The sequence below is a fragment of the Leucopleurus acutus genome (assembly GCF_964270905.1).
Source record: "Leucopleurus acutus genome assembly, chromosome: 19".
Lineage (NCBI taxonomy): Eukaryota > Metazoa > Chordata > Mammalia > Artiodactyla > Delphinidae > Leucopleurus > Leucopleurus acutus.
Genome location: NC_139161.1, coordinates 10,449,848 through 10,693,640, shown reverse-complemented (window position 1 = coordinate 10,693,640; position 243,793 = coordinate 10,449,848). Strand labels below are relative to the sequence as shown.

Here is a 243,793-nt window from a genome sequence, read left to right as displayed (position 1 = left end):
TAAGGTCTGGACATATTCCAAAGTCAGGGCAAGAGCTTCAGAGCAAGTAAGACCCCCCCATTTCCTTGTTCGCTGTCAACATACTGCAAACCTCTGCATTCTAAGTGCGCCTGGTTTAGTGGATAAAATGATTACCGCTAAAAGTTTTCACTAAATTAACCTTCACAACAGGACAGCGTTCAAGCAGTCCTGGAAAGAGGCTGTTAAAGAGATGAAAGATGTGCCCAGTGATGCGAGGCAAGCAAACAATGAGAAAGGACAGAGCTTGAGCTTGGGCAAGTATAAGTTTCACAAAGCTAAAAACGCTCTTTTCACACAACACAGATGAACGCGCGTCAGGTGGTGACGGTGGTTCGGGAGCCGGATTTTTAGAGGCACTTAAAGAAGTTTAGGGTAACATGGCATAACTGGAAATAGTCTACAGGGCAACCGAAAGCCGTCACCTCCAGGGTCATCTTTTCTGCAGGGCGGGATTTATCAGCACCTCCGCCAGACACGCGGAATCCAGGGCCTTAATGAACAGACGCACAGTCCAGCAAGGCGCGGGCCAAGGTCACGCGGCCAGCTCTGGGGGTCCTGGTGCCGGGGGCCGTCGCAGGACCTTTACTCTCCCAACACACTCGACCCCGGGTAGGGGCTTTTCCCTTAGGGGGTTAAAAACCGGCCTGGGGGTGTTAAAGTGAGAGCTGACAAGCAGGCAGTTAAAGATTCCAGACTTTCCAAAAGCAGACAATGTGCAGTGAGGTTTTCCATCGGGCGGCAATGATAACGAGTAGTAATGCGTTTGCCGGCGTCCCCGGCCGGCGACAACGTCGGAACATGCGTACACACGAAGGAATGGATACCGGTGGGGACGCGCGCCCAGGTTCCCACTCGAAGCAGGGCCGCCTGGAGACCCCCGCCCTGAGCAGGGGCGCCCTGGCGCGGTCCGCAGCCCGTCTGCAGGGGCGCGAGGTCTACCATCCCGCGCGGAGGATCCGGTTATTGGAAAGGGCTACATCAGCCGAAGAGCCAGGCCGGGAGTACCACACCCAGTACGAACCGCTGGGCCCTGCCGCCTCCGCACCGTTTGTAGGGGTGGGCGGAGCACGGTTCCGCGAGATCCCGCGGGAGCCCCTCCCGCGCAAGAGCCGCAGCACCGCCCCTTTCCCTGCAGCAGGCGCCCTTTCCCTTTCACGTGACCAGGAGCTCCCCGCCCCTTCCGAGGCTTGGCCCCGACGCACGCTCGTACGCACGCACGCACGCTCGTGCTATGACGTCAGTTCCTGGCAGCGGCGGCGCGGGGCCCTGCTTCCGCTTTCCTCTAAGACGCGAGCTTGACTCTTAGCCTGCTCGGAATCATGGCGGCTACAGCTACAATGGCGACGTCGGGCTCGGCGCGGAAGCGGCTGCTCAAAGAGGAAGACATGACCAAAGTGGAATTCGAGACCAGTGAGGAGGTGGACGTGACCCCCACGTTCGACACCATGGGCCTGCGGGAGGACCTGCTGCGCGGTATCTATGCCTACGGTCGGTGAGCTCGGGCCGCGGGCTAGGGCGCCCGCGGGGAGGCGGGGGGCCCAGCCGGGGGTGGTTCCCGAGACTGGGAGTGCGGCCGCCGCGGGGCTGGGGGTCGGGGCTGAGGCCGAGCCCGGGGGCCCTGACGGGCGACCCCTGCCCCCAGCACGTGTCCCCACCCCCGTCTGTGTCGGCCGGTTCGGGTGCTGTTCTCCCGGCGGGGCGCCATGCTGGGTCACGCGAGGGCTGCAGCGTCCCGCGAGGTCTGCAGGGTCCTCCTTGCACCCCGGAGTCACTCATTCAGCAGATGATTGTCTTGCACCTGCCAGGTGCTAGGAACGTGCGCGGCTCTAGGCACTGGCGGCTTAGCAGTGAACCAGGCAGGCCTTAGGGAGCTTGTTATGTTTGGGAGAAGGATTATATAGTCAGTGGTAATGGCTACGAAGAAAATAAAGCGGGATAACTTTATAAGCGTGATTGGCGAGAGGAGAGAGTTAAAATAGAGCACATAGGTAAGGGGGCTCCCAGGAGGGGCTGGCATTTGAGCTGAGATCTGGGCTAAGGAACCCGTTATGAGAAGATTATGGTAGAACTGGGCAGCTGGTGCCAGGACCCTGCAGCTGGGAGCCTTATGCATTCCAGGAACAGAAAGAATCTCCCTGTCCTGGGAGCCTAGGGGCGAGTTTTTTTTTGGGGGGGGGCGCAGATCTTGAAAAGCATGGTGCGAGGTGATAGAGTTTGAATTTTATTTCTAAGTGCAGTGGGAGGCCATTGGAGGGTTTTAAGCAGGGAAGTGATGGGATCAGATTTACAGTCACAGGTGGTCCTGGGTGTCTGGATATGGGGGGAGGTGAGGCAGGAGAGGAAGCAGGGAGATGTTAGGAGGCGTTTGTTCCAGTCCAGGGGAGTGATGATGGTATTGTGGTGGAGATGGAGTACTAACAGAGTTTGCTGATGGGTTGAATGTGAGCAGGAGATGAAAGTCCTGGATGTTTGAGTAACTGGGCAGGTGATGATGCCCTCTCCTCAGGCGGGGAACACTCGAGGGAGCTCTTCTTGAATGAGGAGAGCTTGAGGGACCTGTAAACCATCCAGTAGGAGATCTCAAGGAGGCAGTTGGGAAGAGTTCGGGTTGGGGATGTAGATGGGCGTGATCAGCATCTATGCTTAATGCCTGGGACTGGGGCCGACATCTTTTTTATCCAACAGTTCATGATGTCATGACAGTCTAGCACAGAGAAGGTACGGAGGGAATGGGAGGTGAAGAACCATTGCAGCTGGCCCTCGTAGTGTGGCCGACAGCCCTGCCTGCCTCTTGGCACCCAGGACGTCCCTGCCCTAAAACACTGTTTTTAGTTTCCCATCTACTTGCTGGGTCATCCTGAGGGTTTAAATCATCTGTTATATTTGCTTTTGTGTTAGATGGGAAATTGTACTACATTTTAAAAGGCTACCAAAATTAATTAAAGTACATTATTTGTACGTAAAGTTTTGTTTGTTTACTTGGACAGTACAGGGGTGGTGTTGTAGTTCATGTAGCTGCATCAAGGCAGGAGGAGTAGATGAAATGGGGTTGTAGGTGATAACAAACAACCTGCAGACTTACTGCTGGTGGGGAGTGGTGACTACAGCACTGATGGGTTTATATTCCTTTTTTTAACTTAAAAAGTAATACAAAAAAAACCCCATTAGTGCAAGTTATTGTAATATAGTCAAACAATACACAAGTAATTGGAGTAAAATATGAGCCTCCCTCACCCCATTCTCCAGGAGTAACCACCAACATTTTTTAACCTAACTGGGGTGTCTCTATTTTGCAACAGTGTTCCTTAGAGATTGTGTCTGTATAAGATGGTATGTTAGTATAAAAATCCACTTCAGCCTACTTCATTCAGCAGCTGTTTCTTGAGAGCTTAGTACGTTGGACATTGGGTTAAGGAGGGGGTGGGGGATTTTAAAAAGGTAACATCCTCGGCACAAGGAGCTCCATTGTATGGTTGCAAGTATGCTGTCCTCGTGGTTAGAGCTCATTTTTTCCGTTTTAATTTACAGGTTTTGAAAAACCATCAGCAATCCAGCAGCGAGCTATTAAGCAGATAATTAAAGGGAGAGATGTCATTGCACAGTAAGTCTGCTCATGCAGAGGGGGAGTCAGGTGCTGGTTAGCACAGCAGTGTGTAGTTCAGTGCTTCTTCATTCAGATGCCGTTACCAGCTCTTGCCTTGACATCAGCTATGGGCTGTTTGTTTTTAGTTTTGCATCCTCCACTCTAGAAAGCTTTCTTTTTTTTTTAAGCCAGATTTACTTAACCTATTATTTGGCATATGGAATTGTATATAATACTCTTTTAATAACATTATTCCCTATTTGCCTAATTTTTAAAGACTCATTGACAAAAAAAAAGTCTGAAGTCGTAGAAAAGAATTATATAAAGAGGAATCTTTTTTTTGCCACCTCTCACAGCCATTCTATAGATTCTGCAGCTCTGTCACCCCCTGCTGCAAAGGCCACATTTACTGTCCTTATCACCTGTGATTTAAAAGTTGTGACATTATGCCTGAGTCCCACCACCTTGCAGTTAAGATATTGGTCAGGGGGTGTGGGGGAATCGACTTGGAAAAAGCTGCCCAGTGCTTCTGCAGCTCATCTCCTCAGAGCACTGCTGGGGCGGGGGTTACATGAATGGGAGCAGTGGCATGTAGCCCATCACTCTAAATCCCATTTATCTGTGTTTTCTTTACTAGATCTCAGTCTGGTACAGGCAAAACAGCCACCTTCAGTATTTCTGTCCTCCAGTGTTTGGATATTCAGGTAATCTTAAACTTCTCTTTAATCCTAGGAAATACTTCCTTTACCTTCTGTAACTACAGTGTTCAAGAGGTACAGTTCTGGGCTTCCCTGGTGGCGCAGTGGTTGAGAGTCCGCCTGCCGATGCAAGGGACACGGGTTTGTGCCCCGGTCTGGGAAGATCCCACATGCCGCGGAGCGGCTGGGCCCGTGAGCCACGGCCGCTGAGCCTGCGCGTCCGGAGCCTGTGCTCCGCAATGGGAGAGGCCACAACAGTGAGAGGCCCGCGTACCGCAAAAAAAACAAAAAAAGAAGTGCAGTTCTTAAATATCTCTAGTTGTACTGATTAAGCACATTTTTTAAAGAGAATCTTAAGTGCACACTAATATCTGAGCTAATATCTGAGCTAATATCCTGAGCTAATATCATAAATTCCTTTTTATTTAAACTGAGAGTCTTTTAAAAATTTTTATTGAAATTTTGTTGATTTACAATGCTGTGTTAGTTTCGGGTGTATAGCAAAGTGATTCAGATCTATATAGTTCCCTGTGCTATACAGTAGGTCCTTTTTGGTTATCTCTTTTTTTACATAGTAGTGTGTATATTTTAATCGCAGACTCCTAATTTATCCCTCCCTCCACCCTTTTCCCTTTGGTAACCATAAGTTTGTTTTCTATGTCTGTAAACTGGGAGATTTTTTTAACTAGTGGAAATTCTTGTCTGTAAACAAGAATCCTAACCAGTATACCCATTATCACTGGATACGCAATTAAGTAACATTCAGGTTCGCTTACCTGAAATCAGATGTGTGGTTAACTTGAGATAATATTCAAAATAGATCTGAGTCGGAATTAGTGCAATCTACCGTGAAGATACTGAGATTCTCTATTTTCCGACAAATTATTTTACCAGGTTCGTGAAACCCAAGCTTTGATCTTGGCTCCAACGAGAGAGTTAGCTGTACAGATCCAGAAGGTAAGACAGTTAAAGATGGCACTGTCGTATTTGCAAGTACAGTTCACCCTAAACAACATGGGTTAGAGCTGCATGGATCCATTTATATGCAGGTTTTAAAAAATGAATATGTACTACAACACTACATGATGCGAAGTTAGTTGGATCCAAGGTTAGGGAGGGCTGATTGTAAAGTCTGTGTGGATATCTGACTAAGCTGGAGTTGAGCAGTCAGTAGGTGGGCCGGCATACCTAACCTCCCTCCCTAATCCCACGCTGTTCAAGCCAACTGATTGACTTAATCTAATCCGGTTTTTCTGTTCTGTCAGGTTTTTTTCCCCTGATTCCTAACATTTTGTGATAAATCACATATGAGTTGTTGGTTTGTGTGAAGTCATTGTTAGTGTAGCTTGTGTGATTCCAATAGTTTTTTACAATCTTAGAATTGTAATTTTCTTCCAAAAAAATTAAAAATAATTGTAAGTATTTTGTTTTTATAGTATAAACATTTTGGAAGTGTATCTATTAAGATGTTAATAGCATCTGTGGGTGGATAGGATTATGAATTTTATATATTTTCTTATTTTTCTGTAAATACATACTGCTTTTGTAATGAGAAAATAGTAAAACTGACTTCATTCTGGCGCAGAAAAGAGTGGAAGGAGGACACTTGGGCTCTCTGTAGTTTTATGATAGAAATAATGGCATAAACAATACCCGGTGGTCATCTTAAACTAGAATAGAAACAATCTTCATTTTGGGGGAACTCAGATGTTTCGGACTTCATAGCAGTCTTGGGGCAGACTTTGAACGTGAATCTGTGTTTTAATTCAGGGCCTGCTTGCTTTGGGTGACTACATGAACGTCCAGTGCCATGCCTGCATTGGGGGCACCAACGTGGGGGAGGACATCAGGAAACTGGATTATGGACAGCATGTTGTCGCTGGCACACCTGGGCGTGTCTTTGGTAATTGCTTTTGTCTATAAAAAGTGCTTAAACAATAGAGGACCATTTTCAATTTGATGCTACATAGTGGATTTTTGCATTTGAGTAACTTGTAAGAAGTGGAGGGAAGGTCCCTGAAATGCTGTGGAAACTGGTTGAAATGGCTGGCTCTTATAGCCTGAGGTCTACTTATTTCAAAATCTGATTTTATAGATATGATTCGTCGCAGAAGTTTGAGGACACGTGCTATCAAGATGTTGGTTTTGGATGAGGCTGATGAAATGTTGAATAAAGGTATGAGTAACAAATTCTTAAATTTTCACCGTGTAAAATGGAAATGTGGAACTAATGAACTCAGTATAAGTAGTATGTTCTTTGTGGAAAACAGTTATGCCCTGGGTGCACGTAGGAACATAAAACTGATTTTTTTATGGTAGTGGTTTGTAAGACTGATGACAACCAGAACAACAGCATTTCAGCCAAACTGATGGGGTACTGCTCGTTGTGTGGTGGGTGAGCACAGATGGCTGCGGCGTGGAGCTGGGATGTGGTGCAGAGATGCCTGGTGGTGGGGAAGGGGTGAACAGATAGCTGAATAAATCTTGTTACATGGCAGTAGGGTATTTTGTGGTTTGGATGTTCCATAATTTATTTCACTAGTTGTATTTTATTGGTTGTCCAGGTTGTTTTTACTCTTTTATCGGTTATTTTTCAAGGTAAATTTCTAGAATTGGGGTGTATTTCTCCCAAAACGTATGAGGACAAATATGTGAGGACCCGTAAGTCATAGCAGTTTTGCTCTTAGCACAGCAACTGGGAAATGCATAACGACAGCTGTCACCTTGGTTGAGTAACAGCTGCGGGCAGTACCTCACAGTGTCTTGAAGCCTCCCCTCCCTGCACACCCCCCTCCAGTCTTACTTCCATACCAGGGGGTCGGGTGGGTCGTCCCCTTAGACATTGGGGTCACCTGGCGTGAAGGGAATATTTTGCTTCTCAGGAGTCACCAGTAACTCATGGGGTTCTTCTCAAGCGTTTTCCTGTTCCCTGGTTCTTGAGCAGTTCTCTCAGGAGCCTAGAGGCTGATGCCACCCCTTGGAGCAGCCCTCCACCTACCTCTGTCTTGGGCCCCTTACCTGGAGGCCCTGCTCTTCAGCTAAGTTAAAGGTACAGTTACTACAAAGTGAGGTCTCCAGAACCAGTGGCATCTATGTCAGCTGGGAACGTGTCGGAAATGTAGCTTCTGGCCCCCTGATCTCTACAGTCAGAACCTCGCAGCCACCTGTCCCCTTCTCACACGTCAGCCTCCTAACCTGTCCTGCAGAGGTGGTGATGTGGTGACCAGAGGGCCAGGTCCTGCTTGCCATTGGGTTTTATTCAGCCTGCACCATATGAAATAATGTAAACTAGCTGCATTATTTAATTGGGAGGTTTTTAAATTAAGGTATAATTGACATGTAACATTTTCAGGTGTACAGCATGGGTCAGTATCTGTGGGAGTTTTTTTTTTTTTTTTTGCGGTACGCGGGCTTCTCACTGTTGTGGCCTCTCCCGTTGCGGAGCACAGGCTCCGGACGTGCAGGCTCAGCGGCTTTTTATTTAAGTGGAGATTTTTTTGGTGAAAATCTAGATCTCGGGCTTCCCTGGTGGCACGGTGGTTGAGAGTCCGCCTGCCAATGCAGGGGACACGGGTTCGTGCCCCGGTCTGGGAAGATCCCACATGGCGCGGAGCGGCTGGGACCTGCGAGCCATGGCCGCTGAGCCTGCGCGTCCGGAGCCTGTGCTCTGCAACGGGAGAGGCCACAACAGTGAGAGGCCCGCGTACCGCAAAAAAAAGAAAAGAAAAAAATCTAGATCTCTGGATTTATTTAAAATGTAGCAGATCTGGCCACAGTGGATGCATACTCTCACAGAGCAGCAGCAGCTGGAACTGAGATGTGAAACTACCTGCAAGGGTCTGAGGTTGTGGGCTCAGGGCTCAGGTTTCTGTTGCTTTTACCTGTTGGCATCCAGGACTCTTGGGTGGGGCTCTGATCCCTAGAGCACACCAGGGAGAGGAGAGGGGATGTGAGAATTTGGTCCAGCTCTGGAAGAAGCTTCCGTGTGAAATCTTGCACCTTTACAGTCACAGTGCTGCATCCAGTTAAATGTGAACAGTTGATGTGCAACTTCTGTTTCAAAGTGTGCAGCCTTAAAAATTCCCCGTGTGTCTCATTCCTCATCCCAGGTTTCAAAGAACAGATCTACGATGTGTACAGGTACTTGCCCCCGGCCACTCAGGTGGTGCTTATCAGTGCCACACTGCCCCATGAGATCCTGGAGATGACCAACAAGTTCATGACTGACCCTATCCGCATTTTGGTGAAACGGTGAGGATGCCCTACTTCTCAGGTGGGACTAAAACATAGCATAGTTGTATTTGGGTTTTAAAACATGAAATTTCTTTTTAATTTTCTCTTTTGAAAAGCCAGCTTTTATATAGTCTCCTTTGATCCAGTAATTCCAAATTTAAAAATTTGCTGATAGTATTTACTTATTGATGGAATTATTTACGATTGGCAGTAAAATGTGTATTCTATTGAACAGCCGAACACTTTGTTTAGAACCATATACAAGGTGTGGTTAAAGGTTCATACTGATCCAGGGCTTGGGCCCATGTGGTGGAAGTGGCGACTCCTAGGAGGATGTGGCTGGCGGGAGGGGCAGGGGTTTAATGCCCAGGCTCCTGGGCCGCTGGGGGTTGGGCCCGTGCCTGGAACAGTCCGTGGCCTGCGCACGTCCTCAAGTTTTGGTTGAAAGGATGAGTTGACAGGATTGTGTTTGTCCTCCAGTGATGAACTGACTCTGGAAGGCATCAAGCAGTTTTTTGTGGCTGTGGAGAGAGAAGAGTGGAAGTTCGACACGCTGTGTGACCTCTATGACACGCTGACCATCACTCAGGCTGTTATCTTCTGTAACACCAAGAGGAAGGTGCGCAGCCATCCTGGCTCTTTAATGTCCTTGTGGCGAAAACCAAAGATCGGTTTTCATAGAACTTAGGTCAGGTATTTTCTGTTGAGGACCAGAATTACGTGCTTTAGGCTCTGGGTACGTGGTCTCCTCGGGCAGCCACTGGGCTCTGCCCTTTAGCTCAAAGTCACCGTGGACGATGAGCGGACAAGCGGGTGTATCCAGGGAACGTGTGCAGGGTGTTGATCTGGTCCCTTGACTGAAGGCCCCGGGTCATTGGTTCAGGTGGGGCCTGGACACACGTTCTTTGAGCTCCCAGGTGATGCTGATGTGCCGGCAGAGCTGAGAACCCTGGCAGCTCTCCTTGGAATAGGAACAAGATTTGGACCACATTCCAAAAAAGATTTGAACTTAAATTTCAAATGAGAACCGTGACATATTGTCTTTTAAGAGAATTTTTGCCCCGATATTTGCTGGGCAGAATTAAGTTTTCTACACAGCCAGTGAGGATTAGCGTGAGTTTTGTTTATTTATATATATTTTTAATTTGGCCGTGCTGGGTCTTCGTTGCTGCGCATGGACTTTCTCTAGTTGTGGCGAGCGGGGGCTACTCTTCGTTGTGGTGTGCAGGCTTCTCATTGTGATGGCTTCTCTTGTTGCAGAGCAAGGGCTCTAAGCACGCGGACTTCAGTAGTTGCAGCACACAGGCTCAGGAGTTGTGGCTCGCAGGCTCTAGAGCGCAGGCTCAGTAGTTGTGGCGCACGGTCTTAGTTGCTCCATGACATGTGGGATCTTCCCAGACCAGGGCTTGAACCCCTGTCCCCCACATTGGCAGGTGGGGTTCTTAACCACTGCGCCACTAGGGAAGTCCCTAGCCTGAGTTTTAAGAGCACTTGTTTATGAATATTCGAATTGGTTCTGCAGGTAATTGACATGAAATCCTGTATACAGTCTCTGGTTTGTGAACTTATGGCAGCATCCGTTGATTCCATCTGTAGGTTGACTGGCTGACGGAGAAGATGAGGGAAGCCAACTTCACCGTGTCATCCATGCACGGGGACATGCCCCAGAAGGAGCGTGAGTCCATCATGAAGGAGTTCCGGTCGGGTGCCAGGTGGGTTGGCTGAGCTCTCTGCTGTGGTCCTGGTGCTGTGGGCCAGCATTTACGGGGTGTTACCCGAGTTTTCCCCCCCACAGCTGAGCTTGGGCAGGTCACCAACTTGCTGGTGAGCAGGGCAGCCACTGCTGGTGTGATAGGTTAGGCTGAGATGAGAACTAGCCTTAACTACGTAGGTTGGTTGCCTTATTTAGAAGCATATTTTTCTGTTTCCAAATAAATGGAGATTTTCTGTTTATCTTTTTGTATTGGTTTTAGCTTAATCCCACTGTGGCCAGAGAACCCACTTTGTGTGATTTCATCCCCTCAGTGTGTATTCAGACTTGCTTTGTGGCCCAGCACGGGGTTGGTCATTTTACAAATGTTCTCTGTGCTTGGACAAGATGGGTGCTGTGTGGTGTTGGATTTCAGTTGCTAGCTGTATTTCTCAAACCTGCATCCTTACCCTTTTTCCCTTAAGCCTTGTTTCATCAGTGTTGAGAGTGCCGGTTTTCCTCTTGGGGGTTCTGTCCGTTCTTGCATTATGGGTCCAGAGACCTGAGTGTACAAGTTCAGAATTACTGCATTTCTGGAGGATTTAGCTTTTGCTGTGGAAGTGTCTGCCCTTCTCTACTAGGGCTTTTGTCCTGAATCCTGCTCTGTCTGACCAGCAGCACCGGCTCTGAACGCTTGGTGTCTCCTTAGTACCACCTTTCTTCCTTCACCTCTGGTTTGTAGACTTAAGCTTTAGATGGATTTCATGCAACCAGCATATAGTTGGGTTTTATTTTTCCTTTTAATCTAATGATAATTGCTGTCTTTTTTTAAAATTTATTTATTTTTGGCTGCATTGGGTCTTCATTGCTGCGGGGCCTTCTCTAGTTGCGGTGAGTGGGGGCTACTCTTTGTTGCGGCGTGCGGGCTTCTCATTGTGGTGTCTTCTCTTGTTGTGGAGTATGGGCTCTAGGCGTGTGTGCTTCAGTAGTTGTGGCTCACGGGCTCTAGAGCGCGGGCTCTAGAGCGCAGGCTCAGTAGTTGTGGTGCACAGGCTTAGTTGCTCTGTGGCATGTGGGATCTTCCTGGACCAGAGCTCGAACTTGTGTCCCCTGCATTGGCAGGCGGATTCTTAACCACTGCGCCACCAGGGAAGCCCATAATTGTCTTTTAACTGGAACATTTAGTCCAGTTTCGTTTAATGTAAATACTGATATATTTGGTTTTAAATTGACCATCTTATATCTTGTCATTTCTCTTGTGTGGTTCTTTTTTCTTTCTTTAGTTTGGATTTTTTGTTGTTGTTATTACTTTTCCCCACTTTTTTTTTTTTCTTCCTTGCGGTACGTGGGCCTCTCACTGTTGTGGCCTCTCCCATTGCGGAGCACAGGCTCCGGACGCGCAGGCTCAGCGGCCATGGCTCACGGGCCCAGCCGCTCCGCGGCATGTGGGATCCTCCCGGACCGGGGCACGAACCCACGTCCCCTGCATCGGCAGGCGGACTCTCAACCACTGCGCCATCAGGGAAGCCCTCCCCACTTTTTATTTTGGAACATGTTTCTTTCTTTATGTTATTTAGTGGTCACCCTGAAGAGCCATCAGCAGCTGCGGTTGCTTGGTACTTTCACCATCTCCTCTGAGAGCACAGAGAACTTGAAACCCTGACTTCAGTGACACCCCCCCAGACTTCTGTCACTGTTGTCATGTGTTTTAATTTACATATATTTCAACCTCAACAAGAAATTTTTGCTTTATATCATTACATAATTCATATAATGAATGCTGCATAGTGACCATACTCGTTACTCTTCTGTTTTTCCTTTATCTCTGAGCTTCCATCAGGGATGCATTTTAATATATACATATATATGTATATATTTTTTTAATATATACATATATATACATATTTGTTTATTTATTTTGGCTGCACCAGGTCTTAGTTGTGGCACATGGGATCTTTAGTTGCGGCATGCATACAGGACCTAGTTCCCCGACCAGGGATCAAACCTGGGCCCCCTGCATTGAGAGTGCAGAGTCTTACCCACTAGACCATCAGGGAAGTCCCAGGGATGCATTTCTTTGTGCTTGAAGAATGTCTTTCTGTATTTAGTTTGGGTCTGCTGGTAACAAAATGTTTAAGTTTCTTTGGAAATGTCTGCTTCATCTTGAAACACCTCCTTCTGATGTGTTGAAGGAGGCAATCCAGGCGGGATCAGTCCCAGACATCCTGTGGACACCAAACTCTGCAGACATTCTAATCCCTTATATGAAGTGGCCTAGTGCAGTCGGCCCTCTATCTGGTGTTTCTTGGTTGTGTCAGTCCTGTGGGGATGTCACCTGCTGCTGCTGATGTAAAACAGTGTCTTCTCTGCAGGCTGCTTCTTAGGTCTGTTTTGTTTATGTGGTTTCACGCTGATGGGTCCATTTGTGATTCAGTCTTACTCCTTCCGTTTGGCACTTCTGTGACTCTTGGCCTTACCCCTCTGTTGGTGCTTTGGCCCCATTCTTTCCTCTTCCTCTAGGGCTCCAGTTATATGTGATTATCTGGCAGGATTATTTTCTCCTATTCTGCTGTCCCTTCAGACTTTGAATGCTTCTAGACCAGCGACGTCCAATAGAAATATAATTCAAGTAAACATATGTCATTTAACCCAGTATATCATATCACTTCAACATGTAATCAACATTAAAAATATTAACGAGGTTTTTTTGCATTTTTTTTGTACTAAGTATTCAAATCCAGTGTGAATTTTACACCGTGAGACAATCTCATTTCAGACCAGCCACTCTGGTGCTTGGTGGGCTGGTGGCCTCAGCATTGGATAGTGTGGGTCTGTGGTGTGTCAGATTCTGTCCTGTGTGAAAGACAGAGAGGTGTGAGTTGCATTTCTAATTTGAAGATACTGTAAACACTGCACCAAAATCAGTGAGGCTGCTGTACTTGAGTTTTTGCTAGACAAAAGTAAAATGTCCTTCCCAATTATTGGTATGGGACTGGCTCAAAACAAATTAAATGTAGTAGTGTAAAAGCTAGCCAAATTGTTTTTTTTTAAATCAGCACACATGACCTAAGTAATGAAATATACCAAACGCGCCTTCTGAACGCGGCTTTCTGGTGCTGTCCCTTGTGCTTCAGCCTGCAGAGGGGCCAGTGTGAGGGGCCCTGATGTGTTCGTAGCCGGTCTGACCCTTTTATGCTAAGGTGATTGTCTCAAATGCCTTTCTTTGTGCAGCCGAGTGCTCATTTCTACAGACGTCTGGGCCCGGGGGCTGGACGTGCCCCAGGTGTCCCTCATCATTAATTACGACCTGCCCAACAACAGAGAGCTGTACATACACAGGTAGGCAGCACAAGTTTTTCTTTGGTTTCAGTCTTGTTGATGGGTTTACTGAAACCTTTTTTGCTATGTTTACTGAAGTGATTTTGCTTTATTGTTGAAGAATTGGGCGATCAGGTCGATATGGCCGAAAGGGCGTGGCCATTAATTTTGTGAAGAATGATGATATCCGAATCCTCAGAGACATTGAGCAGTACTACTCCACTCAGATTGACGAGATGCCCATGAACGGTAAGACAATAAATCCATATTTGTGATTGTTTTAGAGAGAGCTTCCTGGTTCCTGGTTTGGGGCACTTGAGGTTTTTCCCGCTTTTTTTTCCTTTTGTTTTTGAGAAGTCTTTTGTGAGCCTTTAGTTAAATTTACAAATTTTCACTTGTTTGTATTCTTCCTTCTTGTTTATCTTCTCTTTCAGTTGCTGATCTGATTTGAACAGTCTGCTTTCTGGAGCCTGTTCACCTATTTTGTATCAATTTGGAAATATTTAGGGGCGGTTTCTATTTAATGGGGTTTATGTGAATTCTCTTCTCAAGGCCCCCACAGGACAAACTTTGGAGATTCTGCCACCTTTTCTTACCCACATGTAAATAATGCATTGCTTTAAGTCTTTTTCATTAAACATTTAAAACTTTTCCCATAAACTCTAATTTGTATTTCTTTCTAATTTTTGTTTGCCCTCAGCTTTTCTAGTAACCTGCTGTCTGTATGATCTTGGGCAGTCATTTCACTCTTTTTTGATCTTTAAGATGGTGAAATGGAAGTGGTAAGCTGCCTGGCCTCTCCACACTTACCCAGATTGGTACCCAATCCCATTTCTTATGGATGGCAGGTGGGGGAGTTGAGACCATAAATACTTTTCTCTGGGTTGGCCTGGGTCTGTGTGCCCAGATGCAGAGGGGCAGGATGGCACCCTGGGCAGATAACCAGGAGGAAGGATTCACCAGCCAGGCTCCCTCTGGACTAATGAGCCCACCGGTCACAGCTGAGGAGGGGTTGTGCACAGGGCACCATCGGTGATTCAGGGAGGGGCAAGCAGGAAACAAGCCAGAAGGTAAGACACCTGAGAAACTTAACCTAATTGAGATGCTGTCAAGTAAGGTAACAAAGAAATGGCAAACATCCACGGAAATGTGTATCCTTGGGGGTGATTCAGAAGTGTTATGTTTTCATAACCATTAACCCTGAGTGTTGGTGAAGGTGTAGGGGGCGTGGTGGTGGTGTTAGTAGGTACAGACTTTTTGGAAAGCAGCCTGGCTCTTGGGCAGTAGGAGAAATTAGAATACTTCCCTTTGAGGGCGTCCTTCTGCGTAGGCAGTAGTCTGGAGTGCAGACAGCACAGGTGAGCTCACCAGTGTCCTCCAGCACCAGGAAAGGAGTGCGTATCACTGGGGGCTCGGGGAGGGAAGCAATGGGACATTGGCACTGACGCACGTGGGTGGAGGTTCTTGGGCAGGTGCTTGGGGCCACTCGTGTCACAGGTCAGGTGGGTTCAGCTGTAACCCATGGTGGGTAAGTGTTGAAGCAAGGGGCTGGTGTGTCAGGTTAGACAGAAATGTTCACAGCATTATTCATAATAGCTGAAAAGTGGAAATAACCCAAGTGCCCATCGACTGAAAGATGTGGTAAGTACACATGAATATTATTTGGCAATAGGAAAGAATGAAGTGCTGACACGTTGCAATATGGATGAACCTTGAAAATAGGCTAACTGGAAGAAGCCAGTCACAAAAGGCCACAGTGTTTCCGTTTCTGTGAAATGTCCCAAATGGGTAAATCCATAGGACAGAAAGCAGATTAGTGGTTTTCTGGGGGCTGAGAGGTGGAAACAGGGAGTGACTGCTAAAGGGGACAGGGCTTCTTTGGGGGTGATGAAAATGTGGAACTAGACAGAGGTAAGTGTTGCACAATTCTGTGAATGTACTAAAAAGTACTGAATTGTACATTTTAAAGTGGTAAAATAGTGTGGTATGTGAACTATACCTCAGAAATCGGGCAGTCTTATACTTCCTCCTCTAAAATTATACTTAAAGACAGGGCATGAGCAAGGGGGGAAAATATTTGCAAAGCATATACTTGACAAAGGACTTAAACTAGAAAATATCAAGAACTTTAAGTGTAGGTAGAATGGTGGTCCCCCCAAAATGCTCACATCTTAATCCCTGGAACCTGTGAATATGCTACATTAAATGGTAAGGACTTTGCAGGTGTAATTAAAGATTGAGATGAAATTATCCTGGATTATCCAGGTGGACCCTATCTAATCACATGCGCCCTTTAAAGTCAAGAATGCTCTGGGCTACCATGGGTCAGAGAGTGGTATAATGGAAGAGGCAGGATTGATTCTCTGGGGTGAGAAGGACTCAACCCACCATTGCTGGATTTGAAGATGAAGGTGCCACGAGCCAGGATATGGAGCAGCCTCTAGAAGCTGAGGAGGACGTCAGGCTCAACCACAGGGACATGTGGACCTCACACCCATACACTCAGGAGACTGAATTCTGCCGACAACTTGCATGAGCAGGGGAGCACATTCTTCCCTGGAGCCTCCAGAGAAGAAGCTGCCCTGCTGACACCTAATTTAGCCCAGCTGACCGTGTCAAATTTCTGACCTACAGAACTGTGATAGAATAAATGTGTTATTTTGAGCCACAGAGATTGTGGTAATTTGTTATGGTAGCAATTGGAAAAACAGTGTAACTCAATAATAAGGTCAACAAATCCAAGTAAAAAATGGGCAAGATACCTGAACAGACACTTCACCAGAGAAGATTTATGGGTGACAAGTCCATGAAAGATGCTCGCCATCTTCAGTTGCAAATCAGACCTGTGAGATCCACTGTCACTGGAACAGCTGAAAATGAGCATACGGACCACACCAAGCGACAGCAAGGCTGGTAGGAGTGCAGAGTGTGTCACCCACTTTGGAAAACAGTTCGGTCACACACACACACCTTCCATATGACCTGACCATATCACACTTGCGGTGTTTGCTCAAGAGAAGTGAAAACATGTCCGTTCACAGACTGGTCCATGATTACATCGTCTTTATTCACAATAGTCAAAAACTGAAAACAATCCTTACATCCATGTAAATTTAATAAATGTGGCACCTCTAGCCAATGGAAAACTATTTGGCAATTAAAAAGCACACCACATGGATAAATCTCAAAGTAATTAATTAATTAGACCAAAAGAAATACATGCTATATGATTCCATTTATATAAAATACCAGAAAATGTAAACTAGTCTATAGTGACCAAAAGCAGACCAGCTGTTGCCTGGGAACGGAGGTGTTGGGGGTAGCAGCTTAGTACATAGCCCTTGGGCAGGGTCGGGGGGAGGGTGTATCTCCCACCACATGACTGACACCAGGCCTGGCTGGATGTTTTCCAGTCACCTTAGAGATGGGTGATACTAGGGTGTGAGGTAGGGATGTGAGGGTGCTGCTTTGAGCATGCACAGTACAGCACATATGCACACCCTGCCTGGGAACGTCCAGGGGCCCATCAAGGAAGGAGTCCTGCTTCTGTGTCAGGGCCTCTAGACACATCCTCCTTACCCTGAATCTCAGAAGGACCGGCAGAAGCTTGATTGCAAATGCCCCTTTTATTAAAAATAATTGCACTTCAGATTAAGGGATCCCCAAGTCCTGGGAATTCTGCCGAGTGTCTAGGCCCACTTGTCAGACTGGTGGACAGCCTCCACCCCTGTTGTCGGGGGCAGCTGCCCAGAAAGCAGTCTGCAGCGGCCCCCCAGCTCTGCTTTCATCAGGTCAGAGCCAGGACCTTGGGGTGCAGGTACCACCCCATACCAAGCACCACCTCTGCGTCACAGGCAGGCAGTGGTGACTGACATTGCATGCGTCACAGTGACAGGCTACAGAGAAGCAAATCTTCCAGTAAACGGCACCACCCCTCAGGGCACTGACCCGACTGGGATCTGGACAGAAGACTCAGAAGAGCTGCTGGCCCAGAGCCTGGGGGGCAGACTCACAAGCAGATCCGGGTGTTCAGGGATGTCAGTGATATGCGATTCGGGTTAAGTGCTCTGACCCAAGGCCCACATACCGCCGACTGAGGGTGCAGGTGCTGGGCTGCCGGGAGGTCTGTAAAGGAGCAGCACACCACTGGGCCCCAGATTAAGACCAACTGATGAGGAACTGCTCTCCCATCGTCAGCGAGACAGGGATGTCCAGGGTCTGGGGACAAGAAATAGGAAAATTTGCTTGGCAACAGAGGTGGGGCAGACAGCAGTCTGTGGACATAGGTGGACGGTGGACATGGGGTCTGACCTAGCCCTGGGAGCGTCTCGCTCTGTTCCCTCTGAGCACTCTTGGCAGTGGCCGCCTTAATTTGCTTTGGAAATGAGCTGCCCTCTAACCAGGGGCCGACAGTGTGGACACAGGCAGGGAAAAGATGTGAAGTGCGAGGGGACTGAACCTTCCCACTCCTCCCCGCAAGGATCAGTTCCTCTCCGCCCCTTGTAAGGCCTAAGTGTCCTCTCCCTTCTGGACAGGGAATCCCATGATGCCAGCTCAGCGGGCACCTCCCGCCCCCTCGCCCACCCTCAGGGACAGGCCTTCTGGCCTCAAATGTAGGCTCTCTTGCCTCCGTGTCAGGGCCGTAGGTGAAGTTGGATACAGAAACGCCATTGCAGACGACTTGCTGGGGGGCTATGGCCACCCCCAGGACGGTCACCTTCCTCAGCTGCAGGCCAGCCCCCTCACTGCTCACGTGCACCAGCTGGTTCACGATGGTGTTCTGGCCGAAGCAGAGAGACAGGACCAGAGGTGTGAGCAGATGGCCTGGGGCAGGAAGCCCCACCAGGGCAGGGCCTCTGGACAGCAGATGGGGAGGGCAGCTCGGCAGCACACCCCGTGCAAACCCTAGGACACTGGCGCAGTGCAGGGAACTCCAGCCAAGGCAGTTGGCCTACAGGCTCTTCTCCCCTTCAGTCTGCTTGACGCAGGGACAGGTGGCCATCCCAGGACCCCAGGCCAGCTCCCCTCACCAAGTCAGGATAATCACCCCAAGACAGCCCCCAGCCTAGGCGGATCCCAGAACTCACGTTCGTGGCCAGGAAGATGACCTGCGTGTACGCCCCACGGTCCAGCACTCCTAGGCTCTCCCCATCGTCCCAGAACAGCTCCCCTCGGGCCTCCCCGCTTGCAGTCAGGGCCACAGCCAGGGCCATGGGCTTCTTGCGGGACTCTGTGGTTGTGAGGCCAGGGCCCTGGGAGGGGGTGGCCCACGTCACTGTCCCAAACCTGGTGGAGGCCTCCAGACCCAGGCGTGAGGAGCACTAGGCTGGGACAGTGCCGTGCTAGAAGAAACCAGGATCCGCAGGACAGCCCACGGCCGAGCGGCTTGGAGGCCCGTGGACACCTCAGAGGACGTGAGGCCCAGAGAGGTTTGCAGACTGACTGACAGTTTTCTGAGAAAGGCCAATGAAGCAGGCCTCTCCTTCACCAGGCCCGGGAGCAAGTGAGTGCAAGGATGTATCCTGTCCTTCCCCAGCCCAGTTCATCCTCAACCCTCAGAAGGATCATCTCTGCCTGGGGGCAGACCCCCAATTGAACAGAGGCATGTGGGGTCCCAGCAACCCCAGGGCTGGACAAATAGGATCAGGGGCCCGGCCCAAGTACCTGCATGGGGATGATGTGCCCGGCCCGGAGGTGGAGGTTGATGGTGTCCAGTGGGGCGGACAGTGTCACCCACTGCCCCTCGCTGTGGATGGCAGACGTGAGGGGTGCAGGAGGTGGGAGGCTGCCAAAGGCCTCCACTGGCACCTGGAGGGGGATGTCATGTCACAAAGGGTCCTGGGCATTGCCAAGCTCCTGTGCTGTTGTCGGGAGCTGAGAGCAAAGATCTGGCCACATGGTGGGGACAGAGCATGCGAGGCCTGAGCCAGGGCTCGGGTAGGGCAGGTCAGAGGACGCAAGAAGGGGCAGGAGCTTGGGAGCAGAACTGGAGTCCCAGCTCAGCTCGGTGGCAAGTCACCCACTCAGCCTCGGTTTCTCCATCTGGAAAATGGGTCCTGTAAGGCTCACACAGGATGATGCTGATGGAGCACCCAGGTGAGGGCCCTCATGTAGCCAGAACTCCTTTTTCACTCTGGTCCACACGGATGGTGCTGGAGGGAAGACCCGCTCCATCTCCCCCGTCCTCCCAAGTTTCAGGGCCCCAGGACTCACCGTCCGCAGGTCATACCACGTGCTGCGAGGAAAGTAGCCAGTGACCTCAACCTTCCCAGCCTTGAGCACCGGGGTGATGAGCAGAGCCTCCCCCCACAGGAGCTGGCGGTCCACTGTCCAGGTGCGGGGATCCTCGGGGAACCTTCAAACAGGAGGGATGGGCAGGGGGGCCTGGTGACCTCTGAGGTCAGTGGGCTCAAGGGACCCATGGGGAGGCGTGGACAGGAGCCAGAGGACCTGGGTTACATGTGGCAGGGCCGGTTCTGGCCAGCTTAAGTCAAGGCAGGAGCCAAGAATAACCTCTCCCTGCCCAACTACTTGGGCATGACCTGTTCACATTCTCTGTTTGCAAGTTGTGTTCTTGCCCACATGTCTATCTGGCTCTTACCCCTGGTCTGAGTTTCTGTACATTAGGGACAGTGACTGTCATTTTATTGATAATGTTTTCTCCCATTCGATTGCCTTGACAATCTATGTTCAGAGCAGTTTTAATATTTTTCTGCTTATATTCAAAGAAGTGTTACTTTTTTTTCCTAAATGAAACCTCCTTCCCTTTGCTTTTTTGCTTTTGATGCTTAGAAAGCCCTCTCCTGACAGGTCATAGAGAAGCATTCACTTCTTTTTTCCTGCAGCTTTTCTACAGCTTAATTTTTGTCATTTAACTACGTAATCATTTGGAACTTAGGTTTGTACAGATGAGTGGAAAATAAGTTGATTTTTGCAAATAGCTAACTAATTACCTTACTACTGGAGGATCCTTTAATCCTCTGATTCGAGGTGCCATTTTATGGTATGGTAACTTCTTAGACATACTAAGTCCTACTTGGGGGATATCTATTGGATTTCTTTAGTGGTCTTGTCCCCTTAAGCCCCAGATGGATTCAATCATGATAGTCTTATAACTTGTTTTACCATCTGGGAGGCCTGGTCTGTACTCAGTGTTCATCCTGGGTTTTTCCGTTATCCAGTGCTCCCTGCCCTGAGCTGGAATCTAATGGGTGGGAACTGGGGGTTCAGGGGGGCACCTCAGTGGGGAGTGCCCAGATTTTGCTGCAACCTCCTTCCTCTCTCAGTGCCCAGAACACCCCCTGCAGCAGGTTAGCTGCCCTGGGGTCAGTGGGCCGGAGGCCATCACTCCCAACCCAGGCACTCACTCCAAGAAGAGGGGCCGGGCCACGGTCTCGCCTCTGACGTGGGCCCCATGGAACAGCGTGTAGAGATAGGGCAGCAGCATGTAGCGCAGGGCAAAGGCCTTCCTCATGGCTTGCTGTGCCGTCTCGCTGAACCTGTATGGCTCCTGCGGCTGCAGTGGAGGGAGTGGAGGAAGCACCTGGGATCTAGGACCATGGACTCCGAGGTCCCCCCACCCCAGGAGACCCAGCACTTTGGGCCAGCCAGTGCTGGGCTCATTGGCACAGAAAGTGGCATTCCCCAGGGCACGGCCTCCCCTGCCGCCCCCGCCCTACCAGGCTGTTCAGGCCATTGTGGTTCCGCATGAAGGGGTAGAAGGCCCCCAGCTGGGTCCAGCGCACACACAGCTCCTCCGAAGTGTTGCCCAGGAAGCCACAGATGTCGGCCCCCACCAGGGGCACCCCCAGCAGATTGAAGAGCAGGATTTCTGGAGGGCAGAGTCAGATGGGCCTTCAGCTGCTACAGTAGGAGCAGTCTAGGGCCAAGGAGCCTGACAGACATGTCTGTTGAACTGGCTGGAGACAAGGATCCCTCCCAAAGCCCCTCCCACCCAGCCCCCACCTGATGGTCAGTACACCAATGGCCACTGCACCTTGCACTTGTGGTCAGCAGAATGACAAGCCGCATCTGCTCCCTAGCTCGCAGGGTGGGCAGGGCAAACTAGACCCGTTAGGGCTGAATTGTATTTCCCTCCAAAGTAAGTTCTAGTCCTAACCCCTGGTTGCCATATTTGGAAATAGGGTCATTGAAGATGTAATCAGGTTGAGAAGAGGACGTTAGGGTGGACCCTAATTCACCATGACTGGTGACCTTATCAGAAGAGGGAACCAGGTACAGGAAGCACAGAGGGTCCCAAACAAGATGAACCCAAACAGACCTACACCAAGACATAATTAAAATGGCAAAAGTTAAAGAGGATTCTAAAGGCAGCAAGAGAAAAACAAAGTTAATTACAAGGGAACCCCATAAGGCTATCAGCTGCTTTCTCTACAGAAAGGTTGCAGGCCAGAAGGGAGTGGCAAGATACATTCAAAGTCCTGAAAGGGAAAAACCTGCAACCTAGGATACTCTACCCAGCAAGGTTATCATTTAGAATGGAAGGAAAGATAAAGAACTTCTCAGACAAGCAAAAACTAACAGAATACAGCAATGCTAAACCTATCCTAAAAGAAATACTGAAAGGTCTTCTCTAAATAGAAAAGAAGCAAGAATCTATAGGAAAAAGAAAATCACAATTGGAAAGTAAATCACCTAAGCCAGTACAAAGATGTAAAAATAATCAAAAATATTTTTGTGAAAGCAATGATAACTACAATGAACAGCAAAGGGATAAACATGAAAATGTAAGAGGACATCAAAATCATAATATGTGGGGGAGGGGAGTAATAAAATATAGATTTTTTTTTCAGAATGTGTTTGAGCCTGTATGGCTACCAGTCTAAAGCAAGAGATATAGTAACAGGTTAACATACTTGAAAAACAGGTTACCACAAATCAAAAACATAAAATTGATTCACAAAAACCAAAAGAACACAAGGAAAATACAAAAGAAAACCATCAAACCATAAAAGGAGAAACAAAAAAGAAATACAAAATCAAATGGAAAACAAGGTTTAAAATGGCAATAAACACATATCAGTAATCACCTTCAATGTCAATGGACTAAATGCTCCAGTCAAAAGACACAGAGTGGCAGATTGGATAACAAAACAAGAGCCTACAAGGTGCTGCCTACAGGAGACCCACTTTAGGGCAAAGGACACACATAGCTTAAAAGTGAGAGGATGGAAAAAGATATTTCATGCAAATGGGAATGACAAGAAAGCGGGGGTAGCAATACTCGTATCAGACAAAACAGACTTTAAAACAAAGCCCATACAACATTTTCAGAGATCTTGTTTTCTTATCAGTGACCCAGGTGTAACCAACTTTCTCACGTTACAGGTCATTGGGGCTTAGTATTTTAAACTAAGATGGGAATATAAAAATACAGAATTCTGACCCATGCATGAAATTTGCTAGCTACTGTTTTCTACTGTAGCTATTAGCTGCCATTTCTTTAGATGCTGTGCTACTAAAATTTCCTAGATGACAGGGTTCTCATTCCTCTGCTAATAGGAATCTTTAGAAACTTAAGTGGCAGGGGTGTGCATGTGGGCTATTATTCCCTCAGAGTTGAAGATGAGAGGGGGATGGTGCCCTTGACTGTAGTGTGGTTACCTGAAGTAACCACAGGTAACCTTGGGCTGCACCATGCTAAAGGGCAATGGGATCTTTGATTGTCAAAGTGAACATTCAAAATGACTGTTATTAACAACAAAAAATGATTAAATATAATTCTGTATCTTCAAAAAAATAAAGGCCATAAAGAAAGATAAAGAAGCACACTATATAATGATAAAAAAATCAATATAAGAAGAGGATATTACACTCATTAACATATATGCACCCAGTATAGGCGCACCTAAATACATGAAACAAATACTAACAGACATAGAGAAATTGATGGGAATAAAAATAATAACACGAGGCTTTACCATCCCACTGACATCAATGGACAGATCTTCCAGACAGAAAATCAATATGACAACAGAGATCCTAAATGACACAATAATACAGACTTAATATCTTCAGGACATTACATACAAAAAAACCCCAGAATACACAGTCTTTTCAAGTATACATGGACTATTCTCTGGGATAGACTATATAAATACTAGGACATAAAACAAGCCTCAACAAATTTAAGAGGATAGAAATTATCTCAAACATCTTTTCTGACCACAACAGCATGAAACTGGAAATCAACCACAGAGAGAACAAATTACATGGAGACTAAACAACATGCTACTAAAAAAAAAAAAAAAAAAAAAAAAAATCCAAAAATGGGCAGAAGACCTAAATAGACATTTCTCCAAAGAAGATATACAGACTGCCAACAAACACATGAAAGAATGCTCAACATCATTAATCATTACAGAAATGCAAATCAAAACTACAATGAGATATCATCTCACACTGGTCAGAATGGCCATCATCAAAAAATCTAGAAACAATAAATGCTGGAGAGGATGTGGAGAAAAGGGAACACTCTTGCACTGCTGGTGGGAATGTGAACTGGTACAGCCACTATGGAGAACAGTATGGAGGTTCCTTAAAAAACTACAAATAGAACTACCATATGACCCAGCAATCCCACTACTGGGCATATACCCTGAGAAAACCATAATTCAAAAAGAGTCATGTACCAAAATGTTCATTGCAGCTCTATTTACAATAGCCCGGAGATGGAAACAACCTAAGTGTCCATCATCAGATGAATGGATAAAGAAGATATATACAATGGAATATTACTCAGCCATAAAAAGAAACGAAATTGAGCTATTTGTAATGAGGTGGATGGACCTAGAGTCTGTCATACAGAGTGAAGTAAGTCAGAAAGAGAACGACAAATACTGTATGCTAACACATATATATGGAATTTAAGAAAAAAATGTCAAGAAGAACCTAGGGGTAAGACAGGAATAAAGACACAGACCTACTAGAGAATGGACTTGAGGATATGGGGAGAGGGAAGGGTAAGCTGTGACAAAGCGAGAGAGTGGCATGGACGTATATACACTACCAAACGTAAAATAGATAGCTAGTGGGAAGCAGCCGCATAGCACAGGGAGATCAGCTCGGTGCTTTGTGACCACCTAGACGTGTGGGATAGGGAGGGAGGGAGGGAGGGAGATGCAAGAGGGAAGAGAGATGAGAACATATGTATATGTATAACTGATTCACTTTGTTATACAGCAGAAACTAACAACAAAAAAATCCCAATGGGTCAATGATGAAAATCAAAGAGAAAATTTAAAAATACTTTGAAACAAATGATAATGGAAATACAGCCAAACAAAATCTGTGGGATTCGGCAAAAGCAGTCCTTATGGCGAAGTTCATGATGATACAGGCCTTCCTCAAAAAAAAAAAAAAAAACAAGAAAAATCTCAACCTAACCTACCACCTAAAAGAATTAGAAAAAGAAGAACAAACAAAACCTAAAGGTAGCAGAAGGAAGGAAATAATAAAGATCATAGAGGAAACAAATAAAATAGAGATTTTAAAAAAATAGAAAAAAAATCAATAAAACCAAGAGCTGGTTCTTTGAAAGGGTAAACAAAATTGACAACCCTCTGGCCAGGCTCACCAAGAAGAAAAGAGAGGACCCAAGTTAATAAAATAAGAAATGAAAGAGGAGAAATAACAACTGATACCACAGAAATATAAAAAACCATAAGAGAATACTATGAACAATTACATGCCAACAAACTGAACAACCTAGAAGAAATGGACAAGTTTCTAGATACATCCAGCCCACCAAAACTGAATCAAGAAGAAATAGATAATTTGAACAGACCAATCACTAGAAGTGATATAGAATCTGTAATTTAAAAAAACTCCCTGCAAACAAAAGCCCAAGACCACATGGCTTCACTGGTGAATTCTACCAAACATACAAAGAAGAACTAATACTGATCCTTCTCAAACCCTTCCAAAAGACTGAAAAGGACGGAACACTCGCAAAGTCATTCTATGAAGCCACCATCACCAAAACCAGACAGACACTACCAAAAAAAGAAAATTACAGGCCAAAATCTTTGATTAGTATACAAAAATTCTCAACAAAATAAAAGCAAACTGAATCCAACAACACATAAAAAAAGATAATACACCACGATCAAGTTGGATTCATCCCAGGGTCGCAAGGATGGTTCAGCATATGCAAATCAATGTGATACACCACATCAACAAAAGACAAAACCCACATGATCATCTCAATAGATGCAGAAAAAGCATTTGATAAAATTCAACATCCATTCACAATAAAAACTCTTACCAAAATGGGTACAGAGGGAACATATCTCAACATAATAAAAGCCAACATAATACTCAATGGTGAAAAGCTGAAAGCCTTTCCACTAAAATCTGGAACAAGACAAGGATGCCCACTCTCACCATTTCTATTCAACATAGTATTGGCAATCCTAGCCACAGCAATCAGGCAAGAAAAAGAAATAAAATGTATCCAAATTAGAAAAGGTAAAATTGTAATTATATGCAGATGACATTGATACTATATATAGAAGACTCTGAAGACTCCACACAAAAACTACTAGAACTGATAAATAAAGCAAGGTAGCAGAATACAAGGTTAACATACAGAAATCTGTTATTTCTTTACACTAACAATGAAATAGCAGAAAGGGAGAGTAAAAAGACAGTCCCTTTTAAAATTGCATCAAAAAAAAAAATACTTTGGGGAATTCCCTGGTGATCCGGTGCTTAGGACTTGGCGCTTTCACTGCTGTGGGCCTGGGTTCAGTCGCTGGTTGAGGAACTAAGATCCCACAAAGCCACACAGCACAGCCAAAAGGTAAAAAATAAAATACTTCAGAAGAAACCTGACCAAGGAGGTGAAAGACTTATATGCTGAGAACTACAAAACATTGATAAAGGACAATGAAGATGATTCAAAGAAATGGAAAGATATCCCATGCTCTTGGATTGGAAGAATTAATATTGTTAAAACGGCCATACTACCCAAAGCAATCTACAGATTTAATGCAATCCCTATCAAATTACTCATGACCTTTTTTAAAGAACTAGAACAAATAATCCTAAAATTTATATGGAACCACAAAAGATCCAGAATTGCCAAAACAACCCTGAGGAAAAAGAACAAAACTGGAGGCACAACCCTCCCAGACTTCAGACAATACTACAAAGCTACAGTAATCAAAACGGTGTGGTACTGGCACAAAACAGACATATGGATTAATGGAACAGAACAGAGAGCCCAGCAACAAACCCACACACCTATGGTCAAGTAATCTTCAACAAAGGAGGCAAGAGTATACAATGGAGAAAAGACAGTCTGTTCAGTAAGTGTTGTTGGGAAAGCTGGACAGCTGCATGGAAATCAATGAAGTTAGAACACTCCCTCACACCACACACAAAAATAAGCTCAAGGGCTTCCCTGGTGGCGCAGCGGTTGGGAGTCCGCCTGCCGATGCAGGGGACGCGGGTTCGTGCCCCGGTCCGGGAAGATCCCGCATGCCGCGGAGTGGCTGGGCCCGTGAGCCATGGCCGCTGGGCCTGCGCGTCCGGAGCCTGTGCTCTGCAGCAGGAGAGGCCACAACAGTGAGAGGCCCGCGTACCGCAAAAAAAAAAAAAAAAAAAAAGCTCAAAATGGCCTAGAGACTTAAATATAAGACATGAGAGCACAAAACTCCTAGAAGAGAACATAGGCAAAACATTCTCTGACATAAATCATAGCAGTGTTTTCTTAGGTCAGTCTCCCAAGGCTATAGATATAAAAGCAAAAATAAACAAATGGGACCTAATTAAACTTATAAGATTTTGGACAGCAAAGGAAACCATAAGCAAAATGAAAAGACAACCTATGGACTGGGAGAAAATATTTGCAAATGATGTGACTGACAAGGGCTTAATTTCTAAAATATGCAAACAGCTCATACAGCTCAACATCAAAAAAACAAACAACCCAGTCAAAAAATGGGCAGAAGACCTAAAAAGACATTTCTCTAAAGAAGATGTACAGATGGCCAATAGGCACATGAAAAGATGCTCAACGTCACTAATTAGTAGAGAAATGCAAAATCAAAACTACAATAAGGGACTTCCCTGGTGGCACAGTGGATAAAAATCTGCCTGCCAATTCAGGGGACACAGGTTTGATCCCTGGTCTGGGAAGATTCCACATGCCACGGAGCACCTAAGCCTGTGCGCCACAACTACTGAAGCCTGCGTGCCACAACTACTGAAGCCTGCGTGCCTTGAGCCCATGCTCCACAAAAGAGTAGCCACCGCAAGTAGAAGCCCATGCACTGCAATGAAGAGTAGCCCCCGCTTGCCACTAGAGAAAGCACGCAAACAGCAACAAAGACCTAACACAGCCAAAAATAAATACAATTAAATCTTGAAAAACTACAATGAGGTATTACCTCACACCAGTCAGAATAGCTATCATTAAAAAGTCTACAAATAATAAATGTTGGAGAAGTTGCGGAGAAAATGGAACCCTCCTACACTGTTGGTGGGAATGTAAAATGGTGCAGCCATTATGGACAACAGTATGGAGGTTCCTTAAGAAACTAAAAATAGAGTTGCCATGTGACCCACTCCTGGGCATGTATCTGGACAAAACTATAATTCAAAAAGATACATGCACTCCAATGTTCATAGGAGCGCTATTCACAATAGCCAAGACATGGAAACAACCTAAATGTCCATTGACAGATGAATGGATAAAGATGTGGTACATATATACAATGGAATATTACTCAGCCATAAGAAAGAATGAAAATAATGCCATTTGCAGCAACATGGATGGACTTAAAGATTATTATACTAAGTTAGAGACAAATGCCATATGATATCAGGTATATGTGGAATCTAAAATATGATACAAATGAACTTATTTACGAAACAGAAACAGACTCACAGACATGGAAAACAAATTTATGGTTACCAAAGGGGAAAGGGGGTGGGGGAGGGATAAATCAGGAGCTTGGGATTAGCAGATACACACCACTAAATGTAAAATAGATAAACAATAAGGTCCTACTGTATAGCCCAGGGAACTATATTAAAAAAGAAAAGAGGAGGGAAAACACCATGTGAAGACAAGGACACAGGAAAAAGACCGAGAGATGACAAAGGCAGAGGTTAGAGTGACACAGCCTCAAACCAAGGAGGGCCAAGGACTGCTGGCAACCACCAAGAGCTGGAAGAAGCAAGGAGGGATTCTGTCTAGAGTCTCAGAGAGGGCAAGGCCTTGCCAACACCGTGATCAGACTTCCAGTCTGAGAATAAGTTTGTTGTTTTTAAATCACCTGGGGTATGGTACGTCGTTACAGCAGAGGGTCAGTGAGTCCCCTGAGTTGCTGAAGGGTCAGACAGCTTCCAGAGCATCTGGGCCCCGTGCCAATCCCACCACCACTGGGCAGGACTAGAGGCTGCTGGGCTACCCTCTCCTCGTCTCCTCGGGAGCCAGGACCCAGACTGGAAGCCCAGTGGGCAGGATGGGGCGCAGCCTGGGGCTGTGAGCAGTGCTGGTCTGGGTCACAGCAGGTCCTGGGAGCTGCACAGCCTTATTTTAGCTTGGTAACAACAGCTCACACCAGAACTGAAACCCAAGAACTAGACAGGTGGACACAAAGCCCAGGAATCCGGCTCTGGGGTGGATTGGCCTGCATGGGCTCGACCCACCATGCTGGCCCCAGGGTGAAAATCAGAGCCAGTCGGCACCCGTGGGCAGAGCCAGCAGCCACTTGGTGAAGGAGGAATGGACTTCTCACCCGAGAGCTCAGCTCGGCAGGACATCCCTGTGGCCCGAGGCTCTGTAGATGCATCGCACATGGAAGCAAGCCTGCGACTATGAAAGCACTTGCAGGCCGGGGGTTTGGTGGAGGCTCTTTTCAGCTGTGACCTCTGGGGTCACCTCTATCCCCTTCCCCAGGGCTCCTGAGCCATCCCTGGGCCTAAGATCTGTCTGTAGCATCAGAGCTCTTGGAACAAAAATCAAAATTTTCTTTGCAGGGTGGAGCCAGGCACTGAGACAAGAGGGGTGGGGGCACCCTTTGGACTGAGCTCAGATGCTATTTCATGCAGCTCAGAATGTGGTCACCAGAAGGGACATTCTGATGTTAGCATGAATCCGAGATGGGGACATTGGAAGAGGGGCACCACAGGTGAGTCCAATGGCACATGAGTTGGCGACGGGCCCCATGCCACTGCAGCAGCATCTCTCTGAGGACCCAGCTCTGGGCAAACACGCCCGGAGAAGGGCCCACCCTCCCCTCCTTGCACCCCTCCTGACAGATGTGCTCACCTGGCACGGAGTACGAAAGCTGCTCCCAGCTGCTCCACACATCCCCTGTCCAGTGGCCGGCGTACTGGCCGTGGCCGGCAAAGGTGGAGCGAGAGATCACAAAGGGGCGCATGCCCCGAGCCTTTACCAGAGCCCTGGGTGGAGCAGGGGCACAGAGAGCTGCGTTGAGCAGGGTCACCAGGAGCCCCACCACTGCCCACAAGAGTGCCTGGCAGTGCAGCAGGAAGGACAAGCTGGGAGCAAGGAGTTGGCTTGCTGAGGTCACCGCCACCGTCTGCCAGGCAGTCAGCCCTGCCACCTGACTTACCCTCGAAGATGCACGTGTCACGGGGAGGACAAACTCAAGGGGGCCAGAGGCCCTGGTCAGCCCTGGCCTCTCTGTCTCGTCACCATGCCCTTCCTCTGAGGCACCAGGCATGGAGCTGGGGTGGGGGGCGGGGGTGGGATGTAGGGATGGCTAGGGCCTCCTCCTCTCCTTCCTGCACCCTGGCCCCTCACCTGTGGGAGGCGAAGGCTTCGGTCAGGCCGTACAGGTTGTGCAGGTCGTAGTGCGTGGACAGGAACTGGTGGCTGGAGGCGCAGATGGTGGCTGCCCGGAGGGTCCCGCCAACCACCCCTGGAGGAGAGGGGGCTGTTTCCTTGGAGCCTCCTCCCGGCAGGCTGGTGCCCCCCACATCTTGAGAGACCCCTTGGGACACGGGGTGCGTCCCTGGACAGTCTCCACTTCTCCAAGGACAGGACAAGGCGATGCCGCAGGCTGTGGTCTGCACACCCAGACTTCATGTCTGCCTGCTCCTAACCATTTTTTTTTCCCTGTCGGACTGCCAAAGCCTGAAATACCCCCTCTGAAGGGTCTCGCCTCAGCTGCACATGCCCAGTCAGCATCACGTGGCTGGGGTCTCCCCACATGAACCTTACTCCCAGGGCACCCCTTGCCTTTCCCGGGCTGGCCGCTGCCCATCAGCTTCTCAGAAACCAGAGCTTTGAGTCTCCCAGACCAGAGAAGGAAATCCCTGATTTGAGCCATTAAATCCCCAGCCGACTAGTGCTGGGGGGCCGGCAGGTGGAGGCAACTCACCTGGCACGTAGGGCGGGTTCTCCAGGTTGCTGTTGGGGCAGCCATCCACTGAGCCCCTCACAAAATTGGATGGCTCGTTCATGTCCTGCAAGAGAGGCTCTGGGGGTGGGTGCCCTGCCTGGTACAGAGAGTGGGACCGGTCCCTGAGGCCACCGGACACCCAAGGGTGGGGCCACACTCACGATCCACATGCCATCAAAGGGCACCTGGGCGTGGAACTCGGCCACCATGTCCTGCCACCAGTCAAGGGCCTCGGGGTTGGTGAAGTCAGGGAAGGCGGTGAGTCCGGGCCACACCTGGACGAAAGGCCAGAGGGGAGACAGGGCCGCTGGAGCCTGCACGGAGGCCCTGTCTGTCCTGACTGCAGGCAGAGCCGTAGCCTCACTCATCTAACCCAGGGATGGGTGGACGGCAAGGGGAGGAGCACGGGGAGAGGCCCCAGAATCTGCACTGCTGGGAGCCTTGCCAGCCTCCCCTCAGGCTCGACCCCCTTCCTCCTGGTTCTGGGCCTGCCCCACCCACCGGGAAGGCCTGGGAACCATCAGGAAGCCCCTGGGGGCCCAGAGGATGTGGAGGACCCCAAGGCCTCCGCAAGCATCTGTGGAGCTTGTTTCTGAGCTGCCCGCAAACAAGGGCCCCTGACAAAAGGATTCAGGGTGGTCTTCCTTGTCAGGGGCCACTGTCACCCCCAGCTGTCACTGCCGCCCCCCCTGCAGCCCCACTGCCCAGGGGCCCCTGCTTTCTCCCCCTCACCCTCCAGGCCCTGCTGTACCTGCCCAATCAGCGGCTGCCCAGTCTCATTGGTGATGAAGACCCCCCGCCTCAGACCCTCGTCGTAGGGTCGATAGGTCCCGGCAGGGCTGGAGCTGCTGATGGCAGGATCCTGGGGAGAGAAACCAGTCAGAATGAGAGAGAAATGCCCAAAGCCTCGGCACCCATCGCTGGGAAAACGGGAAAATGCTCTCGATAAACGTTAACGAGGCACAGGTGGATGTGCCCCGGATGCGCCAACGCGCTGTGTGTGCGTGGACGTGCACGTGACCCCGCCCCCATTGCCAAAAAGGGCGCACCTGGATGCAGGCGTTACTTTTGCTTTAAGGGCCCAGAGTTTCACAAACGTTCTACAGGGAGCGTTTATTTCATTTTGAATAAAAAAAGAAAAGGTCTGCGTCTGCCCTCCCCGCTCCCTGCTCTGAGTGGACCCGGATGCTGCTGCCTTCAGAGGGGCTGCAGGGATGGAAATGACCATCAGCCCAATTCCAAATGGATTTCCTCTCCTGAGGGGTACCCGTGGGGGCGACCATTTGGTTGTCTTGGCTCCCCCTCCCCTCTTCCGGCCCCCCAGCTGTAGAAGACCCTGAATCACACCCCTCTGGCTGCAGGGACTGGCCCAGGGAAGTGTGTCTGTCTGCTGAGCCACTCAGATCCTGCCCTCCTTCCCACAAGCTGACTGCAGGGAGGCAGGGCCAGGAGTCTCACGGAGCTTCTGGGGTTCCAGCCGCCCTGGCACACAGCTCCACCCGGCCCTTGCTTTAAGCTGTTCAAGTAACCTACAGCAGTAAGGATCCTGAGCCACAGACAGATGTCTCCAGGGACATGACTGGATAGCAGGAGTCAAGTCTATAAACCTGATATTCCCTCGATATCAAAGACCGTCAGAAACATTCTCAGTGACCATGGCCACCATGAGGACGATGCCACTGAAAGTTGGAGCCACCAGACACTGGGCCCCTCTCCTTCCAAAAGAGCCTGCTTCCTGTGGCACAAGAGGGGAGGAGGCACTCACAACAATCATGATGTACCGCCGGCCACTTTGGTGGAGCTCCTGCACCATGGCCGGGAAGTCCCCAAAGCCGTCCTTGTTGAAAGTGAAGTCCCGCCTGGCGTCCATGTAGTCCAGGTCATTCCACTGGACGTCCTGCAGCCACAGCACAGGGTGGTCGGGACCCAGGCTCGTTGCCCCCGCCCCACCCTGGGGGCCCCAGGCCCCTCCCCGGCACTCACCAGAGGGAAGTGTGCCCTGGTCATGTTCTCCACAACCTGGCGGGTGATGGCGGTGGAGGAGTAGCCCCAGCGGCACAGGTGGAAGCCCAGGCCCCAGTACGGTGGCATGAACGGGTAGCCTGGGAGCCAAGGCGACCGTGAGCGGGCAGGAGGGGCTGGGGAGGGAGGGGCCGGGGGCCAGGGCCAGGGAGAGGCCTACCCACGATGTCCAGGTACTGCCGCACCACGCTCTTGGGCTCCGGGCCCAGGAAGATGTACACATCCAGGATCCCGCCTATCGACCTCCAGCTGAGGGCCGGGCTGGGCTGCAGGACCACATCTGGGGGAAGCAGCCCTGGGGCTCAGAGACAAATACTCACCCCCCTTGCCCAGGGCCTTCGGCACTGCACCAATGGGCCAAACCACCGCTGGAGAGGCGGGGTCCTCCCACAGGGAGCTTGGGGCCCTGGGACAGTCACTCTCAGCCCAGCTTGCTGAGATCCTTGGAGCAGGACAGGAAGACGCTGAGCAGCTGGGCCTGGGGCCCCTTTTTTTGGCCTCAGCCCCACCCCGCCCAGGTCAGAGGTCCCAGAGCCCACCTTAGAGGCACTGAAGGACAGAGCTGGCAGAGGCCACAGCCCAATGGTCATTTCTCGGAATAGTGTACGAGACCCGACCCCCTGCCTCCTCCTCTACCTCCAGCCTGTCAGATAGGTGCAGAGAGCCCCAGCCCCCTCTACGAAGGAGGGGGTGTGGCTGCACCAGGGAAACCCTGGCCGGCAGCTCAGAAGCAGAACTGGCTGGGGGATGTGGAGGGCCCCAGTACCCCCTTGCTTACCCATGGCATTGCTGTTCAGCAGGAAGACCCCGTGAGCTAAACCGCCATCCTCCAGGCCCAGGTAGAAAGGGTGAGATCCATATAGGTTCACGTCGGGCTGGGACATGGCAGACACCCTGCTTTACGTCCTGGCCCATGAAGCCCCTCCGGTCGCACACCCCTCCCTGGCCACCCCTTTACCGTAGGGGCGACGTCCCTGTTCCAGAGAGTGACCTTGGTCCAGTTGGTGCTGAGCATCAGGGGCCCGAGGTGTTCGGCGAGGCCCGTGATGTGCTGGGACGGCAGGGAGGTGGACAGCTGCAGAAACTGGTCGGCGAAGAACAGGGGGGCCACTGTGGTGTTCAGCCTGCCAGGAAGAGACCAGGTGGCCTCGCACAAGAAGCCAATGGCCCCACGAGCCCTGACCACAAGCAAGTGCTGGGCAAGGGCTGCCCAAAACCCTTCCAGTCCTGTGAGTCGTCACCCTGAGCACCTCCCAGGAGGGCCAAACTGCTCCCAGACATCGTGGAGCTGCCCAGCCGGGGGCAGTTAGGGTGCCCCGAGGTTCCACGGGATCAAGAGGAAGGCAAAAACCACGTACAGGGTCCCTCTCTGCATGGCAGACGCATCACAGCTAATTTCATGGGACAAGTTCCTGCTGCACCCCACCAGCCCCTGTGTTAAGACTTTGCTCACCTGCCTGCGGGTGTCTGTGCGTGTTCAAGACCAAGATCTGATAAAATGCTTAAAAAACTTCTCTCCAAACTCCGCTTGCAGGTCATCTTCTCAGAGAGGCCCCCCAGCTGCAGAGCCAGCCCACACCCTGCATCTGCACAGCCCGTTTCTACCTCCCTCTGCTATGTCAGTCCTGCTAGCAGGTCCACAACACCCGGCCAAAAAATGAACAGGCCACAAAAGAAAGAAATGCACTTCACAAGGCAAGTGCTCTGAAGATTTGGGCAAGTCCAAGGTCCCTCCTTCTGAGCGTGTAGCAGAGTTCGGTGCAGAGCAGGGCCTTGTCAGCCAGCACATATTCGTGTAGGACTATGTGGGCAAAGTGCATGGGATGCGTCCTGGGAAAGGTGCTTGCACAGCCCAGCGTCAGGGCCAGCGGGCAGCCGCGGCAAAACTGCTGACCCCGTGGCTGGGGGTACGGGGGGGCGCTTCTGGGCCAGAGCGACACCGGACACTTGGACTCACAGCCACAGCGTTTGAGTCTAAAAGATGCTTCGGTGCATCTAATACCTGGGGGGTGGGCTGGGGGGAGGTGAGGGCGAGACCAAGCAACACCCTTATCCTCTCCACAAATACCCCTGAGCTCTGCTGTGGGTCAGAACTGCTCTAGGAGCTGGCGGTTCAGGAGGGAACAGGAAAGGCTCCTGCCTCAGGCAGATGGCAGCCACGGTCCAAGCAAAGGTAAGGTCCCGTGGGGGCACACAAACCCCGGAGGGACATGGAGCAGAGTGGCCGACAGCACGGACGCTTGGGCTGGGCTCCGTCACCTGCCAGCAAGCACCTGGACTCTCTATGTCTGTCTCCCCATCTGTAAAGTGGGGATAATAACAGCACCTGCGTCCCAGTTGTTATGAGGATTGGACGAGTTTATCACTGCAATGCCTGATATACTGATGTGTAGTATGTGATAAATAAACAAGAATAAAGCAGGCTTGGGGTTGCTGCCTGGAGTGGGGTTGCCACTTTAGACTGGACCAGGGTTTCTCAGCTGAGGCACTACTGACATTTGGGCCGATCGCTCCGTGTTCTGGGCCGGCCTGTGCATTGTAGGGTGTTTAGCAGTATCCCTGCACCCTAACGCCCAGTGGTGACAACCAAAAATGTCTCCAGCTGTTGCCAAATGTCCCTTCTGAGGATGGGCCTTTGAGGGCTCGGGGTGGAGGGAACAGTAAGCACCAGGGCCCTGCGGGGCAAGGAACAGCCAGGAGGCCAGAGCAGGAGGGTGGACTACAAAAGGGTCAGGGACGATGCCCTACAGCTCCCTAACCCTCCCAGCAGATAGTGGGCACAGAAACTGGGCACTCACAGCACCCGTCCATCCAGCTTCCGCCGCACGATCACCCCGAAGGGCTCCTCTGAGAACTCCACGCTGTAGAGCGTGGACGGCGCCTGGCTGCGGACACGTGGGGTCTCCAAGGGCACCTCATAGCGCTGGTTGGTGGGATCTTTGATCTAGAGGACGAGAGCAGTGTCATGAGGCCCTTGGTGGCTGGCTGCCCTGCACACCTGTCCACTCCATCCTTCACCTTCCAGAGAAGCAAGGCGTCAGTTCAAGTCTCAGGGTGGCCGCACACAGCGTGGGCGTGTGGACAGATTGGTCCACATACCTAAGCCTGTTTCCTCGTCTATAGAGCCAGGAGAGCACCTCCTGTGGGGTGTGCCAGGTAAGACACAGGAAATCTGGATTTCAGATAAACAATTTTTTTAGTATAAATACATCTCAGATATTGCACGGGACATGCTTACACTAAAAAAAAAGACTAATTCCTGGGTTATCTGAAATTCATATTTGTATTTTTATTTGCTGAATCTGGCAACATTTTTCCACCTGGCATATCTAGTCACAGAGTGAACGAGAAAACATAATTAGAACACCCAGCCCTTGTCTGGTACATAGTCATCACTCAGTAACCCACGGCTGCCATCAGTTACTTTGTTAAAATAACAGGGCCGTACTGAATTACGTGCTTCAGCCTCTCTCACCTTTGTGTCTGCACATTCATTCAGTTGACAACTTTTTACTGAGCACCTGCTATGTGCCAGGCACTGTTCCAGGGGCTGGGAAGCAGCAGGGAATAAACCAGACAAGAGGCCCTGCCCTCAGTGGCTGGGATCCCACTGCCCACTGCCTGGAACAGCCCCCCTTCCTCCCTCTCCACCTTTCCCCTTCCTGACTCCTACTTTATGTCCCAGCTGGGATGTCACTTCCTGGGGGCGACCTAACCTCCCACCACCTTGCCCTGAGCCCTGTCCCCTAGAACATGTTGTAGAACCTCCTAGTGACTGTCTTAGCGGCCCACTGTTCCCTGAGCGTAGGCACTGTGTCTGCTCACACCCAGACTCCAGGTGAGGGCATAATACACGTCTGTGCATAAACAAACACCCCGTAGAGTCTGTCTTTATCCACTGTCCACACACTCTCTGCCCGTGCCCAGCCCCCGCCCGCCCACCGTGAAGTGGAGCCGGCTCTCAGTCTCCACCAGCACGTCCAGCCGCAAGGTCATGATGTCCTTGGGGAAGAAGGTCGGGGTGGCACGGATCAGGGTGGCCGTGTAGCCCGTCTTGGTGGTGGTCAGGTTCTCCAGCCTGTAACTGGGATAGTTGGGAGGGAAGAAGCACCAGGGCTGCCCCATCTGGGTGCCCGGAGGCCACCTTGCAGGCATGTAGCAGCAGCCCCGGGCCTCACACTGCTCCTGGGTGATGGCCTTGTCTGGGGCGCAGTCGAAGCGGCCGTCGGGGGGCAGGTCGCACTGTGTGGGTGCTGCCCTGGGGCTGCCGTGGCGCCGTGGGACAGGCTGGGGCCCTTGGCCTCTGGCTCTGGGCTGGCGAGCTGGGTAAATCTCCTCTTGGGAGAAGCTGTGCAGCTCTTGGGGGACCACGTCGAAGTCATGAAGCAGGATGTGCCCCAGGATGGCCAAGGAGACTAGGGCGCAGACCCCCAGCAAGGGGCAGGAACGGGGTGGCCACCTCATCATGTGTGGGCAGCGGGCCCAGGAGGCCTGCAGACAGAAGAACCAGGCTCAAAGGGACGGCAGCAGGGAGTGGCCGGGGCCTCAGGAGACTCTCAAAGCAGCTTCCAGACATGAACTTGTGGCCAGCCCAGCAGCGCACAGGCTAGAAGTGAGGTCTGGTGAGGAAGCAGGGCAGACCTGGGGGAGGGAGGAAAAAGGAAAAGGAGAGAAAAGTCCCAAACAGGGAGTTGCAGAATCCTGTGCATTGTGAAGTCTTCTAATATGTTACAAATAAACGCATCTAGAATGTCTGTAAAAATAACCTAATAACACACAAAGACCCACGTGATAGATCAAGTGGAACAAACAAGTTCCCACAGTAGATAAGTCCCGCTCCCGTATGAAGACTGGCCGAGGTGAGTCTTGGCCAGTGGGGTGGAAGTGTTCCCTCCTTCCGTCCCTCTTGGGCTGACCAGGACGTGGATACAGCCTGTGAGGGGTCTTGGGCACTGCAGCCCAGGTCAACACTCAGGGACAGCCAAGCACAGAAGAAAAAGCCTGGCCCCCAGGACTGGGCAGGCGGAGCCCCTCCCCGCCCCTGCAGTCAGGCTCGTGTGGGGTCTGGTTCTGGGTCTCTGTCACAGCAGCTGCACTGGAGCCTCACTCTGGTTACTTTGGTACTAAGACTGTTCTTACCTGTGTCTTGATTATCTGTATGTTCTAAATATTTTATAGGGAACATTGCTGGTCCAGCTCCTCCAAGGAGCAGCACACACTGATATGGGACTAAATATGCAAGGATTTTATTAGGGGGGTCCTTTTTATCTGTCTGAGAGAAACTGGGGAGGTTGCCAGAGAGGGTTGAGAGCACCAACACACCCGTGCAGGTCTGACCCCGTGGGAGGGCGGTGTGGATTCAAGAGCCCCAGACTGCCATGTAGGTTAGGGAAGCTTGGGCAAGGCCACAGGGTTGGGGTTCCTTGAGCCAAAGTTGGCCATTAGAGGGGTCCAGGTCTCCCAGAAGCGGCCTGCCCTAGCGTTAAGGGCCGGGAGGCAGCCCCTCGCAGGAAATGCAGTGATGATTTCAGAGCACGGCGGCTGAGCCTGTCAGTGAAGCTCCCTGTGGTGGGAGGTCTGTGAGCTGCATTCTCATGGCCTCCAGAAACATGCAGGTGTTGGGGAAAAGTCACACGCCAGGCAGAAGTGCGCCCAGGTCACTGAGAGAGTCCAAGCCTGTCACAGACACACACCGGTCACCTGGAACATTCTGGCCACCATGGGTCACCAGTACGTTAGATGCAAGAGTGAACTGTTTTCATTCACAACACTTATGACACCAAAAGCGTGGAGCTTTTTCTCAGCAACCAATTTTCCCATTCTCTGGACACCAGCCGGGTGTCCAGCAATTCAATTCAATTCTGACATGAACTCCCAGAGTTAGTGCAGACCCCACAGGTTGTGGGCTCAGTCCCACAAGACTTCCCCCACTTCTGACACTAACCACAAGTCCCAGGTTGTCACCGGCTCTTCTGACCAAGCCACTATCAATTCTGGGGTTCACACAGCACCCCTCACCTCCTCAGGTTCAACAACTGGCTAGAACAACTCACAGAACTCACTTACTGTTACCTGTATATTATAAAGGATACAACTCAGGAACAACCAGAGGGCAAGGTATGGGGAAGGGGTGCTGAGCTTCTATGCCCTCTCTGGGCTGGCCACCCTCTGAGCACCAAAATGTGTTCACAAGCTTGGAAGCTCTCCAAACCCCAACTAGTTTAGGGTTTCATTATGTAGGGCATGAACGATGAAATCACTGAGCGCTGGTGACTAACTTAATCACCAGTCCCCTCTCTTAATCAAGAGCTTCCGGCCCAGAGGAAGCCCAGGAGAAAGTTCCCACCCTCGAATCCTGCCTTGGTCCTTCTGGGGACTAGCCCCCATTCTGAAGCTATCTACAAGCCCCCAGTCATCTCATTAGCATATAAAAGACACTCTTACCACCCCCAAGATTCCAGGGTTTTTAGAAGTTGTGTGCCAGGAACTGGAGACAAAGACTAATATCTCTTTTTTTATACCACATAGTGTCCCAGCTTCACCTGACCCTGCCAGACACATTTGTGATCATAATGACTCAGAAACTGAGGAACTCAGAGTGGAGTCCAGGGGTCCTCACTTGGGAGCTCTTGGGCAATGACCTCAGCCCTTCCCACCCAGACTTCAGAAGCTGCAGAGGTGTCCAGAAGCACGGCCAGGGCAGCACCCCATGCCCTTCCCTGCTTCCAGTTTACAGACAGGGAAGAGAGCCTAGAAAGGGGAAGAGATCCTAAAATGGGGAAGAGCCACTCACAGCGCTTGACAATTTAGAGAGAAAACGGGGAAGAACTGAAGGTCAGTAGATCAAGTGGCACTGCTGACCCAGTGGGTCGGTCACCCCGCCTTCAGGTAAGTGTCTCAGAACTGCTGCTTCCCCAGGCCACGGTGGTGGTGTAGACAAGCTGGGTTCAAAGCCCAGCTCCACCACCGGCAGAGGGAAGTAAAGGGTTCTCAACCTCCTGTGCCTCAGCTTCCTCCCTGTGAACGGGGGCAAGCGCAGCCTTCCTCGCCCAGCTCGGGGGCAGTGAGTGGGAACCGTGGAGTTTCCGGGGTCCCCGATGTTACTGGGGTCACTGTCGTTACTGCTGCCTCCTGCCGCGCGCGGCCCTGGCACGGTGTGCTCAACTTCTCCAGTAGGAAAGCACTGACCAATCCCTCTATCGTTCGACCCCTCCCATTTCGGGCGTCACGACTGCCCGCACCCGCCGAGCCTCCATTCTGTGGGGTTGCCGCGGACCTCCCCTGCCCCGCCGTTCGCTGGGACCACTGCAGCCCGGGTCCAGCAGTCAGGTCGGCTCACCTCCGCGCACGCGCGCCCGGCCCCCTACTCACCTCCGCGCACGCACGCCCGGCCCGTAGCAGCAACTTCAGGATCCAGCGCCCACCAGAGAAGCGGCGGCGGGTCAGGTGACAGCCCCCTGCGCAGGCGCCCTTAGTGAGTGCTCGCCTCGGGGATGCGCCCTCTGGTGGCGGGGCGCTTGGTGGCGTCCTCGCCCTCCTTGGGCCTCGGCGTCCCTGGAACGTGGGAGGGGCTCAGGGGGCGCGCACCTTGCAGGGGAGAGCTCTGGGGGAGAGGCGGGGCCTCGTCTTTTGGGGTCGCAGAGGGCGCTACGCCCCCGCATGAGCGAACCCTCAGCATCCTGGAGCCCGCCAGGCCGCCCGCCGAGGCACGGCTCTGCGAATCTAGCACCCAGACGACAAAATAGCGAAAATTTGAAAGCAACTTAAAGTTCTTCTGAAAAGGAAAACATTGTCATAACCCATAAAATCGACTGTCATGAAAATGTTCAATGACAAGGAACTTTTCGTACACAAAGTCTCATGTTAAGGCGAGCAAGCTTAAAAAAAAAAAAGAGGGGCAAGCTTGTACAGCAAGAAACTAACACAACATCGTAAGGCAATTATACTCCAATAAAAGTTAATGAAAAAGAAAAAAAAAAGGAGAAAGCTTTCCAAAATGACATACAGAAGCCGGACCCTGTGGCCTTGTCAGGTGGAACCAGGCACAGAAAGCCCGGTGCAGCGGTGTCAGAGCAGGATTGAGGGCCTCCTCGCTTCTTTGTGGGTTTTGCATTTCTGAAATGTTTTAGAATAAATACGATTTTCTCTCATATTCAGAAAAATAGTTTTATTTTTCTGCTGAAAGTATAAAATTACTTTGTAGAACACTTTCCCTTTAAACTGCAGAGAAGGCATAGGTAGCAGGGGCTCAGGAATCTGAGTGTGGGGGGAGGAGCCCTGGCCGGAGGAGAGGGCAGGACAAGTGGGCAGACAAGGAGGTCTGTGTTCATGCACCTGTGTGGTCTTATCTCAGGCATTAGGCTTCCAGATGCAGCCAGGGTCCCCCTGGGCTTGCTCGTGTAAGCTGGGAATCTGGATTTAACCCAAGCTGGGAGTGGGGGCAGGAGCAGAGACCTGGGTTTCCAGTTTTACTTGGAGGAGTAAGCCCAATGTGGAAATATGGGTTCGTGTTCACTGGCACTGCCTTTGCAAGCAGAAGACTCACCGAAATGCAACTGGAAACGCTGACATTTGACTTGGTTTAAACTGCTGGGTGGCTAAAAAAAAAACATTCCTACAATGCTGGCCTGTCTGTTTCTCTTAACTGGTGTCTCTGAGGGTAGAAAGATTTGAAGCCCCTGATGATACACAAAACTGATCTCCTCCTTGGGGTGGGCGCTCTAGGGCCCGGATGACTCCAGCCTGTTGCTGATGGACCGGCTGACCTTGAGCAGGGCCTCCTGGAACTGGGGGTACTTGTCCTTCACGTGGTGGAGGATGGTGCTGATGCTGGCCAGGCGGTCGTCCAGCCGCTTGAGCTCTGCCAGCAGTGACTGCTTATTGCGGAGCAGGAAAATGTAGCGCCCGTCCTTCACGGCCTGCAGGTGCTTGAGGCGTGACTGCAGGGCCACGAGCGTGGAAAGGTTCTTGGGTGGGACAAGAGACCCCGTGTCAGGCTACGCACGTTAAAAAGAGGACACCCTCTGGGCTGGCACGAACTCCAACTCAAGGACATGCCAGAGGAGAACTTTGCAGGAATGAACAGCTGAGGGTGCTGAGTCTCCAGCTCCAGGCAAAGAGGCTGACATGCACGGGGTGGAGCCTGGACCCTCCCTCACCCGCCGTCCAACCTGCCAGGGGCCAGGCCCGGCGCCCACCACTCCCATCTCAGCTGGTCAGGCCCCAAACCCTGCAGCCCTGCTTGACCCCTCTCTTCTGCTCACACCACCACATCCAATCCAGCAGGAAATCCCACTGGGGCGACTTTGAAATTATACGCAGAATCTGACGGCTTCGCACTAGCCCCAGGCTACCCGCATTCCGTGCTGTGTTCCAGGCGTCCCCATCCTCCTCAAGTACCATCATGGCCTCAAACAGGTTCCCGTGTCCACCCTTGGCCCTCCCATTCCACACTCAACATGAGAGCCGAGCGATCCCGATAACCCCAAGTTACTCCTCCCCCCCCAACCCCCTCTGAGGGAGAAGCCCCTGGCCATGGTGGTGCAGCCCCAAGCGGTGCAAGCCCAGGGGCCCCAGCAGTCTCCAGCTCCTGCTGTACCTGGGGGTGCTCACTCCCTCGCTCCCTGCAAGTCTTGACTCCAGTGTCGCTTCCCCTGTGTGGCCGTCTCAGACCACCCTACTTACAAGTGCAGCCCCCACCCACCCGATGCTCCTTCTCTGCCCCCTGTTTCTCCGGAGTGTCTATGTCGCCATCAGGTATATGGTACCTTTTTTCTTATTCGTTTTGTTTCTCACCTGCCCTCCCGCCCTCAGAAGGAGGGCAGGGATTGTCACCTTTTCTATTCTAGTCTGTTGCCCTGGCACCCAGGACAGTGCCGGCCCATGGAGACTTCATGGGAAACATGAGGTGGACGACAGCACCTCAGGTGCGATCAGCCTGGGCTTAGCTGGGCCGGAACGGGCCTTGCTGCTGGGTTCCTGTGGCCCTGGCGGCCCTGGGGACTTGTGTACCTGCCGCTTGAGGGCTGCCAGCTGGTACAGGTCAGCTTCGAGCTCGTCGGCCCTGGCCTGCATCCTTGACAGCTGCTCCTGTTTCTCCAGGAGGGAGTCGCTCACGGATTTTTGAGTTTCTTCCAGTTCTAGGATGGTTTGGGTGCACTCCTCGGTGGCCTGGGGGGTTAGACAGGAGCATCCTGGGACCCTGCCCACCGGTTATTCAGCCGACAGAGCAGAGGCAGGCTGGGAGGACCCCAGGACCCTTTATGCACATGATCCAGGAGGATTCCCAAAGAGGGGGTGCAGGAGAGTATTGGGGGTGGGGAGGCCAGCAAGGGATCCCTGGCCAGACCCTCTGTGGGGTGGGGCGGAGAGGAGTCCGTCACCAAGCTGGGCAGAGGAGGCCCCTGGGGAGCCACGAGGGGTCGAGAGGGATGGACGCCAGGAGTGGCCAACGTGGCAGAGAAATGCACAAACCAGGCCCGGAAAAGGCCCCTCTGCGCCTCCAGTAACATCCAAATGAGCAGTTTATCAAGTCTGTCATTTTCAGCTACCTTTCCTCATACAGGACTCCCCCTACAGGGGCTATTCCAACATTCTCCATTCAGTCCTCTGGGTGATGCCATGAGGTGAGGACCCATTTCACAGGTCAGTAAACAGAGGTACAGAGAGGTCAGACAACGTGCCTGAGCCATGAGTGGAAGAGCAGGGCTGGGACCCACGGTGGGGCTCCGAGGCAGCTTTCTGTCTCATGTAACCCTCGCCTCTCAGGGAGGGGCCACTGCTCCTATCTCCACTGGCAGATGAGGAAATTCAGGCGTGGAAGGTTTCTATACGCACTGAGGCCACACAGCTGGTCAGCAGGGGCTGAGGGAAGTCTGAGCCCACAGCCCAGCCTGGTGATCACAAAAGGAGGGGGCACTTGGGCCATACAGCTGGTCCCTTCTCAGGGCAAGGCACACACCACAATGCTCAGTCGATATGGACTGGTGGACGGGGACATGGGCTCGAGTGGGTGCCCTCCACGTTCCCGCTGGTCCATCCCCACCACCCACTTGGGGTCAGTGACACAGGGACTCATGCCCTTCACCAGCACTCCATACTTCCCTGATGCCATTTCTGTTAGGCAGAAAGGGGCAGAAATAGGGCCGCCTCCAGTCCTAAGCTGCACCCTCCCTATATAGATCTTCTGTTAAACCCAAGACAAACTCCCAAAGAAAGCCCCTATCAGAGCAGAACGTTAGGGGCACTCGGGAAGCACCTACTGATCTGACACCCACTGTATCTTGACCCAGAACCAGCACGTGGGGTGTGAGGCTCAGGCTTTTGTCCCCAGCACAGAAGAAAGCAGCTTGTCTGATTCTGCACCCGAGCTCCTCCCATCACCCCCAGCCCCCACTGTCACTTCTCTGTCTCCTAAAACAGCCCTGACACAGCAGCTGTGACCATAGCTCTGGGAATGAGGGGCAGAAGAAGAGGCGGTGAGGCAGGTGGGGCAGGGAGGGACCGGCCGAGAAGCAGGCAGGAAGGACAGAGTGAAATCGCAGCCCAAGCTGGGGAAAGTACATCAGAAATACGGCCCTGGCCAGTGATGCCTGCACGCCTGCCAGCGGGGCTGGTGACACAGGCTGACCGCCTGTGGACAGGTGGCCTGCAGCGTGGTCCCTTCCCAGTCGCTCGGCTCCCCGACCTTGTGAATGTCCCTGATCTTCCGTCTCAGCTCGGTCTGCTTGCGGTGGAAGTCTGTGCGGGTGAGCAGCTTCTTGTCCATCTTGCACTGCCCCTCGGCCCGAGTGGAGATGGTCTCTCTGCGTGCGACAGCCAGCTCCATGTCCTGGATCATCTTCTCCTGCTGCTTCAGCAGTTGGCTGTGCTTGACCTGGGTGCACAGAGCAGAGGGACCTCCCACCACATCCAACTGAACCATCAGGGAACCCGCAGGGGTGATGTCCCCAGGGGAGAAAGGAACCTGGGGGCTTAGTCAACCGGTCAGAGTGATTTAAGGTCCATGTAAAGAACACCAGGCAAACAGGGCAACACTGAGAAACCGTCAGAGATCGGGGCAGGTGGGGCGACATGAGGACTAGATGTGGCCCAGGGTTGAGTCCTGGAGCAGAAGAAGGACATTAGCCAAAAAAAACGGTGAACTCTGGTTAGAATTTGTAGTTTGGTTAACTGTATTGCACCAAGGTTAATTTCCTCATTAGGAAAAATGCACCATGGTTTTGTGAGATGGTGGTGTGTAGGGCCTATAGGGCCTGGGCTGGGGGCTGGGTCGTGGTGGGAGCTGGGCTGCGAGGGGCGCCAGGGAGCTTTCTGCAGGGGTGGACGTGCTCTACGTCTCCATGGGGTGGTGGCTGCATACGTGTGCACTGGACATTTAAAATAAGTTCATGTTACTGCATGTAAATTATTCCTCAATAAAGTTGATTCAGAATAACAAAAGGATAGACAGGCAGGAATCCCCAAGTTAAGTTACGAGTGGTGGTGGGAGGCCTAGCCCACGAGGTTAAAACAGAGCAAGGGTGACAGTAACCAAATGCTCTGCGCTGGCACGAGCCCGTCAAAATAACTGTCACAGCAGAGCAGAGATGCAGGACAAGGATGGCAACCTCAACTCCATCCATGTGATCAACGTGGCCGTTCAAATCAGTGAGAGAAGCACAGATCACCTGATACATGCCGCTGGCATAACTCACTCTCCAGCAGAGAGAAAATACGATGGACCCCTATTCACAACATCCCCAAATAAATTCCAGGTGTATTCAAGATCTAAGTATGTGCAAACAATTGACAAAGCTCAGGAATCTGTTTGTGTAACCTCAAGCTGGGGAACCTTCTTAACAGTACCGGAGACCCAGGAGCCATACAGGAAAAGACTGATACACAGCTAAACACTAAACACATTCTGAGCGGAAAGAGACCATAAAAAAAAATGTGTAAAGGCAAGCAGTAGACCAGAGGTAACGTTTAGAATAGGTATTATAGACAGGGGTTATTAACCCCAATATACAAGGAGGTCCTAAAAATTGCTAAGAAATAAGAAACAGGAAAATCAGGCAAAGATATAAACAGGCAACCTCCCAAGGAGGAAACGCCAAAACACACACACACATATACACACCGGCACACACGTGTGCTCAATCCCCCACGTGTAAATCAGCAACGCAAATCCACTGAGAAACCCCTTTTCATGCAGTGGGTTGTCAAATATTATAGACCAATAAACAAATGAGTGAGTTTAGCAAAATCACAGGAACAAAGTCAATGTAAAAAAGTCCGTTGTAGGGGCTTCCCTGGTGGCACAGTGGTTGAGAGTCCGCCTGCCAATGCAGGGGACACAGGTTCGTGCCCCGGTCCGGGAAGATCCCACATGCCGCAGAGCGGCTGCGCCCATGAGCCATGGCCGCTGAGCCTGCGCGTCCGGAGCCTGTGCTCCGCAACGGGAGAGGCCACAACAGTGAGAGGCCCGCGTACCACACACACACAAAAAAAGTCCATTGTATTTCTGTACCTTAACAATGAGAAACTGGAATTTGAAAATTTTAGAAAGTACCATTTACAACAGCACCAGAAAACACGAAACACTTAGGTATAAATCTAACAAAACATATGCAAAACCCGAATGCCGAAGACAAAAACACTAACAAGGGAAATCAAACAAGACCAAGTAAATGGGGAGACAGACACACCTGCTCACGGACTGGAAAACTCAGCAATGCTAAGGTGTCAATTCTCTCTAAATTGATCTGGAGCCTCAAATCCCAACCATGATCCGTGCAGGAACTTTTGCAGAAATTGACAGGCTGATTGTCAATGTTTTTGGAAAGGAAAAAGATATTGAATAGACAAGACAATTTTGTAAAAAAGAACAATGCTGGAGGAATCACATTGGACAGAGCCACAGAAATCAAGACCGTGTGGATTTGGGCTCTTGGATCAGTGGACACAGCAGGGGGCCCAGAAACAGACCCATGAAAACAAATATGGTCATTGATTTCCACAAGGATATCATTGTAACAATTGTTTTAGTGACAAAACAACAAACTGGAAACATTCTGAATCTTCACATCAACCTAGGAATGTTTCATTAAATTATGTTATATCCATAGTATATTCTGCAACTGTTAAAGAAGGATAATGTCTGGATTATTTTTAAAAAAATAAGTTGCTGAATTATATGTACTATTTTTGTTATGGAAAACAAAACAAAACAAAACCACAACTGGGGGGCAAGGGGGCGGTAGCCCCGTCCGTCCATGTATGTGTGTGTGTGTGCACATGCCTGTGTGGCTGTAAGCTCTGTGGTAGAGGGTTTGACCTGCTGCAACTTCTGCGGTTTGAAAAGTCAGTTAAATGGAGTGGCTTTCTAAAACTTATCAGCAGTAGATGCATTTGATCAGAATTCCTCTGGACTCAATAGCTAGCGGGGTTATTATTAACCACGTAATTATAAAAGTGATGTCACATTTGTTTTTATTACCTGCTCTCATTTGTATCCTTAAGGCCCTGAACCTTTGGCTCAGTGACAGCCTGTGATTTAATTACCAGCATTTTCTCAAGGGAATGAAATCCAGCTAAAGATGACAGTAGAGAGAAAACATGGCTCGGAAGGAAAAGGTAGGTGTGTTCTTTGAACCCTGTTACTGAGTGAGAGTCTTTCTGGTCCAACAGTGGGATACATCTCACAAATGGGTCGTGAGATTGGTGGGGGTGGGGGTCACAGCCAGCGTTTAAAAATACTGGAGTGCATTGCTTGCACAGAGTGAGGGTAAAATAGTTCATGAATACTGTGCAGACAGCTGTGTGTCCTGTAACCATTTCGGTGCAGTAAGAACAAGAATTGGACAGGCCCTGATACAGGAGGTCAGCAAAGGGAACAGCAAGTTTCCTTGTGCTTGGGCTGCAGGCCGCTGTGCTGGAGTGGTTTCCTCCCAGGACCCCGAGCTCCCAAGCTCCCCACACCTCCCTCCTCCCACCCACCTTCATCCTGTGGATCTCGGCCTTCATGGCCCGGATCTCTGCCTGGCCCGTCTCGGAATCCACTGAGGCGCGCATCTCTTTTGCCAGTTGGATTTTTTTGTCCCAAAGCATGATCTGGTGTCTTTAAAGGAAGGAGAGGCAGTGTAAGAGCTGGAGAATGAAGGGGCTTTCTTTCTGATGCTTTGGTGATCGCTGTGTGCTGTGCTTGGGGTGGGCACCGAGCACAAGGAGCAATGTCTGTAATGGGCTACAGGAGACCCTCGCCTTCCCGTCCATGAGGGGCGCCCTCACCTAGCAGGTGGCCTGGTTAATTTGCAGGCACCCAGGCAAGGGTTTAAATAGAAACAAATGTTACCATTCTGGGACCAGAAGGTGAACTCAACCCCAGTGCCCACCACCCTCACTGGGGGGCCGGGGCAGGGGGCTGGGGCAGAGGAGAAAACAGATATGTAACTTTAGGAGAAACTGAGAAAAGCAAATATAAGTGATAGAATTTGATATAAGAAGAAGTCAAAAGCCTAGATAGACCAAGAGCCTGAAAGCTATTAAAATGTTAGCAAAGACACATGCCCCCCCACCCTCTGTGGTCTGAATGTTTGTGTCCCCCCGCCCCCAAATCCACATGTTGGAATCCTTATGCCAAGTCTTGGGATGGTGATGAGGTCATGAGGGTGGAACCCCATGAATGGGATTAGTGCCCTCATAAAAGAGACCCCACAGATCTCCCCCTCTCCTGCCACCCTGTGAGGACACAGCAAGGAGTCTGCAACCCAGAAGAGAGCCCTCACCCGACCATATAGGCACCCTGATCTCGGACTTCCAGCCTCCAGAACCGTGAGCAATAAATTCCTGTTTACTGTTTAGAAGCCCCAGTCTGTGGTGCTCTGTTGAGCAGCCTGGAGGGACTAAGATCCTCTGCAAGCTCCAGGTGGTATTATGTGTAGATTCTGTCAAACCACAGGGAGGGGATGATCCCTTTGCCACTAGCCCCTTGGCAATCACATGGCACCAGTCAGGGTGCATGCCTACAGTACCCGCTCCAGAGCCCTTGCAACTGGAGATGCAGATCTACGTGCACCAATGGGGAAGGACATCACAGAAAAATATAAGGTTACTTCAAAGGGGGACATAGAGAGCAATCTCATTTTTGTTAAGAAAAATGAAGGAAAATACACAGAGAAAATGGTAAAGGAAGAGGGTTGGATTAAGTGTGAGTCTCCTTTCTACTCTGCACACACTGTCACAGTTTAAAATGCTTACCGTTGGGTCTGGATTACTCTTACAATCAGGCACCAGAAAGATCATACAGTTTTTAAAAAGTCTGTCCCAAAGGAAGCCACTCTATTTCCAGCCACCACGATCATGGGTTTGGTGGGAGGGCTGCCCTGAGCTCAGGAGACAAGAACCCCACTCTTCCCCAGGATCCACCTCGGGTTCCAGAGCCGCCCCCACCTCCCGGGCCGGTTTACGTGGATGGTGGCCTCCCACGGCTCCGCGGGGCAGCGACCCTGGGACAGGACGCGCCCGGCACTCACTCCGCCTCCACCAGGCTGTTGAGCACGGCCGCCTTCTCCTCCCTGAGCTCGTTCAGCTTCTCCTGCATTTCGATGGTCTCTCGCTCCGAGGCCTGCATGGGGAGGGGGCGGCTGAGGGTGGGGCTGAGGGCGGGCACACACCTGTTCCCCCGCCTTGCCCCCTGCCTGCCCACCACGGGCGGGAGCTCAAGGTGGAGCCTACCTTGAGCGCACGCACGAACTCGCCCTCCGTGGCCAGGTTGCCCTGCTGCAGCTCCTCGGAGCTGCATCGGTTCTGGTTCATCAGCACGTTGAGCTTCTTCAGGTCATTGTCCAGGTCCTTCATGTGCCGCTCGATCTGCTTCTGCTCTTTCTTCTCCTGGTCGATCTTGTCTGCGGGGAGGGTGGCCGGGGGTCGGGGGTGGCCCCTGGGGGTTGTGATCTGGGTCTGTGCCCAGAGCGCCCCCCAGCCCCGCCGACCTTCGGGCACCCCCGCCCAGCCAGAGGAGGCCGAAGGGGACAGGGTTGGCGCTCAGACACCAAGCCCCTAGGAAAGACCAGCCAAGCTCAGGGGCAGGGCCGGAAAGCAACGACCCTGACCACCAACAGGGGGGTTTGGGTGGCTCAAGGGCAGGACAAGCAGGCGGCAGGACTTCCGGGAAGAAATGGGCATGATGTGTTCAGGCCGAGTGGGCCCTGGACACCAGGCAGCACTTCCTGTGGGGCTGCAGGGCTGGGCTGACCAGGTGGGACCGGGACACAACAGCAGGTGCTGTGGAGGGGGGCTGGGAAGGGGAGCTCACTTTCTATCCGTAGTTTCTTCTGCTCCAGGATGTGGATCTCCTTCTTGGACATGTCCAGGGAGGCCAGGTGTTCCTCGCGCCCCTGCGTGGCCGCCACCATCTCCTGCTGCAGCCGGAGCCAGGTCACCTGGGCCTGCGTCATGCCGGCGTTGTGCTCCTCGATCAGCTTGGTCAGCCTCTTGATCTCCAGCTCCAGGGGCCCCACTTCTTCCCCCTGAAAGTGATGTTCACCAGAAAGAAGAATGAGCCTCTAAATCTGGGTGGGCTGCCGAGGGTGGGGACCCCTGAGATCATGTGTCTGTACGACGAGTAGGGGGTCTTTACTCAGAGGGACCAGGGACCCTGACATTGGGTCCCTTCCCCCGAGGGCCCAGGCCATATGGACTGACCTGCTGTGGGAGATATGGGTCTGGGGGTCTGTGACCCCTTCCCCTCCCTCCATTGGCCGGGCCCCACCATGCCCCAGTCTTGGGGCAGGGGCAGCAGGGCCTCTGTCACCCAAGAGGCTTTGCAAATTGTCTTTTAACAGCGCACTGTCATGGGTTAGGGTCTTTACTCCCTTGGAATCCAAGCAGGTTGCAGCTCTGAGACCGCACTCTGGTGTCGAGGTCTACCTAAGAATGCGCCCCCAGCTGCCCATCCTGTTCTGGGACTTGAAGCTGTTGGTAGGTTCCTCAGGTCAGCGATACCTGGATAACCTGTAGGACTTCAAGCCCCAGACTCATCAGACCGCTTCACTTAGAGCTGCAGTCAGTGGCTGAGATCCCGCCTGCTGCCTATCTTCGCATAGCCCGTGGGCCGCACAAAAAATCAGAAGAGAATTTTGTGCCAGGCGGAAGTTATATGGAATTCAAACTTCAGGGGCCCTAGGTAAGGTTTTACTGCACACGGCCACACCCGTCTGTTTACGTACTGCCTGTGCTTCCTCATAGCCGCTGGGGTGGGGGATTGCGACAGAGACCATCTGGCCTGTAACACCTGAAATACTATCTGGCCCGACAGAGAAGGTCTGCAGACAGCCCGAGTCAGAGCACTTGGCACAGACACGTGTGCTTCACCTGTATGATCAGCGGGACAGGAACGCGTGTGTCTTACGTGAGTTCGTTTCTGAACATAAGAAGTTCCTGGAATGGCCAGGCATGGATATCAACCCGAGCGGCCTCTCCCGGCCCTGGGGTCTTACCCCGAGTTCAGAAATCATCTGCTCCAGCTGCTTGTTCAAAAAGTTGATGAGGCCTTGCTTTCTCTCAATCAGGATTGTGCGCCTGGAGATTTCATTTTCACTGTTTGTGATGAGGTCGTTGACTTTTTTCACTTCCTTGTCCAGCTCAGCCAGTGTCTTCTGATGCATGTCCAGCCTGCAGCTGGTGTTCGTGATGTCCAGGGTGGTCTGAGCAATGTCACCGTCAATTTTGGAATGATGTGTCACCTGAATTAGCAGAAGGAAACATGTCTGAACTTTTTTTCTCTCTCTGGGAGGCTCCAAAGGAGCTGGTTGGCTTCTTGTTTCCTTGATCATCCAGGTATTCATCTGGAGAAATTCCAAAATATAATCAGGAGAGGAGGATGTTGGCTTTCTCTCCACCTCAAGACCTGTCAAAGGACCTACTTGTTGGAACCCTAATGATTTCTCACAGAAAAAGAAAGCTAACATTATTATCTCTTCTTATCAAACAAACAGTAATGTGCATTGAAACGGGGAAATGTGAAAATACAGATGATCACCCATAAATCTGCCACACAGTTAGCCAGCGTCACTATTTAGAATCTATCCTGCCTTCCTGACTTTGTATATAAACCCCTTTGCCCCCCACCAAAAGAAAAACAGGATCACACTCTACATATAGGTTTGTAAGCCACTTTGCAATTTGACAACTTTCATGTCATGTCATTTTTAATGGCTGTGTAATACTCGGTCATATTTGTAAGAGATTAGGAAGCAAGTCACAGCTGTCCCTGGGAATGTCATCTGTTCCACAATGATCATGGAGCACTGCTCTTGACAGCTCATGTGTTTTGGTGAGGAATACCAAGATGCCTGCCTTCTTTGAGCTTGTCAATCTCTTATCAACATTCCAACTCTAAATAATGCTGTGACAAACACCAACTTCTAATTTCTATTTGATGGGACAAATGTCCTTACATTTCACTGGAAAAGCTGGACACAGTCCTTAAGAGAAAAGATTGTACTGTACTGGGGCTCTCGCCAACCTTGGTTCTGGGGGTGGGAGCTTCAGCCCGGGGCAGAAGTGCCCAGGGCTCCGTGGGGCTGCCACTGTCCCGCAGGCTGGGCCAGCCCACCCTGCCTCCTCTGTTGGCTTCCGAAGACAGATTTGCTCCACTCTTTCCTACCATGGAGAGTTGATCATAAGGATACTTGTGAGAATCAGGGAGGGAGGCAGCTCGGGCTCACTTTGGGATCAGGGCCCCTTTTCCCGAGCTGTGGCTCTGCCTTGACCTTGCTAGCCAGCCCCTCGCCGTTGGTTGCCCACAAGTTCCTGCCCACGAAAATCCTCAGCTCTCTACCAGCCTGTGGCTCCCATCAACTCCTGGTCTCCCAGGGTCATCTCTGCCCCTCCCCACACGACCCCAGCTGGCTCTGTCACACATGCACTCTCTGACCAGCCATCGTGCATGACTTTCCAGAACATTCCTAGGTTTAAAGCCAGACCCTGCCAGCATCTCAAGTCACCCAGCTCCTTGTGGTCACACCTTGGTCCCTCTGGCCCCTCTGAGCTCTGGCTATCCACCCGTCCCTTTCTTTGCCAAGACCATCCAAGGTCACTGGGTCTTCACAGGGGCCCTGCCTTCCTCTCTACCCCAGTGCTAGCCACCCTGGAAGGGCTTCAGCTCCTAAGTCCCCTTTCAGCCACCAACCAGGCCAACCAGAGCACCCCGACCTCCCCTCAGTCCCCTCGGGCTGTTTGTCCCCTTTGTTGAGACCACCCTGGCCTCCTCCTGGGACATCAGTACTGCTCCTGAACTGTGTAGGCCCCATGGTTCACCTGTGCCTGCCCTCCCTCTGGACCCAGCTGCGTATGATTCTGTCCCTCCACAATCTCTGCTCCTTGTCCCAGATATGCCCACCCTGTCTGCCACCAGCCCACGAGGTGTAATGAGCAGTTTGGGAAAAGTGCCCCCTTTCCAGAGCTGGACTTGCATCTGCTGGCTATTGTTGCAAAAACTGCTGGCCCAGGACCCTTTACTGCCCTCCTGTGGACATGGGCGGTAGTACACGGGCTGCCCACCAATTGTTGTAACAAATGCTGGCCAAGGACTCTTTACTGCCCTCCTGTGGACGTGGGTGGTAGTACATGGGCTGATCACCAATTGTTGCAACAAATGCTGGCCCAGGACTCTTTACTGCCCTCCTGTGGACGTGGGTGGTGGTACACTTGCTGCCCACCAACTGTTGCAACAAATGCCGGACTAGGACTCCTTATTGCTCTCCTGTGGACATGGGTGGTAGGACATGTGCCACCCCTCAATTGCAACAAACGCTGACCCAGGACTCTTTACTGCCCTCCTGTGGACACGGGTGGTAGTACACCTGCTGCCCACCAATTGTTGCAAGATGCTGGACCAGGACTTTACTGCCCTCCTGTGGACATCGGTGGTAGTACACCTGCTGCCCACTAATTGTTGCAACAGATACTGGACCAGGACTTTACTGCCCTCCTGTGGACATCGGTGGTAGCACATATGCTGCCCACCAATAGTTTCAACGAACACTGGCCCAGGACTCTCTACTGCTCTCCTGTGGACATGGGTGGTAGTACACCTGCCGCCCACCAATTGTTGCAACAAATGCTGGAGTTGGACTCCTTATTGCCCTCCTGTGGACATGGGTGGTAGGACATGTGCCACCCACCAATTGCAACAAATGCTGACCCAGGACTCTTTACTGCCCTCCTGTGGACATGGGCGGTAGTACACAGGCTGCCCACCAATTGTAACAAATGCTGGCCAAGGACTCTTTACTGCCCTCCTGTGGACGTGGGTGGTAGTACACCTGCCGCCCACCAATTGTTGCAACAAATGCTGGACCTGGACTCCTTATTGCCCTCCTGTGGACATGGGTGGTAGGACATGTGCCACCCACCAATTGCAACAAACGCTGACCCAGGACTCTTTACTGCCCTCCTGTGGACACGGGTGGTAGCACACCTGCTGCCCACCAATTGTTGCAACAGATACTGGACCAGGACTTTACTGCCCTCCTGTGGACATCGGTGGTAGTACACATGCCGCCCACCAATAGTTTCAACGAACACTGGCCCAGGACTCTCTACTGCTCTCCTGTGGACATGGGTGGTAGTACACCTGCCGCCCACCAATTGTTGCAACAAATGCTGGACCTGGACTCCTTATTGCCCTCCTGTGGACATGAGTGGTAGTACATGTGCCGCCTACATGGGTGGCTGGGGAAGAGGGACACCTGGGGGCCAGGGGACTGGCCTCTGTGGTGCTGCAGCAGGGCTGGGCAGGTTTACTTCACACCCAACACACTCCATAGCTTCTCCAGTACACACTGCCCCCCTCATTTTTGCTCCCAGCAGGTAGTCTTGCCCCCACTTCCCAGAATAAGAACTGGAAGTACTCCACCAGCGTCAGCTAGGGCATCTCAAGGAGATCCAGGCATGGGCGGTCTTGGTTCCAGCCCTGTCTCTCTGGTTCCTTAGCACACCAGGCCGGGAGCGAGCTGGTCTCCTCCCAGGTGTCTGGGAGGGGTGAGGTGCTTCAGGCTGCTAGCCAGATAGACAGCAGCCCCGAGGCAGGGGGTCACATCACAGGAAGAGCCAAAGAAGAAATTATTTAAGTAACAAATTGCTTTTCTAAGGACACAGGGACCCCCCCCCCACTCAGAGAAAAGCAAGACCCCTGGGGGAGCAAGAGAGAGCTCATGACAGGGGTAGGGGTGGGGTCCCCAGGCCAGGTGGGCCAATCATAGTCACTCAGGACCTCCAGGCACACCCTGGGGAGGCAGAGGCTTGGGCAACTCCACAATCCACTTAAAATGCTCCTACCGATTTGACCAGGGTTTCTGCTGCAGCAATTTATCCTCAGACATGTGGACAAAGATGTGTGAGCGAGCATGTTCAGTGCTGACTTATTTATAAAGTTTAAAACCTAGAAACAACCTGAAGTGTCTAATGAGAAAACTGTTGAACAAAACACATACATTTGTAGGATCAAATGTGATGCATAAGCCAACATGTACTTTTTCTAAGCATATTTAATGGAAAATCTTATGTTGAATGTGGCCAATAATGTAAAATAAAACACTACATACATAGTGAAAAATTCATTGACAACTACACTTGTTTGTGCACTTTTCTCTCTGTGTTATATTTCATTAAAATTAATGTGAATGGATTAGAGTGGATTAAAAACTGGTATATAGTAAGAGTCCTATGTCCTCTAGGGTTGTGTATGCATAGGTGTCTTCACATGTGTGTTCATGTATGTGAACATGTTGCACAAATGTGTGCATGTTTGCGTGTGTGTGAACGAGTGTGCGTGTTTGCTCACATGTGCACATGGGGATGTGTATGTGCACGTGTGTTTCTGTGTGTCTTTGTGTGTATGAGTATGACCGTGTGTGTTTAGAAAAATTTCCAGAAGGAAATACACCACAATTTCAGAAGAGATTATCTCTGGATGGTGGGACTTCAGCTGTCTTATTTTCCTCTTATGCCTTTTTGTACTTCTAGGTTCCCTACAATAAAAATGCATTTCTTTTCAACTAGAAAAAAATGAAAGGTGAATGAACATGCTGAGTGCCCCTTGCTCCCCCCCATTCCGCCACATGTGGTCTGTTCCCCGCGAGAGGCGCCCCAATGCCTGCTCTCCCTGGGGGCACCTGCCTTTCGAGGCCCGGGTGTGTGCAGGTGGCATACCAGGTTGGTCTTTTCCTTCTGGAGCTTCAGGATGAGCTGGTGGAAGTACTTTGTCATCTTGTTGGAGGTCACGTGCTCCTGCAGCTTCTCCACGATGGAGGCATCCATCTTCCTCCCCAGCTCCAGCTCATGCTGGATGGTCTGGTGGAGAGTCTGCAATTGGCCTGTGGTTGCCGTGTATTCCTGGAAAGAAAGAGCCAAAGGGTGGGCGCTGTGAAGGAGGTCGGGGAGGTTTGCCCTGCAGGTGGGAGACATGACCATACCATGTGGGCCTTGCCCAGTGCGTCCTCCGTGTCCAGCAGGGTGAGCCTGTAGGTGTTGAACTCATTCTGCAGGGCCTCCTCCTTGGCCAGGCACTGCGAAGTCAGTTTCTGCATCAGGCTGGTTTCCGTCTCTGCCCGGTTCAGGATACTGGCCAGTTTCTCATTCTTTTCTTCCTCCTTTATGATGGATTTCTTATAGCCTTCGAGCTCGCCATCCACGGACTTGACTTGATGCTGGCATTCGCTGCCAAAAGTGAAAGAGCAAAGCTAGGACGTTGGAACACCAACGATGTATGTATGTATGGTGGTACCCTGCTCAGAGGAAGCTCACAGAGTGGAGAGAAAGAAATTAGGAAACCAACTCTTTCAATAGTAGTTGAATCTTTTTTAAAAAATTTATGACTTTCGCACATTATTTATTTATTTATTTTTAATTTCTTGGCCGCACTGTGCGCACTGTGTGTGGGACCTTAGTTCCCTGACCAGAGATCCAACCCACACCTCCTGCAGTGGAAGCATGGAGTCTTAACCACTGGACTGCCAGGGAAGTCCCAATAGTACTCAAATCTTGACTAATATTTTCTAATGTATTAGAACTATTACCTGGGACTTCCCTGGCAGTCCAGTGGTTGGGGTTCCATCCTTCCACTGCAGGGGTCATGGGTGCGACCCCTAGTTGGGGAACTAGGATCCTGCATGCTGTGCAGCCAAAAATATAATAAATAAATAAAAATAAAAGTTAAAAGAACTATTACCTATCTCAAATCCAAGTCTAAAACTCTTCTAATATTGTGATTATGGGAGGGGGAAAGGGCAAGAAACTGTTGCCTTGTGCTTGTGGGTGGGGAGTGGTTGGCGCCAGCCCATCTCCTTTAGTCATGACCATAACCTTTGGAAAGGATATGCTGTTATCGCAGTTTTGTACTCGTGAACACGAAGCTTAAAGCATTTGAGGCGCACAGTGAATGGTGTGGCTGGGAGGAATACAGGTGGCTGTCTCTTCAAATCCTCTCAGCATACTGGTCATGGAAATACCCATAAGTAATGTCAAGTTAAAAAATGCAGATCCTGGATAATGGAATTTGAATTTGTGTGTGTGAGACATTTTTTCCCTTTCATTCTGTGCTGTCCTGCTGTACTTTAAGCATGCTTTTCTCTACTTGTGGTATCTTATCCTTTGAATAAGTTTTTATTCAAAAATTCAAAAAGTACAAAAGTACTTTCTTCTTGAACTAGAATAATACCTTCCATATTTTTCTCACATCTATTCCTGGGCCTTGGACTCTCTTCCCCCAGCAACCTGTTACTGTCTCTTAAATGTCTTGCCAGATATATTTTATGTATATATAAACATTATGTTTGTGGGTGTTTGCGTATTTCTCTCCACTTAAAAAATCACAAGTGGAAGCTTAGTATATCCTATTCTGCACCTTACTTTTTCTTCTGTTGTATCTTAGAGATATTCAATATCAGTGTATATAGAAATCGCCTTAATTCTTTTCAATGACCAGATAGTATTTTAAATATCTCATTGGTATACATTTAGGCTCTATCCAGTTTTCTGCTTTTTCCCAATTTCACCAGTATAGCAATAAATACCTGTACACATTAAAAAAAAAAAGATACAGAAGAGATATGTTGTGTTCACGCAGCAGAAGATTCAATATTAAGGTGCCAATTCTCCTCAAACTGCTCTATAGTCTCAATGCATTTCCAATCTCAATGCCAGTAGGCATTCTTTCCCCAGAAATTGACAAGCTAATTCTAAAATTCATATGGAAATCCAAAGGACCTAGGATAGCCAAAATAATTTTGTAAAAGAACAAAGACTCCCAATATCTGATTTAAAGACTTTCTATAAAGCTGTACTTATGAAGACAATGTGGTATTGGTGAAAGATAGACAAATAGATCAATGGAACAGGATGGAGTGTGTACACACTCACACACACACACACACATACACACAATTGACTGATTTCTGACAAAGGTGCCACGGTATTTCAGTGGAGAAAGGATGGTCTTTTCACCAAGGGTGCTAAGACAACTGGAGATGGACATGCAAAAAAAGACTGAACCTCAGACCATAATAAAATTAACTTGAGGGCTTCCCTGGTGGCGCAGTGGTTGAGAGTCTGCCTGCCAATGCAGGGGACACGGGTTCGTGCCCCAGTCCGGGAAGATCCCATATACCGCGGAGCGGCTGGGCCCGTGAGCCATGGCCGCTGAGCCTGCATGTCTGGAGCCTGTGCTCCGCAACGGGAGAGGCCACAACAGTGAGAGGCCCGCGTACCGCAAAAAAAAAAAAAAAAAAAAAATTAACTTGAAATAGATCATATACCTAAATGGAAGAGCTAAAATTATCACACTTTAGCAGAAAACATAGAGAAAATCTTTATGACTCTAGGTCAGGCAAAGATTTCTTAGAGAGGACATTAGAAGCATGAACTATGAAAGAAAAAAATTAATAAATTGGAATCCATCAAAATTTAAAACTTTGGCTCTTCAAAAAACATCGTTAAGAGAATGAAATTACAAGCCAGCCTGGGAGAAAAATATTTTCAAAATACACATCTGGTAAAGGACTTGTATCCAGAACATATGAGAACTCATAACTCAATAATCAGATAAACCACTCAGTTTAAAAATAAGCAAAAGAATAAAATACCTAGGAATAAACCTACCTAGGAAGGCAAAAGACCTGTACTCTGAAAACTAAAGGACACTGATGAAAGAAATTGAAGATGACACAAACAGATGGAAAGATATACTATGTTCTTGGATTGGAAGAATCAATATTGTTAAAATGACCATACTACCCAAAGCAATCTACACATTCAATGTGATCCCTATCAAATCACCAATGGCATTTTTCACAGAACTGGAACCAAAAGTTTTAAAATTTGTATGAAAACACAAAATATCCTGAATAGCCAAAACAATCTTAAGAAAGAAGAACAGAGTTGGAGGAATCACACTCCCTGACTTCAGACTACACTACAAAGCTACAGTAATCAAAACAGTATGGTACTGGCACAATAAAACAGACACCTAGATCAATGGAACAGAATAGAGAGCCCAGAAATAAACCCACATACTTATGGTCAATTAATCTATGACAAAGGAGGCAAGAATATACAATGGAGAATAGACATTCTCTTCAATAAGTATTGCTGGGAAAACTGGACAGCTACTTGCAAAAGAATGAATTAGAACATTCTCTAACACCATATACAAAAATAAACTCAAAATGGATTAAAGACTTAAGTGTAAGACTGGATACTATAAAACTCCTAGAGGAAAACATAGGCAGAACACTCTTTGACATAAATTACAGCAATATTTTTTTGGATCTATCTCCTAGAGTAATGGAAACATAAGCAAAAATAAACAAATGGGACCTAGTTAAACTTAAAAGATTTTTCACAGCAAAGGAAACCATAAACAAAACAAAAAGACAACCTACAGACTGGGAGGAAATATTTGCAAATGATGTGACTGACAGGGGATTAATTTCCAATATATACAAACAGCTCAAACAGCTCAACATAAAAAAAAAAAACAACCCAATCAAAAAATGGGCAGAAGATCTAAATAGACATTTCTCCAAAGAAGACATACAGATGGCCAACAGGCACATGAAAAGATGCTCAACATCACTAATAATCAGAGAAATGCAAATCAAAACTACAATGAGGTATCACCTCACACCAGTTAGAACGGCCATCATCAAAAAGTCTACAAATAATAAATGATGGAGAGGGTGTGGAGAAAAATTTACATTCCGCTGTTGGTAGGAATGTAAATTGGTGCAGCCACTATGGAGAACAGTACGGATGTTCCTTTAAAAACTAAAAATAGAGTTACCATATGATCCAGCAATCCCACTCCTGGGCATATATCCAGAAAAGACAAAAACTAATTCGGAAAGACTCCTGCACCCCAGTGTTTATAGCAGCACTATTTACAATAGACAAGACATGGAAACAACCTAAATGTCCATCAACAGATGAATGGATAAAGAAGATGTGGTATGTGTATATATATACGTACATACATACACACACACATATATATGCAATTACTCGGCCATGAAAAGAATGAAATAATGCCATTTGCAACAACATGGATGGACCTAGAGATTATCATACTAAGTGAAGTAAGTCAGTCAGAGAAAGACAAATATATGATATCACTTATATGTGGAATCTAAAAAAATGATACATATGAACTTATTTACAAAACAGAAATAGACTCACAGACATAGAAGACAAACTTACGGTTACCAAAGCGAAAGGGGGTAGAGAGATACATTGGGAATTTGGGATTAACAGATATATAGATAAACAATAGCACAGGGAACTATATCCAATACCTTGTAATAACCTATAATGGAAAAGTATACATATATATATATATATATATATATATGAATCACTTTGCTGTATATCTGAAACATTGTAAACAACTATACTTCAATTTTTAAAAATGAGCAAAAGACACCTTTTATCAGAGAAGATATATGGATGGCAGATACTCACATGAAAAGATGCTCAATATCATCGGTCATTAGGAAGATGCAAATTAAAATCTCGACAGGACACCACGACATATCTACTAATGGCCAAAATTTAAATGACAGCACTATTAAGTGTTGGTGAGGATGAGAATGGCTGGGGATCTCAAATGCTGCCAAAGTGTTTCCCAAAGTGGCCTGTTCCATTTTGCATTCCCATACCAAGACCTGCACACAATTTCACAGCAGCTCTGGTCATGCTACCCTCCAAACTGGAGACAACCAAATGTTGATATATGCACATGAGGGACTACTACTCAGCAACTGATCTTGTAACATCAGGCTGACTCTCAAAGCACTGTGCAAAGTGAAAAAAAAGCTAGACAAGAAAAGCTACGTATTGTGTGATCCTGTTTATATGACATTCTAGAAATGACCAAACTATAGGAACAGAAAGCAGATCAGGGTTTGCTGGGGGCTGGAGGTGGGAAGAGGTACTGACTTCTGGGATGCAGGAAATAGCTGATATCTTGAGTGTATGATGGCTACTTGCGTCTGTCCATTTGTTGAACTGAACTGTGCTCTGAAAAAGGATAACTTTTTACATAACACTAATAATTTACATAATAAATTTGTACATAAATTATCCTCAATAAACCAAATTTTTAAAAGTTACTCACTTTCTTTTTTAGGAAGTAGAAGCCTTATAAATACCTAGAATTTGACAATAACAATAACAATGAGACATCCAACTTTTATGACACAAATCTGAACACTCAGTAAAACATGCATGGGGGAAAAGACACCAGAAAGCTAGTTAATCAACTGTCATTGTCACAAAGGAGAAAGACTGTGTATTTTAAATCTTTATCTCTGTTTCTCTAATTTCCTGTAATGTGATCACTTACCCTTGATAAAAATTATTTTTAAAAAAGACACACTTAGGAATCCGCTGGCGGTCCAGTTGTCCAGGACTCGGCACTTTCACTGCTGTGGCCCAGGTTCAATCCTTGATCAGGGAACTAAGATCCCACAAGCCCCACAGCATGGCCAAAAATTTAAAAAATAATAAAATTAAAAAGACACTCTTTAAAAATGTCCTCCATAGAGAACAAACTGGTGGTTGCCAAGGGGGAGGGGGTTGGGGAAGGGATGGAGTAGGAGGCTGGGGTTAGCAGATATAAGTTTTTATATATAGGATGGATAAACAACAAGGTCCTACTGTAGAGCACAGGGAACTAGAGTCAATATCCTATGATAAACCTTAATGGAAAAGACTATCTAAAAAATGCTTATATATGTAAAACTGAATCACTTTGCTGTACAGCAGAAATTAATACAACATTGTAAATCAACTGTACTTCAATTAACAAGTTGATTAAAAAGAGTCCTTGATTAACAGACACCAGTGGAAAATAAAAAGAACGAAAAGAACTGGTAGAATCTAGAATATGTCTGAAGCTCGGCCCAATCCATCTGAGGATTAAGAGGGAACCTGTTACAGGATCTCAAGGCGATGAAGCTGACAAATTAACACCCAGCAGAGGTGCTGAGCCCTGCCTGTACCACACGTATCCTGTCAGGAAGTATGCCAGAGGCAGATACCAGGGCACAAGGGGACCTGTCTGTGTCCCTATCCCTGAGAGGGTGTAAATTCTAGGCAGGGTAGCCCCACAGTATAGTATGTATTTTCTGGCTTGTTCTGAGACGTTTCACGTGGAAATGACCCATTTGCTTTGAATGTATGACTTTCAGTGTTTGCTGCAGCCTCAACATGATTCTTCACCTGTGGTTGGGACGCACTCCTGATACGACTTTGTCACTAACTATGAAGATTCCGTAGGAGCTGCTGTCTTTCAAGTCTCGGTGTGGCGGGGACCCACAATAATAGAATATGATTGCTTACACACACACACACACACACACACACACACACACACACAAAACAGACACACACAGGAAGTGCTAGACAACGGGGGGGTCCCTGTGGGGGGCACAGGCCATAAGACTCCCAGCTTCAACCTTACTCAAGGTTGACGTTGGGCAGGAGGGAAAAGCTGCCCACAGGCCGAGGCCTCTCCCGCACCAACCACAGGGCAGCATTGAGGGGGCAGACACGGCGGGAGTGGGCAGGCCAGCAGCCCCGGGGACAGGGCAGAGAGGAGCCCGACCCTACAGCCCTGAGCCCACCCGGTTCCTCCACCTGCATGTTTAAAGGGAAAGCAGATGTTTAGCCGGACTTTGCCAGGATAATTCCATGATTCTCCCTTTGGCTTTCTCTCATCGACTCAGGGAAATGAAGGAAATGAGTATTTTTAATCCAGCATTACCCATGTAAAATGACTTGTTGTAAAAACAATCAGTCCCTCCGGTTTTGTTTTTCTGAGGTCGAGTCGAGCTATGATGTGCTCCCTCCAGAACCGGCTTCCACATCTGGGCCCCAAGCACCCTGGAGGTTTGGGGAATTCAGGCAGTGCTGTGTCTGGAAGCCTCTGTCTCCAGCACCCCACCCAGGCTACACGTCCAGCCCTCGCTAGAAGTGAGAGGGGAACGCGAGGGGGGCCTCTTCCTTCCCTTTTCAGGGAGATTAAAGCAGGATTTCGGTTGGAACTCAGCCCTTGGCAGAACAATAGAGAAGGGATGGTTTCTGCACACAGGTGGTGAAACTGCAAATCAAAGGGACACCTTTATCTCCCCAAGATAAATACCCCTTTTTCTTTCTCTCTCACTGTTTCTCCTTAATCCTCCCAGGAAATCTGAGCGTGAAAGCTTTACTGCTCCTGGTGCCACGGAAAGTTTGAAAGGATTTAAGAAACACTGAAATCTGGGTGAACAATAAGGGTGGCTTCAGGACGGAAGCTGGGGCCGAAGGGCTGCGCGGCTGCAGGTGTGCCCCTTTGTCCCAGGAGAGCCGAGGATGGGCGCTCCGTGCTCACCTGTGAGGAGCTGGGCGTGGAGTCCACTCCGCACCCACCTCCGCATTCCCACACTTGTCATGAGCTCTCCCCGCTCGCCCAGACCCCCCTTTGGTCCTGAGCCACCTGGCCCACCGCCATGGCAACTAGAAGGGCCGCCTGTACCTGAGTGCCTCTTGGATGGTCTTGTGAGCCTCGTTGCGGTGCTTCATGCCCAGCAGGCTGGCGGTCCACTGCTGCAGGATGCGCTTTTTCTCCACATTGATGGCATCTATTTCCGTGCAGGCCTGCAGTGGAGAGTTGAGGTTACTTGGATGTTGGTCTTATGTCATTAAGTTCAGAGCACCAAAAGGATGTCAGAGAGCCCCAAGCTTCCTGAATCATCTTCCTTCTCTGTTACCCATGCTTTTCTTTATCTGCATCAGCAGAAGGACACATGTGAAATTAAACATGGCTCTAAAGACCTGTCTAACACCTGCCTGAGCCTTGAGCCCCAGCTGTGACACGGGAACAGTAACAGTACCCACATCCTGCGGCCGTCGGATCAGAGGGGATGGTGCCTGTATGCCCAGCACGTTCTTAGCTCGACCACAATTGCTGTGTCACGTGGTGCTCAGAATGTCCTGATGGGTCATTTCAGTGGAATCATTGCACCGTTAGCAAGCTGGCCTCGTGCTGATTCCCGGAAGGGGCGCTGAATGGGAGCTTGGGTGAGACCCCCATTAGGCCACGAGCATCTTTGTGGAGGTGCTGAGTCCCAGCAGCGTCTGCTCTTGGTGGATGTGCATGGTAGATGCTGGAGGAAGTCAGAGTGGCCTTGAACACTCAAAGGTACAATAAAAGGGTGGAGCTGGACGTGAAAGGAGGCGTCACCCCTGGGGATCCCACTCTCAGGTGTCAGGGCTTTAAAAAATCATCTATTCATTATTATTATTATAGAGCATAAAGTGGTATGAATTAATTATACCATGACTGGTGAGACATTTCCAGATTTGGGTAAGTTATTAACTGAGGAGGTTGCTCTGTGCCGTGGAGTAGGTTGTGCACTGCCCAACAGTGCCCGGCCGAGGCAGTAGGTACCAAAACCACTGGGCTCCTCCCCAGGCTGGGCTGTGTGGGGCTGGTCAGCCAGAGGCAGGTGCCCCCCGAGTCCCCAAGGCTGCCGGACGAAGGCTTGCTGACCAAGGTACAGGCTGAGATGCAAAAATCGAGGCTGAATTCAGTCTTTAAATGTTTTAAACACACTTCTCATTTAAAAAAGTGTTTATTCTACTCAAATTAGAATATGGAAATAAGCAAAAAGAAAATTAAAAGAATCCCACAACTTAGAGTTTACCATTTCTAACACCCTGGTGTTATCTTCCTGTGTGTGTGGTGTGTGTGTGTGTGTGTGTGTGTGTGTGTGTGTGTAAGCAATCATATCCTATTATTGTTTTGTAACTTAGTATTAAAAAGTAGCAGGACTGGGCTTCCCAGGTGGCGCAGTGGTTGAGAGTCCGCCTGCCGATGCAGGGGACACGGGTTCGTGCCCCGGTCGGGGAAGATCCCACATGCCGCGGAGCGGCTGGGCCCGTGAGCCATGGCCGCTGAGCCTGCGCTTCGGGAGCCTGTGCTCCACAACGGAAAAGGCCACAACAGTGAGAGGCCCGCGTACCGCAAAAAAAAAAAAAAAAAAAAAAAAAAAAAAAAAAAGTAGCAGGACTTCCCTGGTGGTCCAGCGGTTACGACTCTGCGCTCCCAGTGCAGGGGGCCAGGGTTCAATCCCTGGTCAGGGAACTAGATCCTACGTGCATGCCGCAACTAAGAGCCCACAAGCCACAACTAAGAGTTTGCATGCCACAACTAAGATCCCATGTGCTGCAACTAAGACCCGATGCAGCCAAATAAATAAATATTAAAAATGAAAATAAAAAGTAGCATATTGTGAATGGGTTTCCATGCCAGCAAATATTTATTTTATTGGTGGGATTGTCCTCCACTGCATGGATATATCATAATTTGTTTAACCAATATCCTCTTCTTGGGACTTTCTTGGTTATCACACACAGCACTGTGTCCCCAGTGACTCTCTATTCATTTTGTTCGTGAAGTATGTAATGTATACAGAAATTTTATTTGCATGCCTATTTTCCCTGGAATGAAGTCCAAAAAGTGACATTTTGGGAGAGCTTGCTGGGGAGCAGGGTGGGTGTCCCTGACATGCAGTACAGTATTGCCCTTGAATAAGGATCTTGATGAAGACAGACTGCACCCCCACCATCAGTGTGGGAGCCCCGATTCCCCTGCCTTGTTCATCTTTGCCAACTTGGTGGCAGAACCCCTGTCCCGCCCTCATCTGTCCTCAATGTCTGTGTCACACCTGCCATGGGCCCCCCTGTTCTGGGTGCAGGGTGAACAAACGTGGGACAGCCCTGCCCCGATGGCACACAGCCAGCAGGGAGGGGCGGGAGGCAAAAAAGACGTAATGAAAGAGAACTACACCATCGTGTGTGTGTACACAATCATCACAGAGCAGAATCGCACACGGCAGATTCTGAATCGATTTTCAAAATCTCTTTATACCACCAAACTTACTGGTGTTATGCTTGGAAAGGCCTCTCCAATCCAGGGCTTTATAAATATTTCTCATTTTCTTTCTTCTGGTGCAGTTTCCCTTGTTTCAATCCTTGAGCCCATGTGGAATTTATTTTAGTGTGTGGTATGAGGAAAAGATTTGATTTTTTTCCCCAAATGATTAACCAAATGTCCCAACACCACTGGGTGCATAATTCACTTGCTCTCCATTAATTTATAATCCATGAAATTTCTATATAAACGTTTCCTTGATTCTGAGCTCTCTCACAGGCTCCCACAGCCTACCTGTCGGTCCCTGACTCCAGTAATTCATTATTTTAGCCTCTAGGGCTTTATAGTATTTAATGCTAGGTGGACCCACCATCCCGGTTTGTCCTGGACTCCCCTGGTTCTAGCCCAGAAAGTCCCACGTCTCGGGAAATGTGTCATTTCTGGGCAAACTGGGACCGTGGGCCAGCCTTCATGAACCTTCCCCCCTGGACAATTCTCTGCTAGTCCTCTGAATTTACTTTTCAGATAAAATTAAGAATCACTTTGCTAACTAAGAAGTTTTTTCCCCCCTGAGGTTCTGATGGGAGCACATTCTAGATTAAGTATATTCATAGGTTGGCAAGCACTGGGTGCTTTCCCATGTGGACCCAGGTGTGTTTGTTCGTTTGTTCAAGCCCATCTGTCTCTCCTTCAATAAAAGTGTGTTGTTTCCTTTGTGTCATCACTGCACGTATGAATGCAGATGGTGACTCACAGATTAAAAAAAAAAGGTCACAGCCTCTTTGCTTTCCAGTGCTGGCCACTGAACTGGGAGCTGCACTGAACCCGGGCCCTCCCTTACTCCACACGGGAAGGGAGATGTGGGCACTGCCCTGGAGCACTGCCTGCCCAGGCTGAGAATGGGTAGGGAGACTTCAGCCCTCTCCGAAAGAGGCCTGAAGGAACTTGCTAAGGATGCCTCAGCAAGCAGGACAGAATGTCCCATCTCCTGAGGGGCCTTTCAGTCTATCCCTGGCTACAGTGGGAATAAGAATACTGGCCACCAGTCAGCTGGTATCTACTGCGTCCCCAACGTGGGTCAGCCAGATGCTCTGAGACGCTTATGAGGACAGACAGATGTGCAGGAGGCTGGCCGGCTAACTGGGGGCTCAGTCAGTCTCCTTGCAGGCATGCAGGAACTGCCTGGGCGCTGTCAGATGGCACCTGTGCCACTGAGCGCTTACCTCGCTCACTGCCTTCCTGAGCGTCCGGGTGTCCTCAGCCTGCGCGCGGTACTGGGCCTCGAACAGGGCAATCTGTTCTTCCAGCTGGTTGGCTCGGGTGGTCAGCTGGTCCACGTGCAGGTCCTGGAAGGGAAGGGACGAGATGCACAGTGAGATGGGTCCCCAGCAACCTCAACCCATGTCAGCAACCCCATGCTGGGCATGGCCCCCAGGGCTGCGGTATTCACGCAGGGGCAGGGCTGATCAGATCAGGAAATCAAAGATGTGGCAAACAGTCACACGGGCATCATCTTTGCAGAACACCTGCTGCTTCTTCTCCAACTCGGCCCGCATGCGCTCGGCTTCCGACTTCTTCACGACTCGCTTCATCAACCGGATGTCGTCACGCACGTCCTGGTCTATGTTCTGCATGTAGAAGAGATGCAGAGCCAGGGTCTCCACCTCAGTTTGCAGAGCTGCCACTGGGGAGAGAGGGGGAGGGTGTCCCAGCATCGCACACCAGACATCGTGGAAGCAGCACCCCTCCCCACACTGTGGGGTGGGTCTGGGAAACAGCCTTTAAACTACAAAGACCCATACCTTTGCCATCAAAGACTTTACAGTCTAGTTGGAGAGATGAAACATACGTAATCTATGCCCGCCAACTGCAATAAGCCCTCCATTCCCACCACATATTAGAGATTCTCCGTGTCTAAGGATGTTCTGAAACAGTGTCAAGGTTAGGAGGCCTTATGTGAATTTTACAGATTTCTTACCACTTAGAGGTTGGCAATCTCAGGTACAGTCCTAAATCCCCTGGGAGGAAACCAGCCTGAAGGGTGGGCTGAGCACTACTGAAGCATGGGTTTCTTGGAACGAAACCCACATGAGATTGATTTATAAGGTAGAACACCAGTTTATTTAGGGAGATAGACTTCAGCCAGTAATTGTTGGCTCACTTGTGTAGAGCATTCCTTATTCCGTGGGTAGATCTAAACAGAAAATCGATTTATAGATCAAAAGGCTGCTGGGTGAATATCATGTTGGAGTTAGGTGTTTTTGAAGGATGAACTTAAACTTGAAAAATAATTTGTTTTTTTTTTTACATCTAAGATGACTGTAAAAACTCTAACACTAGAGAATTCTTCGGCTCCTGTGTGGCTAAGAGTTGTATGGGAGGGGAATGGAGCAAATGCAGGGAAACGAGGGGGGAGGTTTTTTAGAAAGAGTGGTTGCCGGGTGGACTGGGGTGGAGGTGTATTTTGGGAGAGGGTCTTTAAAGAGGTAATTAAGATAAAATGAGGTCACTAGGGTGGGCCCTAACAACTGGTGTCTTTATGAGAAGAGTAGGTTAGGACACAGACGCACAGAGGATGACTTTGTGAGGACACAAGGAGAAGACAGCTGTCTACAAGCCCAGGAGATTGGCCTCAGGAGGAAACACCCTGCCAACACCTTATCTTGGACATCTGGCCTCCAGAATGACAAGAAGACAAACTTCTGTTCTTCAAGCCGCCCAGTCTGTGGCCCTTTTCTATGGCAGAGGGTGCCAACTAACCCACCCCCACCTGAATCAGAAAGCTTGCCCACCCATCCTTCAGGGCACTCACTTCTGCCCCTCTATCCTTTCCTGGCTGAGTGACTGAGAGTCAATATTTCAAATATTCTTTTTAATTTGTATTCTTTCAACATTAGTGAAATCAAGTCTGTTTTCACAGTTTGAAGACCAGCTGTCCTTTTCCTTCTCCGACTTGCCCGCTCATACCATTGGCCCTTCTACGGGTGGGATAGTCGTCTTTTACCTATTAGGCTTCAAAGGGCCCTTCACGTAATAAAAACAGGGTGGCTAGAGTCTCAAATGCCTCCCATGACCTCTGCCCCCAGTGTCTCCTGTGATTGTGTTTTGTGGCAAAAAGGGAAATGATCAGGTGGGCCTGACCTGAGCAGTTGAGCACTCTAGAAGCAGAGTTTTCTTGACCTGGTGTCAGAAGAGGAAGCCAGAGAGATTTGCAGGGTCAACGGGATTTGTTTAGTGTGAACTAGGAGTCTAAGTGTTTATTCTCAGGTGGTCAAATGATCAAAAATATTTAGTGATTGAAAAATACAACCTGTACTTTCAATTTGCAGTAAATAGCTAAATTCCTGAGTAAATTTCCTGGAACTCCCTACTCCACACTATTGATCTGTTTGCCCATTTTTTCTCTAGTGCCATTTTGTTTCTATTGCTGTAGATTGATACTGTGTTTTGATACCTGATAGGACAATTTCCCTTCATTATCCTTCCTTTTCACCATTTTCTTGGATATTCTTGTGCATTTAGTGTTCCGAGTGAACTTGGAACTTGAAAATCATTGGAGAGCTTTTTAGGTATTGCACGCATGCATTGATAAGGGAAAAAAAGCAAGGAACAGAGCATTGGGTATAATATGCAGCTACTTGTGTAAAAAATATAGAAAAAATACCACAACTCTTGTAGCTTTGCTTTTATATGCAAAAACATCTTTAAAAGAATACACAAGAATCAATAATACCATGTGCCTCTGTGGAGGTGGCTGGAGGCTGGGGTTGGGGAGACTCCAGAGTGCCTTAATTTTGTATTATTACTTCTTGAAAATAATAACTGTGTTAAATAAATTCAAGTTCACCCAAAACATCCCATCGTGGATTTTAACTGGACTTGCATTGAACTACTTATTAACTTGGAGAGAAATGACATTTGTTTCCTCTCATTTGGTTACATGATTGTTCCATTTATTTAAATCTGCGTTATGTCCTTTAGTAAAATTTTACTGTTTTTCCTCAGATAGGTTCACTTGCTTCTTGTTAGACTTACTCCTCAGTATTTTATGGTTGTTATAGCTATTATGGATGAGGTTTTAAAAAATTATAATTCATAATTGGATATGACTGGTAGAAAAGAAAATTATAGCTCTGGTATTCAGTTACTTTATAGATTTCTTACTGTCTTTTTTAGCTTTTCATCAGTGATCTTGCATTTGCTAGGTAAACAATCACACCATTGGTGGAGAATGAGTTCCATGACTTCATATCCAGAATCTATACTTCGTCTATTTTTCCTGTTTTCTTTCATGGCTGGAACTTCCAAAACAATGCACCCTCGTCTCATTCCTTAACTATGATTACTACAGGGCTTTCCTCTGAGTAAAGCTGCCTTGTTAGCTGCTGCTAAATACTTACAATGAACTTTCCTTCTATCCTGGTTTAGGACTGACAATGAGTTTTATCCAAACACCCACTTGACATCCACCCAGAAAATCTATTTGTTCTCTCTCCTTTAAGAATATAATGCAATGAATCAGTAGATTTCCTAATTTCAAATTATTCCAGAATTAAGCCCTCTTGCCTAGGAGGTATTTTTCTTTTCATATATTGCTGAACTTAATCTTTTGTTGCTGAGTAAAAATTTAATATTTGCTAATATTTTATTTAGGATTTTTACACCTCATAAGTAGGAACACTTTATAGTTTTCTGTTTTTGTGCGTTGTAAGCTTTTCCAGTAAGGATTATACTGAACATTGTAAAATAAGCCTGGGGTGGGGTGTGTGGGGCGGGGGGAGGCGTGGTGTCCCTGGTGGTGCAGTGGTTAAGAATCTGCCTGCCAATGCAGGGGACACGGGTTCAAGCCCTGGTCTGGGATGATCCCACATGCTGCAGAGCAACTAAGCCCGTGGGTCACAACTGCTGGGCCTGCGCTCTACAGCCCGCGAGCCACAGCTACTGAGCCCACGTGCCACAACTGTTGAAGCCTATGCACCTAGAGCTGGTGCTCCGCAACAAGAGAAGCCACCGCAATGAGAAGCCCGTGCACCGCAACAAAGAATAGCCCCTGCTCACTGCAACTAAAGAAAGCCCATGCACAGCAAAGACCCAATGCAGCCAAAAAAAAAAAAAAGCCTGGGAAGAGCTTCCCAAATTTTCCACCCACTTGTGGGTTAAATAACATAGGAAGTGTCTGGTTTGGTCCTGTCTGTAATCCTATGGCATTTTTTCCCTTTACCTTTGGAATTTAAAAATTTCACCAACTATGTCTAGGCATGTTTATTTTTTCTTCCACCCATCTGGCCCTCCATGAGACTTTACATCTGAAGATTCATCTTTCTTGAACTCATGCAAATGTTTTCCTCTGATGTCACTGGTTAATGCCCCTAATCTCCTGGAATTTCTATCTCATGGATACTGACTTTACCAGACCTACAGTCCATGTCTTTTATCTCCTTCTCAAAACGTCCATCACTTTGAGTTTTTGCTTTGAATTCTGGGCAGAATTCCTCAAACTGGCCTTTTAGACACAAGTTCAATTGTTCAATTTCCAGCAGTGCTGATTTGCCTATTTAGTACTTCTGGCGGGGTGTGGGGGGTGATTCTATATTTTAATTCCGAGTATCCTTTTCCCTAATAGTTGGTTCTCATTTGACTGATGCGATGTCCTCTAAAATCTCACGTCGAACACCAGCTGGCGTATGCTATGTTTTCGGAACCCGGTCTGTGTCTGTGGAGGCGTCTGGTCTCCTGTCTGGGGATTGCCACTGATGACTCACATTTGGATGTGAAGGTTTACTGACTGGTGGGCTCCACCCCCCTCCTAAGTGAGGAGGTCAACTGTGGACATTCTCCAGAGGCCAAGCCCCACGTTTCACCTATGGGACAGTGCAGTGGTGGCACCTGGTAGGCAGGGCTGGGACCGCCACCCGAGTTCTTTAGTCTGAAGAGGGGAGAAAAGGTGCCGTTAGGTGGGTCCTTGCTTGGTTGAACAGCTTCTGCTCCTGCTACCTGGTGACTTCCAGAAAGGACAGAGTGTCCACGAAGATGACTGGATCTTTCCAGAAGCCCATCCACACCTCGAGGATCTGATGAGGGGTGTTGGTGGGCACTCACTTCTCCTGTGTGGAGGGGGTGGGGGACCTGTGTCCTCTTTCAGACTGGTCTAAATTCTGTTATATCCGGAGGATGTGGCTCCATTGTTTTAGTGTGAACATCGTGCTCTTCTCTTTTTGGTAGATTCTGTTAATTTGGTGATACTCAGGGAGGGGTGCTCTTCCCCAACTCTGTCCAGAAAACTCTCCTGCATTTCTCAGGGTCCAAAATGCTTCTTTCCATCCACAGTTGGGATATACGTGTGATTTTTGTTCCTCCCAAATTCTTCTAGGTTATTTTCCCCATTATTATAGTAATACAGAGTTGATAAAGAAAGTTGGAAACATGAAAAAGCACAACAACTGAAATAGCCTGCTGTGACCATGCTGTTCACTGTGGCCCACGACCTCCGCTCCGTGCAGAGCTGTTGCTTTGGTAGGAACAGTGCACGGTGATTAGTCGCACCCTCACTGTCTCTTCTGCTCCAAAGCCACCTATTCCCCGTAATCTGCCACACATCGTGGGGCTGCAGGGCTCTGGACCATGGGCTCCTGTGCTTTGGATTGGCCTCACCTGTACCTCCCCACCTATTTAAACTCTGCCCATCCCCGCTCTTCCCTGCCTTCTGGATACCGCATCTTCAACCCCAGCAGCCCACCAGCCTCTCCAGCATTTTTTAAATTAATTAATTAATTAATTTTTGGCTGCATTGGGTCTTTGTTGCTGTGCACGGGCTTCTCACTGTGGTGGCTTCTCTTGCTGCGGAGCACAGGCTCTAGGCGCACGAGCTTCAGTAGTTGTGGCTCACGGGCTCCAGAGCACATGCTCAGCAGTTGTGGCGCACGGGCTTAGTTGCTCCTTGGCATGTGGGATCTTCCCGGACCAGGGATCGAACCTGTGTCCCCTGCATTGGCAGACGGATTCTTAACCACTGCGCCACCAGGGAAGCCTGCCTTTCCCGCTTTTGACTCCAAATACCCCACCTGCCGGCTTTCAGTGTTTGCTACTTTGCCTAATTAGGTGCATTTTAAGACATTTATGTTTTCCTTCCCCCAAAAGTTTGGGAACCTCTCCAGTACGGGAACACAGCTTGCCTTTCATGAAGTCCTGCGATGGCATGTGGGGACACCCCTCGGGGTCATGATGGCACGTGGGAACACCCCAGCAGGTTGCAATGGCATTCAGGGATACGAAGGCATGTGAGGATGCCCCTTGGGGTGTCTATGGCACGCGGGGCCGCGCCACGGGGACGCCTGCGAGGACACGGGGCCGCCTTACGTTTCTTGCGCTCCTCGCCGGCGGTCTCGCAGGTCCTGGCGTAGCGCAGGCGCACGCTCTGCAGCTCCTCCTCCTTCCTCCGCCTCTCGCACGCTGTGATCGAGTGGCGGTCGTGGCTCTTCTCAAGCTGCATCTGCAGGCGGGCCAGGTGCTGCTGGACCCCGTAAAGGTCCACCCCCAGCTCCTGCCTCTGGATTCGGCTTTGCTTGGTGGCCACGCCCTGCACCAGAGAGAGAAGCTGGGTCATGGAGATGCGGGTGCACAGCCAGGTGGAAAGCGGGACAGGTACGCACCAGCTCTTGAAGTTCCAGCCTCAGTTTCTCTATTTGCCGGTTAAGATAGTTCTTCAGGGCAGCCTGGAATCTTATCATCAGGGGCTAAAACAGTGGAAGAGCACAGCCGGTTACTGTGCTGTCCCCTCCAGGGCTTAGCCTGAATTGCCACAACTCTTGGCAGGGGACAGCAGAAATGACCTCCACGCTGGGTGCTCCCCACTTCTGCCCAGGATTCTTATTCCAGAAACCACAAATTCAAGGCACTTGTGGTCTCACCCTAGGCACTGAAGGACCTGAGTGCAAAATGACAGGGTGGGCTGGGGCAGTGGTCCTGGTTTAATCCCTGGGGCCAGAGGGCAGTGATGAGCAGTGCCTGGGATGCCAGCACCAAATGAACTCTCAGCCCCTTTTCCCAGTGCAGCCCTGATCCTTCCCGTGGTACCGGGAGCACCAAGTCTTTCCAAAGAGGTTCATCCAACCAAGACCTGCCCTCCCCACTTGCCAGAGGGGTGGGACACTCAAGGCAGTGGCTATCAGTGGGGGTGATTTTGCGCCCACCCAATACCCAGTCTGGAGACATTTCTGGCCGTCACAACTAAGGGGGTGCTACTGGCATTCAGTGGGTGGAGGCCCCAGGGACGCTGCTCAGCATCCTACAGTGCCCAGGAAGCCCCCACCACAAAGAGTGATCCGGCCCCAAACGTCTATAGTGTGGAGGCTGGGAAATGCTGACTCTGAGTGAATGAACTTAAAGGGAGAATAAACTTTACAAGGTGGCAGCTCAAACCCTACAGGTAATCCATTCAGGGAGCAGGTGAGACCTGAGTGTGGCATTTGCCGGGTGGAGGGTGGGCCGTGGAGGCTCGGGGCAGGGCAGGGCCTACAGGGCAGGTGTAGGAGTGTCTCTAAGTCCATCTTCGTCTGCATGGGGCAAAAGCAAAACTCCAGAATGTTTCCTTACATGGTTTGGGTCCAAAACCACCAGCTGGGATCTGTCTTCTTCGGCCTCGTCGCTGGCCTCAGACTCCACACTCTCCACCAGGCTTCCTTCCTCGGCCATGCTTAACTGCTGGGTCCTGTCCGGGAATGAGGATGTGGCTCCTTCCCCGGGGTGGGCATCAGGCTCTGGGGGGACGAGTAGTGGGGAACAACAAACATCACTGAGGAGTTAATAGAGAGAGTGCTTCTCTGGAGGAATTATCAGGCAAAGCTGACGCCCAGTTTCGTGCAACATGATGGAAAAAAGAAACAAAAGGCACCCCTTTGGGTTAGGGTTCACAAGTGCTATTCACAGGGTCTTCTGCTCATGAATTTTCTACTAGCTGATTCAACACATTCTGTAGAAAGGATTGCACTTTAAAGGTAGACAAGAAGGAAACACATTTTGTTGATACTTTTTAATACATAAATAGTGAACAGAAAGGTGGCTTCTTAATGATGGACTAGATTTTTTTTTAATGGAAAACAGATATAATTGAAAAGAAATCAGTGAGGCTCTAGTTTCAACTTCTCTCCCTTCCTGAGCTGCAGAGATCCTGTTCTGTTTCTAACTCCTTTAGATGTGTGCTGTCTGCCTGCTGCTTGTGAGCGACGTGAGGCTTGTTAGCTGGACCATCCACACACACCCATCACATGGAAGATAAAAAAACCCAATCTGCTTTCCCACATACTCAACACTGGGATACCGGAGCCAAGTGGAAAGATAAGGGTGTGCCGGGAAAGCCTTGGAAAGTCAGCAAACAGACACATGTTTAGGGGTGAGCTTACACGGTTGGGTTACTTAATGACGCTTAGGGTCTCTAAAATGGAGAACAGTGCCTACCTCACTGGGTTAGGGTAAGGATTAAATGAGATAAAACAGAAAAATGCTCCACATGTGTTATCCATATCTGTTAATGATATTTTTATCTTTTGGCTCACAGCGCAACAGGAAACAAGGTAACAGGTGGTGAATGAGTGGCAGCCCTCCCGTAGAAGGGCGTGTGAAGGGGCTTGTCCCACAATACCTGGCTCCTGCGTGGAGGGGCCCTCGGTAACCAGAGGCGGCTCGTCAAAGTCCAGGGATGTGTTGCTGCTCCCCCGGCTCTGTCCGAGGCGGTGCTGAGCCCCCAGAGGAAAGACCTTCTGCCGGAGCGCTCCCTGGGATTGTTTTTAGAGCAAAAACAACCAAATCTGAATTTATGAGGGTTTAGTCAGGACAAAGGAGTTAATTCATTACAGTGTTCAATTCAACATAGTTGTGGACTTCCCTGGTGGCGCAGTGGTTAAGAATCCACCTGCCATTGCAGGGGACACGGATTCGAACCCTGGTCTGGGAAGATCCCACATGCCGCGGAGCAACTAAGCCCATGCGCCACAACTACTGAAGCCCGCGCGCCTAGAGCCCATGCTCCACAACAAGAGAAGCCACGGCAATGAGAAGTCCACGCACCGCAATGAAAAGTTGCCCCGCTCGCTGCAACTAGTGAAAGCCCACGTGCAGCAACAAAGACCCAACGCAGCCATAAATAAATAAGTAAATAAATAAATTTATTTTAAAAAATAGAATATTGTTTGCATAACATTTGGCTTTTGCAAATGGTCAAAACAGAAAACACCTACCGCCACTCCCATGAGGAATCGGGAGTGGTCTCTTTCCGTCTAGATCTGTAGCAAAGTGTAAACGCGGAGGCATGGGTGTGTGCTGGACGTGGTTCCTTTACTCCCAAATGCTGCTCTCTCCAAGGATGGTAAGAAACACCTCTGAGCATCCTCTTTATAAAGGGATGCTGGAAAGCCTGAGCCCTGGCCAGGGTCTCCCAAGAGGGCTGTTTCTTCTCTTCTTTCAAACTATTTCACTTTAGGGACATTTCCATATGAAAAGGTTTTCCCTCAATAGAAGCACCTGGCTCCATTTTAGCTCTAAAGGGGACTCTTGCGACGATTATTGTTGACGGTAATTACTGCTGCTGATGAATAGGTGAATATTAGTAACAACAGACAATGACCCTGCACAAGACCCTGCAAGGTGGATGCCAGTCATTTCTGTCATCTGTAGGGGAAGCAGCTCACAGAAGCTGAAGCCCTTGCCTAAGTTCGCACAGCCAGCCAAGGGTCATCTCAACGCCCAGCTCCTGTTCTTTCTAACTGTACTTCCTCAGGTGATGCTGCTTCTAGAAATGATTTCTGAGGCATCCAGAACCACAATGACATTAATGGGGGCCCAGAGTCCAAAGCCCACCTCTGGGGTGTCCAGAAAGGGCTTCTCCTAATGAGACATCAATGAGGTGTCAGAACACCCCAATGACACAGCAGCTTCTACTCCACGATTAAGTTACTTCTTAAGACTGAGAGCTGAGAGGAGAGAAATAGGGTTCTCTCTTTGGGCTTGTCTCTGCCCTTCTGGCTGATCAAATTTGGAGACTGTTTCTTCATGAGTTTTCTAGAAACTAGATTCGAGGATGGAAATTGGTTTTACAGCTCAACAAGTGATCTGTACTTCAACACTCCTGGCTATCTTTTATTTATTTACTTTTTGGTCATGACTCACGGCTTGTGGGATCTTAGTTCCCCGACCAGGGATTGAACCTGGGCCCTTGGCAATGAAAGAGCAGAGTCCTAACCACTGGACCGCCTGGGAATTCCCAGTCCTGGCTTTCTTAGAAAGGAGGGCACTGTTTTGTTGTGTTAAATTCTTAAAAGTGGTTTTGATCATGTACTTGTCATTTGTAATTATAAAGCTTAATTGGAAAAAAAAAAAAAGCTTAATTGGGGGTCATCGAATATTGAATTGTGTCATTCTCTAAAGTTATTAACTCTTCTAGGTTTCACAGGGTGGGGAGGGATTGTCACTTCACTGTTCAGAGCCAGAGTGACCGTTTGCCATCACAGCTGCATGCCTCTGGGCAAGGAAGTCCCTTGGCCCCTCAGTTTCCTCACCTGAACTATGGGGATAATAATAGTTCCCACCCCACAGGGTTGTTGTCAGGATTCACTGAAACAACACATGTCAAAGGCATTGAAGTGTCCAGCCCAGAGTCCATGATGGAGAAACGTTACGCGTTCTTTTCCTGCCCTGCCCTGCCCCTCACTTCCCTTCTAGAACAATCAAACCTAAGCCAACAGGTTGGCTTGGTCCAGTGTGGGGTGATGAGCCTGGACAAGGTGAGGAGAGCAGGTTCCAGAGACTGTCCCCGAGGTGGGTCATGATAGCACAGGTGTCAGGCCTGGGCCTGCTGAGGAGGGGTCCCGGTGTGGAGAGTCACAGCCCAAACAACTGGGGCCTGGCCTGGGTGGGGTTGGCCCAACAAGGTGATGAGGGTGTCCACAGTCTGGGTGTCCCAGTGAGGGTGTGTGTCTGAGCCTGAGTGGGGTGAGGAGTGTCCACATGGGGGCAGGGAAGTGCAGTGAGGGTTACATTCGGGGGATTGATCAAATTAATAATATGTTAAGGATAATAGGGACCAGGTCTCCTACTGTTGGAAAAAGGAGTTAAAATATAGAAGGGGAGAAAACTAGCAGGAACCATGTCAAGGGTGTTTGGAATTAGAGACGTTTTGGTGTGAGCTACATGTATGTGTGTATGTGTATGGTGTGTTTGGGGTCGAGGGTTCTGTGAAAAGAAACCAAGCTCCTGGAGAAATGTCTGGTTCTCAGGCTGGGGCAGTCTGTGCCAGAGAACAAGAAAGTGCCTAAAGGATGATGGTGGTTAAAAAAAAAAAAGAAAAACAAGAATGGTACTGATGTGTCAGAAAGACACAAAGGCCAATTTGAATAGGCTCACGGGTCAAATTGGGAACAATCTGAGTCTCAATATAAATAATGATAGTAATGAATTATAACACAGTGAATGAAATGGAAAACAATGAGTCCATACAGATATGAAACTTTACATGAATAAATTGAAAGTTTAATGAGGAATGGATGTTACCATAGTTTCAGAGTATCCCTCCCATGTTTATCTCAGAATGAAGAGTTGTTTTAATATTTGAAAATTAATCAATGTAACCACCAAATTAACAAACTAAAAAAGAAAAAACCGTGATCTTCCCAATAGACACAGAAAACACTTTTGACAATAGCCAACATCCTTTCATGATTAAAAAAAAATCCACAAACTAGGAATAGATGGAACTTCCTCAACCCGACAAAAGGCATCTATGAAAACTCACAGCTAACGTCATATGCAACTGTGAAGATTGAAAATGTTCCCCCTAAAATCTGGAAAAAGGATGTCTGCTCTCACTACTACTATTTGACATTGTACTGGAGGTTCTAGTCAGTGCAATCAGACATGAAAAAGAAATAAAGGGCATCCAGATTGGAAAGGAAGAAGTTAAACTGCCTTTTTTCACAGACAACACAATCCTTTTCATGAAAAGTCCTATGGATTCTACAAAAAAAAAAAAAAGCTACTAGACCCTATAAGGGTGATTAGCAATGTTGCCGAATATAAGATTGATATACAAAAATCAATTGTATTTCTATAAATTAGCAACAAACAATTGGAAACCATTTATAATGGCATCAAAAAATGCAAAATAGGAAATTCCTTGGTGGTCCAGTGGTTAAGACTCCACGCTTCCCCTGCAGGGGGCACGGGTTTGATCCCTGGTGTGGGAACTAAGATCCTGCATGCCACACAGCGTAGCCAACAAAATAAAAAAATAAAATATTCCACAAATTCTTTTAAAAAAATGCAAAATATATAGGGATAAACCTGACAAAAGATGTGCAACAACAGTACACATTGCTGAGAGAAGTAAGAAGTCCTAAAACAATGGTGTAATCTGTTGTTGTTTTTTCTCATTTGAAATAAATATTCACTTTCCTATCTTAAACCAAAAAAGCACCTTCTCACACAGTGTTTCTTAAATGCCTAGGAGTGAGGGGTATCTTTACAGTGGATAAGGCTGACACTTTTTTCATCAAGTGATCCAAGCCAACATCATCAATAATGGACAAGCTGAAATGATGTATCGCCTGACAGGACATCAGGAGAACACAGCATCCTTCTGTGACATTCCTGCCGAAGGATCATAAACCATACCTGGAAACCTGGAAATACCAGGCAAAGCCAAACTGAGGGACATTCTACTAAATAGCTGGCCTGTGACCTTTAAAAGTGTCAAGGTCATCAAGGTCAAGGACAGATTGAGAAGACTAAAGAAACTGGGCAGCTGAAGGCAACAGGCAACTCCGTACTGGAGCTCTGCTATAAAAGACATTACTGGGACATTTGGTGAAGGAGGCCTGAGGATGATTGGGTAATGTAATATAATTTCTTGATTTTGATAGTCATATTGTTGTTTGTGGGAAACATACATGGAAGCATTAGGAGGCAATGGGGTATCGGATCGACAGCTTACTCTCAAATGCTTAAAAAAATTAAAAGTTCTATGGTACTCCAATTTTTCTGTAAGTCTGTGCTTGCTTAAAAATTAAAAAATGAGGGGACATCCCTGGCGGTCCAGTGGTCAAGACTTCGCTTTCCAGTGTAGGGGGTGTGGGTTCGATCCCTGGTCAGGGAGCTGGGATCCCACATGCCTCTTGGCCAAAAAAACCCCAAAACAAATTCAATAAAGACTTTAAAAATGGTACACACAAAAAATCTTTAAAAAAAATTTAAAAATGAAAATTATAAGAATGTAACTATTGTCATTATCTAGAACTGCACTGTCCAGTATGGTAGCCACTTGTAACAATTGGTTATATAAATTTAAATTAATTAGAATCTTCAAAAAATTAAAAATTCAGTTCCTCCATGTCCCTGGCCACATTTCAAGTGCACTATAGCCACAAGTGAGTAATGGGTACCATATTGGACAGAGTAGATAAAGAGCATTTCCATCATCATGCAGAATTTTACTGGACAGTGCTGCTCCAGAGACTGGACACCTAGATGCCCTTACATGGAATGTTCCCAACTTGGGTTTGGGAACAGCAAGGGAGGGATGCCAGAAACTTGGCATTTGATGGTAGATCCTGAGACCTAAGTTTACTAAGCCTGAGACCTAAGTTTACTAAGCCATTTCTAACAGGGATTGCAATGTGAATTATTTATAGTGTACCCTGAGTTCCTCACATAGGAGTACAAACAACTTGAGCAGTAAAACACTTGTGTAAAACAGACCTCAGGCTACTCACCGATTCCTGGTCCGTTTGCTCAGATGAGCCTGATACTTGCTGGGAGGGCTCTGTGGAGATGACCCCCACTCCTCTAGATTTGGATGGGCCAGGGGCCTCTCCATCTTCAAGACCTGTCTTCCTCCTTGCTCTTTCATGCCGGTGTGTGGGGCCAACTTCATCTCTGGTCACCTCCCCAGGACTGATGTCTGAGTAAGCCAGATCTGGAGAAGTGACTTCCCCTTCAGGGGCCGTGGCTTCAATATCAGATTCTAACTCCTCTTCAAATTCGAATTCCTCTTCCGTTTCCACTCCCCCTTGGATTTCGACTTCCTCATCGTCTTCATCTTTCCCCTGCGCTGAGACTTCCCCATCGTTTTTGATTTCCCCTTCAGAATGCTCTGTAGCACCCTCAGTTTCTTCATTTCTCTGGTCACTGCTCTTCTCTATCGGTGATACCTGTAGCCATGTAGCAGGAAAAAAATCAGGATACAAAGTATAAAGGGTCTTGTCAGGTTTTATTCTTAATAAGGTAATTACACCGATGGGAAAACTGCAGCTACACACTCTGAGCATCGCTAGGAGATTATGTTTCATGCTTTAATTTATCTGCTCTCTGTTTTTGGTAATTATTTTGCATCCTTCTTTACAGGAAATGACCTCTGAAAAACTCAGGGCAATCTAACTGTAGGATATCCGAGGCATTCCTGAACAGCCACCAACACTTCAGAATGGGGTGGAAGGAAATTGAGCTTCTCTGCAAATGACTTGAGTCTGTTCTACAGTAAGGTCATAGGATCATCGTACAATTTTCTTGAGAAAGTCTGAACTCTCTTTAATTCTTAGTAAATACAGCCCAGAATAATTCATCCCATAAGGAACTTTACCCTGTTGCCTTCATGATTCTGGTCCTCTTCTCCTTCAGAAGATTTGCCTTCCAGGTGAGACCTGGTGGCAGAGAAACAATTTAGCAGTTTCAAATAACATCTTTCTTTTTCTTGGCATTTATCACCTCCTTGATGTCTGTATATCTACTTATTTACTCGTTAATTATCTGCCTTCCCTCTAGGCTGATGGCCATGACTTTGTCACTAACACCAGCACTAGTGGCACAAAAGAGTCATGCCAAGAATGAATGAAAAATGCAATTATCAAAACATTAAAGGAACAGGTAGATTACTCTAGAAAAGTCACCTTAAATATACCTCTGTCTGTGACAAAACTGGGGAAAATAAATGCAAAATAAGAGAAAATTGTACAAAAAGGACAAATACCCTAGAAACTCTTGGTTAGTTTCCCCGTGAATTTTGTTTGTTTGTTTTTTGTTTTGGCCATGCCTCAGAGCACGTGGGATTTTATAATCGTTCCCCAACCAGGGATCAAACCCGTGCCCCCTGCAGTGGAAGTGCAGAGCCTTAACCACTGGACCGCCAGGAAAGTGCCAATTACCCCATGATGTAGAGAGTACAAGAATGTCACATTTTAAAATTGTTTTTTTTTCTAATTAGAAAAAAACTATATTTTTTTAAAAAGTAAAACTAATACAGAAATATGTGACAGACAATGAAAATCCCCTGTGACTTCCCCTCTCCTTCTCAAGATAACCAGTGGTAAAAAGTAAGAGATTTAAGGGTATCTTCTTTCAAATATTTTTCTATGCATTTAAAGCTACCCACCCACCCAAATTAGAGATCACACTATATATACTGTTTTGCATTTAGTCTTTTCATTTGTTGTAATCTAGACTTCTTTCCATGTCAGTACATGTAGACCTACCTTAAAAAAAAAGAAAAGAAAAAAAGAAACAATACAGCAGTGTCTAATGTAAAAGGTTAAATTCTTTAAAATAGTTTCTATCCTTTTAAACAAAGCATAAGAGAACAGAGGCCTGGTATTTTTACCTTACTACGGTCTATCTGTGTGCTCAAGGCATTCACGGTGGGGCTGCCTGACCATAGGGACCCCGGCCCATCGCCTGCCACCTCCAACCCTGGTGAGGGGGAGGGAGGCGGGGGGCTGGGCTGATGCTCCCTGTCACAGCACCTCGCTGGGGCAGCATCCAGTACAGACACCCCTGCTCTCGGGGCTCTGCAGCAGGGACTACCAAGCACAGTGGTTGTCATGGTTACTGTGGGACAAGGAAGTCCCGGGTTTCAGCGAGTGGAGCGCCCGGAGCGAGGGGAAAAGGGGAGGGTACGGGAGAGGACAAAGGGACGCGAGGTGAGAAGGGAGAAGGGCGCGCCGGAATGTGGGGGTGGCCGGGGAGGGCAGGAAAGGCCCAGAGGGTGGGGATGGCAGGGGCAGAAGAGAGGGGAAAGGGACATGGAAGGGAAGGGGCGCCTAGGGGGATATAGAAAGGGGGAGGCGTGGGGGCCGCTGCGAGACCCAAGGTCCCTAGGCCCGCTTACCCGCCAGCCCGGCCGCCAGGCTCCGCCATCTCCCGTTGCTACGCGACGCCGTCAACATCCGGCTGGCGAGGACCACGCGCTGGGCGTGCGGGGCGGACGGCCTTTGTGCCATCTATGTGCATTAGAAACACAGAACATCTAACTATGTAAATATATTAAAGGATAAATATGCATTTTCTCCATCTTTATCTCTAAGGCCGAGCTCTACCCCTCCTGGCTCAGTTTCTGTAAAGCGACAAACATGTCAACGTGCGTCCAGCTGGGCAACTCCGGCTCCCCGGGGGATCGAGCAGGGCACTCGGGGAGCCGGGGACCTGGGACGGCTAAGTGCCCTGAGGGTGGCAGGCGGAGGTAGGGGCACGAGGGGCTCCGTAGCCGGCTGCACCTTCGGATGCCGAGACCTCTCCTAGTGCCCGCCTGTCCATCTGCAGACCTGGGGGCCTCAGCACCCCTTTCCCGGGGTTCCTAAGAAGAATTCTTGGCGGAAGAGGGATGCCGCGTGGTCTCCTGATGGTTGGTGTTCTTTTCCTACCTCAAAATAGGAAAAACAAACGCAGAGGGTGGAACAGAGAGGGCGAGCACGCATGTGGAGCGTCCTAGGGGTTCTGCCTTCACTCTGGGGGCTCGGGGCTTCCTTCCGGGGCAAAGTCCTGGGGCCGGAGTCCCAGGCGGGCAACGAGGCCCGAAACGGGATGCGGACGGCCGGGCCGGGTCCTGGGGTCGGAGGGCGGAAGGTGACTTAGGCAGTTCCGCGGCCGGGTTGGAGCCCGTTTGGGACCTGGGGGTTGGGGGGTTGGCCTGATTGGGCCGGGGGCCGGGTTGGCCCGGGGGGCGTGCCGGGGGCCGGGCCTCGCCTCGCGTCCCCGCCCCACCGCTCCTCACAGGCGGCGGCGGCAGTGGCGGCGGCGGCGGCTCCGGGAGCCGGCGCGAATCCGGCCCCCGGTGCGGGACCCGGGTGGGTATCTGGGGCAGGCCGGGGGCCGCGGGGGCGGGGTTTAAGGGGCCCGCGGGGGACTGGGCACATCCTCTCCGCCGGACGGGGTGGGGGCGCGTGGGGCGCGTGGGCCTGCAGCCGCGGGGCCCGGGAGGGGCCGGGGTCTGGCAGCAGCCCAGAGAGGTGCAGGGCCGGAGCAGGAGCCGGGCGGGCAGGAGCACGCCGGATCACGCGGAGAGATCCCTGGGCCCCCTCTCCGCGGCGGATGCGGGCCCCTGGGGCCGGGAGTGGGCCTACCTCGGGAAGATTCGGTGTCTGCCTGTCTGGAGCTTTGGGCCGGAGAACTTGCGGTCTTTGTCTGGCTGGTCGTCAGAGCACGCGAATGAGAAGTTGTAGGGGCCCGCCGTTCGCCGACACAGCCCCCTAAAGTGTGCATTCCACCCGCACAGCGCGCGCGCTTACCATTCCCGGCCTTAGGGTGGGTGGTTCGACTGTTTAAGAGCCGCATGTCAGGAAACTCACTTCCTTTAGGCCCGGTCTCTTCCTCCTGTTCTTTTCTTTAAAAAAAAAAAAAAGAAAGAAAGAAAGAAAAAGAAAAGAAAAAGGAAAAAAAAAATAGGCAATTTAAGATTGCTAAATATAACCCAAGAAACGCTGCCAGAAGCGGTGAATCTTGAAATCCTGTTATTCCCACACTCGGAAGTTGGTGTCATATGTTGGCCACAATCTAGTTCAGATTCTATTCAGAAATAGAAAACGACATAATACGTTCACTTTCCTTACCGTAAAGTTTGTTTTACTGCCTCCCCAAGTTCATAGGAGAAGCTGGGTTGGTTGGCCAGCCCCTGTGACTGGTCCCACCGACCTTTCTTTACCACCTGCAGGCACCAATTCTTTAATTTGGAAAGAAGAGGGAAATGGTTCTCAAAAACGGCCATGTGATGGAGCATATTATCAAAGGGCAGGTGCAAAGGCCCAGTTTCGTGAATTCCATTCTAAGTCTGTCAGAGATTGATTAGAGAACTTTTAAAAAATCTGTGTGTTAGTTTTAGAAATTCCTCATTAGAAACATTAATGTTTAATTGATTAGCAAACATTAAACACTTTTAAGAACCAGGAAAACTTTTGCAAAGAAAGGATTATTAAGGTTAGGAATGCATTTTAGTATTAACTGTGAAGCTTGTTCATGGCTATTCATTGTTGGTATTCGGAGGCTCATTCTCTGCTGAGTACGCTTGGCTTGTGGAGTGTTTATGGTGAGCAGTCTCAGAATATGACTAAGGAAAGTTCTTATCGGTGGAATTTTTTAATCCTTCAGACATGATAATTGTTGTGTAAATAGCTTCTGATTATCATGCATGAATTCACTGAACCCACTAAACAAACCCATAAAGTCAGTACTGAGGTTATCCCCATTTTACAGGTGGGAACACTGACACTTAAAGTAAATTCCCCAAGTTCACACATCCAGGAGTGAGAGTAATAGAGGCCTTGGGCCCAGGATGCTCCAGCTCCAGAAAACCATTGTAGCACAGTGCCTCCCCTCTTGTAACTGGACCCTATGATTCACATGCACACACTCTCCCTGCCCCCCTTTTTGCAGACAAATAACATGGTTCACTCTGCCAAGTGATTCATAAACATGCAAGAGAGTGGGGACTAATCCATGTCACCACTAGCTGCTAATATCAGTTCAGTTTAGTCTGTAAAGAGCTCCCTAGGCCTCAGTGTAAAGGCATCTGAGAAGACAGCTACTGGGTTTGCAGAACCCTACCTACAAATGTGCTGGTCTCCCTGCCTCGGGCTTTGGGTAGCTCAGTGCACTGGTTAAAAAATGGCCTCCAAATGTAGACTGCTGGGTTCAAATACCAACCCTGGTACATAGTACTGACTTAATACCTCTGTGCCTTGTTTTCTGCATCTGTGAAATGGGGGTAATACCACCTACCACAAAGTTCTATTGCAACAATTATCTAAAATACCTAGTGCCTGGCACATTTGAAGTGCTTGCTACTATAAATTTTTAATTATTATTAATGACCATCATTTGGATTTTTCACATTTAACTAGATTGGTAAAAACGTTTGGTTTTGTTTCCATGTGTATGTGGGCCATCAGATGGAAAGCTAATCATAAGCAGAAGTGGAATTCTCCATTTAGGTATATTTACTTTTTTTTTTTTTTTTTTTGCGGTACGCAGGCCTCGCACTGTTGTGGCCTCTCCCGTTGCGGAGCACAGGCTCCAGACACGCAGGCTCAGCGGCCATGGCTCACGGGCCTAGCCACTCCGCTGTGGCTCTTCCCGGACCAGGGCACGAACCTGTGTCCCCGGCATCAGCAGGCGGACTCTCAACCACTGTACCACCAGGGAAGCCCTACATTCTTATCTTTGTAACTTTGTGGGGTGCTGAGTCCCTGTGGGCTGCCCAGGGACCAAGATGATCAGGTTGCCTGGCAACACAAATCTGGAATAAAGATTTTAACTTGTCCCTCACATCTGGCTGAGGGTCCCCAATTTTGTTATTTACAGGCCTGAATCCTCTCCTGTAAGATTAGTGAATTAATTTCGTACAGTGGTACAGTTGGGGAGGATGGCTTTAAACATGATGGATTTGTAGCAGTGGAGTGGAGTGGAGTGGAGCAGTGGTTTTATTGGTGTACATTGTATTGTACATTGTTCTATTGTAGCTGTATTAGGTTGATGAATACAATCTAATACAGATACAATAGATGAGGCCAATGCACAGAAAAGAAGGCACATACTTTCTGCTCCAAAAAAAAAAAAAAAAAATTGGAGCAATAATATAGGAAATCTTTTCCCATTCAATTCGGTGCTGTTGGTTTTGATGCTACCGACCACCCACATACCCTTTGGGCACCTGGTCTGGCATCTCTAATAAATGTGCTTTGATGAGCTGTCTGATGATATCTGATCTGAAGCATGTCCTTTACTCCAATCTCCTGAACTGATAAAGACATCCTCAGAGAGGAGAGAAATCAGGTCACTTGCAACTGAGTTCGACGTCTGCCTGCGGTAGCTTCAGTCATACAGCTAGCACAAGGAGAGAACAGAAAACCCAAATTCATTATCCAGTCTGAACGGCACGCCCTTCTCTGCCTGAGCCTTGGGTGGCGAGTCTGAGCAGGTGTTTAGAGTTGATGTACAAGATGAGGAATCATCTGTATGGACACACCTGACCACATAGAGAGATGTGGCTGTGTCTTTTCCATGCTCTTTCTGGATTGGCTCCTAAAGAAACCACCATAACATGGGTGCACCCTGAGCCTGTGTCCGCACCTGCTTGCACACCTTGTTGTGTATGCTGGTTTTCCACTGAATGACCCTGATCCTGATTTCAACAGTCTGATAAATTGGTCTTTACACTTTCCGATGTTGGAATCGGAGCAAAGCGCATACTTAACAGATGGCATTGGACACCCTTTCATTTTTCAATTTCTGTAGCTAAAATGCTTTCCCTGGGCAAGATCGGTTGTGTTGCATTCCAGGGGTGTTGTCAGTACATTTCCCCCCAGTTTGATCTCTGTTTTGTGGTACGTTAGCTACTCCTTTGCCACAGATAGTGAGAAACTCTGTGTGTTAAAGTTAACAGGCACAGTACAGAAGTCAGATGCACCTCATCCTCTGTGGGGTCGGTCATTGCTTTCCTGGCTGGATTTGCACTTATCCTTGCCTTTTGGGTATAGTCCTTCCTTGGTCCTCAATCCTGACTCATCTTTAAGTCTGTTTCTTCTTGCAGGCCCCCTTCCTTGGCTCTTTGAGGGAAATGGTGTTGGGGGGGTTGCTGTCGAGGGGCACAGGCAGCAGATGGTTTCTCTCGGGAGAGGCAGAGGCTTTGGGACTTTCCAGGCAGTGGTGACAATTGAAGTGACAACTGGACAGTTGGAAGAGGAAAGTCACAGCTAAGCAGGCCACCAGACCTCCCCGCACCCTCGTTTCTGAAGCTGTCTTCTCCAGTTACGGCCTCCTGAAGGTCCTTTTTCCTTATGGCAATTAGCCCAAGCCTCTGGCTCTGGAGTTGATGCCCTAAGCGTCATTCCTTCAATTTAACTGCAAGTCAATTGTTTTGGTCCTCATTTCTACACAGAGGCCCCACCCACAGCAGCCCTATCTTTGGGCCACAATCTTTTTCTTGTGAATCCTGAATGCATGTGCAGCAAATGTATTTCTCTTCTGCAATAATCCTATAATTTGAAGTTAAATACAACTGAGAGGAGGGGTGATATCATCTCACAGGTGTCTTATCTGGGTAATGAGACTGAAGGAGACCCACCTTTCCCTAAGAACGGGGTTCCTGATCTGCAGGATTTATATCACCCAGTGAACCTCAAAGCTCGGGGTTCCCAAAAAGACTATGGTGCATGTGCCTGGTTCTGGGGCGGTAGAGAGAGCTGGGGCCTCCTGCCAGGTGTGTTAGCAGAGATGTTTTGTGGGAGGAAAACGATCCTTGTTTGCGTGTGTCTGGCTCGTGTTTAAGATGGCATTGCCTTGTCCCAACTCTGTGTTGATTGGGCTTTGAGGGCAAAGCAGGTGAACCGGTTTCTCCCAGCCACATGGCAGGTGACCAGAGCTCAGGGCATTTTGCTCCTGAGCAGTGTGACAGTGACAAGGCCAGGGGAAGAATCACCTGTGGGCTTTGCCCCATGACACGTCCCCCTAAGGTTGCAGTGGCCCCACTCCCTACCTGCCTCCCCCTAGCTGCTGCAAACAGCTGTCACGGTGGGTGTGGGCTGCGACCCTCAGGCGTGTAGGAACTGCCAGCTTGTGAGCTGCTAGGACCGCACCTGTCCTGCTGACCCAGGGCGGCCCCAAGGCAGGCACACAGTACAGAACAGTGAATGGGAGAAGTCTGGGCAGAGCGTTTCTGCTACTGGCTCCAGGCTGCCCTGTTTCTTTGGTCTCACTAGGAAGGTTCAAGAGACGTTTGCACCTTTGCTCTATTTGTTTTCCCGTTTGGGAATTGATGGAGCCTCCAGCACAGGAACCAAGGCTCTGGCACTGGTCTGTGTGCAGCTTTTCTCTGTCCTGCTGCCCCCTCAGAGACACGGAAGCCAGGTCTCCCCTCTGCAGGGTCTAGGCCTGGGTAGTGGCTCTGAATGGGGGTTTGATAGTCAATGGAGATAGAAAGCCCACCCTACCACAGGTGTAGTGTAGTCGGCAGAATAGTCCCCACAGATGTCTCTTCCTAGTTCTGGGAACCTGTGACTGTATTAGGTCACGTGGCAACGGGGATTAAAGTCGCAGATGGAATTAAGGTTGCCAATCTGGTGACTCTGAGGTGGGGAGATTGTCCTGGATTATCCAGTGGGACCATGTCATCCCAGGGTCCTTGAAAGTGGAAGGGGGGCCCAGAGTCAGTGTCAGAGTGATGCCCTATGAGAAGGACTCCACTTACATTGCCGTCCTTGAAGGAGGAGGAAGGGGCCACGAGCCAAGGGATCTGTGCGGGTTCCAGAAGCTGGAAAAGGCAGGAAGACAGACTGTTCCCTGGAGCCTTAGGAAGGAACACAGCCCTGCTGACACCTGAGTTTAGCCCAGTGAGACCTGGGTTGACTTCTGGCCTCTGGAATTGCCAGATAATACACCGTTGTTTTAAGTCCCTGTTTTTATGGTGACTTGTTTCGGCAGCCATGGGAAACCAATACACTCGAGATAGAAGTGCTTTGTGAAGGAAGCGGGAGGGGAGACTTGTGTCTCTTCTAAAGGGTGTCATTTCTTCATCCGTGTTTTGCTCATTTCTGGCTTTTGGTGACTTTGCCTGTCTGTCTAGGAGGACTCTCTTTCCCTGGATATAAATCACCAAATCTTGGGGACGAATTTTGGGTAATAGATGCCTTAACTTCATCCCTGGAAACATAAGCTAGAGGAGAGCCCCACCCCTCACTGCCTCTGGGCCAAGTGTCTGTGGCCAAGTGGTCCCCAGGGGGAGGGAGGAGGGAACGTGTGTGGTTAACAGCAGGCCTGCTGCTGCCCACTGGCTCCAACCCAGCAGCAGGGCCAGTTCTGAACAGGGCTGTGAAAGAAGAAATCTGCTACCCTTCCCAGCCCCAGCTACTTCTCTTGGGGCTACTGCCGTTTCTGACATCTTCCTCCTGCAACCACCACCAAAGCCCCTCCTCCTGGAAGCAAACCTGAGCTACTTTCATCGCCAGTGTGACTTACTGCTGCGAACGACAGAGCGCCAAGAACAGTCCTCAGAGGCGTTCTGATTCTTAAAGACTTGCAGGTTAATAGGAAGGAATGACTCCCTAGTCAGGGAGTTTCTGCAGAGAGTCTTTTGTTTTATGAGGGTGTGTGCTTTTTCTGGGGGGAGGCCAAGTTGATCTTTCCTTTGAATTACACAATAGCCTATTTTGCAAAAATGTCGGTGGTCCCTGACAGCTCAGAGCAGCACAAAATTCAACTTGTAATCAGGTATCGATCAGAGATGGTTAAAAGCCAGCATTGGCATTTTTATTTTATACCTTTTAAAATCATTGCCCTTTTTTTTTGTACACCCAAGCTAATGCACATTCCAGATCTTGGCCTGACTCCATCTCTGTATTCCTTGTGCCAACTGCCAGGTTGGCATCGTTCTCCTTTCCATCAACAAAAACATGGCATTTGGAACTCTACTGAAAATGGCATTCTGGTAGGCCCTTCATAAAAAGATCTTCTCAGAGATATCTTGGACTCAGGAACTTATAATCTAAAATCAACAATATTGATGGAGACATAACCATTTTAAAGCAATGATATTAAGTGAACGCATTCGAGGAGAATGAGGTTTTTTTAATCATTGTCACTGATCTACCTGGAGCTGTTTCTCTATCCACCTTCATCTCTCAGAATTTGGGGAGAGGATTTATAATATTCGTACAAAGTGCTTTGAGCATCTCGAGCTGCTCTTTTGATTTCAATTAACTCTAAGTCCTTACTAGCGATGTGAAAAGTCAGATAGCTGTTTCTGGCTACAGGCTTCACTGGTTTTGTGTGTTTTAGGATCTCTGCTGATGGCATTTAAAGATTGTGCTATGTACCCTGGTCCCCTACTCTATCTGGGTAATAAGGAGAATAAGTCTGGCCCTTAGAAAGGCCCCAGACCTGTGAAGGGGACCTGGGTGTTCTGCTTGCTCTGGGTTCTGTACCCGGCAGCCTTTCTGGAGCACAGTTTTCTGGTCTCCCAGGGAGGTGGGGATCTTTGTTCCCTGCAGGACACCGGGTCCCTAAGATAATGGGTGTAAACTGCTCTGCACGTCGGATCAAGAACCATTCAAGGTCATGCGTCTTATGGATTCAAGGACATTAGGAAGATCTCCCATCAGGTTGTTTGGTCTTTGCCAGGCCCTGGCATTGCTGCTGGCAGCCTGCTGGCAGTGCGGGGACCAGAGCTCCCTTTGTTGCTGGCCTCGAGCTCCCTGTCCTTTTCCTTGCCTCCATCCACACGATTCCACCTCAGCCTGGCCTCTTTGGGTGCAAGCTTCCTGGTCCCAAGCGTCTTTTTAAAAAATTAATATATTTTATTTTTCAGGACAGTTTTAGGTTTACCAGAAAATGAGCAGGAAGTACGGAGAGTCCATATACCCTCTCCAAGTTCCACTATTATTATTTTTTCATTGTGGTAAAGTACACACAGCAGATTTTGAATATTGACCCCTTTGAAGTGCACAGTTCTACGGCATTAAATGCATTCTCATCCTTGCGCGGCCATCACCCCATCCGTTCCCAGGACTCTTCCCTCCTCTCCACCTGGGCCTGCTCCTCTGGCTGGGAGCTTTCCCTGTGCACCTGCTGCTGCTTTTCCTAGTGGCGTCTTCCAGACAGCCCCTGTCATCCCAGCCCGCGGTGCAGGCGCCAGGCCCTTGATTACCTCTGCCGCCCTCCCTACCAGTCTCCCCTCCGTTTTACGTGCCCCTTGGAGGCATCAGCCCGCCTCTGTGCCTGGACATCACCCACTTCCTTGGCCTGAGCCCCAGCCCTGATATCCTTTAAGGATCGCCTCCAGTTTCCTTCGGAGCCCTGCCCCTCATGTAGTGCTCCCCAGAAACCTTCCAGCTGCGCCTCCTGCAGGCTGTGATGTGGACCCTGCTGTGGAGCAGTCACATGCCCCCCACAGAGCCCACAAGTGCCCTGGAGGAGACAGGGTGCCCCTCCCAGGCTGCCCCTATTTCTCTGGCCCCACCCCCTGCCCTGCCCCCAGCCTGTTAAATCCTGTGGGAGCGCCCAGTTAGGACATAGCCTCAGGGTCAGGAGAGGGGGGCGCATGTGCAGAGGGTGCCCACGGGAGCCTGTAGGTGGGGCGTGAAGGCAGGGTTGGATGGAGGAGGGGCCTGGGGCCCCAAGGCCAAGACCTTTCCCCTCTAAGGCAAAGCGTTGAAGCCCGAGAGCCAGCCAACAGAGGGGCTGGAGAGGGATGCAATTTGGGCTCCGCAGGGGATGCAGCTGGTCAGGGAAGTGAGGGGAGCAGGTGCTGGGGCAGGCCCTCCTCGCCGCTACCCTGCTCCACCGAATCCCCTCCCCAGCCCTCCCCCAGCCTCTGGCCTTCCTCTCCGCCCAAGCTACTGCCCATCGGAAGCCCAGACCTGTGCTCTGCTCCGGACGCAGCTTCAGCAAGGCAGTGGTCAGCACACAGGGAATGATCCCAGCAGTGGGCAGTGAAGGTCCAGGACGGCTAGACCTTAGAAATCTAGGAGGATGACTTAAATGATAGTATAGAGGGGCCCGTTGCTTCCCAAGACGGGGTTTTGGTCAGGTGGATCTAGAGACCCTAGGGGAGCTGGGCGCTGTCTCTGCACATCTGTGGCTTATCTGTGAAGAAGGAGCCCCATGACTGACCATTAACCTTCCCACCATCCCGGGTTCGTTGGAACAGCCCTGAAGGACAGGCAGGTACACAGAGAGCTGCCCTGGGCCAGATCACGATTAGTCAAGTCTCGTTGCCAGACCAGCGAGCACTGAAGCCCAGGGGCCTCCGCTCGGGGTGTCTCTGCAGGCAGTTCTCCAGACCTGCTTCCAGTCCACGTCCCTGGACACAGCCGCACGTTCCTCTACTCCGGGTGACACGTGGGCTAGAGCCATGTTTATTAACCAGGTGACAGATAGGCCCTGGGCTGCCGGTGAGGAGAGGCCTTCTGCAGCCTTGGAACCACCCAGCACCCACCCCTTCATCCTGTTTAACACCCAACTGGTGACAAACCAGGGGATGCAGAGGGGGCTGGCCCTGGGCAGCCACTGACATGTCATTAATTTGTGCTGATAACAGCACAGCCTGAGCGTCAGAGGGGCTGGTCTACCTTCTGTCAGAGCCCAATTCTCCACCTTCCTCTGGGGGTGGAGGGGAGCAGTAGGTGAATGGTTCCCCATCTCAAATGGGGATGGTGTCACCTGAGCGCCCCTCTCCCCCAGACCTGCTGGGTCAGAGTGTAGGGATTTGCCCAATGAGTTTCTTAAAGCCCCCTGGTTTGGAGAAGCACTGAATCAGGTGACCTTAGAGCCTCTGGGCACCAGTGCTGTTTCAGTCGAGCTGTGCTTTTTTAGCGGGCCCTGCTTGATGTGGGACAACTGCACCCCAAGGGCATTGTCTTGGGCTTTGGGCAGGGAGGGCCTCCATTCTCATCTGGGAGGTGGCCTGGCAGCAACTGTGCTCTTTGGGATTCTTTTCCTTCCCTTTCTTCTGACAGGGTGGGGGGTAAACTCAGATTTATGTTCACCAGCTGGAGGACTCGGGTAGAACTGCCAGATTAGGACGCTGCCAATCGGATGCTGGGAGCCGAATAGAAATTCACACTGGGCAAGGAACCCAGCCTCTGCTGACTCGCAGCGCGTCGCCTTCCCCACGGTGGTCAGCTACAGGACGCGGGCTGTGGTGGTGGAGCTGGGGGCTGTGTTGGGGGGGACTGCGGTCCCATGTGGTAAAGAGGACGACAGGTGATCGTCGCTCCCCACCGGGACGGAGGTGAGGGGCCCCTGGCAGGACCCGCTGAGTGTGAGGCATTCTGGACCCACGGGCCTTGCGTTGTAAATAGCAACAAGCCATCTCTTTAAACAGAAGCAAAATAAGGCAGTAAGGGGGATTCAAGGGGAAAGTACTGCAGGGGTTGAGGATGCAGGCAGGGAGGGTGTGTTTGGAGAGCTTGCTCTAGGCTCCTTCCTTTGGCTCAAATGAGGAAGCTGTGGCCGGTGGGCCCCTGGAACGGCTGGGGCCTGAGGAGGGCAGCTCTGCCTGGGCTCAGTCACCATCTCAGCTGCCGATGAGCAGAGCCCGGTTTACAGTACAAGCCGGCCTGTAATGAGAGTGGTTCTCACTGGAGCATGTAGGTAGTGTGACAACCATGTTTGTCCATCACGTGTGCAACGTGGGAGAAGACGAGAGGGTGCAGACCAGAGCACGGACCAGGCCACACAGGTCTCTGGGTCATTGCTAAGGGCCCCCTCCTTTTAAATTTCCCGTAAGATTTTACATGACACGCACCCCAGCTTTATTAAGCTATATTGATGTCCCTATTTTTATCAAGTAACAGTACACAGTAAAAACAGGAAATAGCGATAAAAACAACATGAACACTCATTCAGTGAGCTGGTGAATAGTTAACATGTGCGGCCTTTTCAGGTAAATGTATACTTTGAATTAGGCTTTTTGAAATTTCAAAAGTAGTTCATTGAAAATGGACATCATAAGAAAATTAGATGAAAATATAAGCCAGTGATGACTGGATCTTTGGCTTGAGACGAATGATATAAAGTGTAAAATCGATAAAAAGAAATCACTAAGGAAAAGTTATCATCAATTTGCCTAGAAGTTTAAAACCTCTGTATTTCAAAATGAGTAATACAATTAAGAGGCAAATAACAAATTAGGAAAAACATACATGCAGCAACTATAGCAAAGGATTAAGATCTTTGCTATATAAAGAGTTCTTTCATATCAATAAGAATTCTGACACCCCAGCAGAAAAATTGGCAAAGTACACCAACAGACAATTCACAAATGTTTAATAAACATAGGAGAACCTGCTCAAGTGAACTGATGATCAGAAAACCATTTTCCAATGACCAAATTAGCAAAGATTCAAATCCCTAAAACTCTGATACCTTTTTGGAAATCCACTGGACATTATGTCAGGGGTCCAGTTTTTCCTCCTAAGGAAATAGTCAGGAATCCCAGAAATTGTCCTAAGGAAATAGTGAGGATACAGGTACAGATTTATGTATAAAATGTAAAGTTTATTATTTAAGTAGCCACTATTTGGAAACCAAATATCTAATGATGGTGGCTGGCTCAAGAATGGTGCATCCTTGTTATATATTTATAGCTATCAAGATGGAGGGTTGACATTTTGAATTTTTAAATTAGTTAATAATGTGGTATATTAGTATTCTGTGGCTGCCATAAAAAGTACCACAAACTGGGTGGCTTAAGCAACAGAAATTAATTTTCTCACAGTGTTGGAGGCTGGAAACCTGAGATCTTGGTGTCGAAGGGTTGGTTCCTTCTGAGGCCTCTCTTCTTGGCTTGTAGATGGCTGTCTTCATGTTCACATTGCATTCTCCTTGTACACCAGTGTCTATCTCCAAACTCCCTCTTTTTAAAGGATACCAGTCACTGGATTAGGGCCCACCCTAATGACCTAATTCTGACTTGATTACATCTGTATAGAAGCTACTTTCAAATAAGGTTGAATTATGAGGTGTGGGGGTGAGAACTTTAACATAAGAATTTGGAGAGGACACATTTCAACCTATAGCACATGGGAAAATATATGTATGTTATAACTGAAGGAATGGTATGGTATAATTCCAGTGGGTGGTTTTGTTTTGTTAAGATAGACACAGAAGATAGTAGAAAATACACAGATTATTTTTGGATGGTGTGAGTTAAGGGACATGTATTCTTTATACTTCTCTGAACACGTTTCATAATCTAAAAAAAGAAAAAGCTTTTAAAAAATAGGGCAAGGATTCTCCACTCCTAGTTTGACAGAGAGCAGAGATCAGGAACCAGTTTTAGTTGAGATGAAATAGGCTCACAAAGGAACAAATGCATTGAAAAAATAAATGAGCATTGTCTGAAGAGAGTAAATATTCGTGGCTAATGTTTAATAGACGTGCTAGGTCTACCCAGAGGCACGTTGTCTCCCGCACTGAACAACCTGGGGGTGGAACTGGGGGATAGTCCTTGCTCACCCAGGTTACAGGGGCAGGGGTAGGAGCCAGAATTCCATGCACAGAAGACAAAGGTCTCATGTTCAGGTGTGTCCGCTCACTGGCTGACTTGGGGTGTGCGGCCCCTGTTTTCTCGTTTGCAAAACTGCGCTTCTAGGATGTACCTTCCAGAGCTGCAGTGGGGTTTCACAGCCGATGTGGGGCAAACGCTATATTGTGAACACTTGTATTTTGGAATCTCCTTCAGAGCTTCCAGCACATTCTTTTGATTATCCTCAGTGGTGGCAAACCGTCTTAGCTTAAAGATGGTGCGGTTTTTGGACTCAGCTGAGCCTTGTTTGCAGCACGCTCTGGAGGTTAGGGCGATTAAACTAAGTAATACCATTTGAGGCCCAGAAGGAGGTGGGGCTCCAGACCTGCCCCAGCCTCACCCAGCAGGAGGCCACGGGCCCCAGGAGGCCACTAAGCACCTGGAAGGTGGCTGATGTGAACTGAGGTGTGCTTAAGTGCAAAACGTACACCAGACTCTGGAGATTTAAAGAATGTACAATAGCTCATGAGTAATTTTTCCATGCTGATTACATGTTGAAATGATACTATAGGGGATATAGTGGCTTGACTAAAAATATTCTATTAAAATGAATTTCCCCCATTTCTTTTTTACTTTTTAAGAATGCGGCTACTAGGAAACTTAAAATTGCATATGAGGCTCTCATTGTATGTCTTCTGGGCAGTGCTGGTCTGGAGAAGGGAATTCTTTTTCTTGTATAGCTCATTAACTGATCTTGTAATTCTGGAATGATTCTTGAATTCTAAAAATATTTAGAATGGACAGACAATGGAGTGAAGTCCTCATTAGAATAAAAGAATATAGCTTTGCCAGATGATTAATTGGAAGGAAAACACATATTTTGATGTGTAGGTTCCAGTGTGATTTATTTTAAGCTTCGAACATTGGTTGTCAAGCGTCATAATGTGCCTTGTGTGTTCAGACAGGACTCAGTGGTTAAGACAGCGAGAGACGCCCCCTCGACCTGGGGAGGCCACAAGTCTTCCCCAGAGGTGGGCCCGGAGGGGATTTGGGTAGCGAGGAGCAGCCCTGCCCCGAGTATCCAGAAAGTGGTCTGAGCCGGAGGTCGGCCACGTATCGCCCGTGGACCAAATCTAGCCTTCTTCCTGTTTTATACAGTGCGCAAACTAAGGATGGTTATTAGGTTTTTAAATGGGTGAAAAAACTGGAAGAATTTTCTTGTGTAACGGCAAAATTATATGGAATTGGCGTGAGTATCTATTTAATAAAGTCTCGCGGGACCACAGTCATACCTGCCCACGTACTGTCTGCTTTCACACAACAGGGCAGAATCGAGTAGTCTCCACAGTGACCGCTGGGCCCACAGAGCCAAAAATATTTCCTGTCTGGCCCTTTACAGAACCAGCTTGCCGTCCCCTGGGCCAAGGGATCAACTTGATTCTGCAGCCCACATTGAAAGTGGTGTCTCAGGCATGGGGGATGCCTGAGAAGGGGTGGATTCGGGGCCCTGGATATGGCCGAGAATGGAGGGGCTTCTGTGGCTCAGGGCTGAGGAGGTGAGGACCCCAGCTGGGCCTGAGTCTCCAGGGCTAGTGATTTTCAAGGTCATCCTGACGTTGGGAACCTCAGCAATGAGAGAGAAGAGAGTGATGGATTTTTCTGGGTAAAGACGCAGGAATGGGAAGGGTGACTCTTGGGCCTGCAGGGAACTGTTAGAAGGATGCTGTGTTTGGGAGAGTTAGTAGCCGTGGAGGCAACCGGAAATATGCAAAGAGATGGGAGATCAGAGCAAGGGGGCACAGAGGGACACCCAGAGAGCCATAAGGGCCTGAGGATCCAGCATTGAGCTGCCTGGTCCCAGGACATTGAAGGAAATTAGCACTGAGACAACCCCTACCCTGCTGAGCCGGCTGGACCCCCAGCCCCCGCCCTCTGCCCCAAGAACCCATCCAAGCACTGGACACAGAAAGAACTCCATTTAGGGAACATCCTAAATCAGCCCTGGATTTAAGGGTAAATGTACAAAGTGTAGAGGGTGCAAAGAACAATATAATTTAGCCTGAGAACCGCCTCCAGATGATTATTCAAAAAAGTTTTACTGGGCTTCCCTGGTGGCGCAGTGGCTGAGAGTCCGCCTGCCGATGCAGGGGACACGGGTTCGTGCCCCGGTCCGGGAGGATCCCACATGCCGCGGAGCGGCTGGGCCCGTGAGCCATGGCCGCTGAGCCTGCGTGTCTGGAGCCTGTGCTCCGCAACGGGACAGGCCACAACAGTGAGAGGAAAAAAAGTTTTACTGTGGTAAAACATACATGACATAGGGAATTCCCTGGCAGTCCAGTGGTTAGGACTCCATGCTCTCATTGCCGAGGGCGTGGGTTCAATCCCTGGTTGGGGAACTAAGATCTCGCAAGCCGCGCGGCGTGGCCAAAAAAAATAAAACGAGGGACTTCCCCGGTGGTACAGTGGTTAAGAATCCGTCTTCCAATGCAGGGGACTTGGGTCCAATCCCTGGTTGGGGAACTAAGATCTCACATGCCTCGAGGCAAATCAGCCTGAGCGCCACAACTACTGAGCTCGCATGACTCAACGAGAGAGCCCACGTGCTGCAAGCTACAGAGTCCATGCACTCTGGAGCCCACGCACCACAACTAGAAAGAGAAAACCCACACGCCACAACTAGAGAGAAGCCTGCACACTGCAACAAAAGATCCCGTGTGCTGCAACTTGCCACAACTAGAGAGAAGCCTGCACACTGCAACAAAAGATCCCGTGTGCTGCAACTAAGACCCGACACAGCCAAAAATAAAGAAATGGAGGGAGGGGGAGGAGGGAGGGAGGGAGAGAGAGAGAGAGAAAGAAAGGAAAGAAAGAAAAGAAAGAAAGAAAGAGGAGAAAGAAAGACCACTAAAAAAAACCCACAAAAAAATGACATAAAAATTACCCTCTTAACCGTTTTTATCTGCACAGTTCAGTGGCATTAGGGACATTCGGGTACACTGTTGTGCAACCATCACCATCATCCATTTCCAGAACTTCTTCATCTTCCCAAACAGTAACTCTCCCCATTAAACACTAACTCCCCAGCCCCTGCCCAGCCCCGGGCACCTACCCTTCTATTCTCTGTCTCTATCAGTTTGACTATCCCAGGTACCTCATATAAGTGGAATCATACAATATTTGTCCTTCTGTGACAGGCTAGTTTCACTGAGCATGTCCTCAAGGTCCATCCATGTTGTAGCAGGTGTCAGAATTTCCCTCCTTCTTAAGGCTGAATAATATCCCATCATATGGACAGACTCAATTTGGTCTATCCATTCCCAGTCAATAATTTTATCATACCGGCTTCAAGTCTTCTTTGTTTTTCTGAGAGCTTGAGTTGCAGCCCCTCTGTGACGCTTCCACCCAGCCACCCCGCCCCACAAGGCTGGTCTGCACCCTGCCCAGCATGGCCTGAAATCTCGGACATCCATGATCTCTGACCAGGAAATAGCTTTACGCACATCTCTTCATTGACACAGGCGACATTATACCTGTGGTCATCCTACTCCCAGCTTGGTGGGCGGCCGTCATGAGCCCCATTGACAGTAACGTCTGGTTGGTTCACATAGCTGCCTGGGCTTTTGTTTCATTTTTGCTGGAATTAAAATTGCTTTTTGCCAGTGTGTCGGGTGTTGGGTTTTCATTTCATGTTCTCAGTCCTTCTGTTTCCACTTCTGTGAATCGCCTGCTTTTTCTGTTGGGATATTGCTCCTTTTTTTGCAGGGAGTCTTTAGGAATTCTGTATATATTCTGGATCCGATCCTTTGGTTTCTAGTTTATTTTTTTAAAGAATGAGTTGTCTGTTAACTTGGGTCCTTCACCTATCACTTGTGACCCCTTCCCAGCTGGGGCAGCCAGCGTGTGTTGGGACGTCAGGCTGGGCTTTGGGATGATGAGGACACACGGGGCAAGTGAGGGTGGAGAAGGCTGGGGAAGGTGGGAAGGATGAAGGAGAACCAGGATGTTCCCTGGGAAGCACCACAGATGGCTGAGAATCTCAGGAAGGAAGGGACACAGGGGTGAACTCTGTGTCCTGGAGGTTTGGAAATTGCTGCTGTGGGAACAGATTCCTCTAGACCAGTTCTCTCTCTCTCTCTCTTTTTTTCTTTGGGCCGTGCTGCGCGGCTTGTGGGATCTGAATTCCCCGACTTGGGATTGAACCTGGGCCCGTGGCAGTGAATGCGCCAAGTCCTAACCACTGGACACCAGGGAATTCCCTAGACCAGTTCCTAACAGGGTGATTTTGCCCCCTGGGGACATTTGCAATGCCCGGAGACATTTTTGGTTGTCATAGTGGAAAGGGTTGCTAGTGGAATCTGGTGGGTGGAGGCCAGGGATGCTGCAAAACACCCTACAATGGACAGGACAGCCGCCACCACCAACAATGACTCAGCCCCAAGTGTCCGTAGCGCCACTGTTGAGAACCCAGCTCACCCTCCACATGGCCTTGTGCTAGCAGGACCCCTTCTGTGGTTCCACAGCTTCCGTTTCCAGCCCACTGGTGTGGGGTAGGATGCTGCCCCAGGAATACCCAGTCCAAGTTCATGACCTTGGCCATGCCCTTTCTCTGTCTTCCTCCCCCAGGCAGGTCTGGAAGAGCCCCGCCTGGGCCCAAGTGTGCAGAGGATGGAAACACTCCCCCGGCAATGTCTCTGGGCCGCCTCCTTCGCCGGGCCTCCTCCAAAGCCTCGGACCTCTTGACCCTTACCCCCGGTGGCGGTGGTGGGCCCCCTTCCGTCCTGGATGGGGAGATCATCTACTCCAAGAACAATGTCTGCGTGCACCCGCCGGAAGGGTTGCAGGGGCTCGGGGAGCACCACCCAGGTGAGCTCAGAGTGGGGAGGCCTGGGGTGATAGGCCTGGGCTCACATGCTGGGAGAGGAAGGCTTGGGGTCACAGACCTGGGAGGGGAGGGCTGTGGAGTCACAGGCCTGGGGAGAGCTGGCTGATCTCTGTAAAGTTAGCCAGCTCCTGCGCCACTTCCCCGTTTGCCCTAATTTCCCCATCTGGGAAGCAGGCCAGTGACCTTTGACTCATGAAGGGGAGGCAGGACGGTTTAAGGGGAATTAGCCTGAATTTGCAAGTAGAAGAGGGCATTTGAGCACTACAGGGCTTCTGGGAGCAGGGAGCCCCCTGCGCGCGGGGAGGGAAACCAGAGGGAAGCGGGGCATCCTGGGGCAACCTGCCCAGTGAGAGGCTTTCCGCCAGGCCCCCTTGAGCATGTGCAGGAACGAGGCCCTCAGGACAGTCTTGGTGGTTTCGTCCCTTCCTGCAGTCCAGAGTGTGGGGTGAGGACTGAGTGGGGCGTGAAGCAGGCCTAGGAATCTGGGGACGTGGAAATCTTTGATCCTGCACACCCTCTGTGCTTAAATCCTCTGTTTTGAAATCGGGGAAGAAAATTCTTAGACTCTGCAGGGATGGAGATGGAGGAGGGTCCTTTTCTGACCCTCCACATGGGAGCCCGGAGTTACCCTGAGCCATTCCCAGGACACTCCAGCCCATGGCTCTCCTTAGTTCCAGGAGTGGGAAACTTTTTCCTGTAGTGGCAGTGACTTTGCTATCTTTTGCTAAGCCACAGAGAAAGAAACTACATTTATTCCAGGGCTCCAGTTGTATTTTGAGCCCCAAAATGGCAAGCTTCCTTGTGCACTAAGGGAGTGGGCACAGATTCTCTCTGCAGGAGTGTCACTGACTGTGACTGTTCTGAGGCAGGGGGTGTTAGACCTGGTTATGGCAGCCCAGCACTCACACCTGAGTCCCTCAGCCCTGCTGCTCTGAGGAAGCATCAAAAAGATGGGTTAGTGATACTAGAGGTCTGTGTGGTCCTTTGTCATTTGCGCAAATGACTTGCAACAGACAAATGTATCGCCTTATGTAATTTGCACAACAACCTCATGAGAGTGGCTGGAGCCTGGGCAGGCCTGTCTCTCGGACAAGGAGGCTGGTGCTCAGAGGTGCTCCCCAATGCCAGCCTGGGATGGAGGTGGGGTGAGGGCAAGCCCTGGGCTCATCCTGTGGGCTCCCTAGGCTGCCGAAAGGTGCTTCCGTATCCCCAGTCCCAGTGCACCTGCAGCCTGGCTGCAGCCCACCTGAGTCCAGACAGAGGTCCCACATCAGATGTCAATACATTTAAAATTATGAATTACAATCAGATCTGGGCACTTTAATGCATGCAAATTATGTGTCAACAAAGTACTGAATAAATAAAGTAATAAAAAAGGCAAGTTTAAATTATACTAATGAACTCTTTGGAAAGTATTCTGTCCTCCTGCCTTGATAAGCATATCTTTACAGTCACCCGGACAGTTAGGTGCAGACTTAGAATCACCAGACCCTCCAGGTTCCAAAGCAGGAAAGCCGGCTTCCAGCCCCAGCTCTTTCCTGTACTACAGGGGCCCCGGGTGTTCTCCTGGTGACACCACAGCCCCATCCACAGCCCCCACATACAGCTCAGGTGGGAAGCCCCGAGCAGGCCCTGAAAGCAGACTCTGAACTGTGAGGGCAGGGGATTCAGGGTCCTGGTCCCTGGAGTGTGCTCTAGAAGGGGGTGCAGGCTCTGGGTGGCATGTCACCTTGACCCTGTGGACGCTTGACCACGGGACCAACTCCGAGGACTTGGGGTGCCAGGTGCAGAGGTTCTAGGCCTGGGTCTGAGGGTGTTACATGTTCTGGGCATAAAACAAAAAAAATAGCAACAGCCTTTGGAGGGCTTCTGGTATCATCCTGTTGTGATGGGAGGCAAGGGAGAGGGGGCCAGAGGTCTCAGGCTCCCTTCCCAACCCAAAGCCACGTGATCTGCGGGTGTGGAGACACTTGGCCTCACCCGAACGTTATCCTTCTGCATAACTGGCTGACAGCCCTGGAGTTCCCCCCACCTCTTTTGGAAATGGGAGCCAGGCTAAGGATTCTGGGTTGAGCCAGAGCCCTGGGGCATGAAAGGGACCCCAGCTCCTGCCCTAGGGGCTTCTCAGAACAGAAACCAGGAGGCCTGGGAACCTGGTGCAACAGGCCCAGGAGTTAGGACACCCCGAAATGGCAGGTGCTGCAGGAGGAAAGGCCACCTTACCCCAGACTGAGCGGTCAGGGGCCCGAAGAGCCCACCCACGCACTGCCAGCAGCCTTGGAGAATCGCTCTTCTCATTTTTGTGAGCAGTGCAGGGCATGACATCGAGATGGCCCCTTCTTCCAAAACAGTGGTAAGGAAGAAATGCTAAGAAGCCACAGCCGACTGGAAAAAGCCCCAGTGCCACTCAGCTTGGATTTATTCTTTTTGGGACATAACAATAAAATCTGCTGCCTATATCCGTCCTAAGATTGTGGTGAGGCTGTGAAGCCAGTGGGGCTTCTGGGTCCCTGTGCTCCCCCCAGTTCCCTGGGCTTGCCCGGACCGGGAGGCTGATGGAGGCAGGGAAGCTCTGGAGCCCCCAGCCAGTGGACAGGGTGGGGCTCTGAACAAGAGGAGGAGGGAAAGCACAGGATGGGCTGCTGCTTGAGGCCCCGGGCCCACTGGATCTGCTAAGTGTGTGTGCTTAGAAAATGCCCACAGCGCTCATTCATCCTGAGCTCAACTGTATCCCTCAGGTGTGTTTTCTTAGGGCCAGGCTGTGTCTGGAGCCTGGCTAGTCTGCACAGCCCCACAGTTTAACTACCCCAGGTGTGGCTCCTATGAGAAACCAGCCAGCGGCACCTCGCGCATGGCCTCCCTAACTGCCTGTGCTTCTGACCCCTCTTAGGTTACCTGTGCTTGTACATGGAGAAGGATGAACTGCTGGGGGCCACCCTCATCCTCGCATGGGTTCCCAACTCCCGGATCCAGAAGCAGGACGAGGAGGCGCTGCGTTACATCACCCCCGAGAGCTCCCCCGTGCGCAAGGCACCCCGCCCTCGGGGCCGGCGTACCCAGAGCTCAGGGGCCCCCCCTCCGCCGTCCCCCATGGAGCCCAGGCCCACCCTAATCCCCAGAGATGAGGACATCCTGGTGGTGGCCCAGAGCATGCGAGACCCCGAGCGTGTCAGCCCTTCGCCCGAGGACGGGGAGAAGTTGGCCCTGGGCCTGGGGACAGACAGCTCCCTCCTGGCCTCTCAGCCAGCCCACAGCGACTCGGGAATCTTGTCGGCGGTCAGTTCGCAGGACGGGACGGAAGAGGGCCGGGAGCCGCGACCCGAGGCGGGCGAGGAGGAGGGCTCCTTGGAGCTGTCGGCCGAGGGCGTGAGCAGGGCCAGCTCCTTCGACTCGGACTCAGAGGCCTTCTCTTCACCCTTCTGCCTCTCGCCCATCAGCGCCGCCCTCGCAGAGAGCAGCAGCTCCGTGTTCCTGGAGAGCGAGAGCGGGTGAGTTCCTGACTCCCCACTGCCTCTCTGGAGCCAAGAGCAGCGGCATTTGTCCCGGCTCTGCTCACTGAGCGCTGAGGATGCCCGCATCCCATCCCGCAGGCACCAGAGCCTCCGCAGCCTGTCCCCTCACTTCACGCCACCCTGGGGGATTGTGATGGACGCACAGTCCGGGGGAGGGGGGCTGGGGGTTCCCTCCTTCTCTCCCCTTCCCTAGGACTAAACATTCCCTGCCAGGTCTGACTGGCCCCATAACCCAGTCTAACTCCCCTGGTGCCAGGCCCCAGGAGTCCAGGTGTCTTTTGTGCTCATCTCTGGAAGAGATGGTTGGTCATCCCCCAACCCCCAGGCAAACTCAGGGAGGCCTGGGTGGTGGCTGAAGGCTTGTGGGGGAGGCCTGGTCCCCAGCCAGGCTCTGTGCTCTGCCTGGGGCCACGCCAGGCACGCGGCCCGGCCCTCCAGAGGCGTCCGTAGCCTTTCTACTTCTCACACCCTCAAGCTGTAAGAGGCTGGAACACAACCCCAGGGGGAAGTTGGCAGCATTTACCGTACAGCCCCAGAGCCCAGGGGAACCAGATGCCTGGGCACACTGGTGGGCTCACCGGCCACACAGGCAGGGACCAGGGCGGGCAGCAGTGAGACCTGCCCCCTGCCTGACTGGGGAGGGTTGTTGAAGTCTCGTGGCGGCCACCACACAGCGTCGTTAGGGGGCCTCAGGGCCTCCCAGAGGTGGGTGTGCACGAGGCTCATGAACCCAGAGCAGCCGGGGCAGGCCTGGCATGGGCAGGTGTGGGACTTCTGCCGCCCCTTCTCATGCTCGGCCGTGGTCCTTGTTCTCATTAGATTTCTAGGCTAACAATGGTGATGATAGTAAGTGCTGACATAATCAGACAGCCAGCACACAATTATTGAGCTCATAAGATGAGATGGGCATGTGAGACGTGTGAATGGTCTGAGCTTTGCCTGGGCACTGGGCATGTGTGCCATGGGTTCATTCTTTCCATGCTCCCAACCGTCCATCCCAAACCCTGTGAGGTAGGTGCTAACGTCGCCCCCTGTGTATAGAAGAGGAAAGCGAGGCTCAGAGGTCACCCAGCTAATTTAGGAGCCGAGTCAGATTCGAACACTGCCGGGTCTACACTAGACCTAGCGCACATAAGGTCACATGAACTGATGTAATCCCAGGAGAAAAGGAGTAGGGCGGAGGAATGCAGAATGCTTTGCTGGCTTCAGCGGGAAGGAATTTGAGATGGATTCATTCCTGTTTTCTTCCCGTCAGTAGGATGTGGTCCATTAGAGCCCAAGGGTAAACTGATAACATCCATCTCGAGTACTGGAGGGTGCATGTAAGGGGAGCGGTCAGCTGTAGCCGAGGACTCCAGTGCCCCATGAGGTTCCCTGAGCCGTGTGCTGTTTCCCACCAGGAAACCAGGCTGAGAACATAACTCAAAGCCACGCCTGGGCCCTGCCGCCAGTGGGGCTCTGTCAGCACTCCCCCTGGTGGTGCCACACTAGCAGTCACTCCCCGTGCTCCTCCCTCAGCCACTTTCTGTCTCTGTGGATTTGCCTGTTCTGGACATTTCACCTCAATGGTGTCATGCAACTTGTGTCCTTTTGTGTCTGGCTCCTTCCTTAAGGTCCATCCTAGTGTGTCAGCACTCCATTTGTGTGTCTGGCTAATATTCCCAACAATTTCCACCTCCAGTTGGATTTGGAAGCATTATTCTGTATCGCGTGCAGACTCCTGAGCTAAAGCTGGGTGGCGTCTGTCAGGTGTGAGAGTTTGGCTGCCCCACCATGAGCCCTTTCTGTGGTCATGCTTTGGGAACCCTACTTTTACCTTCCAGATCCCTGCTCCACCCAGTTTAATTTAGGGGTCATGTTTCTGCTTAGAGCTGCAAGACGTGCTCAGAAGACTAGTGTTGTGAGGGAGCTCCCTCCCTCGCCGTGGAGCTCCAACAATACCATATTGCTTGCTTTTCTGGCCCAATCAGTCCAATTCAGCCAAGGCTTTGGGCTGGGGCAGGATGGCCATGAGTGAGGTCCCTCCCTGCCTCCTGGGAGCGTGTGCTTCAGTCAGGGGCCGATGTGGAAACAGCCTGTCTTTGAGACGGAATGTGAGAGGTATCACATGGAGGCACCCTGGTTCCTGACCCAGCCGTGCTTGACAGGTTGCTGGGAGCTTAAAAAAAAAAAACAGATGTGATTTCAAAAGGGGCTGGGTGGGCCCTGGAATCTACATTTCCTGCCAGGCCATCCCTGCAGTTCATGTTTACTTACTTCTTTGCTCTCGGAGCTGAGTTGCAGTTTTGTCTCCCCACCGCATCTGAGACCTGGAAGCAAAGCTGGTGTTCCTCCACTCCCTCCCTCCCACAGCTCCTGCCCTGTGATAGGCCTGGAAATTGGGACTAAATGGTCAGTAGTACTGGGAGCTATAGAGCAAGGCTTCCCAGCCCAGCGAAAAATGAGAATGCCCCAGGCAGCTTTGAAGGCTCCTGATGCCCAGGCCACACACAAACTGATTGAACCAGAATGGCTGGGATGGGGCCCGGGCCTGGGCAGTGTTTGACCTCCCAAGGGGTTTCCAAAGTGCTGCCAGGTATGAGAACCGCTGCTGGGGTGGGGAGCACGGGGAGAGAGATGTGGGCCTTGTGCCTCAGGCAGAGGGAATCTGGGTCGAGGTCCTGGAGCGCTGGCATCTGCTGGACCAGACACCCCTCAGGGAGCTTGTCTTTGAGGACTTGAATGCACTCATAGCGGCTCCTGGAGCAGAGGCTCCTAATTTAACTGGAATTTGGCTCCCTGGGAGGGGAGCAGGAAGGCTGGCTCATGGGATCCCTCTGGTGGCAGAACTGAAGAACTACACATGGAGGCTGAGCCTCAGGCTGGGGATGGGCGAGGAGGGGGAAGCAGCCCCCATCCGAGAGTCCCCTAAACATTTTGTTATGTGGCTGGTAGTTCACAGAAGGGCTGAGTCGTTAGAAAGGCAGTGTCCATTCGTGTGCTACCTGCGGGGTATAGCCCGGCACAGCCTCATCCCTAGACGGCAAGGCCATCTGCCATAGCCACCCCACCAGCCCCAGCACAGTGATGGCTGGAAATCCTTGACTATATGAGTGTCCAAGGACTATTGGGAAATGGGTGGACAAGGAGAGATGTGCTGCTGACTTGGCATCATGGACCCTCCTTCCACGGAGATCTGAGTTATACAGGCAGGGTTTAGGGTCTGTGGCTCTCAGCCCCATACCTTCCACAGTGTCAGAAATCAAGGCTTTGGATTGAGATGAAGGTGAGGATGACCACCGACAAGATAAGTGGCCAGCCCGTCATTCGCTCCTGTCCTGAGAGGTACCCAGTCTCAAGGGCCAGTTGGATGAGGGTGTCATATAACAGGACCCGCATGTGGACCCCCGTGTGGCGTGTCAATTGCTCCCCCTTGGGGAAGTGTGTGGCGATATGTATGAGCTGAAACACAGCTCCACTCCCTAAATCAAAAGGTCTCTTCCGGAACTCGTCCTAAGAAATAATCTAAACTACAGAAATAAAGCACATTTGCATGAAGATGTTCATCATGCTATTCTTTACAATGGAGGAAAAAGGGGAAGAAGCTAGAGAAGGAGACCCATCCATTACAGTTTATCTTCCAGGTCAAGGGATTTTTAATGGGGGTCCATGAGCCCCCTGAAGTCTTACACCACTTCCTGTATGTGTGCTCATGGGTGTGCATTTTTCTGAGGAGGGGGCACCCTCTGACTTTCCAAAATGTTCAGAACCTCAGTACTGCCAGACAGAAGAATGTGTATTTGTAAAGGCTGTGCTGCAGCATGGAAATTTATAGTGCATCACAAACAAAGCAGGTAGCAAATGATGTGCACATTTTGACTGAAATCTATGGAAAGGCCTGATGCATGAATGAGGTGGGCCAAGCAGTGCTGCCCACTAGAACTTTCCAGATCTGTGCCTTCGAGATAGCACCACTGGCTTGCTCAGCTAGGGAACACTTGAAAGGTGGCTAGTGTGACTGACACACTGAATTTTTAATTTTATATGATATTGATTGAGATAAATTTAAGTGGCACATGTGGCCACTCTATTGGACAGCACAGGTTGAGAGGAAGCTGTGCCAATTGTTAGGATAGCGTGGTTACGAGTAATTTTTTTCTTTTCTCATGTTTCAAAAATGTTACAGTGTGGTTATATTAATCATGAACCCACACACAGCTTAGACTGGCTCACCCTTGTCCACTGTCTTGCATGCTTGTTTTTTTATTTTTGTTCTTTGGGGTTGTTTTGGCCGTGCCACACAGCCTGCGGGATCTTAGTTCCCCGACCAGGGATGGAACCCGTGCCCCCTGCAGTGGGAGCAGAGTCTTAACCGCTGGTCTGCCAAGGAAGTCCCTTGCATGCTTGTTAATGAGAAGACCTGCTAAGACCCTGTGAGGTCCTTCCCATGAAGCTGATGCTGATGGTCTGCCACCCTCGTCTCCAGAGTTGTCATCGGTGCCCCCACCCCCAGGGTAAATGCGTGCTGTGTTTCCCCTCTCTCATCCCCTCCTTTGTCATTCTTGGTGTGTGTTCTTGGGGCGGCCATCCCGAGTGAAGGGTGGCGTTCAGGTTACAGAACGAGCTGGGTGGCCTTGCCACGCAGGGACTCTTGCCGTGGCTTCATTGGGGCAGTGGTTCAGCCAGCCCAGATGTGGGTCCAGGAGAGCCGGGTACAGCCCCAGGGGGCCGCGGGCTGCCTGCCCTTGGGGTCTTGCTCCGATGCTCACCTGCCTCCTGACCTCCTGTCCTCTCCTCTTTTCCCACGCACGCGGTGTTTTGGCCAGCCGTTCCCAGCAGGCTCACCCTTCCCCAGCCTCCCTCCAACTGGAATGTTCTCCCCTCCCCTGCTGAAACCCCAGCCAGACTGCGGTCTCCTCCGTGACCCCTGCTCGCTCTACAGAGCTCCTGCTGCTTTCCCCGGGCATCTCATTTGTGTGGCATTTAACATATGCCGCCTTGTGCTGTTGCTTTTCCGTGAGACTTACCTGTCACCTGGGCCAGTGCCGTCCTATAGAACTTTCCGTGGTGGTGAACGCTGTCCCGTGTGGTAGCCGCTGGCCACATGCAGCTATGAAACCCTGGAAATGTGTCTCTGGCAACTGAGCAACTGGATTTTTAATTTATTCATCTTCACTGAATTTAAAGTTCAATAGCCACAGGCGGCGAGGGCTTTGTGTTGGACAGTGCAGGTCCAGACGAAACAGTGCTTGTGAGGGGGGTGGAGGGAGTAGTCACACTCCTGGCAAAGAGCAGCCCCTCAAAATGCTCTGTCAAGGGAAATGGGGGGAAAGACCAGAAAACTGAACAGGTGTTCCCCCCCACCCACGCAGGGGCTGGCTTACTAGGGGGTGGATGGCAGGAGGGGTCACAAGCAGAAGCCAGTGAGGAGGGACGGTGACAACGGATGACGGCGCCCACCCCGCAGAGGGAGCCAGGCTGAAATAAATGGCAGCTTAAGTGCTTTTTGCCTTTAGGAGGAAAAGGCTCTGTGACACCAGAGTATCAGCCGTAAAGGCTGAATTATTCATACCTTCTCGTTGTCATTGGTATAACAGGCCCTGCTCCTCCTACCCTGCTCTGGGGAGAATCCAGCCTCTGAGAAGGACCTGGAGCCGATGAGCTTGGTGGGCCAGGTCCAAGCGCTGAGTATCCTTGATGGGGGGCTGCCAGGAGGGACCCAGAGGGTGTCATTCTGGGTCACCCAAAGCCTGGTTAGGGGCAGGTTGTGTGATGCCATGAGATTCTTAGCTGCTTTGGACGGTTTTCATAAATAGCCTTGCCCCATTCCTTTTCTGTCCAACCATCTCAGGGGAGGCAGACAAGCCTGCAGGAGTGAGAGGTTCATCCAGAACCGCTCACTCCTGGAGACGGGGTGGGGGGGCGGTGATATAAATGAGGGGGACGCTTTTCACCCCTTCCCACCCATAGTAGCTAAAGCAAATAAGAACCCTCTCCCACCTCTGGGATGGGAGGCTGAGAAGAGGGGAGGGGCCAGAAGGATGGGACCCTGAAAAGATGAAAGGGGGGAGCAACAGGGAACGGCCAGTGGCTAGACCAGTGGATGTCCTTGGAGGCCATTCCAGCAGCAGTGGGACTGGGGAAGGGGTGACGGAAGGTCCTAGGGCTGCTGCCGCCTGGGAAGGGAGGGTGATGGTCGGAGAGGAGCTGTGGGACGGAATGCTGAGGGATGAGTGTGGGTTCCAGAGAGATTTAGGAGGTGGAATGGCCAAGAGTTGGTGAGACATAGGATGGCCAGGTGCTGGGAGGGTGCACCCCCTACCCCCCAAATGTCAGGAAGATATCTCTGAGCTAACTCAGTATTGGGTTAGCCCAGGTCCCCGGATGCCCTGAGGATGCTCCTGGAACACCCACCCTCACCCCTTCGGGGCCCCCAGCAGCAGCCTGGCAGCCAGGAAGCTGGCAGCTTCCAAAGATCTGTTGTTTGGGTTTGTTTGTGCTTCTGTAACCGGGAGCTGAGATTTATTTCTTTAAAACATCCCATCTCCCGACACCCTGCAATCTGTTCTGTGCGTCGTTAAGACTAATCTTGTCTTATGTTTCTGTAGCACTCAGCAGGCTCTGTGCCGGCATCTCTCCCTCCACACCCGCCGCCCGCCTGTTCCAAGCCCCCCCAGCCAAGGTGGCAGTCACCCGTCACTCCCCATCTCTGTGCCTGGGGATGGCTGGTAGCAGTGGCCCAAAGGAAGCCGCTCCGAGAAGGGCAGCAGGCAGGACTGAGCCCTTGGACCTGCCTGGGAGCCTCACTGCTAGGCAGGGAAGCCAGGCACTGCCTGGGGAGGAGAATGGCCCTTCACTGTCTGCCCCGCAGCTCTAGAAATGCATTGATGGGCTGCTGCCACTGCCTCCAGGAGCTGGGAGGGGCTGCCAGGGAATTCGGGCTGGGTCTCGACAGTGCCCAGTCCCTTGGTGTGAGACTTAGGGCAGCTGTTGGCTCAGACACACTGTCCTGGGAGGGAAGGGGCAGGCCAGCTGGGCTGGGCAAGATCTGCAGTCAGATGTGAACCAAGTCCTGCGTGATCCCTGGGGCATGAGCTTGGCGAGGTGTTTAATCTCTCTGTGCCTCAGTTTCCTCATCTGTGAAATGGGTCCATTGTGAAGCCAAAGAGAGGCGATGAGCGAAAGCACTTCGAAAAGGTTCAGCACAGAGTAGGCAAATGGTATGATGATGATAAAATAAAAGTGGCACTTTTATGGCACCTACCAGTGTGCCAGCCAGATATTAAGTGCTTTGTGTTAGTTTCCTGGGGCCGCCATAAAGAAGGACCACAAACCGGGCAGCTTAGAAAAACAGAGAGGGATTCTCACAGTTCTGGAGGCCAGAAGTCTGAAATCAAGGTGTCTGAAGGGCCTTCCTCCCTCTGAAGCTCCAGGGAGGATCCATCCTGCCTCTGCCAGCTCCTGGTTCTCCAGCCATTCCTCATGGCTGCGTCCCTCCAATCTCTGCCTCCATCGTCATGTGGCTTCTCTTCTTGTAAGGGCACCAGTCCTTGGATTTAGGGCCCACTCTCAATGCAGGATGATCTCATCTTGGGATCTTTAACTAATTATCTCTGTAAAGACCTTGTTGCCAAATAGGTTCATATTAGGAGGTTCCAGGTGGATGTGAATTTGGGGGACACTATTCAACCCAGCACATGCTTTGTGGGTACTGACCATTTAACCCTTAAAACAATGCCTGTGGTTAGGGCTGTTCTTCTCCTGTTGTAGAGAAGCTTGAGGCACAGGGTCACAGAACGAAGGCTCCTAGCTGAGGTACCAGCTCTGAAGTTAAAAAAGCAAAACAGCAAAACAAAGTCGGGCCCTGTGAAGCCCCTGTTTCCGTCATCACTTGGCATATCAATCGCCCCTCCTGGCCCAGCCCTGGCAGCCCTCTGGGTCTGTTCAGGAGCCCCCCTGAGAGGCTTGTGGGGCCTGAGCAAAGATGCTGTGGAAATCTACTTTAAAAGTGACAAAAGTAATATACGTCTATTTTAGAAATTTGGGAGGAAAGGCATAAAGAAAATATTTACGGTCATCAATCCTTTCGGCATTGCTATTATCATTTTGGTTTGCTTCTCTCTGGCCTTTCAAAGTTGGGGATTGTAATTGTGCACCTCAGGGGTCAGCAGATCTTTTCTGTAAAGGGCCATGTAGTGCGTATTTTCAGCTTTTTGAACTGTACAAGCCTCTGTGTATCTCCTTAACTCTGCCCATAGAGAGAAAGCAGCCGCTAGCAATATGGAAGTAGGTGGGCGTGGCTGGGTTCCAATAAAACTTGATTTATGGACTCTTTGAATTTCATATAATTTTCATGTGTCATGAAATACTTCCCTCCTTTTGCCTTTTTCAACATTTAAAAATGTTCAAACCCATTCTTCAATTAAAAACCTGCACACGGATGTTTGTAGCAGGTTCCGTCATAAATGCCAAACTTGGAAGCAACTGAGATGTTCGTTCTTCAGTAGGTGAATGGAGAAATAAACTGGTCCATCTAGACAAGGGAATTCTATTCGGTGCTAAAAAGAAATGAGCTATCAAGACAGGAAAAGACATGGAGGAAACCTAAATGCATGTTGCTAAGTGAGAGAAGCCAATCTGAAAAGGCTACAGACTGTGTGATTCCAACTATATGACTTTCTGGAAAAGTCAAAGCTATGGAGACAGTAAAACAAAGATCTGTTGTTGCCAGGGATTAGAGGAGAGGGAGGGTTGAATAGAGCATATGGAGGATTTTTAGGGCAGTGAAACTATTCTGGATGACACTGTAATGCTGATACATGTCCCTATGCATTTGTTAACACCCATAGAATGTACAACACCAAGAGTGAACCATAACATAAACTATGGGCTTTAGATATTAATAATAATGTATTGATATTGGTTCATCAATCATAACAAATGTACCACGCTAATGTAAAATGTTATTAATAGGGAAAAGGCCGTGTGTGAGTGGAGGAGTATCTAGGAACTCTTTGTACCTTCTGCTCAACTTCTCTGTAAACCTAAAACTGCTCTACAAAATAAAGTCTATTAAAAAATATTCTTAGTTCATGGGTTGTACAAAGACAGACAGCGGGCCATTATGTGCTGACGCCGGGTCTAAACCAACACTGTCCAGTAAAAATGTAGTGTGAGCCACATAAAATTTTAAATTTTATAGTAGTCTTGTTTTTAAAAACTCTATTTTGAAATAACTGTAGAGTCGCAGGAAGTTGCAAAAAATGTACAGGGAGGTCCCATGCATCCTTCATCCAACCTCCCCTGATGGTAGCATCCTGTGTAAAACCATAGTACATGTTCCAGACCAGGAAATGGAGGCGGGTACAACTCACAGATCTGGCTGGTCTTTCAAGCACCCATTTGTGTGTACATGTGTGTAGATTCCTGTGCAGTTGTATCCCATGTGTAGCTTTGTGTAACCACCACCACAATCAAGGTACAGAACAGTTCCATCTTCACACGGCTCCCATACACTCCCCTCATAGTCACAGCCACTACTCTATTCTTTGTCTCTGAAGACTTTCATATAAATGGAATCACACTCTCTGTAACCTTGATATGGGCCTTTTTCACTTGGATGGAGCCCTTGAGCTCCATCCAAGCCATCATATGCATCCGTAGTTCTTTCCTTGGTATTGCTGAGTCGTACTCCATGGTGTACACAGGTCAGTTTGTTTAACTGTCTGCCCTTTGAAGGAAGCTCATTGATGGGTTGTTTCCAGTTTGGGGCATTTATGAATAAAGCTGTTGTGAGTATTTCTCTGGGAGAAATTCCCAGGGGTGCAATTGCTGGGTCGTATGTATGGTAGTTGCATGTTTCATTTTAAAAGAAATCGCCCAAACTGTTTTCCAGAGTAGCTGTGCCGTCTTACATTTTTACCAGCAGTATGTGAATGGTACAGTTTCTCCACACCCTCACCAGCGTTTGGTGTGGTCACTATTTTATTTTTTGGCCATTTTGATATGTGTGTAGTGGTATCTCATTGTGGTTTTAATTTGCATTTCCCTAATGGTTAGTGATGTTGAGCATCTTTTCATGTGTTCCTTTGCCATCTGTTTATCCTCTTTGGTGAAATGTTTCTTCATGTCTTTTGCCTATATTCTAACCGTTTTTTTTAACAGTTACATTTTTGAGAGTTCTTTATATTTTCTGGATACTAGTCCTTTGTTAGATACGTGATGTGCAAGTATTTCTCCCAGTCTGTAGTTATCTTTTCATCCTCCCAGCAGGTTCTTCCACAGAGCAAAATATTTTAATTCTGATGACACCCAATTTATCAGGTTTTTTTCTTATGGATCTTGCTTTTGGTGTCAGGTCTAAGGACTCCTGGCCTAGTCCTGAATCCCAAAGATGCTCTCCTGTTATTTTCCTAAAAATTTTATAGTTTTACCTTTTACATGTAAGTCCATGACCCATTTTGAGTTCATTTCAGCGGAAGGAGTGAGGCTCAGGGCCTGGGGGTGTTTGGCTGCCCCAGGACCACTGAGAAGGCCAACCCTCCCCCATGGAACTGCTTTTGCACTTTTGCCAAAAGTCAGTTGGGCATATTTGTGTAGGTCTAATAGCCCCATTTTAATAAGTAAAAAAGAGACATGTCAAATTAATTTTAATAATTACCCAGTATATGCAAAATATTACCATGCAATCAATATTAAAAGTTGATGAGAGATGTTTAATATTGTCTATCTTTGTACTTAGTCTTGGGAATCCCATGCAAGCTTTAACCCTAGAGCACATCTCAGTTTTAATTCGCCGCATTTCAAGTGCTTGATACCATGTATGGCACAGGGCCACCGAGTTGGCCAGCTCTAGTCTCTATTGGTTGGCGTCCTGCTTTTGTTTTGTTTTTATTTTTTTAAATGTTCTCTGGCCAGCCCTCTTCCTTTTTCCTTGATGGCTGTGTGGCTTCTAGGAGGAGGTCTGGAGAGCATTCTGTTGCTCCTGCTTGTTGTGGGGAAGGTTCTGTAGCCCTGACCCCTCCCTGGCTTGGAGCAGGGATTCTGAAAGTCACCAGCCAAGTGTGTCACCCAACGAAGCAAGATTCCAAAGAGATGCATGGTGGAGCCCTTGCATGGGTGGATCTTCTTGAAATCATGCTATTGTCTACTGCCCCCCCCCACCCCCGCAAGGACCATCAGCTCTTTAGAAAGCTGGCCTCTTTCTATGAAAGCTGTCAGGACAGGGAGGAAATAGGTGCATCAACCCTCCCGAAGTGAAAAGAAGGAAGTTCAGCCTCTGGGAGAGGCTGTGCTCCCCAGGGAATTGGCATCCCCACGGCAGGATGGCTGTCGAAGGACAGGAAATGAAACTGTTGTCGGCCTTTCCCCCTCAGCTCACAAACCACGACAGCCCCTCTGGAGGTACCTGATGCAGCCCTCGATGATTTGTTGCAGGGGGTGGTGGGGATGCTCTCTGCGGGCTATGTTGCTCTGACTGCACAGAGCCCCACTCGGGAGCAGGAAGCTAGAGGCCCTGGAGGCCCTTGCTCTTGCATCAGCAGCCCTGGCAGGGACTCTGCAGGGCCCGGGGCCCACCTGAGCTTCTGAGAGCTCTGAGCATGAGGCCACAGAGCAATGACGTGACAGTGCCTCCTAGGTGAGACGGGAGCCCGAGCTCTGCCTTTCGGGACTCCCGCTTGGCTGTTGCAGTGTAACCCAATACCTGATGAAATCCTCCCTAAAAGCGAGAGGGGGTGGCAAATGACCTTTGTCTTTTGATCAGAACGTTCCTGTATCCTCTACTGTTTGCCTTAACGTTCATTCCCAGCAGAGTAAACAAGGCATTTTTACTTGGATTTTCCTTTCAATTCAACCAGTGTTCCCTAAATGCCTGTGATGTGCCAGGGAGAAAGGGCTCCTGGTGGCCCCTCCACCATATCCAGAATGTGCTTCCTTGCTTCAGGGAATCTGTTTGGGGAACCTGAGAGTATCGTTTCCCTGACGATCTGACAGCTGAAGCCCGGCCACACTGGTCATTGCAAACCGCCTGCCCTTTGAAAGTCATGGGCTGGAGGAAGCAGGCCTGGACTCTGGTGCCAGCAGGTGGCCTTGAGCAAATTCCCGACCTTCCTTAGCGGCAGGCAGTGACACAGATGGTCCTTAAGTGTGGCCACCTTGGAGCCGAGCCCCTGATCACCTCCCAGCTCTGCCCAGCCCTGTGCCCTGGCAAGTCTCCATCCTCACTGCCCCGCCTTTTGTCCCACACAGTGGGACAGTGACCATCCATGCCCACAAGACCATCATGGGCAAGGCCCCTAAGTGCCCTGGAGGTTCCCAGGAGGAGGCATGGAGACCAGCCTGCAGGCTTAGATAGCACGTGCCTCTTCTGTTACATTTTATTTGATGGTTTCCAAGATGGGATGCAGACCCTCTAGAGAAGGGGGCCTTTCCTGAGGAGGGGTTTTGGGGCCCCAAAGGCCTATAGGAAGGAGGTGCCTGCCAGGGTCGAGGTAATATGGGAGTAAGAAGTCAGAAGTGGAAATGTTCTGGAAGGAGAGAGGGGGACTGTCTCGTGGGTCACAGAAAGGGAGATTCACACACATCTGAAAGGGAGAGGGAGGAGACCCGGGACCCAGCAAAGGGGGCAGGGGTGGGGTGGGGTGGGGGTGGATTTGGCCTCTCCCAGGAGCCCCAGGGCTGGCGGTTAGGGCCGGACCCTGTAGATGGTAAAGGCATCAGGATCTGTCTTGCTTCTGTAAATATTTAAACACTGGGAGGATTATTTTTGGTAGCTACGGTCTCTCTCCAAGCCTGGCAGGCTGCCGGGCTGCCGGGAAGAGTGTCGAGTGACAGCGGGCTCCCTGCACGCTCCCCGGTGCTCCGCGTGAGCACGGTCACAGCAGCCACGATTTAATTGGGGTCACGGCCCCCCCCCCTTTTGGGAGAGGGTGGACAGGCACCGGCTTATAGGCTTTCACCTTCAGGGTGAAACTGACGTGACCAACATGGATGTCAGGTCTCAGAAGTTCCCCTGACGGTAGTTGAAAGTGACAGTGCCTCGAGCTTCCAAACCACGAGCAGGGAAGTGTCGGGCCAGCTGCCCGGCCGGGTACCCCCCAGGGAGGTCGCCACGCTCCACCAGACCCACCTGGGGTGAAAGGACACATTGTGTGCCCCGCAGAGCATGAGGGGCTGCAGAGAGCCGTCTTTGTCGGGTCCACGGGGCTGACGTGCAGAGAAGCCTGCTCTCCGGGCGGGCGTGGACGTGGGGCGCTGAGGGCCACCTGGGTCCGACTCTGGGATTGGCAGCCCGTTTCCTCCAGCCCCAGAATCAGGTTTGTCTGGACATCACGGCCCTGCAGCTTCCCCATGAAAGATGAGGCCGGCAAACACCATCCTTCGAAACTCCACTTTCCTGGAGGCGGCACTTCAGCTGAGGAGGGCTCTCCATGTGCCCAGCAGATGGCAGGCTTCCTCCAGATCAGCCAGGGGTGTCCCCCGCCCGATGAACCCGCCGCGCCTCCTGGCCCCACCCCCACCCGGTCTCCCCAGAGGGGAAGTTCCATCTGCCCTTTGTTGCTCACCTGTCCCCGCTCACTTCCCACTGTCCCCTGCCGAGGGGCTCTCTGAGGGTGTGCTGTTGGGAGGGGGACACAAGCTCAGACCCAAGCCGGCCTCCCTTGGCTGTGGAGCTGCCAGACGCTCCTTTCCTGTGTCCTGTCTCTATTTTCAGCCAGCTTCTCTCTCCCCACTGACTTTCTGTCTCCTCTCTGGGGGTCTGATGGGTGGAGTATTGCCAGCATGACGCCCCCCAACCTTGCGCCATCCACGCCTCCCCAGAGATCAGATGGGTCCTAGAGAGGCTTGGCCTCTGGCTCCAGAGCAGAGGTGCACGGCTGATGTCAGACCTGGGATGTGAGGAAGCGGTCAGCCAGATATAGTCGCACACAGGGATGCAGCCTGGTTCCTGTCCTTCCCACTGCCCCTGTGGATGTGCTGACCCCTAGGACAGCCCGGCTGAGTCTCAAGGGTGGCCTTGTTTGAGATTTACTTTGCTGGACCCCCTCTTTTTTAAAAAAATTATGATTTTTATTCAATATATAAATAATACGTGGTTAAGTGTTAGATATAAAGGGATGGTGCTCCAAAGAATTGAAAGCAGGGACTCAAACAGGTATTTGTACACTCAGGCTCATAGCAACATTACTCACAATAGCCGAAAGGTGGAAGCAACCCAAGTGTCCATCGATGGATGAATGGATAAATAAAGTGTGGCCCATCCACGCAATGGAATAGTATTCAGCCTTAAAAAGGAAGGAAATTCTGACAGAGGCGACAACATGGATGAGCCTTGAGGACATTATGCTACGTGAAATCAGCCAGTCACAAAAGGACCAATATTGTATGATTCCACTCATATTAGGTTCCTAGAATTGTCAGATTTATAGAGACAGACAGTAGAAAAGAGGTCACCAAGGGCTGGGGGAGGGTGATGGGGCGTTTCATGGGGACAGAGTTTCAGTTTGGGAAGATGAAGAAGTTCTGGAGACGGAAGGTGGTGATGGTTGCACAACAATGTGAATGTACTTAATGCCACTGGACTATACAGTTAAAATGGCTAAAATGGTAAATTTTACGTTATGTGTATTTTGCCACAGTAGAAGAAAGGACAAAGAAGGGAAAAGAAGTTGAGATCATCAGGGTAATTGGGACTGTGAGAAACCACCTTGGGTGCACATCTTCCCAACCTTTTGAGAACCAACTTTTTCAGATTAGCCATAAGCCTGTGTCGATTGTCCCCTGCCCCAACATTGGTCTGGGACTTCAGGCACTGGGCAGTCATGCCCGTATGGCCTAGGACTCCTGTCTGGGGGCATCTCTGTGCCGGCTCTGTCTAGGCTGGAAGGAGAGGCCGTCAAGGCAAGCCACGGCACCATGGCCAGAGGGCTGACCGTGGCCTGGGCTCCCACCACCTGCCTCCTCTTGGTGACCAGGGCCTGAGACTGGTCGCCACACATGCCTCCCTGTAAGAGGGACGTATGCCTGCTCTGAACATGTCTTGTTCAACCCAAATCGAAGGCGGCGGAAAGTCAAATTCAGTTCTAGGCCCTGAAAACTGGTTCTTCTGAGACTCTGGTGGGTGGGGAAACCTGCAGGAAGCTCCCGGAGGCTGATCAAGGTCAGATCAGGAGATACTGCTGTCCCAGCCTTTTCCGGAACTTAGAAAAATAGACTCTCCCCGTCGTCTTCGGGGAATTGGGAAACTGAGCATGCCCTTCTGGGTGCCTGTCACTGAAGGGAGGGCACCATGGGTCCCCCTAAACAGGACCTCGGGCCCCCAGCCTCCCCACCTCCTGCCCCAGAGGATGGGCATTGACACTGGGAATCCAGAAGGGGGCATCTGGGAGGGGCATGCCAGCCATGAGGGTCTCCCTCCCACCCCCCAGGAACCTCTACCAATAGCATGTGATGAGATTGGCCAGGACCAGTGTTTATGCCCCTCCTCTTACAGCAGGAACACTGGTTTTTCTATTAATGAATGTTCTAGAGTCCTCCCAGCCTGCAGCAAAGGTAAAGGCAGCTCAGGTCACAGGCAAAATGAGCGAGGGCCACTGGGGAGGCGGGCCTGGCTTGTGGGAACCGGGCTGGTGAAGCTGGCCTGCTCTCCACTGCCCACCTTCTGTTAGCCTTCTGGGCTCCGAGGTGGCTACTGTCAGAGCCCAAACCCCTCTCCTTCTTGCCCTGGGGCCAAGTAGCAGGAGGTGGGGTACCAGTTGGGGTGGGTCCCAGGACCAATGCCGACTGCCCCAGAGGGCACACCTGCCTTCTCAGAGGGACCCACACAAATTCCAGGCCTCCAGAAACAGCTAATCATGGAGTGACCTTTGAGTTTGGCAGGTGCTCAGCCAAAGATCAGCATGAACTTGGCCCAAATGGCCCGTGTCCCTAGTGGCACAGGGCAGGACCTCCAGGCTGCCCTGGGGCCCACCTCTGGGGTCATCGCTCACGGAACAGCCCAGGCGGAGCCTGAGCCCCTGATGACTCAGCACCCTTCACCTCTGCCAGGACAGGGTCGCCCTGCAGACGGTGCTTGCGCAGACTTGCCCGTCCAGCCAGGATGAGAACAGCCCCGCCCACATGGGGAGAAGCCTTTAAAACAATTCTGAGCTCTGCACAGGCCCTTAACCCTGGCGGGGGTAGGGGAGAGGCAAAGATACCTGTACTTATTAGGACTTTCTCTGCAGCAGGCGAAAAATCATGTCTTTTTGTCCTCAAGAACACCCAGCGCCATGTGTATTTTGGAGGCCCCTCTGTCACTCAAACAAGGCTTAAAGAGGAATGCTCACCTGCTCAAGGCCACACTGATGGAGATGACCAGAAACCAGTTAAAAGGCTTTGGGCGTTTAACCGAGTACAGAGCGGTAGCCCCCAGCTTTGAGAACTCCACTGCGATTGTTTAATGGGCAGAATTCACTCCTTGTTCACAGTACCTCTTCTTCACGGGAAAGCGGTGCTGCCTGTGGGGGTCTTACTGGTTCCCCACATTTGGGGTGCCCTTGGGGCCACCTCGAGTCCAATCTGTGAGTGGGATTGCAGGTCACCGCTCCCTAGCCATTCACACCATGCTTTTACCCAGAGTTGGCGTTTGTATAATGGATGGCAGAAAATGTCCCCACTCATCCCTGTGCTTTTTCCCCCATTTTTAAAGAAACGTCCTTTGGGGAAAACTTTTTCTCTCTTAATTGATTGAAAGACTTTTCCTTGGCAGAACTGAGGATACTGGGTCCCCAGAAAGGGCCCGGGGTTGGGGGCAGACATGGGGTGGGATGTGGTACACTGTCCAGCCTGGCAGAAGTGGGAGGCATGGCTATGCCTGGGCTTTTCCACGGGGCTGGCCAGGGCACACTTCACTGTGCTTGGCAGAACTGAGCTTTGATTCTGTGAGGCTTTAACTGACAAAACAAGCAGGAACCACTGAGTTTTGCTTTGTGGCTGATTAACGATTAAAGGGACCAACATTCCATGCATAAAACCTTCCAGAAAAACTCCCTTCACCCCTAAAGTGAATGGTCTGGGGTTTGTCTTCTTTGCAGTGGAATGGGTGTGTTGAGCTGCTGCTGTGCGCTGATGGAATTCTTGGTTCGGAACACAGGGGAGCAGCCGCGGCTGCGAGGAGCAGGCAAGCTGTGTGTGTCTGACTTTCCACCACCATCTAATGATTGGGCAGATCCAGGGAACCCCATTGGGTGGTGCCCACCGCGCCCCTGGTAGCTGACAGTGTAGGGTTTGGACTTAACACACAGCTCTCTGTAGTTGACAAAGGAAAACTATTTCCAGTTTGGGCAAACTGGCCACAGCCGTTGCTGAAGCTGGGGGAGAGGCCCGCTGACTTGGTGTGACTTTTTGGATGGTAGTGTTTTGTTTTGTGACTTTGGAAAGAACATGAAAGACTAGGCAGACGTCCACTTGCCAAGGAGCCCAGGGCTGGTGGCCAGGCCAGCACCTCCCTGGTAGGTGTCAGGGAAAACGTTCAAAGTAAATAAATACAGTGATTTCTGGGAGTACATAATACCTTTCCCCTCTCTTTCCTAATCCCAGTGCCTGGGGCTGGAACCCCACAGGGGAAGTTCTTGTCCTTTCATAACTGAAGATTGGCCTGGGCCTGGACAGGAATGGGGATCCTGGCTCAAAACACACGTCCACACTCACATACACATGTGTACACAGACATACGACATATATGTGCACACACACATACGCATACACCAGACATGCACACACCCCACACACATACACATACACAGTTTCAGGGAGAAGAACTTGAGAGTATTTTGTTTGAGTCAGAAGAAAATATTCAATATCCTCTCATTCTCCTCTACATGTTTAGTTTTTCCTTTGCTGTTTTTAAGAAAATCACTTTCGGAATTGCTGGGCTAGTTTTTCCAAGTTTAAGATACAGTCAGCCCTTTGTATCCGCAGGTTCGGCATCTGCTGATCAACCAACCTCAGATTGAAAATACTTGAGAAAAAAATTTTCCAGAAAGTCCCAAAAAGCAGAACTTGAATTTGCCACATACCAGCAACTATTTACGTGGCATGGACATTGGATTTACAACTATGTACATAGCATTGCCACTGCATTAGGTATTATAAGTTATCTAGAGATGGTTTAAAGTTTACGGGAGGATACATCCCCAGTGTTCATAGCAGCACTATTTATAACAGCCAAGGCATGGAAGCAACCTAAGTGTCCATCTACAGATGAATGGATAAAGAAGATGTGGTATATATACACAATGGAATATTACTCAGCCATAAAAAAGAATGAAAAGTGCCATTAGCAGCAACAAGGATGGACCTAGCGATTATCATACTAAGTGAAATAAGTCATATAGATAAAGACAAATATCATATGATATCACTTATATGTGGAATCTAAAAAAATGGTACAAATGAATTTATCTACAAAACAGAAATAGACTCACAGACATAGAAAACAAACTTATGGTTACCAAAGGGGAATGGAGGGGAGGGATAAATTAGGAGTTTGAGATTAACAGATATATACTACTATATATAATATAGATAAACAACAAGGATCTACTGTATAGCACAGGGAACTATATTCGATATCTTGTAATAACCTATAATGGAAAAAGAATATATTTATATATATATGTGTATATATACGTGTATATGTATATAAAACTGAATCACTTTCCTGAAACTGACACAACTACACTGAATCAACTATACTTCAATATAAATAAATAAATAATGTATCCAGGAGGATATGAGTCGCTTATATGCAAATACTGTGCCATTTTATATGAGACTTGAGCATCCTCAGATTTTGGTATCCACAGGGGTCCTGGAGCCAATCCACCATGAGCATGAGGAAGGACTGAATAGCCTCTAGATCTCATACAGACATAACATCCAAGACCCTCAGAGGGTTCCAAGCCTGTGGGCCTCCAAACACGTGTGTTTGCCCCATATTAAAAGCTCCAAAAAGGAAAATTCCTCGCCTGCCTCTAAGGCAGCCACTGTTGAAAGAGCCCCCAAGCCCCTCTGAACCCAAATCTCCTTATTCCTACATAGTGTCTTTTCCCCTGAGAACCAGCCTGCAGCAGTGCCCAGCGTTCTCCCGGTGGAGTGAGGCCACAGTCACAAAACTGGGGGAAAATACTTCCCAGGGGCACCCCCCACCCCCAGCCTCCACCCTCGGAGAGAGTGATGGTTCCTGGTCACCGGGCACATGCCTGCACTTGTTTGTTCTGTTTCTAAAATAACCATCCTTAAAGAAATGCTTGTTCCTCACCACCCCCAGACCATGATGTTCTGGACAATTCCCTCTCTTGGTTGGGTGGAGCCACAGCCTGGAAGACGCTTCCTGTAAGCCGGCTCCCGGCTGGAGGCCCGATTCTGCTCTGGGCAACGATACAGCCCCGCCCCCATTGCCAGTCCTGACCTTCTGTTGCCCACGGTGGAGGTGCCTGGGCTCCACCTTGCATCCGAGGGCCTCTGTGTAAACAAAAGACCCCAGATGACTTTTCTCCAAGGCCACTGCAGGAAGGGAGCCTGGGAAACACAGCAGCAGAGCCCATAGGGCAAAGGGACAGCTGACCTCAAGTCCAGCTCCTCTCAGCGGTCGTGGCAAAGGCAGCCCAGGGCCTGCCTGGACAGCCCCCAGCCCAATCCTGCCCAGCCTGCCCAGGAAGGGCCTCGGACATCAGTCTGGCTGCAGGCTTCTCATTCAACCAAACCTACCCGTTGACCTAACAGGGGTGACATGTCCCACTGAGGATGCGGGATACAGGGCTCAGCCACAGCCTCCTGAAGGGTCAGGTTTGCCGAGCTCTTCCTGGTGAATGGGAAACCCAACTGGGATGTTGCTTTCCAAGGTTAAACCCACTCACTCGCTGGAGTGGCCCCGTCCTTTTGTAAGGCACGAGGAGTGGTGCATTGTGGACATGCAGGCCCCACTCATCCTTCAAAGCAGGAGTTGCTGGCTTAAGCCCGTGCTTTCTCAGGTGGCAGGGGCAGACTTCGTCCTCTCCTTTGTCCTCTGATGCAGATCTCGGGGTGAGGATGCTCTGCAGGCAGGGGCTCTGGAAAATGTCCTGGGGGCTATGGAGCCATGTGGTTGTGTCGAGGATTTGGGGCCGAGGGGCCTGCTCTTAAGCTCTGATTCAAAACTGTGCGTTTGTGACAATCAAAAACATCCTCTTTGGCTGGACACCTGTCTGGGAGGATCATCAGAGATCTTGCACTCAGGAAGTGAACGCATTCTTGCAATGTGGAGCTTATGCCCAGCGTGCCCTAGAAGTACAAGGTCTGAGACCAGTGTACAAAGCTAGTGATGGCTTTGGGCCCAAAGTGGGTGGATGCGAACCCAACAGCACCTTTGCTGCCTCTGCACCCTGCCCCCTGCATTGGGACCATGCAGGAATTGGCACTGCAGTGATTTATGCAAGTGCTAATCAAAAGCTTTTATTTTCTGATTATCTCTCCATTTGATGGATGTCAGATGCCAGTGCAGTCAAAATATAAACAGATTCCAGTCGGAACATTTCAAAGAAAAAACTAGCCGTTCCAGAGAGCAGAGGACAGTGCCCCTTACGCCGCCTGGCAAAGAGTTTCATTGGGGGAAATTATTTTTCATCACCTTTTTGCTTTCTATTTAAATTAAGCTTCACCAAGCAAGTTTGGCAGCAACGGAGGGCTCCTAATTTGGTCCCCCTTGACCTCCGCTGCCTTGATTGGCAGTTTGTTGCCGGGCAGGAAGTTGTGCCCTCGAGGTTGGAGCAGCAGAACAAATGCCCTAGGACAGCTCTGCGTCCCCCAAGGACCCCAGCGGAGCGGGGAGAGCACGCAATTAGAGAGGTCTTCACACAGAAAGTTAATTAGCTACTAAATAGCACTTAGCACAGTTTACGATGGGAAATGCATGTCTGAAAAGCAAATGGAGACCAGTGAATAATGGCGGCCATAAGATGGGTTGGGGGGAGGGTCCTGGCCGCTGGCACTACACCCCTCGGGCCTGACTCAACGCCAGGGTCTCAGGACATGGGGCCTGCGTTCCCTCGAGGGTGGAGGGAAGGAACCCGGGATGGCCCAGTCCACGTGCCCAGGAGCTGTCCCCTCTGAGAATGAGGGCCAGGCACCCTGGGGACCAGGCAGGGCAGGATATGCCCCTAGACTCCGCCTGCCCTTGGAGTGGCTGTCCTGCCTCCAACGTGCTGTGCAGCTTCCCAGTCATAGAAATTAGTTCAATATGCCTTCAGTTCCTGGGAACCGTATGTGTGCTGGGTTGAAGGGTGTCCCCCCAAGTTCATGTCCCCCAGAAGCTCAGAGCAGAACCGTCTTGGGAAGGATCTTTGCAGATAGAATTAAGGCAAGGATCAAAATGAGATCATACTGGATTAGGGTGGGCCCTACATCCAGTAAGTGTCCTTATAAAAGACAGAAAAGGACACCCAGACATGGGGCGGAGCCCGTGTGACACGGAGGCAGAGATCGAAGTGATGCTGCTGCAAATCTAGGAACCAGGAGGGTTGCCAGAGCTGCCAGAATCAGGGAGAGGCAGGAAGGACTCTGTCCTGGAGCCTTCAGAGGGAGCACGGCCCTATGGACACCTTGATTTTGGACTTCTGGCCTCAGGTGTGTGAGAGAAGAGATTCTGTTGTTTTAAGGCACCCGGTTCGTGATGATTTGTTAAGGCAGCCCTGGGAAACGAATAGTGTAGGGGCCACACTAGAGCCCCACCTCGGTCCGTGGGAGGCCCGGCATGGGTGCTGGTGTCTGAAGCCAGAGATGGGTTGGTGGCCAGGAGAAAACCAGGGGCCCCAGAAGGGCGGGGGAGGTGTCAGGGCCGCCCTTGTGTTCTGTTACATCCCAGTATTGACTCTCATGTGCTCGTCTGACCTACTTCATTTATTTGCCTGCTGAAACCGTGGGTTGATTGCTTGCGGCAATCGTTTTGCTTTTTGTTTGTTTGTTTGTTTTTACCTTGGAGGTTTTTAATGATTTGGAGGGCTTTTTCTTTTTTAATTATAAAAGTAACACCTGCTTACTGAAGAAATTTTGGAAAACAGGAAGAAGATAAAACAAGGGGGTGAAATCTTACCCGCGACCAACACAGCCATTGTCAGCATTTTGGTGTATTTCCTCTGGCCTTGTGATTGTTTTTATTTTTTTGTTTCTGATGCCTAAGTTATTTTACAGAGTTGCAGACATGCTGTTTGTAAAATTTGGTTTCGTGGTTTTTAAAATAATAATTTAAAATTTTGTTATATTGAATACATGCAAAAAACATATATAACATGTAAACAATGCAGCATAATAATAAAATGCTCCCCCATTACCTGTCGCACAGCTACACGACCGAACTGACCCAGCCACTACAGCCGCTTCCTCTCCTGGAATCCAGACTCTAGAAGGAATCACTTTCTGGAATGCCGTGGGCATCATTTCCTCCCTCTTTTAAGGCATGTTGTCCGCATCTGTATACTTTTCCCAACAACACATGTTTAGTTCTGTCTGATTTTGAGAATTATTAAAATGTCAGCATCCTTTGCGACCTTCTGTGACTCAGGTCTGTGTCTAAGATCTCGCTGTTCATTTCTTGTGACTCTGCCGTGAGGTACCCCAAGCTGTAACTATTCCCCAGATTGTCCATCCATGTTGCTGGCAATCGCCATTTGGTGTGTATTCGGGGATTTTCTCTATGACAATTCTTGCGCCCATCTTTGGTGCAGGGAGAGAATCCCTCTGGGATGTGTGTGCTCAACTTCACAAGATGCACCCGTGTTTTACACCGGCAATGGGCTGGCTTACACTTGCCCCCACCAGGATTGTGTGAGTTCTGTCCTGCTATTTTCAGTTCATGTCCTATTGTAAATTCTTCCCATGTCTTCTTAATGGCCATCATTTTTAATGCCTACTTAATATCCTATTGGGTAGATATATGACATTTCACTTGACCATGCACCTTTCATGGACATTGAGTTGTTTCCAATTTTCTGCTCATCCTATGAGAAACCTGCCTGGGTTTGGTGCTGGTACACAAATAGGATTATTCCTCCAGTGGGTTCCCAGAAACAGAATCAAAGAGGGGAACATTTTCAATTCTTGAAACATGTTGCCAATTATTGCTTTAAAAGCTTGAGCCTTGGTTGTGGAGAAATTCACAGATGTGCACAAAGGTGTAAATATTTGTATACACACAGAGGTTCCACGTGTGCAAAGGTCTGATGTGTAATTTTGTGCATGCACAAAGGTTTAATGCATACACACGCACACACACTGAAGTTCAGTGTGATATTGTTTATTTTACAAAAAAATAGAAACAGGAACCATCCCCCAAGTTTTTGTCTATAGGGAATGTTTAAATAAATACACAGAACCTGAAGCAGCCCTTAAAAAGAGGTGCAGCCGATCCGACGTACTGACAGGACAGAGGCCGTGAATATGGTAACTGAGAAAGAGCCAGCTGTAATAGTATTGACAGCATGATCCTATTTCTGCTTTAACGCATGTGCCTGTGTGTGCACGTGTGTGTGTGCACATATAGAACAGCCGCACTGGTACCTGGAGTTACGATGGAGGGGTGGGGTTGAGTCTGGGCTGAGGCTGGTGAAGGAACAAGAGACTTTACAGTTTTGCTTTACACGCCTCCGAGTGTCTGAATTTGTAACAAGCACATTCCTTTTCCTATGAAAGAAGGGCTCATGAAGAGGGTAGAGATTTGACTGTTCACCCCGCCTGGGGCAGGAGGAGGTGCCGGCTTCATGGTACACCTCCCAAAATTGGCTTCCACCCCTTTGGAAGTAAATCATTGCTGATCCAAGGGCTAAAAACCATGCTCATTTGCATTTCTTTATGACTGAGGATTTTGAATATATTTCTGTATGTTTATTCATGTTTCTTCTTTTGTGAAGTATGTGTAATTGGCCCATTTATCTCCTGGGGTCTTTGATTTTATAGAAGAGTGCATCCAAGAGACAAAGCCCTCATCTGAGGGTCTCCCGAAACCTCCCGCCAGTACCACCCTTTGGGGATTATTTACATGGAGACCAGGAGGCAGGGAGATACACCATCTCCCTCGGACCTGCCACCCGTGATGTTTGGTGTCCCTTGTACCCTGTAAACCAACTCCAAGGACAGACAGTTGCTTGGCAGTTGAGGCCGACAGCCAGCCTCGGGGTCCAGCTGAGTCAGGCTGCTGGAGGCTGGCTGTGCCACCCTGAGAAGCAGAGCTACCTAAGCCCATCCTCCCCAGGTTGGTGAACAGCATTTTGCTCTAAGAAGATTCTGTCAGCCAGCGTCCCCATCCTGGTTTGCCTTAAATGCCCTGAGCCAAGCAAACCATGGCTCGATGCCAAAGGATGAGGTTGGTCAATGTGAAACCAGGCCCAGGGGACAAAGAAACAAAAATGGTGTGTAAGGGACATCATAGGGGAGGGAGGAAAAGGATCCAAAGCAAGTTCTGTTTCAACATCACTCATGGGATGTGGTGCTCTATACAGAATTCAGGTTTGTGGGGTCAACCATGTGGATGGAATTTAAGTGAACGTAAGTGGATAGCCAGCACCCCATCCAAGAATGCAAGCGATTTTTTATTTATTGTCATTATTATTTGCGGTTTGGGGTTAGGAGTGGTAGAGAATGGCAACCAACATCCCCTCCAGGGCCCCCCAGCACCCAGGGCCCAGTTGCTGACCCCTACCCTCAATACCAGCAGCTCCGAGTCAGCTCTGGTATGGGGTTCCCGAGTCACTCATGGCTCCCCTTCCAGCCTGCAAGGACTGAGGGCGCCGGGCCGTGCACGGGAGGGCACGGCAGGGCTGTCCCTGGGCCATCACTCTGAGTGTCCCAGATGGCATGTCGGGGAGAGCCTTTAAGGACTGGCTGTCTCTGCTACTGGGGCTCCTGAATTGTCCACGGTAACCCAGACTGGCTGAAAATGGGAAGGAGCCACAGGGAGGGTGCAAGGCCCAAAGCTCAGAATCCAGAAGGTTCTGGCTCCCAGCTCTGCCCTCCCTCCCACCAGCTGTGCTTCTCAGCTCCTCCCTCAGTGTTTCTTGTTAGGAAAATGAAACGATTGGCCTCCTGACCTTTGAGGTGCTTCTGTGACCACATGCTCTTTCTCTGGACAGACCTTGCTTACCCCGACCTATGACGCAGCACTGCAACCCCCCACTGCCCTTCCCCCAGAAGCCTCTTTCGGGAGGGACAGTCCAGCCCGACAGGTGGAGTCCACTGACTCACGGGATGGCCAAGCAGACCTTGCCGTGAAGCTGAGAGAGAAGGCGAACTTGGGCTGAAAGCCTGAAAAAGAGTTCATGAAATTTAATCAGATGCCTAAGGGGAACACCTAAATTTAGTCAACTTATTATTAGTATTCATTCCATTTTTAAATTGCCTAGGGGAACGTCACTGAAAAAGTTGGGAAACCACCAGCCTGGATGATGATGATTCTGTTCTGCAGACCTGGGGGACCTGCCAGGGGACTGCAGGGGTCCTGACCTACTGCACAGCCACCACCCCCAGCACCCACACTGTGAGCCACTTTTCTGGGTGCAGGCGTACATGACCCAGAGGGTCTGGGCGGAGTGGGTGCCCACAGTGGGGTCAGGCAAGCCTTCCTGTATTTGGTCATAACAGACGCATACGGACTCACATCGACCTAGGCCTCATCAGCCCTAGGCTCTAGCCAATGGAGCCCCCCTGCCCACCCATAGCAAGGCCCCTGGTCAGCGAACCCCTAGGCCCCCAAGAGTCTGCTTCTCGTTACTGCGTCTTTGGCCTCCACCTCTGCTGGTTCTGCAGTCTAGGGCGGGCTTTTTGGAGGAGGAGCATAGAGTCCCTTCCCACTCTAGGAAGGCCCGAGTGACTTGGGGCCCAATAGATGGTAGGTGACTTTTCGGGGCTGATGGCTGATTTCAGGAATTTTTGCAGAAAAATCATGCAAGATTAACGTGGTGCCTTTTTAAAATTAAAAAAAATTTTTAATTGACATATAGTTAATTTATAATATTGTGTTAGTTTCAGGTATACAGCATAGTGATTCGTGATTCAGTATTTTTGCAGATTATACTCCATTATAGGTTATTACAAGATAATGTGTATAATTCCCTGTGCTATGCAATATATCCTTATTGCTTATCTATTTTATATATAGTAGTTTGTATATGTTAATCCCATGCCCCTTTTTTGTCCCTTCCCCTTTCCCTTTCCCCTTTGGTGACCACAAGTTTGTTTTCCATATCTGTGAGTCTGTTTCTGTTTTGCATATACATTCATTTGCATTATTTTTTAGATTCCACATGTAAGTGATAACATAGAGTATTTGTCTTTCTCTGACTTATTTCACTAGGCATAATATTCTCTAGGTCCATCCACGTAGCTGCAAATGGCAGAATTTCATTTTTATGGCTGAGTAATATTCCACTGTATATATATACCACATATTCTTAATCCAGTCGTCTGTTGATGGGCACTTGGATTGCTTCCATGTCTTGGCTATTGTAAATAGTGCTGCTATGAACATTGGGGTGCATGTATCTTTTCAAATTAGAGTTTTGTCTGGATATATGCCCAGGAGTGGGATTGCTGGATCATATGGTAATTCTATTTTTAGTTTTTTAAGGTACCTCTGTACTGTTTTCCATAGTGGCTGCACCAATTTACAAGGTGCCTTTTTTTTTTTTTTTTTTTTTTGCCTTACGCGGGCCTCTTGCTGTTATGGCCTCTCCCATTGTGGAGCACAGGCTCCGAACGCGCAGGCTCAGCAGCCATGGCTCACAGGCCCAGCCGCTCCGCGGCATGTGGGATCTTCCCGGACCGGGGCACGAACCCGTGTCCCCTACATCGACAGGCGGACTCTCAACCACTGTGCCACCAGGGAAGCCCTACAAGGTGCCTTTTTATGGCATTAAATTACCTGACCTGCGAGGTTCTTTCTACCCCCAGCCAGCACTTAGATTACAGTTGAATGTTGGTCCCACAGAAAGGACACAGGAACATTTTCACACCCGGGTGTTTGTGACAACCTGTGTTCCCTCTCCTGTCCTCCCTGCCCTCCCCCGTCTTCCTTGAATATCACCTTGTTGGTTTGGGCTGGTGTAGTAGCTTCATTTTGAAAGGGTCACGTGACTGGCCGTGGACTAGGCTGGGCTTGATGCTGGGGACACCCCCACCTGTGAGTGTGCATTATTTGCTTGTCTCTGCAGCTCAGGGCGTTGCCTGAGTGGCCCTCACGGGCCGTGCCTTGGTCAGGGTCTGGCTCTTGCCAGAACTTGTGTCACTCATAGTTTTCTCGGTCTTACAGAACTTCCAAGGTGCAACCATGAATGGGCTGAGCACATGCGGCTAATAAGAGCACTTTGGTTTAGAAATGTCTTATTTTCTTACCCATATTAAGTTCCTGTAAAATCTGGAGGAAACGTGTGACTCTGCTTTTCATTCTTTTTGTGTTTAGAAAGCTCTCGCTGCTGTTGTCTTCTCAGTGAAGTCTGTCTCAAGGATGGAGTCAGCCGGGAATGAAGCAGAACAATTGCTTCTCAGAAGCCTAGCTCGGAAGCAGCTAGGAGGGGTCTCTAGGCTGCTTGGGCTATTAATTATTTTGCTTTATTTATTAGATGTACCCAGCATCCCTTAGCCTCCAAGCATATTTGCAAATGCCTTAAGGGAAAAAGAAAAACAAATGATTCCTGCCATCAGAGTCTCCAGCCCATAATGAATGATACCATATAATAAAGTTAAGTGGGAAAAGACCCACACAGCATCCCATGTACATCCTGAGTCTACCTGTGTAACAATCATACATGCATATGATACATGGATGCTCAGAAACCCTCGAAAGCAGTCGGGTTGGTTAAGTGAAATTTTTCTTAATTTTACTTAGAAATCTGACAATGTCATTTTATATGACTCAGAAAAAAATTAAAATAAAAACAGCTCCCTGAGGACTAGTGCGTTTTCCCCTCCTATCTGCCAGCATCACTCCCCCCGGCTGCCAAAGGAAGAGAGGCCTAGCCTGGTTATCTTTTCCTAAATTGTGTTGGTAATAAACCTGCGTAACGTGTCTGCTCTCCTCCTCCCCATGATTTACACCTTTCATAATTAGCCCTGTGCGGCATCAGGGACGCCCAGCAGAGTTAATCGCCAGAGCTCAGCCGCTGCCCTCCCAGCTCCCAGCAGAGCCGAGCTCTCGGCGCCAAGAGCTGTGATTTAAGCCAGGCCCCGCCCGTCCATCCTGCGGCTCTCAAGTCCCTCTGGACGGGAAAGCCAAGTTGGTCTCAGGTGTGGCTGGTGACACCCTGAGCTCAGCCACGGCAGGTTCTGGGGGCTGGAATAACAAGATGCAGGGCTTCTACTCTGATAACTTCCCATTTCCACTTGTGTCAGAAATGACCCCTTGAGCCCAGTAGAACCGGGATCCCTTGGTGATCTTCAGCACCAAGGTCTCTGAAAAGCTTGGGAAGGGAAGTCGCCACAATCGCTAAGGTTTAGAGCTCTGGCCAGCTGTTCCGGAAATGACATTGATTGACTGTCTTCTGGGTGCACAGAGGGGCTGAGGTCTGCCAGCAAACCCCAGAGCAGGGCCCCACAGTCTCCGTGGTCAGCGGAAACCAGGCAGAGTCCAGCCCAGGGGGTACATTCAGCCGCCACTACGTGTGTGTGCTCGTGTGTTTGTGTGACGTGCGTGATGTTAATTATGGCAGAGGTGCCTACACTTTTGCTTGCAACAGTCAGTTTCGTATGCATTTTCCAAACTGCCAGAATTTGAGAACCTAACAGGGTCTCAGAGATCAGAATCCAGCCACTGTCACCTCCATTTTACAGATCTAAAAATTAAGATGAGGAAAGTGAAACTTTCTTTGTCATCCAACCGCATCCTCCTCTTCCATGCCAGGCCCCTGTGGGGCAAAGGTTACTAAGACGGCTAAGACAACATCCCTGCTGGGAAGAATGACACATCAGGGGTGGCACAGAGGCCGGGGAAGGGCTCACAGCTGGGGGGATGAGGGGTCAGGGAAGGTGGGCTCCCTGTCAGTGATGGAGGGCAGCTGCCCCATACCCGCCCTTCCTGCCCCATCCTGTCCTCCTGGTTAACAGAGCCCTGGGGAGTCCCCCAGGGTCAAGTACAGGGAACACAGACGGGACAATCTCTCCCTGAAGTCCTCACTCACGGAGGACTCGGCCACACTCCAGAGGATGAGGAGCAGAGAGGTGCAGGGGACATTAGGGGACGGGGGAGGGGTGCAAAAGCCAGGGACTCAGGTATGGGACTGGGATTGGGAACAGCAAGCACTCTGGAGCCTGAATTTGCAAGGAGGAGATAGGGCTGACTGGGGCTTTGGAAGGCAAAGGACGTCCCACTCCGGACTGACCTCCCAACAGCCACAGACAGCTGGCAGGACGGCAGAGCTGCACCTGACAAGCAGGCAGTTAGAACAGCAGTGTCCACTCACTGTTATCTCAGTCCCTCAGCCCTGTCCCTGTGCTTCCCCCCCTCCCATCTCCCCATTTTACAGCTGAGAAGGCCAGGGCCCAGCAGAGGTAGGTAACTGACCTAAGGCTAGATAAGGAGCCAAGCCAGGATTGGTCCCAAGTCTTCCAGGCTCCACGCTGTGCAAAGGGAGGATTTCCCATCCGGTTTGTCTTTGGCAGGAAGGATGTAGGCACACCCCAAACATGCCTGATGGCCTGACGTGGCCGTTCGTGTTTCAGTATTTAAACACACACGTGTGTGTGTGCTGCCGTGACGTGTCCTCCAGCATCCTTTTCTCTTTAGAACTCTTCTTCCTGTATTTTTAGTTGGCTGCTTGTCAGTCAGACAACATTTGGAAGCCCTATGTGAGAAAAGCCATAAAATTGGTACATGATAGAGGATAAAGAGATGCTTTCCCCTGCTGTACAAGAGATAATTTAGTGTAGTGGTCAGGGCACAGCGTGGCCTTGAGCAATGACTGGGACTCTCTGGGTCTCAGTTGTCACATCTGAAAAGTGGGCGTGCTAGTAGAGATGCGGTGGGGATGCCGCATAAACCTTTAGGACTTAAACTGCTCTGTATGTGTTGGTTCTTATTTTATCCTGTCCTTTCGGCTTTGTCTGGGCAAGGTACAGTTAGTGAGGTCGAGATCACAGGTTGACCTGTGTGTAGACTAGTTAGTTTTGCAGGAACAAAACAGAACTCAGAAATGCCCAGCGTTGTGAGGCCGGCATCTTATACTGGCCTGCATGATGTCCACGCCCTGGCTGGCCTCCTGGCCTACGAATGGGTGGAGGCTGTGGGAGTGCAGGACGTTGGCCCTCGTGACCAAGCCAGTCGCCCTCAAGGCCACTGTTGCCCTGATGCTTAGCCAGAGGCTTAGCCAGGTCTTTGCAGAGCCCCGTCCAATCCACAGTGGCTTTGAAACAGCCCCTCCCTCTCCAGGTCCAAAGTGGCACTCAAGCTCCACGTGCATGGGCAGAGGCAGGCTTCTCCAGAAACTGCATCTGTGCTGAGGGCTTTGGGAACAGAGTTCCTGGGCCGCCAGTGGCAAGTTGGGGTGGTTGGGGGCCTGAAGCTATGAATGGTTGGTGACACGCAGACCAGGTTGGTGGCAGACTGGGGTAAAAGTGATCTTTGTCTTCCCCAGTCAGGGTGGACCTGTTGTGGCCGTGGCTCTCTGAATACCCATGCCTATGTCATTGATCCCTTAAAATCAGGAGCCTGGGGCTCCCAGAACATCCTGATTGCCCAGGCTTCCTTCTTCTAAGCAATCTTTTTGTGTAACGATCAAGGAATCTTCATAAGGGCTTGTAGAGCACCTGGCTGGTTCAGGGCAGCCCTTCAAGTAGGCTCCATAGGAGGCGAGAGTTCTGAGAAAACCTCACAGCCAGCAGGGCCAAGCGTGTGACTCTGCCAGGTGGGCGCGGCAGCAATGCCAGCTGGCCGAGCGCTCCCACCGGGTGGATTACACAAGATCCAGTTGTTTGTTCTTCCTTGAACCCCTCAGGTGGATTTCTTGACATAGATTTTACCAAGCGGGAAGACAAAAAACAAAACAAAAAACTCTTCCTCGAAACCCAAAGCCCTGCTTGGGGGAGGGAATGCTGCCCAGACTAGGGGGCCTTTCTGAGTCCTTTTTTGTTTAAACCAATGTTGGTTTCTTGTTTTAATTTTTATTTATTGATTTATTAGTCTATTTATTTATTTATTTCTGGCCGCTCTGCACGGCTTGCGGGATCTCAGTTCCCTGATCAGGGATTGAACCAGGACCACGGAAGTGAAAGCCTGGAATCCTAACTACTAGGCCACCAGGGAACTCCCACTGGGTCTTTGTGGGCCTTGCTTTCTCTCAGGGTCCCCTGAGGACAGAGCACTTCACGTCGTGAAGCAGTGGAACAGCCCGGCTTCTCCCAGGGTTCACTTTTTTTAAAAAATTTGTATTGGTGTATAGCTGCTTTACAATGTTGTGTTAGTTTCTTCTGTACAGCAAAGTGAATCGGCTCTATGTATACATATATCCCCTCTTTTTTGGATTTCCTTCCCATGTAGGTCACTGCAGAGTACTGAGTAGAGTTCCCCATGCTTTACAGTAGGTTCTCATTAGTTATCTATTTTATACGTAGTATCAATAGTGTATATATGTCAATCCCCATCTCCCAGTTCATCCCACTCCCCCCTCCCAGGGGTCACTTTAACATAGAAGAAGTGGATGTGGGGCAGCCTGCCAGGTACAGTGCGGAGGTCACCACCACCAACCAGGCCAGAGATGGAGGCAGGATAGGAATTTGACAGGGAGATGCCACACACATTCACTTTGGAAGCAAGATGGCCAGCCTTCTACCCACTCTTTCAATATTCTTGGACTTATTCCACAGACTCTTCAAAGTGCTCAAGATAACGCAGCTCCGTGGCAGGGCTTCCTTCCTTCCCACCCGTTGGTCTGTGTAGCCTCCGCATGGGTCAGGGGCTGGCCAGTCCTACAGCTGATCCGGCATGGGCATCCTGCCTGAGTGAGCCAGGGAGAGATAGGAAAGATGAGAAAATATATTTTGGAGTGGAGGAAACTGAGAAATTCTAAATCAGTAACCCATTGGCGTTTTTTAGTATTATCATTGGGATAAAATACAGTTTACCATCTCATCCTTTTTTTTTTTTTTTTTTGTGGTACACGGACCTCTCACCGTAGTGGCCTCTCCCGTTGTGGAGCACAGGCTCCGGACGCACAGACTCAGCGGCCATGGCTCACGGGCCCAGCCGCTCCGCGGCATGCAGGATCCTCCCAGACCGGGACACGAACCCGCGTCCCCTGCATTGGCAGGTGGACTCTCAACCACTGCGCCACCAGGGAAGCCCCATCTCATCCATTTTTAAGTGTACAGTTTGTAATGTTAAGTACGTTCACACTGTTGTGCAACTGTCACCACCACCCATCTCTAGAACTCTTTCATCTTGTAAAACTGAAGCTCTATTCATTAAACTCTAACTCCCCATGCTCTCTCCCCCAGCATCCCGTAATCTACTGTCTGTCTCTATGAATTTTACTATTCCAGGCACCTCATATAAGTGAAATCCTACAGTATGTGTCATTTTGCAGCTGGCTTACCTCACTGAGCAGAATGTCTTCAAAGTTCATTCATATTGTAGCCTGTGTCAGGATTTCTTTCCTTTTTCAGATGGAATACTATTCCATTGTATGTATAGACCGCATTTTGTTTATCCATTCATCTGTCGATGGACACTTATTTTGTTTCCATGTATTTTAGAGAAATGGCTATTGTGAATAATGCTGTTATGAACATCGGTTTACAAATATCTGTTTGAGTCCCTGCCTTCAATTCTTTGGGACAACCTGATTAAAAAATCAATACCAGGGCCCTTCTGAGAATGACTCCAGCCAGCCCTCTGGCTTCCTTATCATTCCTTCCGCACATGCCCTGCGCCTGCCCAGGCTCTTCCTTCCACCCAGAGACTCTCAGGACCAGCCCTCGTGCTACCTCCTCTGGGAGGGAGCCTTTCCAGGGGCCACACCCCCTTCCCTGAGTGATGTTTTTCTCTGACACCTCCCAGCGCTTTGTGCTTCAATGACAGCAGCACCTGGTCCATGTGCTGTCATCATCCACTTACCCATGATCCTCAGCTTAGCTTTCCTGTGAGATCCCCATCCTCTGGTGAGCAGGGAACCGGCTTCCTCAAGTCCTCCTTGAATGAAGTCAAGTGTTATAGAGGAGAGTGATTGATTCACTTTAATGAGTCAAACTGAATAAAAGTTTAGACTGTTCTATTTTAATTGTGCCTCAGCCATTATTCTAAAATGGTTTCTACAAGCTACCTTCAGATGCATGAACACACGAAGCAAGGCTTGGGAGAAGAATCACCAAGCTGCTGACAAGGATGGCTTCTTGGGGGGCACACTGGACAGAGTGGGGAGGTGTCAGGAGGGGCGCTTCCACTGCTGATTTTGCACACTTTAGTATATTTTGAATTTTTTAACCACAAAAATGAATTTATTTATTACTTGCAAAAGTTAAGCAATAAAAAATGCAAGGAGTATATTCCAATGTAAAATTATTTACAATATGAGATCATTTCCATTCCTTCACTAGGAGGAAAGTTAAACTCAACAATGTAAGAGCAAAATGAACTTCTGTTCCCAGGGTTGGTGCCATTTCCCCTGTAGGACACACCTAGTGATGGGTGCCTTTTGCCAGCATGTGTTGCTTATTTGACCTATTAATGCTCTCTGCGCTCTTTGCTTTACTGGCTCTTCTCCCCACCTCAGGCCTCACCCAGGCTTCCTGAGACCACCCTCAAGAGTGTCTGCTCCCAGCCCCTTGGCCTCCCACCTCTGTGCCCGTGTCCCCATGACATAGTCATTCCCTTATGTGTCTGCTCTCCGTTCTCCACCAGAATGAAAGTCCACATGTGTGGGGATGGCATCCAGCTGTCCCCAGAACACGGAGGCACTGAGAAGTTTGTGTTGAATAAACAAGTATTGACTGAGGTCATGCTTTGTGCCTTTGCCAGGAGATATGCAGGCTGAATCAGACAGGGGAGTGTGGGGACACAGTGACTTCTTTTTATTGATATATCATTCACATGACGTAAAACTCACCCTTTATTTATTTTTTAAAAATATTTTATTGCAGTATATTTTACATGAATTGAAACAGAGATCTTTATTGATTTTTTCTTTGCCACGTGGCATGCGTGATCTTAGTTCCCTGACCAGGGATCAAACCCGTGTCCCCTGCAGTGGAAGCACAGAGTCTTAATTACTGGACCGCCAGGGAAGTCCCCAAACTCACCCTTTAAAAGTGTACAATGCAACGGCATTTAGTACATTCACAAAGTTGTACCATCCCCACAATCTAATTCCAGAATATTTTCATCACTTCAGAATAGAAACTTCATACCCATCGCAGTTAAAACCCACTCCTCCCTCCCCTAGCCCCTAGCAACCACTAATCTGCTTTCTGTCTCTATGGTTTACCTGCTCTGGACATTTCATATAGATGGAGTCATACAGTATGTGTGTGGCCTTTTGTGACTGGTTTCTCTCACTTAGTATGTTTTCAGGATTCCTCTGTGTTATAGCATGTATCAGTACTTCACTAATTTTCTGGCTGAATAACATTCCAGTGTATGGATATACTTCATTTTGTTTATCCATTTCTCAGCTGATGGATATTTGTGTCATTTCCCCTTTGGAGCTATTATGAATAATGTTGCTATGAACATTAATTCATATACAAGTTTTTGTGTGGATATATATTTTCAATTATTTTGAGTGTATACGTAGGAGTGGAACTGCTGGGTCATATATGGTAACTCGATATTTAACTTTTGAGAAACTTCCAAATTGTTTTCCACAGTAGCTGCACTATTTTTTATTCCCATTGCAATGTATAATGGTTCAAATTTCTCCACAACATCACCAACACTTACATTTTCTATCTTTGGTTTTTACTGTAACCATCCTAGTAGATGTGAAACGGTATTTCATTGTACTTTTGATTTGCATTTCCCTAATGGCTAATGATGTTGGGCATCTTTTCGTGTGCTTATTGGCCATTTGTATATCTTCTTTTTTAATTAATTAATTTATTTATTTTGGGCTGCGCTGGGTCTTCATTGCTGCGCACGGGCTTTCTCTAGTTACGGCGAGCGGGGGCTACTCTTAGCTGTGGTGAGCGGGCTGTAGGCGCGCGGGCTTCAGTAGTTGTGGTGCACGGGCTCAGTAGTCGTGGCTCACGGGCTCTAGAGCACAGGCTCAGTTGTTGTGATGCATGGGCTTAGCTGCCCAGTGGCATGTGGGATCTTCCTGGACCAGGGCTCGAACCCTTGTCCCCTGCATTGGCAGGTGGATTCTTAACCTCTGTGCCACCAGGGAAATCCTGTATATTTTCATTGGAGAAACATCTATTTAGATAGATCTATTGTTTAATTGGGTCAGTTGTCTTTTTGTTGTTGTGTTCTAATTTTATATATATATATATATATATATTCTGAGTACTAGTCCTTTATCAAATATGTGATTTCAAATATTTTCTCCCATTCTGTGGATTTGTCTTTTCACTTTCTTCATAGTTTCCTTTGAAGCACAAAAGTCTTTAATTTTAATGAAGTCCGATTTATCTATGTTTTCTTGGGTTGCTTGTGCTTTTGATGTCATTGAAGAAACCACTGCCTAATCCAAGGTCATGAAGATTTATGCCTGTGTTTTTTCTAAGAGTTTTATAGTTTTAGCTCTTACATTTAGGTCTTTGATCCATTCTGAGTTACTTTTTGTATATGGTATGATGTAAGGGTCCAAATTCATTCTTTTGCCCATAGATATCCAGTTGTCCCAGCACCAGTTGTTGAAGACTATTCTTTCTCCCACTGAGTTGTTTTGGCACCCTTGTTGAAAACCAATTGACCATCAATGTATGGGTTTATTTCTAGATCATCTGTTCTATTCCATTGATCAATACGTCTGTCCTTATGGCAGTACCACTTTATAGTGTGTTTTGGAGTTGAAAAGTGTGAGTCCTCCAACTTTGTTCTTCCTTTTCAATATTGTTTTGGCTATTCTGGGTCCCTTGCATTTCCATAATATTTTTGGATCAGCTTGTCAATAACTCCAAAAAAGGCAACTAGGATTTTGATAGGGATTGTGTTGAATCTATGGATCAATTTGGGGAGTACTGCCAGCTTAGCAGTATTAAGACTTTCAATCCATAAGCACGGGATGACTTTCCATTTGTTTAGGTCTTCTTTAATTTGCTTCAACAATGTTTTTGCAGTTGTTGTTGTGCAACTCTTTTTTTTTTTTTTGGTGGTACGCGGGCCTCTCACTGTTGTGGCCTCTCCCGTTGTGGAGCACAGGCTCCGGACGCGCAGGCTCAGTGGCCATGGCTTACGGGCCCAGCCGCTCTGCGGCATGTGGTATCCTCCCGGACGGGGGCACGAACCTGCGTCCCCTGCATCGGCAGGCGGACTCTCAACCACTGCACCACCAGGGAAGCCCGGAATTGTTTTCTTAATTTTGTTTTTGGATTGTTTGTTGCTAGTGTATAGAAATGCAATTAATTTTTGTAAACTGATCCTGTATACTTCAACTTTGCTGAATTCATGTATTAGTTCTAACAGGTTTTTGTGTGTGTGTGTGTCTCTTAATTCCTAAGGATATTCTATATGCAAGATCATATCATCTGCAAACAGATAATTTTACTTCTTTCTTTCAGTCTGGATTCTTTTTTGTTCATTTGTTTTTCCTTGCCTAATTGCTCTGAGTAGAACCTCCAGTAGAATAGAAGTGGTGAGAGCAGACATCCTTGTCTTGTTCCTGATCTTAGGGGGAAAGCTTTCAGTCTTTCACCATAGAGTATGTTGTTAGCTGTGGGTTTTTATAGATGCCCTTTATTAGATTGAGGAAGTTCCTTTCTATTTTTAGTTTGGTAAGTGTTTTCATCATGAAAGGTGTTGGATTTTTGTCAAATGTTTTTTCTGCAGCTATTGAGATGATTATGTGGCTTTTGTTCTTTATTTTATTAATCTGGTATATTATATTGATTGATCTTCATATGTTGAACCACCCTTGCACTCCTGGCATAAATCCCACTTGGTCATGGTGTATATGTTGTTGGATTTTGTTTGCTAGTATTTTGTTGAGAATTTTGTGTCTCTATCATGAGGGATATTCATTAGGGCCTAGAATGTTATGTTCTCGTGATGTCTTTGTCTGGTTTGGGCATCAGCAAGTGACTTAATACAAAATCCAAAGCAAAACACACAAAAGAGAAGGATAAAATTCTAAGGATTTTGCAAGAAATAAAGGAAAATCAGCATATATTGGGTACCTGTGACACACCAGATACTCTGCTTAGCAGCTTCCCTAAGGTCAAAGGAAAACAACACAGACAAACTGGGTCTTGGAGAGTGAAAAGAACAGGAATAGAGACAGGAGAGCAGGCAACCCAGAGGGAGGGACCCAAGGAGGCAAATGCACGGAGAGAGGGCCTTATGGGGTGGAAAGACGTGAGTTGTCCAGTTTGCCTAAGATATAGTGGGAACATGCAAAGGGGTATAACTTGGTTGAATAATGTCCCCCTAAATCCATGTCCACCTCGAGCCTCAAAATTCCACTTTATTTAAAAAGAGGGTCTTTGCAAATGTAATTAGTTATGATGAGGCCAATCTGGATTAGGGTGCGCCCTAATCCAATGACTGGTGTCCTTATAAGAAGAGAAAACAGAGACACAGAGACCCACACACAGAAGGAAGAAGGCCATGTGAAGACAGAGGTGGAGACTGGAGTGTTGTATCACAGGAGTACCCAACCCCTGGGCCACAGACTGCTATTGGTCTACAGCCTGTTAGGAACCCGACCGCACAGCAGGAGGTGAGCAGATAGTGAGCGAGCAAAGCTTCATCTGCTGCTCCCCATCGCTCGCATTACTGCCTGAGTCATCCCCCCACTACCAACAACCCCCCCACACACCTTCCGTGGAAAAATTGTCTTCCACGAAACCGGTCCCTGGTACCAAAAAGGTTGGGGACCGCTGATGTACCACATGCCAAGGAAAGCCAAGGATTCCACCAAAAGCTGGAAGAGGCGGGGAAGGATCCTCCCCTAGACCTTCACAGGGAGCTTGGCCCTGCTGACACCTTGATTTTGGACTTGGGGTCTCCAGAACTGGGAGAGATAAATTTCTATTGCTCAAAGCCATACAGTGTGATGCAGTAATACAAGGAGGAACAGGCAAAGATAAGCTGAGGTTAACTTGTGGAGTGTATCCTGTGCCAGGCTGAGGACTGGGGCTTTACTGGCAGACAAAACCTGACTGCTGACGGTTTCAGATCCAGGAGCATGGGGCAATGGGGAGCAGTAGGTATGTTTTTCAGGGGCATTCTTTAAGAGATGCTTTTTAAAATAGAATTTTGTTTTCCTCTGTATCTTCCTTTTTTTCCTTTTAAGTCATTGCCATTGTCTCTGGAAGTCACACACCATAGGAGTCAGGAGTTTGAGCTTTGGATGAGCCACACCTGGCCCATCCCTGCTCTGCCATTTACCATCTGTGAAATTTGAGGGTGATGTTCCTGGCCTCAGTCTATTTAGCTATAAAATGGGGTTAATAATATCTCCTTCATAGTGTTGGTATGAGAAAGTCTTTAAAGCAATCAGCAGAGCTCCTGGCACATAGGAAACCTCAAATAAGGGGTAACTGTGATGATAATTGGTCCTTGATACCTCACTTTTTCTTTTCTTTTTGAAATTATCCTTATTGGTTTTGCAATATAAAAGCTAATATGGACTTCTTGTTTAAAAAAAGATAGAAGATTAGCTTATTGTTTCTGATTATCAAAATGATACATTATTCCTTTTAGAAAATGTGTAAGATAAAGAACAAGATGAAAATAAACTATAATGCCATCTAGAGATGATCTTTATTGTCATTTTGGTGTAGTTTTCTACTCATATATTTATGTAGATTTAAAATATTTATAAATATACATTATATACAAAACCATATTGTATCATTTCATGTAATTTTTCATCCTACTTTCTTCATTCAACATAATAGCATTTTCTTTGGTCATTAAATACTTTTATAAAACGTTTTATAGTAGCTTAATGGCATTGTATCATATGCATGTGCTACAATATATTAAAATATCCCTTATTGCTAGAAATTAGGTAATAATACTGAGTTGAATATTGGTATTTTTTACAACTTTATTGAAGTATAATTGAGGTACAATAAATTGCATACATTTAAAGTGCACAATTTGCTGAGTTTTGACATATGTACACTGGTGAAACCATCACCACAATCAAGATAATGAACATCCATCATCCCCCAATTTCCTGTGTCCCTTTGTAACCTATGCCTCCCTCTAGCCCCTACCTCAAAAATGACTTATCTGCTTTCTATCACTGTAGATTAGCTTGCGTTTCCTAGAACTTTATATATACGGAATGCCTGCAGTATGTTTTTGTTTGTTTGTTTTTTTTGTTCTGGCTTCTTTCACTCAGCATAGTGATTTTCTGATATATCCACATTGTTGTGTATATCAGCAGTTCATTCACTTTTATTGCCGAGTCTGATCCCGTTGCATGTATATATCATGATTTGTTTATCCATTCACCTGATGATAGACACTGGGTTGTTTCCAGTTCTTAGCTATTACAAATAGAGCTGCTACAAACATTGTGTAGATGTCTTGCATATGGACATAATGTTTGGATTTCTCTTGGTAAATACCTGGGAGTGTAATGGCTGGGTCATATGGTAGGTGTGTGTTTAACTTTTTAAGAAACCGCCAAACTGTTTCCCAGAGTGGTTGTACCACTTTACATTCCCATCAGCAGTGTGTTCAGTTCCTCCCTATCCTCGTTAGCACTTGGTATAGTCAGTCTTTTAAATTTTAGCCATTCTCACAGGTGTGTAGGGGTATCTCATTGTGGTTTTTTTTTTTTCTCATTGTGGTTTTAATTTGCACTTCCCTGATTACTAATGATGCTGAATATCTTTTCGTGTATAGTCTAGCTTTTCTCACTTAACATAATACATTTCAGACTCATCCATGTTGTGTGTATCAGTGGTTTCTTCATTTTTATTGCTTAAGAGTATTCCACTGTATAGTTGTACTGCTGTTTGCTTATCCATTCAGCAGTTGAAAGAAATACCTGTTGATTCTTGCTTTTGCAATTATGAAAAAACTGCTATAAACGTTCATACACCGATCTGTGTGTGAACACTTTTCATTTCTCTTGGATTGAGATTGATAGGTTGTATGGTAAGTGTATGTTTGACTTTCTTTATAAGATACCACCAGACTATTTTCCAGAGTGGCTCTTTCATTTTCTATTCCCACCAGCAAAGTATGAGAGTTCCAGTTGCTCTGCATCCTGGCCAGCACTCTGTAACAGCAGTTTTCATATGTTTGTTTTTTAATCATTCTAATAGGTGTGTAGTGTGTCACATTGTATCTCCTTATATCACATTGTGGTTTCCGTTTCCATTTCTCTCACATGATCAATGATGTCATATGCTTATTTGGTGAAGTCTTTTCAAATCTTTTGGCAATTTTAAAATTGTGTTGTTTGTTTTGTTACTGAGCTTTGAGGGTTCTTTTTATATTCTGGATACAAATCCTTTATCAGATATGTGTTTTACAAATATCTTTTCCCAGTCTGTGGCTTGTCTCTTTATTTTCTTAATAGTGTCTTTCAAAGAGCAGAAGTTTTTCATTTTAATGAAGTCTGATTTATCACTTGTTTTCTTTTATAGATCATGCTTTTGGTATCACATCTAAGAAATATTTATCTAACAACACTGTTGAGTTTTAAGAGTTCCTCATGCATATTCTGGATACAAGTCTTTCACTGGATATATGTATTATGAGTATTTTCTCCCAGGCTGTGGGATGCATTTTTATTTTCTTTAATGATGTATTTTGAAGAAAAGAGTTTTCAATTATCTAATTTATTAATTATTTATTTTATGTTTTGTGCTTTTTGTTTTCTAAGAAAACTTGGCCTATTCTAAGGTTGCAAAAGTATTCTTTTATGGATTCTTCTAGAAGTTTTAAAGTTTTAGGTATCACATCTAGGTCTGTGATCTATTTTGAGTTAATTTTTGTGTATGAAATGAAGAAAGGGTTGATGTTAACTTTTTTTTCATACAGATATCCAGTTGATCTAACACCATCAGTTGAAAAGCTATTCTTTCTCCATTGAATTGTCTTTGCATCTTTGTCGATAATTAACTGATCATATTTGCCTATTTCTGGGCTCTATTTTGTTCCATTAATTTAAAAGTTTGCTCTTTAAGCAATACCAGACTGCCTTGATTGTTGTAGGTTTATAATAAGTCCTCCAACTTTCTTCTTCTTTTATTTATATTTGCTTTGGTTATTCTAGGTCTTTTGCATTTCCATATGAATTTTAGAGTCTGTTTGTCAATTTCTACCCAGAAAATTCTGCTGGAATTTTGATTGGAATTGTGTTGAATCTGTAGATCTATTTGGCAAGATTGCCATCTTAACGATGTGACTGTTTCAATCCATGATCATGGTATATATCTTCATTTATTTAGTTTTCCTTTAATTTCTCTCAGCAAGGTTTTACGTTTTTCAGTGTATAGGTCTTGAATGTCATTTGTTGGACTTATTCTAAGTATTTTTTAAATTAATTAATTAATTTTAAAATTTATTTTTGGCTGTGTTGGGTCTTCTTTGCTGCATGCGGGCTTTCTCTAGTTGTGGTAAGCGGGGACTACTCTTCGTTGTGTGGTGCGCAGGCTTCTCACTGTGGTGGATTCTCTTGCTGCGGAGCACGCGCTCTAGGCACACATGGGCTTCAGTAGATGTGGCACGTGTGCTCAGTAGTTGTGGCTTGCGGGCTCTAGGCCGCAGGCTCAGTAGTTGTGGCGCATGGGCTTAGTTGCTCCACAGCATGTGAGATCTTCCTGGACCAGGGCTCAAACCCCTGTCCCCTGCATTGGCAGGCAGATTCTTAACCACTGCGCCACCAGGGAAGTCCCTATTCTAAGTATTTTATATGGGCTTTTTGCTATAAGTGGAATTTTTTATTTATTACATTTTCCAATTATGTGTTACTAGTCTTTAATAATACAATTAAGTTTTCTACATTAATCTTTATTTTATAACTGCTAAATTCACTGATTAGTTCTAATAGTTATTTTGTAAATTCCATGGGATTTTTCATGTAAACAATTATATCATCTGCAAATGGGGACAGTTTTACTTCTTCTTTTCCAATATTTATGTATTTCAGTTTCTCTACTTGCCTCTTGCTGAGTGTAGAGCCTCCCAGTTGTAGGCGGAAACAATTCAGTCTCCTACCGTTGAGTATGATGTGAACTGTAGAATGTCTGCAGGTGCCCTCTATCAATCTGAAGTGGTACCCTTCTATTCCTAGTTTGCTGACAGCTTTTATCCTGAATGAGCATTAGATTTTTGTCAGAGGCTGTTTCTGTGTCTATTCACATACATATTTTCTGTAGGTATCTCTGGCTGTTTTCTTAGGATCAATATCTGGAAATGAAAGTAAAGGGTCAAAATACATAAACATTTTTAAGCCTTTTGCATCCGATTTCCTAACTGCCATTGAGAGAAATCTGAACAGCATACAGTGCCCCCAGCTGTGCAAGAGTGTTTCCCCAAACCCTTACTTACACTATATTTCATAACTTTTTAATTATGCCAATTTCATAGACCTCCCCTCAAATTGTATCTTGTTTCCAGCTGCATTTATTTCATTACTCTGGACACGAAAATTTTATTGGCTAGTTGTATTTATTCTCTAGTGATTTGTTTTTTCTTGTACCTTTGCCATTTTTTCTGTTGGGCATTCATTTTTTTAAGTTTACATACTTTTTTCTGTATTAAAGATATTAATCCTTGTCGTATATATGTCCCAGTTGGTTTTTTGGCTTTTCATTTTAATAGACTTTATTTTTTAGAGCAGTTTTAGGTTCATAACAAAATTGAGGGGAAAGTACAGAGATTTCCCATATACCCCTGCCCCTACACATGCAAAGCCTCCCCGTTACCAACATCCCCACCAGAGTGGTACAGAGTGGTACATTTTTTACATTTGTTACATTGGATGAACCTACAGTGACACATCATTATCCCCCAAAGTCCATAGTTTACATTACGATTCACTCTTGTACATTGCATGGGTTTTAAGAAATGTTATATAATGACATGTAGCCACCACTATAATGTCATACAGAGTAGTTTCATTGCCCTAAAACTTTCCTGTGCTCCACCTATTTACCGCTTCCCACTCCCCCCAGTCTCTGACAACCAGGATCTCTGACAAAAGGATAGTGATCCTTTTACTATCTACATAGTTTTGCCTTTTCTAGAATGTCATAGAGTTGGAACCATATAGTAGGTTTCCGACTCTGCCTTTTCAGATTGGCTTCTTTCACTTAGTAATGCATATGGACATAATGGCTTGATAGCTCATTGCTTTTTATCGCTGAATAATATTCCATTGCCTGGATGTACTGAAGTTTGTTTATCCATTTACCTACCAAAGGACATCTTGGTTGCTTCCAAGTTCTGGCAATTATGAGGGGCCACCAAAGGGTGGCATTATTTCCAGCCCTCCTCCCCCAGAGTCCTCCCCACCGCCACTCCACATGCACACAGCACAATTTCCGAAACCTGCACACCCTTCCCAACACGCTGTGTCCTGCTCGCCCCACGGGGCAGGCCAAGGTTTGCAGAAACCAGATCCAGGATGGACGCTTGCTCCGACAGAGTCCAGGGTAAAGGCTCCTGCTCCTCTGCTGTGGTGGAAGGACTGGGGCCCTGAGGTGAGGGAGCCCCAGAGAGAGGGCCCCCCAACACCTTCCTGCAGCAACTTGCCTCCAGGCAAAAGTCTGCTTAAACCCTTTTACAACTCCTGAGGGGGAAATTATTTGCATTAATTAATTGACTGACTAATTAATTCAAGACACTATACTTGGGACCTACAGCTGGGGTTCCATCGACTTACTGTTCAACTGAATCAAAAGGCTCAGAAGGAAGAAAAGCAAGAGCTAACTTAGAAGTTTGGATTTTTAAAAATGTTAGAGTCTGGCCGCAATGTCTCTTTGACCTTGAGAACCACAATTCAGTAATTTTGGAGGAAGGGAATTCCCTGGCAGTCCAGTGGTTAGGACTCCGCGCTTCCACTGCAGGGCGCACAGGTTAAATCCCTGGTCAGGGAACTAAGATCCTGCATGCTCCTCGTCATGACCAAAAAAACCCCAAAAAAACAAAAATAATAATTTTGGAGGTTTCTTCCTTCCTGCTCAAGCTTTTTCTGAAAACAGACACTTCTCGTATCTATCAGTTATCTATAGCCCTGTAACAAAGGACTCCAGAACTTAAAACCACCATCTTCAGTTTGCTCACAGGTCTTCCCATTGGGCTGGGCCAAGTCAGCCTGTTCTGTTGGGTGCTCTGGGGCTTCCTCAGGCAGCTGTCGGCAGCTGGGAGCTCAACCGGGTGGAGGGTCTGAAATGGTCTCTGTCCATGAGGTTCGGGGACTCTGACGCTGTCAGCTGAGTCTGTCTCTCCTTGTGATCTCTCATCACTTGTGCCTGGGCTTCCTTACATGGTGGCAGGAGTATACCAAGAGTGAGAATACAGAAGGTTCTTGAGGCCAGGCTCTGGAGCTCATAGAATGTCACTCATACCACATCCTGTTGGCCAAAGCCACTTGAAAGGCCAGCCCAGATTCAGGGGTAGGGAAACAAACACCACTCTAGGAATTTGGGGCCATATTTAATCTCCAACTCTGTGCCTGACATTGCAGGAGTTGCCAGATTGACAAAGAACACGCTTGCTATGTTTTGCTGTGGCAGAGCTGGCTTTTCTTATTCATTTCTGTTTTGCATTTTGGTGATCTTCAGAAAGAAATGCTATATTTCTTAGAGTTTAGCATCTTCTCCCTCTACCTATAAAACATTTTTAACTTATAGCATATTGGGAGTTATTGCCTTAGATAAACCATCCTTATAATTTTAATGTACCACACAATAATTTTACGAACAAGCCAAATTATATGCCACACATGAGTATTCTTAAAACCAAATTGCTCTGCATGTGTAAAAAGATAAAAAATAAAAATTGTACATATTTCAATTTTCCCAAGATTTTATTTCCATGTTTTTCTATGACTTCAAAATTCCCAGACATTTAACACTTTCATCCCAGGCATGGGTGTTAAATCTCTGTATTCTGTGCCAGGCTTGTGCTGAGAGCTGGGGTTGCAGAAGAGCAAACGAGATACGGCCCTCAACCCCATGGCAATGGGTCTTCAGGCAGAAACAGATGTGGCCCTAGGTGACCTAGATGACTGTACAGTCATCTGCTATGACAGGCCCTAAATAAAAGAGAACGAAGTCTCCTATCAACTTTGCTCCAGTTTGAACCGTGGAACCCCAGCTGCAGGTCCCAACATAATGTCTTGAATTAATTCATCAATCAATTAATTAATGCAAATAATTTCCCCCTCAGGAGTTGTAAAAGGGTTTAGGCAGACTTCTGCCTGGGGGCAAGTTGCTGCAGGAAGGTGCTGGGGGGCCTCTCTCCTGGGCTGCTTCCCCTCAGGACCCCAGTCCTTCCACCACAGCAGAGGAGCAGTGGCTTCGGCCAGGACTCTGCGAGAGCAAGTGTCCATCCTGGATCTGGTTTCTGCAAACCTTGGCCTGCCCTGTGGGGTGAGCAGGACATAGCATGTTGAGAAGGGCATGCAGGTTTTGGAGGATCGTGCTATGTACGTGTGGAGTGGCGGTGGGGAGAACTGGGGGAGAGGGGCTGGAAATAATGCCACCCTTTGGTGGGCCCTCTCTGGCTGGGCTTGGAGGTGAGCCCGGATAGGCCGGCCCCGCCGGGGAAGCATGCCAAGCACATGCTCTCCGGCCACTGCGGCCTCATTGTTCAATACGCAGATTATGAAATGCTGTGTGAAGCGGCATGGTGGGGGGCTGTCTTCAGACCTGCGGCTGCCTTGTTTTGCAGACAGTCATTGCATAGTGCAGCCACTCAGGCTCCCCTCGGGAGGACAGGGAATCCCTCAGCCTTTTTGGGTCTGAGTTTGCCGTGTGGCTGCGTGCTTCAGCTTGTCTACCTACCCTCCCATCCGGCTGTCTATCTTTACCTGAGTCTGTTTCCTGGGAGAGCACAGGTGCCCCTCAGAAATGGGAGGACCTGGCTCAGCCCACTTCCTTAGGCAGGTGGGGAAGAACTGCACACCAGGCCCAGTATTGTTCTAGAAGCAGCGAAGTTTCTACAAAGGCCAGTCTTCCTCTTTGAGGAAGTTCCGAGTTAGAGGGATTGTGCTTGAACAATCCAGAGTAGCTTCATTTGGAGACCTGGTGCCCATCAGAGGAAGAGGTGCCTCAGGATTCATTGCCTCCGACACTTTTATGTTCTCGGCTGAAACAGGAAAGTGGGATAAAGTGATTGCAGTCTTACCTCTGTGGGATATCGGGGTTGGGATCCAGAACTGATGCTTGCCTTTACTCTGGCGATATTTTAGCAGTCATCTGCTAGATGTTACTATTAAATCTCAAGAGACGGCATTTAACCTGTGGTGTAGCTGAATCCGTGTAATAAAATATTTGGCAACCGAGGAGCCAAACAAAATTATTAATTTTTTAAAGAAGCAGAATAAGATAATGGGGTTGTATTGCTGAACTTTGAACTTAGAAGCAGTTAAATACACTGGTGAAGGTGTGGGCCACAAAGCTTGGGTTCAAATTCCAGCTCTACCACCTGCTAGCTGTGTGACCTTAGACAAGTTACTTAACCTTTCTGAGCCTCAATTCCTGTTTTGTACAATGGTGGTAATAATCACCCATTTCCTAGGATTTATTGTGAAGCTTATATGTGATAAAAAGCACATGAAAAGTGGTTAACACAGAGCTAAGTGTTTACTATTAGTATTAACAGTATTATAACCCAAATGCTTCCTTATGGAACCACTATTTTTTCAGGAAAATACTGAACCAATCTGAACCCAAAAGGAAGCCCCACACTGTCTAAAATGGTCACAAAACAGCTTCTTTCAGTAAGCCCTGAAAACCAGGGTGCCCAGCACTGAGCACTGTTCATTCTACACGAAGCCATGTTATTATCTTCACTGTGCAAAAGAGGAAACAAAGGCTCAGAGAGGCTTGGTAACTTGCCCAAGGTCCCATAGCAAGGGCTCAAACCCAGTCAGTAGGACCTCATCTGCCATTATGACAACCTAATATCTCTGTTGAGGTGGAACAAAATTTGATCACAAAAATGCTTTCCCATCCACATTAAAGTGTAATTGGGCAAGACCTATGATAGGATTCATTCGTTCGTTCATTCATGGGTGTCCGTGGACAGCCTCTATGTGCCCAGCGTGTTCAGCTATATATCTGAGTGTGCATGCACGTTGAAATGGTTTCCCCAGCCCTCCCTGCCCTTCCCCCATGGCTGCACAACAGAGAAGCGTGTGGCCCTAACATGACTTGCTCCACCAGCTCCCCCTCCAGCGTGGACGCCCACCTGCAGTTCCCGGACAGCAGTGGCCTCCTGCAGCCCCCGCGCTGGGACGAGCCGCAGCGGGCCTGCGCCTTGGAGCAGATCTGCGGTGTGTTCCGAGTGGACTTGGGTCACATGCGCTCCCTCCGCCTCTTCTTCAGGTGAGGCCCTCTTGGCCATGTCCTGGAAGCTGCCTGTGTGCCGTGTCCCGGGGGGCCATGCTTGGGTCCAGCACCCCTGCATCCCCAAACATCTGCTTCCCAACATCACTAGTCTCGTCAGCAGTGCCCCCTACGGCTGCCCCACAGGAGCTGGGTCTGGGTAGCTCCCAAACTCTTTCCTCTGCTTTCAGGGTGATGGTAAGCAGCTGTTGCTTGGAGCTCTGGTTTGGGGAAAGACAACGAACCAGGGCTACACAGAGAGCAGTTGCTGCAGGCTGCCCCCGGTCACCCACCCAGAGGCCCAGCTCGGAAGAGGCCATGGCTTTCTAGAGGGAGGCACGCTTTCCTTCATTATGGGGAGCCATCCCTTTTAGTTCCCTGCCTAACGGCCACCTCATGTCTCTCTTCCTGAAAGGCAGGGTGGCCCAGCCGCAGGAAAGCACCAACCAAGACTGGTGCTTAGAAGAAGCAGGCATGTCTCTGTGGGAGTTCCCAGACCCAGAGCCACATCCCGCCTTTCATGGAAGGGAAGCCAAGTTTGGGTGATGGCCCTGAGGCATGTGTTGTGAATTTCCCCGGAGGATTCTCCCAGAGTGCCTTCCATGACGGATGGGGAAGGCTGCTGGAGGGGCATCCCTTAGCGCTGCCCCATCTGGGTTCAAAACCTGATTCCCCGTCAGGGCATCCACCCCCAGGACCCCCAGAGAGAAGGGAGGATATGACCTGGCAGGCAAGGATGGGGACAGAAGGCTGCTCTGGCAGGTCTCCCGGGAGTGAGGACAATACAACCTGGGGTCTCCCAGGAAGGGAGCTGCTTTGCCTTCTTCAGCAAAGGGGTGATGGCTTCTGTTGGGGCATAATTCTGTCCCCTTGCCGCCAGCAGCCAAACTCCATGGGGACTTTCTGTTTCCTGCCTCTGAGGTTGGCAATAGGGGCCTCTGATTATACTTGGAAATAAAAACCCATGTTTACATATTCATGGGTCTGTTCTCTTCCACCCTCCGATGGCCACTCAGCGATGAAGCCTGCACCAGCGGCCAGCTGGTCGTCGCCAGCCGGGAAAGCCAGTACAAGGTGTTCCACTTCCACCACGGTGGCCTGGACAAGCTGCCCGACGTGCTTCAGCAATGGAAATACTGCGCAGAGACGCACCTCAAAGACCAGGTAGCCCGGAGAAGGGTTGGGGACTGCCCCCAGGGAGGCCCTGCACCACCCCTGGAGGCACCTGGCTGCTGAGACACCCCCCCTCCCATTCCCCCCTCCCCTCCAACGGGGGCCCAGGACATTGGTTCTCTCCCCCGGAGACCCAGGCCTCTCCGGTGTGACCCGTGGTCGCTGGGGGCCTACAGAGCAGCAATTTGGGATTTGAAACATGTGTCCAGGCTTCTTGTAAAGGCAGTACTCCGCACTTGAAAAATCATGTTTTGACAAGGCTTCCTGCCATATTTTGCTCAATCTACATACAAATGTAATAAGAGCTCTTTAATTATCTGGTTAAGATACTGTATGTGCTTATTAGAAACGGGCTGACTTTAAAATTCCCTTCCTTCCCACAGAGCCTCCTGCTGGCTTCCCTTATTACAGTAGCATGGCTTTTTTTTCCCCCTACATTGAACAACCTTTGATTTTTGAATTAAATGTCAGCTGCAGTTTTGCCCTGGATCCGTGACTGCCCGTGGAGACAACCTGACAGGCGGGCTCCCCGCTCGCAGAACAGCCATCCCTTTGTATGTGGCCAATCACATGTAATTTATTGCAGGCCCTCCCGGCAGAGGGAAGTTGGCCGTCCGAGGCATTAATTCCGTCTTTGCGGCGGGGTTGGAGGGAGAGTGGGGGGCGGCGGTCGATGGGAGTGGGCCGGGAGCCGGGAGCGCGAGGGGGGACCATGGTAAGAGGGCGGTATTTTCATTTGAATTGTGTCTAATTACACTTGCCATTTAGGGATTTGTATGCAGGGAAGAGGCGTCCTCCTCCTTTCGGAAGAGAGCGAGGAAGGCTCACATCCCGCGAAGAGCGCGGCTGGCTTCGAAAGCGAAGCGGCTGAGACACTGATCCCCAACTGTCCTTCCGTCCAGCAGGTCGCCGACGAAAAGACGTGCATGCAGTTCTCCATTCGGCGTCCCAAACTGCCGTCTTCCGAGACGCACCCCGAGGAGAGCATGTACCGACGGTTGGACGTCGCGGCCTGGCTCCGCCACCTGAACGCGCTGGGCCAGGTGGAGGAGGAGTACAAGCTCCGCAAGGTGAGGCCCGGTGCGCCCGCGGGGCCCGATTCAGGACCAGGGGTCGGGGCCATGCCCACGGGCCGCCTCCGGGGGTGCGTCCGCTGGTGCCAGAGCTGGCTGTGTGAACGCGCCCGATAGAGCAATCAAAGCCGCTGCGATGAAAAAGCAACCTCCGGAGCGGGTTTGGAGGACCCCGCGCCAGCCTGTATAGCAGAGCTCGCAGCCCGCGCCGCGATTCCAAAACCGGGATTAGGCCCTGACGTGAGAACGACAGGTTAATCTGAGTGCCGCACCAGGGGGGGCATTGACATTGAAATGAGCCTGGTTTGTGTCCTGTATGGGAATGGGGGGCCGGCACTTTCCCCTTCCAAACATGTGCAAATTGCAGCGATCTGAATCAAGGCATCAGTTGTCAAGAAGGCGCAGCAAAGCCACCAAAACACAGATCTCCGGGGATTTGGAGGTCCTTTGAGCGGCCCTGCTTTGGCCCCTCCCCAACTTTTGCCGCTTCCTCCAGGCCATTTTCTTCGGCGGCATTGATGTGTCAATCCGGGGGGAGGTCTGGCCCTTCCTGCTGCGTTATTACAGCCACGAGTCGACGTCGGAGGAAAGGGAGGCGCTGCGGATGCAGAAGAGAAAGGAATACGCCGAGATCCAGCAGAAAAGGTGACCGCGGCGACCGGCCGGGGCCCCCTCGAACCGCGGAGGGAAACGAAAGCTACCCCAGCGCCGCGGAGGGAAACCCACCCCAGCGCCGCGGAGGGAAACCCACCCCAGCGCCGCGGAGGGAAACCCACCCCAGCGCCGCGGAGGGAAACCCACCCCAGCGCCGCGGAGGGAAACCCACCCCAGCGCCGCGGAGGGAAACCCACCCCAGCGCCGCGGAGGGAAACCCACCCCAGCGCCGCGGAGGGAAACCCACCCCAGCGCCGCGGAGGGAAACCCACCCCAGCGCCGCGGAGGGAAATGCCATTTGGAAAGGCAATTTGAGGTGCAGTTCAGCATTGATAATATGTTCTGTGACCCATAGTTTCCTTGAAAAATGGGTCTCCCAGGACCGTGAGCGATGGGGCTGGATAAGTGCAGTTATTACCCCAGCGGCGGGCCCTGGGACTGGCTCTCTTTAGCTCGCATGTCAAGATTTTAGAATACTTTTTCAACGTACTTAACGAGGCGCTGACATCCTTCCGCAGAACCCCGGGGTGGCGGGGGTGTTTGGGGGGCACTGGGACTGCTGAGGTCCGTTTGGGCCTCGCTGATCCCGGGGCTACGGTCAGCTCTCTGTTTGGGACCCGTGAGGCCGAGTTAATGTTTAGAAAGCCTTGTGCACCACCCCCACCCCAGGTCAGTGGGAGCCGGAGGGTTTGCCAGCGGCCCCAGTTCCCATCTGGGAGCGGGGTTGGGCGGGACGCCCGCGCCAGCCGGGAGCGTTTGTGCCGCTTGCTGACCCCCCAGCGGGCGCTCTGCTCCATGCCAGGCTCTCCATGACCCCTGAAGAGCACAGAGCGTTCTGGCGGAACGTGCAGTTCACCGTGGACAAGGATGTGGTACGGACAGATCGAAGCAACCAGTTCTTCAGAGGAGAAGGCAATCCCAATGTGGAGAGCATGAGGTACCACCTTCCCGGCCAGCATGTTTCCTCCCCCCTCCGTTTCACTCCCATCTGCCACCTCACCCCTCAGGCCTCAGTTGACCCTCTGGGAAGTGGAAGAGCAGCAGCTTCTGCAGGGGTCAGGGGTCTTTCCTCCAGGTTCAATGCCCCAGAATCAGAGGGTTGTTAGCTATTTTAGGCAATGTCAGTGGGTCTTTTATTGTCCTAGAGACCCAGGGAAGGCCTGTAGGCCCCACCCGCTGGGCATCCACTAAGCCTAACCTTGCTTGTCTCACACCAGCTGTGGGCCAGCCTCCCCCTGAGTGTCTCTGTCTCCCATTGGGTGGTCTTCTGGATGATAAAACCACACAGGGCTGAGGCTGGCATCTTTGACGTGCTGCTACCTCCTGGCAAATAATTGCACAAAATTAGCAGCCCATGAAAACGTTCCTGGCCAGCCCACCCTTTGTCACAGGCAGTTGACAATTAAGAAAATCAGACCCACATTCCTCCTTGCCCTGCTCTCGAGGGGCTGGGCTGGTGAGTGCCTAATTGCAGGCCATTACCTTTCCCCAGGCTCTGGAGACGGTCCCAGAGCTGCCCTCCTTCCTCTGAGATCATGGTGAAAGATGGGGGCCCGGACAGCCCAGGGTCTCCAGCCTGGGGTTCTACGGGCCTGCACAACAACACACTGCTATGTTGCGGCCGTCCTCCACTGACCTCCCTGCTCTCTGCACTGCGTCTCCAGGAGGATCCTGCTGAACTATGCGGTGTACAACCCAGCCATCGGCTACTCCCAGGGCATGTCGGACCTGGTGGCACCCATCCTGGCCGAGGTCCTAGACGAGTCAGACACCTTCTGGTGCTTTGTGGGTTTGATGCAGAACACGATCTTTGTCAGCTCTCCTCGGGATGAGGACATGGAGAAACAGCTGGTGAGGCTCTCAGTTGTGTATGGCTTGGGGGCTGTGGGTCAGCAAGCAGCAGAAAGGCCAGGGTCAGCCTTGCCAGTGGACTGTGGGGGGCTTGGCCCTGGGCCTCTGGGGTAGGGCCAGCTCCCCCAGGAGGGACGCATGCTGTTCCCAGGTCCCAGGACACATGTTGCCATCCCCACCTCACACTCCTGCAGGTCCAGAGTCTAGACTGTGCAGGGCCTTCCCCTTGTGGCTTCCCACCTCCCTGCATGTGGCATCCCAACCCAGGCTCCCTGGGAGACAAAGAAGGGGGGGGTCCCTATCACACCTGACCCTGTGCTGTGTAAAATGGTTCCTTAGGTGCATCTGGGCCCCTTGCAGGGGTCCAACATAGCCAGGGTTCTGGGGGTGGGGATGGGAGGGGCTCCTGAAACCACCTCGAGGCCTGCTGGGTAGTTGTCACAACCGTACCTCCAGGGCAGCAGGCTTGCTATGCGCAGCCGGCACCCCTCCCTTCATGGCCTCCCCTAACCTACACAGACCAGGCAGCACTGAGACTTGGGAGCGAGGAGGCAGAGCTGGGTAAGGCAGGGCCAGGAGTGCGCACTCTTTCCTTACGTAGCATCTGTGCACTCCAAGCACCTGCCGGGTGCTGCTGGCACTGGGAGATGGTCTCAGGTCCCCAGTCTGCAAGAGATTTTTGGTCTGGAAGCTGACAGTGTGAGGAGAGGATGCTGGGTGCCAGGGAGTGATACAGAAAGAGCTCTGGTGATAGAGGTGGGAACCAAGACAGGCGTCCCAGTGTCTCCTTGGACTAGGCCGACCCAATGGCACGTGGGGTCTGGCCCTGGACACTGTCAGGCCTGCCGAGACTTGGCTGAGAGAGCTCTCTGGGCAATGGCACTGGGTGCCCTGGTCAGGTTGGTGGCCCGCATGCAATGAGGGTGGAGCTGAATGGAGGGCCTCAAATGCCAGGCCAAGGAGCATGTCCCGTCAACTTGCCATTAGGAAGCCATTGAAGACTATGGATGGTAGAGCAGAACACAGCAGGGGATTGGACGAGGGGGAGCCAGGAGCAGGCAGGTGGGGATTGGAAGGTGCCGGGCACCAGAGCGGGGGTGGGGGGCACCCGTGAGGGAGGGAGGGGGTCAGCTGTGTGCCTGGACTTGACCCTGCTGTGGGCCACTGGGTGGAAAGACTGGCCAGTCGGGAAGGGTCCTCAGAATCAGTTCCCGTGCCATCCCAGCGGCTGTCTCAAGTAGGAACAATGGGTCGCTTGTGTGGGAAGGGGCCTGTGAGTCACCAAGCCCCCACCCCAGGATCTGGCTGGGATCTCAGCCGAGCCTGCCCACTCTGTGCTTTCTGCATCGGCCCTGTGATGTCAGGTTTCCACGGTACCTGCGGAGGCAATTACGGGCTCTGATGCAATTCGCCCCTGATGGGCTCCGAAGCACATGGCCCCGTGACTTGTTAGCTGCCGGAGATTGATTTTACAACGGTGCTGGTGAAGTCAGCAGCCAGAGCAGGACGTTGCCAGAAACAGCCTCCATCTCGTCCCAAGTCACTTGGTGGTGACCTTAAGTGCAGGAATTGAGCCTCTCGGGGTTCAGAAACGCCCCCTCTCTGTCCTAAATCAGCTCTGGAAGATGATGGATCTTGGTGATCAGAGAGGAAGGTGGTTGAGTGGGTGTGGGGGAGGGGGCGTTGTCAATGGATGATCTGCTCGACATCCCAGAAGGGAGGGGGCGTCAGAAACAGCCCCATATGGTGCCTGAGGCCTGGGGGTCTTCCTGCCACTAGCCTCCTGGTCCACATCAGGGTGCTGTGCTCTGCCTTGCCCTGGGCCACGCCACAGCCTCCAAAACAGTCTGAAATCTGGGCTAAACTGACAAAGACAGGTGTGAGTCAGACTTCCAGCGACGGAACAAAACAAGTGGGTGCAGTGACATGTAGCAGGTAGAGACCTCACGCATGGCACACAGGCTTTGGCGGGCGGGAGGGGTGGACCGAGGAAGGGCCTCGGTGGGAGTGGGCTTCCTGGGCCAGGCAGGCAGGCGTGCTCGGGGCTGGGGGGCTAACTCATCTCGGCCTCGCCCCCAGCTGTACCTGCGGGAGCTGCTGCGGCTGACGCACCTGCGCTTCTACCAGCACCTGGTCTCACTGGGCGAGGACGGCCTGCAGATGCTCTTCTGCCACCGCTGGCTGCTGCTGTGCTTCAAGCGGGAGTTTCCCGAGGCTGAGGCTCTGCGGATCTGGGAGGCCTGCTGGGCCCACTACCAGGTGAGTCAGGCGCGGTGCCCAGGGCTGGGGGCTGGGACAGCCGTCCTGCACCCAGTCTAAAAGGAGGGTGGGGTGCCCACGTAACCGTGCGCCTCCTCTGGGGTCCCCCTCCACCATCCCTGACCCCCCGCAAGCCACAGTCCGCCCCTCACATGGCGACTGCCTTCCAGTCCCACGTGGCCAGCCTCAGACCTGCAATTCGCCTCCCAAGTAACTGAAATCGATGCAAATTGCCCACTGACTGCACTCATTACCACGTTCTGGGGCTGAGCACGCTCCTGTCACAACCAATCAGCGTGAAAGACATTGCGGGGCCGAGCAGGACGCCAGTGCCCACAAGCTGGAGCCAGTGCCCGCCCGCCTGCCCCCTCGGGACGGCTCAGGGAAAGGGCCCGAGACCTTGCTTCCCCATCAGCCCCTCTGAGAGCCCGGGCCTGGCCCACTGTCCCCACCCAGGGATGTGATTTCCACTTGCCATCCACTGTTATCATTGTCTCCTCAACAAATTCCCCTGAGAGCGTCGAACTGGCCCTGTCACACAGCTTTAATGCCCAAATTAGCAACAAGCTGGCGACGTGAAAGGATAGGCAAGTCTCTCTGAATCCATCAGCCTTAAAAAAAAATAGTATTGACGCATCCGGGAGGTGGCCAGGACCCTTTCTGCAAGAGCGGGCTCCATCCTCCCTGCGGCAGCCGGAGCAGCTTGGATGAGACAAACCTCGCTGTTACGTGGGCACGCCCACCAGCCCTCGGAAATGTGCAGCAGTGTTTCCCCTCCTTACTAATGTCAAAGAAGGGTTATGTCTGATAGAAGTGAGTGTGAACAAATGTGGTGCTGGTGCCACAGGCTGTCTTTGTGTTCATCCATCCTCACCCGCCTCCTGCTCCTGTCCCCCCCCCGGGCCCAGGTCTGGGCCGCGATTCCTGCGTGGGTTAGCGTGCTCGACGTGTACTGCAGGCTGGAATCAAGGAAGCATTGGCAAGGATGGTCCAAAACACTGGATCACATTTTTAAAAAAAAAAAATTGTGTCTACTTTGCAAAGCCTCATTGCATGTTTTTCCAGCAGCAAGTTTGCCACCCTCGCGACATCACATTTAGGCTAATGTTACAAGTGAACTCAGAGCATTACCCAACAAATGGGGCCATTTCTCAGGCTAAATTTAGCCACATTTGGCCCCACCACTTGATCAAATTAGTGGCAGGAGATTGGAAGCGGGGGGTAGGATGATTGTAGTGGGCGTAGGCTAATTCATTAGAGTGAGCTCGTGGAGAGGGGGGTGGTCACTACCAGCTGCTTTAACTTTTAAAGTGTCCCCAGAGTGAGAAAGGCTCTATTTCATTCATTTATGATACTTCTAGTTTGCCCTCAGGGGCTGCGCTGCCCTGGGCCTTGTCCAGTGAACTGGGATTAGTCTTGTACTGCCATCCAGCCCCATTTAGAATGTGCCCCACCTTTTCTGCCCCAGAGTCCTCTCTGAGAGGAGGTAGACATGCACCTTCCTCCGTCCTCCCCCCTCCCCCCAGCCCTCCGCCAACCCTGGCCACAGTTCGAATAGCTGCAGGAGGATCCTTCTGAGCCACATCAAGGCCATTCTGGAGTATTCAGAGGAAGGGGCTGGGCAACCCAGAATGGTCTCTTCAGAGTGGGTGGGGTGTGGGATGTTTGCTGCCCGTAACTTCTGCCCGCATCCAGGGCTCCTCCTGGCCCTGTTTGCAAAGGAACAAAGTTCTGTCTGGCTGGGTGGCCGACGTCAGGAGACTAAACACAGGCTTCCTGGTGGTCCTTGTCCTTCCTCTGCCCCCGAGAGCAAGTGTGACTCAAAGGCGGTGTGCCCTCAAAGTGTCCGGGCCGGAGAGCGCACAGGATGTACCCCAGCCAGGACCAAGTGCCGGCTTCCTGCTGTGGGCCAGGCCTTCTTTGCTGGGCAGCCATATGAGGCAGCCTCCAAGGAAGACAGCGGAGTCCTCAATGGGCTCTGTAAAGCTGGTTAAAGATGGTGGGCTCGTTGGGGAGCTCCATGGGGACCGTCGTGATCTGCCGTGCTCTGCTCCGAGGCTCTTCTCCCCACTTTCTTATCAACAAACCTAAGAGTCGTCTCTGGGGCACGAGTTGGGACGTTTGGCCTGGAGGCAGGAGGACAGCGACCAGTGGGTGGGTGCCAGAAAGTTCTTTCTCAGTGGCGTGTTCTGTGACCCACTGGAGCATGTTCTGACGCGCTGTCTCTCAAGAGAATGGGCACGGGCCAGCCTTCAGAGGAGCATGTTCTTTGCCCTGTGCTGGAAAGCCTCCCAGAGGGCTCCCCGGAGGGTAACAGCAGCCCGTGGGTGGCCAGCCCCTTTGTATGTCACAGCAGCCTTTGGATAGAGGTGCTCACACTGGCCCATTTGCAGGTGGGGAAACTGAGGATGAAGGAGGCTTCTGGGCTTGCCCAGGGCCACATGAACCCAGACGACCTCACCCCGAGCCCTTACCCCGCACCTCTGCACTTGGCCTCTACCTGCAGGCAGGCCCTGGGGCTGGGTCAGGGGCCTTATCTGAACCCAATCTCTATCCCCCCAGACGGATTACTTCCACCTTTTCATCTGTGTGGCCATCGTGGCCATCTACGGGGATGACGTCATTGAGCAGCAGCTGGCCACCGACCAGATGCTTCTGCACTTCGGAAACCTGGCCATGCACATGAATGGGGAGCTTGTTCTCAGGAAGGTGAGTGTGGCCCCTGCATGCAGGCCCGCCCTCCCATATACAGAGCCCCGCCCCTTCACTTCCAGAGCCCCGCCCACACACTCCAGCCACCCTGGGAGCTCCTGACCAAGGCCCAGTGGTCAGCATGTCTGGCAGCTGCTCAGGGTGCCCATCAGGCCCTGGCAAAGAGGCCTCTCTCCTCATGGACTGAACAGATTACCTGGTTTGATGGACAGGTCCTCCACCTGCGGTACCTCAGTCCTAGCCCAGAGCCAGGAAAACTGAGCAGGAGGCTTAGGGAGGGGAGGTGGACACTTTTCATCCGGAGTTAGCGGAGTAAAGGGCGCCTTTGCCACCTCCCCACTTCCCAGGCTCCCGCTGGAGTCTGCTTCCTAAAGCTCTCTGGTGTCTCCCGGGGGCAGTGAGGAGGGCCTGGGGTCAGGGTGGGGTGGGTAGGAAGAGGGTGGTGGAGACAGACCCTGCAGGGCGGAGAGGCGGAGCCGCGGGGCCAGGCCGAGCCGGGGGGGACAGGCGGGCCCTGTGCCGCTCTGCCTGCCCTGTGTGCCCCCATATGAAGGCCGTCGGGGGGGCCGTCTTTGTGTCAAGCCACATGGCAGCACTGCTCCGGGTACCATGTGAGTCCCGCCCCTCAGCTGGATCACGGTGTTGAAAGGGACGGGGCAGGCAGAGCCCTCGCCCTGACCTGGCACAGGGTGAGCCCTTGGGCGCTGGATATTGCTGCCCCTGCTCTCGGGCCACTGGCTGTCCCCCAACGCCCTCGTCACTGCCTGTCCTCTCTGTTTGCAGGCAAGGAGTTTGCTCTATCAGTTTCGCCTCCTGCCGCGGATCCCCTGCAGCCTGCATGACCTGTGCAAGCTGTGTGGGACTGGCATGTGGGACAGTGGTTACATGCCCGCCGTGGAGTGCACAGGCCAGCACCCGGGGTCTGAGAGCTGCCCATATGGGGGCACTGTGGAGACGCCTTCGCCCAAGCCCCCCAGAGAAGGCAGGAAGGGCCCAAAGACGCCCCGGGAAGGCTTCGGTTTCCGCAGATAGGTTGGGCTCCCTGTGCTAGACGAGGGGTGAGGGAACCTCAGCCAGGTCCCAAGCATGGGGGAGGGGGTGGGGCTGGGCTTGGAGGGGATGGGATGGTAGAAACAGAAGGAAAATGCCCTTGGGCGGCATGAAGGGAAACTTTTCATATTAAGGACAAGAGCGGAGTCCAGAAGTGACAGAAGTGGAACCTGCCAGCTGCCCAGAGAAAAGTCACCTCCCAAAAAAGCGGGACCAAAATGCACAGCCATCCCACCTGGACACGCAGGCTGGCTGGGTTCTCGTGTTGCCTGCCTTTGATGGCTCTCCACACGTCCCAGGAATTCCTCCAGCTTCATCAGCCACCGAAGGGTATTGCCAGGCACTGGGAAAGGCAGAGACAGAAGGAGAGGTCTTGTGCACCCACCAGTGCCGGGGAGTGCAGAACAAGGGGGTCCTGTCCAGGCCCAGAGACATCTTTGCAAGCCGGACACACCCGCCTCATCAGGCTTCATTCTCTGAAAGAACCAAACATACTCCACAGCTTCTCCAGCCACAGCTGCAAAGCTGATGTGAAAACATCTGCCCCCCATCCCCCCGCCAAAAAAAGCCCCACTGATTTCAGGGTAAAGAGGTGTAAGAGCAGCGGACTGGGGGCTTTCACACTGTCCATTTCAACATCCTGTCCTCTTGGTATGTGAAGGAATCTGCTGCCTGAGCACAGGCTGTTGAAATGTTGGATTCCTCTCCCTTTGTTGGGGAATGTCTGCATTTGGCATTGTTTACGGCCAACCTCACCAAATACTGCAACCAACTGGGGTCTGGATGGGTTGAGGTGTGTGTGTGTGCATGCAAAATCATCTGAAGGGAATCTGCAATGTTTGAGGGAAGGGGTACTATATTAACTGACCAACCAAGACAAAGGCACCTGAAAGCGCTAGAAAGACTCCCACTTCCCTGCAGGGCCTGCCATGAATGCCAGTCTTCTGTAAGTCAGCTTCTCAGGTGGTTGGACGCAAGAGTGGCCACAGTACGGTAGCCATCACTCAGGGCACCTCTGCTTTCTGTGTGGGAACCAGGTCTTCCCAGCAAGCTCTCCCTGCTCCCAAAGATTCTCATCAGTTGCTCCTTCTGGGATTTAGAGAAGGACAGATAAGGGCATGGGAGGGCTCCCAGCCAGTGTAAAGTGGTGGAGCCATTTGCACAGGAAGCCACCTCTTGAACTGGCAGGAGCAAGGAGGCTGGAATCGTTCCTTGAATCCTCCTGCACATCCTTCTGGGGAGAAAGATTCCTGACGTGCTGAGAGTCATCGCGGAGACGCAGCCCGACTAAGGCTTCTTCCTGCCCCTCAGCTTTTCCCACTGGGACCTGACGCTGCTGGATGGCGCCACTTTAAAAAGGTGTTTATCAACAGGAAAGAGGAGTTATCAGCCTCCTCCCTTCTCAGCTTCTCTCTTCTCCATGAGCCCAAGTCCTCCAGCAGGCAGGAGACTGACACTGGTACTTCCAAGTTCCTGGCCCCTCTGTCCAAGAGTCTTTCGGAGAGACCATCCTGGAGCCCCATCAGTGCCCAGATCTCAGGGTACTGACCATTACAGTCCAGCAGCAGGATCCAGGCTGGATGGGGGTAGACTTGTGCTCTGCTTCTGGGGAAAGAAGATTGCCTTTCCATCCGGAGGATGGCTCCTGATCCATTATGGAAATGGCTTGAGTTACCCAGGCACTATGTTGACCCTCCTCTAGAGACCACATCCCCATGAACAGGCGTAACAGTTATCCATTGCCACAGTAATGCTACATAACAAATAGCCCCCAAACATGGTGGCCTCAACTAGCACACACTTACCTAGCACGAGTCTGTGGGGCAGCAGCTCAAGCTGGGCATTTCTAGTCTGGGTTGGGCTTGCTCCCATGCCTGGAGCTGTCAAGTCCCAGGGGTGTGCTCACACATGTCGAGGTGTGTAGAGGTCAGACTTGGCTCTGCTCTGTGCTTCTTGCATCCTTCCCGCAAGCCAGTCCTGGCCAAGGCGAAGGTGCAGAATCAGAAGTGTACAGGCACCTTCCCAAGCCTTGACAGATGCCCCCCGTGCTGCCACCTCAGTGGCCAAAGCAAGTCACATGGCCAGACTCAGCATCTAGGGATGGGGAAATGGACCCTCCCCTGCAGTAAGAGAAGTGACATGGCGAGGGACTGGGATTCAGGGAGGGGTGAGGAACTGAGCGGCTGGTACGGGGCTGGAAGAGTCTACCAGCACCACAACAAAGTCCTGGTCCAGATAACACTGTTTTGGAGCTCACCTTCTACCAGGGGCGTGACTTCCCCTGAAGGGGCAGGAGATGCCTAAGAGGAGAAAGGGTGCTCCCCCCTCATCCTCCGTAGCAGAAGAACGTCCGTGCATTTTACAATACCTTGTGCCTTTGGGTTGCTGTGTGCGGGGTGGAGGGAGAAGGGTCCCAGGCTCCCTCACTTTGGAGGGTCCTGGGTGGAAAGTGCTCATTCTGAAGCTCCCAGCTCCCACAGCCCCTCACCCCCACGGCTCCCCAGGACCCTCCCACCTCTCACCCTATGGGCTGGGTGAGGTCCCAGTGAGATCTGGGCCTCCTGGAGCAGCCAGGACCTCGAAAGCTGAAGACCTGGGTGTGTGGGCTCTGCGAGGTCCCGCTGCTCCGGAGGGATGGAGAAGGCCCGCCCCTGCACGGCTCCCTTAATCTGGATGCAATTAGAGGAAACTAGCCAAAAACCCTGCGGCAGCTGTTGCCTCAGGATTATTCCCAGCCAGCAAAAGGCATTAGGGTGATAATTCAGTCATTAGACTTTTAGCCTTCCCACCGCCAGAACGTGCAAATACAGGATAATCAGCCCAGCACGGCCATCCTCGGCGATACTGCTTATTTAACCCATTTTTTCTAAATGACACTTAATGTTATTGGCTGGGGTGCGTGTGCATGCATACTTAAAAGTTTCCCCACCGCTAATGTCTGTGCTGACGTTACATGATGTCGTCGGGGCCTCTGGGAAGAGCGGGCACCTTTGATGCGCATGTGCTGGCACAGTGAGGGCAGTGGGGCAGGGACTTACCAGCCCAGTGGGGCTTCACCCTCTCAGGGAAGGTGGATGATGGCAGGATGAAGCTGGGTGTGGGGAAGGTGGGCATATAGTGGGGTCAGGGTCTGGTTAAGTGCAGAGGGGAACAGTGTGCTATTCCAGAAGGTTCTGACTTAAGTCCCAGCAGGGGGGACTTGGAACTCACAAGTCAAGGGAACTGGAGTTCTTGAGCCAATTAGAGGGGTGGGGATAGGCAGGCTGGGAGGGGTCCCCAGCCCATCTCTGCAGAGGAGGAGGGTCTGCAGTCCAGAGGGCAGTTCCATTGGCGGCTTTGGTCTGAATGCCATCAGCAGGCAGCGCTGTGTTGTCCTGATCAGCTGAGTGTCAGGCAGGACAGAGAGTTTTGAATCCAGAACCTTTGAGTTTTCTGTAAAATCCTGCTGGGGGCAGACAGCTGGACAGGATGAAGATGCTGGTCCTGAAATGAGGGCAGTGGCTGGCAAAGGTCACCCAGCTCTGACCTTTGATGGGTAGGAAATGGGGCAAAATCTGTGGACCACAGTGGGGGACCTCTGTGGCTCTCCCCTCAGTTTTTTGTGAGGTCCCTCTGAGCTCTCTTGTCTGCTTCTTGTTCGGTAGAAATAGCTGGGAGGAGGGCAGCCCCCAGGGTGGTGGGAATCTGCTCATGGCTGTGCCCTGCACCTGCGGAAGCCTCCATCCTCTGTTTGGCCTCCCCTCCGCCATGCGGGGAGGCTGGAGGGTGGCAGAAGCGCCTGGGTTCACCGGGCCGAGAGAAGGAAGCCTCTTCCAATTTGTTTGCCCAGCAGAGGCCCCCAGAGGCCGCCCCGCCTCAGAGGAAGGAGGAGGAGTTTCCCTGGGAAACCCCACACACAGTGCAGAGGTGCAGCCTGCAAGCTGTGCCGCAAACCCACAGCAAAGGGAAGGAGCCTGCGGGTCTGGCCTGAGGCCAGGCGCTTCCTCTGGAGACCCTGGGGAACCAGATGGCCCAGGATCTGATTAGCCCTGGGTTTCTAAGCCAGGCTGCAAGGCCGTCCCGAAGTGAAAGCATTCTTTCCCCGCCTGTCCTTGGCTCAGAGGGAACTGCCCCCAAAGTTGTGAAGCCTAAGAACAGGGCTCCCCTACAGAGGTTGCGCAGTGCTGCGTGGAAGGAAGACGCTTACCTAGGGGTCAGGAACCTGGTTCTTGTCCTGCCTCTGACCCTTCCCAGGTGCGTGACCTTCCTGCACTCTGAGCCTCGGTTCCCTCATCTGTAGAATGAACGGCGCTGCCCTCCCAGCCCACCTCACAGGACTGCCGTGGGGACTCTCCAGGTGAAGCTGTCATGAAGATGCTTTACCAGCCCCGGGGGCTTCACCTGCCACTCAGGGAAGAGACCACTGACCTTGGCCTTGCAGCCTTGGCGGAAAGGCGGCATGCTCCCAACCCAAGAGCTCGCCCTGCTTTGAGAGTCAGCAAACCCGCTCCCTTCTACACGTCCACTTTGCTGCATGTCCCCGACTAAGGGGGACCTCTCTGTGCCTCTTCTGTGAAATTCACCCCATGCCACCCCACTCCTGCCATGAGGATAACCGACCATAAGCCATGACCTTCGTGACCCCGAGAGATGTGTCTGTGTGCCATGTGCCCAGCTCTGCATCAGGGATGAGGTCCAGGCCTCGGACCCCCACGGCTGTGAAACCCACTCAAGCAGGGGGCTGTGGCCTCCTGGGTCAGGCTGTAGAGACTGGAGAGGGGTGTCCCTGGGCCTCTTGGGGGCAGGGCGGGCATGCAAACAGCCTGCAGGCATCTGGCCGTTAAACACATTGTCCTGAATTTCTAGGTAGGAAAGTACATTTCAAGTTCAGAGATCAAGTCACTTGGTCATCTTCTCTCCAGCACCTTGTGTTAGTCAGAGGGCAGGGTTTCTGTTGTTTAAGGGAAAGTTTAATGAAATTACCAAGAGATTACTGATGTCTGTGGCTAGCATTCGTTCTGTGTATTTCATTTTGTTTTCTTTTTTAAATACAATCGCCCACTGGTCAGGCCATGCCCCAGGCTCGGGACTGGCCACCCAGACCCCAGGGGCCACGGCCCCCACTGTGCTTCTGGCTCTCATGGATTCCACTGCAAAGTAAATAAAATCATATTGACAACAAACATACGCTCTACGGCGCCTCTAAGGAAAAGGTCCGGCGAGATTTGTTAGGTCAGAATGTGGCAGGTTCCAGTGCTGGGTAAAGGGGGCTCCCGTAGAAGAGCAAGGAGGGCTGGAGGGCTGGCCAGCGGCACAGCAGGCCCTGCTCTGGGGAGCCTGGCTGCAGGCCCAGGGGTCCATCAGGCATCTGAAGGGGACGGGGCGCTCGGCCTGCAGCAGGGAGGAGCTGCTCGCCACCAAGGTGGAGAGGTAGTAGGAAAGTGCCTGTGAACCCCAGTGACCAGGGGCCTCAAGACTGGCCCCAGCACCTGGAAACACAGTGTTTTATTGAGACTTGGCTGCCAGGGCTCTGATTTCAGGAAAAGCCGAAGACTTGCATTTGTGAACTTTTTACGGAGGCAAAGAAAATGAATTTGACCTTGTTAAGGGTGGGAGTTAAAGGAAGAATTCAGGCATCAGCTTCACTCATCTCCATCCCCTGGAGCCCTACCATAGGGAACACGCCCCAGGGATTACAGGGAGGTGGGCAAGGGGGCTGGGGCCTGTCCTGGTTCTCCTGGACCGTGCTGGTGGGTGGAGGGCTCCCAGCCCTAACACGTGCCTGTGGGATTGCGAGCTGGTTTTCTGTGGTTTTGTGTGTACCTTTTCATCCCTTTGCGTGAGAGGGGAGGAGGGTGCATATGCCGCCCTCCTGAATGTCTGCACCCCTGGGGGTCTCGTGTCTGCAGGGTCTGTCTCATCCTCCACCCACCTGGCCTTGGCTGAGACGACAGAGAGCTTTGTCACCCGTTCTCTGCAGGCCAGGAGTGCCCCTGCCTGAGGCTGGCTGGCCATGTGGCCAGGAGGGGCAGCAGCCCCGCTGATGCATCAGCTGCCGTGTCTGGCTGGTGGATCCACTTAGACCTTCTCTGTCCTTTTGTTAGTGGGAGGCGCTGCTTCCCCCTCATGCCTGGCCTTAACCTGAGATCTGAAGTCGCCCCTGATGGCCGAGTGCAGACAGAGAGGGAGTCTGGAGTTCAGGGGCACCAGCCCTACCATCACCACCCTCCAGGGCACGGCTGTGGGTCAGTTCGTCCTCAGAAAGGGGCAGTCCCACCCCACAGAGCAGCCCTGCAATGGGTCAAGGCCATTGTGGCCCTCACCTTGGGCCATGCCCCTGCCCGAGAGGGCCTTTCAAACCTGTTGGGCAGCTGGTTTCCTGGGTCTGGCCCAGCCAGGATACTCCATCAGGTGTTTGTCTTTGCTCTGCTCTAGTTCTCCCAGAAATAACAGCCGTGTAGTCACGGGCACAGGGATGTGCTGCCCTAGAGCCAGACTCTCTAGGGTGGCCCCTGGAAAGACCTGGCCTCTGTTGTCCTGTGGTCCTGAGGGCTGGGCCTGGGAGCAGCTTGTCTGTTGTGGCGCGGACGGGCCATCTGCACGGTTCGCTTTACACCCCTGCTAGCGGCAGAGACACCCCCGCCCCGCCCCTGGGGCCCATTCACTTCAGAGAGTGAGCGTCCTGTGCACCACCCTAGTCCTATCATTCCTTCATGCATCCGTTCAGCCAGCCCCACCAGGGAGACGGGTACCATTGTCCCATGGACCTGCTCCAGGGACCCGAGGCTGAGCACACCAGGTCACTGGGGTTTCTGGGGCGGGCAGCATGTACTCTACAAATGCTCCATGAGCAAAACTGCCTTGCCGGCCCTGGGAGAAGCCACTCAGTGTCTGCACTTTTGGGGCCCCCGGGGCAAACCTTGAACTCCTCGGGTCTGAGTGGCCTTTGGCTGCAGAAACTCAGGTGAGCCAGAAATGTCAGAGATGATTTTCTTTCAGTCAAGTTGAATCCCATTATGAGCGCTGCCAACCCAGTTAAGTCTCAGTTGTTATTGGTGTCTCTCCTTCCCCCCGACACCCACATGAAGACATGCAATGAACAGGGGTGGGAGGGATCCCACGCAAAACGTGCAGGGGGCTCTCTGCTCCTGGCCCATGGTTGCCACTGAGACACCCTCTGTCCAAACCCAAGGAGCCCACGAGGTCTGGCTCTTTCCTTTGACTGGGGCCCTGGTGCCCAGGTACAGCTGCATCTCTACCCCCATCCTGTCCCTCTGCAGGGAAGCCACCGCCACTATACACACACACTCACGTACACACAGGGCGGGGAGGCCTCAGCCAGGCCCTTTCCCTCCCGGGTTCCATCGTCCACCTCTCTTCAAGGACCACCAGCTTTTAGAACAGAACCCACAGGAGGCTGGCCACAGGCTCCTTCCCACCACTCGGCAGAAACCTGGAGCGGAAGGAGCACAAGGGCTTGACAAGCCTGGGAGATGCTCGGAAGAAAAACTACAGTGAGAACAGGGCCCCAATCATCTCTGCGCGTTATTGGGCCATATGAAGGATCTCACTGTTAAAGGGGTTGTGTCTTCACACACCCTCACCTCCTCATGGCCATTGGGGAGGGTCCCACCCAGCCACTGCCATGCTCTCTGCAGACTGGAGGACACCTGCCAGTGGCCTCATGGGCCACATTCAGTTGCTGGCCCTGGGACACCCCTAAAGTCATCCCTCCTCCTCAGTGGACCCCCTCCCTCACCTGTGAGGCCCTCCTCTCTCTGCATCTCAAGAGAATAACCAGACCTCTGGGCTCCTGGGGCATGTACTGTGTAATTTAGATAAAAGTGGTTTGAAAATATGCTATTCATTCTCTGAATGTGATAATACGTCTGCCTTGATAGGTCAGATGCCACAAGCTCTTTCATCGGCGCTTTGACATTGAACAAAAGAAAGCACTTTATATTTTGAGTTGTTAGAGAGAATGGCTTAATGGTTTTCTAAATGGTTGTTTGGATGCTGAAATTAAGTTGGTGCAACAGGGGGAGAGTGCCACAGGCTGGGTATAGCAGCCCCTCAGGAGGGAGAGACAGGTTCAAAACCCCCTCAGCCAGTAAGAGACATGTGCAGTTCAACAAAGTGGGAAACCTTCATCGGGGACCAAGCACAAAGTTCACGGGGTTCATTGATTACTGGCCATGAATAAGCACAAATAGAAAAAGACATGGAGGGTCCTAGTGGCCACAAGTTAACAGTTAGTGAGCCCAATTGTCCGGCAATTTTAAAACCTAACAGTAGAATATGGCAATGGGCAAGGCCCAGGAAGCCCTCTGGGATAGGAGGTCAGAGCTTTAGATCAGTTCACTGGAGAACTATGGCCAGTGCCTGTCTGGACACCAGCTACAGGGAGATGGATAGAAGATTCTGAGAGGCACAACAAATGACTAAAAAGACCTCAAAGGGTAGAGGATGGGGCCCTGTCCAGAATAAAGACTGAAGGATAGTAAATGTTATCAAGAGTTTATGACTTAATGACGAGAGTGCCAACTAGCTGCTCTCCACTTTTCTGGTGGGGAGAGCTGGGCAGAGGCAATTGTGGTCACAGGAGGCGCTGCCAAAGGGCTGGGCTTCAGGAGAGCCACTCTTGAGTCACCGACCTCTTGGTGTCCCATCCCCTCTGCCCTCCAGGACTCTTGGTGTGGACTCGTCCCTTGTGGGAGAAGCCCATCGCTTGCAGGCCTCCTTACTCTGTCCAAGGAGCATGAACACAGGGAGTGTAAGGGAGTGGGGAGTTCTGGCCGTTCATGTGAGCTCAATTGGGAGCCCACGTTCCGATGTGGGGTCTCAGTGTCCTTCTGTAAAAGGAAATCCAAGCGTACTTAAAGCAACCATCTGAGACAAAAAACCAATGAGGAGTACACACAGTGGGGGGAGGGGGATGACAGTCCTCCCAGGGCACTGTCTGGTATCCAGGCCCTGTCCTCTGTTCTGCCCACCTCCTGCCCCTATTGGAAAACTTTAGAAACTTTAGAAAAAAGGTGCTGGAGACCCTCAGACCTCTGGACAGGTGCCCTCTGGGGGAATCCCACCCACCTACCCAAATGGCAGCATCTGTTCTATTTCCAGGCACATTCTGCCTTTCTCCAAAGCCCAGGCATCCTTTGGGTTTTCTGATAAATCCCCAGGTTCTGTCAAATGATTCATTTAGATGGGAGTTCCCCACCCCCATTCTTGGTCTTAGTGCTCCACTGGGCCACATGACTGCCTGAGCCAGGCTGATAAATAGCAAAATTTTAGGGATCAGAGTCACCAGCCTGAAGCAGAGTGGCAAGGAGCGGGTGGGAGGTGTCCGGTGCACAGGGACGCAGGGGTGAGGGCATTTCCAGGAGAGGTGAACTGCTGGCTTCGAAGGGGAATGAGACAAAGAGCTCAGCTCTTCCCCACGTTGCCTGGAATGCATGCCTCAGAGCTATTGGTGGGGGGGGGTGGAGTCTTTCAGGTGGGTGAGACCCAGGAACTGGACTCGGGCCAGTGCAGGTAGGAAGAGGCACTGCTCCCACAGGTGTTTCTTCAAGAGCTGGCAGGTGGGACAGCGCAGCAAGGCTGGGAGTTGGCCCCCCACCCCCGACTTCCAGCTTGCAGTCTCTCCCACCCCCTCCCTGCCTGCTGCATCTGCACCCCTCTCCCATGCAGTGACCAAAGGATTCTGCAGAGTTGAATCTTACCAGAAAGGCCACTGTCCTTCCCCTCAATCTGCTGGGCCAGAGTGCAGTCGCCAGGCCAGCTCCAAAGAGGTTTCTGGGTCCCCCAAATGGGGGGAGGCCCCCAGAATCTGAAATGTAACTATTGGTTCACCAAACCGGCCTGACCTCCTGGGTCCCTGCACAGACCTCCACTCCCATCATGAGCCTGAAACTGACCCAGAATGCCAAGGTCTGCTTGTAGAGTGAGCTGCTGGGCCCCCAGAAACTGGCTTCGATTAGAGGGGACACACCACCAGAGGGTGTCCCAGTGATGGGTACAGACTCCTGTGGCTCCTGCCCAGGCTGAGGATGGGTACCTAAGAGACTGCCAAAGCCTGGGCAGGACTGGGCTCCCCATAGGGGTTTTCCTTTCCAGAAAACAGGTTCCAAAGTTTGGGTGGAAGCCTGCTTGGTATGCCCTGCCCCTAGGGCCTGGGACACCAGGTAGCTTTGCACAAGGCTGGAGGCAGGCTGCACGGGCTTCCCACTCCTGTTCTCAGCTGTCCTGCTGAATCCCAGACACAGGCCTGGCTGTGGGATTCAGCCACACAGTGGCATCTCTGCAAAGCCTGAGATTCTCACCAGGAACTGGTCTCCCAGGAGGGAGGGAGGTGGGCAGGTGCTCCCCTGCCCGCCCACAAGAGGCCTGGGGAACTAGGGTCCCGGTGCCTGGAGCCCCCACTGGGGCCTGTTCAGAAGGTGGCACGTGTGGGCACAGTGGGGCACCGCGTCCTCAAAAATAATCCTTGGTGCTAATTCCCATTTCCCCAGGAAGAGGGCCAGTGTCTCTCAGATCCATCCCATTTTCTGCAGAAGGGCTTTGTTGCAGCTTCTTTTTTTTTTTTAATTTATTTATTTATTTATTATTTTTATTTTTAGTTGCATTGGGTCTTCACTGCTGCACGTGGACTTTCTCTACTTGCGGTGAGCGGGGGCTACTCTTTGTTGTGGTGTGCAGGGTTCTCATTGCTATGGCTTCTCTTGTTGTGGAGCACAGGCTCTAGGCACATGGGCTTCAGTAGTTGTGGCGCGTGGGCTCAGTAGTTGTGGCATACAGGCTTAGCTGCTCCATGGCATGTGGGATCTTCCCGGACCAGGGCTCGAACCCATGTCCCCTGCATTGGCAGGTGAGTTCTTAACCACTGTGCCACCAGGGAAGCCTGTTGCTGCTTTTTTTTTTTTTTTTTTGCGGTACGCCGGCCTCTCACTGTTGTGCCCTCTCCCATTGCGGAGCACAGGCTCCGGACGCGCAGGCTCAGTGGCCATGGCTCACGGGCCCAGCCGCTCCGCGGCATGTGGGATCCTCCCATACCAGGGCACGAACCCGTGTCCCCCGCATTGGCAGGCGGACTCTCGACCACTGTGCCACCAGGGAAGCCCTGCTGCTCCTTTTGATTTCACAACCATTGGGCCTTTTCTCCAAGTCCAGGCATGGGGACCCTAGTTATAGTGTGTGTGTGTGTGTGTGTGTGTGTGTGTGTGTGTGTGTGTGTGTGTGTGTGTGTGTGGTGGTGGTGGTGGCTTCCCTGCAGAAGGACAGGATGGGGGTAGAGATGCAGCTGTACCTGGGCACCAGGGCCCCAGTCAAAGGAAAGAGCCAGACCTCACGGGCTCCTTGGGTTTGGACAGAGGGTGTCTCAGTGGCAACCATGGGCCAGGAGCAGAGAGCCCCCTGCACGTTTTGCGTGGGATCACTCCCACCCCTGCTCCTTGCATGTCCTCATGTGGGTGCCCTATGCTGGGCACACGCCTCGGGGCCACCATGTGGATGGGTTCTGGTGGGCAGCAAGGGGCACCAAGGGAGAGGGGCACGCAGGACAGGGAAGTTCCTGGGGCTTCCAGAGGGAGGGGACTTGGGGAGTGGAGGCGGTATGAGGGCAGGGGAGCAGGGTGGGAATGGGGGAGAGGTGCAGGAGGGAAGGGAGAAGGAGGGGCAGCCCCCTCCATCCCTCCCAGGCCCACTGATCGAATCGTATCAGGTGTGCTCCAGATAAATATTAATAACCCGGTGACAGAGGGAATTGGGGATAATCTAATTAAAAGGGCACCATCCAAGCTGGAAGCTTTACTAAGGAATCACTCCCAGTGAAACCCATGAGCCCCCAAGAGGGCCCTAAGAGGGAGAGGAAACTTCCCCCCTCCCCACAGCCACCCACCCAGGGCAGCATGGGCAGGAAATGGCCTCTGGCAGTGCAGGTGCCTGGCTCCAGTGCCCTCTGAGCCCCACCCCCACCCCTGCCCCAGCTCATCACTCCCAAGCAGCAGCCCTGGGCACCAGCCTGAGGCTAGAGGACCCGGCCCACCCCCATTCCAGCATCTTCTCCCTCAGCCCCTCAGCCTCCCCCTCTGCCTATCTGTCTGTCTCTGTGTCCAGCTGACAGTTTCTCTTGACAAAACCTGAACACCCCATGCCCCCCACCGTGCTCCAAATGCAAAGAAAAGGCAACCTCAGGCCTCAGAAGGGCTCCCTGGGTACCTGGCTTTCCCTGGGAGGCACTGGGGCCTCTCAGGAATGCAGACCTGACCCCTCCCAGCAGGGCCAGGCCCCACCGCTGAGAGCTGCCCATTCTTGCCTTGGACAAAGTCCTCATCCCAGGGCCAGAGCGGCCCCTTGCCATGACCCCAGAGTCCAGCCAGCTTGGGAATCTATCTGCCTGATGGGTCCCTTATCATGGGATTCACAGGCTTCCAGGGCCCACTTTCTCTTGAAATCAAGACTTATTGGGGCCCCTTGTGTGAGTGAATGGTGTTCTTTGGCCTTCGTCAACTTGGCTTGGTCCAGCTGGAGTGAGGGGAGCGGGGTACGGGGCAGCTGTGGACAACAAGTAGAACGCTGAGCCCAGGTGAGGTCCTTCCTGGGCTTTGCCGTCCAGCAGCCCAGCCCCTGCCCTCCCCTGGCCCCTGGCCCTGCCCTTGACAAACAGATGCACAGCCTGTTGGGGCAGCTACTGAGCTCCTGGACTTGAACAGCAGCATCACTGGCTCTCTATTCTGTATTTGGGGTAAACAGATCTCTCCTTCCAGTCCCCACTTTCCCTCTAAGGCTGTCTGCAGGAGAAGCCCGTGGGAGAGGTGGGACACCGCTGACCATCCACCTGGCTGGGAAGAGGCCTCCTTGGGGAGGCCCGGGAAGAGAAGGGGTTAGTTCATCTAGTACTACTCCAGGCAGGGACTCGATCCGCCCAGCCATGTCCTGTCATCTGGAAAACCCCATGGTGGAGAACTTACTACCTGTCAGTAGAAGCTGCTCTTTGGCCGGGAGCCACAGGACCTCTCTGTGGACTAGGCAGGCCTGAGGGTGAGGCCAGTGAATAGCAAGGACAGGGGCATTTGGTACACGGACCCTGCAGGGCCCTTTCCATCCATTAGAGCACTCAATACTCACAGCAGCCAGATGGGGGCAGTGCTGGGTTTACCCTGTTTCCTAGAGGAGAAAACAGAGAGGTTAAGTAATTGGCCCAAGGTCACCCAGCCAGTAGATGGCAGAACGAGGACTGGTGCCCAGGTCTTTCTGATTCTCTGTTTCCTGTGCTTGGACAGTCTCTGGCCAAGGGCTTTAGGCCATCCTTCCCCAAGGGAGGGGACATCTGAGCACTGTCCAGTGGGCACATTGAGTCTCAGTTTATCTGACTCTGAACTGAGCTGCTCATGCTGTCTCTGGTTTCTCCCTCATGCCCACCCAAGGGATGAAGGGCAGGATGTGTGAGCCGGAGTTGCTGTGTGACTTGGGGCATGATGCCTCCCCTCTCTGGGCCTCTGTCTGTGGGGCAGGAGGTTGGTGTGTGATCCCCAACCAGAGGACAGAAGTCCGCACCTCCTCTAGGGGCTCACCTGGCCCCACCCCCTCCACTGGGACCCCAGCACCCAGTAGGAAGGAGCCAAGCCCATCCAGACTGAGGCTGCCAGGAGCTGCACCCAGGAGCCAGGTCCTGGGACTCCATCCCCTGCAGGCTGGTGAGAAATGCACAGGTTCTCTTACCTGCCAGGCTGGGAGACTTCAGGGTAGAGGGACACACCCAGAGTTGGATATACCCCTGGGCTTGGTCCTGAGATGGGGGAGGAGGTGGGGCCAGGGCCAAAGGGGCAGCTCTGGGATGGAAGGAGGGGCCACTAGTTTCAGATTCCCCCTTGGGGCAGGGAAGGTGGCCCCTTAAAAAAGGGGGAAGTGAGGACAGGCCCACCTGGAGCCCAGCGGGTCTCAGGGGGAAGAAATGGGGAAGGGCAGGGCTGTGGGGAGTCGATTCTGAAGTAATAGAGACCGTGCCTCTCATTGACTGCTGGGTCCAGCCCTGGCCTTGACTCAAGGGGTACAGTGGGGAGAGGGGGAGAGTAAGTGGGTTCTGTCCCAGTCTCCCCAGGTTAATGCCTCAGCTGTAAAATGGGGCCCTTAGCGCCCTCCTCTCAGGACAATAGTAGCGACCATGCACTGAGCACCTGTTGTATACCAAAACTCTGGTCCAGGTAAAGGATGGGTTTTCAGGGGAGAAACAGGCTGGGGGAGGGGAGCTGCTTGCCCGAATCCACAGGGAAGAGTCACAGGCAGATTTGGAACCAGTGGGGTGGGCTCTTAACAACACCCTGCACTCCTTTCCTCCTCCTGCCTACTTGTTCCCTGCATATAGGGCGGCCTCAGGGGGCCGCTGCCCCTGCACCCATAGGATGCTGTCAGGTCTGCTGCGTCTATTGCGTGGGGCCTGGAAAAAAGAGACCTGGGCGAGCCCGAGAGATGGTTGTCAGAAAAATCACACAGAGCACATGCAGGAAGCTTGACAAGCTCCGCTGATGGCACAAGCGCCCAGAGGGAGCGATGAGTGTGAGGCTGGGGGACCAGGGGCTGTGAATGAGGGCACAGCTTCTGCACCCTGGAAGATGCCTGCATCCTGCATCCTACCCATAATGTGGCTTAGCTGCTAGGACTCACCTCTTCCAGCCATCCTAAAACCAAGGCACACACACCTGCCTTAAAGGGGTCCTGCATCCCAGGTACCAGGAGGCCAGTTCAGGTTCAGAGCACAAGAAAGGTGGTTATACTCACGGGTCATGTCACTCTTCAGGGTCCTCACCCTGACCAGACATGAGAATCACCTGGGGACTTAAAACCAGGGATGCCTGGACTGCTCCCAGATGTGCGGGGAAATGGGGGAGGCTCTATCTGTTTGAAGGTCCTCTGGAACCTCAGAGTGGGTAGCCCAGCCCTGCCCACTAAGGGAGCTGCTCCCCGCTGAAGCCTGGCACTCCCTCACTGCCCCTCCCTCCCCTTCCCACCGAAGCTGACCTCTAGGGCTGTGTGGAGGTACCCACCCTCCTCCCCAGGGAGGCGCTGGGTGGGAGCATTGGGCACCTGGGACTCCCTGAGGCTCTCTTCACCTCACCCCCACCCCTGCTTTTATATTCTGGAAACCATAGAAGTAGAACCTTCCTGCATCCACAAGCTTAGAACTTGACAGATCCACAGACTTGCTGATTTTCCAAAGTGCTGAGCTGGTGTGGCCACAAGATGCTTCACACTTCTTGTAAGAGAAGAATAAGCCCCTGCGTGTCTTTGGCGGCCCCCGGGCCAGCCCTGCCAAACCTTCCCTGCCCGCCCCCACTTCCACCTTCTCTGGGGCCACTGATGCAGGACTCCTGGATCAGAGCACGCCTGGGGAACCAAGGCTGCACCAGGCGAGGCAAGGGGGCATTGAGCTGCTCTCGCCTTCACCCAACTGGGCCTCAAGGCGCAGCCCAACTGTGCCCACATGGTCCCTCTTCTAATCCTCTGTGACCCCCGACAGCACCCCACAGCTTCAGGCCCTGGTCCCCATGAAAAGCAGTGCAAAAATAGACACTGGGTTTCCAGGGGGTACCAGCTTTGGCTCCGAGGCCATCTTTCGTGGGGGCTCCCAGCCCCAGCCCATTTCTAGGCAACATGGGTCTCCCCTAGTTCGGACTTTGACTCAAGGAGTGGGTGGGAGGCTGTGTTTGCGTCTGAATCCCACAGTCCTGCATCCAGCTGTGGGAATCTGGGCACATAACATGACTTCTCTGAACTTGAGTGCCAGCAAAAAGGACATTGGTTCTACCTCCCAGAGCTGGCTCCTCTGCCCCCACCCACCACGCCCTAAACTTCCCACCAGGACCCTCAACCTTAGCAGTGAGTTATTGGCATGGCCCCATGGTCCCCACACCCAGCACGGAGCCTGGCCTACAGCAGCCTCATGGTGTTTGAGGATAATAAATTAATAACCAAGGCCCCCTCCCTGATGCTCGGCAAATATTGTCAGAATGAAGGCATGTCACCACCAATACGGACACATGTCAGAGTACACAGACCATAAAAGAGGCATGACAAGTGCTGATGGGGCGGATAAGATTAGATCCCAGATGTAGAGGCCGGCTCAGCAGGTCACCGAGCGGTGCACAGGGTGGAGTCTGAGAACATTCTCGCTGCTCTCCAGAATCCTCTGTGCACCAAGGGTCCTTTGGTTCCAACCCAGTATCTCATTGTGTTTCCTTGGGCAAATGGCTTAGCTTCTCTGAGCATTATACTGCTCGCCTGTAGAATGTAGACAGTAACAGTAACCACCTCTCATACTTGTTATGAATTAAATGAAAAGCATGAAGAAACACATAAATCCTGTCACACGTGCCTGGCCTGTTGGAAGCCCTCAAGCTGCAGCCATGTCATTAGGGTCTTCCTCACATCACGTGGAGTGCACAGCTGCAGGAGAGAGTGAGTGGCTTGCCCCCTTGCCCTCAGCTCTGCTGCCCTGCACAAGCCCCCTGTCGCCCATGGCCCTGTCTCTGGGCTTCTCCTAGCAAGGTCTCAGTGCCTGCCCCAGGGCAGGTGTGAGGGGCAAAATCCAGGGGACAAGGGACTGCACCGTGGGCCCAGCTCTCTACTGCTTGTCCAGCCCTCACGGCACCCTGCCAACAGGTAGGCAGGCAGTTCCTGGACCATTTCACAGATGAGCAGACGGTGGCACAGAGAGTTTGTGGAACGTGCTAATGTCACTTGGCCTGGCTGGGGCCGGCCCAGAGGGAATGGGGGGGCGTGGTATGTGAACACAGAGGGGCAAAGGGGATGGGTGTCCCCAGGATGGGAAGGCGACCTGGGCCTGGCCACAGCTTGGGGTTGCTGCAAACCTGTGCTCAGTCCCCTTGGTTGGGGAGGGACCACTGTGATACTTGGGTTTCCTACCCCAAGGCAGCACTGGTGCCTGGGCCCCTGCTCTGGCTGAGGGGGTGAGTTTCCCAGGAAACACAAACTGTCTATAGCACAGATCAGCATCTGCTGGATGTGACCCAGGACTGGGCAGCTAGCAAGGGCCTCCCACAGTCTCATAGGATTTGTATCTTTCAGGGCTTGATTTTCACCCGAGGGACAGGGCTGTCAGAGCATTGTGACTACGGTGGTTTGGTCTCACCAGGTTGGGGGAGGTGGTGGCAGGGGAATGGGGGTCCCTGGAGCCCCACAGAAGGATAAGGGGATTGTCAGAGCAGGGGCACCTCCTCAGGAAGGTCTCATATTTCTGGGAGGGTCAGGGAAGCTGGGCCAAGGCCTCCAACCTGGGGAAGGGACACAGCGACACTGGGGGTGACAGGGTTGCTGGCCAGAAGCTACCATGCTGGGGGAGGGGCATTGGAGTCCTAAACCTGGGAGGCTGGTATTGACCTAAAACAATAAAATAGCCAGTTATTTTACCAGCAAAATGGGTTTCTTTGGGAATGGCAAAGAATTGCAGTTCGAGGGAGGCAATTCATGGCAAACCACTGGCAAGTCCGGAGAACAAACGAGGGACACCTTCTTTTGTAGAGGAGAAGCCCCCGCCTACCCCACAGGCTGTTATAAACAAAGAGCTCATTGGAGGAAACTAGGAGTTGGAAGTGTGGCTTTTCATTGGCTGAGTTGTGACAGTCTCTCATTGTCTGGGCTGTTGCCAGGCTGAGAGAAATTCTTCCTTCCTCTGCTGGGTAGAAAAGTAGTAACCTTCTTCTTGTTGGAGATGCCAGGTACTCCCTTCTTGTTGGGTCTGCAACTGACGCTGAATAGACCATGAGAGCTCCCTCTCCGGCCTCCCAATCCCACTTCAAATAAGGTTTCTGTTTATTAAATTTCACACCACAGAGCTGAGGGAGGATGCCACAAGGCTTGACTGGAAGTGCTCTCTCTGCCCTCCACAACAGCTCTATGGGCAGTGGAGGTCTCCCATGCCTGTGGCAGTAGTCCAGGGACCCCAGCTGCTACCTACTTCCGGTGGGTGGTTTGTGCCTGCCAGGGAAGAGCCTGGCACAGTGTAAAGACAGGAGCACAAGATTCAGAATAAGGGGGGCCCTGAGTTTCTAGGCCACAGTGGTTAGTCTACACAGTGAGGGGCTTGGGCTGAAGTGAATGGTTTTGGGGCCCTAAATGCTTTTGCCCCTAAATGTGACAGGGACCAGCCAGGCACTCTCAGTTATTCCTCCTATTGGCCATACAGGGTAGAACTATTATTATCCCCATTTCCTAGATTAGGAAACTGAGGCACAGAGAGGTTAAGCGACCTGCCCGAGGTCACACAGCTGCTTAGTGACCTGTGCTGGGTCACTGCAGTTCCTCTCGCCCTCACCTTCTGCCCTCTAGGTTGCTAATGCCAACGGGAGGATGACAGCTCAAGGACAGGTGTCCCTGGGAAAGATTGGCCAAAATCAGGTCCCAGAATTGGGGAGGGGTGACTCCCACCAGAAAGCACTGAGCAGTGAGCAGGGAGGTAGTATGACCCCCACTGTAACCTGGCCTGGACCCCACCAATACCATCAGACAATGTCCCGAGGGAGAGAATGCACAAACTGGAAAGGACTGAGGACACTCAAGGAGGTCATCCTCCCCACAAATCTGACGCCTGAAGGGACAGGCTTATGGGATAAACAGGAGGCAGTGTAACGGGGTTCACACCCCAATCTGTGTGCCTCAGTTTCCCGCCCATCCAAGTAGGAGGAAGTTGCCACCTTCCACACAGGGTGGGTGTGAGGGAGTGAGATAATCGAGGTAAATAAAGCAGGTGCCTGGCACCAAGCAGGCCCTTAACGGTCCAAAGCTGCTTTAGAGAATTTTGACAAAACCTTCTGAGAGGAAGCAGCCTCTCCGATGTCCTGGTCCCCTGTGGAATGGGCGGAAGATGGGGGAGGGGAGGTGATTGAGCCAGGCCCCCCTTCCTGTTGCCAAGGGGCTGGTCAGCCCGAGGCCTGTCTGAGGCCAGGGGGCCTCCTGGAGGGGCTGCTCCCTGACGTTCTCAGCTATCTCTCAGCCTTGAACTTTCTATTCTGTTTTGCAATCAGCTCAGAAAGCGGCATTTCTAAACTCCCTTCTTATCACCGGGAAACTTCTGGCACAACAATAGCTGATTGTACTGCTCTCCTGGGTGCGGCTAAATTCCTGGACACCCCCTCCAGCCCCACCCCCCAAGCACACACACCTTTTTTTTTTGGTAGCTTTGAAACTATAATGATGCCATTGTGATTGGTGTGGTTAGGTGACAGTGTGAGTTTATTTTATTTATTTATTAATTATTTATTTTTAACATCTTTATTGGGGTATAATTGCTTTACATTGTGTTAGCTTCTGCTTTATAACAAAGTGAATCAGGAGAGAGGGGGGACCCGGGGGCAACCAGTGAGACAATCAAGGGAAATCTTCTTAGAGAGCCAAAAAGGCATTATCTTGCATAAGTCACCTGGAGATAGCAGCGCCTGGACTGGCTGGATTCAAAAATCTGTACTTATTTGTCAAAATACCAATTTTATTTTCAGTTATTATAATTTTCTCCCCCAGCTCGAGCCCAGCCAGTAGGACTCAGCTGCATAGAGTTGATACAGATTCATCTGAACATAAAGTAACAACAGGCCGTCAGATAACAACTCTTGGTTGGCCACGTGCCGTGGTGGGGAATGAGTCAGGCCCAGCCCCTGGCCTGCGTAGCTCTGTGACCCTGGGCACGCTGCCCTCCAGGGCTCAAAGTCTATAAATAGAGCAGGTGGGGAGCCCTGCATGCTGGGGGGGGGGGGCCCTCAGTTCACGTGTAGGTGGCAGCCACCGGCAGGAGCCCCTGGACTGGGCCCTGCACTCCTGCCTCCAGTTCACCAGCCTGGGCCCCTGGGAGATGGCCCCTGCCTGGAGCTCGGTGCCACCTGCTACCACTGTCCCCTCAGCCCAGAGGACTTCCTGCTTCACCCGGGCTCCCAAGAAAACCCTGGGAGGCATTTCTTAGAATGTTCGGCAGTTGCTGCATATTCAGAAGGACTTGGCAGGGGCCCCAGCAGCCGGAACAGAGAAGCAGGTTGAATTCCAAGACCTGGAAGCCAGACGCACTGGCAGGGAGACCAGCAGGGCCAGTGTGGGGCCAGCGTGGTGCTGGCATGGACGCTGGGAACCGTCAGTTTGTGGGGAGTTCAGGTGGACCTCCTGCCATGCTGCCCCCTAGGGCCTCTACCTGCAGAGTGGCACCTCAAAGCCTAAGCCTTCCTTGGCTGCCTGCTTCAGGTAAATGGGGAAACAGGTAAACGGTGAGCTGGCATTGGACACCGTGCGCAGGCTCAAAGAGGGGAGTCATCATCTTTGTTAAAGAAACAAATATGCTTAAAGACATTAGTATTTGCTCTTTTCTGGGTGTTTCACTGGCTTCATCCCAGGCAGCCTTCCCCACAGGATCTGAGTGGGAAAAGAGAGGCACTTGTCCAAGGTAAGTCCCTGATCAGTTTCCTGGCCAGTTTCGCAGCAGGGGCTGAGTAGGGCTCTGGCTGACTCCAGGGACACGCCACGGAGGCTCATGGGTCCCAGGCTTTATTTCTGCCCTGAGACCCCTTCTCACCCTGGGTGAGACTCCCCTGTGGGACAAAACTTGGACATCAGAAGAGAGACCTGGCCCAATGTCATCTTCCCAAGTGGCTGGACCGCCCTACCCAGCAGAGGGCCTTCAAGGGTTTGGGTTCCGGGTGGACGTGGCCTTGGAGAGCAGAGAGGAGCGGCCAGGCTGGGAGGAGCCCACGTCAGGGACATTCAGAGACCACTGGGGTGGAGGCTGGGAGCAGCCTTCACAGGAGGGCCGGTCTGTTCTAGAGAGAGGGGACAAGGCTTGCTCTTCCCTGGGCAGGGCAGGCAATTCAATCCAAGAAAGGACTTTCAGGTAGAGTTGACCTGTGAGGGAGCCATGAGCTCTCTGTCATTGTGCGGTGCAAGCAAGCCTGGAGGGGGCTCTGGCTAGCAAGTTTGGGGGTCAGCCGGATGACCTTTGAAGCCCTGAGAAAAGGCCAAAGCTTCTGACAGCTTAGCTCAGACCTGGGGGCGGGGGAGGAGGGGGTGGGCTCAAGTCAAGGGAGGGCCAGGGGTTGAGGGGGCCCCCAGGGACCCAAGGGATGCTGGAAATGCTTTTGTGCAAGTCCTGTCTGGCAGGGAGCCAGGGCACCCTGCCCTGTGTGCTGTGGACAGAGCCATGGGCCACAGGGCAGAGCCACCGGGCAGAACCAGATGTGACAGGGACAGAGGCCATGGCAGTTGGGAGGAGCCGTCAGAGCAGGTGAAGTCAGCCGGGAAGGTTTCCTGGGAGAGGTGACTCTCCTGCTGGGCAGGAAGGACATCTCAGAGTCTCTCCTGCTGTCATACCTCCCCCAGGAGAGCAGAGGCGGGCCGCCTCCGCTGGGACACCCAGAGCTAGCCAGTCACCCAGCCTCTTGCCAAATAGGTGGCAGAAAAACCTAAGCCTTTAAAGAAAAAAAAATTGAAGTGAAGTTTACATGAGATAAAATGAAGCATTTTAAAGTGTGCAGTTCAGTGGCATTTAGCACATCCATTATGTTGCGCAACCATCAACTCTATCTGGCTCCTCATTTTCGTTGCCCCAGGAAACCTGTGCCCATTGAGCAGTTGCTCCTCAGGCCTCTTCTCACAAACCCTGGCAACCATCAATCTGCCTCCTGCATCCACGGACTTGCCTTTCTGGATATTTCATATCCTAAGCCATTTTTAAAAGAGCAAAGAGCAGAGAGTTGGGATCTGGTCCCTCTGCGTGTTTCCAGCTGTGTGGGCCTGAGCACAGTATTTTGTCTCCCTCTGCTTCGGTTTCCTCATCTGAAAAATGGGCATAGAGTGTTTCATAAAAGGGTTGTTGTGGGCATAAAGGGGTCATCTAGGCAGTGCACTGAGTGCAGGGTCTGCCCCTGGAAGCCTGGGTGCATTTTAGCTGCTGTAGTCATGGGCATCAGCTGTTTGGATGGTGTGGTACAGGACAGCCGGGGGCATGGAAGGGCAAAGCCTGGAACAGCAGATGTGTTTTCCACTGGGCATGGCTCATGCGTGTCACCTGGGCAGGTCACATACCTGCTTCCAGTCTGCACCTGCTCCTTCCTACTTCTGTGACATGGAATGGCAGGGCCTCACAGGGGGTGGGGCCTGGCACGATGCCAAGGGTTGGGAGATGCTCAGGAGGGTTGGGAGAGCCCGAGCAGGGTTGCAGTGGGGACCAAAGTGGCCTTGAGAGGAAAGTCCTGGACTGGGTGACAGCAGGCAGGTGCCCAAGGCCACAGTGATGGGGGTTGAGAGCAGGCAGGCATGGCCCTGGCTCCTCCGGCATGTCCTCTGGAGCCGAGCTTTTGATCAAGTGGCTGGATGCTTCCTGTCCTGGCTCCCCTTACAGGCGATCTATCAGCTCAGCTGTTACTGTCTGGGCCGGCGAGTGGCCATAAATGCTCCCGCCACCTCCCACCCCCACCCCCCCCCGCCCCCCGCCCCCGCAAGTGGGCCAGGTTTTATGTTGTAAGAACACTGTGGGGCATCTCAAACACACCGCTAATGACAGGCATCATGAAGCAATAAAAGTGATGGGGCTGGGAGGGGGCTGGCAGGAAGGGCGGGGGGCCGCCAGTACCCAGCTCCCCTGGCGGTGGTGGCAGGAGCTCTCGGAGAATTGATTAGTCTTGGACGTGCTGACCTTTTTGTTCTTGAAAAATTGCTTTTGAGCAGCTGAGGCAATAAAAGTAAATTGATTCAGAGAGTAGGAGGATGAAATTTGCGTTAGGCGGGGAGGGGTGCATAAACGCCTCATGACGTCAGCACTCCTCTCCCCCGACCCCCCGCCAGCCCCAACTCCTCGGCAACAGGAGGGCAGGACCTGAGGTGCAGGCAGGGCAGTGCCGGGGGCCAAGTGGGCTGGGCCTGAGGGACCTGGCCCACACTCAGCCAGGGCTTCACCAAATGTCTGGGCAGAGAAACGAAACTGATAGTGAACAAGCGAGGGCCAGAGATGAAATGAAATGAAGTAGGAGTGTGGGGAGGGGAAGGAGGCAAAAAGAGAAAAACACCAAGGTGAAAAAGTGAGGGAGATTTACGCTAGACAAGAAGGCAATGGGGACCCAGAAAGGAACCGGGAAAAGGAGAGAAGGGATGAGATTTGTCCTCGTCAGGGTTCTCCTGAACACTGCCTGTGCCTGACATCCTATTTAATCCCCACAAAGCCTTATTTTTGTCCCCATTTTATAGAATGAGGAAACTGAGACCCAGGGAGGTCACGTCACCTGCTCAAGTTCACCCAGCTGGGAAGTGGTAAAGCCCAGTTGAGCTCTGAGGCCAGGCAGGGGGATCCGGAGGGTGGACCCGTTACTGAGTCACTGTCAGCACCAAGGAGCTACTATGGGCCTAACAAGGCCCCCTAACCCGTGGTGTCCAGATGAGAGGCTCAGAGCAGATAAGCTGAGGCCCCGAGCGCAGGGTGGTGGGCTGGGTCTCAGCCATCCTGCAGTCTCAGCCTATGTGCCCCTCGCCACCCGGAGTCCATTTCTTCACTGGGGGCCTTGGGAAAATGACATGAGTCCGGGTCTGTGAAATCCAGAGCTGTGTGTACAGGTGCCCAAGATGTACTGAGGAACTGGACCCGGCCACTGGCCCAGGAGAGGGATAAACCATGTTTGATCCTTGCAGCAGCCCAAATCTCTGCTTCCGCCAGTGCATCTCTGTGTTCATGGGCCACAGTCCTGGATTTGGGTTTGGGAGTTGGAGATGTGGAATCCTGTGGCTTTTTAGTTGGAGTATGTAGCCTCAAGTGGTGACTAAACACCAAATCAGGCCCGTGCAGGAAGTGGTTGATGTCTCCCTAAAATGCGGGCACCCCAAGGGGAAAAAACGCAAACACTGTCCAAGCTCTGTGGGTGATCCTGTCCCCGAGGCTACCCTCTGCCCCCAGAAAGACCAGCCCCCAGCTAAACCAGCCCCAGAAAGACCAGCCCCCAGCTAAACGTCGCCTCAGACATTCTGGATCCCACACCCTGACACGACTCTCCCACCCACGGGCACTGCACCTGGCCCCTCCTCTGTCTCTGTCTCACCAGGCGCTCACAGCTGCGGCACCCTTGCTCCTCGCCCAGCCTCGAGAGAGGGCCAGGAGACTTTGCTGCCTCTATATCCCCCGGAGGGAAGGGGCTTGCCAGGGTCTCCGCGAGACCTGGGTTTCCTGTCTCCCTGGATGCCAGCACGTGGCCGCCCAGGTGCCCCAGACCCAGTGCGCAGGTCCAGCGAGAGGCCGCCGGGGTCTGGAGCGGGCGCTAGGGTTCCCGCTGCAGTCTGCACCCCCAGGAGGGAGGGGCTGCTTGGAGCCGCGCGGCGCCCCCTCCCAGTCTCCCTCCGGGCTACCGGGGGCGCAGCGGGCCTGGGGCACAGGTTGCCGGGCGACCACGCCGTTGCCAGTGGAGACGCGCACGCACACTTCCCCCACGACGGCCGAAGGAAAGCAGGAGGCTGCGGGGCGGTGGGTGCCTGCGCTGCGGGGAGCACAGCGGGAGATGCGAGGAGGCTCCTCCAACCTTCTCGATTCGGGGCTAAGGGGCGGCCTCTGGCCCCCGTTCCACAGTCGGGGGCGGCTGAACCGCGGGATGCCCATCCCAGCGCCTCCCGGCCTGGGCGCCAACTCGCCCCACGCCCACCGACCCTGAGCGAGTGCAGGAGAAAATGTGGCTGTGACTCCGTTCGTCCTTCCTAACCCGGCTGCCATCCTCCTGGCAGTTTGCCTGCTAGGGTCCCAGGAGGATGGAAAGGGACATTTGTCACGGGAGATGGGTTATTTCCTTCCAGGAAAACTGAGGCTCTGAGTGGTTGGGAAACTTACCCGAAGTTTTAACTGCTAGGGACTGGACCGGCAGTGCCAGGATTCGATCCCATAATCCTCACACTGTCCACTTTGTTCTGGAGCTTGGTGGGTGACCCTGGGTGGCGCCCTCGCCCTCCCTGGCTGCCCTCTTCCCGCTGTTAAAAGGGGCGGTTCCTGGATCCAGGAGTGGAGGCTGAGGTGCAGGCCTGGGCCTGGCGCTGGGCCAGGAAGCCACTGCTTGGTCCCACCTCCCTCCGGAGCAGTCCTGACACTGCCAGGGCGTGAATAAAGACTGGCAAAGCGCCGGGGAGGGTGTGCGGAGGTCAGCCGAGAGGGCTGTGCAGGCAGCCTTCTTGGGACTGGCTGCCAGGTGCAGCTAGGCCGTTCTGCCTGGGCCCAGGCTGTGTCACCTACCCTGGAGCAGGGGGGCAGCGGGGAGTGAGGTGGGGTTGGAGACAGGGGACCCAGCCAGCCACACGCTGGAGCTGAGAGCAGGGAATTTACTGAGGTCATGTTTTTACCCCTAGTCCCCCTCCCCCTGAAGACCAGTCTAGGCGAGCTGGCAGAGGCTGTGATGGGAGGTCCCCTCCTGTGTCTTGACTGGTGGTCCAGACTGTGGCATCCACCCTACACTCCACAGCAAGATCCTTGCATGGGTAGGTTCTAAAAGACTCCAGGAATCCTGTGCCCACAAATATGGCTGAAGGCCTACGAAGTATCTAGTCTATGATTATTCATTCATCAAAGATTCATTCAGCAATATTCAGTCATCTCAATACTGTTGTATTAAAATGCAAATTCCTCTGACAATATTCTGGACTTCAGAGTAGGTCTTGTCATTGTCAGATACTAAATGTGCCATCCCAAGCAGGTCAGTGACTATGACATTGAAAGGGCCCCTTTCTGGGGAAAGTGGATCACCTCTGACCTGGATAATGTACCCACCACCACCCAAATTTGTCTCTCTCCCCAGCACCCGAGGTTGGTGGAAAAGGAAAGCATTCTCTGTAGGGCTGTTCCTGTGGTGATCTACGAGCTGTCCACTCGCCACGTGTCCTGGCTATGCTGGATGCTGGACATGGGGCATGTGGAGGGTGGTCAGGAACACTAACTGCACGGGCCAACTTGCTCTGTGAGGACAGGAAGGGCACGTGAGCCCACACTGTGTGTGCAACAAGGCAGGTGGCAGCCGTGAATAGTTTGGGGAAGTGTGCCTTCACGGAGGAACCAGCACACACCTGTGCATGATGATGGGGGGGGTGTGTCTGTGTGTATACCACCCAAAGGCAGGCACTCAGTGTACGGTGTGCACACACATGGCAACATCTGGACAAATGCCTTTCCAGTGTGCGTTGGTGACACACTAAGCACTCTGCAAGGGAAGGGACTTTCCAGGGACACAGAGCAGTGTCCAGCCAGAGAGCCAGGTAGTCCCTGCCCTGTGGCCAGAACTGGTCCCACTGCCTGATCTGCAGGAGGGAAGTTGACACAGAACCCCAAAGGACCCAGCTTTGAGTCCCCCAGAAGACAACACTTTGGGGAGATCTGCAGTGGCTTTAGTCGTCCGCTCTCACTGAGAATATCTGGGGAACTGCCTTTTAGAATCAGTTGACAAGACATGTGAAAACCTCATTCCCATTACTTTGCAGCCTCCTTCAGGCTTTCTCTCAGTTTGGCTTGTGACTGTACAGAAGATTCTACTTCCAAGCTGGATTGCTCACTTTTCCCACCTGATCTGCTGTCTCCTCCTGACAGTAACATCAGTGAATGAAGATTTCTTGCCAGAAAAGCCATCCCAGTAGCATTTGTTGGGTTTTGGAAGGGGAGCCCCCACCTGCCCCGAGCATGGGAGCGCGTGGCCCCTCACAAGCAAAGCCAAGCGTGCTGGCGAGGCAACGGCCCTGGTCGGTGTGTGGTCAGCCACCGTGTCCCGCTATGGACGGGTCCTGGCAGCACTGGGGGTAACTTTGTGAGCCTGGAGGGGGTCCCTGTTCTCTGGAGAAAGGTGAGTGACTGCACGCTCCTCCCGTGGGGTGACATGCTGAGTACAAAGACGGGAGGGCAACTCATTCCATCTCAGCCTTTATAATCCCACCTTTAGATCCTCCAGTGGGGGCGGTGGGTGGTCCTCCCAATGCAGAGGAATGTTGGAAACAACCGAACTATCCCACAAGGAGACGTGCTCTATCCCAGATCAGAAAGCCCAGCACCCATTTAATTCGGGGCTTCCAAAAAATAGACCTTCGTGTGATTCCATTTATGGAACGTCCAGAATAGGCACCTCTGTAGAGACAGAAAGATTAGTGGTTATTGAGGGCTGGAGGGAGGGAGCGGAACGGGGAATGACAGCTAATGGGCACAGAGTTCTTTTGGGGTGATGCAAATGTTCTGGAATTAGATTATGGTGATGGTTGCACAACTCTACATCACTGAAACCACTGAATTTTACACTTTCAATGGGAGAATTTATGATACATTGATTGTATCTCAGTAAAGCTGTTAAATATTTTAAGTCTCATGGGGAAATGTTCCTGATGGTATTAACCAGCATGTACATGATTTCATCTTTATAAAAATAATATGCGCACAGGTGTAAGTAGTCAGAAGACGGGAAGGAAATACACTAAAAACACTAACAGGGTAAAGGGATCAGAGGAGGTTTTATTTTTCCTGCACAAACAGCCAGGGGACAGGATCCATCTAGAGTTGGGGGTGACACCGAGGCCCCAGACTGGAACCCCTGGACCAGCCCATCCCTGCCGGAGGCAGACCTCATGACTCACCTGCAGAGGCATCATGCATCAGGCAGCCAGGGGTCAGCTCCTCCCTGGGGAGGGAATGCTGCTGGGCCGGTGGGGCACCAGGTGAGGTGGGCAGGGCGGGCGTGATGGGCAGGCTGACTTGTGAGTCCCACTCTGGCTGTGAGCTTCAACTGGTTCCCCTCAAGGCAAACAGGCAGGAGAGGTCAGGCAGGAGACGAGCAATAATTCTCCACCAGGCAGACAGTCTTGGCACCCCTACTTCATTCCCGAGCAGAGAGGTCACCCCTGGCACCCAGGCCAGCCCCGATGGCATTGCCCAGCAGCAGAGCTGGCAGAGGTGCTCATGGCCCTCCAGGACGGTTCAGACAATGGGGCTAGCCTGGAAGGGAATCCACTAGGGGACCAATGTTAGGGTCCTGGCCTGACTCTTAATCCAGACTCCCAGCAGAAACCTCAGCCCCTGAACTCTCCGTTTTGAGCAGCTGTATCCCAGTGCTTTGCAAAGGAGCTGGCTCCATAAATAGTGGTGGACGAATGGATGGATGAATGAAGTGGGACAGCAGCCTGCATGTCACCTCCGGGTGGTGGGAGGGATACACGGCCTTGTAGGGGAAGATACCCAGGGAGCAGGGTCAGCACCATAGGCACTGCCTGAGTCACTTGGTTATTCCTGGCCGCCGAGGACATCTGAGGCGGGAGTGGGACTGAGCAAGGGGCCACCCGGGGGCTTGGTGAGGCTACAGTCAGGGAGTTCAGCCCTAGAGTAAGTGGAGCAGGGGTGTCTGAGGCCTGGGTGGGAGGTTTTCAGAAGACTGCTGGAGTGGGCCAGGGATCATGTCCAAATCAGGACCTGAGTTCCAGTAACAGGGATGCATAAGCTGGCGGCTTGGTCTGCTCAGCACTGTGAGCCCTTCCTCAGGCTCCGACCGGCTCAGGGGACGGGGATGTGACCATGAATAAGGAGCCACAATTAGCCCTCCCTTTCACTCCCCCCATTCTGGCCTGGCTGGCACTTGGGGAAAAAGGGCAGCCTGACAGCACCTGCTGCCTCCAGAGCCCAGAGGAGCCCAGAAGATCACAGGTGCAGCCAGCTGCGGGTGCTGGCCCACGGAAGGCCCAGCCGACGGAAAGCTCACAGTGTGGATGGGCCACGGGCTCACCGCAGCACAGAGAGGCCACAGGAAGTAGTGCAGATGTCAGAAACCAGGGTCCATGGCCCAGCTCTGCCTTTTTCTAGCTGTGTGACCTCAGGCAAGTTACCTCACCTCTCTGAGTCCTGGTCTCCTCCACTGTAAGATGAGGTTAAAAATACTGAGTCCCTGGGCTTCCCTGGTGGCGTAGTGGTTGAGAATCTGCCTGCCAATGCAGGGGACACGGGTTCGAGCCCTGGTCTGGGAAGATCCCACATGCCGTGGAGCAACTAAGCCCGTGTGCCGCAACTACTGAGCCTGCGCTCTAGAGCCCGTGCTCCGCAACAAGAGAATCCACGCAGTGAGAGGCCCACGCACCACAACGAAGAGTAGGCCCCGCTCGCTGCAACTAGAGAAAAAAGCCCGTGTGCAGCAACAAAGACCCAACACAGCTTAAAATAAATAAATTCATTAAAAAAAATGAATCCACCTGCCAATACAGGGGGCATGGGTTCGAGCCATGGTCCGGGAAGATCCCACATGCCATGGAGCAACTAAGCCCGTGAGCCAGAACTACTGAGCCTGTGCTCTGGAGCCACAAGCCACAACTACTGAACCCACGTGCCACAACTACGGAAGCCCGTGCGCCTACAGCCCATGCTCTGCACGCAACAAGAGAAACCACCACAATGAGAAGCCCGCGCACCGCAACGAAGAGTAGCCCCCGCTCGCCGCAACTAGAGAAAGCCTGCACACAGCGAAGAAGACCCAATGCAGCCAAAAATAAATATATTAAATAAATTTAAAAAATAAAAGTGAGACTTTACTTCTAAAAAAAAAAAAAATACTGAGTCCCAGAGTCCATGCAGGCCTCTAGGAGATAAACACTACATGCAAAGTGCTTGGGATGTAGTCTGTACTTAAAAAGTGGCGGCTGTTGTTATCCTATTCTTCTTCTATTATTAATAGAACTAATATTAATATCATTACTATTACTGTCCAGTCTTAATATCTCTAATCTTAAGACTAGATCTGTCCCCAGGGCCACCCCTCAGTTGTTTAGTCTCCTCCCCCTTCCACACACCTAACCCTGATGACTTAGGATATTTCAAGTTATTTCTCATGAATATGAAAGGTTTTGCCCCCAAATCTCTTCTGACTTTGCAAAAGCTCCCAGGGCCCTCCGTGCTTCATCCTCAAACTGGTCCACTTGCTCTGTGACCATGGGTGCTCCCTCCCCAGTTTTGGTGACCTCTGGCGTGGCCTTCACTAATGCCTGGGGCCTGGTGTCCTCTGCAGTCAGCAGGGACCCAGAGAAGGACTGGCATGGGAGAGGGTACTCTGGGCTCTGTCCCGGACCTCTTACACCATGGCAAGGCCCAGCCAGGCAGGAGGAGGCAGCGGGAGGGGGCTCAGGGAGAGGCCAAGGAAAGAGAAATCTCGGCCCTTCGAGGTCAGCCTGTCTATTTTTACATCCCTTCCCAAAAGGGGCCAGGACGGCAAGCCTGCGGCCATCACTCAGCACGAATGTAATCCCCAGGGAATCAGGTGTCTTTGGAAATGGGACCCAGGCTGGGGATGTTCAGAGGCCCTCAGTCCCCCATGGGGGCCTGAACCGAGGGAGATCCTGGCCTCTGGAGTCAGACAGCCTGGCCTGAACTGAGAATGGGGCAGGGGCTCCACCTCTCCAGGACCTGGCATCCCTTCTGTGAAATGGACGTCACGCCTCCTGGCCTGTGTTGAAGGGGTGGAGCTGCGGGAGAGCTTCTGGGTGGGATCTGCTGGGAAGCAGGCCGAGCAGGCCAATGGCTGCGGGCCTTCTGGAAAGGACTTGCCCTAGGGAAGGCCCTGTCCTCTGGGGAGGGCCCTCTGAGGCCGTGGGTCACGGGTCAGCACACTGATTTGCTCAGAACAGCGAAGGCCACAAGGCCTGACCAGTGAGGGTCAGGGAGCTTCAGGGAGCTGGGTGGAGGTCGCCCGGACCCACCTTTGGGAATAAGGGGCTGCTTTCCACAGACAGCCCGAGCTCTCAGCCCCCTGTGGGAGGTTCCCTCACTCAGTGGAAGAGAGGGCCTCAGCCAAGGGCACATCCTTCCCAGAGCAGTGGGCATCCAATGACCAGAGAGGCTCTGCCTGCTCCGCCCAGGTCCGACAGCCCTGAGCCCAGGTGAGTCTGCCTCAGGACTCTTCAAAGCTCCATCCTTTCCTGCTCCGACTCCCTCCTCAGGTGAGATCCCCAGCTGCCACACCTGCTGACCCCAAGCGTCCCACTCAGAGTCTGCTCCCCAGGGAGCCCAGCCTGCGAATGAGCCACTCAGCCTTGCACTGCAGGCTGGGCAGCTGGGAGGTCCTGAGAAGACCCCACACAGATGCCTGCCTCGGGTTCCCAACAACAAATCCACCTCCAAGACTTCTGTAATGGGTTGAATTTGTCCCCCCAAAATTCCTGTCTACTCAGAACCTCAGAAGAGGAGGACACAGGATCCTTGCAGGTGTCATTAGTTAAGGATCTCAAGATGACAGCCTCCTGTATTTGGGTTGGGCCCTAAACCTAATGACTTAGATGAAGAGGAGAGACACAGAGAGACACGCAGGGGAGGCTGAGGGAGACGGAGGCAGAGATTGGGGTGATACACTGAAGAGAAAGGGAACACCGAGGGTTACCACGGCCCCCAGAAGCCAGGGTTCTCCCTCAGGGCCTCCAGAAGGAACCAGCACTGCTGACTGTTAGCGAATAAATTTCTGTTGTAAGCCTCTCGGTTTGTGGTAGTTTGTTACAGTGACCATACGAAGCTAACACAATTTCAAAGGCAAAATTGTCTAAAGACACAGAGATGGCTATCCGCCCCGTACAAGCTGCCTTTTCCCCCAGGTGCTGTGGTGCTGTTTCATCCCGAAGGTACTTTGGCATCTCAGCAGAAGAGAAATGAGATGGGATTTAAGTTACAGGAATAACTTCCTTGCCGCTGTTAAGGAGCATTTGTTGGAGGGGAACTGGCGTGGAAGAGGGGACACAATTACAGGGTGACCCACCACCCTGTTTTGGCACTGAAAGTCCCGCACCCCAAGAAACCTCAGTCCTGGGAGAGGTGCACAGCCGGCCAGCCTGACGGCCCAGAGGCCTTTGCAGTCCATCAGGTAAGATAAGGAGGCCGGAAAGGAGGGAGCAGTTTCTGGGGGTGTTTGGGGAGAATCGGTGGGTCTGAGAGGCATGAGGACAGGAGAAGCCAAGGCTGAGGGGGGCCCATTCTTGGGAAGACATCATTTGGGACACATAGGCTGAAGTCCGGGTCAGCTGTCAGGACTGGAACTGCCGTGCAGCCCTGCCGGACTGGCTAGGAGGCTGATGTTGGAAGCAGAAGTCGAGAGGCCAGGACACCGAGGGCCCTTGCTCCAACCACATGGGGAAACACCCTGGAGCCTTAAGAGTTGTGGGTGATGCTGGCAGGGGTGGTGAGAACCCTGAGACTGTGGGACCAGAAGCCAGACACGGTGGGCAAGGCCAGCAGGTGCAGAGAGCAAAACTGCAGCTTGTTCTCCCTGTTAAGTTGCACAGCAAGTGAGAGAAGGACTCAAAAGCAGCAGAGCAATACAAAGAGGAGAAAGGGTCACGTCACACGGAGAAACCTGGTAAGAATGACCTCAGCCCAGTGGGCAAGGTCGGCATCAGCAGTGATGGTCAGACGCCCTTGACGTGCCATGATGAGCGAGGACTTTCACCTCTGCAGTCTTCCTCCCCCAAACCCACTACCCAGTCCAGTCCCGAGAACAACTTCAGATTCATCCCAGTGGCGGGCATTCTGCAAGGTACCTGAGCAGCGTTCCCCCAAAGTGCCAAGGTCATCCAAACAAGGAAAGTTTGAGCAACTCACAGCCAAAAGGGGCCCGAAGAGACAGGACCAATAATGTAACGTGGCTTCCTGGATGGGATCCTGGATAAGATAAAGGACATTAAGGAAAAACTAAGGAAATCTAAAGAAAGCATGGGCTTTAGCTAGTAATAATATGTCAATATTAGTTTGGTAATTGTAACAAATGTGCCATCCTTGCGAAAGGTATTAACAATAGGAGAAACCAGGGGTGGGGTGTATGGGAACTCTGCACTGTCTTTGAAACTTTTCCTGTAAGTCTAAAATCATTCTAACATTAAAAGTTTATTTTAAAAAAAGGAAAGGAGCAACATTCAAAGGGTACAGATAATCAGATTACAAAAGAAGAAATACAAATGGGTGAATAAACATATGGAAAAATCCTCCACCTTTCTGATAACTAAATAAAAGTAAACACAACAATGAGATATTTTTGCCTTATCCTATGGGCAAAGATGAAAACTCCGATTATACCAAATGCTGGTGGAGGAGTATTGAAAACAGGCATGTGTTGCTGAGGGTGAAGAAATTGGTAATTTGTCCCAACTGTATATATACAGGGGCGAAAGATGGTAATTTGTTTGTGTCTTATAATATTCACATCTTCATACACTGTGAACCAGCAGTTCTACTTCTAGAAACTTAGCCTCCAGAAACATTGGAGTGAAAACATTTGCTCAAAGGCACAAAGATATTTGAAGCAGTATTATTTGTAAGAGTGAAAACTGAGAAAAATGTGTATGAGTAGAATATTGATTAAATATATTTTGATACATTTAATGGAATTTTATGCATCCACTTTAAAGAATTATGTACATTTTTTACAGAATATATGAAGTATATTCACATATAGAAAGTTTTCAAAGACAGATGATTAAATTATAAGGCAAGTTGTAAAACATTTACATGACTACACACACATACACAGATGTACATAGGCACAAACAGGGCTGGTTTCATGGAGAACTACTTCTGCAGCCATGCAGGGCCCCGTGCTCGGAGGGACCTGTGCTTGGCTTAAGGGTCTTAATAATTTTATTTTTGGACTTGTGTTTTGTAAGTGAAGTCTTTGGGATGATGGAGTGTGCACAGAAGCAGATACTTGGATACACACCCCCTTGCATATGACGTTGGCAATGGCCCACGAGCGTGGAGTTCTGTAGACCCTGCTCTGAGGGAGTTCGGTGAAATTGAGCGTGAGAACAAGGCAAGTGCATTATGCCTACAACCGGGTAAGAGGGAACACCGATGGCTCTCAAAGGCCACGCCTTCTGTTCGAACCAGAACTTACTTTGAATACAGAAAGAATGCAATGCAGTTCTAAGAAATAGAATGACCAGGAAACCCTATCATATCCTTTCTGACCTGTGTTACTTCCTTGTATCAGCCAACCATTCACGCTGAAATGATGATGTGAAAGGCAAGGGGAAAATAGGGCACCCCGTTGCTCCTTTTCCTCCCAGTCCTTCCCTGCTCATCTGCGTCCCTGAGCCCCTTTTTCTCACCCATCACAGGGGACAGTACTGGTCAGGTGTAAAGCAGTCAGCTCTCGGGTGCGCAGAGCCCTGATGAACCACTATTCTGTTGGATTTTCTATCGGTCTTGGTCAAATGCAATAGTGCTGGATTCAGGGCTGGGCTCTGTGTCCTAGCCACCCTGGGGAGGGCATCACTTTCTTACAGAAGGTGGTGAGGAGAGAAGCAGCTCGGGCAGGCAGTGATGGGGCTGGCATCCACGCAGGGCCTCGGAGAGCTTCCCTCCCACAGACCCTCCTTAGGAAGTGACTTGGATATGCTCAGCCCAGTGAAGGAGCGCCAAGGAGTAACAGGGCTTCCTCCAGCAGGTACACAGGGAATCACCACACGACCCAGCAATTCCACTTGCAGGTATGTACCCAAAAGAACTGAATACAGGGACTTGAATGAATACTTGTATACACACGCTCATAGCAGCTTAACTCACATCGCCAAAAGGTGAAAACAACCCAACTGTCCATCAACAGCTGCATGGAGAAACAAAATGTGGTCCATCCACACAATGGAATAGTATTCAGGCTTAAAAAGGAAGCTCTGATCCAACCCAGATGGAACACTGAAAACATGATGCTGAGTGAAGGAAGCCAGACGCAGAAGCCACATAGGGCGTAATTCTATTTCTATGGAACATCCAGAATGGGCAGAGCCCCTGGAGGCAAAAGTAGAGCAGTGGTTTCCAGAAGCTGGAAGAGCAGATGAATGGGGAGTAATGACTTAGTGGGGTCAGAGTTTCTTTCCGGGGTGAAAAAAGTTCTGGAACTAAACAGAGGGGATGATTGCACAACATTGTGAGTGTACTGAATACCACTGAATTGTAAACTTTAAGACGATTCATTTTCTGTTATGTGAATTTCACCTCAATTTAGAAAAAAGGGGCAGTAGTGCTAACTAGCAGTAGGGCTGGTGGTGGTGGTGGTGCTAGTAGTATTGTAATAGTAGTAGTATTATAATACTAGTAGTGCTAGTACTATTAGCAGCGGTAGTAGTACTAGTAGTATTGGCAGTGTTAGTAGTATCAGTAGTACTAGTTAGTAGTAGGAATAGTGGGGCCTGGACTCCTTGGTTCCACCCCAGGTGAGGCACGAAGGGAGGTCATTCCCAGGAAGCCAGCTGAGCAGCGGCGCCCGCCGGCAACCCTCCAGGCTAGAGCAGGGGCAAGGACTCCAGAGGGTCTTCTCACGTAATAGAGGCATTTCAGAGACTTTATCTATTATTGACAAGTTGGAAGAACCCCAGAATGAGATAGAGGCAGGCAGTGCCAGCAACAGGGAAGACAGAGCCCCAAGGAGAACACCAAAGCCGTAATCACTGTATGCCGCTCAGCTGTGCACTGAATTTTTATATACAGTCATAATAATATAACTGTTATTGATCTTCCACTTTTAGCACCAACCTGTAAAGAAAGCATCAACCATAAGTGGTTACAGAGTAGATGACCGACGTCAGCAGCCTTGGTAATGCCCAAGAAGCAGAGCTGTGGAGGGATGTGTGCAGGGAGGGGAGTCCCGAAGGGCAGGGCAGGAATTCTAATATCCTCAACCTTCCCAGAGGGAAGTCGAGACATGCTGGGACAGTGTCGTCTGTGGCTCCAGAAATGGGGTGGGACAAAGTGACATGGGTAACAGGTGAGCTAAAAGCAGTGGTCCACCTATATTGGAAAAACTGGGTGGAATTGGGTTTAATCCTCAACCATCACAGCAGGCAGCCAACAGAATGTCTCAACATGAATTAAGAGATAAGATGTAAGTGGTGATTTATTCCAGTTCCATGGCCTTAAGTAGCATCTTTGTACATCAACTCCTAATTTATACCTTTAATTTGTACCAAAACACCGTCCCAACTCCAGTCAACCACATCCAACAATAAAGCTGACATTCCTACTAGGCCAACGAGGAAGCAACCCAAACTCAACACATCCAAAACTGAACACTCAGTCTTTCCCATACCTGCTTCACCTACAAGCTTCTCCATCTTGACTTTGTCAATGCCATCCTGCCAGTTGGTCAGGTAAATAAAGCTTGGAGTATCCTTGACTCCCTTTCTTTCACTCCCCATCCATCAACAAGCCCTGTAGTCTTTGCCTTCAGCATTGACCCAGAACTTGGCCACTTCTCACTCCCCTCCATTGTCCATGACTGCCTGCATCCTGCCTAGAATACTGACCAGTCTCCTGGCCCAGGGGTCCCCAGCCCCTGGGCCACAGACCTGTACCGGTCTGTGGGCCTGTTAGGAACCGGGCCGCACAGAAGGAGGTGAGCAGTGGGCCAGCGAGTGAAGCTTCATCTGCTGTTCCCCATCACTCCCCATACCTCACATTAGTGCCTGAGCTATCCTCACCAACCCCCACCCCTGTCCGTGGAAAAATTGTCTTCCATGAAACCAGTCCCTGGTGTCAAAAATGTTGGGGACCGCTGTCCTAGCCAGTCTTCCTGCTTCTGTCCTTACCTGCCCCAGAGCTTATCCTCAACAGAGAAGCCAGAGCACTCCTCTGAAAACCCAGATCAGCTCATGCTCAGAATCCAGCAATAGCTCCTTTAACTCAGGGGGGAAAAAAAAAAAGGCTGAAGTCCTTACAATTGCCTACAAGGCCTAAGTGCTGGAGCACCCCTCCCCATCCTCTCTCTGACCTCATCTCTGACCCTCTCCCCCAGCCCCTGCTCCAGCTCACCTACCTCCTTGCTGATCCTTGAACACACCATGTACACTTCCACCTCAGGGCCTTTGCACTGGCTGATTCCTCTGCCTGGGGCATTTTCGGGTAGTGTCCACCTTACATGTTCATGATGTTTGTTGTCTGTCTGCCCCTGCTGGAATTATATTCACTCCAGGATGAGGGGAGCCCCATCAGTCACCTGCAGGGCAGAGATCTTTGTCTTGTTCAGAGTTCCACAAGGGCCTCGAGCAGTGCCCGGCATGCAGTAGGCCCTTCATAAGTATTTGTCAAGTTATTGACCAGTGTGCCAACTGAAGTTATGAAAGAGCTAAGGGCCCTCACAGTGATTGCCTCCAGAGAATGGGCTCAAAAGAGTGGAAGGGATGAAGGAGGAACCGTTGTCATCATAAGCCTTCTGCACCATGTTTAAAAATCTGTGCATATGTATTACTTTGATTTTAAAGTTTGTTTTTAAAAACAAACAAATAAATGAGCTGGCTTGGCCCTATGCATTTCACCTTCAAGAAATAGTCTTCCTGGGCTTGTTAAAACACCATGGGGAAAACTTCCCACAAAAATACCCAGGACCAGATGGCTTCACAGGTTAAATATGCTAAACATTGAAGAAATAAGTAATACCAATTGTACACAAGCTTTGTCAGAAAACTGAAGAGGAGAACACTTGCCAGTTCATTCTATGAGACCTGTGTTAGTCTGACACAAAAATCAGACAAAGACGTTACAAGAAAAAAAAAAAACAAAAAAAAAAACCAACCAATATCCCTCATAAACAAGGTGCAAAAGAGCTAAACAAAATTTTAGCAAAATTTTAGCAAATCCAATCCAATATATTAAAAGGATAATGCATCATGACCAAGGAGGAATCCCAGGAGCAAAGACGGGTCCAACATTTGAAAATCAATCAATGTAGTTCATTTTGAAAAACTAAAAAGAAAAACCATATGATTATCTCAAAATAGAGACAGAAAACAGCATTTGACAATATCCAACATCCATTCATGACAAAAAAAATTCTTAGCAAACTAGGAAAAGAAGGGAACTTCCTCAATCTGGTAAAGGGCATCTATGAACCCCAGAGCTAACATCAAAATAAATGGTGAAAGACTAAAAGCTTTCCCCCTAAGATCAGAAACAAGACAACATCATGTTGGAGGTTCTAGACAGTGAAGTAGGGCAAAGGAAAAATAGCATTCCAATTGGAAAGGAAAAACAAAACTGTCTTTATTTGTGGACAGCATTAATCATCTATGTAGAAAATCTGACGGAATCTACAAAAAAAAAAAAACCTGCTAGAACTTATAAGTGAGTTTAGTAAGGTCGCAGGAGAAACATCTGTATATAAAAATCAACTGTATTCTATATAATAGTAACAATCAGAAATTTTAAAAGTTTAATATCATTTACAGTAGCACCAAAAATATGAAACACTTAGGGATAAATCTGACAAAAGATGTCTAAAAACCACAAGTCATTGTTGAGAGAAATTTAAAAGATCTAAGTCAATGGAGTTACTTTGTTCATAGCTTAGAAGACTCAATATCACTAAACTCTCCCTTCCCCCCAAATTATATACAGATCCAATGCAATCCCAATCAAAATCGCAGCAGGCTCTTTTTGGTAGAAATTGAGAAGCTGATTCTAAAATTCACATGAAAATATAAAAGGACCTAGAATAGCTGAAACAACTTTGAAAAAAAAAAAACCACGAAGTTGAAGGGCTAACATTACCCAATATCAAGACTTATCATAAAGCTACAGTAATCAAGGCAGCATATTACTGTGAAGATGGACAAATAGATTGATGGAACAGAAATAGATGTTTACATCCCTGTACAACTGATTTTTTTACAAAGGTGCAAAAGCAATTCAGTGAGGAGAGTAGTCTTTTCAACAAAGGAAACATTTGGACATCCATATGCAAAAAGAGCACTCCAATTCATACCACCCACCACTACAAAAAGCAACTCAAAATAGATCATTGACCTAAATGGAAAACCTAAAACGGTGAAACTTACAGAAAAAAAAAAGAGAGAGGGGAAAATTTTGTGATCTTGAGTTAGGCCAAGATGTCTTAGATACAATACCAAAATCCATAAAAGAAAAACTTAATCAATAGGAGTCATTAAAGTACAAAAGTTTTATTAGGAGTTACCTAGGGCTGGGGGTGGGGGTGACTGCTTATGCATATGAAACAATGAAAATGTTCTAAAGGTTCTGTCACTGTGGTGGTGTTTGCACATATCTGTGAATATCTAAACATCTCTGAGTTGTACACTTAAGTGACATTGCATGGTATGCGAAGTATATCTCAATAAAACTGTTATAATTTTTAAAAGAAAAAATTAAAACTTCCACTCTTTGAAGACTGTTAAGAGAATGGAAAGACACAGACAAGGGAAAAATATTTGTAAATCACGTATCCAATGAAGGATGTGTATGAAGGATATAGAAAGAACCCTCAATGCTCCATAATAAGAAAACAGACACCCTCCTTTCCCCGCCCCCCCCAAAAAATCCTCTCATGATTTAAACAGAAACTTCATCAAAAAAGATATATATATGGCAAATAAGCACATGAAAAGATGGTGAGCACTGTTAGTCATTAGAGAAATGCAAATTAAACCATAATCAGATACCATCACACACCTATTAGAATGACGAAAATTAAAGTCTGATGACATCGAGTGTTTGATGACGATGTTGAGAAACTAGACTTCCCAACACTGATGGCGAAAATGCAAAATGGCATAATTGCTTTGGGAAAGTTTGACAGTTTCTTAGAAAGTTAAAGATACCCTGTCAAATGACTGAGCCATTCCATTCCTAGGTAATGAAAGCATAAATCCATACAAAAACATGCACACAAATGTTCTTAGCAGCTTTATGTGTAATAACAAAAAACTGGAATCAACCCATCAACAGGTGAATGAGTAAAGAAATTGTGTCATTTCCGTGCACTGGAACACTGTTCGGCAATAAAAAGAAATGGGCTATTCATCCACGCAACAGCGTGAACAAATCTCAAAACTAGGCTGAGTGAAAGAAGCTGGACAAAAAAAGAGTATGTACTGTATGATTCCATTTATACAAAACTCTCCAAAATGGAAAAGAATCTGTGGTGACAGAGAGCAGATCAGGGGTTGCCTGGGGAAGGTCTGGGCAGGAGGAGGCAGGGAGCGGGGAGGGAGCAGAGATTGGGGGAGGCATCACGGATGTGTCCACTATCTTGAATGCATATGTCAGAACTTACCAAATTATACCCTTTAAATAGTAATGTGAGGTTTTGTATGCCAATTTTGCATCACCAAAGCTATTCTTAAAAAGTAATATATCTTCATTTTAACAAGTGAAACGATGCAAAGGTAAATGCAAGCAGAATCACTGCCCCCTCTTTTCCTCCATTCTCACTTCTCTAAGGTTTCCAGTATCAGGCAGTTTGGGATTTGGCCACAAGTTTCTCACATTCATACTGCAGTCCCCAGGGGTGGTGGGGATTACTACGGCCTGACAATATCAAGACAGGAAGCATGCCTTGCAGCTTGCACTTGTTGGGTCTTTCCCTCTTTACCAAATATCTGATGGGCATCTCCTTCCATCTGAACCAACACAGATTTAACTCACTCCTTTTCAGGGCTGCTCTGTAAGCCATGGTGTGAATTTACCACAGTTTGCATAACCATTCCTCTAAAGATGCACATTTTAGCTGCTTCAGTGTTTTGTTTGTTTTGCTCTGGGTTTGCCCACCATCAACAATGCTGAAAAGCATTCTTTTATGTTTATTTTCATAGACTATTGTCTTTATTTCTATAGAAGAGGCTCCCACAGTGGGATCATTGGGTCAGAAGGTATGTGAATTATTTTCTTCTTAGTAGATATTGCCAGATTCTTTCCACCAGACATGTATGAGGTGTCTATGTCACCCACGTTTTTGCCTCAGTGGATCTTAGTGTTTGTATTAAATTTTTGCAACCTAAAGACTGAACAATATATCATTTTGAATTTTCCTATCAGTGAGGTGAAATGTTATTTCATTTTGCCCACTAGACACAATGTGGTCATTGTATCCATATCCTTCAATACTGTTTTCTTTTGTTGGGGTTTATATATGTTTTAAATTCAATTGACCATTTAAATCTTATTTTCTATGAGTTACCTGTTTATATCCTTTGTCTATTTTTCCGTTGGGTTGTTTAGATGTTTCTTATCAAATTGTATTAGCTTTTTGCATATTGAGGAAATTAAACATATGATACACACATACATGCATGTACATTACACACATGCAAGCGCAAAACATACACGTCACACATGTGCGCAACCATTGTATACACATGTATCACACAGCTACATGCATGCATCATACACCAGTATATACACATACCCACACACATCATGTGTACGTGCATGCACACATATATACATAAATGTATGCACACGCACACATATACATATGCATACACGTGCATCTTATGTACATATACACATGCACATGCTCATACAATACACATGTACGAATACATGCCTACATACACATATGTGCACACATATATGCACATACATACACATGCATCTTATACACACACGTGCATCACATGCACACCATGCGGAGAAGGGTGGGTCCCAGGGCCCATTCCAGCAGGAGGATCCAGGGCCTGGACAGGGTGAGGCGGGGAGCCACAGGAAGGCAGGGGGCAGGCAGAGGGGCCGTGGGTGGACTAAGCAGCCACCCCAGCCCTTGGAAAGGGTTTTGAGGACCACTTGGCCCACTGTGACAGCCTCCACCACCTCTTGGCCCCCATATGGTGAGGCCCTGGGGCTCCTGCACCCCACACCCCAGGACCCCTGGCCACCTCACCTGGCTTCCACCCTCCCCACCCCCTGCCAAGAGGATGGTTGCAGCACCAGGTGAGCAAGCGAGGCTGGGCCCTTCGAGGAGCCTCGATGCAGACTTCTTCCCTGCCTGATGTCTCTTTGGGGTGTTTTGTGTGAGCAGTTTGTTGTTGTTGTTGTTGTTTTTGTTTTTGTTTTTGTTCTTTGCGGTACGCGGGCCTCTCACTGTTGTGGCCTCTCCCGTTGCGCAGCACAGGCTCCGGATGCGCAGGCTCAGCGGCCATGGCTCACGGGCCCAGGCGCTCCGCGGCACGTGGGATCTTCCCGGACCGGGGCATGAACCCGCGTCCCCTGCATCGGCAGGCGGACTCTCAACCACTGCGCCACCAGGGAAGCCCTGTGAGCAGTTTTTGACATGTTGAATGAGAAATTGCTTTTTTACCTCCTGCTCATGAGATTCCACTCTTAAGACTTTACTCGCAGAGGCTCTAGGCGTGGCAAGTGCTTCTCTCAGCCTGGCAGGTGCAGGTGATATCAGTTCGCAGCGCCTGGCAGAGCTGAGCCAGGGGGCTTCTGCAAGGATGTGAGCTCCTCTCGCCGCCACACTGCAGCTCCAGGGGCGACGTGGGGCAAGCAGGGGTCCTCAGGTATGGGAACTGTTATGTGCCAGGATTCACGCCACCATATAACTCCTTCTGTGTTCTCAGACCTCCCAGCCCATCTAAAAAAAATATTTTAAGTGAGAAAGCTAAAGGGACCTAAGTGGGAGGGAGGTGTCCACACTTCACAGCAAATGTTAAAATGTTGACACCCATAGACAGATAAATTATGCATGTGTGTAGTAATACCCAGAGCAACCACTAGGAAAACCATACAAATAGATACATCCAAAATCACTATAAATATATCAGGATGGACCCTAATGTTCAAGTTATCCACAGAAAGGCAAGAGAAGAGGAACTGAGGAAGCAAACAGAAAATTAATAATAAAACAGCAGGCATAAAAAAAAAAAGCAGGCATAAGTCCTAACATATTAATAATTTGCCTTAATGTAAATTATTTAAATAACCCAATTAAAAGGAAGAAATTGGCAGAGTCTATTTTTTTTAATGACCCAACAATATGTTGTTTACAGGAAACTCACTTCAAATTCAACAAAGACATTTCACTGAAGAGGATCCACAAATAACCAATGAACACAGAAAAAGACCTTCAACATTGTGAGCCATGAGGCAAATGCAAATTCAGACCACAATGAGATGTCACTACACACCTAAAATAAAAAATACCGACCATACCACATGCTGGCAATGATGCAGAGACATTGGGTCACTCATGCACTGTGAGTGGGAATGCAAAATGAGACAGCCTCTCTGGAAAACAGATTGGTAGTTCCTTACAAAACCAAACATGCATTTACCATATGACTCAGCAATTACACTCTTCAGCACTTACCCCAGAGAAATGGAAGCTTATGTTCGCACAAAAACCTGTCCATGAATGTACATGACAGCCTATTCCTAATAGCCAAAAATTGGACCTTCAATGGGCAAATGGTTGAACAGTATATCCATGCCATGGAATACCACTCAGCGATAAAAAGAACTGTTGACACATACCACACCTTGGACTAATCTCCAGGGAATCCCAAAAGGTTACGTGGAGTATGATCCCGTTTATAAAACATTCTTGAAATGACAAAATTACAGAAACGGAGAGCAGATTACTGGCTCCTGGGGGTGGGGGTGGGGCCACTGGAGAGTGGAGGAGGGGGGTTGGGAGTGGTTACAAAAAGGGCAACACAAGAGATCCTTGAGGTCAGGGAACTGTGCAGTATCTTGGCTGTGTTGGTGGATACATGAATCTACACAGGTGATAGAATTATTAAAACTAAACATACACACAGATGAGTACAAGTGAAACTGAGGAAACAGTAAGATGGGGGCATTATATCAATAGTGATATCTTGTTTGTGACATTGTGCTGTAGTTTTACAAGATGTTACCACTGGGGGACCCTGGGTAGACGTGCTACACGGGATCTCTCTGTGTTGCTGCTTACAAGAGCATGTGAATCTACAATTATCTCAACATAAAAAGGTCAATTAAAAAAATAAATTAACAAAAAATAAAACCAAATGAAACTCCCTCCGGACAGCACTGACCTTCGGTCCTGCCTTGTGATTCCCCTACTCTCCCACCCCCATCGCTCCCTGCTGCTCCCAGCTGGGTCCTGCTCCAGCCCCCAACGACTACAGTATGTCACTAAATTCAAGGTTATGGCTTATCCTGGATTCTCCCAAACAAAAAACCTGTCCTGGGTTTGGCTTGATTTGCAAGTGTTTTATTTGGAAAAGTGATCCCAGGGAGCAGAAGTGACGAGGAGTAAGGGTGAAACAGGAAAGGAGGCGACCCAGAGAGAGGATGCTTTATGGAGTTGCCAGCGCCATGGACAACGGTGCCCGGTCCTGGGGGCCCTACAGAGCACAGCGGGGAGAAGCATTTCTTTGTCGTAGATACCTTCTCGGTCAAGGGTGACCCTGAGGGGCATACTTGTGGGGTGCACATGTGTGGGTGCGTAAGGGGCTCCCTTGGGCTCCCCCACCTTGGGCAGATGAGAAGGGCCAGGATTGAAAGTCCAGGGAAAAGCTCATGTCCGCCTCTGGCCTCTGACCCTTCAGCCTCCCATGGTGCCCCTTGGAGCCTCAGCACGTGGCACATCTGGCAAGCTCCCCCCCCACAAGCCTGCCCCTCCTGGGCTCTCTTCCCAGGAAAGCACTTCCATCCACTCAGATGGTCAGCACAGCCCAGGAGCCTCCCTGCACCCGGCCCTTCTTCAGAGACATCACTAGAGCTGACCTTCTGTCCACATCTGTCCTCCCACGCCTGTCCTTGTCCAACCACTGTCTCCTGGGGCTCTGACCAGCCTCCTTGCTTCTGCTCCTGGCCTTTACTCCATTCTGCCCACGCTAGCCAGAGCGGGGCTTTCTAACCTGCAGAGCCTGGGACTGTCCTCCCACAGAGCCCCCGATGGTGTCTGTGAGCTTTAGAACAAAATGCAATTCCCTACCTCGGTCTCCGACTCCCACTACAGGTGGTCCTCCCCTCCGAACTGGCCAGGTACGCGGCCATCCTCCCCAGCTTCGGCCTCAGCCTGCAGGACATGCCAGCGCCATCCTGCATGCATCTGCTTAAGTGCCGCTTCCTCAGAGGGTCTTCTTGACCAGCCAACCCACCCAACAGGGCCCAGCTGCAGTGGTCACAGGACAGGTCATGCTTAGTAATTACACATTTATCTGATTCAGACACTGGCAAAGTTAGCAAATAGTAAATGTTGATTGAATGCCTACCTGTGCTGGGCACTGAGTTGCGAACTGTCCCACACTTTCTGGCACCTTGTGCTTTCAGCCACTGCCCAGGAAGCATCCTTTCCGCCATGCAGTCTGAGAAAGCCAGAGCCAGGGAGGGTCAGAACCTTCTCCAATGAAGTAAGAAGATGATGGAACCCAGGTGTGTCCTGCTCCCAAGCCCCCATACGAGGGGCTAGAGCGACTGAATCCAGCCAAGAGAGAAGCGCTCAGAAGCCGAGCTGGCCCAACGTTGCTGAGCTGGAACAACAAGGCTGGGCTGGCTAGTAAGCATATGGCCTTACCTCCCAAGCTTTGAAGTTGGCCTTCTGTGCTGGAGAGCAGGGCAGAACTTGCCCTGGTGAGCCTGAGGTTGCCTCAGGCCAGGATGGGCAGTCCCCAGGGTGGGAAGCATGTGGGGGACAACACTTTGTGAGCGAGGAGGGACTGGGTGTCAGGGACAGCAGCCTCATAAGCCGGGTGTTTCCTGCAGCCACGTCCTGGCGTGAGCAGTTGTCTGGTGAGCCTTCCACCTATGGTCAAGCTCAAAGCCAATGATTTCTTTCCCCAGAGGCCACAGCTCCAGGGTCTGGGGGTAGGGGGTGGGGCCCACACTGCTAGTAAACTCCAGGGGCGGGAAGATGCGGAGCCCAACTGAAGTCTCTGTAGAATCCATCCTGTGTCCCCCAGCACATGCCCACGCGCTCGGGCCACGCACCGCAGATAAAAGTCCACACAGAGATCAAAAGTCCCCATGCGCCTGGCCAGCACAGTGGAAGTGCACAGAAATTACCTAAAAAAAACCCAGGAGGCCAGCAGGGGCCTGGCAGATGCAATTCACTGAATCCATGCCTGTTGAAGGGCTGAGCTCCCAAAGTACGTCAGTCAAGGACGAGGGTAGACAGTGGCTCTGGCTGCAGCACCGTGGCAAGCGCTCCCCCAGGTCATGGGTCACAGCCCCATCGGGGAGGCGGTTATGGCATGTGTCCAGCATTGCCAAGCAAGAGTTGGGGTTTCTGTTACGGGTCTGTCTCTACACTCCATGTCTTCCAGACTCTGTGTCCCCCAAAGCACAGCAGCCAGGGCTTGGGGGTGCTTGGTGAAGGCTACCCTGATCCAGGACGTGTGGGGTGGGCATGTGTGTGTCCTGAGAGAAAGGAGAGGACCTCCAATCCACCCTAGGCCCCACATCACTCCAGGGTTTCCCAGGCATCTTTCTGCAAATCCAAGAAGAAAGGGTGTGTGGAGATTGCAGGCCACTAGGAAACTGTAGAGTCCTGGCCTGGGATCATCCAGGGTCATCTAGACTGCCCCCCACCCGTGTCTTCACAGCAGGATGGGGAATCTGTTCCTCTGAATCACAGTTCACTGCCCTGGATGCCATCAGGACCACCTGGGCAATTCTGTACAAAAAAAACCCCCAGATTCTGAAGCAGTTGGTCTGGTCGGGGCCCTGGCCTGATATTATTTTAAAGTGCCCTCATGCTTCTATGTGCAGCCCAGGTGGAGACCCCACTCCAGTCACCAGGGCCATTGCAGCTCGAGCTACTGGTACCACGTTACCAATGTCTCAAAGGCCTCCATGTGCTCATCTGTAAAATGGGAACACGACACCTGCCTCATAGGGATGCGAAATGGAAAAACCCTGGCAGGTGTCTGGGCCTAAGCAGGGACCCCATAGTGAGTGCCCCCACTCCCCCCGCCCCGAAATTCCTTCCCCTGTGTGGTCCAAGTCCTGGGCTCCAAGGCAGCTGTGCTGTATGGGAGCTGGAACTGCCAGCCCTGAGTTCAAATCCTGTGATGCTGTTTTCCAGCTGTGTGACCCTGGGCAAAGACCATAGGAGGCCCCAAATCTGAAGAGTTCCTAAAAATATGAAACTCACACCCCATCCCAGGCTTATTCAGTAAGGACTGTCTGGGAGAATGATCCTAGCTTTTTTTTTTTTTTTTATCCTAGCATTTTTATTTTATTTTAATTTATTTATTTTTGGCTGCATTGGGTCTTTGCTTCTGCACACGGGCCTTCTCTAGTTGTGGCGAGCTAGGGTTACTCTTCATTGTGGTCCCCATGCTTCTCATCGTGGTGGCTTCTCTTGTTGTGGAGCATGGGCTCTAGGCACGCGGGCTTCAGTAGTTGTGGCTCGCGGGCTCTAGAGTGCAGGCTCAGCAGTTGTGGCGCACGGGCTTAGTTGCTCCTTGGCATGTGGGATCTTCCCGGACCAGAGATTGAACCTGTGTCCCCTGCGTTGGCAGGTGGATTCTTAACCACTGCACCACCAGGGAAGTGCCCTAGCATTTTAATTTTAACCAGAACACTAAGTACCGGAGACAGCCAGCCAGACACCCATGCTTGGGGTCCACCACATTAAAGCCAAGCCTTTGGTTTCCCCTCTGGGAAATGGGGTGATAACAATGAGCTCCCAGTACTAAATGAGACCAAAGGAGTGAAGAGGCCTCAAGGGTGAGAATGCAGAAACGGGCGGGGCCCAGAAGGTGCTGCCTCCTCACCTCCCCGGCTCACGATCCCTCTGGGGCTCTTTCTGCCGCCTCCAGGTGACCTTCAGTCACGCTTGGTGTCAGGGGCTGCTCGTGTCCCGCCTTCCATTAGACGGCCTTCCTTTGGGTAACTCTCCTGGCCTCTGGCCTGCCTTCCCCTCCAGCAGGTGGTCTGGCTGGTGAGTTTGGAGGAAAGAGAGAAACACACTTGACTCAGCCTCCCCCTTCCCTCTGTGGAACTCACCAGCTGCACCCGGCACACAGGAGCCACTGTTCCCCTGGGCCAGGAAAACAGGCACAGCCTCCAGGGCTGGACCAGATGCGGGGTTTATGGGGTCCGGAGCAAGTGAAAGTTTGGGGTTCTTGTTCAAAAATTATTAAAATTGCCCAGACAGGGACTTCCCTGGTGGTCCAGTGGGTAAGACTCTGCTCTCCCAATTCAGGGGGCCAGGGTTTGATCCCTGGTCAGGGAACTAGATCCTGCATGCCGCAACTAAGAAGTCTGCATGCCGCAACAAAGGTCCCACGTGCTGCAACTAAGACCCGGCACAGCCAAAATAAATAAATTAAATAAATAATAAATAAATAAAATAAATATTTTTTAAAAATGCCAAGACAGCGATGGCAGAGCACTAAAACAGGGGTGGCAGGAGGGTGTCCGTCCCACTGGGCAGGTCCCCTGTGGTGAAGCAGCCCTGACCCAGGGGAGTGGCAGGGGTCCAGCTCAGCTAATGACACAGTGGGAAGAGAGCAGCAAGCAGACCAAGCCACCTTCTCGCACCCAGCGTGCCTCCCTCTGCCCTTCAGAGCCTGCCTCTCACGCTCTGTTCGTGAAATTTAAGTGGAACTAAGAGGAGCTGTTCATTGACCCACTCGAGACCCTGACAGTCTGCGAGAAGATCTGGTGAGGAAAAAAACACACTTGGGTCCTGTCTTCTAGATACATGTGGTCCAGGAGGCAAGGCCTTCACTTGATCCCACTCAAATCCCTCTTGCTGCACTGTCAACCCTCTCCTCTGGCCCAAGTGGTAGGCGGGGCTTTCTCATAGAGCCAGTAATAATACTTAATCCAGACCTTGGAGCTGAGCCCTCAGCGCCTTCCCAGAACAGCACAGCCGCACCTTCTACCCACTGCACATGCCCAGAGTATGGGCGCTGTCACCTTGATTCCTCCCCACCGTCTCATCAACGAACCCTGCAGAAGGACCCACTCCCTGAACTTCTCTCCACCCCCTGCCCCAGGTTCCAGCCACCAGCCTCCCAGGCTGAGCTGTTGCAATGTTACCCTAACCACCTCCCTTGCTTATCTCGCTAGAACATTTTCCGATAGAGCTCCAAGCACTGTGGCACACCCTGCAGGGGACAGACCTCAGTTTCAGAGCCCTGGATTAAACCCCCCCCCCCCGGCTGCTGCAGCTCCTCTGAGACATGTGGCCCTAGACCAAAGGGACCAGTCCCCCACGCCCCCCAGCCCAGGCTGACCCTCAGTCAGAGCTGGGCTATATGCCTACTTGGTTTCCAACCTGTTGATGGTTCCTCCCTGCCCTGTTCCTCCAGGCTGAGGCTGGCAGAGGGCCAAGGATGTGTGTGTGCCTGAGGGGCAGGCATGGGGCAGGGAGGGGTTGGCAGAGTTAGACCACTTCCATCTGCCTCTTTAGTAGTTGCTGGGAGAAGAGGAGGAGAGCCTGCCAGGCCAGAGTCCCATTGGGAGGTACCCACCCAGCCAGCCCTCCTCCCCAGAGATGCCCAATCCTCAAAAGCAGGTGGGCATCTCCCTAAAGGAGGGAGGGAGGAAGGAGAATGGGCTGGTGGGTGGAGGTATAGAGGTAAGCCCCTCCCCACCCCCAGAGCGGGCCTACCAGGCAGGGTCTCACAGACAATCGCTTAATAAAAAGGCTGTTCTGCCCCACACTGTACCCGCCTCTCTGCAGGTGACCCACAGGTACACCCATGTTTAAGAACCTTGGTGAGGACCAGAGAGGAAGAGGTGAGCACCGAGAGTCTGCCTGGTGGGGGCAGCAGGGTGAGGGGGTGCAGGGGGCCGGGGAAGAGTTGGGAGACAGAAAGACCAATTCCAGAGCCTTCCAAAGGCTTGCCCATCCCCCAAACCAGCACTTAATCCTCCATCTTTGCTACTTAACCTCTCCCACCAGGGGCCGGGCACTTCAACTCCATTTAAATAAGCCCTTGAGGGCTCAGAAGAAATTGTTGCCAGCAATTCAAAAGCCTTGAACCCTGAGGGCAGTCAGTGGCTTTCTGTCCAGCTGCCCCGGGGTTCCAGGCTGTCACCAGAGGACTTTCCACAGCTCAGAGGCCCAAGCCTGCTATCCAGGGGAGGAGGCTCCCCCAGAAGGTTAGCATCAGTACCCCGAAGACTGGTCTAGGTCTCTCAGGCACCCCTTGCTGTGCACCTGGTTAGCTTCCTTTAATTTTCTTTGGCCCAATCAAGGGGGACCCAAGTCGGGCATACCTGGACCCAAATGCCCTTCCTGGTTGAGAAACCCCGGCCAATTACTTAGCCTAATTACTTCCCTGGGCAATTACTTCCTTTTCTGCAAAACGGGCTTCAGAGCTCTTGTGAGGGTTAAATGAATGGTACGTGGGCCTGGTACCTGGAAGACAGTAAGGTACAAGGCCAAAGCAAAGAATCACCTGGAATCAGCAACAGTGTGAGCAGACTCAGTCTTCCAGGTGTGAACCAACTCTCCCTCCAGGATGCTTGAGCCCCCAGGGCCTGAAACCACCCAGCACCTAGAATTTAAGGCTACCAGACAAGTTATAGAACACAGTTAAATCTGAATATCAGATACACAGCAAATCCTTTTTTAGTTTAAGTATGTCCTGAAATTGCATGGGATGGTCACTGTTTATCCTAAATTCAAATTTAATTGGGTGTTCTCTATTTTCATTTGCAAATTCTGTCTATTTTATTTTTTAGGCCACGCCATGAGGCATGCAGTATCTTAGTTCCCTGACCAGGGGTCGAACACGTGCCCCCTGCATTGGGAGCACGGAGTCTTAACCACTGGACCGCCAGGGAGGTCCCAAAGTCTGTCCGTTTTAACTGAAGGCTATCCAGTAACAAGGGGTTTGGTTTTGGTTTTTTAAATTCCCTGATGAGAAGAGGCAAGATAAAGTTAAGTGAAAAGCTGGACACAGATCTATAAATACAGTGTCATCATTATTTGTTTTTAAATTTTAATATATATTTGCATAGAGAGAGGGGAACCCAGGTACAGACACTGACCGAGCCTGAGATGGAGACAGAGGAGATGGACAGACACAGAAGAAACGCTGGGAGGAAAGTCCCAATAGGTTAAGGGTGACTATCTCTGGACTGCAGGTTTCTCGCTTTCACTTTTTAAAATTTTCCAACATTTTTCAGTAAACAAGAGTTGCTTGATAAAAAAAAATAAGTTTTAAGTCCATCACTTATGTAGAGAGTCTGTTAAAATCGCTATCGCATTGTTAACCGCTGAGTGAATAAAAGAAAGAAAAAATTCGCACGCCATCCTCTTACCCTGCTACATCCTAAACATCCTCATAAAAAATGCACAGTGCTTCCCCAGCCACAGGCACCGACGCACTTTATCCTGCTCTTGATGGGTCTGTGTCATGGGTACCAACAGCACCTCAGGACTGGGCCCAGGCGCTGATGACCCCGCAGCCCACTGGAGGCCGGGGTAAAGGACACACAGCTCCAGCCCCTCCTCCCCCCTCCTGCCTGTGCTTTTTGAGCCTTGCACTTTCTTTTGTTTTTATAGTTTTCAGTTTCCTCGATCACTGTCAACTGTCATTACTCACTGCCGTCTGCATGCCTGCCCCCAACAGCCATTCTCACTTCTGTGTTTTCCTTCCAAACCTCTGTGAACGCCGTGGTTGAGACTGTGTGTGAAGTTCGGGCAGGCAGGCTCAGAGTGAGACCACAGTTGCTCTCTTAAGAGAAAAGTGGGGGGCCGTGAGGGCACAACTTCATGAGTCCTTCTGGGTTTCCACAGACACTCAGGACAGTGGTAATGCTCCTTACCTCCGAGTTCTCTGTGCTGTTGGATTATTGCACTTTTCCAGAAGTGTTTGCCTGATAAGTGGACATATTGAAAAGATTTCTAGGTCACATCTCAGAGTCTACATTTTTTTTAGATGCATCACCAAATCCCACTACGATGAAAGAACATGAACATACCCCATGGAGTTGGGGGTCCCAACTTGAATGAAGGTCACAGGACATGGGATTTGAGGTGACCAAGGTGAGAAGATGTGTCAGTCAGGGTTCAGATGGAGAGAACAGAAGCCACTCTGGCTACGTTTGGCAGAAAACGAAACTAGGTGCTTACAAAAATCCTTGGAAGGACTGGAGAAACAGGCTATACCTTGGCTTCCTACATGGGGCCCTGGACACCACCAAACTGGCCCACCAAGAGAGCCACCGCCCTCCCCATCAAGAAGGTGGGAGACCAAGAGGACAGCTGTGGAAACACAGGCTTAAGAACATCTGGAGTAATTGGAACACCTGCTGAACCCACACTAGCCAAAAACTAAGCAGCCCTCACCCTGCCTCTCAACACTCCCAGGGCTGGTGACCAGCCCCCGAAATGCTGCCCAGCACATTCACCACCAAACATGCCAAGAAAAAAAGCAGCAGTGTGGCCTTTCCATCGCTTCCCACTTCCAAATCCCCAAGAATGCATCTGACTGACCAAACTGAGCAGCGAAGAAGCCTTGGGAAGGCAACTTTTTGCCCTCCTCTCTGAGACAGTGGAAGGTGGCAGAATGTCTGCTGAGTACCAGCTGTACATCCTGCACAGAAGGTTTGGAGAAGGAGGCTTGGGCGACAACCGGACTGAGAGACAGAATTGACCATCTATCAGCCTAGGAAATGCCCTTCAGGAGGTACGGGTGGTGGCCCTGGGCTGCTGCTCAGAGCACCTGTGCCTGCTGCTGCCTCTACAATCCATTTGCTGTGTGATCTTGCCTGGTTTCCATCCATCAGCAAACCAGGATCCAGAGGGCAGGGTGAGTCAGCTCAGAGTAAAGCCAGGCCACAGGGAGATACCACCCCATAGGTTAAATTTTGGGGAATTTGCTGGCTGGTAAACTTCATGATGGTAGCTTGAAATTGGCCACGTGGGAATATTTACATCACAGGAATTGGCAAATGATATAAATTGGGGGTTTTGTCCTCATCGCCCAGAACTGATTATTAAACATTTATCGGCGTGTCATTAACTTAGGCGATGAGGATGGGCGAAATTTCTAGGAGGCTGTGAGCTTGGTGGTTCTGCACCCTGACTGCATGTGAGGATCACCTGAGGAGGCTTTATCAAACCCCAAAGCCCAGACCCCACTGGAGATGAATTGAATCAGAAATTGGAGGAAGCAGAGGAAAAGGGTGTCAGCTAGAGAAGGTCGTGGGGTGACAGGAGGAGACTCTCAGAGCGGGTTAGCTTGCGAACAGAAATCCTTCTACTGGGAGGAGTGGTGATGCAGACAAGAGAGCAGGCAAAGGGCAAAGTCCTCAGAGGAGCGAGAAGGAATGAGATCCCGAGGCCTCGTGGCTGCAGAGCCAGGCAGGCTAGAGGGTGTGCAGAGAGGGTGCGGAGTTCCCGCCCGGGACACCCATTTCTCAAGGAGAGGACATTTTCAGCTAGGAAGCGCTTGGGGGCAGGAGTGTTGTTTTCAGGGTGATGCTGACTGACCCCCTTCCAAGTTCACTTGTACACAAGGACCTGGGAGGCTCCAGAGTCCCTCGCAGGGAACAGAATGTGTAATAATCAGCGCAAGCAGGAAGGTCCACCTTCCAGTTCAACCCAAATGATGGGTCCTTGGGGGACGTCTTAAATTGCTTTATTGTTTTTGGAAAAAACAGTGCATGGTGGTTGTAAACTAAATTCAAAAGTGCAAAAGAGGAAAATAAAAATCACTAGACACCACTGCCCAGAAGTGATGACAAGAAGCGACCATCCCTCCAGGCACCTCCTCGTGTAAACACACACATGTATACAGTGCTACCTGCACTCCCTTCGGAGGTCAGTCTGATCCCTCTGTCAGCAGCCTGGGTCCCAAACAGGCAAGGAGAGGAGACGGGGAACAGGGTCCCTTCCAGCCCGACCCAGTGACACCAGGCTCTTGGCCCCTCGGACTCTAGCCAGGCCAGGCCATGTGCCAGGACCTGCCTCGTCCACTCGGTCTGGAGGTTGCAGGCCTTTGCATGGGCAGTGTAGTGTGTATAGATTCCAGCGCAGCCCAGCTCCCCTGCTGAGCAGCCATTCTCCCCTTAATCTCCTGGTGACCCTGACTACAACCCCATCTCCCCCCAGACACCCCGCAGATGACCTTGTCTCCAGCTTTTCTGAGAAGACCACTGCCAGGGAGAGCGCCTCCCCTCCACACCCTCCCCTCCCGGCGCTCTAGAACGTCTGGCCTCATCCTCTCCCCTTCCCACCAGCCTCTGGATTGGCCACCCTCCTCCTCTCCCAGGTGGACCCCACCCGTACTCTCAGCACCCCCTTCCCCTGATCATCAAGGCTTCTTCCACTCCTACCCCCACCCTCTCTCCCATCATGAAACACACATACCTTTGTTTAGCCCCTGCTGGCCCCTCATGCCGCAGCCCTTCCTTCACTTTCTCTCTCTCTCTCTTTTCTTTATTTTATTTTATTATTTATTTATTTATTTTTGGCTGTGTTGGGTCTTCATTGCTGTGTGTGGCCTTTCTCTAGTTGCGGCGAGAGGGGGCTACTCTTCGTTGCGGTGCGCGGGCTTCTCATTGCGGTGGCTTCTCTTGTTGCGGAGCACGGGCTCTAGGTGCATGGGCTTCTGTAGTTGTGGCTCGCGGGCTCTAGAGCGCAGGCTCAGTAGTCATGGCGCACGGGTTTAGTTGCTCCGCGGCATGTGGGATCTTCCCGGACTAAGGCTCAAACCTGTGTCCCCTGCATTGGCAGGAGGATTCTTAACCACTGCGCCACCAGGGAAGCCCCCTTCACCTTCTTTTAACTGACAGCCTGCCCTGACGTGGTCAGTGGCCGAGCTTGCAGCCTATATGCACGTGTGTGTGTGTGTGCGCGCACGTGTGTGCATCGGACCCGTCCTGCCTGACCTGAGTCCATCTCTACACCGACTGCCCATCCTCCAACAGCCCCCCCACCGTGCCAGAGAGCAGCCATCAGCTTCTCTTCTTTCCTTGCTTTTTGCAGTGACCCGGTCTAGAGCTTCAACCTGTTCAGTAATTCTGACAATAGCACAGAGCAGCAATACAGCGCCCTAAGGGCTTACCACCCTCCCATTTCTCACTCTCCCAGATCCCTGGGAGGTGGGTCCCATCCCATCCATTTCACAGACAAGGAGCCTGGAGTCAGGGATCCCACCCGTGGTCGGGGCAGAGCCAAGACTCTGGCCCAGAGGGTTCCTAACCATCCCACCACACAGCCCTCCTCACTGGCTACTACTGGCTACCCGGTCACTTCAGCTCCACCTGCACAAGACCACGTGCCTTCTTGGTGACCTCCCTGCTCTGCCGGTGTTGCCCCATTCTGCCAGTATTGTTCCCAAGGTCTGTTACCTCTACCCACACCGTCGCCTGGTTCAGGCAGGGACGGCTTTAGTCCACACTGTTGCAATAACCTGCTCTTGTCTGCCTGTTCTTGTCCACCCCACCCTCTGCTCCAATTAATCTCCCGAAAACACTGTCAAGGCATTGATTGCATCACTTGTCAAGTGTGGGGTTGCGGCTTGGCTGTGGTCAGCGTCTGGTGAGCTGAAAGAAATCCTTTGGATTTCTGAAGCCCTTATCCCTGAAAATGCATGTTAGCTCAGGGCTTCTGCAGACAGAGCTGGATGTGAGGGACAGCCTGCTGAGGATTGGAGCCTCAGCAGACCGAGAGTAGGGTCGGCCGGAGGGATTCTCCTATTGTTCTGGGGTCCAGCCCAGCGAAAAGGCCTGGGTGAGTGTCCTGGGACTGCTGTAACAAAGGACCACTCACTGGAGGCTTGACCAACAGAAATTGCTTCTCTCACGGTTCTGGGGGCCAGAAGTGCAAAATCACGGTGTCAGCAGGGCTGGGCTCCCTCTGAAGGTCTAGGGGAGGACCCTTCCTGCCTCTTTCAGCTTCTGGTGGCTACCAGCAAACCTTGGCGTCCTTGACTTCTAAATGCATCACTCCAATGTCTATCTCTGTCTTCGTGTGGCTTTCTCCCAGTATACCTGTGTCTCTGTGTCCAAATTTCCCTCTTCGTATAAGGAAACCAGTCATAGTGGGTTAGGACCCACCCTAACAACCTCATTTTAAGTTGATTGCATTTGCAAAGACCCTCTTTCCAAACAAGTTCCCATTCTGAAGTTCCGGATAGAAATGAAATTGGTGGAGGGGTGGGAGGACACTATTAAATGCAGTACTTTGACTGCCCCGGCAACAAAATAGGAAGACCTGACTGAGGCACACAGGCACAGCCAGAGAGTACCTGAGAAGGGAGAGGGTGGAAAGAATCAGAGACTGGAGCTCGTGAGTAGAAGGCAGAGAGGAGGAGAGAGGATAGAGAAACCATGGAGAGAGGCCTAAGGGACGAGGACGGACAGAGGCTGCTGGGGACAGACATCCTGGGGGGCAAAGTCTGTAACTGGAGGCCAGAGGTCAGTGCCGCCAGGACCACCTACTGATGGCACCAGCCCTGAGAAGGGGAAATGTCTCCATCTCAAACAGATTTGGCATTTTTATCCCAGGCATCCCGATGCAGCGAATGGAGACACTGCCCAGAGCCCCAGCGATTCACAGCTCGCTGAGCAGCTGACGGCCACCATCCCCTCAGGAGACACATGCGCAGAACCATCCTCAAGGACGCAGCCCCATAATTACCTTCAGCTGCCAGCAAACAGCATCCACTTAAATGATAAGCAGATGCTCACGGCCCCTCTTGGTTCCGCTCCAGGCAGCATCCCACAGACACCTCGGAGGTGCGCCCTGTGCCACAGACATCAGCAGCTTCCTGCCTGTAACAGAAGCCCAGACCAGCACCCAGGAAGAAGAAACCCTTCCCCAAAGAAACCCAAGCTCCAACTGTCCCCTGCCACCCTGCCAGCCAGCCTCCTAGGCCATTGGAAAACTGCTGTGTCCTGGGAGGAAGGCTTTGGAGTGAGCCTGGTGTGCAGGGGACACATTATTGATGTGAACGTCCAGCCCCACAGGTGTCTGCAAAGGCCACCATCCACCCTGACTCTGATCTCACTTTCTAAATCAACCTGGGTGGGCCTCCAGGGGGAGGTGGGCTGGAGGCAACACTCTTTTTTTAAACTTTTTATTTTATATTGGCGTATAGCCGATTAACAGTGTTGTGATAGTTTCATGTGCACAGACTCAGCCATATGTATACATGTATCCATTCTCCCCCAAACTCCCCTCCCCTCCAGGTTTCCACATAACTTTGAGCAGAGTTTCCTGTGCTATACAGTAGGTCCTTGTTGGTTATCCATTTTATTTTTATTAAGGATCTATTTATTTATTATTATTTTTTCAATAAATTTATTTATTTTATTTATTTATTTTTGGCTGCGTTGTGTCTTCGTCACTGCGCACAGCTTTCTCTAGTTGTGGTGAGTGGGGGCTACTCTCCGTTGTGGTGCGCGGGCTTCTCATTGCGGTGGCTTCTCTTGTTGAAGAGCACGGGCTCTAGAGCACAGGCTCAGTAGTTGTGGCGCACGGGCTTAGTTGCTCCGCGGCATGTGGGATCTTCCCAGACCAGGGCTCAAACCCGTGTCCCCTGCATTGGCAGGTGAATTCTTAACCACTGCGCCACCAGGGAAGCTCCAGTTATCCATTTTAAATATAGCAGGGTGTACATGTCAATCCCAAACTCTCTAACTATCCCTTCCCCCCACTCTCCCCCCACCCGGGTAACCGTAAGTTCATTCTCTAAGTCTGTGAGTCTGTTTCTGTTTTGTAAATAAGTTCATTTGTATCATTTCTTTTTTGATTCCACATAGCACTCTTGGTCGGCACTTGCTTTGGCCCAGAGGAAGCCCCCTCACCAAGCCTGATGCCAGGCCTGACCACATGGACACAAATGACCACATGACCCTTGACACTGGGTCCAGCCACTGGTGCTGCCTCAGGCCCACAGGGCCTAGAGGGACATAAATCAGGGACAAATCATAAGGCTCAAACAGGTTTGCTCAGCTGGGATTTGGGAGTTACCACATCCAGCCCCAAGCTCACTGTCCAGTATGGGGCCACAAGCCACATGTGGCCTTCGAGCTAGTGCCAGTGGAGAGGCATTCAAACTACAAAAACCACGCCCAATTTCCCAGACTGAGAACAACAACATATGTAAGGTCAAATATCTCATTAATAACTTTTGTTCTGACCACATGTTGAAATAATATTTTGGATATACTGGGCTAATAAAATACCTTATTAAAATAAATTTTACCTGTCTCAATTTTTTCACGTGACTACCAGAAAACTTAAAATTACAGACGTGGCTCCTATGACATTTCTGTTGAACAACGCTGCCCTAGACCCTCATGGTAAATAGAAAAGTCCAGTGGCCCTCCTGACTCTCACAGAAAAGCCAGCCTTCAGTTCCCAGCCTGGCCACCTGCTGAGTGACGCTGAGTGTGGGCTCCTCCAGTCCTACCCTGCCCGCTGGGGGGACCAGAAATGAGGAGTTTTGTAAAGTTCTCAACACCCAGTACCACGACGCCCTATAAAGGCATTTGGGCCTGAAATTCCATCCTAGAGGTCAACGTCACTGTTTACTTCACGTGGTGTGCATTCCTTCAAAATGAATCGCCGTATGCGTGCCTGAGTGCCTGCTAGGGACACAGGAGATGCTGAGGAAATGCAGGCATGTCCCACCAGCCCCAAATTTATAGTCGAGCAGGGAGATAAGGCCTGGGTGTGCACAGACATGAAAGCGTTATGTCACCGTCCCACACCATGTGCTGAAGTGTCAACACAGAGCTACAGATGTGAGGGCCAACAGAGAGAGCACAGGGTCTGCGTGGCCCCATCTTGGGGAGGGGGCGGTTTGCAGAGCAGGCGTCCCATTGGCAGTATTGTGTCTGACTGCCTAGTACAAGGTAGGCACCCATCAGGAGCACAGATTTGGATGAGTGTTTGCAATCCCAACTCTGGCACATAGAAGCTATGTGAAGCCATTTAGTCAGCATCTGAGCCTCAGTTTTCTCATCTGTGAAATGGGGATATGATTAAACATCAGGGCTCTCAGGAGGGGCCAGCATGTGAGTGAAGGGTCTCACGCCAGACCTGGCATTAAGGGAGTACGGGAGTGCTTGGTAAATGTTTGTCCCCTCTCTGCTTGCCCCAAAAGGGAAGGAGCAAGGCCTCAGCAGGCCAGGACCTGAAAGGAAGTGAGGGAAGACTGCCCATCTGCGATGGGATTCCCCAAGTAGAGCAGGGAGACAGATGGGGCTGAAGAGGAAGGGCTGGACAGCAGGTGGGTGCTAGGAGAAGGCCTCTAGTGCGTAAATAAGAGGAATGGGGCGATTCAGGCAAGAATGAGTAATGAAATGGGAATTTGAGGTATGTTTGGGAGGGAAGAAAAGAAGCAGAGAGGCCAGAGCTACAGCACTTCCCATAATCCAGACATTTGGAGATGAGGGTGGGACCCAGGGCAGGAGCCAGTGGGAAGGGAAGGACTGAGAACAACCCCAAGAGTTATACCTTTCCAGATCTTTCTCTGTGCACGTGTGTTTAGGGGGGAACTATGGGGTTGTAATAGCCTCATGCTGTCTACTTAGTGACACTCATCGTATCTTGCCCATTCGGGGGCATTTTGGCAGAAGCAAAGGACAGCTCTCAGGTTCAGAGCCCCTCCCCTGCAAGTCCCCTCACATTTTCAGGGACAGACAAGGGCCCCCTCATGTAAAATGGATAATAAAGGAGCTGACAGTCTGGGCATGACAACTGAGTGAGAAGATGTTCCCCAGCACCCGGCCCACAGCAGGTGCTCAGAGAGACTAGTGGCCCTTGTCTCTCTACCAAAAAGAAAAGGACAAGGGACACTCATGCCAGGATCCAGCCTGGGCAGCAGGGTGATGGAGAAACGAGGCTTTGTGGCAGACACCCCAGGCTCAAAGCCTGTCTCCACCCCAAACTGGGGGGCTTTTAAGCAGTTTATTCTCTCACAGCTCTAGACTCCGGAGTCAAAAATCAAGGTGTGGGCAGGGCCGTGCTCTGCCTGAAGGTCTGGGGGGGACCACTCCTCACTTTCTCCAGCTTCCGGCAGTCACAGGCATAGCTTGGCTTGTGGCTCTGTCGTCACATGGCTTCTTCCCCAGATGTAAGGAGAACGTCTTTGTGTATCTTCTCCTTTTCAGTCTCTTCTAAGAGACTTCTTGTATTTCACTCTAATCCAGAATGATCTCACCTCAGGATCCTTGCCTTAATTACAACTCCAAAGACTCCTATTCCGAAGAAAACCATATTCTGAGGTGTCAGGTCGACATATCTGGGAGGGGGAGCTGCTATTGACCCATTCCTTGCCCCCCACCACAAGTTCACATCCATCCCATGTGCAAAGCACACTCACCTCTCTTGCATATCATTCCACTCTCTTTGCCTCAGTTTCCCCACAGAGCTGAGGGTAATAGTGACCACGTCACGTAGATAAGGTAAGAGTGTGTTCACCAGGCGCCCAACCCAACACTTGGTGGGCCCAAGTCACCAGAGCTACCTTCGGCCAGTCCTCAGGTCCCGCTACCCCTCCCGGGTACACCTTCTAAAATGATAAACTCTGTGTTAACGGAGACTTGTGTCCGTTTAATTCACTGCAATCCTCACCACAACCCCAGGACCTCCTGAAGGCTGGTCACCAGGTGTGAAGACCCAGGGTCATGACCAGGAAATGGAAAAGGCCCTTGGAGCACAGCTTCCTGCTGAAAGTGTGGAGCTCGCTGGGGTGGGGCCACCGTGGACAGAGCCCCAGCCCCGCTGCCGCTGAATAACCAGTTAGAACCATCCTCGTCTGTGAGGGGGGGATAGGACGCCACCTCTCAAAATGAGCTGCCTGACACAGTCCTGACATGCTGCCATCGCAGGCACATAACCCAGTGTGTCCCCAGTCCCACACACAAGCCAGCAAATGGCTCCCCTGGAGCTGGGTGACCCCCTGGTCCCCCTCTCGTGGCCTCCCAGCCCCTTCCTTTGCTCTTCCAGCCAGGGGTCGGGGGGGGCATTAGCCCAGCCCTGCCCAGCTGAGCCACGCACGCTACCCCCCAAGTGTCCAAGGCTGGCACTGGGCTTGGTGTTCAAAGATCCTCTTCACACGCGTGATCCGAAGACCCAAAATAGATGACACAGAGGCCGGGATCTTGACTCTGATTCTCAGAGAGCCCACCCTCCACACCCGCGACAGAGTCCCAGCTCGGCTGTGCCTCTGCCCCCTGGGCCAAGACAGCTTGTTTCCCTGCACAGAGGACTTCCTAGGGCCACACAGATCCAGTTAAGGGGTCAACCTGCACTGAGAACAAAAACCTCCTGCCTGTACCCAGGGTTGCCCATCGAGACCAGCGGGGACTGAGGGACCACAAGCCCTGAGGACCCGGGGGTTCCAGGGGCTCCATGGGCCCTGAGTGTGAGGCTTCCGTGGAGAGCAGCGAGGCGTGCAGCTTTCGCCTCACCCACCTACCAGTCCACGTAATCAGCTTCCATGGCCCCGGGCTTCCTTGTCCTGAGCTGGGGTTCTGACCCGGGCTTGGTTGCCTGGGTTCCTCCCTGTCTTGACAGCAATCATAAAAACAATAAAAATAACAATAATAGCTAACACTTGTGCCTTCCGCCTGGCAGGTGCTGTGCAAAGCTTTGCCTATTGATCCAGCTAACCTCCATGACTACCAACTGTTTTATCATTAGCCTCCTTTTCAGGATGGGGAAACAGGCACAGGATGATGAATCAGTTGCTCAAGGTCACAAGGGGAGTAAATACCCCACCCCCATGCAGACCTATGCAGCCTGGCTCCTGGAGACTGTGCCTCTAGTCCCACCCTCTATTTTTGGCATTTGAGTCTTCAAATCCATGCTGCTTACAAGGGAGAGAGATGGTAGTTCTGAGACGCTTCTTAAAAGGTGACCAGGTGGAGAATGGGCCTCCAGGAACGCTAATCCTGCAGCTATTTCTCAAGGCCGGGGAACTTGCCTTGTGTCCCCAGGGTCTAGGCTTGACCCGGTTATCTGCCGGCACATAATGGTTCCCCCCACTTCCCTGCTTAAAACCTCCAAAGGATTTCCGTACAATTAGAATCAAGTCCAAACTCCTCATGACAGCCACTAGGGCAAACAGCCTTCATCGTTCTCCAATCTGCTCTCCCACCCTGATCCCCCAGCCCACAGTGTCCCCGTGTCCTGCCTTCCTTCTGGTCCTCAAACACTCCCAGTCTGTGCCTGTCTCAGGGCCTTTGTACCTGCTGCCCCCTCTCCCGGGAACAACCTGCACCCCACACCCCATCTTTATATGGCTGTCTCCTTCTCAACATACAAGTCATAATTCACATGTGACTTGTTCTCTGAGGCCTTCTCTGACCCTCCCAACAATCTGAAGCATACTTTATGCAAACATACTTATAAAACAAAACAAAAGGATAATTCTTTCCCACCAGCAAGAGGAGGGTCAGGGTTGAAGTTGGACCAGCCCCTCCTTGGGTTTAGCAGATAAAGAGGCCGGGAATGTGAACCTGATCAGTCCTAGGACACAAGGTCCCCTAACAAGCTTGGAGGACAGAGAGAGCAGCATGGGGCAATCCTGAGGATAACAGGGCCTTTGTCTGGGGGCCTGGGGCCATCTGCCTTTAGGACAATGACTTAGGGGGTCTGGCATCCTGTGCAGCCTACAAGAGGGAGCATCTTGTCCTGGGAGGAGAAGCTACAGGGGTGCTGTCCTGAAAGGCCTTGGTTCACCATCCACAGGCCTTCCTTCATTACACTCCACAGGGGTCTCCTTGTGCCCCCACGCCCACTCAGGGTCCTCTCATGGCACCCCAAGACCCCAGCTCTCACCATCGCCTGTCCCAGGCCTGGGTTTCTCCTCCCATCTCCTGGCCTTCTTTAGGGCTACAGACAGAGTTGAATTAGTCCCCTCAGCCCCATTTTACTAAATATATTTCATTTATTTACAATACTCTAAATGCCTCCTCTGGGCTGCTTCCTGTGTGAGGTGCTGATAAATGTTTAGCAGTAGCACCCAGGGGAGTGGAGGTCAGGTGGAATATAATGTTACTGATATAAAAGATGTGTATCATAGAATTTACAAATTATAATAAAATATACAATCTTCTTTACTGTAAACTCTGTATAACCAGTTGATTCACAGAATGCTTTCATTGATTTTTTTTGCCAAACTCTTTGATCAGTGGCCAACCTATGCTTGCCATTGATGAATGAGTGTAGTTCGGATATGATTGTTAGTTGGCATTGAAGCCAACCAGTAAAATGAAAGTGAAACAACAAAGTCAAACTTCACTGGTTCATAATGATGTGAGAGACTTCTTCACTGAATCAGATAAGAGTTTTTTAATATCGGAAGGGTATTTCCTCAATTTTTTGTAATGGCTACAAACAGGACACACTTTTAAATTTAATCTACATCATTAACATTTTTTTCCATCACTTTCTTAAGTCTAGACAATCAACAAAACAGTTAAGCAAGATGTGATTTGCAGTGTTTACCAATTTCTGTGGTGTGAATACTCCCACCATGGCCGATTTCAAGCTGCCAGCAGGAAGTCACTGAACAAGGAATCGGGACAAGATGCACAGCAGCCACCATTGTCCAGCATTTCCACCATCAGGTACAATACAAGTGAATCACCCCAAGAACATGGTAAGCATCAAATGGAGTGAAATCATTAGGAAGAAATGAGTTTTAAGCATTTATTACCTGTGTTCTTTTTATTTATTTATTTTTGGCTGTGTTGGGTCTTCGTTGCTGCACGCGGGCTCTCTCTTAATTGCGGCGAGCGGGCGCTACTCTCTCCTTGCGGTGCGCAGACTCTCATTGCGGTGGCTTCTCTTGTTGCGGAGCACAGGCTCTAGAGCGCAGGCTCAGCAGTTGTGACGCACGGGCTTAGTTGCTCCAGGGGATGTGGGATCCTCCTGGACCAGGACTCGAACCCGTGTCCCCTGCATTGGCAGGTGGATTCTTAGCTATTGTGCCACCATGGAAGCCCCTACCTGTGTTCTTAATATAATTTATTTCCTTATAAATTTAAATAGTTTAATTTTTAATAACACCCGTGTTTAACAACTGGCTCACAAAATTTCTGAAAATTAAGGCCTTGGCTCTTGAGAGTAGTGTGAGCCAGCTCCAGCACACCGCTGGTGACAGCATCTTGTTCCTGGGGAAAAAAATCCTATTTATTCAACAGTCACTTCACAGATACTTACTGGGAGTCTACTACGTGCCAGGCACAGATGCTGGGGACATATCAGAGAAAGTTGCTTAGCAAGACCCTGCCCTTGCGGACTTACATTCCAGCAGGGGAGAGAGAGAAGGTGCATCGCCAGTACACAGAGGATATGGTCAGAGGGTGAAGGTAGTGCTACAGAAAAAAGGGAGACTGACAAGGCGATGCGGGCAGGGGGCCTAGTCTTGGGTGGTCAGGAGCAACACATTGAAAAAATGACATTTAAGCGAAGACTTGAAGGAAAAGAAGAGAACCATGCAGCTATCTGAGGAAGAAAGTTCCAGGCTGTGGCCACAGCCAGTGCAAAGGCCCTAAGGCAGCAGTGTGCCTGGAGTGTTCAAGGATCAGAGGGGTCCCTGTAGCTGGAGCAGAGCATGCGAAGTGGAGAGTGGGAGGAGAGGAAGGCAGGTCACATGGGGCCTTGGCAGCCTTTCCAGGGATGCTGAGCTGAGGTCTTTTTTTTGCAGATGAAGAATCTGAGGCCTGGAGTCACTCAGGTAGCAGGGGGAATGCCAAGAGGAGCCGGGCTGGGTCTGCTTCTGATCACTCTGTGCTCCTTCCTCCTCACGGCGGAAGGACTGCCAGTAGGTGTCACTTTGCCCAGGTTCCTCCTTATCACAACAGCCCTATCTGGCCATGTCTGCAGGCCCCTTGAGCCAGAACCCCTGGAATCGCAACACTTCCGACTGGGTGGCTCGTGGGGCAGACGGGGAGGAGTAGAGACGTTCCATCAGGTGTTAGGGCTGAGGGTGGCCAAGGGTGTAAACACGATAACTGGAAGGGTTTTAGCGGGCTTGTGGACTAACGAGGTCACACTCCAAACACCTGCCTTTCCCCCACCCCCTCCTAACACTCTCCCTGCTGTGTGAGCCTGGCCGTCGTGGCCAGAGCTGCACACCTGACCACAGGGGCCACCATGAGAGTCTCTCCCAACAGAGATGACGGCTGACCAGGACAGGTGACCTCCTTTCAGGGTCTGACTATTGGAGTGAGCTGGTCTGATGAGCTTGGAGCCCGAGAGACTGGGGAGGAGCACAGCATTTGTGGAACACCAGCAGAGATTGGACAGTGAGCTGGTATGGGTGGGCACAGGGCCAACCTCACAGCATGGGCCCCATACTCAGGAGGGCCCCATGCTGGCTTCATGCTCCATCTTGAATTTGTTCATAATTTTTAACTGAGGGGCCCTGCATTTTCTTTTTGCCCTGCAAAGTGGACAAACAGCCCACTGGAAGTGCCTGGTGAAGGACGGCAGGTCCAGAGCGCTGGCGTGCTTTGTGCCGCTCCACGTCATCCATGCAGGAGGAAAGAAACCCAGGTTTCCTGACTAATGCGTCCTCAGGACGGGGAGGCACTGGTGGGCTTTCTGTCCCAGGAGATTCCTCTCCAGCTGGGATCCTGTCTGCAGTGCTCTGGGCCCTGTGAGCAGGGCCAGAGGATGGCTGTTTTGACAAAAACAATTCCGGCCACTGGACAGACCTGTTCAATACACTATCGACAGATTCACCTTGGCAACCTGGAGCCTGCTCTTCCATAAGCACCTCTCCCTCACTGCCTGTCTTTGGTCTTAAAGATACACCTCCCTCCCCTCCCAGCTGGTGCAGGACCCAGAGGGAGGGGGCTGGGCCAAGCACTGGTCCAGGATATAAGCAGATGATGGGGGACACTCCTTGCGTCCAGCCAGCAGTCCCACTTCCACTTTGCATGGGGACCTCCTCCTTTATGCCTTTCACCCCATCCCAGGAAACTGACAAAAAAGCCTTGGCTCCCTGGGGTTGGGGTGACAGAGGCAAACACTCTACCTTAACCCTGCTCTTCTCTAGAAGGTAGACTTAGGAACCATGAAGTGGCAGGTATGGGCACTCCTCAGTGGGGTTGGAGGGTCTGAATTTAGGGGGGAATCGCTGGTGTACAGCGCAAATAACCAGGTCTCTATGAGCGCCGTGAAAACGGCATAATCGATGCGTCTGAGAAACAGCAAGCACCAGCTCTGCAGACTGTGCACAGATACCGGCCTGGCCTTTCTGAAAACCAGAGCTGCTCCAGAGCTCTGGAGTCCTCCAGGACACACACAGGTCCCACTGAGGACACACACAGGTCCCACTGAGGAGCACAAGGCTTCTTTGTCATTCCTGCATGACATGCAAAAGCCAGTCAGCAAGGAGTCAGGCTGAGAAACAAGTGGGAAGTGACCAGGGGGCGAGTTACCCTTGGTTTAATTGCTTTGATACCCACAGCATCTGTGTCTGTCTGTCTGTCTGTGCCTATTTGGAGAAAGAAGGCAGGCTCAGTATAAACAGGAATGTATCTCTGCCAGTGGTGGCAACTGAGAAGGAGATGAGGCAGTCACATCAGCAGAGCGTGTGGGAGGGAGTAATCCCCAGTTAGCTCCATGCACAGAATAGCTGTAGTTGGTTTTCAAAATTCTGAGAGGACTTCCCTGGTGATGCAGTGGTTAAGAATCCGCCTGCCAATGTAGCGGACACAGGTTTGAGCCCTGGTGCAGGAAGATCCCACATGCCGCGGAGCAACTAGCCTGTGTGCCACAACTACCGAGCCTGCGCTCTAGAGCCTGCAAGCCACAACTACTGAGCCCGCACGCCACAACTACTAAAGCCTGCATGCATAGAGCCTGTGCTCCGCAACAAGAGAAGCCACCGCAGGGAGAAGCCCGAGCACCATAATGAAGAGTAGCCCCCGCTCACCACAACTAGAGAAAACCCGCACACAGCAACGAAGAACAAATGCAGCCAAAAAAAAAAAAAAAATTCTGAGAAATACCTCTCGTCCATGGAGGCTTCTGTGGCAACATTTCTCTTGTCTTGTGCAATATTTCTCGGCCTGCATGGCATTTGTTCTTGGTCTCCAGGCTGAAAAAGAAACCTATAATCCCTAATAGGTTTAAAAAGGAAAGGACACTTTCTCTACATGGATCTTCTTCCATGAGACTCTGCTATTTCTTTGGACTCAAAGAAAAAGATCAATTTCAAGCAAGGGGGTGGGAGTGGGAGGCACAAGTCCGTTTCTGAACCTTTCGATCTGAATCAGTCAAAGAATACAAAATCACCCCATTATGATCATTACTGTCAAATCACAGGCAATCAACTCGCTGACACAGGCCAGATGGACATCCGGGAGGAATCCATAGAGCCAGAGCTGGTTCTGAGCCCTGCAGAACTGAACTCTTTAAATCAAAGAAGGAAAGAAAGACAGGCCTTGTGTTTTTATTTCCTGGTGTTCCCTATTACTTTTACATGTTTTTTATTTCAGTAGCATCAGACAGAAACCTGCACTCCAAAGTGAGGAGAAGTGGCCCGATGATGCCTATAGACAGTGGGGCACACATGCAGGTGAATGTTCTGGACCCCCAGTGCCACCAGCCCCAGGCCAACAACTGATGCTCCTCAACCCATCCACAGACAGAGCTGGTGGTTCCTGGTCACCAAGTCTCCCCAGAGGTGCCATTCTTGAAAGTTCTCCCCAAAGCAGGACCACATTCTAAGGGCCCTGGGCACTTTTGCCTTTGTGGGCCCCTTTCTCCATAAAAAAAAAAAGTGTTAAAAATTATAGGTTATAACTGCCTTGATATAAAGATGAACACGTTAATAGTCTACATTAAAACATTTTCTTTGAACTTAAGGGGTTTTTCTTCTGATTTTAAAAGAAATTAGATATACATACAGTAGAATATAATTCGGCCTTAAAAAAGGAGGAAATTCTGACACATACTACAACATGGATGAACCTTGAAGACATTATGTTAAGTGAAATAAGCCAGACACAAAAGAACAAATACTGGATGATTCTACTTATATAAAGAACTTGGAGTAGTCAAATTCATAGAGACAGAAAGTAGAATGGTGATTGCCAGGGGCTGGGGGGAGAGAGTGGGGAGTTATTGGTTAATGGGTAGAGTTCCCGTGTGGGCAGATGAACAATTCTGGAGATGGATGGGGGTGATGGCTGCATAGCAATGTGAATGTACTTAATGCCACAGAACACTTAAAATGGTTAAAATGGTAACTTTTATCTTATGTATATTTTACCACAATTTTAAAACAACAATAAAAAGAAACTAGAACATTTTCGTGGACCCCTAAAAGTATTGTGGGCCCTGGCACTGAGCCTCCCCAGTGTAATGGAGAAGTGGCCCTGCCCAGAAGCACGCAGCTGGCTGGCTTGTGTGGGCCCACTCATGCTCTTCATCAATCCCACATTCCTACAGCTACACTCACCATATTCCTTCTGCCATCCGTCTGTCTAAGCCCAGAAAAAATGAAATACTGAACTTTATTTGGGAGTTCAGTGATTATAAATAATCTTGACACGTTCCAACCCACCTCCTGCCTTTCTCAAGGGTATTGTCTCCATCAGAGGAGAGGACTTGGGGTCCCTTCCCCCTGCCTGGGGTATCTCTTGGGGTTTTATTCTCCTTCCCAGTCAGCAACCCAGGGGAGCATCCCTTACAGGGAAGTGTTAGGGCATTTTTAAGATGTGGCATTTGTCGGCCAAGCCAACTTTTTTTTTTAGTGAAGCTCAGTTTAGGGAAGAGAGTTCGTGGTGGAATTTCTGCTCTATCCCCCCTGCCCCCCAATTCCTACATAAATCCCCCTGGCTCTCTGGGGAAATATGCACTGTAATATCAGTTTACTTCTTATTGGCCCTTTGATAGCAGAACAGGGGCTTTGTCATGCTCTTGACCTGAGATTTCCTTTAAAAACCTCAAATAAAAAAATGTATATATGCTCCTGCCGACTTCTCTCTGGGAAAGGGCACTGAGCAAGGGGCCGGTTTGGGAAACAATGGCCTTGGCCATTGGGTTGTGTTCAGTCCTGAGTGTGCAGGGTGGGCTCCTAACGCTTCAAGTCGCTCTGGGGCTGGTTGTTTCTGGCTAGAAAGGCAGCCTCGCAGCCGGAGTGAGGGGGAGGGGTGAGTTAGAGGCAGCGCGCACGGGGCTCCTCTGTTCACCCCCCACAGCAGTGAGATACCCCACTTTGCCCCACGTGCACATCTCCTTCCCACTCCCCGGGGCGCAGAGGGCGGTCAGCTCTGGCAGGCCCCAGCTGCCTGCCAGCCCGAGGGGAGCCCGCCCCCTAGGGGAGGGCGTAGAGAGTGCAGGCTCCTCAGCGCCACTGCCCCGGCCCCGCCCCGGCACCTAGAGCAGGCAGGTGAGGCAGCGGCTGGGGCCCCTGGGAACCGAAGGGGATCCCTTGGGGGTCCTCAGGGACAGTCACAGGAAACTATCCTCCGGAAGAAGCTGGGGAGGAGGACTTCTTGGGCAAACCTGGGGGATCTTTCTGGAGGTGGGGTCGAGGGGACACCCACCCATTTCTATCAGGATTCAGGAGGGCGGGGCGAGGGGGATGGACTAGGTGACCACGTCCGACGACCTCGTCATCGGGAGTGGGGGTGGGGTGGGGACGGGGACCTGGACATGGAGGGACGAAGTTTCAGGGCTGCCAGACTCAGCTCCGGAAGTGGCCAAAGGCGGCACCGATGCAGACAACATGGGATTAGAGGGTACCCCAGGCTTTACCACCCGTCCCCAGCCCTCGGCCTCTGAAGCACGGGCCGAGCTGTGCTCTGGCTGGGCCCTCCCGGCCGCCATCCCACGGTCACCGGATCCCTGAGCACCCCCTCCGTTCTCCCTTTGATCCTGCAGGGATAACCCCCGCCCCAGGTGTCCAGCGGAGCTCGCCGCGCTCCCGCCCCTGGGGATCGATCGGCTGGCTGGCGACGCGCGGCAGCGGCTCTGGAGCCACCGCCCCCTCCCCCGCCCGGGCTACGCAGGACGCGGCCTCGAAGCAGCGTCCTCGCTGTTCCGGGCCGCGGCCGGACTCGGCTGCCAGCCAGCGGGGAAGGCGGAGACGCACCGGGCCCTTCCTATCGCTCGGGCCTCGCCACCCCGGGGTTGGCGGGGGCGAGGAGGGGGAGGAGAGCGAGCCCAGCTTCCCCGGCCCGCCGCCGCTCGGCACCCCACCCCCGCTTTTCCTGCGTTGCCAACTACCCACTCCCGCGCACGCTTAACCCTCGGCGCGCCGCGAGGCGGGGAGGGGGAGCGCATTGGGCTGGGGGGAGGGTGGGGTAGCAGTCGCGCTTCGGCTGACTACTACTTCGGGGTCCGCCTGGCGATTTTTATTTTATCCCCGGGTTTGCTGCAGCAGCTCTTGGTTGGAAAAAGGAAAGAAAGAAATCTGCCTTCTCTATGGGCCCCGCAGGGTTCGGGGGGCGCAACGGAAGCACCCGAGAGCAAAATGCAGGGGCGGGTGTGAATGGGGTGAACCTTGTAGGCACAGGAGATCCGCGGGGAGACCTTGGGCAAACGAAACCCAAATGAAAAACACAGCACGCAGAGGCCGTTGTGAGTGCACGGCGGCGGCGGCAGGCGGTGGAAGCAACACCAAAGATCATATTTGAAATATGGATCCTGGGGGCGCATATCTCCAGGCGGGCGGGAGCACTGCGACCGAGCATGGGACGGAGGCTGGGTGGGGTTCTTCCGGAGAACTTGAGAAGCTGCCCTGACCCTGGGAAGGGGTGGACCAGCCGACGTCGTAGAAAACGACGCGTCCCGCTTCGGCGCCCACGACCCCCGCGTGCCGCAGGCGCGACCCTGCGGCGGCCAATGTGGCCCCAAGGCTTGCCCCAAGGGGCCACGACCTCGCGGCGCTCCGGACCCGTTCCCCGCCCCGCGCGCCCGACCGGGCCCTCCCACCTGGAGCCCCAGCTCCAGCCCCCAGCTGCTCTCTGAGGTGGGACGCGGGGGCGTTAGGGGCTTCACCACCCAAATGAAAGCCGACCCTTCGCGGGCGGTGCGACTAAGAACAGAAACTTGGGGGTGGGGACGCAGAGGGCGGAGTGGAGCCCTTAGGGACAAAGCCATCCCTCCTAGAAGGTGCATGGGGCAGCGTTCCGGACTCCCACACAGCCTCCCCACTCTACTCACCGCCCACCCCCCCGCACAGTCCCACAAGGTCAGCTGCCCCAAAGCCAGCGCTAAAATGCAAAGTTACATACGCCAGAGCTAAAGTCAAAGACAAGTTCCCCTACTAAGAACAGAGGAGAGAAATGAGCTCTTGTCAAAGCCTGGGCAGATTTTGTAGTCGTTGCTAGTAAATTCTCCCTCAGCTACTTAAAATCCACCTCTGGGGGCCTAAAAAGTCACACTAACTAGAGAGCTTTCTCAGCCGGGGACTGGCTGGGGAAGTCACAGGCGGCCCCTTCCGGGCAGAGCCCAGACCTGGGCTCCGTGGGCGGGTGATGGCATCTCCTGGCAGAGATCGTCCATTCAGAGAGCGAGTTTCTTTAAGAAGCCGTTTGTTTCCCCGGGTTGGCACGGGTCAGGCCCCTTGGGGCCCTAAACTGTCAGTGACCATCCTCGGGTGTAGGGCCGTTAAAAATTTCCCGGCTTCTCCAGGGTCCACTCTTTCGGCCCTCGATACTCAGGGCGGGAGCCTGCGGCTCGTCAAGATAGCATCGCTCCTCTCTTGGGGCCCTTGAGGGCCCCTAGGGGCCCCAGCCTGAGGTGGCACCCAGGAGAATTCTGCCCCTCGGCGGAACCGAGGGGCGCGATCTGCCCCCGGCTGGAAGGGGGCAGAGTCAAAAGCGCAGACCGGCGGCACTTCTCCGGGGTTCCCCGTGAGGCTTGGGGTATCCCGGGTCGGAGGCAGGGGCCCCGCTGAAGGCTCTGGGAATCCCGAATTTAGAGCTCCACTCGCCTGCGACTCCCTCGAAGGGGCCAAGACAGGGGGTGGGACGGTAGGGGAGGCCCCACGGGAGATTTCCCAGGAGGGGCTCGCGGGGCGCATCGGGGGAGCTTCCAGGGCGCTCATCGTTCCGCACCCCTCAGATTCTGTCTCTGCCTCCTCCTTGCATCCATTCGCAGTCCCGCGGACCTGAGCTCCTCCCCGCACCCGCTGGCAGGTGAGGGGTGGTCTAGGGTCAGAATTCGAGGTGGGGCGAGGGCTCTGGGAGTCGGCCTCTCTCCACATCGGCCCACCCACCACCAGGACAAAGTAAATAACCACGCGAGTTCCCGCGTTCGGCGGATGCTTGTGTATTTTGGTCACTTTTCACAGAAAGGCTGGGAGCGGGGGCGGCCGGGGACTCCCGGGGCTTCTTTGGAGCTTCTGGGCGTCCCCTCCTGAAGTCTTGGGGAGCCTGCGGCTGCTCGCACAGCCATACCGGCAGCTCCAGAAAAGATCCGCCGTTTTGGCCGGCGGGAGCCACCCTTCCTCCCCAGCTCAGCAGCAGGCCGCCCGGCTCCTGCGCAAACCCGCCGTCGGGGCACCGGGTTCTGCAGCGTGGCCCCCGAGATCCGGAGTGCGGGCCCCGGAGGGGCGCGGGCGGAGCGAGCCGAACAGCGGCCTGCGGAGTCCGACGCCCCTGGCGGCGCGGAGGCTGCAGCGGCCGCTCGCCCTCCCTCGGCACCCCCTTGCCCGAGAAGCCTCGGAAACACCCCTTGGAAACAGATTTTCCAGGGGATTTTCTAGCGAGGGGGCGGGCGGAGTGTCGGGAAGCTAAGACCCTCCCCGGACGAAGGGACTGTCCAGGACAAGGTCGCTGCAGACCTCCAGACAGACCGACAGCGCCGACGGCCTGGCAGTTGGTAGGCTCAGTTTGGAAGTGTGACTGTCGCGCTGACAGCGCTTACCCCGCCAATCTCGGGGAGCCTTCCCCTTCTACGGTCAAGTTGTCTCACACGAGAGCTCCTCTCCCGGGACACGAGCGTCAGGAAAAAGCCCAAAACACAGCAGGGGGAGGAAACCCTTTTCCTGTGTCCCCCTCCCAAAGAATTCGCCTCCCTCAGCTTCTATAAACCCAGAGAGCCCCCCTGCCCCAGGACTACAAGCAGGCGTCGCCCCCACCCAGGCCGGCGCGTCCCCCCAACACCTTCTCAGGATAATCTTGGGTTTGCGCCTCAAGCTTGTCAGAGGGTAGTCGCTGCAGACCGAGCCCCTCTCTGCCCCTCTCTGGGGCAGCCAGAAAACGATCCCCACCCCCAGGACACCTCCGGGGAGGAGCCACGCGGGCCGTCTTGAGCCGCTGCCGCCAGGGCAGCAGAAGCCGCCGAGCCGCGGGAGCTGCGAGGTGGTGGTGAAATGGTGGAGTCAACGTGTTCGTCCTTAAACACCAGACCGTCTCCAGGCTTCTCCCGGATTCCCGGGAGAAAATGAGCCCAACGCATGCTTTGGGGGTTCGCTTCCCCACCTCGCCCCTCCCCCGCTTTCTCGAGCCCCCGCGCAGTCCCCACCCAGCATTCCGGGACGTGTGTCAGGGCGGGAGCGGAGACCCGGATGGCTCTTTGCCCACACCCACCCCCACCCCCCCGCTCGTTCCACTCTCGCTCGGCTTTTGCTCCTTTTCTTTCTTCCATGGACCCTCAGCCAAGGGATTGCGCAAGCTTCCTGCTCCCGGTCCTTCAAGGGCCCGGAGCTGGGGGCCCGGACACACCCCCGGGCAGGCGCGCCCCTGCCCCTGCCACTTGGGCCGCCCTGCCCCCTCCTCAGGTCCCCTCCCTCCTCACTCCGACCCCACAGAGATCGCAGCCCCGCGGGCGGCGCCCTCGGAGGCCGCGTGGGGCGCAGCAGCTCCCCCAGCCGGACGCTGGAGCTGCACGCCGGAACGCGCCGTCTCGCCGCCGGAGGTGCTAAACTTCACACTCGGCGGCTTCTCCGGCCGCGTCGGGAGGGCCTCGGCTCGGCTGCCGCTGCCGGTCAGGGAGCAGGGAGCGCGAATTCGTGACGAGTGCTTAGCTCCTCGGCCATTCCATTCACCTCCCTTTCGTGCGGCCGCGCTGTGCCCTGCTCAGCTTCAACCTTTTCTTGACCCTTCCTACTCCCTCTTTCGAAGCCCTTCCCGGGACCCCACGAAGTCCTCTCGGGCCCCCAAGCCGACCTGGACATTCTCTTCGCCCCCTCTTTGTCTTCCCTGCCTCCCGCCGTGTTGGCCGCGGGCTGGGGGCGGGGGTTGCTGCTGGAAACTGGACATCCCGCCCTCGCCCCAACAAGGAGAGGGCTGAGGGTAAACTAGGAGCCTCCCAGGTTCCGGGGTGGGATTGGAGAACCCTCTCGTAAGGTTCTTGAGCCCTAGGGCCCCAAGCTGGCTGCTCCTCTATCCCCTTTCTCCTCTCCGCGCTCTCCCTGGCGGTCCTCTGCACCCAGTCTTCTCTCTCCTCCCTATCCTTTCTCTTCCCATTCCTCGCCTTCCTAAATGCCCTAAGCCTCGCGGGGCGGGGCGGGGCGGGGCGGGGCGGCGGGACACAGAGAGTGGGAGCGCGAGATGCCCCTGCTCCGATTCCGCCCCCTGCCGGCGACCCCCAGGGAGTCTGCACATGATGCAATTCGGTGCAAATGGAAACTGCAGTGGATGCTTCCGTGGCCCCCGGCAGGGGTCCCTGGGCAGTGCACGCTGAGAATGAGAGGCGAGGGAGCCGGCCGAGGCGGTAGGCCGCAGGCGAGGGGTCGCAGCCAGACCCTCGCGGCCCCGTCAAGCTCTCCACCCCGCCTCGGCCCGCCGCCGACACACCTCTCCGGCCCGGTCCCGTTCCCTCCCTCCAGTGTCCCTCTCCCAGGCTCGCAGATCCCTCCCCCTGCACCTCCCCGGCGCCCTCCTCCTCCCGGCCCCCTCCCGCGCCCTTCCTCCTCCCCCCGCCACCACCCCCCCCGCCGCCCAGGCCCGGGGCCTCCGGTAGGCCCGGCTGCGCCAATCCCGGCCGCGGCCCGCCCCCTGACGCCGAGCAGGGCCCGGCGAGGCCCCGCCCGCTGACGTCCGGATTTGCATGAGTTCTTGTGCAGCCGCGGCCCGGGCTCAGTTGTCTCAGCGAGCGCGAGCCGGGAGCCGGGGCGGGCGCGGGCAGCGGCGGGCGGCCGGGCTGTGCTGGGCGAGCGGCGGCGGCGGCGGCGGCGGCGCGGGCGGCGGGGGCGCCTCGGCCGGGGCGGCAGCGGGGCGCCGGCGGGAGCCAGCAGCGTCTGCAGCCGCGCCGGCCGCCCGCGCCCCGGCGCGCTCCGGCTCGGCCATGGAGCTGCCAGCTGTTGGCGAGCACGTCTTCGCGGTGGAGAGCATCGAGAAGAAGCGGATCCGCAAGGTAGGGCGGCGCGGGGGCGACGGCGAGGCGGCGGGGGAGCGGCAGCCGGAGCAGCCCGCGGGGAGGCGGGGAGGGGGTGGGGAGGCTGCGGGCCGGAGCCGGGGATCCCGCGGAAGCTGATGGAGTGCTGTCTCTTCCCCCCTCAGGGCAGAGTGGAGTATTTGGTGAAATGGAGAGGCTGGTCCCCCAAGTAAGTAGCGGCCGAGGGGCGGGGGAACCCGGTGCCGAGGCGCGGGGCTCCCGGGCTCCGGACCCGCTGGGCTGGTGGGGTGGTGGGGGGAGCGGACGGGAGGCGGGGTGGAGGTGGGGTGGAGGGAGGAGGGGGTGGGGAAGTCGGTGGCAGGCACTGGGGAAGCCGAGCCGCCGAGCCCGAGCCCGGCGCCCTGTGTTGTGCTCTGCTCTCCGGGAAATGCCATCACTAATTTATGCACTAAAAGGAGCCGGAGGAGCTGGAGAGACGCGGGGCCGAGCCGGGGAGGCCGGCGGAGGGAGGGAGGGCGCAGGCACTGACTGATGTGCAGCAGAAAATGGCTCCTTTCCCCTTTCCCTCCACCGAACGGCTCCATATTGCAAAACCAAAAAAAAAAAAAAATTAAAAAGCGACGAAAATGCAATTGTGTGCCTCTTCCCTCCTAGTGGTGTAGGGAGAGGAAGAAAAAAAGCAGAAAATGTTGGGAACTGTCACTGCGGCGCTTTTGGTGGGGAATTTTTTTTTTTTAATTTGAAATGCGAAGGCACCGGATGGAGACAGACGCGCAGGCACACACACACACACACACACACACACACATACACACACACACACACAGAGGCATATTTTTGTGTTGCTGAGTATTTGGGGGTTGCTTGCCCGTGACAGCGGGCTCCAGGGCCGCGAGGGGGTGTGGGGGGCCGCTTGGCTGACGGTTATCGGATTAGGGGTCAAATGGAGAATGGCTGAAGCCCTCGCGGAGACTCGGGGCTGGGGAGAGGAGGAGGGGACTGCGACTTTGCATTTTGGCTGCTTTGCACGCAGGGTTCCTGGTGAGCAAAGTGGCTTTGGAACATGTCGCAGTAACATGCTTAAAATTCTTGACAACTGCAAAATAAACTGCTAGTTTCATTTTCCTTACCCCTCCCCTTTCTTCCTGCCCTTGTGTGTTTATTTTGACTCGGGGAGGGTGTATCAGGGACCGTGTCAGGCCTGCAGAAATTTACTCTCCACCCCCACATCCACAGCTAAATAGCTTTCGGTTCATGAAGACAGAGTAGGGCCTTATGTCATTCCCCACCTGGAGGCCGCAAAGCTGGCTCGGTTTTTTTTTTTACGCCGTGTCCCCCTCCCTTTTCCCTTGCAAGATATAACACGTGGGAACCCGAGGAGAACATCCTGGATCCCCGGCTGCTGATCGCCTTCCAGAACAGGTGAGCGTCCCTCAAGCAGTCGCCTCTCGCAGCCGTGACCGTATATGGGAATGGGAGAGTGGGCCAACGCTGCAACAGGAAAGGGGGAAAGGGCCGGGAGGGGGCTGGCAGGAGTCCCCTCCCCCCGGGTCTGAATGGGCACGGCTGGGGCCTCGGCTCCTCTAACCAACATCCTTGGCGGTTGCTGCAGCTTGCGGGGGGGGTGGGGGGGCGTGGGGGTGGGGGTGGGCAGGGCCGGAGAAGGAGAGGCTTGTGTTTGGGGGAAACTGTGGGAAGGGTGCGTGCGGGTGGCCCTACAGCTGCGCGGAGAAGTTGGGGCTGTGCCTGGTTCCCTGCCGTCCCCCTTCCTTTCGCTACCTTGAAGCCCCACCCCCGGAGCCTAGGTGTTGCTTTCCTGCTGCCACTGGCCGCTTGGCACGGGCAACTCTCGGGGCAGCTCCAAGGGAGCTGGCATTGTGAAACCACCGGACGTCACGGAACTGAACTTAACCTGTTGGGGACTGGAGAAAAGTTGACGAGGCCTTAAGTTGCCACACTCACCCCCCAGGGAGCTTGGGATTGGCAGGGGGCAGATTCTTTCTGGAGCTGCGTGCCCTTCACACCTCCCACTAGGCTGCTTGGTGGGTCTGGACCCCATTCTCAGGGCAGGGGGAGCTTGGCCCAAAGGGTGTGGGATGGGCACTGCCTGGTGGTGGAGGGGTGGCTTCTGACGAGGGGCTCATCGTGGGCACAGATGCTTGTCACGCTGCAGCTGCTGCAGCTGGATTCACCGCCGGTGGCTGCGGTTCTCTGTTTCGGGGAGGACAGAAGGGGGAAGGGCGATCGAGGAGGGGAGGAGCGGCAAGAGCCCGCGGAGCTGGGCCACACCGCTGCCTTCCATCCCTCCTCCCCTTTTTATTTTGCATTATTTCCTGTGGCGCGTTTGGCGCTAAAACTGTAAACTCTAGACCCTTGGAACAAGCGACCAGCAGGGAAGCAGCTCTCCTGCGATGTAGGGGGGCGCCGAGAAGGGATCCTGCCCAGGTTCCACCTGGGAGTTCACCACCCTATAACCATGTCAGCGGCTGATGCCATGTTGCATAATGGGTCCCCAAAGACTTAAAACGCAGGCTGTTGCAATGCCATGCAACTTTGGAGTTAGGCCCCGGCCCGGGCCCCCAGGCATGGTGGAACTCCCCTGGGTTAGCCCAAGGGTGGGGGGGGGTTGCCTAGGGTCGCTGGAGAGCGGATTTCTGGCCCGGGAATGGTTTGCAACTTTGGCCAACGCTGGAGAGTCACTCCCTTCTCCCATAGAGAGCTGGGCAGTGCTAGGATCATCCTCCCCCCAGCCTCAGGTCACCCTCCACCAGGCCGCAGGCGGAAGCCTGGCAGCTGTATTGACCACCGCCACCGCCATGGGTTTTAATAATAATTTGGAAATCGGGAGGCTGGGAGCCCGGGCTCGTGGAGGAGGCGGTGCTTCTGCGTGCCGCCCCGCGTCGCCCCGCCCAGCAGCTCTGCCCAGGCCTTGCCAGAGCCGGTTCACCAGGTGGCTGCGAACCTGGCCAGGCCCTGGCCTCGGCGTCCGGCCCCCGCCCCCAGCCCCTAATTGGCTCATTTGCCGCTGTGTAAACAAGGGCGCAGCCCCTCCCCCTGTTTAGTGCCTGGCCTTTAAGGAACCAAGTCCTCCCTTCTGCCGGCGGCACTCGTTATCTGAATCTTAATGAGGTCATTAGCATCCCGTGCCTCTGACGGGGAGGCCCAGGGTGGACGCACACCTCATTTGGACTTGTTTGCATCCCCTGGACCCCGAAGCCCAGTGCACTTTGTGCAGGGCCCCGAGCCCTGTGTCCACTGCTGTGGACACCAGTGCCAAGCCGCCCAGCCCCAAGCTGCAGGCAAAGAGGCAGGGCTGTGCGGGGGCCCGGGTCAGGTATGGCCATCTGAGGTGGGGGAGACCTTCGGAGAAGACCCCCTTGGGCAGATAGGGGTTGGTGTGGGCGTAAAGCGGGACTCTGGGCTGGACCGAGGCACCCAAGTGGCAGCCGAGGCGATCTTCTGCCGTGAGCTCTTGATCCCTCCGGTTCTTGCTGGCCTTGCTGCTCACCAAAGTGGGGGCATCACGCAGGCTGGGGCATAGCAGGAGGGAGGTGACTCTGAGGCTAATAGCACTGCCTTCTGTTCCCTCTCCCCAGGGAACGGCAGGAGCAGCTGATGGGATATCGGAAGAGAGGGCCGAAGCCCAAACCACTGGTGGTGCAGGTGAATACACTCCCTGGCCCCGGGGGCTGTCCAAAAGTTTGCCATGACATTGCCACCTGAGCTGCCTCCAGGCCCGGAAGTCAGGGCGAGTTCCTCCAGAACACCCAATTCCACTTCCTTTCATCGTGACCTCCCACACCCTTCCCCGCCCCCCACCCCACCCCATAACGCAGCTGCTGACCTGGTAGGGGCTGGGACACTCCTGGAGCTTGAGGCTTGCTCTGGGGCTGGCCTTACCCCTCCTCTTACCTCTCCCTCCATTTCTACCTCCATTCCCCTAGGTACCTACCTTTGCCCGTCGTTCCAACGTGCTGACCGGACTCCAGGACTCCTCGGCTGACAACCGCGCCAAGCTGGAGCTGGGTGGTCAGGGCAAGGGCCAGGGGCACCAGTACGAGCTCAACAGCAAGAAGCACCACCAGTACCAGCCGCACAGCAAGGAGCGGGCAGGCAAGCCCCCACCGCCAGGCAAGAGCGGCAAATACTACTACCAGCTCAACAGCAAGAAGCACCACCCCTACCAGCCGGACCCCAAAATGTATGACCTGCAGTACCAGGGCAGCCACAAGGAGGCGCCCAGCCCCACCTGCCCGGACCTAGGCGCCAAGAGCCACCCGCCCGATAAGTGGGCCCACGGCGGGGGTGCCAAGGGCTACCTGGGAGCGGTGAAGCCCCTGGCCGGTGCGGTCGGGGCTCCAGGCAAGGGCTCCGAGAAGGGTCCCCCCAACGGGATGACGCCGGCCCCCAAGGAAGCGGTGACGGGCAACGGGATTGGGGGCAAGATGAAGATAGTCAAAAACAAGAACAAGAACGGACGCATCGTGATCGTGATGAGCAAGTACATGGAGAATGGCATGCAGGCAGTGAAGATCAAGTCCGGGGAGGCAGCCGAGGGCGAGGCGCGCTCCCCCAGCCACAAGAAGCGGGCTGCCGAGGAGCGTCACCCCCCTGCAGACAGGACTTTCAAAAAGGCCGCGGGGGCGGAGGAGAAGAAGGTGGAAACGCCCTCCAAGAGGAGGGAGGAGGAAGGGCCGGGGGCCGGGGACCCGCAGCCCCAGGAGGCCGGCTCCCGCAAGCTCTCCCCGACCAAGGAGGCCTTCGGCGAGCAGCCGTTGCAGCTCACCACCAAGCCTGACCTGCTGGCCTGGGACCCGCCCCGCGGCACACAGCTGCCCTCCCACCATCACCACCACCACCACCACCATCACCATCACCACGCCGTCGACCTAAATCTCTCCCACGCGCGCAAGCGCTGCCTCTCCGAGACCCACGGCGAGCGAGAGCCCTGCAAGAAGCGCCTGACAGCGCGCAGCATTAGCACCCCCACCTGCCTGGGGGGCAGCCCCACCGCCGAGCGCCCAGCGGACGTGCCCCCCGCTGCCGCACTCCCGCAACCGGAGGTCATCCTGCTGGACTCGGACCTGGACGAGCCCATAGACTTGCGCTGCGTCAAGACGCGCGGCGAGGCCGGGGAACCGCCCAGCGCCCTCCAGGTGAAGCCTGAGGCGCCCGCAACCGCGGCGGTGGCAGCTGCGCCGGCGACGGCGGCCGAGAAGCCTCCGACCGAGGCCCAGGACGAGCCCGAGGAGCCACTCAGCGAGTTCAAACCCTTCTTTGGGAATATAATTATCACCGACGTCACCGCAAACTGCCTCACCGTCACGTTCAAGGAGTACGTGACGGTGTAGCC

The 243,793-nt window shown here is 51.3% G+C and overlaps 5 protein-coding genes across 6 annotated transcripts in view; 3 read left to right on the top strand and 2 right to left on the bottom strand.

The window, feature by feature from the left end:
* The first annotated feature begins 1,315 nt into the window (after positions 1 to 1,315).
* On the top strand, positions 1,316 to 14,193 carry EIF4A3 (eukaryotic translation initiation factor 4A3). 2 transcript variants are annotated; one of them, XM_082860803.1, is made up of 12 exons: positions 1,316 to 1,509; positions 3,550 to 3,622; positions 4,242 to 4,308; positions 5,197 to 5,259; positions 6,073 to 6,205; positions 6,398 to 6,478; positions 8,412 to 8,553; positions 9,016 to 9,154; positions 10,132 to 10,247; positions 13,457 to 13,564; positions 13,665 to 13,792; positions 13,978 to 14,193. In XM_082860803.1, the coding sequence occupies exons 1-12, from the start codon at positions 1,341 to 1,343 to the stop codon at positions 13,992 to 13,994; spliced, it is 1,236 nt and encodes a 411-aa protein (XP_082716929.1). In that variant the 5' UTR covers positions 1,316 to 1,340; the 3' UTR covers positions 13,995 to 14,193. The 2 variants fall into 2 exon arrangements, with proteins under 2 accessions (XP_082716929.1, XP_082716928.1); XM_082860802.1 differs by lacking the exon at positions 13,978 to 14,193 and having other exon boundaries at positions 13,665 to 13,833.
* Positions 14,194 to 16,591: 2,398 nt separating this feature from the next.
* GAA (alpha glucosidase) lies at positions 16,592 to 40,401 on the bottom strand. The gene is made up of 20 exons (XM_082861290.1): positions 40,339 to 40,401; positions 36,910 to 37,458; positions 35,766 to 35,911; positions 33,926 to 34,091; positions 33,746 to 33,842; positions 33,128 to 33,247; positions 32,929 to 33,047; positions 32,711 to 32,842; positions 31,697 to 31,807; positions 31,107 to 31,220; positions 30,925 to 31,009; positions 30,345 to 30,462; positions 29,847 to 29,980; positions 21,223 to 21,374; positions 20,911 to 21,059; positions 19,757 to 19,898; positions 19,208 to 19,351; positions 18,631 to 18,795; positions 18,171 to 18,323; positions 16,592 to 17,761 (listed from the first exon to the last, which is right to left on the bottom strand). The coding sequence occupies exons 2-20, from the start codon at positions 37,432 to 37,434 to the stop codon at positions 17,702 to 17,704; spliced, it is 2,832 nt and encodes a 943-aa protein (XP_082717416.1). The 5' UTR covers positions 37,435 to 37,458; positions 40,339 to 40,401; the 3' UTR covers positions 16,592 to 17,701.
* A 1,286-nt stretch (positions 40,402 to 41,687) lies between these two features.
* On the bottom strand, positions 41,688 to 83,593 carry CCDC40 (coiled-coil domain 40 molecular ruler complex subunit; the record flags this gene model as incomplete). The annotated part of the gene is made up of 20 exons (XM_082860772.1): positions 41,688 to 41,933; positions 42,979 to 43,137; positions 44,654 to 44,842; positions 47,947 to 48,067; positions 49,482 to 49,573; positions 49,684 to 49,853; positions 50,264 to 50,477; positions 51,447 to 51,692; positions 56,164 to 56,346; positions 56,427 to 56,670; positions 64,022 to 64,143; positions 67,645 to 67,767; positions 67,948 to 68,105; positions 73,778 to 73,997; positions 74,071 to 74,154; positions 75,014 to 75,177; positions 76,059 to 76,191; positions 81,184 to 81,615; positions 82,044 to 82,104; positions 83,565 to 83,593. The coding sequence occupies 20 exons, from the start codon at positions 83,591 to 83,593 to the stop codon at positions 41,688 to 41,690; spliced, it is 3,390 nt and encodes a 1,129-aa protein (XP_082716898.1).
* An 876-nt stretch (positions 83,594 to 84,469) lies between these two features.
* On the top strand, positions 84,470 to 163,492 carry TBC1D16 (TBC1 domain family member 16; the record flags this gene model as incomplete). Its single annotated transcript, XM_082861288.1, has 12 exons — positions 84,470 to 84,519; positions 101,313 to 101,552; positions 104,462 to 105,059; positions 152,577 to 152,738; positions 153,755 to 153,902; positions 154,814 to 154,981; positions 155,481 to 155,629; positions 156,441 to 156,575; positions 157,303 to 157,489; positions 159,569 to 159,748; positions 162,311 to 162,457; positions 163,244 to 163,492. The coding sequence occupies exons 2-12, from the start codon at positions 101,375 to 101,377 to the stop codon at positions 163,490 to 163,492; spliced, it is 2,301 nt and encodes a 766-aa protein (XP_082717414.1). The 5' UTR covers positions 84,470 to 84,519; positions 101,313 to 101,374.
* A 74,779-nt stretch (positions 163,493 to 238,271) lies between these two features.
* The window catches only part of CBX4 (chromobox 4), a 6,282-nt gene continuing 760 nt past the window's right edge, over positions 238,272 to 243,793 (top strand). The window contains exons 1-5 of the mRNA XM_082860021.1: positions 238,272 to 238,458; positions 238,605 to 238,648; positions 239,797 to 239,862; positions 242,037 to 242,103; positions 242,385 to 243,793. The exon at positions 242,385 to 243,793 is cut by the window's right edge and continues 760 nt beyond it. Of these exons, the coding sequence (XP_082716147.1) occupies positions 238,390 to 238,458; positions 238,605 to 238,648; positions 239,797 to 239,862; positions 242,037 to 242,103; positions 242,385 to 243,791 (1,653 nt within the window). The 5' untranslated portion in view covers positions 238,272 to 238,389 and the 3' untranslated portion in view covers positions 243,792 to 243,793. The remainder of the gene's footprint in view (positions 238,459 to 238,604; positions 238,649 to 239,796; positions 239,863 to 242,036; positions 242,104 to 242,384) is intronic.

Bases quoted from the DNA above. Each gene is read 5' to 3' on its own strand.
- GAA (XM_082861290.1), bottom strand. From the start codon at position 37,434: ATGATGAGGTGGCCACCCCGTTCCTGCCCCTTGCTGGGGGTCTGCGCC. The intron at 33,843-33,925 runs GTAAAGGGGTGG...GCCATGTCCCAG, and splicing joins ACAGGGACGTCGCCCCTACG to CCCGACGTGAACCTATATGG. The intron at 33,048-33,127 runs GTAGGCCTCTCC...CTTGGCTCCCAG, and splicing joins GCAGTACCTGGACATCGTGG to GCTACCCGTTCATGCCACCG.
- EIF4A3 (XM_082860802.1), top strand. From the start codon at position 1,341: ATGGCGGCTACAGCTACAATGGCGACGTCGGGCTCGGCGCGGAAGCGG. The intron at 4,309-5,196 runs GTAATCTTAAAC...TTATTTTACCAG, and splicing joins TCCAGTGTTTGGATATTCAG to GTTCGTGAAACCCAAGCTTT. The intron at 9,155-10,131 runs GTGCGCAGCCAT...TTCCATCTGTAG, and splicing joins TCTGTAACACCAAGAGGAAG to GTTGACTGGCTGACGGAGAA.